Raw genomic sequence first — 284,013 nt, forward strand, 5'->3', positions numbered from 1 at the left:
CACTCCGGGAAAAAATCAAAATTCAAAATTCAAAGTATGATTTTTATTAACTGTATCACTTTTGTGGAATCTTCCTAAATTGAGGACGTTTTGTAATCATTTTCAAGATGTTTGTATTAAAATAAGTTAAATATACTGTTTAACCCAAAGTGAAGAGATGGGTTCTTAGAGAAAACATCTTGAGAACAATCCGGAAAGTGATTGTTATTCTTTGTTGGTAGAGCAGGAAAGGGCATTCGTGGAAGAGAAAACACCTGAACGAGAGCATAGAAATGTAAAGCAACCTGGAGATCTAGGGGGAACTGCAAGCTTTTTGATATGGCGGGAGCAAGGAACATGTTTGTCATGGCTGAGGAGGGGCCCCATCAAGCAACAGTATGAAGATGTAATCAAGGGCCAGATAATGAATGGCATTTTAAGTACCATTGAGGTGTTAGTGATTTATCCTGGAGGGAGGCGTCAAAAGGTTTCACAACAGGAAAACAGCATGATCTGTTGCTTTTGTACTATTGGTTTTGGCAGCAATGTAGAGGATGGAATGGAAGCTTGTGAGACTGGGGCAAAAAGAACTAAGAAAACAGCATGATAATATAGAAAAAAAAAACAAGGAACAGTGTTAATAGAGGGGCATCCAATTGAATGTATGAGGCGGAGGAAGGTGAGAATGGAAACTAAGGTGATGTGTTGGGTGGGGAGGGGCCAAGAAAGAGGATACAGGAAGAGAGTGCTTTGCAGGAAAACGTTTGTTTCACTTTCAATTTGTTGCCTTCAAAATATTCAGAACATGGAGCTCAGGAGAGAAGGTGAAGTAAAAATCTGAATTTGGCAACTCGGAAGCGAAGCTCCAATCTTAAGGATGGATCAGATTGGTGAGGGAGACCGTCATATAGAGTGAGAAGAGAGATCCAAGGACAGAACTGCAGGAAGCATCAATATTTGAGGAATGAGAAAGGAAGAAAAGCCTCCCACAAAAGAGATGAGACAAGACGAATGGTTACACAGGTAGGAAGAGAAGCAGAGATGAATGGTGTCCTCTTTATATTTCAATCACCTGAACTCATTACTCATTATTGCCTGCGAATATCAGTTGCTTCATTGTTTCTCAGCTTTTACTCATACATTTCATCTTTTCAAAAGGAGTTTTAAAATCCTACTCACTTTTCAGAGTCTTAGTGGAATACCAGGTCTTTCGTCAGAACTTTCCCGACTGTTATCACGATCTCTCTTCCTCACATTGTCCTAGTAACCCCAGCATCATGAAATTGAATACAATTACATTATTTAAGACAGTCTTTCAACAACTTTTTGGTCTCAGGAACCCTTGACATTCTTAAAAATGATTGAGGATTGACCAGTGTGACCAACATGGAGAAACCCCGTCTCTACTAAAAATACAAAATTAGCCTGGCGTGGTGGTGCATGCCTATAATCCCAGCTACTTGGGAGGCTGAGGCAGGAGAATCGCTTGAACCTGGGAGGCAGAGGTTGCAGTGAGCCGAGATCGCACCATTGCACTCCAGCCTGGGCAACAAGAGCAAAACTCCACCTCAAAAAAAACAAAAAACAAAAACAAAGATTGAGGATCCCAAAGAGTTTTGTGTTTTTGCTTATATAAGATATAGCTATCAATATTATGGAATAAAACAATTAAAACTCATATTGTTACAATATTTATTAACTTATTTAAAATAGCAATAATGTCATTGCATGTCAATGTAAGTAACATTTTGATTAAAAATACTGTATTTTTTAAAACAAAAATGTAGCGAGAATAGTGGCATTATTTTACATTTTTTCAAATCTCCTTAATGTCTTGCTTAATAGAACACAGCTGGATTATCATAACCACCTCTATATTCAATCTATTGTGATGTACCATTTTGGTGGAAGTATGGAAAAAAAATCCAGTCTCATACAGGGATGTAGTTGGTGGGGGAAGGGCATATTTTAATAGTCTTTTCAGAAAACTGTGGATATTCTTTGATACCACACCAAAACCCTAAAGGTTAATTGCAATGTGGAATCTGAAACCATAGCAAGAAAGTTTTCTAACTGTTATATTAAAATTCATTGGTCTATCATGCAATTTGGTGAATTTGAATGATTTTGCAACATCACACATTTGTCACTTAGAAAATATTGATTTGCCATATAAAAAAAGCTCAATATCACTGACCATTAGGGAAATGCAAATCAAAACCACAATGAGCTGCCATCTCACACTAGTCAGAATGGCTGTTGTTAAAAAGAAAAAATAACAGATCCTGGAGAGGTTGTGGAGAAAAAGGAACGTTTATACATTATCTGTGGGAGTGTAAATTAGTTCAACCATTGTGGAAGACAGTGTGGTGATTCCTCAAAGACCTAAAGACAGAAATACCACTTGACCCAGCAATCTCATTACTGGGTATATATACAAAGGAATATAAATCATACTATCATAAAGAAACATGCACACGTACGTTCATTACAGCAGTATTCGCAATAGCAAAGACATGGAATCAACCTAAATGCCCATCAATGACAGATTGGATAAAGAAAATGTGGTACATATACACCATGGAATACTATTGCAGCCATAAAAAAAGAACAGTATCATGTCTTTTGCAGGGACATGGATGAATCTGGAGGCCATTATCCTCAGCAAACTAACACAGGAACAGAAAACCAAATACCACATGTTCTTATAAGTGGGAGCTAAATGATGAGAACACATGGACACATAGAGGGGAACAACACACACTGGGGCCTATTGGAGGCTGGAGGGTGGGAGGAGGGAGAGAATCAGGAAAAATAACTAATGGGTACTAGGCTTAATACTGGAGTGACAAAATAATCTGTACAACAAACCCCCATTACACAAGTTTACCTATATAACAAACCTACACATGTACCCCTGAACTTAAAAGTTAAATTTAAAAACATTGATTTGCTGGGTTATTCAAGTCCTCCAAATGTTGACATGTTTCATTGTTACATTTTGTTAATATTACCATCAATTTCATCAGAAAAGCTTTTAAATATTAAGAAATTGTCAAGCTCACAGTGGCAGACACAACTTTTCCAAATTCTTGTTTTTACTTGAAAGCTCAAGTTTTATCATTGGCAAGAAACACAAGAGTTTTTTTCTTTGATGTAAGAGGGTCACTTCGTTAATTTTCAAGAAAATGTCATGCCATTTTCCTGAGGAACCTAGGGATAAGAGGAGGAAGTTGACTTCATTCCTATTTGTATTTTCCTTTCAGCTCATAGCAAAAGTTCTGGGGCTTAGTAGGTTCTCAACAGATGTTTGTAGATTTGAATTGAATTTATTTCCATTGTGAATTTAAACTGCTGTAAGGGTTTCATTATGACCCAGTTTGCCCAAGATGATCCCCACTTATGTTTATTCTCTTCATACACCATCAAATTTAGGATATTCCCCCCCTCCTGATTTAAATAAGTAGTATTAAGCATTGCAACAAAATGTCGGCATGAATTTGATGGACCTGAACTTGGCAACTGCAATTTCTATTCTAGGTTCACCCAGAAGTGTGAGACTATGGTTCAGAAAACAGAACTCTCATCTTAACCCATATAAAGACAGAGATAAGCCTATCTCTCTAGTTTAGAACTTTTCTAACTGCAGAATAATTAATGCCTCCTGTTCAGGACAGTATGCAGAGTCATAACTGGTAAAACAATGTGCATTTGGACTCAAGTGGCTAGGGAGAGTTAAATCCTTCTGGTCTTAGGGGTAGAGGGAGAAGTATTCAACATCATTGCCTCCTACAGTCTTGGCATTGTAGCCAATTATGCCATGGCCTGTGCTGCAAGACTCAATATGTAAGAAGCTGCCAGGTTACCAGGCTGCCAATTAGCAGTGTCATGGGGAAATGTGGGAAATTACAGACTAGGTGTACATGGAATATGTGCAGGAAATAGAGGCTGGATACCATACTTTGTACAGAGAGTGGTCTGACGTTATTGCAATAGCCATTTTGTCACTATCCTATGGTGTAAACCTTTCATATGTTATTTTGTTGTCAATGCTTTTTTAAAAAAATGCAATAAACTCTCCTGGCAGCAATGAACCAAAAGCTAAGAATATTTAGTGAAAAATTAAGCACTGAGTTTCTGTTTCTCCAAAAAGCTAATGATAAAAGTGTCACTTAGAAAAATGTTGAAATTTCCCATCCAGCAATGGAACATAACTGCTGATTACACAAAAAACAAAGAATCTGCTTCAGAAGTTAATGTTACCTTAAGATAATTGCACCTGCCCAGAGATCATGATTTAACATGTACAGCTGCAGAAAGTGTATTTACATGTCACTCTGTGAAGCATGACTTTCCATTTGTTGATTTCAGAGCCCAAGTTTTCTTGTAAACATATAAAAAGTAAAGCAATAGCTATTATTTTATTGGTTCCATTAATACAATAACTTCACAAATAGTTAAATGATAAGAATTTTATAGCAACATATTAGATGCTGCAAATAGAAAACCAGCCAATTCAAAATAGTTCAATTTTTTTTCTATATGAATCAAGGAATCAAAGTAAAACTAGTTTAATTTCATTCTGTCAAGAAACAGCTGATACTATTGTTAAAGCCATTGTAAATTTACTTTAAAAGTTCAGCATTGAAGATAAAATTATTTGCTTATGCAGCAATAAAATCAATACAAATTTTAGTGAAACATCTTGTCATTATAAAAACAATATTCCACCAAATTAACAAACATATAAAGGAGGAATTATGCTTATAATTGGTTGTGGTACATAAAAAAATGCATAATGGCATCCTGAAAGAGCTAACAACTGAAATTGAAGTTATAGTTGTCAAATTTTATAAATACTTTGTACATACACACAGAGTAATTGAACTATATAATTTGTATACACCTAATTTTGAAATAAAAAATAATTCAGATGCAGCACAGAAGTAGGTACTTTCTCCTTTACTACTCATTATTAATCAAATTTAGAAATGCTTGAGCCCTTAACATTTTTGTAAATGGAGAAAAGTGTTATATGATAAAATCAAACTCACTTGCAAGTGTTCAAAATCAAAACTGTCAGTAAATAGAGTGCCCAAATTCAGCTAGTGAAGTGTTTAGCAAGTTGCAATGAATGACAACAATATTTGCAAACAGGATGACGTCCCAATTTATTTTTACTAAAGCAAAAAAAAAAAGATAACACATTAAATAAGGTTCAAGTGATGGGCAAAATTTGACTTTGAAATTTGATGGTAGATCTTTGGAATATTTTGACTCATTAAAAGAATCTTTTGATAAATCTTCTATTTTTAGTTGGAAAAAATTCTCTGTGCTGAAATAGAATGAAATTTAAAAGAATCTAAATTTGGTAAGCATTCAAAAGAATCTCACAGACAATTTGCTTGATGAATTATTTATTGAAATAATTACTCTCAATGGAGGCAAAAAGACAGTAATTGTGAAAATATTTTAACTGAGATATTAGTATTTTTCAATACAAAGCAATCATAATTGAGAATATTCTCAATTTAGGATTACTTTTTATCTGAGTAGATATCGCACAACTGTAGAGAGAATATTTTCATATTAAATGTAGTTTCATTGAAAGAGAATAATCAATTGAAGGTGTCAATAGTTTCAAATACATTAACCATTAAAATGCCACTTTAAATATTGCCAGTAGCTTTGTGAAGCCCATACAAAATAATTAGACTATAGTAAAATAAAATATTTTTCAGGAAAATGTCAGCGACATGGTATTAGACTAAGAAACTGATTTATGGTTTATGACTAAGAAACTGATTAAAGTAGGTGAAGATGTCATAACAATAATTATTGTCTATATCATTTTTACTGTCTATTGATTATTTCTTTAGAGATATAACTTACATAAAGCCCCCCAGACTTACAACTTAATGATTTCTTGCACACATATATACTTGTGCAGGCAGCACTCAGATCTCTCTCCCTCTTTCTCTTTCTTTTTCCCTTTTTCTTTTTCTGTCTATAAAATCCAGCTCAAATATAATTTCTTCTCTTGGCAGTGTTTCATAAGCAGCCTTCTCATCAGAACACCCAGAAAAATTCTTTGTTTATCTTCTGGGAACCATAACATAGTGGATCTATTATACTTCTCTTCTAGCCCATGTCGTATGGTATATTGTGATTTGCATTTATACCTGGCCCCACAACTAGTCAGCGAGTCATTTGAGGGTAGGAGCCATATATATTTTTTCAGCTTTATCCTAAGTGCCTAGCACTGTGTGCAAGTAACATATTCGGTGCTCAGAAAATGTCCTGTCAAATGAATTATCTCTTTAGTTATTGTTATCATCTAATAGGGTTAAATACATTGTTGGCTCTCAATAATTATTTTTTGAAGTAAGTAACCCAATATCTTCTTGTTCATTGGAGTTTATGCATACTAGTTTTGAGATACATACAGATTTATTAGGGGGGATTATAAAACCTAACAGAGGATAACGAAGGCCTCCTTACCAGCAAAACTTCGCACTAAGCCATGGTTTATAGTGGAATGCACATAAATTACTCCAGATTATTATTTCGAATATATATGCTATTTTATTTTATTTTATTTCATTTTATTTTATGTTTATTGACTTTTTTTTGAGACAGGGTCTCGCTCTGTTGCCCAGGCTGAAGTGCTCACTGCAGCCTCAATCTCAAGTCATCCTTCCACCTCTGCCTCCTGAGTAGCTGGGACAACAGGCACATATCATCACACTTGGCTAATTATTTTATTTTTTGTAGATGGCATCTCCTGATGTTGCCCAGGCTGGTCCCGAACTCCTGGGCTCAAGCGATCTGCTTGCCTTGGTGTCCCAAAGTGCTGGGATTACAGGCGTGAGCCACACCTGGCCTATATTTTTAAAAATAGTCTTTCTTCTTCTATTGTTGGTAAGTGGAAGAAAAATGCAAAGAACCTTCAATTGAATAGAAATAATGGACGTTCTCTCTTTCTTTTCATTCTGTATGGTATTTTAAGTAAAGAATATGAATTTACTTTGTTTTTAAAACATCAATAAAAGCTCTTTATTCATAAATGTATTCTTTATAAGTATAGCCCATAGTATAGACTGTTATATTTATAATTTAAAAGAAAATATTGGCATCAAAATAATTTATTAATAAATATATAATCAAGCTACTTATATGATGATAGTGTATTAAACTCAGCAATCGCCACGGAATCTATCATCCATGAATGCTGTAACCCTTTTCCAAACACTAAAAACACAAAATACAGGTAAGTATTTATTCTCTTATCTTCTGTATTGAAGGCACGGAATAATTTAACAAAGAAGTGAAAAAGAAACACTAAATGTGGGAAAATTCTTCATTTTGGGAAATTATTAGTAGTAGGGCATATCCAGCCACGTACAGCAACACCATTCCCCGAGAAACTTCGTAAAATGATGACCATATTAAACTGAGGACAGGACAAAGGTAATAGCTGTACATATTGTCTAACATACAAATAAATTATAACCTCAAAGGCTAGCAAAGACACTGTAAATTAATAGTAGATGGATTGCATTTGTCAGGAAAAGCCTTTGATGAAAAAATTTCTATACTTGCCAGTAAAGAACCACACAGAGCATATGGTTCACTGAAACAAGATAGAATTTTTTAAAAAAAATCAAACCGTAAGTAATCTGTGAAATTACTAACATTTAGAGTTTTTCACAGATTAACATAACATGAAAATTAGTTAAAAGAAAAGCTCTGAAATTCACTGTAAAGTTTAAGTTTGTACTTAATTTCTAATAGAGTAGAACGCTCTCGTACTAAGAGGGTCATGTAGATTTTTCTAGAAGTATCATTTATTTGAATAGCTTTGACCATTTAGATACATTTAAAGTATTTTATTTATTATAAGGAAATTGAATGGCTTTTTTAAGGGGATTCTTGGCTATCTTTACAAAAAATAATTTTGGTAAAAATAGTACACAGTGAGATTGCAGGAATCAAGAAGTGTTAGTCATGCCTTGTTTACCTTGCATTTCTCTTGCTTCACTTGCACTTTCTGCTTTCATGTTATTGAAAACCACAGGGCTTTCTGGCCATTAAGTTCTCAGGGTCCATTCTTCATTCTACGTTGGTTCTCTTTATATTCCTTTCTTCCCTGCTGTACAGGCCTTAGGGCTGTAGCCTCCTTTACAATCCTCCTTCATTAGAGAAGATGGTGACACCGCCTGGCCCTAGATGGTGACATCTTCTCTATTGCTTGCTGGCCTTTGGCTAATTCTGGGTATGTAACAGGGAAGATAGGGTCTCGCCACCTCCCCACTTCCTTGCTGCCCTGAAAACAAGTACATTAGACACTTTTCATTTAAGTTTTACTGTTATTTATTGTGAGGGAGTCTTGATAATAATAATCAGACTCAGAGAATTATAAAATTAAAGAGAACTTTCAACATTTTAATGCATGTTATCACCTCACAATTTCTGATATGGCTAGCAGGCCTAGAAACGCTGATGGATTCCTGTTTTGTTCTTTTATTTTGGTGGCAGATTTTATGTGTTTCTAGCCTTCCCGTGTCTAAGCTTAAAAATCCCTTTCTCTATGAAGGCCTGCCACTCCAGGATGTAGGCCTAAAGACACAGAACAACAGGGGTAAATCAGAGCCAGCGTGAGGGCACCTGTCTCAGGGCTTTCCATTCTTCCCTCCTTTTTCAATGGCCTCACAACTCACCATAGGACAGGTTCCCCTATGATATTACCACACCTGGAAGCTTTCTTTGAATAGCCATGTTTCCTGGATGACTGGGGGATAATATAAAACATAAAAAATCTAGAATGAGCAAATGTTAGTTTTTATTATTGCAAAATGCCTACTGCATCTGAGACAAAGGATATGGGTGTCCTTATTTTAGCCTAAGGTGCTTACTTCATCAAAGTTAACATGTAAGTCACTAAAATACTCTTTCTCATCCAACCTTTCAAACTTCTCCAAGTTTTATATCCATCCTGCCCCCACATCATAACCACCCACATCCTATGATAAGTAGTGGAGGCGTTATCTAGAAGCATGGGAGGGTGAACTTGGCTTTCAATGAAATCTTAGAGGCCAAGTCTTAAAGTTTTGGCATCTTATAACATGGACACATCCATGAGCATGGAAAGATTCCAGATGAGTCTAGGCTTTTATCGACACCAAAGATAATGTTAGATTCTTTATCCATGTTTAGTATCAATGTGCTAAATCAACAGCAAATTTCCATACATCCTTTGTGTCAACTAGAGGAAAAGTAAGCTCAAAAATGTTCTAAGATAAAAGCAAGTTACATTATTTTTAAATTTTTTTAAATTAAATCTTTAATTTTTAATTTTTGTGGGTACATAATAGGTGTATATATTTATGGGTTACATGAGATATTTTGATATAGGCATGTAATGCATAATAATCACCTCAGGGTAAATGGGGTATCTATCATCTCAAGCATTTATCCTTTGTGTTTCAAATGATCCAATTCTACTCTTAGTTATTTTAAAAAGTACGACTAAATTATTTTTTACTCTAGTCACCTTGTCATACTAGCAAATACCAGGTCTTATTCATTATATCTAACTACTTTTTTGTACCCATTAACCATCCCCACCTCCAGCCAACCCCCTGCCACTACCCTTCCCAGCCTCTGGTAACCATCCTTCTACTCTTTGTCTCCATTAGCTCAATTGTTTTAAGTTTTAGCTCCCACAGATAAGTGATAACATGCAATGTTTATCTTTCTGTGCCTGGCTTATTTCATGACCTCCAGTTCCATGCATGTTGTTGCAAATGACTGGATCTCATTCTTTTCTACGGCTCAATAGTACTCCACTGTGTATACATACCTCATTTTCTTTATCCATTCATCGGTTGATGTGCCCTTCAAACATTGCTTCCAAATTTTGGCTATTGTGAATAGTGCTGCAATAAACATGAGAGTGCAGATCTCTCTTTGATACACTGATTTCCTTTCTTTTGGATGTATACCTAGGAGTGAAATTGCTAGATCATCTGGTAGCTCTATTTTTAGTTTTATGAGGACCTCCAGACTGTTCTCAATAGTGGTTGTACTAATTGCGTTCCCACCAACAGTGTACGAGGGTTTCCTTTTCTCCATATCCTTGTCAGCATTTGTGACTGCCCGTCTTTTGGATAAAAGCCATTTTAACTGGTGTGAAATGATACTGTAGTTTTGATATGCATTTCTCTGATGATCAATAACATTAAACACCTTTTCATGCCATTTGTATGTCTTCTTTTGAGAAATGTCTATTCATATCTTTTGTGCACAACTCCCCCCCCCCACTTCACTTTTTGTTGAGACAGGGTCTCACTCTGTCACCCAGGCTGGAGTGTAGTGGCATGATCACAGCTCACTGCAGCCTCGACCTCTCAGGCTCCAGTGAGCCTCCCACCTCAGCCTCCTGAATAGCTGGGACTACAGGCGTGCACCACTACACCTGGCTAATTTTTGTGTTTTTTGTAGAGATGGAGTTTTGCCATGTTGCCCAGGATGGTCTCAAACTCCTGGGCTCAAAAGATGCACTTGCCTTGGTCTCCTAAATTTCTGGGATTACAGGTGTGAGCCACACTGCCTGGCCTCTTTTGCCCTTTTTTTTTTTTTTTTTGAGACGGAGTCTCACTCTGTTGCCAGGCTGGAGTGCAGTGGTATGATCTTGGCTCACTGCAACCTCAGCCTCCTGGGTTCAAGAAATCCCCCTGCTTCAGCCACCCTAGTGGCTGAGACTACAGGTGCATGCCACCACGTGCAGCTAATTTTTTGTATTTTTAGTAGATACAAGATTTCACCATGTTGGTCAGGATGGTTTCGATCTCTTGACCTCGTGACCCACTTGCCTCGGCATCCCAAAGTGCTGGAATTACAGACATGAGGCACTGTGCCCAGCCTGCCTATTTTTAAAATCAGATTATTCTATTTTTTTTCCTATAGAGTTGTTTTAGCTTCTAACATATTCTGGTTATTAATCCCTTGTCAGATGGGTAGTTAGTAAATATTTTCTTCCATTCCATAGGTTGTCTCTTCACTTTGTTGACTGTTTCCTTTGCTGTGCAGTAGTTTTTTAACTTATATGATCTCATTAGTCTATTTTTGTTTTGGTTGCCTGTGCCTGCCAGGCATTACTTAAGAAATCTTTGCCCACTCCAATGTCCTGGAGAGTTTCTCCAATGTTTTCTTTAAACAGTTTCACAGTCTGAGCTCTTAGTTTTTTTGAGATGGAGTCTCACTCTGTCACCCAGATGGAGTGCGATCTTGACTCACTGCAACCTCCACCTCCCAGGTTCAAGCAATTCTCCTGCCTCAGCCTCCTGAGTAGCTGGGACTACAGGCACCCGCCACCACACCCGGCTAATTTTGTGTGTGTGTGTGTATTTTTAGTAGAGACAGGGTTTCACCATGTTAGCCACGATGGCCTTGATCTCCTGACCTTGTGTTCTGCCTGCCTCAGCCTCCCAAAGTGCTGGGATTACAGTTGTGAGCCACTGCACCTGGCTGAGCTCTTAGATTTAAGTCTTTAAAATCCATTTTGATTTGATTTTGGTGTAAGGTGAGAGACACGGGTCTAGTTTCTTTCTTCTGCATATGGATATCCAGTTTCCCCAGCACCATTTATTGAAGAGTCTGTCCTTTCCCCAATGTATGTTCTTGACACCTTTGTCCAAAATGAGTTCACTGTAGATGTATGGATTTATTTATGGCTTCTCTGTTATATTCCACTGGTGTATGTGTCTATTTTTATGCCAATACCATGTAGTTATGATTACTACAGCTCTGTAGTGTAATTTGAAGTCGGTAATGTGATTCCTCCAGTTTTGTTCTTTCTGCTCAGGACAGCTTTGGCTATTCTGGGTCTTTATTGGTTCCATATAAATTTTAGGATTTTTTTTTCTATTTCTGTGAAAAATGTTATTGGTATTCAATAGCGATTGCATTAAATCTGTAGATTGCTTTAGGTAGTATGGACATTTTAACAATATTGGTTCTTCCAATCCATGAACATGTAACATCTTTCCATTTTTTTGGTGTGTCCTCTTCAGTTTCTTGCATCAATGTCTTATAGTTTTCATTGTAGAGATCTTTCACTTTTTTGGTTGATTGCTAGGTATTTTATTTGTAGCTATTGTAAATGAGATTATTTTCTTGATTTCTTTTTCATTTTGTTTGCTGTTGGCATATAAAACGCTACTGATATTTGTATGTTGATTTTGTATCCTGCAACTTTACCAAATTTGTTTATCAGTTCTAATAGATTTTGGTGGAGTCTAGTTTTTTCCAAGTATTAGATCATATCATATGAAACAAGGATAATTTGACTTCTTCCCTTCCAGTATGGATGCTCTTTATTTCTCTTGTCTGATTGCTCTAGCTAGGACTTCCAGTACTATGTTGAATAACAGTGGTGACAGTGGGCATCCTTGTGGTGTTCCGGATCTTAGAGGAAAGACCTTCAATTTTCCCCCATTCAGTATGATACTAGCTATGGATCTATCATACATAGCTTTTATTACGTTGAGGTACGTACCTCCTATCCCCAGTTTTTTGAGAGTTTTTATCATGAAGGGATGTTGAATTTTATCAAATGCTTTTTCAGCATCAATTGAAATTATCATATTATTTTTATCCTTCATTCTGCTGGTATAATGTACTGCACTGATTGATTTGCATATGTTGAACCATTCCTTGCATCCTTGGGATAAATCCCATTTGGTCATGATGAATGATCTTTTTAATATGTGTTTGAATTCAGTTTGCTAGTATTTTGTTGGGAATTTTTGCATCAATATTCATCAGTGATATTGGCTTGTAGTTTTCTTTTCTTTCTTTCTTTCTTTTTTTTTCTTTTGCTTTTTTGAAATGGAATCTTACTCTGTTGCCCAGGCTAGAGTGCAGTGGCATGATTTCGGCTTACTGCAACCTCCGCATCCTGGGTTCAAGCGATTTCCCTGCCTCAGCCTCCCAAGTAGCTGGGATTACAGGCTCCCGCCACCTCGCCTGGCTAATTTTTGTATTTTTTGTAGAGACGGGGTTTCACCATCTTGGCCAGGCTGCTCTGGAACTCCTGACCTCGTGACCCACCTGCCTTAGCCTCCCGAAGTGCTGGGATTATAGGCGTGAGCCCCTGCACCCGGCCTTTTTCTTTTTTTTTTTCAAATGTGTATTTGTCTGGTTTTGATATCAGGGCAATACTGGCCTCATAGATTGATTGTGGAAGTACTCCCTTCTCCTCTATTTTTCGGAATAGTTTGAGTAGGATTTGTATTTGTCCTTTAAATGTTTGATAGACTTCAGCAGTGAAGCCTTCAGGCCCCGGTCTTTTGTTTGCTGGAGGACTTTTTATTATGGCTTCAATCTTGTTATTTGTTATTGGTCTGTTCAGGGTTTGGATTTCTTCTTGGTTCAATCTTGGTAGGTTGTATGTGTCTAGGAAATTATCCATTTTTTCTAGATTTTCCAATTTATTGTCATATAGTTGCTTATAGTAGTCACTAATAATCCTTTGAATTTCTGCAGTATCATTTGGTAATGTCTCCTTTTTCATCTCTGATTTTATTTATTTGGGTCTTCTCTCTTTCTTCTTAGTCTGCTAATGTTTGTCAGTTTTGCTAACTTTTCAAAAAATCAACTTTTTGTTTCATTGATCTTTTTTTGGGGGGGATAGAGCCTTGCTCCATCACCCATGCTGGAGTGCAGTGGCGTGATCCTGGCTCACTGCAACCTCCACCTCCCAGGTTCAAGCAATTCTCCTGCCTCAGTCTTCCCAGTAGCTGGGACTACAGGCGCAAGCCATCACGCCCGGTTAATTTTTGCATTTTTAATAGAGAAGGGGTTTTGCCATGTTGACCAGGCTGGTCTCAAATTTCTGAGGTAATCCACCCACTTCAGCCTCCCAAAGTGCTGGGATTACAGGCATGAGCCACTGTGCCCATCTTTGCTTCATTGATCTTTTGTACTGTTTTCTTCATTCCAATTTTATGTATTTATGCTCTGATCTTTATTATTTCTTTTCTTCGACTAATTTTGGGTTTGGTTTGCTCTTGTTTTTCCAGTTATTTAAGACGCATCACTAGCTTGTTTATTTGAAGTTTTTCTTCTTTTTTGATGTAGGCAATTATAGCTATAAACTTTCCTCTTAGTACTGCTTTTGCTGTATTCCATAGATTTTGGAATGTTGTACTTCCATTATTATTTGTTTCAAGAAATGTTTAAATTTCTTTCTTAATTTCTTTATTGACCCACCAATTTTTCAGGAGAGCATTGTTTAATTTCCATGTGTTTGTACAGTTTCTAAAATTCCTCTTATTATTGATTTTATTCCATTGTGGTCAGAGAAGAGGATTGATACTATTGCAAATTTTTTAAAGACTTGTTTTATAACCGAACATATGGTCTATCCTTGAGAATGTTCCATGTGCTGAGGAAAAGAATGTGTATTCTGCAGCCGTTGGATGAAATGTTCTGTAAATATCTATTAGGTCCATTTAGCCTATGGTGCAGATTAAGTCCGATGTTTCTTTGTTGATTTTCTGTCTGAAAGATCTGTCTGATGCTGAAAGTGGGGTGTTGAAGTCTCCAGCTATTACTGTATTTCGATCTGTCTCTCTCGTTAGCTCTAGTAATATTTGCTTTATATATCCGGGTGCGTGCTCTAGTGTTGGGTATGTATTTATTTACAATTGTTTTAGCCTCCTGCTGAATTTACCCCTTTATCATTATATAGTGATCTTCTTTGTCTCTTCTTATGGTATCTGTCTTGAAATCTGTTTTGTCTGATAAAAATATAGCTAATCCTGCTCTTTTTTTGGCTTTCATTAGCTTGGAATATCTTTTTTTATCCCTTCATTTTTAGCCTATGTGTGTCTTTATAGATGAAATGTGTTTTTTGCAGGCCAAGTTACAATAATATCCTGTTGAATAAGTAAGATATTGATAGCTACATTATATATATTTCTATTTATTACTGGCTCTATTAGTAAATAATTGAAAAGCAAATACGAACATCAAGGCATCGTAAAGGCAGAAACTCAAAGAAGCAGCTCCCCCAAACCTTGCCCCCAGGGGTCTCAGGGAACAAAAGGAATATGTCGGAATTAATAAAACTTGGAAATTTGAAGGTGGGAATTTGTGGGGCCAGGCCAGACGTCTTAGGAGAGGGATGCCACAGCTATTGCTGGAGTCTTGGAGGAGGCTGGAGGAGACTGGTTCTGCAAGTGTTGGAATAGCTACACACTGGAATCAGCAGCTGCCACTGGAACTCACTGCGGTAGGAACTGGAAGCAGGTAGGAGCAAGTCTCCTCTCTCTTTTCTGGCAATGCAGTCTCTCTGTCTAGTGCCATCTGTTGACAGACATGACATAGAGCAGCTGGCAAAGCAGAAAGGCGATTTGAGATTTTTGTACTGAAGCACCATAAAGCCTAATATGGAAGGGTGGGTTTGAAACAGACACGTTTGATAATTGAAACAAGAAGCATTAAAATCTTGTGGAGCATATTTAGTGGGTAGGATGGTGAAGGGACAACAAAAGATGACAGAATCAGGTTGGTAAGTGTCAGAGAAGGACACAGGAAGTTTTAAACAGTGTCAAGTGTTATGACTGAAGAAAGATCTTTGTTTTATGGTTGAGATTTGGCTGAGAGTGTTTACAGAGTCACTGAAACAGATGCTAGGGTATAATCAAGTAGATGCAGTACTTATTGACTACTCTTTCAAAACTTTGGAAACAGGAGGAAGGAGAGAGATGAAAGAATAACCTGAAAAAGCACGGTTAAAAAAAGTGATTTTTATTCGAATAGGGGAAAGAGAACTGATAAGGCATTTCCTTAACAAAGAAGAGATGCTCTTTTATAATTAAGGAAAACAATGGGTGAAGTTATGTGGAAAACAAGAAAGTAGAAAGAGTGTTTGTAGGATAATTGTAACCAAATCATAAGGTAAATGATAAAGTGTTCTGCTGAGAATGAATGTGGCTGGTGTGGGATTGGAACCCAGGAGAGTGAAGCTGATTCACAACACTTCATGTGTAGAATTTAATAGGGACAGAAACATTTCACACCAGAGACTGTAAGAATCTAACAAAATGGTTCGATAAAACATCTGAGCCAAAGTGAGGAATAAGAATTATAAACCCCTTGATGCATGTGTATGTTTGTCTCCAGTTTTGTCTTTCTAGCCCATAGTTTTCCAATTGCAGTATTATTGACATTTTGGGCCAGATAATTCATTATTTGTGGTGTGAGGCCATTGTGTGCATTGTAGGATGTTTAGCTGCATCCCTGGCCTCTACTCATTAAATCCAAGTAGGAACGCCCTCCCACTCCCCGACCCCCACACTAACCTGGCAATCAAAAATGTCCCCAAACATTGTCAGATGTGCTGTGGAGGAAAAACTACCCTTGGTTGAGAACGACTGCTCCAACACCACGAAAATGGTCAAGGCTTTGCTGATTTCTTTGCTCCCAGCACAGTTCTATCTCTAAGTAAAGCTCATATTCTCAGTCTCTTGCCCTTCTTTGGAATCTTGGCACCGCCTGGCCCTAGTTGGTTGAGAACTTCTTAGGTTTACTAGTACTCCTTTGTGGGAGTTTTTATTTCTGCTGAAACATATCCCCTTTGATATGGTTTGGTTCTGTGTCCCCACCCAAATCTCATGTTGAATTGCAAAGTGAGAGGTGATTGAATCATGGGGGTGGACCTCCCCCTTGCTGTTCTCATGATAGAGTTTCCACAAGATCTGGTTGTTTGAAACTGTGCAGCACTTCCCCCTTCACTCTTTCTCTCTCCCTTGCCACCATGTGAAGATGTGCTTGCTCCCCCTTCTTCAGCCACGACTGTAGGTTTCGTGAGGCCTCACCAGCCATGTGGAACTGTAAGCCTATTAAACCTTTTTTCTTCATAAATCACCCAGTCTCAGACAGTTCTTTATAGCTGTGTGAGAATGGACTAATACACCCTAATATCCAGAAACAGAATTTCAAAGAACTTTTTAAAGTTATTCATTTCTTTAGTTCTCCTTTTTTTTAAAGTCTAACTGAGGGGTTAACAAACTGAAACTTAGGGGCCAAATATAGCTGTTACCTCTTTTTGAAATAACGTTTTATTGCAATACATTCACACCCATTCATTCACATATTGCTTATGGCAACTTTTGCACTGAGACCACAGAATAGTTTCCACAGAGACCATATGACCCCTGGGCCATAGTTTGCAAACGTTTGCTCTAGACCTTAAACACTTTAAAAGAACCAAGAGTTTGCATCTACAGTATCTAATATATTGACTTCATATTTAACTTTTCTCAGATTTACCTAAAATATATATATTGAACTTAATTGTTTTCTTTCAAATAACTAGATGCAATGAAAGATCTTACTGTATCTGCCTGTATTATTGTGTATTGGGTGAGCCAAATGCTGTGGTTAAAGAATAATGCCAAAGGGTTTAGTTTTACCATTATAGAGATAATTCCTTGTGGTTCCTATTAGTTTCTTTCTTTCTTTTTTTTTTTTTTTTCAGTCTTAGACTGCCTCTGTAACCTTTACTACCCTGTTGCAAAAGTGTAATTATTTGTTACAAAGAGAATAGGACATAGTGAATGAATGATTCAGTACAAATCAGTCATGCCTACTGATTTAAAAAATCAGTATATTTATTAAAAGTGGTTACTTACTCATCTTTCCTCATGTATTTTTTTACATTAAACACGTTACATGTTGTTTGACCTTCTTCTGAAAAAATGTAATTTATAATTTATATTTGATACTTTTGATAATTTTGTGCTTGACAATAAGAATTTTTTCTATTTAGTTTCTTTCAGAAGCAGATAGCCTTCAAATTGTTACCTTTTTCTACTCCTTTATTCATAGGCAAAAATGAGGTAGAGGCAATTAGTATAATTGTATGTCACAAATAGGCTCAAAAACCAAGAAAAAGAAATTATTTACTAGCTCACAGTTGCTGAGATTAGTTGTCCTTGTGCTAAAGTAATATTTGCGTACCTGTCTGCCAATACAATACAGTGGTTGTCTGTATACTCCCACTTCAAAATCTTAGAATTCTTTTCTTTTTTTTGATGAGTAATCGAACTGGAAACATCTTATAATTTTTAATAATGATTTGTTCTACTAATCTTTAATGATGAACGTCATTAGTCAGACATTATCCTGAACTCATCTGTATCTTGAATGTTATGTGTATATTTGTCATTCCATTAATTCTGTGACATAAGCATATTTACCATAGTATAAATCCTACTAGTCTTTAAATAAAAATTACTTGAAACTCTGAAACAGTGTTATTTTATGGTTTTGGGTTGCCACTGTACCTGGGTAGTCTCTATTATTTATTTATTTGTCTCCTGAAAGCTATTGGTAATCCTTAATAACTTATATGCCAGGAGTTCCTTGGTCAAAACAATTTTCTCAAAAAACCTAGTTTGTTTTTCAAATGAACACTATTCTTAGTAGAAAGCATGCCTCTGCTTTAGATCTAAAGCAAAGTATCTTGCATCATTCCAACATCTGGATTTCGTTTATTATTAAGGCAGGATAAGATGAATTCAGAAAAAATGAAGTAAAATCAGTTTCAATGATCATTATCTGATTGTGTTTTTGGACTGAACATTTCCCTCCAGTCAGTCTCTGTCATGTTTAACTTTGAATAAAAACATGTACTTCATAGGAAAAAAAGTTTCAGTGACCTAATCTACTCCTCCTCTCCTTTCATTTAAAAAAAAAAAAAACTACGTATTTAATGAAAAATATTGGAGTAAGAGACAAAATCTTACTTAAATTTTTTTGTGCAATGGTTCTGTTGAATTTTACATATTAAAAAAAAATTAGATGCTCTTGTAAAACATTTTATTTCTCCAAAACTGTAACACACCTGGTCTAGATTTTATTGTTTTTCAAACTGATTTTCTAAATTTGGGTGATTATTGGATTTTTAAAAATGCATTCATAAATGATATATATAAGAAACAATGTATCTCACATATTTCACCTGTGAATTAAATTTTCTTATAATAATAACATTACATTTTAAAATTGTCAATTTGTACAAATTTTCATGTAGGTTAATGGATGCCTTTCAAAAAATTTTTACTTTTTTTGAAATTTTACAGATATTTGGCAGAACAGATTACTTTTTCAAACATCACATCAATGTTTTGATAAAGAAATCTGCCTTTTATTTAAAAAGAGAAAGGATTTTTGAAAGACATTTTAAATCATTTAAGAGAAGGAATTTTTCATACACGATGGCCTTATTCCCAATAATCTTAATTATTACTAGTATCAACATGAAAAAGGAATAAAAAGATAGTAATAGGAAGAGTGTAACTAGAAATAATGAAATGAGATCTGGAAGTTGTACTTCGAATGACAGGCAAATTTTTCCTTTTAGATGCTGGCATAATTACCCAAGTTAGAAAGAAGGAAAATGGAAGGAAATACTTTATTTAAGGTCAGATTTGTCAAAGTGCTAGAAAACAAACTACAGGAAAATACCCTGAATATGTTGCTAGGAAAATGGCCTAAGTGACCTCCTTTTACCTTTTCCTGTGTGCCACTGATGTGGACAGAGGGGCTTAAGAGTCTGGCTTGCTTTCCCACTGATTCCAGCATGACCTCAGGAGATGTGCTTGCCTGGCTGCCTGTTGTCGTCTCTTCCCAGAAAGTTTAGCAAATGACACATGGTGGGGCTGAATGTTTATAATCACTATAGGATTGCAAAAAGAAAATTATTATTATTATTATTATTGAGACAGAGTTTCGCTCTTGTTGCCCAGGCTGGAGTGCAATGGCGCTCACTGCAACCTCCGCCTCCCAGGTTCAAGCGATTCTCCTACCTCAACCTCCCAAGTAGCTGGGATTACAGGCACGCACCACCACGCCTGGCTTATTTTTTGTATTTTTAGTAGAGACGGGGTTTCTCCATGTTGGTCAGGCTGGTCTCAAACTCTTGACCTCAGGAGATCCTGCCTTGGCCTCCCAAAGTGCTGGGATTACATGAGCCACTGCACCCAGCCTAAGAAAATTATTTTTAGAAGTGTAAGAATTATTGTTTTTTTGTCACTCTACTTGTTAGTCAATAAATGTTGAAATCTGGAAATATAAAATTTAAACCAGATTTAATATGTTCATTTAAGCCTGCATTTAGTGTTTCCATTTAATTCAATTTGAGTCTATGCAATTTCATTTCATGCATATTCACTGAAGGGCCATGATTGCATTCAGTTAACTCAAAGCCTGGGGCCTATAAAATTGGTTGACTGGCCGTGTTGGAAGTTCAAGAGATTCCTCTACTTGAAGGGCAGGAAAAAAACTCCCAAGTTCCTATCTGGTTTAGCAATTTCATTAAGCCTGGATATACAATACAGTGGAAAAAACTTACAACTGGGAGATAGGACAGCTGATTTGTCAGCAAATATTTTTGAGCTCCTGGTAGGTTTCAGGCACCATTCTAAATGCTGGGGATTAAGAGAGCTGAAATGAAATCTCAGCCACGGTTACCTTGCTCATTTCATAATTCTATTCAAAGGTATGATGATGTTTCTACAAATTGATGTTTCTGTGAGAAACCTATGAGTGAATGAGAAACCATTCTGAGTCAAAAAGTGACATCACTACAAATAACCACAACAATAACAACAGAAATAAATGGAATACCTCCAGTATTCCAGCACGGTGTGAGCATTGACTTTCCTGATCTATTGGCAGACTCAGGCCTAATTCCAAAGCCTGCTACAGAGTTGGGAGGAGTAATGAAATCTGGTCAGCTGAACACTTACTCTTCAAACTCAGTGGTTGCTGTTTTACTCTGCCTGCTCAGTGCCTGCTGGCTGCCTTGTAATAATTAGCAATTTTCTAGGAAATTGCTCACTTTTGCGGGAAGCCTGCTGCACTAGCCCACAAGGAAAAGTCATTTCCTTCCAGAAACTCTCAGCTGTTAGCTTGGGATCCTTCCCCCTTCAGAGGCAGCTTTGTTTCTATCCAGAGAGGACCATTTGAGACAGCAAAGGGAGGGTTTAAGGAAAGATTTATTAAGCAGTTGTTATATGTCAGGCAGTTGTTTAAAAAGCAGATGTTCCACATTTTCTTTATCCAGTCTATCGCTGATGGGCATTTGGGTTGTTCCAAGTCTTTGCTGTTGTGAATAGTGCTGCAATGAACATACACATGCATGTGTCTTTATAGTAGAATGATTTATATTCCTTTGTGTATATACCCAGTAATGGGATTGCTGGGTCAAATGGCATTTCTGGCTCTAGATCTCTGAGGAATTGCCACACTTTCTTCCACAATGGTTGAACTAATTTACATTTCCATCAACAGTGTGAAAGCATTCTTATTTCTCCACAGCCTTACCAGCATCTGTTGTTTCTTGACTTTTTAATAATCACCATTCTGGCTGTAGGGGGTATGGGGGAGGGAGAGCATCAGGATAAATAGCTAATGCATGCAGGTCTTAATACCTAGGTGGTGGGTTGATAGGTGCAGCAAACCACCATGGCACATGTTTACTAATGTAACAAACCTGCACATCCTGCATATGTATCCCAAAACTTAAAATAAAATTTTTTTAAGAAGCAGATGTTTAAAAAATCTTATTTATCACTCACAGCAAGCTCAAAAGAGGAGAATATCAAGGTTCAGAAAGACAAGTGACACCCAAGACTGCAGAAATCAGCAGCAGAGCTAGGGTTTGAATTCATGCCAAACCTTGGCTCTCATACCTACCTGTCCTATCTCTGTAAAGAATGTATACCCAGCACCTTGTTTGGTCAAAATATTTTTATGATTTAAATTTATAACAACCACTAATAGTGCATCAACACCAAACAGGTCAAATGTCACCTCCACATGACAGATAGCTTTCCTTGGAGTAGCCAACCTTCCTCTACCACATCCCTCCCCACACCTTCGTATCTTTATTTTTCTTTTCTTTCTTTCTTTCTTTTTTTTTTTTGGATGAAGTTTTGCTCTGTTGCCCAAAGTGCTGGAATTACAGGAGTGACCCATAGTGCCCAGCCTCTTTTCTTTTTTTTTTAAAGAATTGTTTCCAGATCCTGCACATATCACATCTTTATTTTTCTTCATAGCATTTGCCACCATGTGACAAAACATAGGGTTATTTGTATTTCTCGTCTGTTCTACCTACGGGAATATGTGCTTGTAGGAGATTTGGACCTTGTCTGACTTGTTAATTTCTATATCCCTTGTGCCTAGGACAATGCCTGAAATAAATAAACAATTTTTTTTTTTTTTGAGACGGTGTCTTGCTCTGTCACCCAGGCTGGAGTGCAGTGGCACAATCTCAGCTTACTGCAAGCTCCGCCTCCAGGCTTCACGCCATTCTCCTGCCTCAGCCGCCCGAGTTGCTGGGACTACAGGCGCCTGCCACCATGCCCGGCTAATTTGTTGTATTTTTAGTAGAGGCGGGGTTTCACATTGTTAGCCAGGATGATCTCGATCTCCTGACCTCGTAATCCGCCCGCCTTGGCCTCCCAAAGTGCTGGGATTACAGGCGTGAGCCACCGCACCTGGCCTATAAACAATTGTTAAGTGAATGACTGGGTCAAAGCAGCTTTCTGAAGGCAGAGTAGCTAGCAAGCCTGTGACCTGTTGAGAGCACAGTATGGTTTAGTCTGGAAAACATCTTTCAGTGAAACAAATGTAGCAATTTGTATCATGCTTTTGCCTTAATCAGTTAAAAGTGATTCCCAACTTAAGAAATTTGGCTCTGATATAAAGCTTCACTCAGGAATGCATTAGCATTATGTATTTTACTTATTAGGCATTTTTTTCTTTGCGTAAATGAATGGGATATAAGTGTAATTTTATTATATGCAGATATTATGCAGTGGTGAAGTCAGGGTTTTTAAGGTATCCATCATCTGAATAACGTACATTGTACCTGTTATAGAAACAGGAGCATAGGAGAGCCAGGATGACACTATTTTAAAATCAACTTCAACTTAAAGCAAGCAAGGCACATTCCTTGCCAGTCACAACCCGTCGTCATAAGATGTTTGTGGCTAAGAAGCAGCTTAAAAATACCTGCAAGAACAAACTCCTATGACAACAAAAAAAGTATCCAGATGCCGTGATATTGCATAACAATGCATGTTTTAAAAATGATTATAGTCATGCTTTGATGTACTTATGTATTAAAATGGCAAGAATAGTTTTTTTTAAGTTAGCAAAATAATAAATTTTGGCATGCTGTCAGCCCACCCACATGTAAACGTAGCTTAACTTTTACGCAGATAAGACTTCTACATAAGAAAAACTTAAAGACCAGGCATTACTCCTCTTGCTTTCTGAGGACACCCTACTATGTATCTGAGTAGCTTTCAGTGAACTATCTTTCCTCATTGCACTCTGAGACACCTTGAATTCCTTCCTTCATGAGATCCAAGAACTCTCTCTTGGGATCTGGATCATACCCCTTTTTCTGGTGACATACCCATTAAGTAATTTCTCATCATCCACACCCTCTCACCCCCTCCCCCTTTTGAGTCTCCATTATCTATCATTCCACACTTTATGTCCATGTGTACACATTATTTAGCTCCCACCTATAAGTGAGAACATGCAGTATTTGTCTTTCTGTCTGAGTTGTTTCACTTGAGAAAATGGCCTCCAGTTCCATCCGTGTTGCTGTAAAAGACATAATTTCACTTTTTTTTATGGCTCAATAGTATTCCATTGTGTGTGTGTACACACACACACACACATACACACATATTTTCTTTCTCCAGTCATTCCAATCATCCATAGAAGGACATTTAGGTTAATTCCATACGCTTGCTATTGTGAATAGTGCTGCAACAAACACAGGTGCAGGTATCTTTTTGATATAATAATTTCTTTTCCTTTGGGCAGATAGTAGTGAGACTGCTGGATCAAACAGTAGTTCTAACTTTAGTTCTTTGAGAAATCTCCGTATTGTTTTCCACAGAGGTTGTACTAATTTACATTTTCACCAACAGTGTATAAGTGTTTCCTGTTCTCCACATTTTTCCAATATCTGTTATTTTTTTGTTTTTGTTTTTTTAATAGTAGCCATTCTGATTCATGTAAGATAATATCTTATTGTGGCTTTAATTTGCATTTCTCTGATTATCAGTGATGTGTAGCATTTTTCATATGCCTAGTGGCTATTTGTATGTCTTCTTTTGAAAAATGTCTATTCATACCCTTTGCCCATTTTTAAATGGGATTATTATTATTTGCTATTGTTTTTGAGTTGTGTTCCTCATAGATTCTAAATACTAGTCCTTTGTTGGATATATAGTTTGGCGATATTTTCTCCCATTCCACAGGTTGTGTGTTCGCTTTATTTATTTTACTGTGCAGAAGCTTTTTAGTTGAATTAAGTCCTATTTGTCTATTTTTGTTTTTGTTGCCTGTGCTTTTGAGGTCTCAGTCATGAATTCTTTGCCTAGCTTAATATTCAGAAGAGCTTTTTTCTAGGTTTTCTTCTGCATTTTTATAGTTTCAGGTCTTTAATTCACCTTGAGTTGATTTTCGTATGTGGTAAGAGAGAGGAGCCCAGTCTCATTCTTCTGCATACGGCAATCCAATTTTCCCACCGGCATTTATTAAAAAGAGTGTCCTTTTCCCCAGTGTATGTTCTTGTTTATTTAGTCAAAGATCAGTCAGCTACAAATATGTAGTTTTATTTCTGGGTTCTCCATTCTGTTCTATTGATCTATGTGTCTGCTTTTATACCAGTACCATGCTGTTTTGGCTACTATAGCCTTGTAGTATAATTTGAAGTCAGGTAATGTTATGTTATTAGGCATTTTAAATACTACTGTTGCAACTGTTTAAATATTCATTTGACATTATAAACGTAAATGTTATTTATGTTTAACATTATTAGCTTCCAGAAGCCTAAGGGCAAAGCAGACATTTTAATTCACTTTGTAAAGCTATAAAGTAACAGATGGGATAGGAAGAATGATGTGGAAAATTAAAAGGTCAGAAGAGGGCCAAATAAATAATAATAATCTAAAGACTGTTGATTTTATCTGTGGAAAAAATTACACAAATTAATCCCTGTTAAAAGGCAAAATTCTCTCCTAATTTGTGTGACATATATTTAAAAAATCAAAATAAACTGGAACTAAAACCAGTGGACACCATGTGATACAACTGTGCATCTGATATATCTGAAACTAGCCCTGTGACTGAACCATGGTTCTTTTTATAGCTGGATAAGTTTTGCCTTTTTTCCCTGCTGTGGACCTCCTTGCTGTAAGTAAACTGGGAAAAAGTAGATAGAGGCTTTGTGGGGTCTAAACTGTTACAATTCAATGGTGGTGTGGAGGGCTTTTAAGAAAAAGAATGCAAATTATAATTATAATTATAATTATAAAATTAAACATGAAACTGGATATTTATTTTAAAAAAACAAAAATTTCAAGTTTTTTAAAAGATGAAAAATACCACAAACACACAATGCTGCAAAAATACACAAAATTCAGATAAATGACTGTAGTTTTTTCCAACTTTTTGTTTAACTTTGGGGGTACATGTGCAGAATGTGCAGGTTTGTTGCATATGTAAACGTGTGCCATGGTAGTTTGCTGCACAGATCATCCCACCACCCAGGTATTAAGCCCAGCATCCATTAGCTCTTCTTCCTAATGCTCTCCCCATCTGACAGGCCCCATTGTGTGTTGTTCCCCCACCACATGTCCATATGTTCTCATCATTCAGCTCCCACTTACAAGTGAGAACATGTGGTATTTGGTTTTCTGTTCCTGTGTTAGTTTGCTGAGGATAATGGCTTCCAGCTCCATCCATGTCCCTGCAAAGGACGTGATATCATTCCTTTTTATGGCTGCATAGTATTCCATGGTGTATATGTACCACATATTCTTTATCCAGTCTATCATTGATGGGCATTTAGATTGGAATAACAGTATTTTTATTAACCATTTGACATACTTTTTTCTCTATTTTTTTGGTTGAGTACTCTGATATTTTATATGACAATAAGTTTGGAATATCATATTTTACATTAACCTCTAGCATGGTTTATCAAAATTAGTTTTTTAATATTGATCATTGGATTGTACACAACATGCAACTTCCTATACAGATGTCATCACTGTAACATGGCTGCAGGTTTGTGCCCCAAAACATAGGAATTCTGATAAATTATATTTCTCCTAATAGCCATAAAAATGTATCATGTGATTATGATTGTGTGTGCTTCCATTATCTAGCATGTTCCTGAAAAGGGAGTCCTTTGTATTTGATTACAACTTAATAAGAGATGAATCCTTCACTGACATTTTTTATTTTTGATGATTAGAAGCATTTTCCAAAGACTACCTTCTAGCTCTGTACATTTCAACTTTATTTCTCCTCCACTACCCAAATACTTACAGTGTCTGCATCTTACAATGTGTTGGTGTTGTGGTAAACCTCTGCCCTTTAATGTTTCCACACTGGGTGAATTAGCACATGATAGAAGTATGACTGGAAGCTGTTCATTTCTTCAGTGGGCAGTGGAAATAACTTTACATGAATGCAATTTCAAACCACATACATATATTCCACTAAACCCAAACTGAACAAATCCTCAACTCATCTTCCGTTTAGCTTGGATTCCAAAATTGCTCACGGCTACTCCAGTACCATGAGAAGGGGAAGTTAGAGTTGACAACAATCTTAACCAAATTTGGTTTAAGTATTTTACTTTGGCAGATTTTACAAAGGCATATGAACATGTGAGCACATGCTGGGGTCCTTCAGATTCTTGAAGGGATTCTGAAAGTGAGGGTCCAAGAGGCTCAGCTTCGTCAACGTTGTATTAAATTGTTCTCTGGTAATAGGGAGGAATCCACCACACTTCAATTGCACTAGTCTTCATCTGTTCTTCATGTTGACAAAGCATGTTTTTGCCCTGCCTCCCACTCTTCCTGCTTTTCAAGTAACTGTCTCCTTGTCAGTTTGTGTCTCAGCTATTTGTGTCTCAGCTCAGGGAGGGGTTTTTGATCACCTTATGTGTTGCATTACTCCCATCACGCTCTGCCATATCACCCTGCTTTATTTCTTTGTTAACCCTCATTTCTCTCTGAAACTCTTTTGTTTACTTATTTATTGTCTGGCTTCTCCAGTAAAATGTAGTCTCCAAGATGCCAAGGAGGCATCTTTCCTTTGTGGCTCATAGGTAGGTCACCTGAACTTAGAACAGCACCCAGCATTTATTTGTTCAGATACTTTTCCTTCCCTCCCTCCCTCTTCCTTCTTTTCTCTTTTCTTTTCTTTTCTTTCTTTCTTTTTCTTTCTTTCTCTTTCTTTCTTTCTGTCTTTCTGCCTTTCTCTCTCTCTCTCTTTCCCTTTCCTTCCCTTTTCTTTTTTCCTTCTTTTTGTTTGAGACAGGGTCTTGTTCTGTTGCACTGGAGTGCAGTGGCATAATCATGATTCACTGCAACGTTGACCTCCCGGGCTCAAGCAATCCTCCAACCTCAGCCTCCTGAGTAGCTGGGACTATAGGTACATGCCACTATGCTCACTCTGCCCAACTAATTAATTTTTTTTTTTTTTTTTTTTTTTTTGTAGAGACAAGGTCTCCCTATGTTGCCTAGGCTGGTCTTAAAATCCTGGGTCCAAGCGACCCTCTTGCCTCAGCCTCCAGAAACGCTGGGATTGCAGGGAGCCACTGCACCTGGCCTTCAGATGCTTTTCAAATGAATGAATGAACTATGAACTTAAAAGCACATAAATGTGTTTTTAATTTGCTCAAGAAACTTATTTTACCCCTTCCTTACACCATAAACAAAAATCAACTCAAGATGGATTAAATATCAAACCTGAAACTATAAAAACCCTGGAAGATAACCTAGGAAATACCTTTCTGGATATAGGACCAGGCAAATTTCATGAGGAAGACACCAAAAGCAATTTTTACAAAAAAGAAATTGACAAATGGGACCCAAATAAACTAAAGAGCTTTTGCACAGCAAAAGAAACTATTAAGAGCGTAAATAGACAACCTACAGAATGGGAGAAAATATTTGCAAACTATGCATCTGACAAAGGTCTAATAAGAATCTATAAGGAACTTAAACAAATTTACAAGCAAAAACTGAACCCCATTAAAAAGTGGGCAGAGGACGTGAACAAGCACTTTTCAAAAGAAGACATACACGCGGCCAACAAGCATATGAAAAGAAGATCAACATCACTCATTACAGACATGCAAATCAGCACCACAATGAGATACTATCTCACACCAGTCAGAATGGCTATTATTAAAAAGTCAAAAAATAACAGATCCTGGTGAGGTTGTGGAGAAAAGGGAACACTTATACACTGCTGGTGGGAGTGTAAATTAGTCCAGACAATATGAAAAGCAGGGTGGCAATTCCTCAAAAAACTTAAAACAGAATTACCATTCTGCTCAGCAATTCCATTATTGGGTATATACCCAAAGGAATATAAATTGTTCTACCATAAAGATGATACATGCATGTGAATGTTCGTTGCAGCACTATTCACGATAGCAAAGACTTGGAATCAATCTAAATGCCCGTCAACATTAGACTGGTTTAAAAAATATGGTACATATAGAAAAAGGAATACTATGCAGCCATAAAAAGAATGAGATTATGTCCTTTGCAGCAACATGGATGGAGTTGGAGGCCATTATCCTCAGCAAACCACACAGGAACAGAAAACCAAGTATCGCATGTTCTCATTTATAAGTGGGAGCTAAACTTTGAGTACATATTGACACAAAAAGGGAAACAATAGACATCAGGGCCTACTTGAGGGTGGAGGGTAGGTGAAGGGTGAGGACTGAAAAACCACCTATGCATTATGCTTATTACCTGGGTGACAAAATAGTCTGTGCACAAATCCCTATGATATGCAATTTATCTGTAAAACAAACTTGCACATGTACCCCTGAACCTAAAATAAAAGTTAAAAAATAAATAAGATGAAATAAAACAAAAAGAATATAATTTTATCACTTAAATCAATTTACTTCAACCCTAGTTCTCCATCTCACTGAGTTGGTGGAAGGGAGAGGTGAAGCCGGCTGGGCTTCTGGGTCAGATGTGGACATGGAGAACTTTTCCATCTACCTAAAGGATTGTAAACGCACCAATCAGCGCTCTGTGTCTAGCTAAAGGTTTGTAAACGCACCAATCAGCCCTCTGTAAAAACACACCAATCAGTGCTCTGTGTCTCCCTAAAGGTATGTAAACACACCAATCAGCACTCTGTAAAAACGCACCAATCAGCACTCTGTAAAATGAACCAATCAGTGCTCTGTAAAATGGACCAATCAGCAGGACATGGGTGGGGCCAAATAAGGGAATAAAAGCTGGCCACCCCAGCCAGCAGCTGCACCCACTCGGGTCCATTTCTGCCTTGTGGATTCTTTGTTCTTTCTCTCTGTGCAGTAAATCCTGCTGCTGCTGACTCTTTGGGTCCGCACTACCTTTAAGAGCTGTAACACTCACTGTGAAGGTCTGTGGCTTCACTACTGAAGTCAGGGAGACCACGAACCCACAGGGAGGAATGAACAACTCCAGAGGCGCCAGCTTTAAGAGCTGTAACACTCACTGTCAAGGTCTGCCACTTCACTCCTGAAATCAACAAGACCACAGAACCCACCACAAGGAAGAAACTCCCGACACATCTGAACATCTGAAGGAACAAACTCTGGACACACCATCTTTAAGAACTGTAACACTCACCGATAAGGGTCCGTGGCTTCATTGTTGAAGTCAGGGAGACCATGAACCCACTGGAATGAACCAATTCTGAACACAGAAGTGCCACCTCAGAGATGGTTAGAGCCTCCTCTTCCCCTAGGCTCTGGGGAACTGAACGTTTTTGTCTCCCCTGAAATTCATATGTTGAATCCTAAATCCCCAGTGTATATTTGGAAGTGGGGTTGTGGGAAGGTAATTAGCTCATGAGGTTAGAGCCCTTGTGAATGGATTAGTGCCCCTGTAAGACGAGAGACACAAGAGAGATGATCTTTCTCTATGTGAGGACACAAGGAGAAGACAGTCATCTACAAACCAGGAGGAGGGCACTCAGCAGACAGTGGACCTAGCAGCCCTTTGATCTTAGACTTCCCAGCCGCCAGATCTGTGGGAAACACATTCCTGTGGTTTAAATCGCCCAGCGTATGATACTCTGTTATGGCAGTCTGAAGAGACTAAAACACGAGGGGCTGCAAAGGTCTTGGGGTTCAACAGAGCAGCAGGTCATCAATCATTTGCCTTCACTGATCACTGAACTGTCCGTGGTCTTGACCAGCAGTCAGGTACGTAACTGCAACTTTTGTGACATGCGTGTGGCTGAAGAATGTTGGCGGGGTTGGCAGCCCTGCCGTTGATGTCCCGCCTCCCCCCGAGACCCTGCAGCCGTTTGCCTCTGAGGCCTGTTGCCTGTCAGCAGCATGGAGGTCTGTACTACTTTAGAGACCCAGGAGCAGCAGATCATCCCTGTCAGGACAGAATCCCTCCTTACTTCTCTCAACGGTGCTCCCCTTTCTTTCCTCTCCCTCTGAGACCCCTTGCATCATCATTTTGTGAAGGTTAGGCTTTACAAAACTGGGAATCACTGTTACCACCTTGTTTTCCTGCTCAGCAAAAGTCCCTGAGGTAAGGAAATTGTAAGCGTCTGGCTACTTGCTCAGAATAAGAAGGAGGAGAAAATCTGAAGGACCAACAAAACGATCAAAATGTGAAAAATTATTCCGTCTGGTCATTTTATATACTTTGTGCATTGGGAAGAAACTAATAAGCAGTTAGGCTATCTGTATGCTGTGCATTCTTGTTACGGGGGGAATTATGTCCTTCCAAGTTCATATGTTGAAGACCTAATCCCCAGTACCTCAAAGCTCCAGATTTTAACACTGATTTTGGGGGGTATAATTTAGTGGCAGTTCCAAATAATCATGATCCATGAAACAGATGATTTTGTTCATTTCAAATCATAGAAGCTGGCTGGGCACAGTGGCTCATGCCTGTAATCCCAGCACTTTGGGAGGCTGAGGCAGTTGGATCACGAGGTCAGGAGTTCAAGACCAGCCTGGCCAAGATGGTGAAACCCCATCTTTACTAAAAATACAAAAATTAGCTGGGCATGGTGGTTGTTGCCTGTAATCCCAGCTACTTGGGCGGCTGAGGCAGGAAATTGCTTGAACCCAGGAGGTGGAGGTTGCAGTGAGCTGAGATCGCGCCACTGCACTCCAGCCTGGGCGACAGAGCGAGACTCTGTCTCAAAAAAAAAAAAAAAAAAAAATTATGCAAGCTACTATTTAAATTTTGTTTTCAGTAATTCATTGACATTACATTTTTCCTTAAAAATGATCTTCACTCTTTCTGACGTTTCAGGTAATTCAGTATTACTTAAAATGTAAAACATGCAATATTTATTAGTAAAACAGAACATGACTGTGTTTGTGAAAGGGTCTTTAAAGAGATAATTAAATTAAAATGAGGTCTTTAGGGTGGGCCCTAATCCAATATGACTGGTGTTCTTATAAGAAGAGGTTAAGGGCCGAACGCGGTGGCTCATGCCTGTAATCCCAGCACTTTGGGAGGCCTAGGTGGGCGGATCACAAGGTGAGGAGATCCAGACCATCCTGGCTAACATGGTGAAACCTCGTCTCTACTAAAAATACAAAAAATTAGCCAGGTGTAGTGGCGGGCGCCTGTAGTTCCAGCTACTCAGGAGGCTGAGGCAGGAGAATGGCATGAACCCGGGAGGTGGAGGTTGCAGGGAGCCGAGATCGCACCACTGGACTCCAGCCTGGGCGACAGAGCAAAACTCCGTCTCAAAAAAAAAAAAAAGAAGAAGAAGAAGAGGTTAAGATATAGACCTGTCCAGAGGGAAGACCATGTAAAGCCAGAGGGAAGTGACCATCTGCAAGTCAAGGAGAGAGGCTTCAGAAGGAACCAGTCTGCTGACACCTTGATCTCAGATTTCCAGACCCCCAAATGTGAAAGAATAAACTTCTGTTGCTTAGGCCACCCAATCCGTGGCGTTTGTTATGGAGCCCTAGCACAGTAATACACTTTCTTATGCCCCGAGGGGGAGCAAGGCAACAGCCCTGGGCTTTGTGTAAAAGAAAGAGTTGCTGGGGAGCGTCCCCTTACGACTGCGAGCCTCTGTGGCAGAATTTTAAATCACTGACAGTAGTAGCAGTGGTAGTTTTTCCCTAAGCCACGTTCGGCCTCCAAGTGAGAGACGGCACATAGATCATAGGGAAGTTGTTTTGGGTAGGGCCTGAGGGCGTCTTCTTTCACACTGCTCGTTCTCTCCCTCTTTGGAATGCTACCGAGCACCACCCCACCTGCTCAGATGGCTTTTCATGGAGGGGCGCATGTTTCATTCCTGGAAACCATACAAGTATTCCAGTTGCATCAGCCTCTAGTGTGCCCAGCACATGATAAATGCGTGATTCTCCAATAATCAGAGAGTTGCGTAACTATTAAATATAGGTCCTCAAGTGTTTATCCATCCTGTTGATGATCTATCTGGCACTTATGATAAAGTTCTGTTATTTGCAATTAATCCCAACCAGCATGTTTCTTTCAGAAGTTAACAATAAGCATTTTAAAGACTTTGCTGTCTTTGTCTGGGATATTAATTTCTTCCCATATACATAATTTTACCTCTTATTGTTGTCGGTCACTTTTTATTGGGGGGAAGTAAAATGAAACAACAAAAAAATACATTATTTCAAAGCTCCAAATTTTAACACTGATTTTGGGGAGTACAATTTAGCGGCTGTTCCAAATAATCACAACCCATGAGAAAATGATTTGATTCCTTAAAAAATATAGAAGCTATTGTTTAAATTTCATTTTCAGTAATTCATTGACATTACATTTTTCCCTAAAAATTATCTTTACTCTTTCTGTTGTTTCAGATAATTCAGTATTTCTTAAAATGTAAAACATGCGATATTTATTAGTAAAAACATAAAATAGCAAAACTATAGTCAATAGACATTGAGTCAACATTGTCATTTCATTCCTTGACATTACAGACAAATACCATTCAATCTTTTGGAAAAATAAAATGCCTAATATGTTTACTTATCTCATCTTCATTATCCTAAAATATGTGCTCTCTCTCTCACACACACACACACCCCACACACCTTTATAAAGCATACTTTCTGAAAATGAAACTTTTAATAGACATGTATCCTAAGAGGGCTTTAATACATGGGGTTTTTACTTGTTGAGCCATTCAAACCACACTCACATAAATATATTAGCTAATGCTGTAAGATGCCTGCTAGTTTTTTTTTTTTTTGAGACGGAGTCTCGCTCTGTCGCCCAGGCTGAAGTGCAGTGGTGCGATCTCGGCTCACTGCAAGCTCCACCTCCCGGGTTCATGCCATTCTCCTGCCTCAACCTCCCGGGTAGCTGGGACTACAGCCACCACGCCCGGCTAATTTTTTGTATTTTTAATGAGACGGGGTTTCACTATGTTAGCCAGGATGGTCTCGATCTCCTGACCTCGTGATCCGCCCTCCTCGGCCTCCCAAAGTGCTGGGATCACAGGCATGAGCCACCGCGCCCGGCCTGTTTTTTTTTTTTTTTTTTTTAAGGCCTTTTAATAAGCAGGAAGATTTGATGGCCCAAAAGGACAGGAAGACTTAGGCTTGCATTAGATACTAAAATCATTGACGCATCTTTCCTGGTTTTGCCATTTTAAATTTCACATAATTTTATAATAATGTTTACTTCCTTGCTGTAATGCTTTATTTTTCTCCAAAAATTTTTACCATTTTATTCATAATGAAGAGTAACTTCTAGTTCTTTGAATAATTAGGAAGCAGTCATAAACATTAGCTCAAAATGGAAAGTAATGATGTTTTTTGAGTGAAAATTGAATTAGGAAAATAAAAAAGAGGCACAAGCCAGGCATAGGTAGCCAATATGAAATTATTGTAGAATAAGTCATTCTTAATGGAATATATGTGCTTCATAATGTGCTCTCTCAGTTCATGTTAGGCCCAGAAATCTTACAGTGCTATCAAAATGGGGAAAGATAGAATAGGTATTATTTGTTAAATAAATAATTACTTGAGTGAATGAATCAATGGTAGTATAACATAAAGTATCCGATACGTCGTTAAATCATTTAACATAGAATTAGAGTTAGTCCCAGAAGACCACTGTCAACATGACTTTAGCCATTTTTTCTTTAGAAAATAGATTTCTCTTTTTCTTTCTTTTTTTTTTTCTCTTGCTTTTATTCCTAAAACGCAAATAAAATAAAAGGAGGCGGGCTTATGTGCTCTTTGATCAGGGCTCTGGTTTCATTTTTCTACTTATTTCTCAGTTTCACCCTGTTAGGTCTGGGATTTGATTTTACTGTCTTTACAGGCTACTAAATTAGCTTGTTACTGTTTCATAGGTGCTGGAAGAACATATTAAACTTCTGGGTCAGAGACAAAGAACTTTACTACTCAGGGCTCTGCAAGCAGCAGAAACATCAGCATGTTTGCATCAGTTCACCTTGCCCCAAGCCCCATAAGGGTGACACAATATGACCCAGATGGATGCTACACACACAGTGGGTTTGTATCACAGCTAGGGGGCACTGAGCTTAGATAATTCATTGCTTTTATAATAATGAGTTAGCAAATCTGCTCTTTGTTTCAGATGGAGATATTATCTTTTTTCTCAAGGTTGCTTGCTGTAAACATAATCCTGAGAAATGGCTCAGGAAAAAAGGCATCAGGATGTTGCATTCTGGCATACCCAGAAAGACATATAGAAGCACTAGAGACCCATGAAGGACTGACTGTCTCTCCCAACACACCTTGTGGTGGTTTTTTCCTCACATTGGCTTTCTCCATTGGCTGCAAATCAATATCCATGGAGAAGAGGCCTTGCCCTGACGGCAATCCAGAGAAGTCTTGAGCTTCCCTGTGATTGGAGCATACATGAATTAATCACTCAGGCCAAGGGAATCTCCTTGATTTTGGCCCAGGTTTTGTACCTATCTCTGTGTTAAGGAGGAATAATTACTCTGATTGCCTTAGATCAACACTGCTGGGGTGGGAGGATCAATTCTACCTAAACCAATAGCTGCTAACCAATGGGAAATAGAATGTTAGGGAGGTGGCCACTGCCTATTCCACACGGTCTCTAAGGAGTATAATTGAGGAATTTTGGTCTATTTCAAATGTTCCAAGTCTAATAAAGTAAACAAAAAAATAAATTAGAACTCTTTGTCTCTCTTTTCTATGTCTTTATTCTGGGAACTCTTATTTAATTTTTTTACTCATATTAATTGGGCACCAATCATTCATCAGGAGCTATTAGACTTGGGGATAGAATTTTGAATAAGTCAGCAATGACTCCTAATCTCACAGGGTTAATAACCTAGCATAGGATTCAGACAACTTAAGAGACCATTAGACTGAGAGGGAAAGTACAGAGTGATAGTAGCACGTGGAAGGAACACCTAACCTGGACACCAGGAAGGTCGGGAAAGTCCTCCTGGAGAATGTGATCTCTAATCTGAGGCCGGAGGATGAGGAGGAATTATTAGGTGATTTATGTGTGGACAAGGACTGAATAGCTTGGAGAAATGCCTAAGCAGGTGAAACAAAAAAGCAATTTTGAGAAAAGAACAGTACTTCCGTGTGTCTGAATCATCAAATTCAAGGTAGGGGTAGTAAGCAACAAGGTGGAAGAAGTAGGGAGTGGGAGGCAGAAAGTGTTTCCATGTAAAAAAGTGCGGACTTTATCTGGGAGCCCTTGAAGATTTGAACCATAGGAAAAATAACATAGACATTATATTTCAAAATTTCACCCTGGCTTTGGAGTAAAAAATGAATTGAGGGTGGAAACAAGCCTGGAATAGAGACAACAGTTAGGAGACTGTTGAAGTCCAGGTCAGAGATAGACGTGGTCCCAGGAGTAGGAAATGAGGGAAGGAGCAGATTTCCAAACTATTTAGAAGTTAGATCCATAGGTCTTTTTTTTTTTTTTTTTTTTCTCAGATGGAGTCTTGCTCTATTGCCCAGGCCAGAGTGCAGTGGCACAGTCTCGGCTCACTGCAACCTCTGCCTCCCAGGTTCAAGCAATTCTCTTGCCTCAGCCTCCCGAGTAGCTGGGATTACAGGTGTGCACCACCACGCCCAGCTAATTTTTGTACTTTTGGTAGAGATGGGGTTTCACCATGTTGGCCAGGCTGGTCTTGAGCTCCTGACCTCAAGTGATCCACCCACCTTGCCCACCTTGTCTTCCCCAAATGCTGGGATTACAGGCATGCAGCACTGCGCACAGCCAGATCCATAGGTCTTAATGGATAATTGGTTGCATGAGATAAGCATCAGGGAATACATAAGACCTGGAGGCAGAATAGCAATGATTAAAAATAGGTATTAGGGCAGACAAATTCGGGCAGACAAAAGTTCAAACCCTGGCTGTATCGCTTAGGATTTAAAGCACTGTTAATTATCAGTAAAAGAGAAACACTAATACCTATCTAGCATGGTTGCTTTGAAAATAAATACAACATCATACTTCAAGTTCCTGCACAGAGTAAATCTTTGATAAGAGTGGCTACAGAGGCAAGAAGAAAGCCTAGAGCTTGCTGGGCCCAAGAAGCCTAAGGGAGAAATGATTTAAGGAGGACACCATCACTAATTTGAAGCTAGACTTGAGTGGGTTGAGGAGCAGAAGGGACATGAAAAAGTAAAAAGAACAAATGTGACAGTGTTTTTTTTCTTTGTTCTCAGAGCTCATTTTAAAAAAAGTTTTACTTTAAGTTCTGGGATACATGTGCAGAACGTGCAGGTTTGTTACATAGGTATACATGTGCCATGGTGGTTTGCTGCACCTATCAACCCGTCATCTAGGTTTTAAGCCCCGCATGCACTATGTGTCCTAATGCTCTCCCTCCCCTTGTACCCCACCCTCCGACAGGCCTCAGTGTGTGATGTTTCCCTCCCTGTGTCCATGTGTTCTCATTGTTCAACTCCCACTTATGAGTGAGAACATGTGGTGTTTGGTTTACTGTTCCTGTGTTAGTTTGCTGAGAATGATGGCTTCCAGCTTCATCCATGTCCCTGCAAAGGACATTAACACATTCTTTTTTATGGCTGCATAGTATTCCATGGTGTATATGTGCCATATTTTCTTTATCCAGTCTATCACTGATGGACATTTGGGTTGGTTCCAAGTCTTTGCTATTGTAATTAGTGTCAAAGCTCATATTTTATGATGTCTCTTGTAACTATTGTTTAAAGGAAAGACTGGGAAAGTTAATTTGTGTTTCTGAAAAGAATCAAACTTGGGATGAGTATCTGGCCCTCATGACCTTCAAAGGGTCTCTTCCAGTGCCACAATCTCTGATTTCATTGTCCTCACTCCAGTGATGAGTCACAAGTAAAACCACTTGATGCCTTTGGCTTCTGGGGAGCATGGGCTGTGTAAAATGTTCATTGTACCACAGGTCCTTGAATAATGCCATTTTATTCAACATTGTTTCATGACAACATTGATGAGAAAAAAAAAATGTATTTCCAGCTGGGGCCACTGTTTGTATGGAGTTTGAAAGTTCTCCCCATGTCTGTATAGGTTTTCTCCAGGTCCTCTGGTTTCCTGCCACATCCCAAAGCTGTGCTCATGAGATGAACTGGCGTGTCTAAATGGTCCCCGTCTGAGTGAGTGAGAGAGTGTGTGTGTGTGTGTGTGTGTGTGTGTGTGTGTGCACCCTCTGAAGGGATGGTCAGGGCTGTCCAGGGCTGATTCCTGCCTTGCGCCCTAAGCTGCAGGGAGAAGCTCAAGCCACTGGAGACCCTGCATGGGAATAAGTGGGCTGGAGGAGGAATGAATGTATGGGTGCAAATTATTGTCAAATAAAAATTCATAAAATATGTTAATCACACAAATGCACAACAATAGATGATGCCGTATGAAATTTCTCAGTGAGCCTGCTATATTTGTGGTGGTTTTGAACTGCATTGTGACAGGAGGTACTCCTTATAATTTTCCTTTTGCAAACATTTATTCCTTGATTGAATCCACCACCACTACAGCTGCCCTCACTCACTGATTCACCAAAAATTGGGTCCATGATTATCTTGTTTTTATTAATCTTTCTTAAATGCATGTGTAGCTGACATTTATTTCCATGTTTAATATTAGAAGTGTTTTAATCTTATTTAAAAGTTTGGTGATATCTTTGTGACCAGAAATAGACTGTAGTCACTTAATCTTGTTTTTATCAATTAGTCGATGGTAAAATTGGTTTTAAAGTCACAGTTTCCATGAACCTATCTGTGACGTTTTAAGTGAGGACTTACTGTATATAGTGCTTCTTAGTGCTGAAACAGGCAGCATGTCTGGAAATTTTGTTTGGTACCACAAGTAACACAAACAAACTTTCCCAGGCTCTTCCTTATTTAGTATGTTTTTATGTGGATGGATGTTATGGAAAACAAAAGTATTATGGGAAAATTAAAATGTCCTATTTGTACATTTTTGGCAGATTGTATTCAGATTTAAAACATTTAAATACTTGGAATATACAAAATCTGCTTTTATATTGGACCACCCAGATTCATGACATGGGATGACAAACTATAAAAATAAGAAACCTGTAGGTGACATTGTACATTTTATGCAGTTGACTAACTGTTGGGTTTAGGTTTAAGAAGATCAGCAGGTAGAAAGAAAACAAAACACGTTAAAATTTAACATACCCAAAACTATGCAATAGATGTAATTATAAGAATGTAGTTTCCAGGAGAAAAATTCATATTCATTTTCTCTCTTTCTCTCTCCCTTTCTGTCTCTTCTCTTCCCCTTTCTCTAAATATATGGTTCAGAAAGGTACTTTTCAGAGCTGGAGGTTTATTAACAAAAAGTTTGTGCTTTCTTTTGTTTCCTTTTATAGGAATAATTCAGCAGACTGCAGACAGAAAAGTAGTAATTTAACTCATTTTAACTCTTTTTTGTCTATTCCATTCATAAATGTGGCAAGTCTCAAAACATTTATTTGAGAGAATCTAATCCTCTAGTAGTTGAATTCCCAACGCTCATATTTTAGGACGTCATTCATGGCGTGGAGATTAAACCTTCATGTGTCCTTTACTATTTACAGAATTATTAAATGTAAGTTTTTCAATCATACTTATACCTTTAACTGCTTGGATTTAATCTGTTAGTGCAAGATAACTTTAGCTCTCCCTTCCGTCCTCCTTTCCCTTATCTCGCCCCACGTGAGGACATTCTCCTGTGTGTGAAGCTGCTTTCCTTTCCTCGAAGGTGGGCCGAGCAAAGGAGAGTGACGCAAGAGTGGGCTGTGTCCTGGATGCTGCGAGCGCCTCTGCCTCCTTGAGAATGAGCCCATTAGCCGCACAAATTCGCAGCAGGCGGCTGGGGCGGCGGCTGGGGCAGCGGCTGCAGCAGCGGCGGACGCTCTGCATTACCCAGTCTTGCGTCCTCGGCAGGCGCCCGAAGCTGAGTGCGCATCCTCTACCGCACCCAAGCTTCGTCTGTCTTGTCAAGCTCTTCATGCTGCCCAACTAAAAGGAAAACATGGGCACAGGGGATTTTATCTGCATTTCCATGACTGGAGGGGCGCCCTGGGGGTTCAGATTGCAAGGTGGCAAGGAGCAGAAGCAGCCCTTACAAGTTGCAAAGGTAGGACCTGAACGAAGTGTCATGGCTCTGTGCTAGGAAGGAAGGAATGAAAGCAACCTGTTGATGGTGTTTTCAAGTTCTGATGCAGAAGTCTAAGTATTATTTGATTTTGCTGCGGATATTAAGATTTTTCTAGGAAGTGAGTTATTTTCTAAGAAACTTTGGAGAGTAATGGGCCACATCCTATGTAATTAACTTGCAATCGATGAGGGGTGGGTGGGAAGAATGCCATATTTATCAGCTGAGGAAAAGGCCTAGTTAACCATGTTCTTCTGACAACAAGCAAGACACTGGGGAGCGTTTCTTCCAGGCAATTTTAGAATGTTCAGTTGAGTTATTGTTTCATGTCACTTCACTTGGCTCTGGCAGAGGAGAAACGCTCAGTTCAGCATAACGACTTTGCTTGGCTATTTTGGGGACTCATATAGAGTGTTGGTAGTGACATTTATTATGCAGCATTCATGAAAAGGCCAATTTTGGGCAATAATTTTAAAAGTATGATGAAGTGTCATAAAATCTATTTAAAAGAATACCCTTTTAAGGATTTGACAAATAAATGCAAAAATCCAAGTGCTGTATTCCTTCTTATGTACTCTTTTGGTCAAGATCTCAAAAATAAACTTAGAAGGTAATCTAAATATATTATGAGTAACTAAGAGGTAACTTTGTAACACATTAATAACTATTTAAAATGCTTTAAGTTTTTATTGCCATTAGATTGCCTGCATTACTGGTTAGCCCAAGGGGATCTGGTATTCTCTAATTGGCATTCAGCTAAAATAAAACTTAAAATGCACAAAACTAAGCAAACTTTTACCTAACCTTATCATCAAATTGCAAATTATAGTATTGTATTGAAGAACATGCAAGAGCATGGGATTAATTTCCTATTTTATGCTTATATTAAAAATGGGTACAGATCTTTATGAAATACATGGGCCATTGCCTTTGTAGTTATTGTTTGTTTCCCTCTGGCTTTTACTTTTGTTTTTTGTAGTTATTGTTTCCCTCTGCCTTTTACGTTTTTTTTTTTTTTTAGTGTCGTTTGCGAAGAAAGAAGTTTCTTTGAAACTTCTTTTTGCTTCCAGGCATCATATGTAAATCCTTTCGTAATGTGATGGTGGAATCCTGCCACCTAGTGAAAATTGCAAACATCAAGAATGAGCCATAAAACAGTAGATGAAAAGCAGAGTTTTTATAACTGGAAAGTTCCTCCGAGGTCTGCAGTTCAACCCATGAATTTTAGATGAGGAAAGAGCCCAGAGATGTTAAGTAACTTGCCTTGAGTTTTCAGCTTGGAACTGGCAGAGTGATTAAAGGCTCAGAAAGGTGGTTTTGTTGGGTTCCTTTAGGAGTCAATAGCAGGCAACCTCAGATAAAATATGAATGCCCAATTTAGCATATGTAGAATTCATGACACTGAAGCAGATTTGTCCTGAGTCTAGAATAGCAGTTGGCTGGCTCTAGGTATGAGATTTGGGTTCTAATTCCAGCTCTGATCTAACTTGCAGCCTGGCCTTAGGAAAATCTCTCACCCTTCCTGTCTCATCGGTTTCTCTCTCTCTCTCTCTCTCTCTCTCTGTGTGTGTGTGTGTGTGTGTGTGTGTGTGTGTGTGTGTAGGGAGAGAGAGACAAAGATTTTAACTTAGGTGGTAAAGAAGTAAGGAAGAAATTGGACTGTGCAGTCTACGAAGCTCTGTCTTGCCCAAGTATTCTACGATCCTGATAGTGTACAGTTTTAGAATCGCTTGCCTACTAATTGAAATATGGGGACAGAGTGGCTGAGTGCTGTTGTTCTCTAGTGGCTCTTTGGCAGCCAGGCCTGAAGAATAGAGTGGGTAGTGGGTTTCTTCTGAGTTCTCCATGTGACGATTTCAATGTGGGACCTCTTTGCGGCAATTCACTGAAGAGCTGAAGCAGATTGCTAGGAAAGGGTGCTGTGGAGGAGATTCTCTGCTAATGGCATCTCTATTTTCAGGATTCAGTAAGGTTGTTAGGCTATGTCAGAATCCAGTCCTACACTCCCCCTAAATCATCCTTCCTAAAATACCCAGCAATACATTTGTGGTTTTCAAAAGATCATTATTAAAGCATCTAGATGTTTGCTTTGCTTTTGTAGTTTGTGATACTATACTTAGAGCTATAGATTTTAAAATATCATTATAAAAGTATCTGGAAGTTTGCCTTAATTTTTGTGTGTTTGTGTGTGCAAGAGAGAGAGAGAGAGAGAGAGACAGACTGTAGTCTACAGTCTACCTTTTGTCCATATGTTAAAAAGACTAAAGAGCTATCTATAGAAGATGTAAGTTCTAAATTACTGTGGCAATGCACACTTTTGTTGGTCTTTTTTTTTTTTAGTTCAAATGATTATATTTGATTTCTTATACTAGCATTATTTGTGGGAGAAATCCCTTGGAACAAAGTGCTTATCACTTTCTCTGTTATCAAGTCCATTGCCTCATTAGGATCACTGTATTTTATTTAAAATATTAAGTCAATTCAGTTCTATTCATGGTATCTCAATGTGTTCAAGGCAAAGTGAATGTTGCTTGGGCATAAACTTTCTCTTCTTGTAAGGACTGGTGATAGCTTATTAGGGCTGGATGCAAGGAAAGAGACAGAAAGGCTAGAGAGATGGTTGCTGTCAAATCAAATGTTCACAGTTTTGAATAACATGCACAAAATTAATTTGGGAGTTGAAGGAAAACTTAAATTTTCAAAGAAAAGAAAATTTCGGCGAGTGCTTGAACCATGCTCCTTAAAATGGGAATGCTACAAAGCAGTTCTGTAGACAATAACACATTTTGGCTTGTTGTGAAATATCTACATATTTAGGTTTTTCATAATTCTATATAGAGTAAAAATCTAACAGGCAGAAATAGTGCAAAAAACCAGTCTAATGTTATTAAGAACAATAAAAAATTGAATAACTTTATAATTCCCGATAAATATCCTTATATTGACATATTTAGTCACTTCTGAGATATGTTCAAACATGTTTAGTATTTGGCTAGCTGGTTGAACTATACGCAAACCCCAAATTTTAAAGATAAATAACAGGAATATTTATTATCAAAACTTGTCATTGACAGTTAAGCTCAATGGCACGAAAATCTGTTTTGTTTTAAAAAATAAACCGAATTTTTAAAAGCCCAAGTAATCAGTAACATAAGCTTGTTTTTAAAATGTTTGTATATCTTTTAATTTATATTCTAAATATATGTGATGGGAGGCAAACATTTCTAACACTGAGTTATAGCATAATACTCTGCAAAGTATATTTTCAAGAGATTATAAACAGAAACAAATTTATCCAAACAGAAAACCCCACTGTGTGTGCAGATAGCTTTACAAAAAAGAATGTGAGCACTTCTTCTTTACGAAACTCTCTCTTTTGGGACATGTACTTATCTGGCCTTGTCTCAGGACATACTTTTGGCAAATCACTTTGAAAAATCCTCATATAAAGGAGTGGGGAGAAATTTTTGTTTTACAAAAAATCTTACCTGCAATTGAAAAATTACTCACATTTTGAAAATAATTAAGAAAAAAATGTTCAGACTGTTTATCCTTTATATGTTTTAATATAGTTAGAAATTTATTTTTTCTTCAAATCTTATGCACCACTATAGTATGTATTCTACTGAATTTAGTTCAAAGTTTCAAATAATTATTCATTAAAATTGAGGTGACATTGTATAATCCTTCATTTCATAAGGCCAAAATGAATTTAATAATTCTTATCTATTATTGGATATGTGTTCTTTAAGATTTTGAATAAAAATGTATTATTTACACAAAGCACATTTCAGATAATATAATTCTTATCCCTTAGTGCCATCAGTAAGGTTTTTAAAATGTTTCAGATAGAAGAATTCCAGAAACATAGGTATTTCTAAAGGGGGAAAAAGATTTTAATGTGTTTGAATATGTATACTTGAGAATAAATGCCCCTTCCTATATATGAAAACTGGTAATAAAGATATTAAGACACACTTTGGAAATTATAAGATATACACATGTGAAGTATTTTTAGCCAAATGTATAAATTAGTTTATATTCTTAAACACTAATTAACTGACAAAGAGAAGTTATTTTGGAAGCTATATTAAGAAGATTGCTGTGAAAAATATGCAAAATATCCAGTTAGGTTTAATGTGTATGTCACAATGACACTGCATACTGATGTCCCCATTTGGCAAGGCAAGGATCCTTGCATTTCCTGTGGATGAGTGACTATCACAAAAGGTGGCTAGATTTGAACCATCTTGCCAAGGCCCTACCCAGAAAGGCCAAACTCAACCAGAGTCTAGCAGGAGAAAGCTGGTATCTTGATGAACCAATGGGCTTGTAGGGGGTACAGAAGAGATTATCAGAAGCCTGATTTCCTGTGTTAGGGGACTGTGCACTAATGAGGTCCTCTAGCTCTCCCGGAAGAAACCATACACATGCTCCAGAATTTGGACACCAGCTTCAGAGAGGACATTAATGGGTGCTCACATTAACCAAAGAAGCACAACACCCAAAGAAGAGAGAAACGCCACCTCATTCAGTTATGAATAAATATATCTATCTGCCCCTTTCCTCTTCACATCTTTCCTCCTTCCCTCAACCATGGAGGGGCTAGAGGGATATGGGTAAAGAGCAGGTACCCTCCTTTCCATGCCACACCCTGGAGCCACAAGCCTGGCCACAGTGACTAGGGAGAGAGTTTAGAGTCAGATAGTTGACTGAAGCTTTAATTAAAGTTGACTGTTTTAATAACCAAAAGCCACCAGAAAAGATGAGATCTGCCCAAAATGTTACTAACAAAGGGATTCATCTTTATCATGTTGAAAGCAGTTACTGGAAGAAATATATGTTTATAATGGAATGAGTTGACACTCCTTAAAAAAAATCATTTACATCACACAGGTTCATATCAATCACGTGTTCTTTATGTATGTTAGTCATGAAAACTTATCACCAACTCATGTGACTTCCATTGATGATCATGTTGAAACTAATATTTCTAGGCAAAATGAATGAAAATTTGACTGGGCATAACAAGAAGTGTATATTCTTCCTCTTTCTTTTTCTTCTTTTTTTTTTTTTAAAATGTGAATCAGACTTTAGTAACCTGGGATGCTTTTTGCTATTAGGCAGATGTATAGTTTCAGTTAGCCTAGAGAAGTGTTTCTTGAATATTACTGTCAGAATATAGAATTCTCAACTTAGAATAAGAACTCTGAACTTTTATTGAGTATTAAACAAAGACAATTGTTTTTAAAGCAAATCATATTATCTCTCTCTCTCTTCTTCCTCCCTTTTCTCCTACTCTCCTTCCCCCTGCATCTTTCTCCAGTTTTGTTCCCCTGACGTTCCCCCAACACGTCCACCCACTCCCACTTATGAAGGCACTAGGCAGGCTAGCAAGTCCACGGATGGAGAAGACAAGCCACCAGGAAATAAACTGCTAGTCTCCCCTCTTGCCAGTTCCCCTGATCTTTACCGTAATCATTTTGGAGCTTCCCAATACCTCCTCTTCCCCACTCCCGCTGACCCAGGCAGCCCATCCATTCTGGCTTCAGAAAGGGAAAACCCTCCCACCACTATTATGACCTGCTCACAGTGCCAAAAACTCAGATAATTTTTAGCCTCTGTCTGGTCTTCCTCTTAAGTTGACTAGGAGAGAAGCAGTGGGGAAGGGCGGAAGGGACATAATGTGCCACCACCCGTCAAGCCCTATGGGGACCTATCTGGCCTCACTTTTTTTTTAACCTCTTCTTGAATTTTCATGACAATTATAGAACATCAGAGCAGTAAAGAATCTTAGATGATTGATGATGATGATTTCATGAACCAGCAAAATATATATAATATATATTCATATATATATCTTCTTTTTTAAGTTTTATTTTATTTTTAATTGACAAATAATAGTTGCATGTATTATGGGGTACAATGTGATGTAGTGATACATGTATACATTGTGGAATGATCAAATCAGGCTAATTAGCATATCCGTCACCTCAAATATTTATCATTTCTTTGTGACGAGAACATTTAAACTTCTTTTATTTAGCTATTTTGAAATATACAATACATTATTATCAACTATAGTACCCTGCTGTGCAGTAGAACATCAGAATTTTTTGGCCTCAACTTTCTATAGCAGTGGTTGTGAATCTTGACCACACATCAGAATTCCCTTTGGAATGTTTATAAATCCTGATGTCCAGGGTGAACCCCAGACCAATAATTAAATCAAGGCTGGGTACAAACTATGGTATTTCTTTTAAATAATCTTTCCTTTTGGGACCACTTTAACCTACTTTTATCCTCTCGGGCACCTGTTTCCACCAATAAGGAAGAAGAAAAATCAAATCTCATCATTTTTTGTAGCTTAACCATCGGCAAGCAATGTAGCCTTTCTGTGCCACAATTTCCTCATCTCTAAAATGAGGATTTTTTCATACCTACTGTTTAGGTTTTGAGGAACATTTGAAGAGATAATACTAGCAAAGCACTTGCAACTTTTCCTGGCCCATGGCAAGGGCTTGACACATGTAAGCTACATATGTGCTATGTCCAGCTAATGGCAAAGTTCATGCATAATGAATATTTTATCTCATTTTCATCTTTCAGAAACCTCCCTTAAAATATACAATTCCAAAATAAGGATTTTTTAATATCGCCTACTTAATAGATTTATCTAGAGCACACTAACTTCTATAAGCATGTCTGTGTTTAAAATTCCTAGAAAGGGCTTAAAATCAATTTAAAAATTAAGTGATTAAGCATATTTTAATAAAGATATTATTTAATAAAGATATTACCAGATATGTTATCTCTTTTAATATTAATTCGGTTGATAAAGTTTTATAATTCTCAGTTTATAGATTAAAAAAACTGATACTGAAAAATAAATTAATTGCAAAAGCATTATATAAAGAAGCCCAAAGTTAAATATAATTCTTTCCCTCTGTTAGGGGCATCATACTACTCCCCTGCGTCAGCCTGGATAAAAAGAACAGGCTGTCACTTAGTATTGTTGAAAATTGCAATGACTTTAATACAGGGTTGGTATGAAATAGAATCTCACTAAATCTAACCTTAATCCTTGAAAACATTGATAACAAACTATTCTTTTTTTTAAAGGGCCTAAGGAAAAGGATTACAGGAACACATCTGTAAGATAATGTGCAATGGGGGAAAGACTGGAAATGGAACCAGTCTGCTTATCAATAAACCTGAAGAATATATGGACTCCAAGTTTATTGTGTCTTTTCTAACAGATTCGTGATGAAACTGAATGCAGTGAGGTTCTTATAAAAGCAAATGGAGAATTTCTGAAACAGGTTCATTAAACAATTCTGAAGAGTAAACACCTTCACGAAGTTAAAAGACTCATCTCAGAAAGAACATAACGTCTGCTCTTTTGAGGGATATTTCATTATTTGACAACCTCAGTGAGAACATGTTTATAGTTTTGGATTACTTTAGGCACCTAGTGTTTCTAAATCGTCTATCATTCTTTTCTGTTTTTCAAAAGCAGAGATGGCCAGAGTCTCAACAAACTGTATCTTCAAGTCTTTGTGAAATTCTTTGCATGTGGCAGATTATTGGATATAGTTTCCTTTAACTAGCATATAAATCTGGTGTGTTTCAGATAAATGAACAGCAAAATGTGGTGGAATTACCATTTGGAACATTGTGAATGAAAAATTGTGCCTCTAGATTATGTAACAAATAACTATTTCCTAACCATTGGTCTTTGGATTTTTATAATCCTACTCACAAATGACTAGCTTCTCCTCTTGTATTTTGAAGCAGTGTGGGTGCTGGATTGATAAAAAAAAATGAAGGATGACCTTTCCTGAACAGAATTATGGATTTATGTCTGTATTAGTTCATTTTCACACTGCTACAAAGAACTGTTTGAGACTGGGTAATTTATAAAGGAAAGAGGTTTAATTGACTCACAGTTTCACGTGGCTGGGGAGGCCTCAGGAAACTTACAATCATGGGAGAAAGTGAAGGGGAAGCAAGGCACATCTTACATGGCATCAGGAGAGAGAGAGAGTGAGTGAGGGACTGCCAAACACTTTCAAACCATCAGATCTCGTGAGAGCTCACTCACTATCATGAGAACAGCATGGGGGAAACCACCCCCATGATCCAATCACCTCCCACCAGTTCCCTCCCTCAACATGTGAGGATTGCAATTTGAGATGAGATTTCAGTGGGGATGCAGAGCAAACCATATCAATATTTTATGTGATTCTACCTATAGATACTCCCCCTTCCTTCACCCTTCTTCCTTCATCCCGTTTAACAAAATTTACCTTCTTGAATTTCACCTTTTCAGGACATGTTATTTTTATCCTAGGAAATCTGTAATCATGACCAATGAGTGTCATTTAACCCCAAATATCTTGTTGCCTTTAATAGTATCTTCTGGAGAAAATTTTATTTAAGAAGCTCATATATGATGTTTACTAGGTGCCAGGCACTTCTTGAATCACCTTTTAAATATAATGACAGAACTCTGAGGTTACCCTTAGTTAAGATCCCCATTACAGGGGCACAAAGAGGTTAAGTGACTTCTCCAGGTCACATGGGTATGTATGATCAGAGCTGGGGTTCACATCTAAAGAGCCTGGAACCAGGGCTTGTGTTCTAAGCTCCTACACATGTCACTTTTGGGTCTAGTGTAGTTTGAACAGCCAGTTAAGACGGGAAGACAGCATCTCAACAAGAGCATGCTGGAGAGATTTTTGTGACCCCTTAAACCAAACCTGCTTTTCTTGTTCTGACATTAAGTATAATCTCAATTACTTAATGTCAAATCATTTTATTTGAAACCTTTATTTCCAGAACGAATAATTTAGGAAATAAAATAGAAGTAGGCTAGAAACATTTATAATTCTGCTTTCTGAAGGATGGTAATTTTCTATTTTCTTAGCAAGATTTTCCATGTCTTCTTGAAAACTATGGCATGATACCTTGTTTTTGAAGCAAAAACCTTCAAGCAGCTGACCATTTTTGAGAATTTTGTCATGCAGTTCAAGACATATCAGAGGTGAAATTATTAAGAGGTTATAAATCCAATGTGTTTTGCTGGCAGTCTAGATACTGATTTTCTACCTCCTCAGTAGCCCCTATTCCATTTCCTGCTCTGTGTTCCTGCTCCCACCACGTCGGCTCAGGTCCTTATTTTTGTCTCTTAGATAATTATATTGGCCCTGTAACTGGTCTCCTTGTTTCTGGTTTCACATTCCTTGAGTTCATGCTACAGAGAGCTGCCAGAGAGATTTTTCTAAATCACCTGTTATGTCACTGCTTAAAATACTTCAAAGGCTCCCCATCACTGTCATTGAGATAACCATAACATTGGTTTTATCTTATGTGCAGACATGGGTTAAGCACTTTAGGAATTATTTTGTTCCTAATATTCCTACAATCATTTTTTTTAACAGTGGACGAAACTGAGGCTTAGAGAAGTTAAGTAAAAAATTGAAGATCATATAGTTAGTAAATGGCAAAACCAGGACAGAAGCCAGTTTGATGACAAAGCCCATGCCCTTAGCTGCCACCCTGCAGTGAGGCTTGTTCACAGGCCGACGGCCCCGCTGTGGCACACGAAACTCTCTGTGATCTGGATGCTGACAAACTGTCCAGCCCCATCACCTGTCACCCTCCCAGAAGTGCATTTAGCTATTTGAAAATACCACAGTTCTCTCAAACACTGTTCCTCCCTGGTTGCTTCATCCCTGCTGTGTCCTTGGCTGGAATGCTTGTCCACCCCATCTCCTGGCACCTTCCCTAAAATGCTAGGAGAAATTTTACTTACCCTGGAAATCTCTGTTAAAGTCAGTTCTCTGAGAGGTTTGACTCAATTGTCTAGTCGGAGGGGAGCACTTGCTCTTCCATGTTGCTGTGATCACACACAGCTTTCACCTTGAGCTCCCACGTGCAGCCTGACGCTGAAGCTTTTGTTCACAAGTCTGTTTCCTCCATTAGACCAGTGGTAGCCAAAAGGTTTGACTGTGCCTCTTAAATTAAAACAATTTTGAGCATATCCCATATACAGGGTGTATGTACATATATATATAATATAGTATATATGTACATGTACTGATGGGCTAATATTTTATATACAGTATAAAACATCCCAAAAAGAAAACTTTAAAGCATGAGATAAAAGGTGAAATAAACAATAGTTTGAAACTATTTTTATTTTATTTTCTTGACAATACAAAATGTCTTTTTATTCTCACTGACCAGAACTTTTTTTTTAAGTGAGAACAATGTGATTGACAGACTTTTTCAGATTTTGAAAATCTTGATGTGACCCCATGGGGTACAATGATTCAAAGGTCTAGTGAAACTTTAATTTATTTCAGTTCTTGAGTTTAAAGACTGTCAAAGCTGAAATGATAATCTCTTAATATATGCAGGTGCACACTGAAGAAATGAATCATTACCTGATAATCATTTTTCATTTTCGTCAACAAATAATGCAACTATTTTTGTTGCAATTTGACCAGTAGATTTTCATTTTCTCTGATGTCTACCCTTTGTTCTTACAAACTAATTGGAATAGGCTACATTTGTATATTTGAGTATTAAACCCTGGCTGTACTTTTTTGTTTTGTTTTGTTTTGTTTTTGAGATGCAGCCTCGCTCTTGTCACCCAACATGGAGTGCAATGGTGCCATCTTGGCCCACTGCAACCTCTGCCTCCCAGGTTCAAGCGATTCTCCTGCCTCAGCCTCCTGAGTAGCTGGGATTACAGGCACCTGCCACCATCCCCAGCTAATTTTTGTAGTTTTAGTAGAGATGAGGTTTCACCATGTCGGCCAGGCTGGTCTGGAACTCCTGACTTTAGGGGATCTACCCACCTCAGCCTCCCAAAGTGCTGGGATTACAGGCATGAGCCACCGCACCCGGCCTGCTGTACTTTTTATTTGAAAAATATGAAATTGGGTTAGAAATTCTTCTTCCTAGTTAAATGTGCTATTATGATGTTTTAAAGAATAATAAATTTAAATAATTTCCAGCCCCAAATCACTTGACTATAGAAATATTTTCAAGAATTCTCTTTCATTTCTTTTTGAAAATTTGCTTTCAAAGCAATTCATGTTAGGGAATATATCATGCTTAGTATCCTAACATATATGTCAGGTGACCAGCAACTAAAAGCCACTCGTCATCACCGAAAACGTCAACAAATTTGGAACATCCATTTATCTGTTAAATAAAACTGAAATATCCTTAGGTTCCACAAGTATTTTAAGGATTTGCAAGAGAGACCATTGGAACCTCAGTGGTACAAATGTCTGTATGATATAAAAACTTTTCCTAGTCACTCCCTATATCATTGCTACATTTTAAAGATTCCAGTATGGTTTAAATGTGGGTTTCTATAAAATTAATCATGACCTCCTGTAGCATTTTTGCACTTCCATTATTTTGCTGCATGAACTTGCCTACAAGTAATGCACTGAATGAATTTGATTTAAGGCACCTTTGTAATCTTACCCTAGAATCTCTATCTATCTATCTATCTATCTATCTATCTATCTATCTATCTATCTATCTATCTATAGATATTTGTCAGTTCCTGCTAAAGCCAAGTACTTTATCAATGATTATCAGTGTACACAGTTTTTCTACAAAATATTCATTCTCTTGAATTAAAGACTTCATATACTTTTGAGAACTTATCTCCAGTATCTTTCTTTCTTGGATCCCCAAAGAAGTGACTTTTTATTTCAGTATTGAAATATAATTTTGAAAATGCCATAAGCCGAGATGTACCAGCAACATATATTTTTTTTATCCAACCATACAGGAAACTTCCTCCAATATGTAGTTTGTTTTAGTATTATTTATACTAATTTTCTGATATATTTTTCTTTGCATCTTCAACAGTACTTGCAAAAAAATACATTTTGGTTTGTTGCCATATTGTATTATTTTAGCCACTTTTAATTTGTACCCATGATGATCTTTCTAAACATTATGCTTGGCTTAAATTCTGTTAAGTTTTAAATTGAGTATTGCCTGACTTCAACCCTTGTTGAAAAAACAAATCCAGAAGTTTTTGCTGCTCAGATGTTAGTTTTTAAATAACTTCCTAATCCCAATTGCTTCACAGTAACACTAACTAAACTAACATCAGAAGACACAATAAGGCAAAGTTCCTCGGTCACATATTCCAAATAACCCATATTCCAAATTATCTTCTTGATAATTTTGAATATTTTCTCTACCTGTCACATAGGATTAAGCAGTAATGGTATTAATATCACAATATGATGAAAAGTATCCATAGGAGCACAGGCGAAGAGTCAGCTCTGCTGTATTCTTGTTTTTCTGTTGTGCTTGAAATGTGTTATCTTTAATTATTAACTTCCTTTCAGACATATTTTAATAGGAATCATTTTGTGAGAGTCAATTTCCTTGAAACTAGATAATTATATGGAAATTCACTTAATCAGGCACAGTAAAACATAATATATTGCAAAATACTGAAAGAGAATGAATTGACGAGAAACCCTCCACCCTGCTGGGAGGTGGGTCCCCTTTTTGGTGAGGTCACCAAAGCACTGTGGGAAGTACATAATTGTCTGTCTGGCCCACAGACCAGACTGGACCAGGATACCACTGTAAATCCACATAGTAAAGTAGATTCAATGTTAGTTAGTGCTCATTTCCTTTTCATTTTGTAGATGAAAATAAATGTAGATAAGAATCCAGTGGGCTTGTTAGATAGTTGGGGGAAGAGCCTTCCAGGCACGGGGTTCTAAAGGTACAGGAGCCCTGAGACAGAAGTGTGCTTGGTATGGTCAAGGAACAGTAAATGTGCCAATGTAGCTGGCACATATTTCCATGACAAATTATTATGAGAAGTCCAGTCTTTCACAGTGATAAAAATGAAAAACTCTCTCTCCTGGGAACTCTGGCCATGTGGTTATTTTCCCATCATTAAATGACTAACGCACAGGTCCTTTAAGAACAACTTTGCAATGTGGTCTTCGAATTTCCTTTTCATCCATTTCGGCTTCTCATGATGTAGCAGCCTACTGACCAGTCTCTAGAGCACCTGTATTTGTCCATTTTCACACTGCCGATAAAGACATACCTGAGACTAAGTAATTTATAAAGAAAAAGAGCTTTAATGAACTCACAGTTCCACGTGGCTGGAAAGGCCTCACAATCATGGTGGAAGGAAAATGGCAGCAGACGACAGAGAATGAGAGCCAAGCAAAAGGGATTTCCCCTTATAAAACCATCAGATCTGGTGAGACTTACTTATTCACTACCAGGAGAATAGTATGGGGGAAACCGCCCCCATGATTTAATTTTCTCCCACTGGGTCCCTCCCATAACATGTGGGAATTATGGGAGCTACAATTCTAGATGAGATTTGGGTGGGGACACAGCCAAACCATGTCAAACACTTATTTAAGTGAATAATCACTACAACCTCTTATGTAACAATTCTGATAAAAATAATATTAAAGTAATCTTTTCTCTTCCTCTGAAATGTATTCTCCCTGTGAGACAAGAGGAATTTAAGGAGTGTCGAGGAGAATTTTAATACCTAGATCCTGTTTAGATATGTACTAGATCACTTAGTACTTAGAAAACATTCAAGAGTTTAAAAATTATTATTAACATGTTTAACCTTGACACCACACCTAGAGCAAAGAAGAGTTTTGCTGTATTTTCTAATGTGTCTTAATTTCAATTCTCCTTAAAAAAATAGATAATCCTATTTGGATATTGTTTGGAAACTAACCCATGGAAAGGATAAAAATATTTCAGTGCTGGTTAAGACTTACTGTGTAACTTTAAAGACATTTTTCAGAGCTTTAGTTTCCTCATCTGTAGAATAAGGTACTATGTAATGAAATTGCTGCCTTTGTAGATAAAAAAATATTGGAATATTACTTAGTTTTATAGGTGAGAAATCTGAGACCCAAAGAGTCAGTTAATAACATAACTTAGAAGGCTTTTTAAATACTGTATATTAAGATGATTTCCTTGAAACTAGATAATTATATGGAAATTCACTTAATCAGGCACAGTAAAACATAATATATTGTAAAATGCTGAAAGAGAATGAGCTCATGAGAAAGCTTCTTTCTCTTTCTGTGTACCTGGCACACAGTAATCATGCAGTAAAGGGGTTTGTCGTTAGTATTGTTATTCTAGTTAAAGGAGGAAGTAACTGTCTTCTAAACAAGTTTTATTTATTCAAAAATTAAGAAAAGCAGTAGTCCAATTCACTGAACTCCAGATATACAATAAAATTAAGAGCACAAAAGCCAGATGGAACAACTTGCGATGATGCTTTTACCCAGTGCAAGTTTTCATTTTTGATAAATATGACATTTCAGAAAATGTTTGCAGTATCAGTTACTAATCAAGATTACTTTGTTATGCAGTTTAATCAGTTTAAGAGAAGGGATCCTAAAATTATGTATTTTATTTGGCCAAATAAAATCAAATGATTGTCCCACTTAAAAATGGTACAATTTTTTTTTTTAAACGGAATCTCACTCTGTCACCAGGCTGGAGTGCAGTGGCGTGATCTCGGCTCACTGCAACCTCTGACTCCCTGGTTCAAGCGATTCTCCTGCCTCAGCCTCCCGAGTGGCTGGGATTTACAGGCACATGCCACCATGCCCAGCTAATTTTTGTATTTTCAGTAGTTTCAACAAGGGGTTTCACCATGTTGGCCAAGATGGTCTTGATCTCCTGACCTCGTGATCCGCCCACCTCAGCCTCCCAAAGTGCTAGGATTACAGGCATGAGCCACCGTGCCCCGCCAATGGTACAGATTTTTAAAAGGAAATACCTCAAGCTGTAATTAATTGCGTATAATTCTATTGAGCTCTATTTAGAGCAAATGGACTTTCTTTCAATGTATTAGTCTTTGTGCCTCAGTTTCCTCATTTGTAACATGGGGCTAGTCAGAACCCTCATTTCCAAGGAGTGTTTTCAGGTTAGAAATTATACATTCAAATCACTTAGTACTTAGAAAACATTCAAGAGTTTAAAAATTATTATTAGCATGTTTGCGGTTATTCTAATTTTATCTAACTAACTTTTACGAAATTAAGGCATATCTGCTGTCTTCTATTCAGTGATTTTTGAGACCCGGATGTCATTGGAAGGGCTCCTGTAGTCCTTGGAGTCCCACCTTGTGAAGTGGCATTTAATAGTTTTAGAATGCTGCCTCACATTTGCTGAATAACCTATTGCCCTTTAATTGGAAACAGCATATGGAAATCATCACGAAGAGAAGAAATCATTTCAAGCACTTTGAAAATATAAAAGAAAATAAATTGTCCTTGGTAAGTAAATATAGGACACTGATCTCTGAATAGTCAGGAAAATTCTGTGCCAGGGCCTTTGGCAAAGGCTAATGAGGATTTTGTTCCCTCCCCCACCTCCACCCCCACATGCTTGTCTTCTAAATTACAAGACCTTATTACTATATAAGGCTGCTTTTTCTAAGTAAATGATAATACATTCAACTCCTTGGAGTTTTTAGCTTTTCAAACAGTGGTGAGTTATTTTCATCAGTCAAGATCAAGCTAAAATGAAAAACAAAATCTGTGAGAGTCGGATAATACCATAGAAGTTACCTTTATTTTTTTTCTTTCATGAAAAACATAGCAGTTTCCATTGGATGGTGCTCAGCATGACTGCTATTAGATTGACTTGTGTAAATATTATATTACATTTATCGGTTGCTGTAGGGAGTCAAAATGCAGTGATCCATTTTCAGGTCTCCAGTATTTTGGCTGCTGGCCTGCCAGATGGGGAAATGTTGATCAGAACAATTTTATCTCAGTGCAGAGCTGTGGTCAGGGAGAGGAAGTTCATTACTCCATCCTACCCCCATGCTACAATGACCAGATAGCTCCATGTTGACTAGGTTACTGTGGGTCCCTTCAGCTGCGGACACAGGACTGAGAGTAGACACAAATTCAATTAAGGATCCCATCATCTTATTTATTCCATTATGTTCTTCATGATATCCAATTACCCTGACTCTCTGTTTCTCTTTCTTATTTGAGCTGGAAAATTCCTTCTTCTCTCTATTCACTGCTCCCATTCTCTTAATTGCCATTCTTTCTTTATCTAGATTTTTGAAGTCTCTTCTCCCTGTAGCTTCCTAAGCAAATTGAGACATTGAACCTAATATTGCCTTACCTGCAGAAGAAACAGAAGTGATACCTGATGTGTGTGTGTGCGTGTGTGTGTGTGTCTGTGAGAGAGAGAGAACACAGGAAGTCCGGCATAAATCTGTCTTAATTGATTTTCATGGAACTGTAACAACATAGTATGGAAAGTTATTTCACCTTTATAGACATTGTGTGATTTTCCAGGAGTGCGTTTCAACAGTCCAGCACATCTCTCATAGAAAAATCCCTTTTCAGGTTTGTAAGATCCTTTACTTCCTTTCATTGTACTTATCCTCCTCCCTTTCCCTGGCCAGCCACACAACTTCCTTATCAGACAAGCTTGTTTTGTCTAGTGAGGCTGCTCTCATGTTCTCCTGAATGTGTCATCCTCATTTGTCACCCGAGTCTCGAATTCTCACATGGGCTCAGTGTCCTGGAGCCACGGTGGCAAGGGAGACTGCAGTCATTGGAATCCTTTCCTATTTGATACTTAGATATTATTGTTTTGATATAGCTAATGTTATGATATAGGGGCTTGTTCCTCACTGGTATTTCTAGTTAAATGATTTGCATTTTTTTGCACTTATATTGTCACTCTGCTCTTTGAAAGTAGGAACCACATCTTTTCATAGTTCTTGGCATTTTCCAAAATAATGCTTTCAAGATGAATGATTAACATATGCCACATACATGTATAACTAGATACTTAAGGCAGGCTGATATACCTGTTGAAAGGTTGTTGAATAAATGAATGAATGACTGTACATCTTTCATTGTTAGTTCAAGAGTGGCAGCCATTGAAAAGCCTGATTTTGCTGAGGTTTTGCTTTTTTTAAAAAAAATAAGCAACTTATGTAAAGAGTGATTAGAAGAGTGATATATATGTTGTACATGTGTGTGTTCAGATTTTTAATGTAATAGTATGTAGTAACAAGATGCAAATCCAAGAGCTTCAGTGGAAAGACTGTTGATTGAACTGAGAATCAGGAGACCTGAATTCGAGGTATGAGTCTAATTTCTCTTACCTCCATTACCTTAACTATATCACTGACACTAACTGGCTCTCAGTTGCTCTATTTATAAAACAAAAAATTTGGAGTTGATGATTTTAAGGTTCTTTTTGGTTAGAGCTATTTTAAATCAAGACAATAATGAGAGAAAGAAAATGCCCATGAATGGTCATATTGTCTCAGTGAATTTGAAAAATAAGGAAGTGTTTTCTGGAAAGGATAATTATTTATACAGTATTGTTTGGGGATTTTATTTGAATTTCTCCAAATTATAATTTGTATCTTTGTTTGAAAAAGAGAAAAGCTCTCAAAATGCTACCAATTTAATGTGTACCTTACTAGATCTTTTTTTATGCCTAAAATGGTATTTTAGCAAATTACTATTGAATTCAGCCTTTTCCAGTGCAGCTCCTTTTTAATTATTTTATTATTTTTATTTTTCTTAGGAAACAGTTTGCCCAGGCTGGACTGTAGTGGCACCATCATAGCTCACTGCAGCCTCCAACTCCAAGTGTTCCTCCCACCTCAGCCTCCTAAGTAGCTAGGACCACAGGTGTGTGCCACCACACCCAGCTAATTTTTTTTTTTCTATTTTTTGTAGAGACAGGGTTTTGCTTTGTTGCCAAGGCTGGTCTTGAAATCCTAGTTTCAAGCTATCCTCCCACCTCAACCTTCCGAAGTGCTGGATTACAGGTGTGAGACACTGAGCCTGGCCCTTTTGAAAAATAAATGCTTAATTATTTTCTTTTCCTTATAACTTTTTAAAATAATGAAGCAGTTTCCCCACCATACGAAAATGTAATCAATATGTTTTTTAAAAAACGTCATTAACAGTGCATGGATTTAAACACAATTGATGTTTTTATAAATCTAACTTCTTTACTCAAACTTTGGATCCAATATGATTTATAGCTTTTACGTTTTGTTTCCCTTCCTCCACTAGAAACCCCAAAGAAACAACTGATACAGACCATCTTGTAGAGTTAAAACCATTCATTTCCATTATTAAAACTGCTACAATACTCTGACTTAGCTGTCTACTTCTATGAAGCATTCAAATTTGATGGAAATGGGAGAAGAGAGGATATGTTTGACATTGTTAATCTATTCCTTAAACCCCTCATTTGGGTAAATATGTCAAAGAGTAAAAGGAGTCATTGGTATACTTGGACTTGATTAGTATAGTGCCACATCTTAAAATGCACTGTTTCAATCAAATCATGGCTGTGTCCTACAAATGACTTCTTTACAGTCTATACTGTAAACCCCTAAAATTAAACTAGAATTGAAAATGGCTTTAATTTTTGGAATATAAAAATGACACATTGTCAGTATAAAAGTAATTCAAACATTACAGAAAAGGATAAAAATAAAGTAAAAACTATACCAGCCAGAAATACCACATTATTAACACTTTGGGGAGAAACTTTTCAGACCCCTCTGTACACACAGCAACTCACAATCACTCTTACCTTCCATTCCATGAAAAGGAATGGTACTTAATGTGCTTTCTTATTAAATGACACATCATGGACATCTTTCCATGTCCATGAATACTGATTTACATCATAATTTTTAATGGCTGTGTAGTATTACATTATATAGATTGACCGTTATTGACTTAACTAATTCCCTATTGAACATGTAGGTTATTTCTAATTTTTAACCATTATAGATAGTGCTGAGATGAATACTTTTGTATACGTAAAAGATATTTATGCACTTTTCTGATCATCCCTCTAGAATAAATTCCTAAATGTGGAGTTGCTTAGTATGACAATATGATAAATGATGGCTTTCTTAAAATTATTTCCTTTCTTTTATTTTATATTTTTGTAAAAATTAAGAATATGTGAATTAATTTGAAGGCTGTTTTACACATAAAGAGAACTTTTCTTATCATGTACTTATTACTCATTATATTGGCCAATACAGATTTCTTTTGGCTGATAAAATAAGTATATGTCAATGTCAAATAATCTAGGTAACATACTTCCATTTCTAAACATTTTAAAATATTAATAGTGATTTGGTACTTTAAAAAATGACTTGAAAAAATTTTTGATAGAAGAAAATTCTCACATTTCAGTTCGATTAGATTTCCAGATCGTTTCAGGATAAAAAACATTCGTAAGTATGATCAATGTTCTAAAAGCAATGGGCAGGAAGGTATTAAAGCTTAGGAAGTCTGGGTTTGCAGCTTTTCATGGAATTATCAAGACAGGATAAATCAAATAAAAAAATCTATCCTAAAAAATAATTAAATTCTGGTATCTCTCTTTTGGGAGATACGTGAAAATAGGTTGTGCACATGATAAAGCCTTATAGAACAGGAGTTATAAATGCCGTCATACCACTGCCCTACTAAGGTTATAGGGTCCGTTTCAAGAGGCCATTGAAATTTGGATCGTGTAATTAATTTTTTGTTCTAATTCACAAAAGTATTATAAAAACCTTTATTTTGTTTTTAATATAGTTTACAGAATTTAGTTTTAATATTGCTTAAAGGTTCCTGACCTATCTGGTTGTTAGAAAAAGGAACTAAATAATTTGTTTTTTAAAAGATTGGGCCCCCGTAACATAAAGCCATAGAGGAATGGCCATCTTCTGATCCATTGTTCAATTATCTGGCACTGCAGATGTACCCCTCAACATGCCCAGCAGCCTGACCTGGAGTCCAGATTCATGGGAGTGACTCTGCAATGAAATATGGACACATGGCTCATATGTACCCTCGAACATCCTTGTGACATTAACAAAAAATACCTGTGATTGCAAATTCACACTGAGGGATGCCTAGTATAGAGGATAAAGCTCCTTTCAGGGTTGTGAAACATACGGGGGATGAGAACTGACATACAGGTAGACATCTATTCCATTTACATGGCTCTTAATTGAGTTTTGTCTTGGTAATAGGGCTGGTCCTGAGTAAGCCTAGGCTAAAAAGATGTCCCTGGGGGTATTGACCTACAGGAGTTGATACGTTTGGGGGTGTGGGAGAGGGGAGAGCTTGTGTGAAATATGAAGATGCCTGTTCCCTGGACTTGCCCAGGGACACTCCAGTGGAGAGAGAGGACGTGGGAACTTAGGAACTGTTTTCCATTAAACTCAGGACACTAATTGTGCCAGAGTCCAGGTGCTAATGTGGGACACAGCACTGTGGAAGGGTGTTTTCCCACTCTTTTTTCTCATACATAGACAGCTTTGATAGTGGCAGACGCAGAATGAATTGTGGGCCCTGCTCACGCTTGGGAAGGCTGGAGCAGAGGATGTCAGTGAACTTATTCCTGTGCATGGAGGAGCAGAGGGAGATGCTGCATCTGCTGCCGGGGCTCTTGAGCCAGCAAACTTGCAATTATTAGTGTCCTGGGAGCATTGCCATTACACTTATATCTGTGTAATTTCCAGGGCCCAGCCTGAGTCCATATCTCTGACTCTTGACAGAAGTTGGTATCCACATACCAAAGGTTATCTATAAACTAAAATAATTACAAATGAGACGACACTGCAGTTGTACAGTGGCATTTACTGATCATTCACAATGCGTTCCTGATCTCTTCCATTTGTTGAAAACAGATGACCTGAACATAATTCCACCCCCTTCCCCATTATTTTTTGTTTTCCATTTCCAACGTCTGTTTTACTATGACCTCCAAATCATTCATCTAGCTCAAGTATTGACGGTTCACCAGTCCCTTCTGGGTTGTTGTGTTCAATCTTAGATTTCTGTCTTTGCAGCAACTCATGTGGCTATTTCTCACTGTTGTTTTCTCTTTAAAGATTGTTCCAGGTGCAGAGTTTGACATGATGCTTCTCCTCTCCTAAACCCTGACTTGTAGCCTCCTTGTGACAGGAGACATTATGTAAAAAAGATGTCAGTGGAGAATGAAGGGAGAATGAGATCAGTCAACTTTGTTTTTCCTTTCTGTGCTGTGATTGTTTTTCCCTCTCTCTTAATTTGCTTTTGACCTTGCATAGCACGCCTATACTCATATCTGAAGGAGGTGCGTTGCACCGGGAATTTCCATTTTTACAGCTTTCAAAATTCCCTTAATCTTTATGAGCCCAAATGTTTAGAAGTTACTTGTTTAATTATGTGTGTGTGTGTGTTTATGAGAAATATGGTGCACTTAAGTATTGCAAATTTCTGCTAATTGATAGGATAGACAGGGAAAATCAGTGTGCTGATTTCCAAACAAAGAGAAGAGTGCTTTTAGGGACTAGTGGCTTCAGAGAATTTTCACCAACTACCTTCACATTTCATAGAAAAGCTATATTGTTTAAAACTTTAGCATGTGGGTGGATGAGTGTGTGTTTGTGTGTGTGTGTGAGTGTGCAGTCCAATTCAATAGTTCATTCTGAGCTAGGTTAAAAAGAACACAGCACCAGAACAAATTCTTGTTTCTTATTTATGTACCCAACTACTTCTCTTTTTTATTTTTTTTGAGAATCATCCTTTAAAGTCCAGTTGTTTTCATGACTCCTCTCCCAACAAAACATGAGTACTTTATTTTCTAAAAATGTCAATGCCTTGTGCACTCGGTGCTTAATGATATAGTGTTAATTTATTTTGACTTGTCACAAGTGTATGTACTTTTCCCCATAGAAAATGGCGAGTCTCCTAGAGACAGGAAATATACTTTACATTTCTTTTGTCTGATGATTTCTCGCACATAAAAGATCTTTAATAAGTATCTAAGAGATCTATCCTGGATTTTCCTATTTATTGTCTGTCCCTTAGTCCTTGGATGAAGCAAAGATAAAAAATTTTTGGTTTAAGAAAATCTAATTGGTATGAGGATGAAATGTTGAAGCTGATGCATCTTTGAGTTGAGATATCAAATCATTTTATGCTATGCCTAGGTCCATTACCAGGGATAATTGGGAATTGCCTGCATTATAACTGCATGAACTGCCTTGGTTATCTATTAATATGGATCAGTCACAAGGAATTTCTCTGCTCCTCTCTTATAAACTCCAGATGTACGTCTGAGATTAATTCAATCTTTGCTTTCCCCGATTCACCATTTGTTTTTCTATTCAATCTAGTCACCTTTCAAGCAGCTGGAGTGGAAATACCAGAATGTTCATCTCTGATGCCTGATCCTTTCGTTCTTTCTTTTGTTGTTTTATTTTCTTTGTGCATGCATAAAAGTTTCTTGGCATGTTCCCATGATAGTATTAAAAACTCTATAGTCTCTATAGTTTGCATGAATTCTCTGTGTAAGAGTCAAAGGAAAACTATGCATGAAAGATCATAGGGAAGGTTTTGCTATCTCACCATCATGGGAAGAAATAAGAGATACCAACATTTAGAAGCTCTTTAGATCATTAATTCTAGGAGTTGAGATGAGACATGAACTAAAAATTATTTTGTTTACAAATCCCATTTTCATTCAGCAACTCCCCCGCTCCAAACACACAGACTTATACAGTAAAGATAAATTTCCCTAAAGGCACAGAGATGAATGACGGGTTAAGCCAATTGACAGGATCAAGTCTAGGTGCAAAATAACATTGACTGAAGAATGCCAATGAGTGAAAATTATGGAAAGCATTAATGGGCTCACAAAATCTTAGACTTTGAAAGAGATATCTCTTTTGATATAACCTGCTTCTAGATAGAGGACTTCTTTTTACATCATCACTGATAAATAAACCACTAGCCTTTAAAAAATTAGTTCTGATCACGAGATGCAATGAAATCTAAAGAATTAATTGTTGGTCATCATTAAACAAAGAAATTTGTTTGTTTGTTAGAGGCAGGATCTCACTCTGGTTGCCCAGGCCAGAGTGCAGTAGAGTGACTATGGCTCACTGCACCTCAACTTCCTGGGCTCGAGTGAGCTTCCCATTTCAGCCTCCCCAGTAGCTGGGACTACAGGTGCATGCCACCAGGCCCAGCTAATTTTTGTATTTTTAGTAGACACAGGGTTTCACCATGTTGTCCAGGCTGGTCTCAAACTCCTGGACTCAAGTAATCCACCTGTTTCAGCCTCCTAAATTGCTGGGATTATAGGCATGAGCCATGGTGCCTGGCCAAAAGGAAAAAATTGTTTAAAAATTTAGGTAAAATCTTCCTCCTTATAATTTCTTATTGATTTAAGTTCTGCCTTTAGTAAAAACTTGACTGTCTACTCCTTGTTTCTATGACAGCTGTTCAAATAAAGACTTTTCTATAAATTCTAATCATTTTTTCCCTCTAATTATCCTTCCAGTGGAACTTATCTACCTGAAAGCCCTAGCTAGAACAGTACATGCAAAATCCACATTTAATTTAAATAATTATTTTTTAAGGTAGTACCAACTAGAGAGTAGTTCAGAAAAAAACAGGACTTTAGGGTTTTAGTTGGGCAAGCTCAGTATAATTAGCATTGAGACTCAGCAGTTATAAAACAATCTCAGGCATAATTAATAGAAAAACGTTTAGCTAAACACATGGTTATTATTTTTCTTTGTAGCTTCAACTTCACTGTAAGAATTATTTTTTCATGTAATTTTCCAAGTTGGGTCTATGACTATTAGAAGAGTTATTTCAAGGCAAAATCAACCATACTTCCCAGGTTTATGGATTCCAACTAATTGTTAGCATTAGCTTTTGATATTCATTTTAATTCAGTAAGCATATACTTACTGTTTGCTTTGTGCAACAGTACTATGCTAGGTTCTAGGGTGAATAAGACATTATCCTTGCTCTTAAGAAATTTTCATGGAAAAGGCAGATTTATAACTATTATACAAGATGACAAGGCTTTAAAGAGAGGAATATATTAATATAATGTATTATGAAATACAAATCATGAAAAAATTAATTCTGCATAGTATCATCAGGGAGCAATAAAGAGAAGTGTTAACATTCAAACTAGACCCTGATGTCTGAATTGGACAGAGAACTTCCAGACCTAGGGAGTACCTGGAGCAATGACACAGAAGGCTTGCAAGATCATGGCATGTCAATGAATGGCAAGAAGTCTGTAGAGACTAGACTTTTTCAAGAACATTTCAGCTCTGGTGTTACAGTTTCAGTTACAGTATTGTGAGAAAGGTCAGTGAATTATGTATAAAACAGAATTCAAATAGCTAGAATTCAAAATGCTCATCTTGAGCCTTCTTTCATTTATTGTTTTGTGTGTGTGTGTGTGTGTGTGTGTGCAGCATAAAAACTCATTGGTGTGTTCCTGTAATAACATTCAAGCTCTACACTCATTTTCCATAGTTTGTGTGAGGTCTTTGTGTCAGGGTCAAAGGAAAACCTTGTGAGAAAAGCCATAATGAAGATCTTGCTACCTCACCATCATGGAAAGGGTTAAAAGATACTTTTACAACTTCTGAGTTTATTAACTCAAAGAACCGGGTTTAAAAGTCTCTGTCTTCTTCCTTTCAAATGCATCATCTTATTCATTAAAAATTGTTTCTCCCAAATTCTTATTAAAGATTTCTAAAGAGGGAGATGACATTATCTGATGCATACTTGGGTAGATGACTGATGGCAATGTGGAAATGGATCAAAGGGTGGAGCTTGGAGAATGGTGATTACCATACACCATGTGAGAAATAATAGGATTCTAGATCATGCCCATAGCACCAGGGCTGAAAAGGAAGAAACACAGACAAATTAGAAGGATATAGGATATGGATGGTGGGGTCAGGAGAGGAGTGGACAGTAATTTGATTGTTTCATCTTGGATGACAAAGGGATGGATGTTGGATTTATTGAGAGATTGTATTAGAGGGTGATGAGCAATTATAGAAAAAAATAAATTTAATTTTAAATAAATTGAATTTAAGTTATCTATAGAGCATACAGAAGGAGCTTTTTAATGCAGAATTAAGAGTATCAGTCTGGGCTCAGGAGAATGGCCAGGGCTAGAGGAAATCTAGGGATAATAGCTGAAATACATGAAGCAAGAAGCCAAGAGAACAGAGTATGTACAGAAAATTGGAGAAGACCAATAATTAAAGTATGGACAGAGAAAGAAGAGTCAATGGAAAAAAGTTAAAATAAGTCACTAGAAAGATAGAAAGAGGATAAGTATTTCTGGTAAGTTTAAAAAGGAGAGTATTTCAAGGAATTAGTTATTAGTGACAGATATTGTGGGTTCAATGAAGAGGTTGGTAAGAAGACCACACATTTGATATCTAGGAGGGTTTTTTGTGATATTTCTCAATAAAATGATAGGGATGGAAGCCACATAATAGTTGGCTGAGAAATGAGAATTAGAAGACAGCAAGTGGAGACATAGAGTCTAAATAATTATATTTAAAGTTTGGCAGTAAAGGAAAGACAGCAAATAAAATGTAATTGGTGAGAAAACAGGAAGAGTGAAGATGGCACCTACTTGAGGGAAAAGATGGCCCAGGAAAGTGTTTCTTAGAATATTGGTAGGAGAGGGAGAAAGACTGAGTAAGACAGGGTAGTTACTCTTGTAGCAAAACTAGTGGAGTTGGAAAGGATTAGAATTCACTGAAGTTTGTGCTTAATATGTTTATGTTTTATATACTTCATTTTGATATTTGGAAGTATTTATTATATAATGAAAAATACTAGATGCAAAAAAGTTCTACAAAAAAAAAACAGAAAAATCAATGAATAAGGTCATTGTCTGAAAGCCTTCTAAAGCATTTGAGCCATAGATCATGAATTTTTAGTTATTTAAATTTATTTTTAAATTTTACTTTGGATAACAGGAATACGAGAGCTGAAAAATTATAATTCTTAGTTCATAGCACACTTCTTAAATTATTTCTAATAATATCATAAACATATGTAATACCAACTCCCCAAACAAAAACTAAGATAATACCTGATGTCTGACATTAACGACCTCAACTCCAATATTATCACCCTGCCTCTCCCCACCCGAGGTAACTGTCATTCTGAATTCTATTCCATTACTTACCTTTCTTTTTATATAGTTTTATTGAATATTTACACATTCCTAGAAAGTAGATATTTTTATTTTAGTTGGTTTTAGCTTTTTTAAAAGGGTACCATGCTGTATGTAATCTTCGGGACTTGTTTTTCCAGTTAAGATATTACCACTAGGATTTATCCATATGGCTGTAACTCTGGTTAATTTATTTTTTCTAATGTGTAATATTTCATTGTGTGAGTATCCCACAGTTCGCTCACCATTCTCTTGTTGATGGGCATCTGGGTTGCTCCAGGTTTTTGCTATTGTGAACACGTGTTACTAGAACATGTTTCCTGTTGTACATGGGCAAAGACTTCTTTTAGTTGTATACCCAGGAATGGAATTGCTGGGTCATAGGTTTGTAAATGATCATGCTTAGGAGAAAATGCCAAACTCTTGTTCAAGCTGATGCATGATTTTACATTTCCACCAACAATGTAAAAGGCATCCTGCGGCTCTATAACTTCTTAATGCTTCATTTTATTAGACTTTTTATTTATTTATTTATTTTTTGCCATTTTGCTAGATATAAAATGGTACCTCATTGTGGTCTTGATTTCTATTTCCATGACTACCAAGTAAATTAAATATCTCTTCATACATTTATTGGCTGTGTGTTCTTTAGAACATTTTTACATTAAATTGTTTGTGTTATTGATTAGTACAAGTACTTCATATAATTTTCATATTACGCTTTGTTCATTGTACATATGGTGAATGACCTTTCTATATTATAACCCATATTTTCATGTTATTTAAGGTTTCTTTTGATGAATAACAATTTTAATATGTCAAACTTAGGGTTTTTTGGGGTTTTTTTTTGAGACAGAATCTTGCTCTGTCATCCAGGCTGGAGTGCAGTGATACAATCTTAGCTCACTGCAGCCTCAACCTGCTGGGCTCAAGTGATCCTCTCACCTCAGTCTCCTGAGTAGCTGGGAATAAAGGCACGCACCACCATGCCCAGCTGATTTTTGTATTTTTTGTAGAAACGGGGTCTCACCATGTTGGCCAGGCTGGTCTCGACCTCCTGGGCTCAAGTGATCCACCCCCCTCAGCCTCCCAAAATGCTGAGACTACAGGGGTGAGTCACAGAGCCTGGCCTATTTTTTTCTTTTATAGTTAATGGTTTCGGGTTTTGTTAGAGAAATCTTCTGCTACTCCAAGTCTAAGAAATATAAACCTATTACTTACTATTAGATCTTGAGTTTTAAAATTATTATTTTAAAATGTTTTTTAAAAATGTTTTACTATATATTTTTATAATAAACTTTTTATTCTTAGATATAATGCTGTTTTTGAAGTTTCAGAGCATTTCTGCTTTCTTTTTCTTCTTCCTCTTCCTCTTTTTTTTTTCTAGAAACAGGGTCTTACTCTGTCCCCCGGGCTGGAGTGCAGTGATGCAGTCATAGCTCACTGCAGCCTTGAACTCCTTGGTTCAAGTAATCCTTCCACTTCAGCCTCTTAAGTAGCAAGGGCTACAAAGATGCGTCACCATGCCTGGCTAATATTTTTTTATTTTTTAGTAGAGACAGAGTCTTGCTCTGTTGTTCAGGCTGGTCTCCAGCCCCTTGCCACAAGTAATCCTCTTGCCTCAGCCTCTCAAAGTGTTGGGATTACAGGCCTGAGCCACCGTGCCCCGCCCTTCTGCTGTTTTCAAAAAATTTGTTTTAATCATCTTGGAGATGTAAAGTCATTTGATTAAAACACAAAGAAACAGGCCAGGCACAGTGGCTCACGCCTGAAATTCCAGCACTTTGGGAGGCCGAGGCTGGTGGATCACCTGACGTCAGGAGTTCGAGACCAGCCTGGCCAACATGATGAAACCCCGTCTCTACTAAAAATACAAAAAGATAGCTGGGTGTGGTGGCGAGCGGCTGTAATCCCAGCTACTCGGGAGGCTGACAGGAGAATCGCTTGAACCCAGGAGGCAGAGTTTGCAGTGAGCCAAGATCGCACCATTGGACTCTAGCCTGGGTAATAAGAGTGAAACTCCATCTCGAACAAAAAACAAACCAACCAACAAACAAAAAAAAAACAAAGAAACAAACAACAAAAAAGAAACAAACAAAAGAAACTCACCTTAAATTCAGAGAATTCAACCATGGTAATCTCTTGAATGAATAATAGTGTCAGAGTTTTGTGATTTAATAGATGAAAATCTAGCTTTTTAATTTTTGAATTCTTCATCTGTAGCTTTGCTGTTAGAAATAGAAACAATTTAGTCAAAACCAAAACGTGGTTTCATGCTATGTAAATACATGTGCATATATGAATATGTTTGTCCCTTATTATATGTGACTTCCAGGCAGCAATGCTAATACAATATTTCAATCTGTAAGAACGATTTTGTGTTACTAAATAGGCATCATCATTTATGCTTTTGAAAAGAGATTTTTTATTATGCCATGAGTCATTTCTCTAGTCCATTCTGAGACACTGATAAAAAAGATTTGTGATAGAAATACTTTGGTATAATGTAAGGAGAATAACATGATTGCAAAATATTGGAAAAATAGCTAAATATATAGTAGCAGGCCCTATATACTAAATTTTTACATTCTGTCACTTTCAAATTCAAAGAACAAAAAAGTTAGAAGTACAAACTGAATTGGCAGTTTTCCCATCAAATTGTTGAGTTAGGTAGAAGAGAAAGTAAGTGAAGAGTGCCTGCTGCATGAGCTCACCTTTAGCAATCCTTCCCATTCAGCTTTTTATACAAATTCTTTGCCATACAAATTCCACACTATAAAAATTTTCTAGAAACTGAAAGTTCTTTTTTTAAACTTTAAAAAATCCATTTTTTAAACAATGTTTGCCAACATATAATTCCAAACTGAAACCAGATGTCTTAATGTTTGCTGAAAAAAGTTCTTTTATTTTATCATTTCACATGTACCCAGGTGTGTATATTTATATAATTTGTTTATATGTAATAGATTATGGTATATGAAAAACATTAAACAAACCTACAGATGTGTTTGGCTAAGTGGTTCATCCAATAGGTAATGTATTTTACACATTATTTCGTAGTATTCTGTTCGTTGGTTGTTGAGACTATGTTCAAATAGAAATGGAAAGGGGTTTATCACTAGAAACAGGTTTGATTTCCTTAAAAGGCAGTTGTTTCTTTTTTCCTTTGCTTCTCTGGAGAATTGGCTGCAAACTGGGAATAGTTCTCCTCTGACTCATTTGCAGAGCAGCACTAGAGCATATAGAATTCAGATAAAATTAAAATGAAACATTCTAATTTGATGATGTGGAACAAGAGAGTAGTTTCTAAAAGAAAATTTTACAGATTGCATTTACTTAAATCTGCTTTGCAGATAAAGTAAGTTGTTCCTTAAAAACAACTTAGTCCAAACATCGGGATAAGATTTTCATTTGCCTTTCAAACTCAATATTGCTAGTTTGCCAGAAGACATGACATACACAGTTATATTAGGTAGCAATAATTTAATTCTTCATCAAGTATTTTGAAGGTAATGCAATGACTATTTTAGATTTCCAAGTCCATCAAAATACAGATTAAAAAGTTTTAAAATGTTTTTAAAAATATTATTAATTGTACCAACCAGACAGAATATGCTAAAATTAGGACTATTATAAAACTAAATATACATTTTAAAAATTCTATGGCAGCACCAGCAGAAATGTTCTTTGCCATTTTTAGCATGGTGTTCCTAATGAATATATGCTTTGAATACAGACACTGACTCACTCATGTGCACAAGTATTCAAAAATACTCATTGAACATTTAATCAAAAAGGCTTGCTTATTGAATACTTACATAATATGAGGGAGAGCAAATATTAGGCATTAATATGACAGGAAGCGCTAGTCGATCATTGCACTCATTCTTCTGAGCCTGGATTGAGCCTCCCTGTCTCTCAAGCTTGTTTCCTTGTCAGTCATTTGGAATTGATGAGAATTGGACTTTGAGCTGAAACCTCTTTGTAGTCACTGTACTTAGCCATACTCCCCTCTCACAATTTGGCTACTTTTTGCATACCGAAGTAATTGAATGAAAAAATAAAAGTTTATTCATCTAGGTATCAACTTTTAAAGCTGTTTTGATGTCAGTAAACATCAGTTAAGGGCATACCATAAATCAAACTGGGCTCTAGGGATGCCAGGATGAATATTATAAAGTTCTTCTCTTCAAAAAGCTTACATATTATAGAGGGAGTCAAATATGTGACCCAATTAGTGTAATATGATTTTGCAAGTGTTATTGTAGAAGATGGTATAGGGGACAGTGGAGGCACAAAAGAGGATGGAGAGAGATCGGAAAGTTTTCTAGAAGGTGGAATATATAGCTCGAAATATGAGAAGTTGTCTGTCAGGATGGAGGAGAGGATCACAGAAAGTGTTCGAGGCAACAGCCTTAAGGCATAAACCAGCACGATCTGTTAAAGAGACTGAGTGCAGGAGTTGGCTACAACCAGAGGCTCACTATGCAGCAAACAAGATGTAGTGGAGGGTTAGGCAGGAGCCTCCTCATTCAGGGACTTGTGATCCCTGCTAAGAAGCTGGAATTTGATAATGGCAATGGGAATCCACCACAGATATTTGAATAATGGGAATAATATGATAACTGATGGAGAAATTATTGGACGGATGAGAGACTGAAGGCTGGGAGAGCAGTTATAAAATTATCGTTTTAGTATAGGTGGCAGAAATTAGTGGTAGAGAAGAGGAGATAGATACCATTGATGCAAAATAATTGGATCCTGTAGGATAAGGTGGTTGAAGAGTTGTGGGAGGCAATGAAGGAGAAAGAGGAATCTGGGATGACTTGGGTGTTTGAGCAGAATTTAGAGTCATTTGTGACAACAGCGACTATAGGAGAAGGAATAAGTATGTAAGAAAGATAAGGAGTTTACTTTTATGTATTTTTAGAGTGAGTTTGCTGAAGGACAGCCAGGGTGCCTAGTAAGCAATTTTATATAAGAACTCAGAGCTCAGGAAAAGGGAAGGACTAGAACTCATCTGTGTACAGCTGGTGGTTGAAGTCATTGCAGTGGGTGAGATCACCCATGTCATAAAAAACAACTTTTATCTAAGTGATTCGACTGTGCACGTATTAGAGTAAATACAAGAACACTTGGCACCCACAGTAGGCACAGCACCAGATACTTGTTCTGTCTTGGACAGAACTCTAAGAACAAAATAATCCACCATGGAACAGAGGAAAGGCAATAATTTTCTGTCTTTCTCTAAATTGTAAAGTAATTTAACCATCAAAAGAACTCTTTGTAGTTTGAGTGTAATGTAAGAAATATGTATTCCATACCCCGGATTTATTAAAATTGCATATTGGAACAATTTTGCTGAGGTTAAAATAAATCTTAAAACAAATAAATATTTTCACAGTACACATATAAAATCATTTTTTTTTGGACACCAATCATATAATAACCAGGCAGTAGGTGGGCAAACTGGCCAAATCAAGAATGATGTCTGGCTGGGGAAGATTGTTATTAAGATCCACCTGATTTCTTTTCTTTTTTCTTTTTTTTTTCTTGTTAGAGAGAGGGTCTAGCTCTGTCACCTATGCTTGAGTGCAGTGGTGCCATCATAGCTCACTGTGATGTCAGACTCCTGGGATCTGGAATCAAGTGATCCTCCCGCCTCAGCTTCCCTAGTAGCTGGGACTACAAGCGCGCATCAACACGCATGGCTATTTTTTACTTTTATTTTGTAGAGACAGAGTCTCGCTGTGTTGTCCAGGCTGGTCTTGAACTCCTGGCCTCAACAGATCCTCCCACCTTGGGCTCCCAAAGTGCTGATATCACAGGTGTGAGCCACCACACCTGGCCCAACCTGAGTTCTTTACCTAGTCCTTAAATGTTGGTATTCTGTAGGGTTTCATGGTCAGTCCACTGTCTTCTCACTCTACATGCTATCCCTTAGAGATTGTTTCATTCTCATAAGTACTACTACCATCATTATATTCATGATACCATCTATATCTTTAGTCTGGATCTTGCCTTCAAACCCATCTTCGACACAACAGCCAGGCTGACGTATCTAGAACATCTATCTGCCCATGCCACTGTCTTGATTAAAATCATTTGGAAGCTACACAGAGTGGTTTGTGCCTATAATTTCATCTACTTGGGAGGCTGAGGTGGGAGAATCACTTAAGACCAGGACTTTGAGCCCAGCCTGGGAAACATAGTAAGACTCCATCTCTAAAATAAAATAATAATAATAATTAAAAAACCCTTCGATGCTTCCCCACTCCCTCCATAGCAAAGCCAAAGCTCTTTAATTTGGAAAAATAGATCCTTTATTAATGATGTCTTGTCTAATTCTCCGCCTTATCTTTCTGTTGCCACTTAAGCTTTAAATTCCTACAACATCAAGTTGCTTACAGTTACTTTTCATATGCACACACACACACACACACACACATACTCTTTTTTGACATCTTGTTTTCATTCTTGCTTCTCCCTCAATATGCAGTCCTCTCCCTCTTCCACTTGATTAACTTTTGTCACCTCTCCAGATAGCCATTCTTGGCCCTAAATTAATTACCTCATCTCAGTGTTTTTATAATACTCTGTGCATATCTTTGTCACTTAACACATTATTTCACAATTATCTTTTTATAGGACTGTTTTCTTCATTACTGGGAGTACCTTGAGGGTTGGGACTGTATCCTGTTCATCTTTATATCCTTAGTGACTAGCATGGGCTTATAAATGGTTAAATAAATGAGGAGGGAGTGAATGTCAAAGGCAAGCTTGCATAAAAAATGCCTCCTTGTACTTGAGTGTAATTTTTTAGCCCTTGAGTAATTCCAGTGAACCATGTGTAGATTTGTTACTCTGGAGTTGTTTCTGTTACCCTTTTTAATTATCGGATTCTAATCAGGTGTTGTCTAAAGTAGATGTACGTCTGCATGATAGGGTTATTTCTTTCCCTGAAGAAATCCTTCAGGTTTACAGAAAGAAAAAAGTTGGCTTTCTGTAATATAAGAATACGTATTGTAAAAATATAAGGCATACAGGTAGATGATTCCTTTTGGTAGTAAAATGTATTTGTGGTGCTCCTTACTTTATCCTTCTAAATAATTCCCTGAGGAAACTCTAATAGTTTACTTACTAGCTTGATGGTGTAGTCAAATAGGTTTTGCTCTCCACTCTTTTTTTTTTTGAGCCCTCTTTTCTACCTGCATATTCACAGGATGTAGATATTTGCTACTTATATATTCTACTGGAACCTACATGTTTATAAAAAGGGACACTTATCATCTTTGTTCATGTAACCAAAGAGGGTTAAGGTAACAGCCTTTTTTTTTTTTTAGAAGATCAACTGGCATTTTCTGATTTCTGTTAGTTGTGAATATAAGGCTTTTATTATAATGGGATAGAGAGACTTAGTGTTGTCTTAAATTTTAAACTCCAGGGAGAAGTGTCTGGTATTTTTCACATTACATTTAGAGATCCCAGACAGATATTCGGCTCCAGTCTGTTAAAAAATAAAATCTTTTTATTAGAGTATCATCCATATAGTATAGTTTAGCCATATTTGGACTAGCTGGACTTATCTATAAATATATCTTTAGTTATACATCTGTACTTATAGGACAAAGTAAATCTTTAAAATAAGATAATGAATTCCATGGATATCTATTAAAGGAACTGTGGTTTCTTGCATATATTTTGGAAAACAAAATATTCTCTGCCATACACACAACATGATGGCAGCTTCAGAAAATTGGTGTTTCCTGGCAGAGTCATGGAATCGACCTAAATGCCCATCAACAGTAGATTGGATAAAGAAAATGTGGTACATATACACCATGGAATACCATGTAGCCATAAAAAAGAACAAGATCATGACCTTTTCAGCCACATGGATGGAGCTGGAAGCCATAATCCTAAGCAAACTCATGCAGGAACAGAAAACCAAATGTCACATGTTCCCACTTATAAGTGGGAGCTAAACATTGAGTACACATGAACACAAAGAAGGAAACAGCAGACACCATGGCCTATTTGAGGATGGATTGGGGAGGAGAGAGAGAATCAAAAAACTACCTATCAGGTACTATGCTTATTACCTGGGTGATGAAATAATCTGTACACCAAACCTCCATGACATGCAATTTACCCATATAACAAACCTGCACATGTACACCTGAACCCAAAATAAGTTAAAAAAAAAATAGAAAATTGGTGTTTCTGCCATATTGCACAAGTAACATACAATTTAAGAACCCAAATATTGAACTTTGAGTTTGCTTCCTAGTTTGAAATACAAACAAGATATTAGCTGACCTGTATCATCTCTTCTAGAATATAGATCCTGGCTGTTGAGTCCAGCTGAGAAAATGCCTGCAGAATACAGATCTACTTGGGAGAGATATTGGCTCTTAACATTGCTGTAGCCTTTGTGCTACCCCTATATTGAAACTCCTTCTCAGCTTCCAGGACCACTCTTACGGAAAAATTCTTGCATGAGGAAAGGACAGACATTTCAATAGACTGCACTCAAAAAAAAAAAAAAAAAACCTGAGTTCATGTGGCAACATGTTTTTTAAGAAAGTCTTGAATGAATTGTTATTCTAAGTTTCAGTTAATGATGATCTCAGCTGGAATAATTTGCACTTTTATGTAATTTGTGTTTCAATACATATGTAGTTGACAGGAGCTGTCTAGATACATCAGATTTACACATCTGTCAATAAATCAAAGATTTAAATGTGAAAGGCAGTACACAAGTGCTCCATGTGGGTGTATAGCATTCCCCAGCAGACTAAAGACCAGCAAGTCAATACAAAGTTACAGACATATCAAAAAGCAATCTCTTATGTTATAGGTATATCCTTATTCCAGGACTGTACATGTCTGCAGAAATCCTTTGCCCATTTTTCCTGAACATGGGAATCTACAATTGGCAGGAAAGGGTCAAATGTTAACAGTATATTTTAAATGCAAAATACAGAAACTTTTAATTTGGTGTTGGCCATTGCCTTTTAGTTGTTATCATTAGAGATGAACAAAATTATGAGCATTCTGAGTAACAATGTGGCCCTTCAGAGGGTGGAAATATTTCCCCAAACATGCATTCTGTACATTGGCAACACAGAAGTTACTAGGGGACTCAGAGCAAAGAAGCCCAAGCCCTTGGTCAGTGTGGTTGGATGGTCATGGATGCTGGCATTTCCTCTCCTACCTCTGCCCACATATGCCCATCTTTTCAGACACTTGACAGACACTTGGCCTTTGGCCCTATCCTGAGATATATGGCACATTTCCTATGTGGACGTGCTAGAGGGCTGTAGAATCTCCAAAATGATATGGAGAAATTTTCTTTCCAATTGTCTTCTCTGACCAGGCAAAGCTCAGTATTTGGAAACTGGACAATCTATCCTGCTGGTATATCTGCTGTTTTAAAGGAAGATTTTTCTTTAGGCCACTCTATAGGCAATGAAGCAACTCCTCTTTAATTCTATTTCTGTCAGTCTCTCAGTTGCAAAAGCCCAAATAGTGTGCATTTGAGTTGAATAGCTAACATACTACTGGTTTATAGAAAATTATTCTACACATTTTTGCCCTAGGCACATAAAGTCTATCACATCACCTCCGTAGCTGCAGTACTGCAACCACTAAATTCTTGGAGTGAAGGATAGGCTTGTTTTCCTTGCATGGGATGTGCACAGAAATGCACCATTAATTTCATTGTGGGGCAAGATGTAGCACTTTGCTAGAATCTGTGTTTGCAGTTTAATTATTTTGGTGGAGTGCACCGAAGTTTTAAGAATGTGATCATTTCAGTGCCATGGTTATTCAAAAAAATGTGTTTTAGGGAGACGTGAGGATGGCACATATCCCTAACATAAGAGAACCCAAGAAAATATAATTTTATTACCTGGACTGACTAACATGTGAAGCCTTTCGATGTGATTTGCTACCTAGGCTCACCAGCCAGTAATATGCCAGTTTTAAACCAGATGGCTGTTGGCCTCAAAAGCCCAGCTGACTTGGAAGTAACACGTTGTCATTTTTTTTTTCTATCTCCAAATCCCACTCCAGTTGCATGTTTTTCTAGTCATAGTTTATTATCGTCACCTATGTCTCAGGCTCTCCACCTTAGTACAAGCCCCAGGTCTGCAGACTTTGTGATCTTTGTCATTGTTTCCCCCTTGTCCTTCAAGACTGGTCTGTAAGGACAGAGGCCTAGGTATCTTGAGCTCTGCAGCTTTCCCAGAACAACATTCATTACCTTTAGACTTATTAAAATCTAATCCTAATAGGGTTCCTGAAGTAGTTGTATTCAATTATTAAAATCAGCGGGTCAGTTTAATTCTGTCCCCAGTATATTTTTAAGAAAAGGAAATGGGAACTATTTTAAGGATAAACAAGTGATGTATGCCTTCCTGCACAAACTTATGGGTGGGGTGTGTAATTATAATTCTGCTCGGTGAGTTTGGATAACAATTACAGATAGCCCAGTATAGAGTTGGTGCTCTGAAATCTCAGTGTGACAATTCCCCAACCTTGACATTTCAGAAATTTCCAGATATTTAAAATAAACATCTAAGAAGTACCATGATTTTTGCTAGGTACTGGGCAAACAAAGATAAATTAGACATGGATCCTGCCTCCAAAATGTGCACAGTAGTCGGTGGGAGGGCAGTAGATTATCCACCAGGCAGATGAGTAGGAGAAATATGGTTGCAGGAGATGGAGCATGCCAATTTGCAGTGACAAAGGTGTAGCATGGAGTGTTTGCAGAAATGTAAGCACTTCCATGTGAATGGAGAACGCAACTGGGGATTATAGGAGGTGTGCTGGAGAGGCAGGCAGAGGCCAGATTAGGTAGGCTATTGCAAGCAATGATACAACTCTTCCTCCTGTGAGTAGGTGATAGGGAGCTATTCAAAGCATTAGCAAAAATGAATTTTTTTCACATAATTCTTGAGTCCTGGTGAGAGAGGAAAAATACTTTTTATATATGTATGGAGCTGCTGGGAAGCTATTTCAACAGTGGAATATAAAGATGTGAATTATGACAGCTGGAGTGGGCTGAGGTAAATAGGACATTGTTAAGAAATGTTTAAGTAATGCAGTAGAAAGGTTCTGATGATCAGTTAGAGGTAAGGAAAAGAATAATAAAGGTGATTAAATATTCTTTCTGCCATGGTTAAATGGTAATGGCACATAATTAAAAGGTAATATATTGCACTTCCTGGAGTTGTATGGTGCAAATCTATACAAAAACACACAGCAACCCTGAGAGCTGGGTTGCAGTTTGGTCTCTGAACTTTCTATCAGTTAAAGCAAAGAAAAGAATATGATCAGTTAAAAGAGGCACCTTGTTAAATGGTGTAATGAAACAAAAACTGAAAATGCTGTAAGTTATAAAATGTAAAAATGTAGATTATGATTATTATAGTCAAATAGGCTTTTCTCTAGAGGAGCAGGGTGCTGTTGTCCGGCTCCCTTAAGTCTGTCAAATCCCCACAGTACACAAGCAGATCCCCTTCTTCCAGACCTTTCATCCACAGGGAATGAGAATGCTTCTACTCTATGCGGGATGCCACTTGGTTAACGGGATACTGAAGCAGCATTGATTTATCCTGTATTGGTCCCTGCGTAGGGCACCCCTGCTCATCAACTGAAATCTATTTCTTAGAGGCAAACTCAGGGAGACACTGAGCTGTCCTCCTGTATCACCTTCACTCTTCTTCTGGAGTCTTCTCCCTCTCCTTTTTTCTTTTCAAGCAACACCCAAAACTTTCATGCAAGTTAACTGTCTTGGTCTGTCTTGCTAGTTTGGCCAACATGCACAGCTTTGCCTGGATCCTAGCAGGTTCTGGGCAGAGAGGCAAGATGAAATTTCTGCCATGGATATTTTCTGCATTAAAAAAATCCATAATTTGACATTATTCAGGTATTCACTCTTCATTTCCTTCATTCACTGTAGCTGCTGAATTCTCTTTATTTTTTATTATTGATAAGACATAATGTTAGGATCAAAAAGGGCCCTAAAGATGACCTTGACCAGTCCTGTACTTTGACAGATGAGGAAACTGAGGCCTAGAAAAGTAAAGTGAATCATTAAAGGCTATACAACCGGGTGGTATCTGAACCGAGTCTAAAGTGCAAGTCCTCTGACTCTCAGACAAGTCTTTCTTCCATTACCATGCTGTTTCCCAGGGCTTTCTTGAAATTGCATGTAAGAAAGAGAGAGAAAGAGGTATGTGCTTGAGTTTCAAAACTTTGGAGAGTGTTGAATATTTAATGTCCTGACTACAGAGTTTGCAAATGCTGTGCTGCTACCTAGTAATTGTTATTAAACAATGAGATAGATAGATAGATAGATATAGATAGATAGATAGATAGATAGATAGATAGATAGATAGATAGATATCATTTGAATTTTTATAAAATTTACCTGTGCTATCAACTTTGGAAAAATGCATTCTGCCTGTATGTGTTGTACTGGCATTATACAGAAATTGGTCAGGAAACTGTGTTGATCTACACAGATTAAGCTTTGCCTTTATAATGGAAATGTATTAAATATGTACATTTGTGAATACTTCTTGAACTCCATCCTGGGAGGAGGAGGTTGTCTGCAGGGTACTCAGGATCTGCAGAGGCCAGGCTGCTTGGCTCCCATCACAGGAGGTTTGCTAGGCAACCCAGAAGGAGCTTTCAAACAAGCCTAGATATTCCTGCCTGGCCTGCTGCCATTCTCCAAGAAGGCAAGTAGGCACAATAAATTAGAACTGGACGGTAACAGTTCACATGTTGCCCTTTAAGAAGTGTTGATATTTTATGGCAAGAGGTTTGTTTGTACAGAACTAATCAGTCCATGTAGGAGTTTATTAGCTAATTGGTCAGAATCAAAACTTATAAAAAGCATTTGGAAAACAGTCATCTGTGATTACACTGAAGGAAAAAACCCTTAGATGAAGTCAGAAATGTTGATCCTTGAGAAAGCTTGCCAACCTGCATATAAATTTGTGTGGGAAGAAATAAATTTAAAATAAGTCCTTCTATACTAAACTTTAAAACTTCTCCATGCAAGGAAAAAAAAAAACCAGATGGCATAGGTTTTATGAGGTCATAACTAATACTTTGAGACTTGAAATTCCAGACCAGTTCCAGTGGCACCCACATATTTGCAGTAACATTTATGTAGAAAGATTAGACATTACCAAAAGTCTCAGGCCATCCCCATGCAGATACAAAAAGATGCTTTTTCTTTAACCCTCTTTTATTTACTCCTTTATTTTATAAATGCCTGGTGAAGGAGGTTAGCCTGTTTATTAGAGTGAATCAAAATGCTTAAACCTAGTTATCTTGGGATACTGTGAGACAAAGTTTGATTATGTTGTATTTTTGTATTTGTATACTGATATATAAATACCTATGTGGTAAGATGTAAAGCAGCTTCAGAAGCCTTGGGTAATAAATTGTTTCTTGTTCATGAACTAAGCCACAATCCACAGCCATGTACTTTTTGTCCCATACTTGCTTGATTGTAGTACTTATAATCTTGTAATAGACACACTTGTTTAATTAACAGTTTTCCATAGAAGTTTGTGAGCTCTGTGAGGAAGGAACTGTCTATTTAATTCACTGTTTCTTTGCCAGCATTTAGGAAAGTACCTGGTCCTTGGCCACATAAAGAAAAAAAAAAGAAAAAGGAAGGAAGATGTATAGAAAGAGATAAAGGAAAAAAAGGTAGGAAGGATGGAGGAAAGAAACGTAAATGGGAAAAAGGAAAGGATGGAGGGAAAGAGAGAAAGGAAGAGAAAGAAGAGGAAGTGGAAGAGCAGAAGCAAATAATAATCATAGTAATAAAGCCAGTTTAGTGGCTACTTTTTATTTGCCATAAAAATAAGGAACTGGCCAATTCTTTGGATCTTTTCAAATGGAATGTTTCTAAGTTTGCATGAGTAACTGAGTTGTATGTATCTCTAAATTTATATCAACATAAAGAATTCTGAGTATCCTATAAGAAAATCATATAGCCTCTTAAAGTTTTAAAACCATAAGGCTTCTAATCTCATTTTGACTATTTATTTAGAAAAAAATAAAAAAAAATTTTTGCTACATTTTCCTAAGTAAAGTGAAGAGCTGTCTTTTAGTTTTTAATAGAAGAACTTGTACTTCATTTATTCTTCAGTGGAATCCCACCCCTCACTTTAGCCAAATGATTTCTCCAAATCCTCATTTTTTTTTGTTGTACAAATAGAGTCGCTCAATTATCTCCCAAGGCTCTATAAAATCGAAATAACTTTTTCCTAAGCTAATTATTATGGAAAGTTCCAAAAAGTACATGTGTACATTTTCTAATAAAAATATACAGTGATTATCATAGATCGATTGGTCTGGTTTAAGTCAAATTCCATTAATCAAAACCTTCAATCAACTGATTTATCGTGGATGCATACATTTGGTTTCTAATTTATTTATTGTCTACATTCTGCTTTTAGAAGAAAAGGGAAAAGGACCAATAAGCAGGTGGTTAGTATTAATTTAGTAAATAAAAACTACATCTTCAATATTATATTGTTGGAATAGATGGTTATAATGATAAACGTCTTTAAATTAATGTTCATAATAATGGCCAGATAGAACTCTAACTAAGAATTTACAGATAATCTGCTGTTTAAATAACACTGTATTAGGTACTCAAGCAGAGATAATATAGATGTGCCATATATGTTAGCAATAATGAAACTTCTGAGCATTTATTATGTGCCAGGTATAATGCTAATGCTTTATCTACACTTGCCTCGTTTAATCCTCACGAAAGTCCTGTGAGAATTGTTTTTCCATTTTACAGACCTAGAAGCTAAGAGAGAAATAAAGCAACTTGTAAAAGATCACAGTTAGAATTTTAACATAAATTTGATTCTGACTTCTTGTCAGTTGTTCTAGTTATCGTATTTTAGTACTTTTTACCATCTTCTTCATTGCTTCCTTCCCACCCTTACTTAAACTGTGTGGTGCATACGTCTGTATAGCATTTGCATATTGTATGGGAATAATTTGCAGCTTAAAAAAAACTTTGCCTTTTTTATGAGAACACAAGCTCTTTGAAGTCATGGTACAGGGTTTTTCCTATTTGCAGCAAAGGGCCTAGGGCAGTGACTGTAATCTAGCAGAATTCAGCAAATGTTTGTGGAATAAATGAGGGGTTCTATCTGGGTGTATTTCCTCCATTAGATTACAAATAGCATATGCTGGGTGAGGTGGCTCATGCCTGTAATCCCAGCACTTTGGGAGCCCAAAGTGGAAGGATTGCTTGAGCCCAGGAGTTCAAGACCAGCCTGGGGAACATAGGGAGACCCCATATCTACAAAAAAAAAAAAAAAATTAGCCAGGCATTGTGGCACAGCTGTAGCCCCAGCTACTTGGGAAGCTGAGGTGGGTGGATCACTTGAGCCCAGAAGGTTGAGGCTGCAGTGAGCCATGTTAGTGCCACTGCACTCCAGCCTGGGCATCACAACACCACCTTGCCTCAAAAAAAAAAAAAAAAAAAAAAAGATAAGTACCTTGAGGAGAGGGAAATATCTCACTTGTGAATTCTTTACCCACAGGGATGACTCAGATTAAGATTTATTGAATTGAATTAAGGATTTAAATGAGTGCTATACAATAAACATTATATTAAGTTATATTTATTATGTTAACTGAGATGTGAAAATACTATCATATCTTAGATACATGTTCAATAAAGATAGATAAAATACCTTACAGGACTTTTCAATGAAAAAAGAATACAGTTTGTTGGATTCTCACAATAAAGCTCAGAAATTAAGGATTCATAAGTAAAAAAAAATTCATGATTGAGGGGTCTACGACTTGTCCACATTCACAGAGCTATAAGTAGGAGAGCTGGGATGAGAACCTAGGTCTCTGACTATTAGTTTGGGTGCTTGCTATGATATTTAAACTATTATACTACTGACATTTCAATTTGTGAAAACAATTCCCCAAATATCTAGAGTTATTATGCTATTATTGTTTTTAATATTTACTGAAAAATTACAAATTGATAGGTTCTTTTGTGAAAAAATTTATACAGTATAGCCATGATGTGCTCCCAAGGAGCTTTACTCCTCCAGGAAATGCAGGGAAAACCAATCCTGTGTTGAAATAAATCCATAGCACTCCTTTTCTTTATAATCTAAACTGTATAAAGAACTTATCTCTGCTCTATAGATCAGGAATACCCTGGAGTAAGCGAGGCATAGAAAATTATGTAAGCAAATCAGTGGGATCCCAGATTCTCAGAAACCAGCTCCACACCCAATCCATTACTACCTACCTGTATACAATTAATCTCTTTCCATTCCTTTGGCTAAATTGAATCAAGAGCTCTTTGGTTGGGATTGCCAATAAATGCCTCAGGCTTTTATGGAATGCCTAGTATAGGGGCTGCCTTATACATAATAAAAAAAATCAGTAAATGTTTGTCTATTTCCTGGGTGAAAACTACGTCAGTCAGTAATTTGAATTTGGTGAGTTACAGTTTTTGTTCTGAATACCGTCACTGCTTCAAATTTCTACTTGTTTTAAACTCTGTTCATATTACTCATTTTGCAAGCTGTGAATCTAGCATAATGAAGTATAAGCAGTGTACCTGCTGCTATAAGTAAGCCATTGGATTTTGTGGTCATCCACATACTTGTCATCTTTTCTCTCAGAAGGCATCTTTTTTTCTGACTGAAATAGGATCATTTCCAAGCGGTCTTCTATTCATATATTTCTTACTATTTATAAGAATTTTCACTTTGAGGATCCCAGGATGTTCAAAAATAGATGAGAGCATTTTCTTTAGCCTACCTGTATTCTGAGATAGAGGCACCACTGACCCCACAAGAAGTAAGGCACCATTTAAGGTGGAATTCAAAAGAAGATACCAGGTTAGAAAAATAAGTCCTCTGAAAAGCTTCCCACCCTTTCCTTCAGAGTTACAGCAGAGTTTTGAGCTTGTAAACTTGTTTGCATCTGACATGTTATTGTTAATAAAATATTTTATCCTATGAAAGTAAGCATCTTGAAATAATTTATCTTCTGCTAGTTATAAACTTAAATTGCTCAGACTGGTTCTGATTTACATTGGCCAACAAATACCTAGATTTAATATTTTGTAGATAATCGATTTTTTTATCCTGGTTAAACAAGAGGCCTTCATAGAAACTGAGCACAGACTAAATTTATGGTTCATGTTAGGCAGAAAATGGTTTTCTCTATGTCAACATTAAGTTGAAACATAAGAACACCTGTGTAAGAATTTGTTTTCTGTAATTTCAAACTGATAACCTTAAATAACCATTGTTAATAAAACTGATAGAAAAGTGGTCGATAGTTCGTTGGGATCATTGTATTGAAACAAGAACCTGTCTTTGTGGAGTGTCCCTTACAAATCTTCCAAGGACTATGTGTGGTCCCTACAACAAAATTTCTCACTTCTCTGTAGCTGTACGAATCTTGCCCATGAATAGCAATGCTGCGAGGAAACATGAACTGTAACATGCTCCACCCTGAAAATTCACAATTTTATTTTAATACCAGAACTTGCTAAAAATCCATTTTTCTAGGAGGAGCACTAAGAAAAAGGCCATAAAAATAAATAATGTTCAAGGAGGAAAGACAAGTGAAAATATTTTATGTCAATGATGAAAAAGGAAATAAGTTCGGGGTTTTCTTAAATTATTTGAATTCATTTCAAAGGAAAGCCTTAAGTTTCCTTTACAAATATGCTGGCAAAGTAATATTTATTATAGGTTTCCAAAGTTGGACTATATCAAATTCAATAAGGAACAAGGTAGAACTTTAAGTCATGTTATTTAGGGTAGTGCATCCTGGAATTTTTATTGCAGTGCCATATATAGGAAATGAAAATATTTCTACAGCATTTTGGGCAAACAGGCAAGGCTGCTCCTGACCAGAGGCTACTGATGTGGGGTCTTAGTCTGCCTCTGGCCCTGGCCAGATGCCCTGAGGACTGAGGGAAAACATCAATACCTTCAGCATATCAATTGGCCACAAGTCAGCAGCCAGGAAAGTTCTATCCTGGAGACAAGGTTGATATTACTATTTAGCCTCAGTATATGTTTGTAGTTTTCACTTTTTATTTTTAATCACATATAAACATAGATAAGTAAGGATGGTAACTTTTGAATCCAGCTAAGGATGACTTATTAATATGTGTCAAAACCCAAATTCTATAGAACCAAGGTTAAGGAGGATTGAAAAACAACATACAGAATAGTTTATGGGTCTTATAGTTCTAGTGTTGAGAAGTTACCAAAACCTTAATCAAATCAAGAAATTATTTAAGCAGTTAATATAATCTGTTCACACGGTCATTAACACTGTAGGATTTCTAAATTGGTCATAGCTGCTTTTTTGTTGTTGTTGTTGTTGTTGTTGTTGTTGTTTTGGACAGTAACCTTGCAAGGAGAAAAAAAGGATTGAGTTTATACATGTAGGATGAAAAGTTTCTATAAAACTGCTTTAGATCTTTAAATTCTTATTAATTTTTCAGTTGCAATGCTAGTTAACGTGGTTTATTCTGAAAGAGATACTGATGGTTATAGAGACCAGTTTTTTGGATAAACTAGGATTTACGTGATTCAGAGATCAGTTTTAGCGAGATCTCTTGATTGCTATATAGACCCTTGTATGCAGACTGCAGCTGGTCTCTTTTCACTTTCTGAGAATGGGATACTACTTTACACATAATTGGATAAGAATCAGGAATAATTTATTTGCATGTGTGAAAAATACACTCGAACGGCTTAAATCAAAAGGAGACTCCACTGACCTGTGTAATTGAAAAGTCCATTGGGACACCTGGCTTAGAAAAGGCTGGATCTACTAGTCTCGTGATGTGATCAGGTCCAGGTCTTTCTCTCTTCAGTTCTTTGCTTGGTTTCCTTGTTGCTGACTTCATTCTAGGCAAGATCTCTCCTGTGGTTCTAAGATGACTACCAGTTATTGTAGAGACTACATACTTCTCAATGCATAACTCATGGGAAGAAAGCATATTAGTCCCAGAATTCTCAAGACATCAGAACTGGATTAAATTACATGCTCACCCCAACCCAATCACTGTAGCCAGAGAAATGAAATGCACCAAATACTTATCCTAGCTTCAAACCCCTTCCCACCACTCCACAATGCGATGCCAGTGAACTACACAAGTCATCAAATGGAAATTTATGGCTTTTAGAATGGTGAGAATGGATACTGGAGACATAATCAACTCTACAATGGAATCTTAGAAATAGAATGAGACTTTGGAATCTTCAGCCAAATGCTTACTGACTGATCAAACTTTATAAAACATTAAGCAAAAATGGTCATTTAGTCTCTGAAGATACCACTCATGCCAATGAACCAGCTACTACCTTCTGAGACTGTTTGATTTTTGAACTGTTCAATTTGGCAAGGCCTGTCTTATATTGAACATGAATTTGCTTCCCATTGTCCTTTATTCATCGGTGTTTATTTTGCCCTTTTTAGCCACAGAAAGTAAATTCAATCCTTCCACATTACAGCTTTTCTAGTATATATTAAAATATTAATAGTTAAGATAGTTATCCTAAGCTGCTTTCTCCAGGCTCAATATCCCCCACTCTTTCATCTGTTCTTAATATTAAAAGGTTTAGAATACCCTCACTATTTTGGCCACTCTTCTTTGTATAAATTCTAGTTAATCAATTCCAAACTCAGACACACAGTTCCATGATACGGACATAGAGACTCCCAGTGAGGCCACTGAGAAGTAGTTTATTGCTATATGTGTGAGTAGAAAGAGACTGACTCTAAATCTTTTGCAAAATAACTTTAACAGCAGCTTGCTGAATAAGCCAGTCTCAGAAATGATTACCTTCAAGTAAAATATACACAGCCAGAATGAGTACCAAAAATATGTTTTGGAACATGATCTCTCTAATCTGTAATCATTAATACTGGGCTTAATTGCTTCATTTTTTGTTGTCGTGGACCTGATATTTGATTTTTAAATTTTTATAAATTATTAGTATTTAAATCAATGTATACATAATAATACAGTTATGTGCTACATGTGATAGTAAACAAAGGACCACACAATGGTTGTCATAGAGGATTATAATACCATATTTTCACTGTACTTTTCTATGTTTAGATGTGTTGAGATACACAAATAAGTTGGCCCTTGAAAAATGCAGGCGCTGGGGCGCCAACCCCCGACAAAGCTTAAAATGTGCGTATAACTTTTGACTCCCCCAAAACTTAGCTATTAATAACTTACTGTTGACTGGAAGCCTTACCAATAACATAAACAGTTGATTAACACATATTAATATCTTGTACACTATATACATTATAAACTGTATTTTTACAATAAAGTAAGTTATAGAAAAGAAAATCACAAGGAAAACATATTTACTATTCATTAAGTGGAAGTGAATCATTACAAAGGTTTTCACCCTTGTCATCTTCATGTTGAGCAGTCTTCATGTTGAGTAGGAGGAAGAGGAGGGGTTGATTTTGCTGTCTTAGGGGTGGCAGAGGCAGAAGAGGGGAGGAGACAGAAGGGGAAGCAGGAGAGGCAGGCACATGTGGTGTAACTATAACTGAAAACAAATGTGCATAAGTGAACCCATATAGTTCAAACCTGTGTTGCTCAAGGGTCAACTGTACTTATCATCATCCTACAATTGCCCAGGGTACTCAGTACAGTAACATGCTGTGTAGGTTTCTACCCTAGGAGCAGCAATTGGCTTTGCCATATAACGTAGGTGTGTAGTAGGCTATACCATCTAGGTTTGTTTAAGAACACTCTCTGATGTTCGCCTAAGGATTCATTTCTCAAACATACCTCCATCGTTAAGCAATGCATGACTGTATATGTATGAACTCTTCAATTTAATATGTTTAATATTTATTTATTTATTTTGAGACAGGGTCTTGCTATGTTGCACAGGCTAATCTTGAACTCCTGGGCTCCGGTGATCCTCTTGCCTTAGCCTCCTGAAGAACTCTTTATTTTTTAAGATAATTCTTTTTATTTTCTCTTATAAAAATGAAAGAGAAAGAATTCCATCAAAATGGCCGTGTTCAGATACTATTCGTAAACTGAACTCTCAGGTCACTGACATTACTGTTAATGCTCTCCAGCAGCGTGATAACCACCCAGGGTACACAGCTTGGAGCATTTTGTATGGGAAATTTGACAAACAGATGGTCCCACAGCTGTTCTATGGGGGTAGACAGCTGTCTTCCATCTATTTCTCCATTTCCCCCATCCTATCCATCACTACTATCTTCTTAAACATAAGATCACTAACAATTATCTATTAAGCCTGTGGTGTCCTCCTCTCTTTCATGAAATGCTTACACTGGTGTTAACTCTGAAAAGGACTGGTCCCCATCAGACACAGGAGAAGTGGGAGGAAGTTGAGCAGTGGTTTAAGGAAAGCCTGTAATGAGGTGTCTGGAGCGCCTCTCTCTTCATCCAGTCCACCACCAAGTCTTGTACATCAAATCTACTTCCACAATACACTTCACATACACTCTCTTTCTCCCAATTTTACTGCCACCAGTAGTCTAATCATCATCATCATCATCATCATCTTGGGACTCCTGCAATGACCCCCAAATTTGTCTCTTTTCCTCCTCCAGTCTGTTTTCCAAACAGCAACCCAAAGACTCTAAAATGCAAACAGGACCACGTTTGTCTTTAGTAAAACTCTCCAGTTACTTTTCACTGCACTTAGGATGAAATACAAAATTCCTCATAAGTTTTGCAAGGCCCCGCCTACATGTCCAAGTACATCTCCCTTCATTCTCTCTATTGCTCAGTACATTTCAGATACACTCATTTCCTTTCATTTCCATTACTAGAACAAACTCTTTTCTGCCTCGGGACCTTTGCACATACCTCTCCCCTGCTTGAAACACTCCCTGTCTCTTTGCCTGACAAACTCCTACTCATCATTAATTCTCAACCAGTGTCGTTTAGTCTCCATTCTTCCCTAACAGCTCATTTTAGGACCCCATGTTATATTCTCCAAAAATATCCTCTAATTTTCCTTTGGAGCACCTACGTGTGTACTGCTTACGTGTCTAAAGTCTGCCTCAGACAGTAGACCATAAACTACAGGAGAAGTGGCTTGGCCTACTGCTGGATCTCCAGGGTGTAATCAGATTGCCTGGGTTTGAATCCTTGTGCCCTCACTTGGCAGTTGACCTTGAATACTCAGCCTCAGTTTCTTCACCTGTACAATAAAGAAAAAAATATAACTTTTAAAAAAAGATTATTGCAAGAATCAATCACGAAATCCTTGTAAAATACTAGAGTGCCTGGCACATAATAGGTGTTCAATCTATAATGGTTATTGGTACAGTTGTCCCTTGGTATCTGTGGAAGATTGGTTCCAGGACCCTGCTTGGATACCAAAATCTAAGGATGCTCAAGTCCCTGGTATGAAATGGCATAGTATTTTCATATAACCTATATGTATCCTCCCATATACTTAAATCATTTCTAGTTACTTATATTACCCAATGCAGTGTAAATGCTATATAAATAGTTGTTATACTGTGTTTTATTTTTAAAATATTATTTTGGGCCAGGCACGGTGGCTCACACCTGTAATCCTAGCACTTTGGAAGACCGAGGCAGGCAGATCACCTGAGGTCAGGAGTTCAAGCACACCTGGCCAACACGGCGAAACCTCATCTCTACTAAAAAATACAAAAAATTAGCCAGGCGGCAGGCTGTATAGCCAGGTGGCAGGAGTCTGTAGTCCCGGCTATTTGGGAGGCTGAGGCACAAGAATTGCTTGAACCCGGGAAGTAGAGGTTGGCAGTGAGCCAAGATCACTCCACTGTACTCCAGTCTGGCTGACGGAGCAAGATTCCATCTCAATTTAAAGAAAACATATGTATATTTATATATATATGTACATTATTTTGAATTGTTATATCGTTATTTTTTATTGTTGTTGGGTTTTTCCCAAATATTTTTGATCTTTGTTTGGTTGAATCCATGGATGCAGAAACTGTAAATATGGAAGGCCAACTGTATATTATTATTGTTTTAAGATGCTTACGTATTGTAGGCAAAAGTCAGTAGGAAATAATACCCATTTCTTGAATAATTCTAAGAAGTTATTGTTATTCAAATTAGAACAGTGCTACAAAAATTGTTTTCACTGATAGCTTCCCTGTGGTTTTCCCTCAGTACTTTTTAAAACTGTCAGATATTTCAGGTTAGCCATCCTAATACATAACTTAGTCTCCATTTCAGAGGTTGTCTTAAAATATTTGAGTTTTTAAACAATTTGTAAGAGATATGTAAGTACTTACTTTCAGATGCATTGAAAAATAATTCACCATTACTTTCTGTTTTTTCCATTGAGATTGCTGAGCTGAGCATATTTCATACACAGGGCACTCTGTTTGGGCCTCTTGACAAAGAAATTTTATTTTTATAAACTTCACCTTCTGGAGATAATGATAACCTTTCCTTTTTTACTCTCTATATTCACTGTCTTCTTAATGGTATTTCCATGGAGGAGCTTTTTATACCATCATCAGGGTACAGTAAAAATGCTGCTCTGTGTAAAAGGATTATGACGGTGTACAGATTTTCACTGTCAGACACCTTCCTTTGGGTAAATATTTATGTGAAATGAGGCACCGAATTTAAAATAGTCCTAAAGAAGCTGCATACTCTCCTTGACAACAACAACAAAGAAGTTTGTGTGTGCACAGTTAGTTTAGCAGTGTCTGGCATAGAGAAATGAAGACAAAAATACACTTTGGTCCTGTAATATTTATAGCATTGCCAGTTTAACCGTCGTGCCCTATTTAGGAATATTTTTTGAGTGAGCTTTATTTTAATATCCAAGAACACAGTCTTAAGTTGCTGAGCGACGCTCAAGCTAACTGGAGAGGACAGAGAAGTACTTGCGTGCTGTTCTGTGAAGGATGAAGAGGGAACTTGGCGTTGGTAGCATCTTCCTAAATTCTTGCTTACCCCAACAAAGAAGACATTGCTAACAATGAGGTAGCCACTTGCAAATGCTGTGTTAAGCTTTGTAGGCTTTTGTAAGAAACATTGTCTTCATGAGTTTATAAGTGAGAAAGGCAAGAGATTCCGTTTTGTAATTCTGAGTAATGCCTATCCACGTATGGCAGCAACTTGTGTGTGTGGCGCTCCTATTATGAGAGAGTGAGCCAGTCCACATAGTGCTCATATTCCAGGTGACTGCAAGTGAAGCTAAAATGCATCATGACTTTAAAATTTTGAATCTTTCTAAAATGCACATAATCTTCACTTTAAAAACTAAAAATAATTGCCATCATATTATAGATCTATTAAAAATTTACATATGCTGCCTGACTTCCCTAATAGAGTTACCTGTCATGGTTTAAGCTCCTTAGAGACTCAGTGTTCTCACGTAACATCACTTTTTGAACTGTGTTGTGTTAAACTGTGTGAATGTGCTGGCTTGGCACTAAAGGGCATTAGAGTGCCACACACAAAGCATTTTAGCCTTTTAGCCTTTTCTCTCTTCTTTTTTTTTTTTTTTTTTTTTGAGATGGTGTCTTGCTCTGTCCCCGGGCTGGAGTGCAGTGACACAATCTCGGCTCACTGCAACCTCCGCCTCCCGGGTTCAAGCGATTCTCCTGCCTCAACCTCTCGAGTAGCTGGGACCACAGGTACACACCACCAAGCCCAGTTAATTTTTGTATTTTTAGTAGAGACGGGGTTTCATCATGTTGGCCAGGCTGGTGTCGATCTCTTGACCTCATGATCCGTCCGCCTCATGATCCTCCCAAAGTGGTGGGATTACAGATGTGAGTCACTCTGCCTGGCTGCCTTTTCTCTCTTTCAAGCTCTCAGCGTTTCTGTCAGTGTGTGCAAGCATGTGTTCTTCTAGTTCTGTCTTCTGTCCCCTCTAATTTTCTATTTCTAAACATCTGTGGGTTAGAAAACATTAGAATTACTTCTGAAATAAGAGTAAACCGTTTTCAGCTAATTACCCAAAGGACTGCCTTACAACTTGTGAAAGCATGCAAGCTTTCATTTTTTTTCTTTCATTTGACAAATATGTATTGAATACCCGCTATGTGCTTGTTATTGGACTGAGGACAAGGTGGTGAGAAAACTGGTCCCTGCCATTGAGGGAGACATTAGTATGATGAGGTCGGTGCTGTAAGGTGTGCGGTTGGACCCCCACCCCTACCTGGGAGTAGTCAGGGAAAGCACCCAAAAGAAGCAATGCTTGGGGCTGAGTCTTCAACAAAGACGCTGGACAGGATGGTTTTTCAGATGATGAAGGGGACACTGACAGAGTGAGGCTGGGAGGAAGTGGAAGAGTGAGAGCATACCAGACAATGCTTTTCCTCCCACCTCCCACCTCTCTCCTGTCACCCCCATCTCGCTCTGCTTTGAGGACTCCTCTTGTTCCTGTTGATTCATGTTGATGCTCCTCCGGGTTCTGCCCTGGACTCTTCATTCAGCTCCCTCTTTCAGGGTCATCTCATAGCTGCCGTTACTGTTCCTTGTAAGTGAGTTTAAAATCATTGGGACGTAATTTGTAAATGTTCCACCTGTAGAGCATCTCTCTTCCCTGCTCCAGAGCAGCACATCCAACTGAGTATTGGACATGTCGACTTTCATGTCTAACAGACACCTCAAATTCAACCTTCCCTCCAGATTGGATTCTCTTCCTGGGTTCTTTGTCTCAGTGAAAGACACTACCAGACAAATCTAGTCAGGTTTTTGAGCCAGAAACCTTGACTTCTTCCTTTCTCCTCCTCCCTTTCAATTCATCAGCTCTACTTAGTTCCTCATCTTGAACATCTTTCCAGTTTGTCACGTTCTGTTCATTCCCAGTCACCAGCTTCATTCAGGACACTGTCAATGTTTTCCTACATTGCTTCACTAGTCCACTAACTGGCATCTGTCCAGCTCTTTCCTCACAATGCAACCAGAAGGATCTTCCTAATAAGACAGATCAAACCTGACCACCTGAATCAAATATTTAATGGCTTCCAATTGCCTTCAAGATAAACACTCTAAATGAATCTGCCCTCCCACTCTCCTACTGCAACTTGCCTTTACCAGGCCATTTATACATTTTTTATCCTTGGATGAAATTTATTTCTCATGTATTCACCTTACTGACTCTAATCCTTCCTCAGGGAAGCTTTTCTGGCCCCTCTGACTGGGATAGGGTCCCCTTTCTGTCTGCTTCTTGTCTCAATGATTTTAATCTGTAGAGGTGACTGAATGATAACATGGAGAGGCAGAGGCTCATGTCACTAAGCTTTTTATGACTTACATTTCCCGAAAGGAGGAGGCAGCCCCACTGTGCAGACCACACGGGGAAACACCAGTGCCATTCAGAAAGCAAAAAAGAATGAGGGGAAGGCAGAGTCCACCGCCTTTACTGTGTTTTCCATAGGAAAGGCAAGGTGAGGCAGGGGAAACAGTTTAGGGTTAGCCAGTTTGAATAATTCTGGCAGGCTTTGGGACATAGGAGCTATCCCTGGTTGGCTGGGTTTCTAGTCCTGTGTTGATTTAGGGCAGGAAATATTGGCTTAGTGTGTGAGAGATAAAGGAAGTGGTTAGGGAGATGGACTCACTAATGTTTGGTTTACATATGAAAGGAGTACTGGATGGCAAGTTGTTTATCATATTAGGAATTAACTAGCTCTGGGAAGGACAGTCTCTCTGTAGCCTTCAAGCCTTTCTATTCCATCAAAATATCAAAACATCATAAAATACAGAATATAAAAAACATGATTAATAAATGCACTACTCTACCACCGATTGTGGGAAGGTACGTATCTCACTATATTGTAACACATGTCCCAAACTTGCTATGTTGTTTCTTGAGAGCAGGCATCTGTCTATCTTGTTCACCACTGTAACCCCCGTGCCCGGCATGGGGTCTCTGGCACTTGGTATATGCTCAGTAAATATTGACTGAATGAAAGAATGAATGGACAGCTTTCTATCTTGTACACATAGTTCGTGTTTCACTTGGAAAGCACAACATTTTTTTCTAAATTTAGATTTTGCTCTATCAATTAATTAAAACATATTTTCATTTACTTTAAATGTGAGGGTTTTTTTCTTTCCTTTCAAAGTTTAATCTGGCTCAGCAGTATAATGTATTACTTAAAACCCTATAAAGAGAATGACTCATCTCTACATCCCTGTGTCAGCCAATGGTTCTTTACTGGGGATAATGTTGCCACAGGGGACATTTGGCAATGACTGGAGACATTTTGGTTGTCACAACTGGCATCTAGTGGATACAGGCCAGAGATGCTGCTAAACTTCCTGCAATACACAGGACAGCTCCCCTAACAACAAAAAATTATCTAATCTAAAATGTCAGTTGGTCGGGTGCAGTGGCTCACACCTATAATCCCAGCACTTTGGGAGGCTAAGGTAGGCAGATCACTTGAGGTCAGGAGTTCGAGACCATCCTGGCCAACATAGTGAAACCCCATCTCTACTAAAAATACAAAAATTAGCTGGGCATGGGGGCATGCACCTGTAATCCCAGCTACTTGGGAGGCTGAGGCAGGAGAATCTCTTGAACCTGGGAGGCAGAGTTTGCAGTGAGCCAAGATCGTGCCACTGCACTCCAGCTTGGGTGACAGAGCGAGACTCCATCTCAAAAAAAAAAAAAAAAGTCAATAGTGTTGAGGTTGAAAAAAAACTTTATTAAAGGATGGTGTGTTGACAAGTTTACCTAAAAAGACCTCACACAACCAACCATGTCCCCAGACTTCTCCATGAAGCAGTTACAAGGTAACTTGCTGATATCTTCGAAGTAAAGACAGCAGCCCTAAGGGGAAAAGTAATTTTCAGAGGAGAAAACATGGCAAGCTACAAGAGAGGGGCTCAGTATCAGAGAAAATAATTAGGTGGATTGAGACATGGAATGACAATGCTGAAGTCAGGGTTTAGCATGAGAACCAAAATCACAGGCTTTTTAGCTGACAGTTAAAAGGTATGACTAAATTAACATAAGTGATGTGGGGGAAGGGAACAATTATATAGAATTTATAACTTCAAAGTTGCTCTCTTTAAAATTTGAGTTGTTTTCTCATGCTAACATGCTGCCGTTGATCAAAGAGATGCTGTCATATCTTTTTGGAACTGTCTTCATGTGTCATGCTCTTTTGAATATCATCAGTAGTGGTAAACATTGCCCTCTGAGGCAGGAATTTGGTTTTAGGAAAAAATTAAGTTACTTGAACCCTATATAAGATGAATAAGGAAAGTCATCCATACTCCCAATGCCATTTTCATAAAAATTGAGGACAGGCTATAAATTAAGTAAATCTGACTCTAAAGGCAATTTTAAAATGAGTGTTAGAAATGTCTTATGCCAAATCAACATCACTGTGCTAAGTGTGTACCTCTCAAGGTGACTGTTTCAGGAGAAACACTCATATTGAGGTGTGTGTGTTAGCAAAACATTACTTGACAGTCATGTTGCTTTCAGTGCTACATACCTACGTGGAAGTAACGCCACATTTGTGTACAACCAAATTTCTGTTAAGATGTTTATTAAAGATATTACTGTGCTTTTTACATGTTAAAGTTTAATTTCTAAGCTGTGATACTACTCTTCAAAATCTGAGAATTCCTAGATTAGGCAAGAATTTTATCCTTAAGTTATTTTCTTTGATGTCAGCTTTACTTTGGCCACATAGGCTTAATCTAGGATGGCTTTTTAGTGTCAAATCAAGTGCACATTAAGTGTACTTGAGATAGATTAGTGTTATAAAAGGATAATTAATAAAATAATGCTACCAGTCTATTCGCAGTAGACTACCAATTCATTGCAGTTTGCCTGGGACTGTCCTGGTGCTAAAATTGAAACTCATACTTCTTGGGAAACTCTTTAGTCCTGGGGAAATCAAGTTACCCCAACTCCAGTTTCTTAGCTAACTCCTTAATTATTTTTGGAATATCTACAGTAAAAATAAAGCAATGGCTCCACCAAAATAAATAAAAGAAATGGACATATCCATATTGGGAGTAGCAGAACAACTTGAGTCAAATAGCAACAAATATCAGCCAAAACTAAGCTAAGCCACTCACTGACTGTTAACGCTGATTCAAACTAGAGTTAGATGTTCTATATTACGGCGATGGTTCAGGCCGTGTTTTACCAACTAGTAATAATAACAAAAAAAAAAAAACCCAATAATAATATAACTTTTAAAACTTTAATCCATCATGCTTAGAATGTTTGTTTCAGTTCTCTTAGGAGAAATATTTTGATAATTAATGTCTTTGCACAAGGAAATAATTGCCTTATGTAGTTTTTCAATGGCTTTGTATGATGTATCTAACAATTTTATAGAATGCCTGAAAAATACCCAGTGGTGGAGTTTAGCTGAAAGTTAACATTTAAAATATACCATCAATCAGGAGCTAGTGTTATACAGATAAGAGAGAGAATGGTGTGGTTGTTAAGCACTGTAGTCAGGATCTTTGTTGACATCCTACCTTACCACCGACTTGTGCATGACCTTGGACTAGTTGGCCTCTCTGAACCTCAGCTCCTTAATAAAACTTGAAACATGCATAATTATGGTATTTATCTTCTGGCGTTTCTGTTTATTAAATGGTAATGAAGTACAGTACTTAATGCTGTGCCAAGCATAAACACTCAATAAATGTGAGCCATTATTATTCGCACCTACCAGAAGTTCCTAGAATAGTATTTTCTGACAATATTTCAGAGTCATGTTGTCTTTTTAACTTATTTCCTATCCACTGGTACTTTTTGCAGAGGATCATGTTTTAAAAAATATACAAAGAACACAAAGAATTTTGATACAAGATGTGTAATTATATCAGCTTAATTGCCAAAGATCAATACAGTATTACTTTTAAGAAAATATTGGCAGGAAAGAAATTATCCATGACATAACCCTTTGCAAATGCCCCCAAATGGGAATGAGTTAAAGAAAAAAACACACTAACTATATCTTAGGCAGGTGACACTGAAACATATCTTACCTGGGACAAGAAAGTGAGATGTATTTGTTGTATCTATTAAGATAAAAATGCTAGAAACCAAGACATGACATCCCAGGATAATTGGTTTGCAGATTTCAAAAAGCAAGATGATTTGTCCAGAATTGCCCTATATTTTTATTTTCCAAAGTTTCATAACACAACATACCTACCTCAAAACTAGGGTACTATATACATGTAGTCAAAATAGCCAACAATTTGTTCCTCAAAAGTTTTTCTTATAGCTGTCTTGATGGCAGCTATTTGACTAAATAACACTTTTTTTATTTTATTTTTTTTTTTTTGAGATGGAATCTTGCTCTGTTGCCAGTCTGGAGTGCAGTGGCGTGACCTTGGCTCACTGCAACCTCCGCCTCCCGGATTCAAGCAATTCTCCTGCCTCAGCCTCCCGAGTAGCTAGGACTGCAGGCACGCACCACCACGCCTGGCTAATTTTTGTATTGTTAGTAGAATAGGGGTTTCACCATGTTGGCCAGGATGGTCTTGATCTCTTGACCTCATGATCTGCCTGCCTCGGCCTCCCGAAGTGCTGGGATTATAGGCGTGAGCCACCACGCCCAGCCAATAACACTTTCTTTAACACTGTTAGGAAAATACCTGGAAAAAGCAAGATAACATAAGTGTAGGGCATTGTGGATCAAGGAATGTCAGCATCACATCATCATGTAACCAGAGGCAGATTGAAAGAAAAAAAAAGGGAGGAGGACTTATATCTAAGAAGTTCCCCACATTAAATACTGTAAGTGGGTCCAGATGCCATAACCTTAAAAATGTGTATTCTACTGTAATGTATATGGTTTCATTTTCTGTATGAGACATGACTTTAAAGGTTTAAGAAGAAAAGTAAGGAAGGCACCCATTAAAAGCAACACTCTTGACAAAATGAGGGCTCAAGATGGGCTGTTTTGTGACCTCTCATGCTATTTTGAAAACAGCTGGCTGGTGATTAGGAAAGGTCAGTGATAGTCTTACTCTTTCTGTAACCCAGTTTTAGAAATCTGCCACCCAAAAAGAATGGAACAACTCTTGAAGGATTCCATAGTCCAGTGATCAGACCATGGTCAGCCTCCGCTTTCCTATGAAAGCCCTACACATCGTTCGCTCATTCTCTGCTGTATTCTAAATATAACATGAAAGCAGTAACTGATGATCCCTTTTATGTTCTTTATTTTTTAGAATTGGTACATTTATGTCTTGATTAATATTGTTAGAGATTGTAAAGTCCTAGAAAGTTACAATAAAGTACTTTAGTCTCCTTATAATTTCACTCTAACATTTCAAATCCAAGATAAAATAATTTAGCATGCCCTCTTTCCTAAACACCTTATACAAAGTGCTTGAGAGAATGCTATGCGTGTTTTAAGAGTGAAATTAATAAAGGTTTTTTCCCTATAGAAATTAGTGTCATTAAAAGAAATATATTTAGGCTTGGACTTTTGGGTCAAGCCCTTTGAGTCGACAAGTTGTTTCACTGAACTTATTAGTTGTGTTGCTTTCAGGAAGTCACAGTTGCTTTCCCGTGACTTTGTGAAGTCACAGCTAAAATTCTTGAACCAAATCCTCTTCCTAATCTGCTCTATCAAAATGAATATTTCATTGGTGTTTTATGTTTTACAAGGGATTACATTGTTGCTTGGCTTTAAGTCAGTTGAATTCATCTTAAAGCATATGGAATTCTGTGACGTTCAGAATTTCTCATGATACACTTCTCTGTCATCTCTGTACTATCTCTTTTACAGCCTGATAGGGAAATGGTTTACATCAGGCACAATGCATATTCGAACAATAGGTTGTGAGCAGAGTAATATTACCTTTTATGGTCAATGAGACACGTAATGTGGCACAGCCTTTCCCTTAAGCTATATAGCAAATGGGACACAGCACCTTGTTTCTATGCCTGGATTCCCATACAATATTATTTTCTAAGTATGTTCATGTCAACAGCCTGAGCCTTATTTAAAGCAGTATTTCCTCTTGAAGTGCAGAGGAGGAGAATGACCTTCAGTTCCAGTCCTCTTAAGTTTGATTAAAGCCACCTGCAATAAGTTTATTGCCTTGAACTCTGCTGTTTAACCTCTGTCATCTTCAGCCCTCTTCCTCTCCCTGTCGGGGCAGAATTGGTATAATATTAATAAAACCTAGCCCAGGAGAAGTAATCATCACACTTCTGCTTTAGAATTGATTCTCTTGTTAAAAGGCTGTTTCGAACCATATGTAAAATTAAATCAACAATGAGAACAGCTTAAGAAAATGTGGCAGTTTAATTCTGGCATATGCTTTCATAGCACTGTGTGTGTGAGTGTGTTTGTGTCTATATAATATGTGTATGTACATATAAGTAATATATGCCTACATATTAACTTTTAGGACAATGTAGCTCAAAATTGACATGACTTAAATAATAATGAGTAGACTGGATACCATTAGTATTGTCCAAATGACTCTCATTGCTTAATGCCACCTTAGTTTTGGGGATCTGATTAATGTTTGATATTTCCAGGAAAGCAGAAATCATATTAAATGTCCATAATGGTCCAAAAGGAAACTTTTTTGGTTAGTTAATTTGGTTAGTTAGTAAGTAAAAGAATAAAAAAAACACTTTTCTCCCTCTCTAGAATTTTTGTAACTAGAGGTTCAAAATGTTTGGTATTGTGCTCTGTCTGATTTCATATTTCCAATAGTGGTTTTCAAAAGATGAAAAATTTTAATTAGTTGATTGCACTAATAAGATCCGATTTGTTAACATTTTGGTTCATAGGAACAGAATGAAGAACCAATTAACCAAGTATAGGGTAAAACTCAGCAGTAGGACTAAAATGTCCATTTTCTTAAGGAAGAAAAGAAGCAGACGCTCAACAACCATTTTCTGAGTCTACATGGGGAATCCATATAAATATACAAGTTTTTATTGTAGTGTGAAAGAATCAATGCCTATCAATTTACGTTACTTAATGAAGGTAAATTCCAAACCCAGCATTTCATTTTATTTGGTGTCTTTCTTTTATGTTGCTATAAAGGAATAGCTGAGGTTGGATAATTTATAAAGAAAAGAGTTTTTATTTGGCTCACAGTTCTGCAGGCTGTACAGGAAGTATGGCACCAGCATCTGCTTCTGGTGAGGACCTCAGGAAGCTTTCAAACACGGTGGAAGGGGAAGGGGAGCAGGCATCAATTGCGAGAGAAAAAGAGAGAGGAAAGAGGTGTCACACTCTTTTAAACAACCAGCTCTTATGTGAACTAATAGAGCAAGAACTGACTCATGACTGTGGGGAAGGCACCAAGACATTCATGAGTGATTCGTTCCCATGATCCAGACACCTCCCACTAGGCCCCACCTCCAGTTGGTGATTAAATTTCAATACGAGATTTGGAGGGGACAAATACCCCAATTATATACTCAGTTAACTTGCATGGGCTTAAAGCATTAACTGCAGTTAGAGTTGCTCCTCTGTGCTCAGTGGTGAAGGATCTTCCTTAATCTACCCACTGGAGGGTTTTAGAATAAGAAAGCCTGGGTTTCCTTGCAGACAAATAAAAATCTCTGAGTAGGGCCTTGGAATTTAAAAGCTTTCCAGGTAGTTCTAATGTGTAGCCAAGAACCATTGGCAAGCCTAAGGATGCTTTGTCAATGGGAGTGATATGTCCCCCCAGGAGCATGAAAGTTGATGTGGTGGTGGTGAAAAAATTGTAGGAATGACAATGGTTCGTGGACCTCTAGAGAGCCACAATAGATAAACAGTTATACGGCAGATCCGAAGCATTTGCATTTCATGGTGGGGTGGTGGCAGGAGATTATTAGAAAAACAAAAGTCTAAAAAGACTCCCTAGGAAGTAATAATGAAAAAAAGTTGAAAAACACTACCCTAACCCTATGAAATTGCTGCTATGGCTTTTGGTAGTCCAACTTCCTTCCAAAATGCAAATCTAGTTGAATGCTCTTGCAGGTATTGGTAGAGAAAAATGGCATCTTTAAATTATGTTACAGCCAAGTGTGGTGGTTCACTCCTATAATCCCAGCACTTTGGGAAGCCCAGATGGGCAGATCACTTGAGGTCAGGAGTTCGAGACCAGCCTGGCCAACATGGTGAAACCTGTCTCTACTAAAAAAAAAAAATACAAAAATTAGCTGGGCGTAATGACACATGCCTATAATCCCAGCTACTCGGGAGGCTGAGGCAGGAGAGTTGCTTGAACCCAGGAAGTGGAGGTTGCAGTGAGCCCAGATCAAGCCACTGCACTCCAGCCTGGGCGACAGAGCAAGACTCTGTCTCAAAAAATAAAATAAAATAAAATGAAATATTCTATTACATGTTAATCACTGAACTAGGGGCTTCTACACATGCTATCAAGTCGATCGTCATTACCCTGCACTTTTTCTTCAGAATACAAATCACAAATATAATTAGTTTTACTTGATTTTTGTTTCAACTCTATTTTCAAAATAATTTATAATGAAAGTTACTGTCTTTATGAAGCGTACAAAAAATTCCATTTGAAGCTATGAGGCCACTAGGTAGCTTTAGCTTTAAATTGCTTTCATGTTAAATAATTGTCAGATGCATTTAACCAAGTTTGAAAAAGATGACATTCTGTTAAAAGAAATCACAATAGAAAACAACTGCCACATTCCATTCTCAATAATATTATTTTTCTAAAGAATTTTAGAAAATCATCATTTCATTAATTTGTAATAATTTTTAGTGTATAACACCCACAAAAGGCAAGTATATTTAAATACCAATGGTTGCATGTAATCTTTTGCAAGGATATAGGTTTGTTTTAAAATGTATCTGGGATTTTATTTTGTTCAGTTATAGCGAGGCCAACAGATCAGGAGATAATTACCATTGAAAAGATAGTTTGCTACTCACAGTTCCCAAGGGTAGGGCCACACAGGACAGCCCAGGGAAACACCAGGGTCAGTCAGAAGCAGAAGCAGAGAGCGGAAGGCATGGGCAAGAGCCTGTATTGTGGTTTCTACAGGAAGGAATGCACCAAGCAAGGCGAGTAGCTGAGTAGGCTTAGGATTTGATAATTTAAATAATTTTGGCAGGTTCTGGGTTATAAGAATGGTCCCCAACTGTCTGGTACCTGGTACTAGGGTGACTAGGACAGTGGAATATTGCTTCTTGGAGTGTCAGAGCCAGGTAGAGGAGGCAGTGGGAATGTGGACTCAGGGTTGGTTGGTTTACTTATGAAAATGTGTTCACAGGCAAGTGGACTATCTCTAGGAATTACCTAAGCCTTGGAAGGCCAGTCTCTCCTTGGTTAGTGAGGTCCCACATGCCAGAGCATAAGAATACAGAAAATAATATTGTTAAAACAGGGTTTTATAGTTAATACAAGGTTGAGTCTCAGAAATTCAGATCCATAAACTCGATTGGTTGTGAAAAAGGAGAAAGCTATCCAAATGTCATGAAAAAACATAACTGGGTGCAATGAAATCTGGTCCATTTCTACACAACCAGTGTAAAGATATTGAAGTCTTCATGCCATTGTATACATAAGTCGAGAGAAATTACCTATCCTAAATGGTGAAACTTGTTGGGAGGAGGCAGGATTTTACTGACATTGTGGTCTTGCTATTTATATCTCCTGTCTTATTTCTCTGTGTGCTTGGTCTATACAGACAGTGTGTAACTGATGGGAGTTTAGATACTTTCTATTACCTCAGATCTTAGTTTGTCTGTGCTGCTAAAAATACCATGGTTCTGGAGGCTATGAAGTCCAAGATCAAGGTGCCAGCAGGTATCTGTCTGGGGAGGGCCCATTCTCTGCTTCCAAGATGCTGCCTTGTTGCTGCATCCTCTGGAGGGGGAGAATGCTGTGTCCTCATATGGGATGGAAAGGGAGAACTGGTCCCCTCTAGTCCTTATATAAGGTCACTTATCCCATTCATGAGAGCTCTGTCCTCATGACTTAGTCACTGCCTAAAGGCCCCACCTCTTAATACAATCACACTGGCAATTAAGTTTTGACACATGAATTTTGGAGGACATTCAGACTATAGCACCAGACAATGCCAGTACATGAAGAAACAGCAAGTTTGTTGGGACCCAAAGGCAAAAATCTGTAGTTTCAAAAAGTATGAAGAGTTTTGTTATTGTTGTAGTTGTTATTTTTACTGCTCAACAAAATGAATACAACATCGTATCAAAAAAATCTAAATTTTTTAGTAATATAGGCCATGGCTGAAAATCTAACCCAGTTATTTAGTACTAGCATGTTACCTTTCCAAACGTGAATTTTTCATAATAAAATTCATGTTGTAATATCACTCTGGAGGCTAGAAATAATTTGAAAAACATAGGAAATAGATGAAGATTAAAGTATAAACTTTTTTAAGAAGCTAAAGCTGAATTTGAGAATGTGGCTAAGATGTGCAACCACAATGAACTTCTTAATATTTCATCCCAGAATTAAACTTCTCCCCCCAGTCTCAGGCAAAGGAGAGAGCCCACTCTTCTAAGTATAGCTGAGAATACATCCCAGGTAAGGAGTCTTAAAAGGGACTGACCTGAGCTAGGCTTTCTCAGTCCCTTCTGTTAGTCTCAACAATCAGGCAAGACAATTATCCTCTGTCTTGAAGAGTGAGTGAAGGGTGATGAGAGAAGTGCATGAGTCCCCAACCTCCCAGCTCTGGAATAATTACAAGCAGGGACTGGAAATCCCCTTACACTACTTTGAAGATTATTGTGAAGATCAATTACAGACGATGTATTCAATCTGTCTATCCACAGCAATAGGCATTTTCAATGGAAAGAGATAGTTAAATTCATCAAGACTTCATTTACCACATAGAGGATTGTTCCTTCTTCTGATAATGAAATTTAGTAAAATCACTTCTTTTTTATTTTTTTTCCATATCTAAGAGCAAACTTTTTTTTAAATTTTATTTTATTATTATTATACTTTAAGTTTTAGGGTACATGTGCACAATGTGCAGGTTTGTTACATATGTATATATGTGCCATGCGTAAACTTTTAAATTCACAAGAAAAGCAGATGTTCTGTATGAATTCAAGTTACTTGTAATTATGTATTTTGAATTAACTAATTAATTTTATATACGATTCTCAAATTTCATTCTAGTAAGACAGGTAAAATTGGTAAAAATATCAGAAATAATGTAATACCAAACTGCAAACATGAATATTATATTTTACTATTTCAATTGTTATTGTTGGTATTTTAGTTAATCACATTGGATAGTAGGTACTTCATTCATCATTCTAGGTAGAACAATTTAGCACATTTGTTCAAAAATGAGGATTTGCTCTCTCAGCAATGATACTAATATATATTGTTTATTAAGAGCTTTATGCATCAGACAATGTGCCGGTGCTTTACAAAACTTTATTTATGATAGTATAACAACCTTGGAAGGAATTATTATGATACCAATTTTCTAAAGGAGAAAACTGAAGGTCAGAGAGATAATTTTTAAAAAATTATACAGAATCAGAGTAGTGGAGTCAGGATTCTAACCCTGAATCCTGCAAATTCTTTCCTTTAAATATGTCTTTCTGCCTTTCTGTACGAGAATTTTATGTGAAAAGAAAGAAAACAAGGTTATAGTTCCCTCAATGTAACTAACAGAAGTGACCTTGGAACTTCACTTGATTGAAGTATATAAGGGACAGGAAGACAGCCCTTTTTTAAAGGCTCAGTATGAGTTTAAACACGTTGGTCATCTTCACATTGTTTGGTTGATTTATCCAAACTATGTTGAGAGCTTAGAGAACAATAACACAAGTTTTCCTGCATTGATTCTAATTTGACGCTTTTAATGAGCACACCATTGTTTTCACGGTTTTTTTATACCCTGAACGTCTCCCTTCGTAGGATTCATCACAATTGTAAATTCTTTGTTGAAGTTTGTGTCAGATTCTAACCCCTGAGCAGGGCAGTGATGACTTAGTCATATCACTCTATCCCCCATTGCCCAGCGCAGGGGATAGGACAGGTGCTTATTACACATCCATTGGCTATTTGAATGAGTTAATGACTAATGGTATAGGGTTCTCAGAAATGAGTGGCAGAGGTATTATCAACATCAGCCAAGAAAAGGAGAGACTCTGTAGGACTCAATCTTCCTTGAACTGTAGCCTTTTTTTTTGATAATTAAAAATTACTCAGAATTGCACACACCATGAGGCTTTCAACACTTTGTACCATATGGAAATATCTGTTATATTTTCATAATTTGCATGTATAACTGCAAAATCACAATGCTTATTTTAGATTCCTAGGAATTAATGTAGATTGCCAAAGATCACCAGTGTGAAGCTCATAAGCCAGCATAAAATAAGGTATTGATGAGCTCCAGGGAGAATAAAGGATATTTATCTCTCTTGATTCTCTCCAGTGAACTCCTCTCTAACAAACTGGACCCTCTGGGCTTGGTGAGGAATAGATCAGAATGCAAAAAAGGTGGAGCAAAATCTATGTCATGTACTTCCTCTTCCTCTACCCCAGAAGGCCATGATTTCTGCAGGTCCTTGTCTATCTCTGCCCTCCTGATATTTAGCATATGTCTGTCTATGTGGGACTGCTCTCTCCTCAAGTTTTGCACCTAATTTCTCTTAACATTGGCAATTGCTTATGCTCTTCTTCACATACAGGTTTCATGATACACTACAGTTATTATATCACAAAGCTGTACTTTCATTTCAGTTTTTAAAAAGATTTAAATATATGGGTTTTCATGTAATCATATTTTGTAGTCTGTATCTTTAAAACAAAGAGTCACTTAAAACACTGACAATTTGCCTCCAAATGTGCCTTCAATATCTTCATTTTTTAAGAGTGCTTTTTCTTTTTTTTCTCGCTCTTTCTTTTTTTTCCCATAACTCCAGAAAGATTATTCATGGGAAAAGTCCTAGAGCCTGCTTCCAAACTGCACACAAATGGTAATACAAAGTGCCCTTTCATATGGGCTCAGCATTGCCATCTAGGGACTATGCAGGTCTCAAATGTGAAACGATGTTCAACCAAAAATGGGCATTTCAGTTTTAGGCAAAGTCTTGACTGAAAATAAGTCTGCTGCCCATGCTGAAGCCACACTAGGCATAATTCAGGCATAAAACTGAGCCACAGGGGGAAAATACTTATTTGTATTCTTGAAATAGATGAAATTTTTACATTCTCCAAATGGACTGGTTAGTTGGTCAAGTATCCTTCTGTAGATATAGATTTATCTGAAAAACAATTGCCTAATATGGTTTTATCTTTCTCTCTCTCTTTCTGTCTATATAGCTATATACAAGGGAGTCTGTGAGGGAGAATAATAGCTGGCTTTTACAAAGTACTTTATGTGCCAACACTGTTCTAAGCACTTTACACAGATTAACTCATTTAATCCACACAAGAAGTATATGAGGGAGGTGTAATATGATCCCCATTTTTACAAATTAGGAAATTTAGGCATAGTAAAATACATTGCCCAAGCCCATACAGGTAATAAACAATGACTTGCACCAGACAGTCTGACTCCAAATTCTGTGCATTTTTTTTTTTTTTTACACAGAGTCTCACTCTATCACCTAGGCTACAGTGCAGTGCTGTGATCTTGGCTCACTGCAATCTCTGCCTCCCGGGTTCAAGTGATTCTCCTGCCTCAACCACCTGAGTAGCTGGGATTACAAGCACTCACCACCACACCTGGGTAACGTTTGCATTTTTAGTAGAGATGGGGTTTTGCCATGTTGGCCAGGCTGGTCTCAAATTCCTGGCCTCAAGTAATCCACCCTCCTGGGCCTCCCAAAGTGCTGGGATCACAGGTGTGAGCCAGATTCAGATTCCATGCTTTTTAACAACATGCCAAACTGCTTCTAGCCTCAGAGAAAGTGAAACATAATGGGAAATCTAAATAGAAATGATAATTCAGCAATATGAACTGTCCCACAATGTTATGTACTTAGATGGCACATGGCCTCTAAGATAGCAATAGCTGCAGATATAGAGTATGCATTTCCCCTACCTGTTTTACTGTGGATTGGGGTAATCAGGGGAAGATTCTTAGGAAGAAAACTATTGAATTGGGCCTTCTAAAGTGGCAGAATTGGATGAGAGAAGTAGCGGATAGAAAGCATTCTCAGCAGGAAGAAAGGTTTGAGCCGAAATATACAAAGCATTATTATAGGAGATAGTGGGAAGCCCAGTTTGCCCAGAGCAACAGTCTCAAGTAGAGAAAGCAGATATATTTAGAAAAGTTGCTTAAATCCAGATGTTACAATGATGTGACTCTCATGCGAAGAATGTGGACTTCATTTCATAGACAAAGCAGAGTTGTCTGAAGAGGTCAAGAACAAGAGTGGGAAAGTGAAAAAAAAAATGTTTGAGGGAATATTAGTCTGGCAACCGAGTGCAAGAGAAATAAAGGATAACAAAAAGGAAGCAGAGCCTTACCTGGAAGTTGGTGCATTTTTCAAGATGAGGGCCTAGAATTTAATAGATATGTGTTAAATAAATAAAAGGAAGCCATCAATCCTAGAAATATTATTAAGGGAAAATTAGTAGGAATTGTCTTAGTGGTTATGAAAACCTAAGGGAAAACATCAAAGATTATTTCAAAAATTTTAAGCCTGGGTAACAGTTAGATGGAATCCAAAGAAAAAGTAGATACAAACTGGAAATGAGAGGAGAGATTGGGGTTTTGAAGACACTGATTTGGAAGTCATCATCATAAATAAGAACTGATTTTAAAGAGAAACTGGGGGGCTAACATAACCTTACGTAATGTCCATGTGTGAAGGGTAGAAAGAAAAGTCTACAAAAGTAACCAGAAAGTCACTAAAACTAGAGGCTGTGGGGAACCAGGATAGCATAAGCTTCATGGGTATCAATGAAGGAAATGGTTTCAAGGTAAAACTATTGTGGTCAACCGTTCCAAAAGTTGCAGGAAGAAAAAGGAGAATGAGAACATAGAAAAAGACAATTGAATCTGCAAACTCACATTACATAGCACATACATAAGTAGACTTAACTTTTTTAACTGTAATTATTTTTATTTTGTGAAAATCAAAATTATTTCCTATTGGGTAAATCAATTATTCCTTATTCTTAGCCAGGCAATTAATCAGCAATGCTTATCGAGCAGTCACTATATTCAGAACACAAGAGGAAGAAAGCTTGGTGGGAGTGGGGGAGGTAAGTGTAACTCACAGTAAAATCAAATGGTCTCTGAACTGTAGAGCTTGGGTGGCTTTCACTCTGATATCCTTTTCCTTAGGCACATAGAGAATAGAGGCAAAAAGGTGACATGGTGGCTGGACACGGTGGCTCATGCCTGTAATCCCAGCACTTTGGAAGGGCGAGGTGGGCAGATCACTTGAGGTCAGGAGTTTGAGACCAGCCTGGGCAACATGGTGAAACTCCGTCTCTACTAAAAATATAAAAATTAGCCTGGCATGGTGGTGGGTGCCTATAATCCCAGCTACTTGGGAGGCTGAGGCAGGAGAATCACTTGAACCTGGGAGGTAGAGGTTGCAGTGAGCTGAGATTGCACCAGTACACTCCAGCCTGGGTGACACAGTGAGACTCCATCTCAAAAAAAATAAAAAAAATAAAAAAAAGTGACATGGTGATAAGAAGCTATGGACTTGCATTATAAACCCCAAGGGTGCACTGGCAAATCTCATCCATTTAATGGATCTTGGAAACTTGGGTCTTTATTTGGAAAAGCCATTCCTCACAAACACAGGAGGTTCCTCCCAAGGGACGTTCTCTGTGATCTTCCATGGCAGGGACCTACTGAATGCTTCTAATTTGAAAGATCTATTGAGGATTAGTTAAGAGAAGAGGTAGACTGGGTTCTGTCGACACACCCACCCATGCAACTGGGGGCTATGTTGCACATCTCACTGGTTTTTGGCCAGTATGACCTACCGTGTAAGAGTATATGCTTTGGAATCAGATCTGGATATAGCCTCCCTCCCTCTCCATTTACCAGAATTGTGATTTGGAAAGTCACGTAAACTCTTCAGACTTTTTGTTTTTTTAATCTGTAAAGGTGGACATAATAACCATAAATAAAAGATTATTGTTAAATACTCTGTTCATGGGATACACTAAATACATGGTAGCTACTCTAATTATTGTTTTAGGAGTTGAAAGAATGTTGATTGTCCTAGCTGATTATGGGGCCTTAAATAGTGTCACGAGGTCCCCATCCTGATGCCTTTCACTATGTAATAAAGTGACTTGCATCTTCAAACTTCTGCAAAGCTCTTCCATCTCCACTAATACATGTTATCCTCACAACAAACCTGTAAATGACTCAGCGTGTCTGTTATTACTCCTATCTCGCAGATGGAGAGAGAGGGCCTTAGAGAGAGGCAAAGACTTGTTTCAGTCACAACATGAAAAGGTCACAGAGCCTGAACTGGAACCCATGGCTGCTCACTCCCGTCAGAGCTTGATGGGAATAATCAAGAATATGCAGCCACTTTTCTTGCCAAAATCCCCCTCCACTTATGTGGAGAACACAGTGCTGAGATGAGCTAATTCTCTAGACACATAAAAGAGCTGCTTGTTGAACTTTTGACTTTTGGCAAGTTGTGCTCATTTCTTAGCCTCAGCAATGTCTTGACACTTCTTCTGCTTTAACTTTTCATCTTTCAAGGGACTTTACTCTTAGCATTTTTGAAGAGTGGGCATTGTTTTCATCCTTCTCACTTCTCAAAAAATATGTGTCTTATGTTCCCATTAGTCCATCCACATACTTTCTTAAGTCAGAATATTGGTTTGGATGCCTGCGGTGCCTGTATGTTGGGGTTGGGGGCGGGGTGATTTAGCCTGAGGAAAGTGCAGATGAAACTTAACCTCAAATATTTTGAGATATGTAATATTACTTCAAGTCTTCTCATTTCGCATATGAAATATGCATTTCTTCAGCTTTGTACACCAAGTTAATGAATTAAATAGTCCATGATTTAACAAATTTCATACTTGCTTGGGAGGCTTAAGGACCTAGACAAGCAGGTCTTGGTCTTAAGTTACTGTGTTTACCCGTTGAGATCTTGTGGTGGGTAGGTGTGAGGGTGGGCAATGGAGGAGGGGGGTCAAAAGCACAACACTGCAACCCCCGATCCATTTCCAGTGGATGGGATGACGATCCTGAGTAACTCTGCATTGCAATGTGTCCACAGTTGTGTGAGCAGAGGGAAACCTTGGAAAATTCTTTGCACCTCCTCCTATAGTCTTCAGCCATCTCAGGAAACAGACTGCTTTGGTCGTCACGTTTCTTCTAGGAGCAAGGTGACTTGGTTAGGAGAAATGTTGAAAATTTCCCTCAGATTGCTCCCCATAGAGATTTTGAGCGTTAAGTTCTATGGTGCCCTTCTAGCCACTAAGGAACCACTTCTGATTTTTTGGTGGGGAGGGAGGCAAGACCAATGTTTCTGCATTCTGGGCCCATAAATCCAATTTTACTTCGATTGAAAATGTGTTTCTCTAAGGTATCAATGTTTACATGGTAAGACAGATGGCATTTTGACCCTACATGGTATATTTCTATTCAAAGGATTTTAGGATCTGTTTATTCGTCAATTAGTAAAGGCAACATGTATTGACTACAAAGTTATTGGTAACACTCAATCTATTATTTTTACAGAAAGACAATGAACTTATTTTCCCCAAGAGTGAAGTATATTAATTGCATCAAGATATATTCCCGATTACCATATCAGGACATCAAAGGAAAGCAGGTTCCTTGAATCATTACTCCCCACCTCTTTCACTTCACTGACCAATCACGGAGGTTTGGATCCTAAATTTAACTTTGAACGTTTGCTGCCAGTTCCAAAGAATTTGCTAAATAGGTTTCAAATGTTCGCCCTTTGTAGGCTTGAGAATGAAGAATTAAAAGAAGAGTGATGGTTACCATTATAGTAAAAACTTGGCACAAAATAAAAAAGGGCTTTTTTTCCTCTCTCACTTTTTCCAGGTGCTCACCTAAAGCAATAAATATGTGGGTGATTACCCGTGGGTTTTTCCAATCCTAAGGCAGTTAAATGGCATGAACAATGTGCTTTTTAAAAAGATCACTGTAAACATTTATTTCAATTCAAGGAGTATTTGTGTACTTACTCTGGAGCAAATCCAAGAAACCTAGGAGATTCAGAAGAAACATGAACTAGAGGCTCGCTCTCCCTGGTCATCTGTGACCACTGCACTGCCTGGCCATACTTTCCTCATTCATTCCTCCTCTATCACCTTTTTTCTTTTTTTCACTTAGCCCAGCACAAAGCTATCTATCAGCTTCTATCAACTTTCACTTAGCTCAGCACAAAGCTATCTATCAACTTCTATCTGTTGGCATCTCTGAGGCTCTATCCTTTGTCTTTTCTAGCTATACTGTCTCCCTCGGTGTAGTACATTGACTGGTGACCCACAAAAGGATTTGTCTGTGTCCTAATTCCTGGAACCTGTGAGTGTTATTTTATTTGGGACGGAGGCCTTTGCAGATGTAATTAATTAAGGAACTTGCGCTGGAGAGGGCCTAGATTATCCAGGTGGGTTCTATCCTTGTAAGAGACACATAGGAAAGATATGATAGAAGAGGAGGAGGCAATGTGACCACAGAGGTAGAGCTTGGAGTGATGTGGCCACAAGGGCACAAGTCAAGGATTGCTGACAGCCACCAGAAGTGGGAAGAAACAAGAAGTGAATGTTCTCCTAGTCTCCAGAGGGATGCGGCCCTGCTGACACCTTGATTTTGGATTTCTGGACTCCAGAACTGTGAATGAAAAAATTTTCTGTTGTTTTTAGCCACTAGTTTGTAGTCATTTGTTATTTTCCATCCTGGTGGAAAATAAACAGATCTAAAAGATATTCAACATCATTAGCCATTAGAGAAATGCAAATTAAAATAATGACAATATCACTACATACATATCAGAATTGCTAAAATAAAAATTAGTGACAACACCAAATACTGGCAAGAATATGAAGAAACTAGCTCATATTGCTGGTGGGAATGTAAAATGGTAAAATCGTAAATTGAATGTAAAATTGTAAAATTAGTTTCCTGTGGCAGGAAACTAATATATTAGGTAAATGTATCTAATCTCTCATCTTCAAATTCCATCTCTAGGGGACTCATTAATTTAAATCTCCAATCCTGACTTCTCAGAGTACCATACTGAGACATCTAACTGCCTACTGGACATCTCCGCTTGAATATCTAATGGGCGTCTCAAACTTAATATGGCTAGGATAATTTTTTTATTTCTAACCCCTATGCTCACAAATCTCCTTGCAAGTCTTCCCTATCAGTAAATGACATTAATATCTCAGGCTTGGGGATTAGACCCAAGTACTTCATGGCTCCAGGAGAGAGTCTAAGCAGCATACTTGATTCTTTCCTTCCTCTTACCGACCTCCGCCTAATTCCTAGATGAATCCTCTTGGCTACCACCTTAGTTCATCATGTCTGATTGGGCTGTTATAGTCGCCTTCTAATTTCCTCCCTGCCGAAATTTCCTCTTACCTTTCTCCACAAAAGCTAGCATAAGTTTAACTCAGTTCTTATCCCTCCATGCCTAAGATGTTCTACTAGCTTCCTATCGCCCCTAATAATATTCAAATTTCTTACCTTTGCCTGCAACAGTGGTTCTCGACTGGGGGCTATTTTACCCCCCACATCCCACCACCCCTCCAGGGACACTTGGCAATGTCTTCTGAAGACAATTTTGCTTGTCACTACTAGGGAGAACCTACTGGCCTCTAGGGGGTAGAATCCAGGAATGCTGCTGAACATCTTACACTGCACAGAATATCCCCCCGCAACAGAGAATGAGATGTCACTAGTGCAGAGGATGAGAAACCCCAGCCTACAGATTCCACAGGAGCCGAGATCTGCCTTGTTCTGCTGCCTCATCTCCGGCTTTTCCTCTCATTCACCTCTGTCCAGACACGCTGGCTTTTATTTCATTCTTCAGACATGCTAAGCTTGCCCACCTCTCAGAGCCTTATGTTCTCACTTTGGGTTGAAACATACTTTTCCTAAATCTTTGCATCTCTGCGTCTTCATTACTCAGGTGTCAGTTCAAATAGTATCCCCTAAGAGAGGCATTCTCCAACGACCTTTACTAGAGCAGCCTCCACCCATTGCTCTATCACGTTAGTCTATTTTTAACTTCCTATATAGCTCTAATTTATCTTATATTTTTTGTGTTTATTGTTAGCATTTTCTCTCTAAATTCGTAAAGCTCTCTAAGGTCTTTCACATTCACTGCTGCCTGCCTGCATCTAGACTACTACGTGGCCCAGAGTAAATGTTCAATAAATATTTGTCAAATCATGGACATACGAATGTAAAACAATAGAAGATAACTAAGTATTCCTAAAATGTTTGGTGCCAAGAGTGATGCAATGTATCACCAGGAAGGCAGGGTTTTTGTTTTTTATTTTTTCTAGCCCTTGTCAATTTTCAGTATATGGCTCTTTAGTGGGTGTTACCTCCATTTAAATCTTGTCTCTACTGACAGAATGAGGCTTTGGGATGTTCAGCCCATCTTGTTGGTCAGAAAGATGAAATTTTTATCTTTGAACTTATTGTCCTGAAGACACACATAAGAGCAATCACCCTGTGTTCACTTTTGCTCCCCTTCATCAGGTAGTAGATGGCTGGTAACTGATGGTTCATGTGGTTAGACTTTGAAGCATCCTCACAGCAGCAATGGATGAATTCCTGAGAGCAGATGAGCTCACTGAGGGACTGCTTTTTGAAGAGGAGCTGTCAAAGGAAATAGAGAAAAATGATTAGAAAAGTAATAGGAAAACAAGATGAAACTAAGTCTCTGTAGCCCCAGGGTGATAGAAAATAGCCAATTTATAAAGGAAGTCTTGTTAATGCATCTTTGACATACTGTGCTTTTTTACTGGAGGCAGATGTGCCTTTCATTAATCAGTGAATAGCTAAAAATGTTCCTGCAAAGCAAAATATAAACTTAGTGATAAAGGGTACCTACAGAGAAGGCAAAGTTGGGAGCACTTGGAATAATTTAATAATAATTAAAGTATTCAGTTCTTACTTTCTAAAAACATTAACCCTGCTAGGACATTTTCCTGATTATAAAGGGTTTTAGAATAGTCCTAAATCCCTAATTTTTCTAACATTTTTATTAGGAGAATTTTGACTATTTTTAATAGCTCCAAAGTGTTGGAAATAGAGATCATTTTTGTCCCCTTTCATCCTGTGTTGAGTGATTGAGAAATCAGCTAGGGAGACTGGCAAAATCAGGAACTGGGAAAAGCTTCCATCTGCCCCAGTCTGATCCAGTCCTGCTTCCATGTTTGGAAATGGTTCCTTGAGCTTATCCACATTTTGTTGGCAGGTCATATTTTTGGAGAATGACAAGTGCTTTTCTCCTTACCACCCATTAGCCATAATCTTGGCCTTGGGGAGTGCAAACTGTCTGTAATGTTCAGAATCTGAGGGCAAGAAAGCTGAAGACCAGGTGGAATTGTGGGTGCAGCCATGATATAAGAACTATACCACAGCCACACACTGAGCTTGCCTGGTGGTGGTATATTTTGTCCCATAATATGAAGAGAGAAGGGAAGGAGAGGTCATTTTTCAAAGTAATACAGAGAATAAGAGTTAAACATATCTGAGAGTGAACTCAATTTGTATTACATTTTATTCTAAGAAAAAGGCACTTCTATAACACCTTTGGTGAGAGTAAATTTTTGTGCCCAAAGTCAGATACTTTCCACAAGGCACCCTAGGCAAGTGTCTATCCTATTAGATCATTACAGTGAGTATACAGACCAGTAGCCTCTGTCCCACTGAAATGTGTTTTCATCTAGGAAAAATAAACTTTTATCATATTTGTAATTTCAAAGGTGGGTTAATTTAATAGCACATTCATACAGGCCACCAGACTAAGACATAATTTTACCTGACTTACTGATCTGTATTATTAGTAATTAATTGCTACTTCAATGCTGAATAAATCTGAAATAATAAGGAAAGCTTATGATATTTAGATTTTTTATGTATTTAGACTGGACTGAAAAACTTATTTTTAAGTCTTGCATCTTTAACTTTTTTTAGAAGTTGGAGTCTTGTGATGTTGCCCAGGCTGGCCTGGAACTCCTTGGCCTTCCAAGTAGCTGAGACTACAGGTGTGTGCCCCCGTGCCCTGCTCACATCTTTACATTTTTTAAAAAAAATCAGATTTTATTATACTTGTTTATTTTACCAGTTGATCAAATTCACAGGGAAATGAGGATAAACTGATTTTTAAAAATTAGTACATGCTGTTATGATTTATTTCCATAGTCTATGAAACTTTAATTGCAGAGGTACAATCTCAGATCCTCTGACCAAACAATTTGCATTAAGCTTTTTGCATAAAGGCCTAGGAGACTTGTTACTCATATTTAACCATTGCCTCTAGGCAAACTCATAGTAGCATGGAGGCCACAGCTGTCCTGGATAGAGTCTGTCCTCGAAATGCAATCAATCAATGAATCAACCTTCTAATCAAATACTGGCCAGGTGATGCATGGCTCTCACTGAGATGGGATTGCATCCTATTAGGACGTACATGGGTTTTGCATGAGGGAGACCACCCATCAAGATTATCCACCAGGCTTTTCACTCCATTTAACCTAATTCTAGCATATGGAGCAGGTGCCAAGGAAGTTTTGGGGGATAAAGATAAATAATAGATTTTTCAAAATAAGAGATGTGGCTGTGCGTGGTGGCTCATGCCTGCAATCCCAGCACTTTGGGAGGTTGAGGCGGGCAGATTACTTGAGCTTAGGAGTTTGAGACCAGCCTGGGCAACAGGCAAAACCCTGTCTCTACAAAACACACACACACACACACACACACACACACACACACACACACACTAGCCAGGTGTGGTAGTTTGTGCCTGTGGTCCCAGCTACTCGGGAGGCTGAGGTGGGAGGATTGCTTAAGCCTGGGAGGTACAGGCTGCAGTGAGCTGAGATTGCACCACTGCACTCCAGCCTGGGTGACAGAGTGAGAGCCTGTCTCAAAAGTAAATAAAAAAAAAAAAACAATTAAAAACTGAGAGATATGGAAAAAATGTTATCTGAGAAAACCATCAGGTTTTATTTATTAGGGTGACATACTATTTCTCTCTCCCTCTCACTCTGCCTCTCTACTTCCACCTATATCTCCATCTTTCTCTCTCTTCTTCCCTCCCACTCTTTGATTTGATTCTTTTTCTCATTAATCTTAGGTGGTTTCCAAGGAAGAAAGTTTACGGTAAAGCCATTCATTTATTTATTCAATAAATAGTAACTACTATCTGTTAGACATTGTGCTGGAGATGTAGATGTTCTTACAAACAAGAAAACCCCTCCTATCAAGAAACTCAGTCCAAAGGACTGAAAAAAAAGACAAGAAAATTAACCTTTATGTAGAATACATAGTGTGTCCCAGGTGTTAGCTGGGACCTCCTGGCCCGTTGAGATCTGACTGGAATCAGCACAAAACTTCCATTTCATGTCCTTTCGAAGCCCAAAGGCTGCTCCCAAGATTTCTGTTGCATTCACAGTCAGCTCTGCTCTGATTTCCTGCTTTCTAATGTACTGTGCATCTTGTAGCTGTTCCTTTATCTCTGTCTTGGCATAAACTCAAGCTTGGGAGACAACTCTTTCTCATCTATTCTCCCTCCCCTACACCACACACAAAGCAATCATAAAAACCAAGCTGATAATGTATTGCAAAAACTTGAACTGAGAGTTTTTGGGTCATGGGAGAGCACAGCAATAAACTTCAAATGACAGAGGGCACATTCCTGTTATGAGTCCATTTGCCAGCACCCCCCACCCCAACCAGGGCCTTCTCACTGTCTGCTTTACCCCACACAGCAGCCATATGCCTGCCAATCTTCTCATCCATCTCCCGGTTCTACTCCTCATATCATCCCTCCTGCACTGCGTTCTACCCTCCTTCAAGCTCCAGCTCCAGGATGTTCTTGCTGTCTGTTATACAGAGTAATTCTGTTCTTTTCATGCATCCCCCAAATTCAAATCCAGGCCCACTTTTTTCATACCTAAATCCATCCTGGTGCTTGGGCAAGGAGACTTTTATGTTCCAGGATCTACTGTCTAGCCTCCATATAAGGCAATTATGGTTACAAAGTATTGTTTTTTTCTCCTTCTTTACTTGCACTATGATTCATTTATTCAGTCATTCGACAATATTTACTGGATGTCTGCTATGTATCAGGCAGAATAAGGTGCTGGAAATAAAACCGTGTACAAGATGGCACAGGTCCTGTCCTCATGGATTTACATTCTGGGAAGTACGTACAAGATGATATCAAAAAGTAGAGGGGGCTGGGTATGGTGGCTCACATCTGTAATCTCAGCACTTTGGGAGGCTGAGATGGGAGGATCACTTGAGCCCAGGAGTTCAAGACCCGACTGGGCAAAATATGAGGCCCTGTCACTACAAGATTTTTTTTTTTTTTTAAATTAGCTGGATGGAGACTGAAGTGGGAGGATTGCTTGAGCCCAGGAGGTTGAAGTTGCTGTGAGCCATAATTGCACCACTGCACTCCAGCCTGGGTGACACGGCGAGACCCTGTCTAAATAAATAAATAAGCCCATACCTCATTCTGGGATGGGAGACTATTGTGGATTATGGAAAGCTAAGTCTGATAGGACAACCAGGATTAATCTAGGTGGATTGGAGGGACTCACGGGCAAAAGTTGGCAGCAAAATTCTCAACCATTCATTTGAGTGGATAGAAAGAAATGGGAAATAGAAAAAGTGGTTTATTTGAGAAGGCATTCATCATCGCTCCTTCTGGCTCCTATACCTCAATGCTCAAGCAATACCTTTAAAGCAGAATTGAGGTATGAGCTCTCTAGGGAGAAAGAAAAGGCAGTCTGCCTCCCCATTTTAGCTTCTGGGTAGAGTTGATAGATAGAATAGGCTTGTTTGAGTTGGTTTGTCTTTCCCAGAAACCCTGGAGCACAGCTCCCCCACTTACCCTTGTAAACCCCAAGGGAGGACTTCTTCTATATAATCTTGCCTGAAGAAAGAAAGCTAGGGTATGGCAGAAGGTTTGGTCAAGATCCTAAATTGCTGTGGGATTTAGGATTGGACCCCAGGGCTGCTGCTAGTTCATATGAAGCATTTATAAAATTTTAAATTATATAGCTATGTATCATATATATAACATATATATACACACACATACTTCTGGAATGATATAACCCAAAGCTACTGTTTTACAGGGCTTGGCAAGTGAAAGACCCCCCTCCCCCAGTTCCTCCTGTATTGGGTATTACCTGAACAAATGGTGGCCTAGTTTGTCCCAGATTGTATAGATTTTACTAATGTAGGTTGAACAGATTGATGAAGTTTTTAAAGTATCTGAATCTACTCATGTACTTGAAGAGCAGGTCAGCAGGTCCTTCCTTACAAAGCTCTGAATGATTAGTTAATAACATGGTAGTTTTTAAGGAACTGTACCTCACAGTAAGTGCATCTTTTTCCTCTTTATCCAGTTACTTAAAATGACAGTAATAATAGTTAACCATTGTTGAGCATAATGGATATGTTCCAGACAGGCACTAAATAGTTTACAAAGATTAATTCTATGAATTCTTATAACAACCTTATAACACAGGAGTGTACTATTATTCCCGTCTAATATTTCAGAAAACAAAGGTTTCAGTGGTTGAACTCAGCTACTGAGTTAATTTCAAGCCCATTTTAGCTCCCACTCTATACTGCCCATTTTCTTTTTTCTCTCCCACCCTCTTCTTTCTTTCCTCTACCTCTGTCTCCCTATAGGAAATAAAAGTCTGCGGAGGAACCACGTAAATATGATTTTCGTCGAGCTACCTGATAACTCTACAATTGACCTTTTAGCTCTGACATTCCCTGAGACTGAGTTTTCCAACAAACAACTTCTCTTTGTTGTTTGGGTTATGCTTAAGAGCCAGCGTTCTGAAAATCCTGGCTTCAGGTTTCCAAACTAGCAGGTTGTGCTCAGAGCCTAATCCTTGCTGGATGGTAGCACATTTCATCACACAAAAACCACAGCTCCTCTTGGTCCTTGGCCTGATGCTCTGCAGCTTCTTTGGCCAACTCAACTAAAAGTGCAGTGGGGAAGCCCCATTCATGGTAATTTCCAGAGAACCATTTGCCTCACTTGGGGAAACGGGTATAGCACAATCCCTGATAGTTTCTGGACAAAAAGGTTCCATGTTTTCCCCTATGCTTTTGGCATGTCTTGGATAATTCCCTTTGGTATTAGTCATCTCCTTAAGAAATCATAAGATATACAGCATTTAACTAAAGTTTGTAACACCAGATTCTCTCCAGAAGGTGTTTTCCTTGATTTGGCTTTTTAATTCTTCTTGATTTGAAAAATCTTTATACCAAAAAAAAAAAAAAAAAAGTCAACTTAAAACATGGACCTATCCATGCAACTTTAAACTTTATTAGAGAATGTCATATAATGAAGACATACAGCTATTCTATAAAATGTCTAACTGTGGTGAAAAAATATGTGACATTCAATGTATTAACTTTCAAATAAGATAGGTTAGTGCTCTTGGTTATTTGTTTCCAAAGACTTGCTGAGCATTTCCTTGTTTGGCCTTGGAAGAATTTGCTCTGGGATTTCAGCCTGGCCCTTGACTTGCTGAAAAACCACAAGACGTAGAACAAAGGGAGCAGGCTGAGAAGCCAGTTAGTGAAAATGAAAGCAAGAGGTCCTGGCCTGAGGCTTAGTGTGTGTTCTTGAAAGAAGGAAGTTGCTGCAGGGTCAGGAGAATGTCACTGGAGGCCCTTGAACTTGCTAACGCCAATCAGACCTCATGGGCTCCAGGCAAATCAATAAAGTCTGGAGACGAAATGTTTGAATGTAACTGTTACAGCAACGTCCTGGCTCCACAGAGATGTCTTTTCTCCCAGAGGTTACTGTTTCACCATTAACCATTCAACCATTTTCTCAGCCACTCCTGAGCTCCAGTCCACTCTCCCAACTCAGTAGGAAAAGTGAGTGACAGATTTTCTAAATTAGAGCCCAGACTTCAAAAGGTCACAGCTAAGAAAGCACCCGTAGGCACTTGCCTTGCCATTTAGTAAAATTTTTGACCATGATACAGTGATGGGGCAATCTAAGAAGGAAAGGGGACTGGATTTGTGTGGGTTTGCAGAGGTTAAAAGAGCAGTGTCTTCTGGGAGTCCCGGGTGGAGGAGTGATGGGTCTTTTTTCTTTTTAAAGAACTTTAAGTATATACTGACTTGCAATGGGTAGAGCAATTTTTAAAATTTCAAATGAATGGCGTAACTCCCTTGTGGAGGCCTCTCTTTTCAAAGTTAAAAACAAATTTTTGCAGAAGCAAGTTCAGACTGATTTTTGAGCCCTCCCGCATTTTCCAGGTGGAAATTCCTTGGCCTTTGAACCCTGACTAAAATGTCAGAGATTATAAATATAACTGCTAAGTATTATGAAATATAGCGTGGCAAAACAAAAATGAAAACAAAACAGAACGAGAAACTCCACAGAACGAGAGGAGTGAGGAGACCACTGTCTTAGCCTCTATATAGTTGAGCAAGTCCAGGAGTCTTTCCAGGTCAGTTAAAAGGAGGGACACGAATCATTAGTTAACCTCAAGGGGCCCTTGCAGCTCCTAAATTGTATACTCACATAAACACAACACTCTGTCTCTGGTGGGTTACCCCTGTTTTATGATATCCTACACTGTACAGCTAAGTTTTGGACCAAGTTTACAAGGTAGTGTTACTCCCTAAAACATTTTTCTGATATATTAAATTGAACTCTAAGTCCCAGAAATGCTACATAGAAATTACATTGCACTTTGTAAAAGTTGTATATGGCTCCAAAACTGCATTAGAGACTAAAAATATATTTCCAAACTCTTACATGCATGGTGTTAGTTTAAAATGGAAAATGTATTTGTAAAAAAATACGTTTCTCTCCCGATGGTAATACTGGGTTTATATTATCCATTACCAGTGCTTTCACTGCCCTCTGCTGCTCTGAGGAGGTGTGGAAAGCCAGTCTTTTATATCCCATTGGAGAAGGCCAACTTTTCATTTATGGTCATGATTATTAATGTTCACTGGCATATTCCAAGTGTAATACTATCTGACTTGGAAAATCCCAACAATGAGGTAGCCAATGGCCTGAAACCAAAGAAGCACTGTGTTCCTGTGAACCAGGACTTTCTAAAGTCTTCTGGGGTTTTATTAAGTTCTGGGCGTTCTTTCTATAAGGTCACTAATATATGAAAATAGCTGTTATTTTGGAAGTTGATTACAAGGTTTTTTTTCGGTAAAATATCAGTTATTGTTTAAAACATGAAAAATTAGTAGAAATGCCAACAAAAATGATTTGAGATGAGAACCTGGCCTCTTTAAAAAGTAGATTGAAGTGTAATAGAATTTCATTATGGGAATGTTCCATTGTTTGCATTTAACTATTAGATGATTAGCATAAGGAAAATATTGAGCACTTTCATTGTTTCAATTATATTTATCTATTATTAATTAACAGTATTAGGTAAAATTTCTGTTCATTGTCTAGGAATTCTGTTTAATAATGATAGCAAAAGTTAATAATCGACATATATGAGCCTTCTTGGAAATGTACTTGTAATTTGTACTCACTTTCCACCTAGCAAAAGCTTTATCTGAAAGCTGTTTTATTCCTGAATTATAAATTATCAACAGATTTCATTCTCTTAACAATTATCTGTCAAATGCCTACCATGTACCAGACATAGGCATGTAGATGAATAAACTACACTTCTACCCTAAGATGCTCACATTTTATTCAGAACAAAATATAGATAAATACATGTTTTACTGAGAAATTTCCAAAGGTCTTGCTATCATATGTGCCAATCAAGAGCCCCAGAAGTTTGATTGTTTCTGATCAAGATCTATGACACAGTCACTAGTGAATAACTCTGTCCCTTAGTACTCTTTAATATTCACTAAATAAAACAATAAGTTTGTATCCCTCCAATTTTTTTTACTATATACCCTGTAATAACTTGATACTTCCCTTGGATAAAATGCATGAATGCTTTTACCTTAACCACCCCACATATTATTTACAAATTTGTCTGTAAATGATAGAAAGATAAATATACTTCCCATAGCAGATAACCTCATTTCATTACTATAAAGGGACTGTAATAGAAAACTGGTCTTGCTATATCCAATTACTGCCAAAATAGAGAAAGCTACAAACACTCTAGAACCAAGGTGGGTGGATTTGGCCTATGACCACATAGGCTTTCTAAAGGTTCCCTTCATCTCAGAAGCATTTGCACATGCAGAGAAGAAGTCCTTAGAAGAGGACTAGAACATGGTGGGTGCTTTATAACTCCTTGTCAATAAATGAATGAATAAAGTAATCAATCAAAAAGATCACTTTTGTTTTTCTCAGAGAAATGTCAACATGAGTTCCAGAGGACACGGAATCTTTTCATTTGTTTTGACCCCCAGTGATACTTTGTCTCCTTAGACAGGCCTGTTGTTAGACCAACACTCTCTGGGGTGGCAAAAAGCTGGGGTCACTTTGGGACTGAGCACGTTCTGGTGCTAGTGAAAGGTCCTGTGAGCACCTTCCCTCCTTCTCTCCCTCCGTGTTAAAATGCAATATGTTATTCTTTGACATGAAGATGAATATATGTGATATTTGATTTCTGAGATTTGCTCAGTGTCTTAAGTTAGCTGTTTTGGCTAATGTTTAGTAAATTACTCTAAACAATAAGCAGATAATTATTATGTGTCTTTTAAACTGAAAACAAAGCAAACCCATGACTCTTAAGAACAAGGAGCCAGAATCCGTGGATGGTTATGTTATGCCAGTGTTTTCAAGACAGCAGAGGACTGGGCAACTATCTCAAAGGTCCCAAATGTTGAAGGCTTAGAGTAGCTCTCCTACATCCCACCATCCTTTTAGGCTTTAACTTGAAATGATCAGTTTTACTCACAATGAAGATGCACTGGACAATGTGACTTAGACCTGAGGCTAGAATGGCACTTCCGTATCTTTTAGGAATTAATGTTTATTACATTAAAGCCAATGGGTCTCCAGTGAAAGGGCAACCTGACTTATTCATTCATAGACAGCAAAGCTGGCCTGGAGAACAAAAGCTAGCTGGGCCTGCTAGGGCAGGGTTTGCCTACTTTCTGGGTCCTGAAGCACAAGTGAGCGCATCGTCTGTGAACACAGTGGTCTGAGGCAGTAAGAGAAAGACCTGGCCAGCTCTTCCTTTTCAATGCAGTAACCATGGTCGCTGAAAAATAATGGCTCAATGACTTTCAGTCTCTCTTTAATCACATTAGCTACTCTTCCCATGCCGAGAAGTGACAGGAGAGATCCAGAAGTGTTATGCTCTCCCATCCATGAGAGGGGTGGACATTCCCTCTTTTGAGAAAGTATAAGAAGGAAAATAATGGTTTCTTCAACATCACATGATTCTGCAGGGATAGACCTCATAGTGTGGTCCCAGTGAGCGTCATAGTACTTACTCTACAGTGGTCTTGAACAGCTTCGTAGGCTTACATGTAGAACTCTATTTAATCTCCACAGAAATTCTATGTAGGAGTTATCCTAACTTCTGACGAGAACTTCATCAGAACATAAAAGAAAGAGAGGAGACAGAATATTTAACTATATTTATAAAAACAATTCTGAGGCTGAGTGCAGAGGCTCATGCATGCCTGTACACTTTGGGAGACAGAGGTGGGAGGATCACTTGAGCCCAGAAGTTTGAGACCAACCTGGGCAGCATGGGGAGACCCTGTCTCTACAAAAAAAGAAAGAAAAAATAGCCGGGTGTAGTGGTGCGTGCCTGTAGTCCCAGCTACTTAGGAAGCTGAGGTGGAAGGATGGCTTCAGTCCAGGAGGTGGAAGCTGCAGTGAACTGTGATTATGCCACTGCATTCCAGCCTGGCTGACAAAGGGAGACCCTGTCTCAAAAAAAAAGAAAAGGGAATTCTGAGATTTCAAGCAGAATCTGATTCCCTTACATTTCCCCAAATAGGAAAATAAAACACTTTTTATGTATTTTTTTCTTTTCCTCCAAGCCCTTCAAACTGTAAGGGCAGTTTGTCTAAACTAACTCAGAAGGGAAACGAGCAAATTTGTCTCTTAGGTGCTAGCTTTATTTTTTCTCCATCACTTCTAGCATTGTCCTCTTAGGATTGTTGTCAGGTTTACAGAGTCAGCAAGGGTGAAACTGTTTTGCCCACTGCCTACAATTTTAAGTTATACATCTCTAAGTTTAAATCTAGTTCTGTGACCTTGGGCAAGCTACAAAAATCTCCTCAAAGTTCAGTTTACTTTTCATCACATAGTGGGTGCTTAATAATTTCAGTGTCTTTCATTTGAAAATTGGAAACAAATTAGATATTACAGGATCAGAAATACATATTTTGTAAGCTGGCTATCCCCGCTTGCTCACCTGCTTTTTCTCCCCATTCACACCACTTTTTCACACCAATGGTCCCCACTTATTATAACTCAACTTATGATGTTTCAACTTTACAATGGGCTTATCCATGCATTAAATGCATTTTTGACTTATGATATTTTTTGATTTATGATGGGTTTTGTGGGACATAGTCCCATTGTAAGTTGAGGAGCATCTGTAGAGTGAAAAACATTTGAATTTTTGAGTAAGTCAGAATTATAGAATTAGTAATTCTATATTATTATGTGAATTCTGTTAATTATTATATGAATTCCATCAATTATAGAATTATTAATTCAAGGATTCTATTATACTATTATTAAAATTATAGTACCTCAAATATAAGACTTTCTCAGCATTTTAAAAAGTAGTTTTATTATACATATATACGTATAATGATTCTAGTAAGGCATACACTTGCACTAAGTGTGTGCACACAGAGGTCAGCTTCCTTTCACGGTGGTGCTGATTTTTAAGAGAAAGCCACAGCATAGCACGTATGATATGATACTGGCAGTTTTCGTTTCTGTGATGAGTGAGGATGAATTAATCCCTGTGCATGTCAGGTTTGGCTAACCACCATAAAAATTTCCCTTCACCAAATGTAAATATGTATCTTGCCAAGTACTTTCCACTTACTTTTTAAGCTTCATGTTTTTATTGGAAATTTAACCCATGCGTGTTGAGTTATTTACTGAACTCAGAATACTATTGGGCAAATGCCAGTTCATAGCCAAAAAATTCCCTCCCCACAAAAGAACCCACCATAAATAGCCACATTTTTTTCTTCTTTCCTTTCATTTTCCTAACCACAATTTTGGATATTAATTAGTATCAGAACTAAAAGAAGCCTAATTTAGTCCTGAAGTTACATAAAAGCTATATAGGCTACACCAATCAGTAGCCACTGGACATAAAACCTAAACAAACTCCACTGAAATAAGCAATCTAACATCACTCAGAACATAGTTTAACACAAGTAAATTCTTCATTGACCTGTTTTAAGATTCTTCTTTCTTCACAAAAGCAGGAGTCAGGTATTATTGTTCCCATTATACAGCTGAGGACGCTGACTTAAATCATCAACCTGCTTATCTTGGTCATATGATTTTAATTTTTGAAAAGAGAGTTGAGAATGAGAGTTAAACATAGCTGAATATTAAACCTGGACAATAATTATGTTTGAGCTAAGAAAAGAGGCATTTCTACAACACCTTTAGTGGGAGAGTAAATTTTAGTGCTCAAAGGGAATCAGCCGTAGCAAGCGGCATCTGTAGCATTTCTCAGTGGGATGAGATAGAAAATCTCACACAGGTATTGTATCTCAGGCCTTAGAGATTCCATACCTAGTTGTAGTGGTGGCTCTTTTTAGAGCCAAGTTATATAACAGGCTTTCTTGTTTGTGAATATACAGTCCATCCTTGACTCTCTTGCCCATCCTTGGCCACTGGCCCAGCAGAGGCCTAGACCCAGAATATTGTGGAAAACTGGATTTCTTGCCAGATTAGGTTTGACTTCCCTCACAGTTCACTTGTCCACACCTATGACTTCTCCCATATCTATCCCTAATTGATATGTTCAGCCTTGATTTTTCATTTGTCTTCTAGTCTTAATTCAACAATTTGATTGATTTTAACACATCCCTTTGCTTGGATACTTGCTAGCAATGTTCTCACAATCAATGTTAATACTGAAAATTTTGAAAAGAGAGCTGGGATTTTAGGGTTTCTTTCCCCAGATTTTGATTCTTTCCCTATGTTTCTTTCTTCTACCAACAGCATCACCATTATTAGGACTTTAGATTCATCCTTGACTTCTGCTTCTCTACATACCCTATCTCTCACTAAGGTGCAGTTTGCTTCAAATGTTGTCTCTTATCTCCTTCCTGGGGTTATTACAGATAACTCTAATCCAGGCTAATCCAGGCTCTCATCACGTTGTGTTTGCAGAACTTTAATGGTTTCCTTGTTTCTCTATCTTCAGTCACCTCCTGTCTAGTCCATCCTACACACTGACTAATCTCCCTAGAGTGCTTACAAACCAATAATAATTTCTCATCACTACTGGATGAGAGCCAAGTGTTACATTCTGGCATTCAAAACTCTTTTCAATATGGTTCTACCCCAGTAATCCACCCTTACTTTCAATAACCTGTCACACACACCTTGCACCCACGTGAGGCCACCCTCTGCACCTCCAGGAGTACACCGGACTCTTTCCCACCACTGTTCTGTCACACTTACCTTATGGGCCACATATCGCTCAGTCATTGGGCTAAAGGAGCTAGACAAGGACCAGCACACAGAGTAATAAATAATTTGGGTGACAGATCCCAAAATCTATGTAGTACTACTGCTAGAAGGAAGACAAATCAACAAGTAGAATAGAGTTTGGGCAACTATGACAACAGAAAATTTGGGGTTGTCTGGGCAAGGAGTTCCTTTCAGAAAAAGCCAAGCTTTAAGAGTGGGAATAGGCTGGCATATGAATGACAAACAGAGATGAAGGATCCAATACAACCATTATGAGGAACTTAAGGATACACACAGACAGCACTTGGGATATCTACTAACAAGTGGTAGCAGAGTCCAAGCAATCAGGCGAAATTCAAGAGCAGGACTTTCACCCCCAGGAAGGAGGAGGAGGTGCAAGGGGAAATTCCTGTCATAGAAGAGCTGGGTTACCACACAATTTATTAACGGCACAATTAAGTCACAAAGAGTAAGACACACAGGGATATAGTTACAGGATTAGTTCCCTAGCACAAGGAAGAAGCCTAATCATTAAAACTTGGACTCTGGATCAGAGCCAACCAGCATTAAGTGACCCAGTCTCATACCCCAAAAAACACAGGGCTAAGAATATGTGCTCCAGAGCCTGAGAGGGAATCTACCATAGTAAATGCCTTTGAACTTGAATTTCATTCTCCTGCCACTAGCTGCATGATCAGACACAAGTCCTATAACTTTTGTGAGCCTTACTTTCCTCAAAGTGAGGAAAAAAATAAATATTTTACAGATTTGTTGCAAAAATATAAAAGTGCCTGCTATGGAGCCTACCGTTTATTAATAGACTCCCTGTCCTCTACCAGAGCTTTTAAAATCTTTCTTGCCCAATAACTGGATTGACTCTAGTGACTTTGTGTCCGGAATTGGTGGGTTCTTGGTCTCACTGACTTAAAGAATGAAGCCGCGGACTCTCATGGTGAGTGTTACAGGTCTTAAGGTGGCACGTCTGGAGTCTGTCCCTTCTGATGTTCAGATGTGTTCGGAGTTTTTTCCTTCTGGTGGGTTCGTGGTCTCGCTGGCTCAGGAGAGAAGCTGCACACCTTCGCGGTGAGTGTTACAGCTCTTAAGGCAGCACGTCTGGAGTTATTCGGTCCTCCCGGTGGGCTCATGGTCTCGCTGGGGTCAGGAGTGAAGCTGCAGATCTTTGCGGTGAGTGTTACAGCTCATAAAAGCAGCGTGGACCCAAAGAGTGAGCAGTAGCAAGATTTATTGCAAAGGGCGAAAGAACAAAGCTTCCACACTGCGGAAGGGGACCCTAGCGGGTTGCCAATGCTGGCTCCGGCAGCCTGCTTTTATTCTCTTATCTGGCCCCACCCACATCCTGCTGATTGGTAGAGCCGAGTGGCCTATTTTGTCAGGGCGCTGATTGGTGCATTTACAATCCCTGAGCTAGATACAAAGGTTCTCCACGTCCCCATCAGATTAGTTAGATACAGAGTTTCCACACACAGGTTCTCCAAGGCCCCACCAGAGCAGCTAGATACAGAGTGTCGATTAGTGCATTCACAAACCTTGAGCTAAACACAGAGTGCTGATTGGTGTGTTTACAAACCTTGAGCTAGATACAGAGTGCCGATTGGTGTATTTACAATACTTGAGCTAGACATAAAGGTTCTCCACGTCCTCACCAGAGCAGCTAGATACAGAGTGTTGATTGGTGCACTCACAAACCTTGAGCTAAACACAGGGTGCTGATTGGTGTATTTACAATCCCTGAGCTAGATATAAAGACTCTCCACGTCCCCACCAGACTCAGGAGCCCAGCTGGCTTCACCTAGAGGATCCCGCACTGGGGCTGCAGGTGGAGCTGCCTGCCAGTCCTGCGCCGTGCGCTCACATTCCTCAGCCCTTGGGTGGTCGATGGGACTGGGCGCCGTGGATCAGGGGGTGGTGCTCGTAGGGGAGGCTCGGGCTGCACAGCAGCCCATGGAGGGGGTGGGAGGCTCAGGCATGGCGGGCTGCAGGTCCCAAGCCCTGCCCCGTGGGAAGGCAGCTAAGGCCCAGGGAGAAATCGAGCACAGCGCCGGTGGGCCAGCACTGCTGGGGGACTCAGTACACCCTCTGCAGCCACTGGCCCGGGTGCTAAGTCCGCCATTGCCCAGGGCCGCAGGGCTGGCCGGCTGCTCTGAGTGCGGGCCCGCCAAGCCCACGCCCACCCGGAACTCCAGCTGGCCCGCAAGCGCGGCTCACAGCCCCGGTTCCCGCTCACACCTCTCCCTCCACACCTCCCTGCAAGCTGAGGGAGTGGGCTCCGGCCTTGGCCAGCCCAGAAAGGGGCTCCCACAGTGCAGTGGGGGACTGAAGAGCTCCTCAAATGCCACCAAAGTGGGAGCCCAGGCAGGGGAGGTGCCGAGAGCAAGCGAGGGCTCTGAGGACTGCCAGCACGCTGTCACCTCTCAACTTGAGGAGACACTAGCCTTGTGGGTGGGATCCAGCCATTCTACTGATGGCAGGGAAGAGCTTCAGAGGCTAGAAATCAGACATGTCTGGATCATAATCCTACCTTGTCTGTGGAGCATCAACTCTGCCCTATAGAAATTTCTGCATTATGTAGGCCTCCTTTGAACATATATCATGGTGAGTAGTGCTTGACCTTGTACAGTGTTAGCAATCCCACTTTTGACATCTCTAAAGCAACCCTGTAGGTTTATGGCATTGCCACTTATAATTTTGCAAAGACATAACTTCCACCAGGAGTTCTGCAAGCCTGGTTCCAGGTAGTAGGTTACTAGCCAAGTGAGTGAACCCAGCAAATAGGACCTCATATATAGTCCAACATAGTTTTGTTGTTATCAAGTTGCTGTTGCATGAATATTTTATGAGGGAATTATATGCTACTGTAGAATTTGTGGATTGGGAATTTTCTAAGATCTTTGGGTGAATTCCTTCAAAACGTCAATGGCTTATGATATCATAACTTATTGATTTTCTAGTTGCACCTTGCTTCTTGGCCAGATTTGCCCATCTAAATTTCAAGCTTCTCTAGGAATGAGCCAAGTCACATCTTTCCCTTTGTTCCCCACAATTTAGCCCAAAGTTGCCCTCAAAGCAAGCATTTAACCTGCAGTTGCTGATTGATTGAATTACTATATCTTGTTGTCATTTTATTTACTTTTTAGAATTCTAGATAATCATTTTCTCTAATTGTTCAGTTGCATCAAAAATAAAATATGACAGTTTCCCTAGCATAGTAAAAAGTGCAGTAAAACACAAAAGAGTTGGGTCTAACATTAATTTTTTGACAAGAAAAACATGACAAACCATTTGCAGGGAAACTTCAGCTATACCTTATCCTTGTCACCAGTTGGCTTATGAATAATCAGGGTAATTTATATTACCTTGTTCTGTTTACTATATATATATATGTATTCCAATGGATTTTCCACTTGTCCCAGTGATTTGCTGAAACGGAAAAACATTCAACTTCATGTACAAGGTAATGATTATCAGTGCCCAATCAAATCTCCCTGCTTCCAGATTTTTAAAAAAATGTTCTTTATTTTGAGAAATGATGCCAGGACTTTAAGACTAATCATAGGTACAAATATACCTGTGTATTTCATGTGAAATACTCCTGCCATGACACACACACACACACACACACACACACACACACACACACACTTAGCCCATTTGTTGAAAAGTGCCTGTAACCTTTTTATGTATAGGACTCCCTTGTCCAACTTATTGTTTTATCCTATGTAGTGACCTTGAATTGAATTCTGCTTTTCAATAACACTGGCCCGCACACATACGCGCGTTCTTACATCATTTCTGATGCCATTGCTCTAGTTGAAATCTTTATTGTTTAACACCTGTACTGATGCGATATACTCCAGAGGTGATTTTGGATCGGCCTCTTTCGCTTTCCAATCGTTCTGTGCATTTTGCTTTCTGGCTTGCAGCTCCATGGCACCTCTCATCTCCTTAGCACAAAACAAAAACACCCCTATAATATGGCTCTGACCTTCCTGTCCAGACTTGCCTTCTACTATTTTCCCTTACCCGCCACAGTCTCTCCTGCTTAGCTATCTCTTGAATAGTGGCTATGCTTTCCTACTGCCATAGCGTTGTTTTGCCATTACTGCTTAGCATCTTCTCTCTTCCTATGGAAAGAAAGAATTTTGTCACCTACAAAAGTCTTTGTATGCTGTAAGGCCGGGTCTCAAGGCAATTTACTTTGTAAACCCCTTTCCTGAGCCAATGACCTAAAATCTCACCCTCAGCTCTAAGTCAGAATCATATACTACCATCTTGTTTATCAAGTACTTACTATTGGCTGCCTTATTTTCTAGTTGTTTACACATGCAACTTTTTACTAGATTGCATGCACTTTGTGGGCAAGGCCTATCCCTGGCCTAACTTTGTATTTCCGTACTGTTTATGACAATGTCTTGCCAATGATATGTGCTCAGTAAATATTTGTTCACTGGTTGGATATCCTTTCATTATCTATACTATATTTTCAGCACAATGACAGGGTAGCAACAGAGACATCTATTGCAGGAGGCCATACAAATTGTACCTCAGAAATTCATATAACCAGGAATTATAGTCTGAGCAATTACTTTAATAAGTTAGAATCTCTCTGTAATTATAGGTTACAGATGGTGACATAAAAACACTAAGAGGTCAGGAAGTTTCTTCCACACTCAGCATACTTGAACTAAAAAGAGTGGACATTTCATAATTCGGAGCACCTTGGTCTATTGCTTGGTCCGTGCCTCGTGTTATTCTCAAGAAAGGAGACTGGAGCTCAACCATCACTCATCCACACTTGTGTTATCTTTAAGCACTGTAGAGGAAAAAACTCTTTTGGAGTTTGAAGAATAAAGTTGGATACATTGCATAGTATATGCGGTTTTTAAGCTAACTTAAAGGGAAAGCTTCCTGAATGAAAATAAATCATATTAATTTAATGATGGCTGCTATTAATAATGACATATATACCCATGTATAGTATAGTGTAGTAAAAACTTTTCATCTGTTTTCTGGAAATCTTGATTTTCAACTCTTTCTAGTGTATTTTTCTTTTGGGGGCCCACTCAGACCTTACAATATGTCTTCTGGAGGCACAGAGTGAAAAGCCTTGTTTGTCTGCTGATGTGCCTTCAGACCTTCTCCAGACTATTCCTTGACCAGAACCATCCCTTTTCTGGCTGGCTTTTCTGGTAGAGTCTATCCACACTCCTAGAACTGTCTACTGTTTGCTTGGCAAGGTCTACCTAGATCCTTCCTTGGCCTGCATCCTCCTGGGAGCTGTGGGGTCACCATGAGCCTTGTTACTTCTTTCTTTTCCCCCCTTCCCCAGCACACACCCACACATGCCATCATTCCACCGACTGGACTAATTTTATCAGAAACTAGACTTGTAAATTAACAGAGACACATATGATTTCACTTACAATTTGAAAAAAAAAGAACTTGATTAATAAGTGTCAGCATCACCATTCAGAGTATCTATAACTATCACAGCATAAAGTAGCTGGAAAAGAAGCACATATATAGAATCCAGTGGTTTTCAGGTTCCAATTTATAAAATGGATAAAAGTGAACCTGGTTTAGTTAAAGAAGGGAGGGAAAGAGGATGCTGCCTCTTAGGCCTCATCCTGGTGGTGGCCTGTGTGGCATACCATCTGCACATAAGCCTATGAACCCCTAATCTGAGTTACGTGAAACACTTTGCCTATGTGGAAACTGAGCCTGGAATGGTTAAGCGACTTGCTCACAGTCACATACCCAGTTTGTGGCAGAGCTGATTCTCAATCTCAAGTTACTAAGCACAGTTTCCTTTTTCTGGGCTTTTCCCACAGCACCAAATAACTGCTAGATAAAGCACTCTTTCCTGCTCATTGCGCTGGTCCAGTTTATCTCTGTGCCCAAGAGCAGTTTAGAAGAACTAGCATTTTCCATGCAAAAATCTTTGTTGAAGGAGATTCATGATTAACTGAAATCACCCAAAGTACCACAAACAATGCAACAAACCATGAAGGACAGCACAGTGTGTGTTTTTATCTGACCCATTTGTTCCAGGATGGGCTCTCCAGTTGAACAGCCTAACAGCCCTGCAACCAACCTGTCTCATAAGCCCTGCACAGAACAACCCAGCAGAATTCCTAAGCCTGCTCACATAAACAACCAGAGAAGTTAATCATAGGCATGAGAGACTTTTGGTGGTGGCCAATTAGAGCAGACCCCCCACAGAGCTTCATCATAGGGTAGCCACGTCAATGTCAATACCCTCCTCCGTGCAACAATCCTTGTGATTAATGTAATCACCATAATTACTGACCTCTCTTCTGAGAGTCTTGGCCACATGGAAGAGTTGAATATTTTCCCTGAATGCGTTGTCTCCATACAATGTATGTCCTTAATTATAGAACATGATGTCATAAGTTCTGATTAGGGGGTTGCCCTAGAGGAGCTGAGGATTGGCCCCAAAGGCATAAGGGGGCCAGTTCAACTCATAGCCCACCCTAGTCCTCCCGGTCACATGCAGGTAGCCAGTTACTTGGTAATTAACAAAACAAGCTTGTGGTTGTTGCTGTCGTCCATTTTACTCCTATGTCTTTTGGGGCCTTCTTGGGAAATAAAGGCTTCCTTTTTCCTCATGTACCTCATAATTATTGTGCCCCAGAACTGGCACATAATTATTATTATTTTTCCATTCAGGAGTTAATGCTTCAGCCAAACAGGTCTGGATGGAAACCCAGTTTGCATTCAGAGGAAAATAGTTGACTATTCTCAGACTAGACCACTTGAGGGCGGCATTGCCTTAGGACAGTGTGTTTTGACCAACTAATACATAACCTAAGGAGGAAATATGCAGTGTGGGTGTCACAGGCACATCACTGTAATTCAGGGAATAAAACCACAAAAAATGAGAACATACTCCCAGGGAGTCAACTCACATTTAGGAATGAAGGAATAAATGTCTAATTTTAAATGTGGTTGCAAAGTTTTTTTTTACATAACAGAATTGCTTGAGGCAGGCATGCTGTAAACCATTTATATGGGGAGGGATTTATTCTGTGAAATGAAGTGCTATTGAAAAAAAAGATAATGTCCAGTGCAGTATAGAAACAAAAAAGGCAAACTAAAATATATTGCACAATGAAGCCTGGGGACAAAATCATGAGTATGTTTGCATGTCATTATAATCCTCTCGGATGCACATAGTTCTTCACCATGGACATGTCCCCATTATAACCTCTTTTAATTTGATAGGGAGCTGCTCCTTTGCCTTTCCTTCATATTTTGGGGGTCAATCCAGATGAATGAGAGAAAATAAAAGAGGGGGAAGAGAAGAGAAGGAGGATGGTATGCCCCTCTGTACTTGGAGAATCACTAGCGGTGGTCTCAGTCACAGGGAGACAGACTGGTTCCACTCATCTCTGATCCTGCCCCAATAAATTACTTGCAGATATCTTTTTGGTAGTTTTCACAGGATGCTAATAAACTGATCAGCCTAGTATGCTAGAGATATTTAAGTTCTCTTTCCAAATATCACTGCATACATACCTAAATAACAGACCAATCATTGATTTCCAGAAACCTGTCTGGAAGGCATTCTACATTCTTTCCTTTGCTTCTTTTTATGGGCCACAGAAAGAACATGATAGTTCTTGAATACATTTCCCAGATTGTCCAAAGAGGTCAAACTCCTAATGCTAAGCACAGTTCTTTTGAGACTGTGGTTGTGGGGGAGAAATTAAAGAAAGATCTGGAAGCTAACGGAAGCTACTCAGATGAGTAGCTTCTTTAGTGCAACCTCAGCTGGAACGTTAGTGACTCTTGAAAATTCTTTCTTCCCTCCCAAGTCAATATCCTATCAAATTGCTTTCTGTATTTTTTTGCAAATCTCCAAACAGAAACTCATGGAACACAGAGGTAATCTTGGCTAGTTTGCAGAGATGGCCAAGGAGATTAGGTGTGAACTTCTCCGGTTTTCTTCCCTTCATTGTTAACTTTGCCTTTATTCATCCCTTTCAGTCTTTTCCAGGATCTTGTTCCATCAAACATCTCCCTACCTCCACCCTTTTCTTTTCAACCTTTTCCTCTGCACTTATGGGGAAAGTTCTTTACCTCATTTCTCTTTCCAGCATCTATTCTCTCTGCCTCCATTCACACTAGATTCCTTGAAACAGGTCTACACCAGACACCCCCATGCTCTGGCCTTCCTTTACTATTTCCCTTGCATTATTTTCTCCAGAAACTACCCTTTAAACCCCACCCATGAGCTACTCATCTCCAGGTGGCTCAGTGGTTTCTTCTCCGCTCTTCCTCTTACTGCATTACATTCCTATTACCATGATGGCAGCATTGATCTAAAATCCCCTGACCTCTCTCCCTTTGAAATACTTTCTTCATCAGAATTCAATAACACACATACTCACTCGCTGAACATTTCTCCTTAGTCTCTGTTGGCCCCACTTCTACTTCCTCCTTGATGTAAGAATTTTTCAGTACTCAGCCCCTTTATCTGCTGTGTTCTTTACTGAGCTCATAGACTCCTACAACTTTAACTACCACCTCTTTGCTCATAACTCCTCAGTAATATTTCTAACAATCTCTCTCCCAAGCTACGTGCCTGCCCTTCCAACAGGATATTTGTCATTTCCACATCTATGTTCTATATCATAGGCAAACATTTTCAAAACAGAACTCATCTTTCCTGCACAGCCTCCCCATATCCTGGTCCCAAACTGAGTTCCCCTCCTTACCTTTCCTCAACTCTCAAGTCAAAATTTCAACTATCCTTGACTTCCCCTTTGTCATTTGTAAGTTGACTGGACATGGGGAGCAGAGGATTATGAAATGTCTTTTCAGAATCCCCCTTCTACATGCGTTGAGAGTACTCTATTTCCAGCCTTCATTTCATCACCTAGACTTCTGAAAAGATCACCAAACTGGTGTCTCTGTCATGAATCCCCTCTTCCTCATTCCAGCCCAACCAATATTTGGCCATTAGCTATTTTCCAAAACAGTCCTTTCCATACAAAAGAAACTGGTAACATTAGTTGCTTCCAAAATAGGTGACTGGGAGACACAGATGTAAGAGAGAGAAAATTTACATTATGTACCATCTTGTTCCTTTAAAATGCTGTGCCTTATAAATACATTAGCTATTTAGAATAATAATGTTTAGGTTAAACATTAGATATTATCTGTTTAATTAAAAAAATCCTCTTCAGTTATTCTTCTGCTCAAAATCCTACACACATTGCCTTTGGAACAAAATCAAACTTCATCATATTGTTCAAAGCCCCTAAAATGACCCTTCTACTTTTCCCTTTACTCTGCTTTCAGTCTGCCCTCTGACACACTCCACAGGCCAGACACAGGCCAGCACTCTGGATTCTCAGGCTTCCAAACCTTTGTTTAAACCATTCCCTCTGCCAGTGGTGTCTTTCTTCATCCCAAATTGAAGTCCTACCTTCCTTCCAGCTTCACCTCAGATGGCACCAATTCCAAAGTACTTTTCCAGATCCCAGCATTTAGAACTACTCCTTCCCTTCTGTAAGTTTCCTGGCCTAAGCACTTGATGAGTCTATCAAAGTCAGCCTGGTTTTGTAGTTATTTATGCACATGACTGTTCTTATCTTTGTATATTTTGCACTGCTTGGTTCAATGCATTTCACATGATGGATACTTGGGAAATGTTACTGAATGTCATTGGTCCTCGAGACACTGAGAAATCCAAAATTAGAACTGTTTGGATATGAGACCCACTGGCATCTTTTTGTCATTTACTATTGTTCGTCATTGACATTAAGAAGTACAAAGCTCAATGGGTTCCCTTTAGGTCAATGCTTCTCCTAGTGTGGTCCTAGACCTGGAGCACTTGCTAATGTGAAGATTCCCAGGCTCCAAGAAACCTACTGGTTCAGTCTCTGGGGTAGGATATGGCAATCTGTAGATTAAATACGTATCCCAAGTGCTCCTTACGTACACCGAAGCTTCAGAGCCACTGCTCTAGTAGGATGTAGCAGGGTTTAGGGGGAAGGTTGTAGAGGCAGATAATCCTTGAGGTTTGATCCTGCTTGTCTGCTCAGTGCTCCTTAGCTTCTGCCAGTCCTTCAGCCCTGCTTCTCAGCTGGGTTCATGCTCCTGGCTATGCCTCGTGCTCCTGGAACGTGATTTGCCCTCTGTCTCTCCTTTCAGAAGACAGCTGAGCTGTCAAGCTCTGACTCCCTGTGGAAGCTGTCTGGTGCTGGCACATTTTGATGGAAGAGGGATGCCTCAGACTTCAACAATAATCTCATCTTTTTTCAGTCTTCTCTTCTCCCCTAAAACTGCTATAGGCAAGTGACTATCCTCTGTGTTGTAGACAGGAGGATCCTGTGTCAAGAAGACATTGAGACTTGCCTAAGCCACTGACATATTAATAGAGTTAATGTCAAAAGCCTTGTCATCCAACTGGGCATTCTCAGTGACACTGTGTCAATCAGCAAGTCAATCAATTAATCAACAAGTGTTTAATCAATGCCAATTAGGCATCTAGAAGTGTCTTGTTTAACATCTGCTGGCTGGGCTGGGCCCTGCACAGAACTTGGTTCAGTGTCCTTACAGTATCCCTGATCGAGGATCTAATTCTGTACCATGTCATCCACAGTTGGCTGCCTTTGTGGTCACACCAGGTTGCTGGGCTATATTTCATGTGAACACCACCATTTACTACATTATTCTGTAGGCCCTAATGAAGTTAAGAGGAGCAGGATACGGGGGCCAGTTATTTAGCCCTCTGATGTGAATAACTCTTCAGCAATCTTAGCTTGATGTTGTACCTCTCACTCTGTTAGGTTTTCCTTGCACTTCCATTGAATTAAAATTAGAAATTCTGTGGACAAGGATGTGACTCTATGAAAGAAACCTTCTTCCCCTCTGCCAATCCATATACATGTAAAATCTCCAACCCCCAGCACAAATGACCTTTGTTCTCACAATTTCAAATCCTTTTATAGGTTACAATTATTATTTAAACCCACCCTATGGTCCCCAAACCTTTCTAAAAGTAATCAGCCCATAGGATGCCCTCATGCAAAAGGCTACATTTTCTATACTTACATTTTCATTTATTTTCTAATAGTCACAGTGGAAACTGTAACCATGAATGTACAACTCAGTAATCCAGTTAAGACTTGCTTTTTTCTGCCAACTTACTCTTTTATGAGCCAGAGATAGTAAAATAAGTCCGACATGTTTAAAAATGCCAATTCAAACTTGAATTTCTATGCCAAGAACGTCCTATAGGTTAGGTCACTCAGAGTACTACAAACCAAATTTCATGTGGTTTTCAAAGCAGCCCGAAAACTCGACCTTCATCTCAATTGGCATTGGTGATACCAAAGGTATCTATGAGAACGTCACTGGCCCATCCCAAGTTTGAGAGATGATAATAGGCACATGTGGCCATTTCCACTATATCTAGTCTAGGATTTAGTCTATGATTTAGACTACCCAGCTGTATTTTAAACTAGTCCAAACCACCACTGGCCGCAGGGAGCATAGACCTTTTCTGAGAGGGATTTTAGCTAATAATTTTACTTCCACATTGTTCCATCCTCTATTTCAGGATGCGTGATGTACATACTCTTCCTTTTTCCATCTCATTTCACCATTAAATAAATGCCCTGGCTGGGTCAGAGGAACCAGGAAATAGACTGTTATTCAGTGTGCTATTGATATGGCCCCTAAAGCCTCCAACAACTTCCCTATAGACATCACAAAATGGAACAGAAAATTCCAGTGGATCACCATTTTCCATTCATAGGCACTGCAAATGTGTTATATGTCTCACTCAATAAACCAACACAGTTTTGCTGAATTATGCTAAGTCAAAGTTTTCTTTAAATCCCATTATCCTTATCATTGTTCTAGGTGAAACTGCAAATAAATAAAACCTCTAATGAGTTATTTTTAGATATCTAAATGGACACAGGAAAATGTTAATTGACTCCTCAAATTTACAGAACAAGTTAATAAAGGTAGAATAAAAGAAGAACTAGTCTAATAACTTTCTTCTAAGACTACAGTGAAATTTATTTTATCTCATAACATAGAATGTCCCAGCTAAGGAACATCAAGGAGAAATTTAATGCTTTTCATTCTTTAGAATTTCACTTTGATGCAGATAATGTTGCATTAGTTATTCTTAATTTTACTCTCTTCACTTATTAAAATGCCTAATATGGGCCAGGCATGGTGGCTCACGCCTCTAAATCCCAGCACTTTGGAAGGCTGAGGCAGGAGGATTGCTTGAGCCCAGAAGTTTGAGATCAGCATGGGCAACACAGGCTGATCGACAAAAAATAAAACAAAGTTCCCTGGGTGTGGTGGTGAGCACCTGTGGTCCCAGATATTTGGGAGGCTATTTGGGAGAATCACTTGAGCCCTGGAGGTTGAGGCTGCAGTGAGCAAAGATCATACCTCTGCACTGCAGCCCACATGAAAAAAAAAAAAAAAAAGCCTAATGTGAACTCGAATCACTGCTTCTAGATTATTTTCTTCACTTAGTACTGATGCATCTGAAAGTAGAATGAGAATTGTATTGCTATTTAAGTATATTAGCAGTGTTATTACTGTGCTCCATTTTTGTTTTTAAAACATCCATTTTTATAATCACCTACTCTATGTCTAGGTCTTTAACATAGCTTTTATATATTCTTCATAACATATAAGATGTGTATAATCATTATAACCTTACAGAAAAGGAAAGGGACTCAGAAATATTCTGTACCATGTGAAGTACTTTAGTTTAGAGTCTGGCAGGTAATAATTCTCAAAAATACTAAAATTATCATTATTTTTCCCAGAGCCACAGAGCTATTAGTTGGGAGAATTTGAGCTCAAACTCAAACATAACAACATGTTTTTGCTAATCTGCACATGTACTGCCTCAATTTTCACACTTGATTTCATGAGCAGAAAAGTTATTTTAGTCCTGTTTATTTGAATAGCTAGAGCAAATATTGCATAAACTATTATTTGCCAGTACGTCTAACATTAATTTATGTGAATGTACACCTGTGTAGCTTGTTGTATTTGTTCTATTTTGGTTTGGTTTTTAGGTTTTAATATTGTACACTGTCATGTTTTTATGAAAACCAATAATTTAGTTTAGTTTTGTTTTTTTTCCCGGGGATGGGAAAAAGGTGTTAATGGAGAAGCAAATAAATGTGAAATGAAACAGTTCTGCTCCAGGGAACAGCAGGAAACTTCCCTAAAAGCAGAGGTTCCTAACACAACCTTATACAGCAGGTTGAGCAAAACCTAACTCTAAAAATGGTACTTGCTTTCAACTACAAGACAGGACATTTGGATTCTGTTTAGTTTCCAACTGAAGTTTTGGAAAGTATATCCAGCATTTCCTTTAGAAAAGCTCCAAGGAGTTTCTTTATCTACCAGTTATTCTGAAAAACATTTGTGAAAATGTGGGCTTTTATTTTTATTAATAAATGGCCACAGCTTTCATTTGGGGAGGAATTCAATTGACATTATGATGAAGAGTTTCAGGTCCAGACATCCTGTGTGCCCTTTTCCCTGTAAGCACAGCTGTGAGAGCTACAGGAGCCTCACACTTGGCTTTGCCCAAGCACAGTGCCGGCATCTCTGCGAAGGTTGGTGGCCAAGGAGCCTCCACAGGAAACATGCACCTTCCCCCACCCCAAAGTCATCGAATCGCTTCAGTCTTGAGGGTCTCCACATCTTGACAGAAGGCTCAACTTTGATGAAAACTTCTCCGGAAGAACACTCAACTGGTACTTATGGTGACCAAGCAGGTCTTACAGTTCCCTTCCTCAGTTAAAACAACAAAAAAAGAACAAGGTGGTCACACATAAAACAAGAGTCATTGAATTAGGCCAGAGCTAGGCTTTGGAAATTGAATTTAAAGGCCTGGAACTAGGGATCTTAACTGCATACTTTAATGTTTAAACACAGGGCAGTTGACTTGGGAAAGCATCTGAGCTTGGTTCCGGCTGCACTCAGCTGCTTTAGCCTGCTGCCCTTGCCAGAAGACCCTGAATACATTTGAAAGCATCAGGCCCTGGCTCATGATTATGCCTGTGGGATGTTGTGCCCATAGCTTGAGAGGAGGTGTTCATCTTCTGGGGGAGTAAACAGCATGTGAAGAGGTTTCTGGAGTGTAACTGGGAATAGCTAAGGCTTTGGCAAGCTTAAGACTGAGTGAGAGTCAGAGCCTGACACTGTGACTCAAATTGGCATATGATTCTGAACTTGTTTGCACCATTCTCTAATTGTTTCATGTGTGATCATATCTCCCTAGCAAGCCTGAGGGCATCTGAAGACAGAGAGCATGCTATTTTTGATTTCCCAAAAGAATCTGACAGAGTCACGGACTCGTTTTATTGACTGACAGTCAGTGCTAGCAGGGACTTCAGCTGCAAGTAAAAAAACAGTTTGTGTTCTGAGTAATAAAGGAATGTGTCATATAGTCATGCTTCCATGGAATATCATTGATTCATCATGATAGAAATATCCTGTGAAGCAAACATAAGCCAAATGCACACAGTAACTGGGAATCTTGTGGCACAGACAGAAGAAATAAGTGGATGTATTAAGAGTTAGGGACTTGGCGGAGGAGGCCTAACTTGTGTTCAGGCAGGGACACAGACAGAAGCTCTCCAAGGAGACAACACCAAGAGTCCCTGAGAGTAAGCCCTGAGGCTGCAAAGACCCCCGTCCATCAGTAGACCAATCCACTTCACTCATTCATGTATTCTCTAATTCAGATGTTAAATCTTTCATGAATACAGAGGTGAATATACATGGCCTCTGCCCCTAAAGGTGAGACATATTTGTAAACAGATACATTAAAGCATCAAGCACAATCCCATATGGCAGAGTGATTTAATGAGAAGACGGAAATGGAGCTGGCTTTGCATACAGGTTTTGTGATCTATTATTGGCTGTATGACTTGGATTTTTTTTTAGCCTGTTTTCTCCTCTGCAAGTATGGGTAATAATACCTATCATATTGGATTATTGAAAAAATGAAGGCAGAAACACATAGAACTGACAGCTCACATGGTGCACAGGATGGACCCTCAGGAAATGTTCTATTCCTTTCTCTCACAAAGGAACGTGCAGTGCTGTGGTTGCTCAGAGGCAAGAGCAATGGCTGCCTGAGAAAAGGAGGAGAGACTTCTCCCAGGAAATACATCTTTGCTTGACCCTGAAGAATCAATAAGTCCCTTATTGAATTATTTATTCAGCAGATGTTTACAGAGCACTATTATACACCAAATATTGTGCCAGATGCTGGGGATAAGATGGTGAACAAAACAGATATGGTCCTTGTTCACATGGATCTTACCTTCCAGACAGAGTGACAGACCAGACCAAACAAATAGACACAGCAATTCTGAGCAGGGAGGCTAAGCTGGATAATTGGTTTTTGTTTGTTTGTTTTTGAGACAGAGTCTCGCTCGGTCACCCAGGCAGGAGTGCAGTGGCGCAATCTCAGCTGACTGCAATCTCTGCCTCCCGGGTTCAAGCGATGCTCGTGCCTCAGCCTCCTGAGTAGCTGGGACTACAGGTGCGTGCCACCATACCCCACTAATTTTTGTATTCTTAGTAGAGATGGGGTTTTACCATGTTGCCCAGGCTGGTCTCTGTTTTCCTGACCTCAAGTTATCTGCCCGCCTTGGCCTCCCAAAGTGCTGGGATTACAGGTGTGAGCCACCACGCCCGGCCTAAGCTGGATAATTGTAACCCTCAAATGCATTCAGGGGCTTCCGGCAAGAGCACCAGGTGAAAGCAGCTCCACATGCAGCCCGAACTGGGCCAACAGGCCCTTCCAAGTCAACTCCTTTGGGTTTAAACATAAAATTGTGCAGCTAATACCATCAGTTCCAGGACTTTAAATTCAACTTCCCGGGCCTAGTTCTGGCCTAATTAAATGACTCTTTTTAGTGTGTGACCACTTTTTATTTATTTATTTTTATTTTTTGAGACAGAGTCTTGCTCTGTCACCCAGGCTGGAGTGCAGTGGGGCCATCTTGACTCACTGCAACCTCTACCTCCCAGGTTCAAGCAATTCTCCTGCCTCAGCCTCCTGAGTAGCTGCGATTACAGGCACGCACCACCGCACCTGGCTAATTTTTGTATTTTTAGTAGAGACAGGGTTTCGCCATGTTGGACAGGCTGGTCTTGAATTCCTGACCTCAGGTGATCCACCCGCCTCAGCCTCCCAAAGTGCTGGGATTACAGGCATGAGCCACCGCACCCGGCCTGTTTTTGTTTTTTTAATTAAGGAAAGGAACTGCATGACCTACTGCTCATTATAACTACCAGTGGAATGCTCTTCAAGAGAAGTTTCCATCAAAGTTGAGCCTTCTATCAAAGTCTAAGATTGAAGTGATTAGACTTTGGGAGACAGAGCAGGGGTGGGGGAGAAGAAGAGAAAGAAGAAAGAGGTGTATGTTGCCTATTGAAGCTCCTTAGGCACTGACTTTTGCAGAGATGTCTGAATGGTGCTTGGGGCAGAGCCAAGTAGAGACTCCTGTAGTTCTAACAATTATACTTAGAGGGAAAGGGGCTGGGAGGACTTCTGGCCTCATATCATCAAAGAATCAATGGGTAAGAAACAGCAGGCAATGCAAAGGGTGAGAGGAGGAGCACTGTAAGCAGAAACAGTACATAGAAATGCCCCGAAGCAGAGAAGTGCTTGGCTGAGGAAGTGAAAGTATAGAATAAAACGGGGAGAGGATAGTGCTTAACGGAGTTCCACTGGAAAGGATTCAGGGGAGTTCATTCCAGAGTGAACAGCACGTGCAAAGGTGTAGAGTCTTAAAAGAGTCTGACACGGTCTAAGAATAGGGAGAACTTCATTGTGGCCTCACTTTAGCCTGGAGGAAAAAGAGGGTGGCAGGAGATGGTGCTAGGGAGGTAGGTGGAGGTCATATTGTGGGGGATCTTGCTTGTATGATAAGTGAAGACATTTACATTTTGTTCTGTTTATAGGCAAGACTCTACACAGGTTTTTTATGTGGAAGGGTGGATGCATGATTTGATTGTGGTAGTGTAGAGGATAGATTAAAAGTGAAGAGATTGGAGGGGAGTTCAAACACCAGGCTGCTGAAACAGTCTGAGGAAGGACTGAAATAAAACTGTGACAAAGAGGACTGGATTCAAGGGACAATCCTGAGGTAGAAGCAACATGATGTAAGAAATAATGGAGTGAGGGTGTGATGAATCAAGGATGACAATGAGGTTTCCAATTTCGGAAGCACACATTCCAGGAGCCATCACAGTGATGGTGCCATCACCTGTCAGGTAGCCTCTGGAAAGCTCACCTGTATACTCATAAAAGTGAAAGTGACAATGCCTTATTATTATTAGGAAATAGTTTTGACCCCAAAGACCCTCTGAAAGAATCTCAGGGATGCCTCCAAGGTCCTTGGTTCACACCATAGGACCTGCTGTTATAGGCAGTAAGTTAGGACTCTTCTCACCATCCCTGAGCCCTCTCCATGACCTACTCACCCACCAACAACCTCATAAATGCACTTGATCTGGAATCATTTGCACTTGGACTTGCTATTGCATCTTAGGTTTGGAGATCCTGACCTGGCTCAGCAAACCTTCTGAGGTTGACTCTACTTCCATTTAGAGTAGTTTCATAAGCGCCCACCAATTGTGGGACTCTAACTTCTCTGCATGGCTTTACCTCTTGCTACTCAGATGTGGGGCATCTTCTGTTGTCTACAAGACAGTTCCACCCTGGCTCTGCACAAAGAGAAAGCATTCTCTACTCTGGACCCTGGGTGGGTGGTTGGGCAAAGCTAGATTCATCTTCTTGAGAAAACTACTCAAACCAAACAGAGTCGATCTGCAAGATAATAAGAGTAGATATGTGAGTTAATGGGAAACCAGTGTTAGTCCTTGGAAAATAAAGCAGCATAAGAGAATTACTTACATTGTCAATTAAATTTTTAAATTAAATTCTGATTTTCAGAATTAATTAAAGAATGAAGAGAGAGAAGACAAACAAAATGTGTATTTGTGTGTGTTTGTGTGCACGTGTGTGTGTTTGTAGTTACTCTCTTTAAAAAAAAATAGTGCCTTACAAAGTGGAAATGAAATAGTAAGCATGATGGACGGTGAGGATTAGCCATTGTAGAGAAATATAATTTTAGTGGATTGAAATTTATTTGGAAACATTTCCTATAGACAAACGTATCTCATTTTACGAGGCCTCCTTGATTTAGTTTGGTTTAAAAGTCAAAGGAAAAATATATTCCATTTGATCAAATTGTCAAGTACAGCTTGTTAATGTGTCTGTGTGAGTTTCAACATCTCACCACTCAAGTGTTGGATTTGTCCTTGTGTGTAAGCCACAGCAATGTCCCTCCTTCCTTCTCCACTTTCCTCTTCAAGCACAAGTCTCTTGGCCTACAAGTTTCTTAGACTACAGACTCCCATGACGGAGGTTTTCCCCCATATGACCTACAGCTTAGTACGGTATTTCTAGATGTTTGTATAAGAACCTGTTTAACTGATTTCAGAGTCTTTTCTCTCTTCCCATATTTTTCCCCCCAATTACTTTTTACTTTGTATTTGAAATATTTTTATGAGTTTTCTAAATTTTAAAGGACTCTTGAATGTTTACTTATATTCTGACATGTTGAAAATATATTCCATTATCATGTTTAATCCCAGGACTTATGATGCTGGAAGCACGGAAAGATTTAATGCTTTGCCTAGTCTTACCTAGCAAGCCGGAAGAGACATAGGCTTCAGCGGGACCAGCTGATCGTCAGTCCTATGCACTGCCCCTGAGCTGATTAATAGTTCCTTTTATTACTGTTGAACATTTGGTTCTTCTAGGGGGCCTCTGGGTCAGTCACTACCACCATATTAGGCCACACTCTGACAAGTAGTTTTGTTTCTACAAAGAATCTAATTTCTTTCTCCAACGTGTGGCCTCCTAAGACCACTGTGCTCTGCTGGTGATGCTTGAATTACTCAGGGAAAGAAGCAGATAGCCAAAAATTCACCAATTTTAGCAGAAAACCTTGCCATCAGTGACAGCTGGAGCATCACGAAATCTATAAACACACTTGTTACTCATCTGCTGTGCCTGTAGGACAAGCCAGGCATGTGACCACTGAACATCTTGTAGAGGAGAGGTTTCCTAGGCTGGTCTCCTGACAGAAACTGAGATGAGAAAAATCAAATGAGCTTGGCGTTCAGAACATTGTGTGTTATTAGTTGAGCCCTGATTTGAAAGAGGAGACCTACCATCTAAATGTAATTTAAAGAATTGAGAGGTGGAATGACAATTGGGTTAGATGCATCAATATGAGCACTGTTAATTCAATATATGAACTGGGGAATCGCTGAGTTTGAGTACTAATTGGTTACAGAGGAATTTTCTTTAAAAACTCTTAAAAGGCTTTGTACCTAGCATTTTGTCATCTAGAAAAAGGCAAAGTTTTGGTAAAATGCAATCCTAATGACAGAGTAAATTTACATCACATAACCACAAGCTTGGTAGAAAGTGGCATGTTATTCCCATAAACATCTTGGACATCTAAAGTTAAAAATCCTAGGTGTTATAGAAAAAGATCTTTGTTTCAAGTTTTTGGGTATTTAATTTTTAAAATTTTGGCATTTGTTTTCTTATCCAAATGCCTGCCCATGCAGGAATTAGATTATCTGAATAGGAGATAAGATGTACTTAGACCCTTTGATTAAATTTTCTTGGATTTTAGGCATATAACCATAGATCCTTGTCTAATGAATATTTTTTATTTACTATTTTTCAAATCACAAACTAATGAAAGGACATACAAACAAACGTGCTCTCATAATTCAGTTCATTCTTTTAGACTCCTTGAATGTAAGAGCAAGGTACATTTATTTTACGTCCAGTGCAATTCTCTTTGGTATCTAAGTGCCATGAACACTCACCAGTGCTGTCTCATGATCTAATACCCATGATTATTTGAGCTATTGACTTAGGATGATCCCAGCCTGTAGGTCTCATTTGCAAAGTTCTTTAAACATATGCCTTTGTGATGAATCAAAGTCATTTCTTGAAAAAAACAGAGCTCTGACCAGATACTATGTTAGATATTTGATGGGAAATATATATTCCAACTTGGATATATATTGAGCTCCAAGCCCAATATATGTGATAATAGCAACTATTATTTACCATTTATTGTATACCTATCACTGTGATGGGTATCTTATATACATTATGTCTGTTATTCCTCTCAAAAACCCCATAAGATAGGCATATTATTTCCAATTTTACAAATGAGAAAAACCAAAGTTTGTTAATTAAATAACTTGCTCCAAGTTACACAGTTAGTAAGTGAAGGAGGAGTTATTTGAACTCAGGTTGTCTGATTCCACAGGCTTTGCATTCAGAGTGGCAGTATAATGTGTTTTGTAAGCTTCAGAGTCAAATTATAAGCTTTGACTCTGAAGCTAGATTACCCAGGTTTAAATCTTAGCTCTGCCCCTTAATAACCAATAACTTATGAGACCTGGGACAAATGACTATAAGAAAGTTTAAAATTGAACATGTGGCTTACATTTGAGGTCCATGTTATATTTCTATTGGATAGTGCTAGGTCTGGACTTTTCCAAACGCTGTCTTTCATTCTTTATCTGTCTATGTATCTATTTATCTTATCTGTCTATCTATCTATCTATCTATCTATCTATCTATCTATCTATCTATCATCTATCTATCTATCTATCTATCTATCTATCTATCTATCATCTAATTTTGCTTTTTTCTGTCTTGCCTCTTTTTATCTCTTTGTCCACATTGATGCTAAAGATGTCTTACTAAACACAATCCGATCCAGGCTCTTTTGTACTGAAAAGCTTTTGCTAGCTCCTATCACCTACAATGGAAAGCCTGAACTCCATTATGCGGCATACACAAACTTTTCATCCTCTCTCTACCTGTCCAGCCTCATCTCTCTCATGACTCTCTTCCTTGCACTTCACATCTTGGAAACACTAAGCTGTGCTTTGGTTCCCAGGTCATTTCACGCTTTTGCCTTTGCACTTGTTGTTCCCATTGCTTTGAAATCTCCTCCCCTTTCTGGTTGCAGTGACTGAAGTTTTATTCATCTCCCAAAATCTAACTCAGACATTGCCTCCTCTAGAAAGGTTTCCCAAAATGGTCAGCCACCCCCCTCCTCCACCACTTTTGCAATGCTTGTGTTCTTTATGAATACTTTTATTACCTTTGCCAGATGTATAACTTGTTTTTCTGTCTGCCACCCCTACTAGCCTGAGTATACAGAGAATATAATTGTATATCATTTCCATATTGATAAAAAAGTGATTGAATAAACAAAACAATACCTTCTCTCAAGGAAAGAGATACACTTTTGTACAATAAAAATAAATATAACGCAAGATGTAAGATATGTCATAAGGCCAGGTGCTCACGCCCGTAATCCCAGCACTTTGGGAGGCCAATGGGGGTGGATCATAAGGTCAGGAGATTGAGACTATCCTGGCTAACATGGTGAAACCCTGTTTCTATTCAAAATACAAAAAATAAGCCAGGCGTGGTGGCACACGCCTGTAGTCCCAGTTACTCGGGAGGCTGAGGCAGGAGAATCGCTCGAACCTGGGAGGCAGAGGTTGCAGTGAGCTGAGATCGTGCCACTGCACTCCAGCCTGGGTGACAGAGTGAGACTCTGTCTCAAAAAAAGAAAAAAGTGTCATAAGACAGAGCAATCAATAAATGTCCATTTGCAAGCAGAAAAGAAGTCAATTAATTTTGACAAAAATTTAAAAGAAAATGTAATGAGGTAGGGAAACATTGACTGACTGGCTGATATAAGATCTCTCAAGATGGCCTTACCTTTGTCAGTGTAGCATAGTCCCCGGCTGACTCTCAAATATGCAGATTCTAAACCAGTTTTGTCATTGTTCAAACAATATCTAGGGATACTATACTCATGCTACCTGAAGACACGGAACACTGAGGCTAAACTAGAATTCTAGTTTCTTGCTTCAGAGAGAGGGAAAAAACATATTGATAAGACTGAATACCTGCATCTTCTGGCCAGTGTGATAGTTTCCCTTAGGAACCAAATTTATTAGTAAAGCTAGATTTGTGAGTGTGAAATCAGAACAAAGTCTGTGAGTTGAAAGATTCAGTAGTGGATGCCTGCTCTGCTCACCTCTGCAGTTGAATGCACCTGTTACTTGCACCAGGCAGAGCAAATCTTTAGTCTGGCTGCCTTCTTCTCTGGGCAGTACTTTTATGGGCACTGTTTGTCTATGACTCTTTTCTAATTTCTATTTCTAGACAACCCATTCAGAAAGACACATTCTTTCCTTAGACATGTTAATACCTCCCATTAGTCAGCTCTGTTCTGTGCTCAGTCCACTTATGAGGCAACTTTAAACATTTCTGTTCTCATAGGCAACCTGTTGATTTAGAGTTAACCCTCCAAGGCAAGCCCTGTTATCTTTTTTCCAAGATCTTAGATGTCCCTGACTCCTGACAGTAAAATAGCTTTGGGGGAATTGAGGAGAAAGGAGAGGGGGGCTTCCTGGAGAAGACAGTGTTAGGATTCTGATGGGGGTGGTAAGGATGGGAGACTAGGACTTGGTTAACTGCACTGCTTGATAACCGCATTTTTCAAAAAGTATGTATCAGTTATTTGAGGACAATTACAAGGCCTTGAATTATGTAAATATATTTTTAATATGCACACTTCACTGGCTTGGTCATATTCTAAATTTTGCAGCCTTTTTGCTGTTTGAAAGTATGAATTTAAGAGAGCGCTCAAGGATGAAGCATTATTTGTATTGCTAGGACTGCTAAGCAGTGAAACACACTTTAAGGGCAAAGTTTCCTTTCTGGTGAACAAACAAAAGAGAATTATATTATCGTGTAATATCGTGTGTATTTCAGGTATTTTCTATGTGTCTGATGATGAGAAAATTAATCATGAAAACTTTAAAAAACTGTAATTCTTGCTTCTTAGGAGCCAGAGAATTTCAGTAAACCGGAGTTAAAACAGGCAAGTTTACATGTCTATTAGTTGCTATCCTGTTTTAAATGAGTATTAATATCTTAGTGCCTGGTTCAAAAGTTACATCTCACAGAGAAAGTCACCTTAGAGTGTGACTCAAGATCACTGAGGTCTGTGCTAGTTTCAGCTGTGTCAGTTGCTGTGCAACCTTTAACAGGGATCTTAACTTCTCTGTGTCTCAGTTGTTCTGTCTGTGAAAAATAGAGGGTAGGTGTTTTAATGTTTTCAATCTTTCACAACTCTGCAACTTTGTGAGTCTGTGAAGTATTATTCCAATAAATGGATCAAAGTTTGAGATTAACTCTTCTTCCTCTCCATCCCTCCTCCCCACTCCCTCCCTCCCTCTCTCTCTTACTCTGCTTTTGTTTTTGTTTTGTTTTTTCTTTCTAACTTGTACTAGAATGTGCAGAGCACAGGAGGTCCTTTAAACGTCAGCAGAGCTGGACACTTGTTGACCGTGTGATCTTGGGCAAGCCATGTAACATCTCAAAGATTTAGTTTTGTCTTCTGGAAAATGGATTTAACAGCCTTTACCTCTCAGGGTTATTGTGAGGATTAGAGATAATGTATGTAAAGTGAAATGTTTAGCTGTTATTATTACTCATTTACCATGACGGATAAGTTTTTTTGTTTTTCGAGACAGGGTCTCACTCTGTCACCCCAGGCTGGAGTGCAGTGGCACCACCATGGCTCACCGCAGTCTCCATCTCCCAGGATCAGGTGATCCTCTCACCTCAGCCTCCCAAATAGCTCAGACTACAGGCACATGCCACTGTGCCCAGCTAATTTTTTTTAATTTTTTGTAGAGACGGGGTTTCATCATGTTGTCCAGGCTGGTCTCAAGCTCCCGGGTTCAAACGATCCTCCTGCTTCAGCCTCCCAAAGTGCTGGAATTATAGGCATGAACCATGGCACCCAGCCTGGATAATAAGATTAAAATAAGGTTTCTGCTTTTGTAAAGATAGTAGAGATAATATATTATCTAATAATTACAATATAAAGTACCAGAAGAGAGATACAGGTGCATACCACCGCACCCAGCTAGCTTGTATGTATGTATGTATGTATGTATGTATGCATGTATTTATTTATGTAGAGATGGGGTCTTGCTATGTTGCCAAGGCTGCAAAGTAATTTTTACTGAGTTTATAGACTAATAATACCTCTTCCTGGGGAGTACAGGAGAATAATCAGGTGAAGGGCTTCATTGATCTGGGCTTTGCAGGATAAATCATATTTGAAGACAGAAGGACATTCTGGGGCACGTAGGGTAGATTCTGAACACAGAGAACAGTTTCCTTCTAATCTACTACCATCTTCAGGGTTTTGCACTATTGCCTGGTACTTTTTAAAGGTTTTGAAGTAGAGATGTTCAATACCACTGTGTATTTGCCCAAGAAGTCATTTGTTCTCTGAAGGAGCTGGCAAAAGAAAAGTTGAAGGAGCTTTAGGGAAAGGCCCTTTAAACAGAAAGAAGCTCCTGACCATGGGTTTATCTGGGAAAAAAGCAACTCTCCTTTAATAAGCAAATCAGAGTCTCATTCTGTTACCCAGACTGGAGTGCAGTGGCACAATCATGGTTCAATGTGAGCCACTCTCTCTGTTGCAATGTGAGCAAGACAGCCTTCCTGTTATCACACTATCAATCTTTTTCCACCAGGTAGCAAGGTTTGGCGACTTAATGAGGTAATAAAAAGCAAGACACTGACACAGGTAGGGGATGTGAGATGTGAGGCATTGTTTCCTTGTGAAGGAAAAAGACCACTTGTAACCCACTGAGATAACCTGTCCTTCATTGTCCTGGGTCTGAGAGGATCATTCTCCTTTCACTCTTTCTTTGCTTTTAATGTGAAAGACCTTGCTAATAATAAATGAGAGCCCACCTCCCTTTGATATGTCCAAGCTGAGGAAGACTTCCTGATGACTGTCATGTAAAACAGCAGAAGACACCCACAGACACGCAGAGAGAAACAGACACACACATGAGTAATACAACCCCAGGGATCACCACCCAGGATTAATAAAATAGCATGAGCTATAATTGCTCACATTGCACAGGCTTCCTTCTCGGCAATGTGGCGTGGTGCTGAAATGTTGTTTAAAAATTTGTGCTGCCACCTTCATACCATGGCCATATTTTGAAGCCCATGACCTCATCACTATCTGAGTTGCCAGGGCTGGATTCCAGGAGAAAGGGGAAGGGAGGTGGACAGGAGAGAGAGGAAGCAAAGATTAACAAGTTGAAATAACAAAAACTTTTAATTCCACTTCTTAGAATTCAATTATGTCATTTGCAGAGAGGGTCCATGTCTTCCTGCTGTTCTTTCTTTCTTTCTTTCTTTTCTTTTTTTCTCTCTCTCAACATCTGCTGAGACATAAGTCTAGAAAATCTGTAACCACCTGAAACCATTCACTGGGGCACAAATCTATTAGGCCTAGGGTTTCATATGAGTGCAGTGAAGTGAAGTTATATTTGGGCTCTCCATCATAGAATTTCTATTCCACATGGCTGTTCTTTCTACCCTCACACTTTCCCCTCAAGAGGTAAAAAGTCTCTCCATTTTCATACCCACTGTTCTTTTTCTCCTTGGCTTTGTGCCCCAGGGGGGGGGTGCCATTAACATGTGTCTAATGTGGCCATGCCCCCTTGAACCTGTGCAGTGTCCTAGCCCTATGGCCCTTCCATACATAGTTAAAAGAAGAATGGATCAATTGACAGAAAAAAAATGGAAGAGAGAAAGAAAAATTGCTTCTCTACCTCAAAATCTTAAATCAAACATAGCCTTGTACACGAGACACAGATACATTTATATATATTTATATTTAGATACTGACTTCTAGACTAAGGACAGATACTGAAATAAAAACAGCACTTTAATATTGTCCTTAAGTAGATACTCATTGTTAACTGAAGAAATGGGTAAGTAGCTATTTAACCCTTCATGTCCATAGCACATAGATTATTTAATATTCTACAGCAGAACTTTTAGAAAGTCAAGGCAACTTTTATTTGTCCAGAGTTTAAGTTTAAATTCACAGGTCACTCAAATCCAGTATACCGGGAAGCCAAAATATCAAAAATGCAAGGATTTATTGAAAAGCCATGATGCTTTTTAAAATTTAGTTCTTATTCTTTATCAAAGTTACATATACCTAGTTTAAAGAGTCAAATAATTCTAGAATATGTTTTATGAAAAACCATCAATTTTAGATTTCCCAAAAGCAAAACATATTCTTTTTACCTTTGTCTAGGTTTCTTCTTATTTCTAAAATATACATCTGTGTTTACCTTTGTCTAGTTTTCTTCTTATTTCTAAAATATACATCTGTGTGATTTCTTGATTTTTCTCAGTTGTAAAAATTATTCATTGTTATGTCACAACGGAAGATGAAGATAAATAGTTCTGTTACCCTTCTCCAGTCCCTACTTCAAGCTCATATGATTACCTAGTGCCCCCCATCCTCCCAATGTAATTATATTTTGATTGAATCACTATTCAGTGCTTAGATTATTAAGCTTAGCCAGGTAGTATGTTAGGAATACTTTTTCCTTTCCTGCATAAATTATTTTCTCCTGATAATTGACAACTGTCTTTCTTTTTAAGATTTTAGTTTTCTAAGTATTTGACATTAGTTCATCCCCAAACTCACTCCATCTAACTGTCCTCCTGGTATTTTAAAATATATCCGGAGTGCTATCAATGTCATTTTTTTTTTCTGAGATGGAGTCTTGCTCTGTCACCCAGGCTGGAGTGCAATGGCGTGATCTCAGCTCACTGCAACCTCTGCCTCCCCAGTTCAAGCAATTCTCCTGCCTCAGCCTCCCAAGTAGTTGGGACTACAGGTGCTTACCACCATGCCTGGCTAATTTTTGTATTGTTAGTAGAGATGGGGTTTCACCATGTTGGCCAGGCTGGTCTCGATCTCCTGACCTTGTGATCCACCGGCCTCGGCCTCCCAAAGTGCTGTGAGCCACTGTGCCGGGCCAATGTCATTGGTTTTGTAGCCATCTTTCCTGGAGTCTTCTACCCTCCTCTAATTTAAGTTGGTGACTCTCTGCCAGGTGCACAGCTATCTTCCTGGAGTCTCTTCTTAATCATCCTGGGGATTTCTCTTTTCTCTCTCAAGTTGGATTCCCTATTTCTTTGGTTTTTCTTCCTCATTTTTATGGTTCCCTTCCTCCAGTTGCTTCCTAAGAACGAGTGATGAGAGCTGAATTTTTTAAGACTGGGTATATTTGATACCATCTTTATTCTACCCTCCCACCTAATTGATAATTTATCTGGGTATAGCATTCTAGGCTATATTCTAGGCTATTGATTTGAGTATATTTTCCTCTATTGTATAGGCCCTTTATATCCAGCAATGCTTGCCTTCAATTATAAGAAATTTTCTTGAATTATTTGATGACTTATTCGCTTTGTTTTCTGTTTTCTCATTCTGGAATTTCTGTTATTTAGCTGTTGAACCATTTGTATGCATCCTCTCTAATTTTCTTAGCTTTTTCCTTTTATTTTTATCTTTTTGTCTTGCTGTGTTAGTCCACTGTTGTATTAGTCACACTGCTATAAAGAAATACCCAAGACTGGGTAATTTATCAAGGAAAGAGATTTAAAGGACTCACAGTTCCTTATGGCTGGGGAGGCCTCAGGAAACTTACAATCATGATGGAAGGCAAAGGGGAAGCAAGCACTTACTTCACAGGGTGGCAGGAGAGAGAAGTGCTGTGAAGGAGGAACTGCCAAACACATAAAACCATCAGATCTCATGAGAACTCGCTATCATGAGAACAGCATGGGGGAAACCACCCCCATAATCCATTCACCTCCCTCCCTTGACACGTGGGGATTACAATTTGAGATGAGATTTGGGTGGGAACACAGAGCCAAACCATATCCCTGCTATTCAAACTTGTTAGGTTTCAGGAGACTCTAGAAAATTTTCTCAACATTGTCTTCCAAATTCTCTACTCAGCTATTCATTTCTGCTAAGAGAGTTTTAATTGCCAAAAGTCCTTCTCATTCTCTTTTGTATCATCCTGTTTCTGTTTCATGATTTGATATCATTCTGGAGACATTAGTAATAACATTTTTTGACATTTTCCTCTCCCAGTATAGTCTCTATGTTTGCATTCTGCCTTTTTAGTATCTGTCTTTTATAGTAGAGGCTTTCCTTTAGATTAGAACTGATGTCCTTGGCTCTCTGCTTACTCTAGGGGAGTCAGGCTGGGCTGTTTCTTGGCAAAGTCCTAATATCACTATTTTAATTGACTGGCTAATCAGAATCTTCCATTCTCCTCCTAGAAAGGTATAAATTCCAGCTGCCAGAGTTCCGGGAGCCCAGATACGACATGGCTTTAAGTGGGAATTTCAGGATCCGGTAGTTAATCATTCATTTCACCGCTTATTTTCCACCCTCAGCTGTGCCTGGTGTCCTGTAGGGTAAATAAAGGATATTTGCATGGCTGTGGGAAACAGGAAATGGCATTGAGAGGGTCTACTGTGTTCTTAGACTTTTGACAACATTCCTGTTTTCGGCCCTACATTCACCTTTACTGTTCCACAAATTCCTAACTCTTCAAGGAATTCTGCAGAGCAAATTGTATTGTTTGTTTGGCTTTCTCTAACTTAGGGTTCACTGTTCCCAAGTCTGTCCATTTGTGGAAATTGTTCAAAATTACCTTTTTTAAAAAAAAGTATACTTTAAGTTTTAGGGTACATGTGCACAATGTGCAGGTTTGTTACATGTATACATGTGCCATGTTGGTGTGCTGCACCCATTAACTCGTCATTTAGCATTAGGTATCCCTAATGCTATCCCTCCCCCCTCCCCCCACCCCACAACAGTCCCCGGTGTGTGATGTTCCCCTTCCTGTGTCCATGTGTTCTCATTGTTCAATTCCCACCTATGAGTGAGAACATGCGGTGTTTGGTTTTTTATCCTTGTGATATTTTGCTGAGAATGATGGTTTCCAGCTTCATCCATGTCCCTACAAACGACATAAACTCATCATTTTTTATGGCTGCATAGTATTCCATGGGGTATATGTGCCACATTTTCTTAATCCAGTCTATCATTGTTGGACATTTGGGTTGGTTCCAAGTCTTTGCTCTTGTGAATAGTGCCGCAATAAACATACGTGTGCATGTGTCTTTATAGCAGCATGATTTATAATCCTTTGGGTATATACCCAGTAATGGGATGGCTGGGTCAAATGGTATTTCTAGTTCTAGATCCCTGAGGAATTGCCACACTGACTTCCACAATGATTGAACTAGTTTACAGTCCCACCAACAGTGTAAAAGTGTTCCTATTTCTCCACATCCTCTCCAGCACCTGTTGTTTCCTGACTTTTTAATGATTGCCATTCTAACTGGTGTGAGATGGTATCTCATTGTGGTTTTGATTTGCATTTCTCTGATGGCCAGTGATGATGAGCATTTTTTCATGTGTTTTTTGGCTGCATAAATGTCTTCTTTTGAGAAGTGTCTGTTCATATTCTTTGCCCACTTTTTGATGGGGTTGTTTGTTTTTTTCTTGTAAATTTGTTTGAGTTCATTGTAGATTCTGGATATTAGCCCTTTGTCAGATGAGTAGATTGCAAAAATTTTCTCCCATTCTGTAGGTTGCCTGTTCACTCTGATGGTAGTTTCTTTTGCTGTGCAGAAGCTCTTGAGTTTAATTAGATCCCATTTGTCAATTTTGGCTTTTGTTGCCATTGCTTTTGGTGTTTTAGACATGAAGTCCTTGCCCATGCCTATGTCCTGAATGGTATTGCCTAGGTTTTCTTCTAGGGTTTTTATGGTTTTAGGTCTAACATGTAAGTCTTTAATCCATCTTGAATTAATTTTTGTTTAAGGTGTAAGGAAGAGATCCAGTTTCAGCTTTCTACATATGGCTAGCCAGTTTTCCCAGCACCATTTATTAAATAGGGAATCCTTTCCCCATTTCTTGTTTTTGTCAGGTTTGTCAAAGATCAGATAGTTGTAGATATGTGGCATTATTTCTGAGGGCTCTGTTCTATTCCATTGGTCTATATCTCTGTTTTGGTACCAGTACCATGCTGTTTTGGTTACTGTAGCCTTGTAGTATAGTTTGAAGTCAGGTAGCGTGATGCCTCCAGCTTTGTTCTTTTGGCTTAGGATTGACTTGGTGATGTGGGCTCTTTTTTGGTTCCATATGAAGTTTAAAGTAGTTCAAAATTACCTTTTCTTATAACTGAGAAAGTTTTAAAATGGCAAATAAATATCTAACTTTAGAAAACAGTATGTGCAAACAGTTGCTGAGAACAACTAAATGATTGTTTTGAAGGAGCATTAACACTAAGCTAGTCTAGGAACATTAAAATCCAGTTGGAGCATTCAGTAACTATAATTATTACATTCTACAAAGATAATAAATGGTTTCCTATTGAACCACTGTGTGTCCATGCAGAGAAACTGAGGTGTCTGAGCTCCAGCCAGAGGCACCTGGGCAACAGAAAGGCAAAGATGTCTGCTTCCTTAGCAAAAGGAAGCTGCAGCTCACCCAGGCCACACTCACCCTGACACCGTCAGCAGTAAACAATACAAAACAACTACTTACAGATAAGCCTGAACATGAAGGTGTGAAAGTTGGTGTCCTAACCCTGGCTTTTCTTATACTTTTTATAATACATGAAGCCAAAAGGACATGCTGATGAAGTTGTTCAAGATGGAATCAGTGTGTTGGAGGAAAAGAAAGCACAAACTAACACTCTTAGGGACAGAAGTGGACTATTCTTTTACGAGAACACAAAGTATCCAGTGAATTTGTGTACATAACCCAAACACCAAAGAATCTTCTAGCTGTGGAGAAAGACTCCAAAACTATTTCGTTGGCTGTCAGCACCAGAAATATTCTCATGGAAGCCTTGGGGATTACTAAGAGAAATTATGTGACTATCAAGTTCTCAGAATTTATAAACTACAGCTGCCTTATAAAGAAAATAAAGGAATGCATTTTGGGAACAAAAATATGACAGACTCATAATTTGTGGTACTTATCCCATTTAAAAATGTCAATATCAAAAGCAGAAACTAATAAAGATCTGGTAAGCATCACTAATAATTGTATATAAAATAATGAATTAAAGTTAGGTAATCCCCAAAGAAGCAGGCAGGTTGTTTATTTCTCTGTTTTCTTTATAACACTTGTAAAATTTAATTTTTTATGGATACATCTGGAAGTAGCTGCTCTAATTTAGCTGTTGAGAGCAAGGATCGTCTGCATAGCCAGGGTATTGCAACGTGCTGACATGGTCTCTCTCATTACATTTATCTTTCACTCTACGTTTATTAGCAACCAAGTTTTTCTTTGTTTTATGCTTGTAACAATTTTTGCGACCATCCTAAATTACCTCATATTTCTTCAGGTACACTTAATTTCTTGGTTTGTTGCACCTTTATTTTACGGTTGTTTTCATTACATTTTGGGACTTCTAAGGGTTATGGACATCACATTAGGCAATGTACTTGGCTCTTTGTACCAGGTAGAAAGACATGATCTCTAACGTCAAGAGGCTTACAAACAATTCTCTCCCCTCCCCTTCTCTTTCTCTCTTCTCTCTCTGTCTCTCTCTCTCTCTCACACACACACACACACACATAAAAGAATGAGGAGCCTGAAAATTCCCAAAACAAAAAAGAACAAAGGTATATATATATATATATATATATATATATATATATATACACACACACACACACACACACACACACATATAGGCGTACTCTCTATTTTACCACTAACTTTTTTAAAAACTGGGAGGCATGGGAGAAAAAGATCATCCTGAAATGTTAAAAACAAAAACAAAAAACAAACAAAAAAAAACATAAAACAAAATGATCGGATAGTTTGACTTTAAAATTATTGAGCTAGAAGCACATAAAGTACTTACTTAGATTTATGTCTATAAGCCTTATATATGGCATGATCGTATGCTTATATGGCATAAATCAAAACCTATATTTCATAATACTCTGTTCATCATTTATCAGCCAACAACTTCACTCTTGGGAACCAAATCCACATTGCACTCATCAGCGGCACCAGAGTCAAGCCACCTTGGCCTTGGTCTTCATGTTTACGTCTTAGCTCCTAGTGCCAGGAGTGTCATGCCACGTTTCCTACAATCACATCCTTTCCTATTTTAATATGGATTTTAATGTTTTTTTAACCGCTGATATTGGGGAACCGACAAAACATTTACTTATAAACTTATATGTGAACAACATCATCTCACACTTTTGCTGCATGTATTTCGTTTTAAGGAATATGAACATGTCAAGTGTATATGTGTTAATAGAGGAATATATGAGAATGGATCACACATGTAGACTCATGAAGAATTTGTAAGGTACATTATTATAAGATACATTATTATTTTCCAGAGGAGGAGGAAGGGAATACAGACAAATAAATGAAACACAAATGGGAGACTAAATTTTGCAGCAGAGAATGCAACAGCTTTCCATTTCTGAGAGGCTTTGTTCAGGAACTCGGCCATATTCATCTTCATAGATTTCATAGATTTCATAGTACAGTAACTTGCACATATTAGGTGCTTAATACTTACTTGTTGGATTAAGTCAATCCTGTTGAGTTTAGTGCCCTTCTCACTGTGGGTACTGGTGATTATCTGTGATTATCAAGACATGTCATATATCCAGTCTTTTAAGATGGGAGTCCAATTGCCAGTTCTTCCTGGGTCTGTCCTGGGAAAAGCAAGCCTAGAACACTGCCTGCTGCTGGAGGTACTCAGTACTAAGTGAATGAATGAATACCTTCAAAACTGAGGTGAAATGAGCAGTGGACAGTTGCGAGCACACTGGTTTAAATTGCACAGGCTTTTTTTTTTTTTCTTGGCAAAGCAAGCTTTGAATGAAATGTCTTAGCAAATATAAATGAGATTAAATAGTAACAGAAATTATGATATGTTATTATAAAAGATGAATGCCAGAACATTTATTTGAAAAGAAAGAGTAGGTATTTGATGTTTTCATTGAAATCCAAATGGTTTTGTAGCAAGATGAGGAGACTCAACATTACTTACATTTTGTTTTACAAACAATTTTTAAGATTATAAAAGTTCATCTCAAGAAATTAACGTTTATTTCCTTTAAAAGCATAATTTATATACGATACTGTGTAGTTGCTTGGGTTAAGTAATTTTTTTTTTGCTGAACTTTAACTCTTACTAAATATTTTAATATATTTATGTGCCATTTAATTGCTCCATTTCCTTCAAATATTAGAAGATGCCGTATTATTTACAACTAATTTAATTAATGTGGAGATCGTTTTTTCTATAAAGCAAGCACTTAGTAATTTCATCTCTTTGCTTCAGGTTTATGTAATAATAGAGAGGAAATGGAAATTTCATCATATTTGGTTTCAAATGAAAATCAGGAACAAATGAAAACCTCTTGTCTTCAGCATGTTAAATTTTGTGATCAGGTAGAGAATTAATAAAAATTATAGTTAAGATAAACCAGAATTTCAATGTGTTGTTACGTTCCATTGTACATCTAGCACAAATATTATCAAATGCTTCGTAAAGATTTTTGTATGCTTGCAGTTGATACAAAATATTTTTGAAGAGCTAATTATTGGCAAGCATGATCTGCCTAGGGATAAAATTGGGCTATAGTTTTTACACATAGGTAGTCAGTTTTCAGCAGCACACCAGCTTACATTAAGTTTGCACTTCTAACCCAGAGAGTCTTGGCTTTGGAACACCTTTGCTTTCAAAACAATAAGAAGCATATAGTTTAAATAAAAGAACATGCCAAAAAATCTTAAAATAATGATCATAGACTTATCTTCTAGTCTCCTTGAAAAATATGATTATTTGAAGCTCAATAGAGTTAATAATATGGTTCCTTGTAGGAAAGTCACTCAGGCACTCAATAAAGATCTGCCTGTTTCACACACACATACACACACACATAAACATAATTGATTGCCCCCCAAAATATTTTCCTAAAGTATTTTATAGAAAATAACACCATGTTCTGTCAAATAATGGAACTCAGAATCACCCGGGGAAGCTCATTAAAAATGCAGATACCCAGATTCCTGCTTCTAAGAATTGGCTTCCATGGAAGGCAGGGGAATAAAAGCAGGGTTCTGTACTTTGAAAGTCCTCCCTAGGAAAGCCTGATATTCGCCAGAAGTTATTAACCACCATCTTATAATAGAAGGCCATTAATGGTTTATGAGCTTTTAGTACAGCCCAGTCTCAAACACTAGTGTGTATAGAAATCACCTGGGGATCTCGTTAAACTGAAGATGTTGATTTAGTAAGTCTGGGTTGGGGGCTGAGATTCTGTGCTTCTCACAAGCCTCCAGGTGATTCCATTGCTGATGGTCTGTGAGCCTCACCTTGAGTAGCAAGGATGGGTTTTTCTCCATAACCATTTTGTAAGGTTACACCTGTCAGCTCACCTACATAGTAATTGTTCTGAGTACTCTATTAGATACTATAGTATTCGTGGGAGGTGGCATTGTGTTGTGAAAAAATAGGTCATCCAGTAAGCATTGACTGAGTGTTTACTATGTGTTAGGCTCTATGAGTTTGCCTCACTGGCTTCCCTTGCCCCTCTGCATGAGGCTAACATTAATTTGTCTTTTAGGAGTGTATTAGTCCGTTTTCACACTGCTGATAAAGACATACCGGAGACTGGGAATAAAAAGAGGTTTAATTGGACTTACAGTTCCATATGGCTAGGAAGGCCTCAGAATCATGGTGGGAGGCAAAAGGTACTTCTTATGTGGCAGCGGCAAGAGAAAATGAGGAAGATGCAAAAGCAGAAACCCCTGACAAAACCATCAGATACAGTGAGACTTATTCACTACCATGAGAACAATATGGGGGGAACTACCCCCATGACTCACATTATTTCCCACCAGGTCCCCTCAACACCATGTGGGAATTATGGTAGTACAATTCAAGATGAGATTTGGGTGGGAACACAGAGCCAAACCATGTCAAGGAGAAACTGTCTCCTTTGAGAAGCCTTGCCTGCTATGTGCTATGTGCTATGCACTTCCATTGTATACTGTGTTCACTTTGATAAATTATCATGTTGAGTTGTAATTATCTACTCTCTTACACATTTTAGAATATAAGACTCTCTAGGACATTATTCATTATTTCAATTCAGAGCCCATAACACTGTTTGTCACATTAAAGACAATCAGTTAATATATAGTATAATTAACTAATTAATCAAAAGAGGTAACATAAGCAAAGCTTTAAGCTACAACTCCACTTCCTTACATAAGTTCAACACAGACCCCTGGCTGAGTGAAGAGAGAGAGTAGCTGAGGGTTCCTGCCTGCCTCTGCAAGGCTCTCCTTAGCTAGCTCTGGCCCAGGATCTTTTTGGCAAGATGGTGACATTCATGCAGGCTCTCCTCAATCTGAAATAAATAGGAGAACTATTAGTCAATCGCAGCAGGGAGCATGACTGGCTTTAAAACGCATTAACAGAACACTTACATGGACACCAAGGGCACTTGGCATGACCCTGGTTTCCCTTCTTGAAGCACAGGATTTGGAAATCACTGCCACAGCTCAGTTCAGCTCACGTGGACCTGCCAAGACCAGCAGAGTGCACAGGAGGTCCAGCAGAGTGCACAGGAGGTGCAGCAGCACCTGGGGTAGTGCCTCTGCTCCAGCGCCTCACTCTGCTTCGATGCATATGTTTATCTCCATAAATTGCAACCAAGCCTACACAGTGATCATTTTTAAGTTTTACTGATTGCCTTATGACCTTACCTCTCTCATGGGGCCAGAAGAATGATGGCGAAATACAGTGATTGGCAGGAGCAGCTGTGGAGTTGCTTATTGAGTCATGGTGGGACCGTTGCCTTTGCTGGGGAAGACTCAGGTATCTCTGATGTCCAACATTCAATGGGAGCAAATCTTTTCCACAAATGCACTGGGAATTCTCTATGTATTAGAATGCTTTTGTAATAATCTCATACCCTAAAAGAGACTATGAAAAAAGAATAAATAGAAAGTAAGAGGTTTAGGAGTGCCTGTTGACCCAGGTATTAAGAAAAGTTGAGACAGACTTTTGGGTAAAATTCAATCTTATCATATTGTCGTTTATTCGGCACATATTTATTGCAGGTCTACTATGTGCAAGACACATGTCAGGTTGTGGGAGATACAAAGATCTTTGTGTTGCAATCTTAGCTCTCAAGGAATTTCAACTAGCCAGTAGTTTGGAAGTTAATGGGAGCTATTTCCAAAGTAAGCTTGATATAGTAGCTTGGCAAAGATTTTCTTCTCCCCTTCCTCTCCTCTCTATAGACTTTTTTTTTTTTTTTTTGAGATGGAGTCTCACTCTGTCACCCAGCTTGGAGTGCAGTGGAGCCATCTTGGCTCACTGTAACCTCCACGTCCCGGATTCAAGTAATTCTCCTGCCTCAGCCTTCTGAGTAGCTAGGATTACAGGTATCTGCCACCACGTCCGGCTAATTTTTGTATTTTCGGTAGAGATGGGGTTTCACCATGTTGGCCAGGCTGGTCTTGAACTCCTGACCTCAAGTGATCTGCCTGCCTCAGCCTCCCAAAGTTCTGGGATTATAGGCATGAACCACCGTGCCCAGCCACCTCTCTATAGACTGAATCTACAGAACTGGGCTGAAACTGTTTGCCTCTCCATTCCTCCTGCCGGCATCGCCAGAGTGATCTTTAGCCTGAATTGGTTGTTGGTTTTAGTCTTGCTCTTTTAGCACATGGTTCCTTTTTTTTCCCCCCCCTTTCTTTCTTTTTTATTTTACTTTAAGTTCTGGGATACATGTGCAGAACGTGCAGGTTTGTTACATAGGTATACATGTGTCATGGTGGTTTGCTGCACCTATCAACTTGTCATCTAGGCTTTAAGCCCTGCATGGATTAGGTATTTGTCCTAATGCTCTCCCTCCCCTTGCCCACTTGACTCCAACAGGTTCCGGTGTGTGATGTTTCCCCTCCTGTGTCCATGTGTTCTCATTGTTCAACTCCCACTTATGAGTGAGAACATGTGGTTTTGGTTTTCCGTTCCTCTATTAGTTTGCTGACAATGATGGTTTCCAGCTTCATCCACGTCCCTTCAAAGGACATTAACTCCTTCTTTTTTAGGGCTGCGTAGTATTCCATGGTGTATATGTGCCACATTTTCTTTACCAGTCTATCATTGATGGGCACTTGGGTTGGTTCCAAGTCTTTACTACTGTAAATGGCAGCACATTGTTCTTAAAAGGCAGCATTTTCTGGTTTCTGTCAGCCTTTGTTCCCTAGGTTGGACCTTACTTCTACTTGCTTTTGCATTGCCTTCAGTGGAACTTCCTCCTGTCCAACTCAGATATTCAAGAATGCTTACACATGGAATCCCTGTCCCTTTAGATCAGTTATTCTCAAAGTGTCATCTGCAGACCTCTGGTGGTCTCTGAGATACTTTCAGGCCAAAATAATTTTTGTAATAATACTAAGGTGTTACTTGTCCTTTTCACCATGTTGACATTTGCATGGATAGTGCAAAAACAATGGTGGCTGAAACCACTTGCACCTTAGCCCTTAGCATTCAAGGCAGCGACACAAATGTACCAGGGGCCTTTGTGTTCCTTACTGTCATAATTTGGCTTAAAAAACATGATGCCAGTTTTACATAAGGATATCCTGATGAAACAATTAAAGTTTGATTTTTATTAAATCTTGAGTGCATATCTTTTTAATATTCTGTGTGACAAAATGAAAAGTACATATAAAGCACTTTGGATGGATACTGATATGCAATGTTTACCTCAAGGGAGCATTTGTACAAAATTGTTTGAATTGCAAGCCATACTAGCCATTTTTTAAATTTATGGGACATCATTTTTATTTTAAAGAATGACAGACAAAATATGGTTATTCAGTCTTGGATATTCAGCAGTTATTTTCTAGAAAATAAGCAAAGTCAACCTGCCCATTTAAGGAAAACAACGGACAATATTTGAACTTTCAAGGGAAACTAAAATTTTGAGGAAACTCTCATCTGCCACTGTGAATATGACAGCATCCCAATACTTAAAGACTTCTCTGATGAGATCACTGGTGGTATTGAGAGTGATTGTTTGATATTGTAAAATGAAATGTGTCAACATTTGAAAGATGTGCATAACTCAGTGAATCAATATTTTCCAAATGATCAATCCAAATGTAACAAAGTCACACATGCATAAAAGATGCATTCAAAATGCAAAATGGACCAATAGATTTTTTAAATTAACAGAGTATGAAAAATTTATACCTATGGTTTCAGATTCTGCAGTACAACTTTAGAAACTACTGCTTGTTGAGTTCAATGTGATATCAAAGAAGAATATCCAAAATTACCCTATAAGACTATCAATGTACTCCTCCTTTTCCAACTATATAACTGTGTGAGGCTCAATTTTCTTTATGCATTTCAATCAACCCATCACAACAGATTGAATGCAGAAGCACATCTGAGAATCCAGCTGTCTTCTATTGAGCTCAGACATTAAAGAGATTTACAGACCAGGCACGGTGGCTCACACTTGTAATCCCAGCACTTTGGGAGGCCAAGGAGGGTGGATCATTTGAGGTCAGGAGTTCAAGACCAGTCTGGTGAAATGTTGTCTCTACTAAAAATACAAAAATTAGCTGGGTGTGGCGGCACATGCCTGTAATCCCAGCTACTCGGGAGGATGAGGCAGGAGAATTGCTTGAACCTGGGAGGCGGAGGTTGCAGCGAGCCAAGATTGCGTCTCTGCCCTCCAGCCTGGGCAACAAAGTGAGACTCCATCTCAAAAATAAATAAATAAATAAATAGATTTGTAGAAGTGGGAAATAATACCACTATTCTCACTACATTACCTGTTTTATACAATACGGTTTTTCATAAAAAAGTACTTAACATGCAGTAGGTTTGTTATTTTAAATTTAATAAAAATTTAAAATTTCTTATTTTTGATATCTAACATGGTAAATATCAATAGACCAAACTCAAAACAGAGTATCTTTGAAGTCCTTAATTATTTTTAAGAGTCTAAACAATTCCTAAGACCAAAATGTTTAAGAATTGCTTCTATAGATCACATGCTCTTAAACACCGATGATGGCCTAAATGAAATTCCAGTTAATTAAAGCCTTGAAAGTGATCATTTAAACCAGCTCTTCCCGGAAAGGCTGTCTTTCTGATGTGATTAAATCCCCCTGGCTCCTGCACCAGACAGCTTTTTTGTCAATCAAACCTCTCAAGTATTTGCTGTGGCTGGGAAGGCAGATATTATCTCAGTCATGTGAAGACATTATCGGCCCTGTCTTTTCCCCCAATACCCTACTACAGTAAATGTTCAGTGCAGTCAACTTAACTTTCTTGAATTAAAACTATGACAAATATTTATAAATTTGTACAGTTGATACTTTTTAAATGAAAACTTCAATGACAATTTGATGTGATTCTTTCCAAAATGGAAGCACCCTAATGTATCTTATATGTATTATAGTTTGACAAAGTATATAATTAGGAATCTGGAGGGAATAGCTTCATTCTCCAGGTGTGGAAAATGATTCCCTAATAGCTTAAATGCTTTGCTTGAAATCACATGAGTCAGTGACAGAATTAAGGCAAGATTGTCAGTTTACTAATAACTGCAAGTCCGCAGCAAAATAATAGAACTTATAAATTTTTAAAAGTCTCTACTCCTGTCACTTGGAGAAAAATTTTCATTTTACATATATCTTCTTTATCTGTAGTTTTATTTATGAGAAAACTAGAAGAATAAATGGATTCATCTAGTTGAGACAAATGCAGGACAACTTCATACGTCTAGAGCTATAGAAAAACAGGGCACTCCAGACAGGTATATTTGTTGGGTACATGAGATGTTTATATCTGAAACTAAACAGTTTCAGAAAAAAAAAGCAATACAAGCAAGGTATCTGGGACCTTACATTATGGATTCTAATTCATTTCCTTTACTTTATTAATGCAGAAATGCCTCATGTTCAATTATACCTTTAGATATCAGAACCTCGTTTAGCTATTTGGGATGTACTCTTTCCTAAAGATATCACGTGTTTTTCTGCATCTAATCAGTCTGCTAAAAATGATATAAACATTTTAAATGTCTTGGGATCATTTTTATTAATGCCCATTATTTTACTCGAATAGAGCAGAGGCATTAAATCCTGTTGAGCATATGAGAGTTTTTTACACCTTCAGTGAGTGGCCCAATCTTCGGAGCCTTTTTATTGTTGTTAAGATTTGCATGTGTTTTTAAATTTGGCTTTTACTCCCTAACTTTGGCATTTGTATTAACTTTGCCATTTTCCTTTATACAGGATACATGATTTTCTCCCCACTTCTAATTTTCTAAACCAAATAACGATGGTAAATAGAATCATATAAAATTGATGGAATAGACTGAGGATAGGATCCATATACTTTCAGTAATGTCCAGAAGTTTTAGTGAACTTTATTTTTAACTGTATTTTGACCATTCAAAAGACTGCTGAGAGCTTACTTGTAAGTTCTTTAGGTAACTAATTCTTATTAGCATGTTAATTTCTCAGTTAAAAGTTGTATGTCCAGTTAATAAATATCAACTGAGGCCAGGCACGGTGGCTCACGCCTGTAATCCCAGCACTTTGGGAGGTCGAGGTGGGTGGATCACGAGGTCAGGAGTTCGAGACCAGCCTGGCCAACATGGCGAAACCCCATCTCTACTAAAAATACAAAAATTAGCCGTGCGTGGTGGTGGGAGCCTCCCAGCTACTTGGGAGGCTGAGGCAGGAGAATTGCTTGAACCTGGGAGGTGGAGGTTACAGTGAGCAGAGATCGTGCCATTGCACTCCAGCCTGGCAACAAGAGCAAGATTCCATTTCAAAAAAAAAAAATCAACTAAAATTTAGGAAACCCAAATAGTTCTAGTTCTGCTCTCTTTTCTTAGTAATTCTTATTAAAAAGAGTATTTACATAGAGTCTTTTAAATTTTACGTGTGCTTTTATTAGGAGTTTTTTAAAAAGTATTTTTTCATATTCTGCACAAATGTTTATAAAAATAATCTGCCTGTAATTCAAAGACCTCTGTGCAATCTTTCATGATTTATCCAGCAAAAAGTAGACAGGCACATGTCCTGCGCTCTGCTCTATCAGTGTTTGCCTGAAAGAGCTAGGATGTTTACATTCTTAGGAAAGAAAGAAAAGCAGAGAATACCATTCCATATTTGTACTTAGTTTTCTAGCATCATGATGGCTGCTTTATAACAGCTCATAGCAGTTATATTGCAGCATCGTTTCTGCCTGTGGAATCACTTTGGTATGAAGATTCTTAAGTATGCAGCCCCACAAATTAGGGCTCTCATTCCTGTCAAAGATAGTTATTACTCCAGGAACCTTTCCAAGGTTGCTACCATGAATACTTTTTACTTTTATGGTGACTTGGTCTCTGAGAGTAAAGACAATCATCCAAAAGAAAACGTTTTTGTCTGGACATATCTTGGTGACAAGAGGAAGCAAGGTCATGATCTTCAAACCAAAACCCAACATGAGAACAGGTTATGAGCTTGAATTGAGGTACTGAGTGTAGAATAACCAAAAATTGTAGTGTCTGTTTGAATTTACACCTGTCACCTGATTTGAATATACAGTTTTAACTTTATTTTCATTATTTAGACACATGATTTGTAGAACTGAATCCCAAGGACTGAGGTTGGTGTTTAGGATCTGGATAGCAAGCCCTCTGAAAATGGAATTATGAACTTATTTCCAAGATCTTAGCTACTATCATCTTGCTCTGCCTCCTCTGACCATTCCTCTGGTATTAGTTGAAGAATACAGACCTACCTAAGGCTTTGGTTTAAGAGCCAGTTGGGGTAAGGGAATGCTTATTAAACCCTGTCTTACAGGTATGAGGCAGTTTTGAGAAATGCCTGAAGTGGAAAATTGAGGAAAGGCGGGAGCTTCCAAAAGAACTACTAGAACATGTAGACTACATTTTCTGTCAAAAAAAAAAAAACTCTGAAACTTTAATTGTTGCCTGAGATCACAATCATCTCTCTCATCCTCTCTTAGTTATTGCCAGGTCCCTGAGACTTTATCATATGGATTGAGAATAGCCCCACATGTGATAGGCAAATTTATGCTAATTTTCTCTTTTTCATTGATTTCAATAGATTATAATAGTGGATTTAAGGAAGAGATTGTCTTGTTTCTGTCACCCACTCTGACATTTTCCAACAGTACTTGTCAATGAATTATACATGAAAATGCAGCTCCTGAGACAAAATTTAGTTCTGACAGCAAACTGGCATGATTGATAGGCCATATACACAACACAAAATAATTTATGTACTAGGTCGATAAGAAATCAAATCTGAGACTTGCTTTCTAGTCAGTCTTGGAAGACCTGGAAATGAAGAGAGAACAACAGAAGAGAAAAATGAGGTTTTTTAAATTTTGCAACGAATTATTTATTCATAAAATTAAATTAGCATAGCCGAAAGTCTTCTCAGATTTAGTCTATGAAATGTAAATAATGTCGTTAAATTTCCCAGAGAAGTCTTAACTTTCCAATTTCACTCAGTGTTGGTAAAATAAATCTTTCCTGGCATGGATCAAGAAATGGAAATCCTCACATGTGAGTGAGAATGAGCAATATTTGTCTTTTTGCACATGGCTTGTTTCACTTAAGATAATGCCCTCCAGCTCCATCCATGTTGTTGCAAATGACAGGATTTCATTTTTTATGACTGAATAATATTCCACTGTGTATATGTACTGCTTTTTCTTTATCCACTCATCCACTGATTGACACTTAGGTTGATTCCATATCTTGGCTATTGTGAATAGTGCTGCAATAAACTTGGGAGTGCAGATATCCCTTCAATATACTGATTTCCTTTATATTGGATATATAACCAGCAATGAGATTGCTGGCTAGTTCTAGTTTTAATTTTCTGAGGAACCTCCATATGGTTCTCCATAGTGACTGGACTAATTTGCATTCCCACCAACAGTGTATGTGGGTTCCCCTTTCTCCACATCCTTGCCAGCATTCATTATTACCTCTCTTTTTGATAAAAGATAGAGAGTAGAATGATGGTTACCAGAGACTGGGAAGGGTAGTAGAGAGGAGAGGGGGATAAACTGGAGATGGTTGATGGGTACAAAAATACAATTAGAAGAAATAAGATCTGGTGTTTTGTGGCATGACTATAGTTAACAATAATTTATTGTATACTTCAAGATAACTAAAAGAGTGCAATTGAAATGTTCCTAGCACAAAGAAATGATAAATATTTGAGGTGATGAATACCCTAATTACACTGGTTTGATCATTAGCTTGTATCAAAATATCACACATACCCCATAAATATGTATAACTATTATGTATCCATAATAATTTTAAATAAAAAGTTTCTGAAGTTGGTAAGCTGCATGTTCTCACTTATAAGTGGGAGCTAAATGATAAGAACTATGAACACAAGGAAGGAAACAACAGATACAGGAGTTTACTTGATGGGGGAGGCTGGGAGGAGGGAGAAGAGCAGAAAAGATAACTTTTGGGTACTGGGCTTAATTCCTGGGTGATGCAGTAATGTGTACAACAACCCCCCGTGACACGTGTTTACCTCTGTAACAAACCTTCACATGTACCCCTAAACCTAAAATGAAAATTAGCAAACCAAAACAAAAAGGTGGTAAGCAATGAAACATAGTATTGCATTTGGTAACTACTGACATTACCAATATCTCTTAGTTATGTGATCTGATTAAATTGGGAGATACTGAAAAAGAATACAGGATAAGAACTCACTCAGGGTCTAATATATTATATGTAGAATGAGGTCTCTAAAGGAATGTTTTCAAAGGAAAGGAATTACATGATGTGCTCACGCAGGTATTTTGTGTCAAATCACAGTTTATGAAAGATAATTATACTCAATTTTGAACTTGTAACACATTGAGTCATAATATTGTCTATGTTTTAATTTTTAAAAATATTTTATATGTAACTCTGTGTGTGTAGAAAGCCAACACGTCTGAATTCACCAGTCCCTTCTTGAGCACCTCTTTGAGCTGTAGGTACATCATGGAACTTTACACACATTATTTCTAATCCTGATTAAACATCTAGATGATAAAATTTATTAGCACCATTTTACACTTTAGAAAACTAAAGCTCAGGGTAGTAGCATAACTCATCTAGGTTCAGACAGGTAGTAAGCGTAGGAGCAACACAGTTGAAACCCATGTCTTGCTCCCTCAGAGTTGGTACCCTTTCCCACTACTACATGTATTTTATGAATCCAAGACTAGTGGCTTAAGGAGACTGGTTGATAAGTTCACTGACAGAGAATTGGTATCATCAGTACTAATAATTTTTGTGTCTAAATTTAGTTTTGTGATGTACAGTGTCTTTCATTTTCACAAATAAGAACATTTCCAAGTGTTAGAATCTTCACTCACATAAACATGCACACTTATACAATTATAAAAATACGTAATTACGCACAATAGAAGGTAAGGATCTTAGGTACACTAATACATGTTTATCCTTCTTGATACTACTATGAGACCCTGTCATACCATGTTTTTTTGGTTGAAGAGTTCTATAAAAAATGGAGAAAGAGTAGTCCTTCAGAAAAACTTAAGTAAGAAGAAAAGTTCTCATCATGTATAACAAGGTTCTTGAGGGAAAAAGATTTCTTGTTATTCAGATGAATGTGAAAGGTCAGTGAAACGCAATCACAGCAGTTGATTGTGAATGTTGACCTCAGAATGTATTCTCTGAAGGAATGCTAATGACTCTTACCATGATGCACTGGCTTATTTAGATACCATTAAGAGCTCCAACTTGACAAGCAGGATGATGAACTGCACTTTTCCTATCATGCAACACATGTTTGGATAACAGGCAGCTCTGTTAAGTTGGGAGATTATTTATTTTTAAAGAATCAATTTTTCATCTTCTTCTGCAATCCCAGTTTAAAACTCAGACAACTCATGGCTAATAAACAGAACTTCTACCTAAGATTGGGTCTTGGGGGGCACAGAGTATAATGACACCTCTGTTTTATCAACATAAAACCTCTTTGGTCCTCCAAAGGATGATGTTCTGTTCAAATCCTGGTATATCTGACTCCACTGAATGAATGATTTTATGCCTCAAAAGTATCCTGTATTACCTACCTAATTTTTTTTATAAATAAATTTCAGTAACTGAAATGTGAACAACTCTAACCCTGACACAGATGTTTACTGTTGGATATTGTTGTATCCTTTACTTATTAAAAAATTTCTTGTGATCTTTCATTTCAAGTATTTCATGCAAGATAAAACAAAACAAATATATTTAACAGCTAAATGGATATTTTCAAAATTAGGTGAAATTCTCTTTCTCATTGCTTTTGTGACTTTCTTATAGTCTTGGAATATTGAGTTCATTTAATATTTTCTAATAAATTAGTGTTTTCCAATAAATTCGTATATTCCAAAAATAGATTATATTTTCCAATAAATTAGTATATTCTTCCCCAAGAGGTAATGATATTGATGTGTCAGCAGTGGGGAAGGCTTTCTACAGATTGTAATTTATGACAATAGAAGGATGGGCCCTCCCAGAACAAAACTAATTGAATCACTTCAAATTTCAATAATGCCATTGTTTTGGCTCTTAAAGGTAATATTTTGCTTTCAAGAGTATCGTTTAAAATGAACCTGTAGATGTAAACTTTAAACCTATATGAGTTAATATATGAATTATCATTTAAGACTTTAGCAGGAATTAGTGGGCAGCTTTTAGAGATAAATTGAAATACATTTTGTGCCCAGTCAGAAATAAGCCTAGCCATGAAAACATTCTTCAAGAAGTGCTGCTTACCTGGTGTTCACCTCTCTAGGCTCAGAAGCTTTATTTTAATAAAAAGGAATAATGCTTGGTAGAAAAAATCTAGAAAAGTATCTTAAAGTATTCTTAAATTTGAGACTGTATGGTCATCATACATGGTTCACTGAGAACAATTGAACTCATAAAATGAAATCTAAGCACATTAGTATCACTTAGGGCTCCAGCAGGAAATAGGTGGCATGCTCAAAGAAGAATTCAATATAATGCAATGCAGAGACTAAAGGTAGTCTTAAGGGAACCAACAAATGATAATGAAGCACCCAGAAATACAGAGATTGAGAGCAGGAAACTATTATCACCCGTAGGCCCAAAGGTACAAGGAGATAATGTGTGTTGTTGGAACCTAACGAGTTAAGGCAATGATACAGGGGCAGGCTGACCCTAACGAGTTAAGGCAATGATAGAGGGGCAGGCTGACAGGAGCTGCAACTCTCTAGACTGAAGAACAGAGCCACTGCTAAGCCATGGCCCAGCAGGTCCACCAAGGAGAGCCTAGACCTGACCTCTCATTTCCCTTGGTCTTTGATCTCTTACTGGAGTAAGAATAGTCCAGTAGATTATGACACAGTGCTTATGGCAGGGCTGCTTTTACTTTCTGCAAAGTAATCTCTTTTTTCTTTCTTTTTTGCTAAAGTTTGCTTAGTACCATGCCTGGAGTAGCTGATTTCAGTGAAGCATTTCTCTCTTTGACATATTCCCTAATATCCAGGCTCCCTGGTGCCCCACTATACTGGGATGGTTTTTATCAGTCCATTTAGCTGTACAGCTCTCTCCTCAAACAAGTTGCCCCGTCCTGTACCTCCTTCTTATAGTCATGGCGTTTCATTCACCTTGGCAATGGGAAGGATTTTAAAATTTATTTTAATGCTGGAGGTCACTTTCTCACTGGAGTAAAACCTTACAATGTGGAATAATCATCATCATAATAATAACGTTTTAAGACAGGGTCTTGCTCTGTCCTCCAGGCTGGAGTGCAGTGGCATGATCTTGGCTCACTGCAGCCTCCACCTCCTGGCTCAAACAATCCTCCCACTTCTCCTGTGTGGCTAGGATCACAGGCATGCACCACCAAGCTGGGCTAATTTTTGCATTTTTTTGTAGGTTTTTTTTTTTTTTTTTTTTTTTTTAGAGACAGGGTCTTGCCATATTGACCGGGCTGGTCTCAAACTGCTGAGCTCAAGAGATCCACCTGCCTCAGCTTCCCGAAGTGCTGGGATTATAGGCATCAGCCACTGTGCCTGGCCTGAATTATTTATTTTATTTTATTTTTATTTTATTTTATTTTATTTTATATTTTATTTTATTTTATTTTATTTTATTTTTGAGACAGAGTCTTGCTCTGTTGCCCAGGCTGGAGTACAATGGTGCGATATTGGCTCACTGCAACCTCCACCTCCCGGGCTCATGCAATTCTCCTGCCTCAGCCTCCTGAGTAGCTTGGACTACAGGTGCACACCACCATGCCCAGCTAATTTTTGTACTTGTTAGTAGAGAAGGGGTTTCACCATGTTGGCCAGGCTGGTCTCGAACTCCTGACCTCGTGATCTACCCGCCTCGGCCTCCCAAAGTGCTGGGCTTACAGGCGTAAGCCACCATGCCTGGCCTGAATAATTATTTTTAATGCCGTCAATGTAAGCCTTTAACATCTTTTTTCACTCTTCTCTATTTTTTATTTCTTTAATTCTGTCTGGTTCCTTTACATTGATTTATTTACTTTCTTTTTTCCTGTTTACTTACAATGCTATGAATTAAATGTTGATATTATGGTACATGATAAAGTGTGTGGCTGTGTGTGTGTTCATAAGGTGGTAAGAAGTATTTAAATGGTCTTACAGGTTAACAGGTGAATTAAAATTCAGGGCTGGTGTTACTGTTGACAGATTTGTTTCTCAGAGATGGTGGCTTGCTTTTTACAAATTATATCATTCTACTATGTCTTCTTTTTTACTCCACTCAGATTCGAAATCAGAGCAAAGCCTCTGGGTCTGGGCTCTGTGAGGGAGATGAAGTGGTTTCCATCAATGGCAACCCTTGTGCAGATCTCACCTACCCTGAAGTCATCAAGCTCATGGAAAGCATAACAGACTCTCTCCAAATGCTCATCAAAAGGTACAACGGATTTGCTGGAATATGTATTTTCTCTTGAAGCTACATGGGAATGATTATAGCTTTTACTACATATATAACTTGTCATTTATGAAGAAATTAGGGGTGCTTTATAGAAGGTTAGATATAGTTAAACAGAAACACCACTGTGTTTGAAAAATAGTCAATTTTATTCAACCAAACTTTCTGGTTAATTGAGAATTAAGTTGAAAATGCTTGTTTCAAGCACTTTGTTGAAAATCTTAGGTATTTTAGGCTCCTTCCTTAGAAAGCTCAGTATATTGAGCATAACTTAATATTTCTTTGATAGGTCAAGATTTTGTGATGGATCAGAATCACTCAATTGTAATTATCAGATGCACAGATGAATTAAAAATGTTTAAATATTAGACCATTAAACTGTACAATTTTTCATTAAAAGGATGCTTAAGAGACAGAAAAGAGAAACAACAACAAAAACTTACAAGCAGCCGGATTTCTCCAGTAAAACCGATATTTGAGGATGGACAAAAGCAGATGATTAGAATAAGGTTTTTGCACTACCAACACAGGTCATTTGGGAATTCAATCTCTTCAAACACCACCATCCCCACATAGTTGTTTAACAATATAAAAGAAACCTTTAAATGTAAAAAACAAAAGAAAACATGAGGACAATAACAAGGAAAACTACAGCATTGACATTTTTATGGTGTACAAATCACAGTACAATCCATACTGATTTTGCAACGGAAGCTCTGGCTATTGCATGATAATGAATCCAGAAAGGAAAGCTTTGGCTTCCTGGAGAGCAGCTTTTAGGAAGATGTCAGAGGACATCTCAAGATGAACCTCAAGGTCCTCCAGGTTTTTCCTCAACTCTGCAGAAACACTACGCACAGTTACCCCTCTGCTAATCATTCAGTATGATTCTGTTCCGGGATGAAAATGAACTCACTATGGCCAAAATCTTGAGACAACAATGGAAATCTAGCATTATTCTTATCATCTAAATATTTACCCATCAAACTCAGTGTTTAAGGCCTTAGAATCCTTCCTTCATGTTATGAAGAGAAAATAAGTTTATAAAATACATAATTTACTAATACATAATTAAATTTATAAAATAAAAAAATTTACAAAGTAAGTAACTAATTGGTAGGATTCAAAGTGGAATCTCCATTGAAAATCAAGTCAAAAGCAATTATTATCATCACCACCACTACCACTATTTTAAATATCTGAATATTGTTTCCTGCAATAAATATTTCTGTCACTCATATCACTGTCATCTATCAGTAGAGGACAAGTGTTTTTACTTTTCCTGAACTATTGCCCAGAGATAGCTCAGTAAGACTATTTTAAAATAACTCCTTTAACATTCCATCTCTATTATCTTGAATGTTCTTAAAATAAGATTTTAAAAATTCTATAATTGTGACACATAAATTATGGACTTGATGAATACCTATGTAGACTGATGGGAAATGAATGTTTTAAGGCATAAAGCTTTATTCGCTCATGCTTTTATGATATTTACTCGTGTCTATTTATTTTACTTCAGCTGCTGATAAATGTTAATATTTATCTGGCCATTTGTCTGTATTGGTCTACAAGGCTGGCATGAATTGAAACTATTCTCTTCTCAGCTTCACAATTGATTGCTAACGTTATTCAAAGTGATTTAATCTACTTCCATCCCAAGGCCTTCCTAAATTAAAACTCTCTGACCTTTTGGTACCCTCAAATTCAGTTTAACAATGTATTTAACATTTTCTACATAATAATGATCTAATTTGCTAACATCATGCTTTTTTAATACGATATTATAATGTTGTATAAATACTGTATTACAGGGAAGCTTTTCCAATTACTTGCATATAGAGAAAGGTGCATTTTGTTTAACTGTTAGTTTGTTTTTATTTTGTTTAGTTTTGTTTTGCCAAATGCAGTTGAAAGCAAAGTTAGGAGTAAATATTTTGAGCATTGGTCTGAAATTGCACTACCACATAAATTCTAAGGTAAATTCCTTTGAGTAGAATACAAGTAGAAGCTCACGCCCTTCAACTGACGTTCCCTGCATTAGTCATAACTATCTTTTAAGGAAGGAGGAAAGGGGCAAAGATAATTATGCTGCTTCTAAAATTAAAAAAAATACAAATATAAAAAATGAAGGCATTTCCTACAGCTGTTCTGTGAATAATACTTCTAAAAACATTTACAGTTTAAATTAGAGTTTCAGAAAGAAGTTATTTAACTCTTAAACTGACATTGCTTCTTCTCACAAACCCAAATTTGCACAAACAACTGGGAAGATCAAAATCAAAGAGCTGTGGTGTACAGCTCTAGGCTCCTTAGCTGAGAGATAAAGGAACAGTTTGACTTCAGATATCCTAAAAAGAAAATGCTCCAAGAAACAGATTCAAATAGAAGAAAGGGAGACATCTCAGATTATAAATACTCCATGACTTGATGATTCATTGCAGCATGGAAAGGATTTCTCTTTACACAAGAGTACTGGGCTGGGTCCACTTATTACAAAACACATGCTCACTGGGGCTTTAAAAACAGCTTCTATTTCATTCCTTTCAAGAAAGCACAGCCTCTAAAAGGACTAGTTGAGTTATCTGTAAGTTAAGATTGATCTGAAGGTGCTGGATATGTTTATGTGACTTCATAATGTCTAGACCAAAACTTAGTCAATAAGACATTGAAATGCTTTGTCACATTCTAGCAAACTCATTATAGGAGATACCCAGATTCCAAGTACTTACAGATAAAGGGGATCCATGTAGTTTTTTAAAAATAAAAGCTGAATTTAGGATGGATTCAGGTTTCATAATCTTGTGTAAGAGTTTCTTTGTGCTTTAAAAAAGGTTATTTGGTATCTCTTTAAGTAATAATATGAACATGTTGCCACCTTCTGTTTTCAAATATGTTGCAATTGACATTTAGAAGAAAATATTTTGACTATATCACATATTAGACATCACAAAAGTGTCAGGAAGTTCTTTGGCAGATGTAACATAGTCTGATTTAAGTGTCTGGAATGATTTTTCTGTGTGCAGACCATCCAGTGGAATAAGTGAGGCTTTGATATCTGAAAATGAAAACAAAAACCTCGAGCATCTCACACATGGGGGTTATGTGGAAAGTACCACCCTGCAGATTCGACCGGCCACAAAGACCCAGTGCACAGAATTCTTCCTCGCCCCTGTCAAGACTGAAGTTCCCCTAGCTGAGAACCAAAGAAGTGGTCCCGACTGTGCAGGCAGCTTGAAAGAAGAAACAGGCCCGAGCTACCAAAGGGCTCCCCAAATGCCTGACTCCCAAAGAGGACGCGTGGCAGAAGAGCTGATCTTAAGGGAGAAGGTAGAAGCGGTACAGCCTGGGCCTGTGGTTGAGCTGCAACTGTCCCTTTCACAGGAGAGACATAAGGGCGCTAGTGGCCCTTTAGTGGCTCTCCCGGGAGCTGAAAAATCTAAGTCTCCTGACCCAGACCCTAACTTGTCACATGACAGGATTGTCCACATAAATTCGATCCCTACTAATGAGAAAGCAGACCCTTTCCTGAGGTCCAGCAAGATAATCCAGATCTCCAGTGGCAGAGAGTTGAGAGTGATCCAGGAAAGTGAAGCAGGAGATGCGGGACTGCCCCGGGTGGAAGTAATCCTCGACTGCTCTGACAGGCAGAAGACAGAAGGGTGCAGGCTTCAGGCAGGAAAGGAGTGTGTGGATTCCCCAGTGGAAGGAGGGCAGTCAGAAGCACCTCCTTCTCTGGTATCCTTTGCCGTCTCATCAGAAGGCACAGAGCAGGGAGAAGATCCACGCTCGGAAAAAGATCACAGCAGACCTCACAAGCACCGAGCGCGGCATGCACGTAAGTTCTGCCTGGGCTTTCAGAAGGGGCTTGGGAGTTGGGGGCATTTTGCTGCTTCTTTGCTTGCATGAGTTTTTCAGCAAGATTTTTCTTATGTTTCTCATTGGCTTAAAGAAATATTTAATTAATGCACAAAATCACAAATGTGAAATTGTGGAGAATACCAGTTTCTAAATAGGAAGCAATAAGTCCGAACTTCATATAGATTTAAACATTTTTCATGAATTTCTTTTTATCCCCAAAGGCACAGGAACTGTTAAAGAAAATAATATTGTCAATGTGCCTGTTCATTTTGTTTCAGAAAGTTGAAATAGTTCATGTTAAAATAGCATAAGAAAGCACTTGAAGTCATGTGGACTCAGTTTAAATGTCAAAAACTGTTGAGTCTGCTGCTGAGAGGTGTCTTTAAAATAAAAGCTCTACCATTGATATCAAAAGCAGATCCTTGTTTTGAAAAAAAACCATTGTGCAGCTTGATGATGCTTGCAGAAGTGAGTTTGACAGACAAGGACATGTGTATACTGAGCAGTTACATGATCCTCTCCGTTGTGTAAGTCTTCATTTGACTGCAAAGTGTTTCATCTACCTTCTAGACACAGAAGTCAGTCTCCAGGGCCATGTGGAGGCATTTAAATGTCTCCAAACATAAAATATATTTAAATTCAGTGCTTTGTGTGGCATTTTGTTTTACCCAGGGGAGAGAAGACAGAAAGGAGAATTGGGATAAGGATTGCAGTTAGGTGTTAGGATTTCTGTTGCTTTATTTCACGTTTATTTTTGTTTGTTTTGTTTTTTTACTAATTTTGGAATTTTATTTGAGGATGTAAAGGCTGACAGGCAAAGGCACTTGACTGTATATATGATACACAATGGCAATGAATTCGGTTATTCAAAGTAGGATATTAAGTCTTCTAACCTATTGTTATTCCTTTCAAAGCATATTTTTAGCATAACCATTTGTAGCTTTATTGGCAAGTGCTGTTAATCATTCCTTATACTTTAAGCATCTGTAGGCCATCTTCACATTTATAGCATATTAAACAAGAGTATTGAGACACCATTCACATACTTTACATGTTGGCAGTGAAGTTAGCAGCAACTGTGCAACTGTGACTGTCAATTTAATAAGTTGTATAACACTAGTCAAAAAAGGAATTATATTTAGTAATAACCACAGTTTCAACTATTTTTCTCTAGAAAATTCGATCACCAGTAAATGCCTGTAATCACATTATAAAATTATTTCCTTGGATTATATTTTATTTTAAAAAAATTAACCATTAAGTCTGTGACAAAAAGAGCTAATTTTCAATCATAAAATAGTCAAAAATTTTTTCTTAATTTTCCACTTAACTGTTTTGAGGAATTAAAAAATTTAGGGGACTCACAGTCATTATCATTGAAAATATGATATAACTATAAATTATAAATGATAGATGCTACATGTTTAGTTGCTATAATTTGCCACCCATTTCTTTTTTATAATAGTAATAAGGAAAGAAAATTTTAAATATTTTTATTTTTATAAAATAAAAATCATATTCTTGTTTTAAATGACTTAATTTCTGCATCAGTTTTTACACAGTTAAGTGGGTCACAAGTCAATTTTTAAATTTCTCCAAGGTTTATTCTTGCTGCAAGGAAAGTAATATTGTATTTCCAAAATAGCAATACATTTACAAACAAATCTGTCTAGAAAACTTTGTAGCTAGAGTTTCTTATATGTATTTACAATAATGTCATATTTTGAATTTTAATTATTGATTCAGTACCTTCAATGATTAATTCAATGTTTTGAATTTATATTAATCCAGTAGCTGTGAGTGGAAAGATTTGGGGCCGTTGTCAGGGTAAAAAAAGAAAAAAGAGAAAGAAGAAAACCTAAATAGCTAAATTTATTACATTAAAACATTTAGAAAATTTTAAAACATCTTCTTGGGACGCTCCTCCCTGGAAACAGTTTTATATTGACACTTTATTTTAAAATATGGAAGTATGAGATATGTCTCATCTTGTTTTTCAGAAAATATTATGTCTTTAAATTATGTCCTTCTTAATTCTAATTTTATCCTATTAATTGACATTTACTAGCCAGTTTTTATTATTAAAGTGGAAGGATCTCTAGAGAAACAAATGTATGAAACATATATTCTAATCAGCATATATAAAATATTTTTATGTAAACAAATAGAACAGTATAATATTGTAGAAGGAAACATGTTAAGAGAAATAAGAAAAAGAAATGTGTTGGATTCCTTCAAAATTCTGTACTCAATGGCAATTTTTTACATATTTATTTTCCCCCAGGAGAGTTCATTTCTGAGTTGCTGTGGTGTCTTCCTTGAACTCATCAGCTCAATATAATTTTTTTTTTTTTTTTTTTTGCTTTCCCTAGGGCTCAGGAGGAGTGAAAGCCTGTCAGAAAAACAAGTGAAGGAAGCAAAATCTAAATGCAAAAGCATTGCCCTTCTTCTAACGGATGCTCCCAACCCCAACTCCAAGGGGGTGTTGATGTTTAAGAAGCGACGTCGGAGGGCCAGGAAATACACCCTAGTTAGCTACGGTACTGGCGAGCTTGAGCGAGAGGCGGACGAGGAGGAAGAAGGTGACAAGGAGGATACATGTGAAGTAGCATTTCTTGGTGCAAGCGAATCAGAGGTGGATGAAGAGTTATTGTCTGACGTTGACGACAACACACAAGTTGTGAACTTTGACTGGGATTCTGGACTGGTGGACATTGAAAAGAAACTGAAGAGAGGGGACAAGATGGAGATGTTACCAGACACCACAGGCAAGGGAGCCCTCATGTTTGCCAAGAGGAGGGAGAGAATGGATCAGATCACAGCCCAAAAAGAAGAGGACAAGGTAGGTGGAACGCCAAGCAGAGAACAAGATGCTGCCCAGACCGATGGCCTGAGAACCACGACTTCTTACCAAAGAAAGGAGGAAGAGTCGGTAAGAACGCAGAGCTCTGTGAGCAAAAGCTACATCGAGGTGAGTCATGGTCTTGGCCATGTTCCCCAACAGAATGGCTTCAGTGGGGCATCTGAGACAGCAAACATCCAGAGGATGGTCCCCATGAATAGAACGGCCAAACCCTTCCCAGGGTCTGTGAATCAGCCAGCTACCCCCTTCTCGCCAACCCGAAACATGACGAGTCCCGTTGCTGACTTTCCTGCACCTCCACCTTACTCTGCAGTCACTCCTCCCCCTGACGCCTTCTCCAGAGGGGTTTCAAGTCCGATTGCTGGCCCAGCACAGCCCCCTCCATGGCCCCAGCCTGCCCCGTGGTCCCAGCCAGCCTTTTACGATTCGTCTGAGCGAATAGCTTCCCGAGATGAGAGGATCTCAGTGCCAGCAAAAAGAACAGGAATATTGCAGGAGGCCAAAAGGAGAAGCACGACAAAACCCATGTTTACTTTTAAAGAGCCCAAAGTAAGCCCAAATCCTGAACTCTTGTCACTCCTTCAAAATTCAGAAGGCAAACGGGGCACTGGAGCTGGAGGTGATTCCGGACCGGAAGAAGACTACCTCAGCTTGGGGGCAGAGGCTTGTAATTTCATGCAAAGCTCCTCTGCCAAACAAAAGACCCCTCCTCCTGTTGCTCCAAAACCTGCAGTCAAGTCCTCATCCTCCCAACCAGTAACTCCAGTTTCCCCAGTCTGGTCTCCAGGAGTGGCTCCCACCCAACCTCCTGCCTTCCCCACATCCAACCCATCAAAGGGCACCGTTGTCTCCTCCATCAAAATAGCCCAGCCTTCTTACCCTCCTGCCCGGCCTGCAAGTACTTTGAACGTGGCTGGTCCCTTCAAAGGACCACAAGCAGCAGTAGCCAGTCAGAATTACACACCCAAACCAACAGTTTCCACACCAACAGTCAATGCTGTTCAGCCTGGTGCAGTGGGACCATCCAATGAGCTTCCAGGAATGAGTGGGAGAGGAGCTCAGCTCTTTGCTAAAAGGCAGTCGAGAATGGAGAAGTATGTGGTCGATTCAGACACGGTGCAGGCCCACGCTGCTCGAGCTCAGTCTCCCACTCCATCTCTCCCGGCCAGTTGGAAGTACTCCTCCAATGTCCGAGCACCTCCTCCTGTGGCCTATAATCCTATCCACTCGCCGTCTTACCCACTGGCTGCTCTCAAGTCTCAGCCATCAGCTGCACAGCCCTCCAAAATGGGCAAGAAAAAGGGAAAGAAACCCCTCAATGCATTAGATGTCATGAAGCACCAACCGTATCAGCTCAATGCATCCTTGTTTACTTTCCAACCTCCAGATGCAAAGGATGGCCTCCCCCAGAAGTCGTCAGTCAAGGTCAATTCAGCCCTGGCCATGAAGCAAGCTCTTCCTCCCCGGCCAGTGAATGCTGCCTCACCTACGAATGTGCAGGCTTCGTCAGTGTACTCGGTACCAGCCTATACCTCTCCTCCTTCCTTCTTTGCAGAGGCCTCCTCACCAGTCAGTGCATCCCCAGTGCCTGTGGGCATTCCCACCTCGCCAAAGCAAGAATCAGCCTCATCATCTTATTTTGTGGCACCAAGGCCAAAGTTCTCAGCCAAGAAAAGTGGTGTCACAATTCAGGTGTGGAAACCATCTGTTGTGGAAGAGTAATCTTGTAGCTGAAGCTGAGTGTCCACTTTGCTTGAAATGAATTGTTTGCAGTGTTTCTTGAGTCCCTGAGAATGCCTAGCAAAGTCCTCAACTTACTTAATTTCAGATATGTCACCTCCTAATCTGGGTCCAAGGAGTATAATATTTTTAATGAGTCAAAAATCCAACTCAGATTGACCTAAAATATATTTATCTTCTTTGCACACTTAAAAAATCCAGGAGCACCCCAAAATAGACATGTACCGTTATATTAAATAAGCAGGAGACTTAGGATTTGTGCTGTAGCCACAAGAAAGACAGTGATCAGTGATATCAAACATCAGGAATCAGCCTTTATGTAACATAACAGCTGTCCTCCTATGGTGAAAGGTTCAAATGTAGTGAAGGTATAACCTATATTGACTGAGATTTCCCTTTTAGGTAGTGCCTTATCTCTATTACTAGTGTTAAAGGAATAAGGAATCTATGAAGGACGGGGAGCAGCTCTGGTCTGTCAATCTCAGCCACCTGTTTGATATCACAGAGAAGATACTCGGAGGATTGTTGGAATGTATATAGTTTAGTAAGAAGTGGGTAAGAAAGAGGGTCTTAATTATTGAGCACTTATTATGTATTAGGTTCTTTGCCAGATGTTTTTACATATATAAACTCATTTCAGAAAACTTATTTAAAGTAAATGGGGCCGGGTATGGTGGTTCGTGCCTGGAATCCTAGCACTTTCGGAGGCTGAGGTAGGAGGACTGCTTGAGGCCGGGTGTTGGAGACCAGCCTGAGCAACATAGTGAGACCCTGTCTCAATAATAATAATAATAATAGTAATAATAATAATAAAGTAAATGGGATAAGGAAAGAAGGATAATTATCTTTAAAGATTGAGTCCCACTCTCCCTCCCCAGTTACTTAAGGAACTAAGTGAGTATATCTCCAGTTGCCCATGAAAGCATAAGTTTGTTTTCCTCAGCTGAGGCAAGTGGTAGAGTATACAGGATAACGAAGTAACATGTAAAAGGCAGGACGCACATAAAGGTATATATGGCTATTGTTTCACCTGGAGAAACCACATGATTGGGACCTGAAGGTTTACTGACTGACTACAGGGGCTGATTGTGAAGCACGAGGACCCTCATGTGTGTGGAGACTGTAGGGTGAGAGCACACAATTATTAGCATCATTTCTGAGTGATCTCACGATTTTTTTTCTTGTGTTCGTTTTGCTTTTTGACAACTGCTTCTCCCACGTTCCTTGCAATTCTATTCTCTCACCTTCACTTTACTATTTGTATTCGATGGACCAGGATAATTCAGGCAAGGTTACCTTGTAAACTTGAATTGGCCACACACCATGTCGTCACCCAGCTGGCTATGAAGTGAATAATGGTACTGAAAGTAAACCTGAAGACCTTTCTCAGATCTATTTTAAGTCTGAGTCTGACCAACCATGGAAAATATTCGACATGAATTAATGTAGAGAACTCTAAAGCATTTATGACAGCTCCAAGAAAAATCATCTACTCTATGCAGGAGATATGTTTAGAGACCTCTCAGAAAAACTTGCCTGCTTTGAGGGTACACAGTACCATTTTAATCTTCTGAAAATATCTGTATTCCTGCTCTTTTTCTGCTGTCACTGTCAATCTGCTATATTTTTCACTATCCTATTAAAATATTACTGTCTCCTTTATCTGTTCAATGTCCATATTTTAAAAAAACTTCCTTGTATGAGCTATTCTGATCTAAATAATTTCTCTGATATTTCTCTATATGGCTCCCACAACAATTTCATTGTTGTTAGCATATCTATTTCTCCATACATTGTAAAACTGTAATCCTTAGGTATTTCTAAAACATAAAGAGGAGAATTAAGTCAGCTGCAGAACAATGGGGCTGATTCTTCTGCTTTTTCTCTGGAAAATCTTTCATTGCTTTTGGTGGAAATTTACCTAGAGGTTACAACCACAGGATGTAGCTTGGTCTCTTATTTGCCTTTTTGGGAAACCAATTAAGATTAATACAGGATAAAGGAAAAAAGCAATCTATTCATTATATAACACAGTTGTTTGTATTACTTGTTCCCTGCAAAGGAAATCTGTTGAATGCTTGCATTTTGAATTCTTTTCTAATAGAACAACCAAAAAAGGCTTCTTATGGTGCAGCAGGAAAAAAGATCATTTTTATAGCTTTGCATTCTTAACATAGCATTTAAAGAACGGCATGAATTAGAGGAAAGACATGGAACACACAGGTAGTCGGTTTGAGATCATCGGCTTAAAAGTATCCTAGGATGGTAATGACCCAGAAGTATTTCCAGTTGTCTAGTGGTGTGGTATGCAGGAATGAGAAGTGTTTTCTTTCCATTTCCTGTTGGACAGGTGGCAATCTTAGCAGAGCCGCTATTTGGAGATGATAACTAAAGACGCAAATAACATGACTATGCCTTCTGGTCATCCTAGGACTATTTGGAGTTCCCCAAAACCTTGTAAGAGGCATGTCAGGCATGCAGTAAAAGCATCTACAACTTCAGCTGGGCACTGGCAGCATAGGTCTCATCTTGGACCATACAGTCCCACTTTATAGAAGAGGGTGGAAGTTCTCCAAAACAATATCCACAACAAAGTCTGACCTCACTCTGAGGGAGATGGGAAGTGGGAGGGAGAAGGACTAACGAGCTCCCTGGAGTAAGAGGAATTTGCTTTCCCTGTCTGCCCACCAGGGGGCTACATGTGCCACCTTTCAGGTTGGGGCCAAGGAAGTGATGTCAGTGTGACAGAAGGAAGAGTTAGACCTCCAGACGTCAGCCTCCCTCCCATGGGGTACATTTTCAATCTGAGTGTTGTTGCCTTAGCTGTGTTGGTATTAGCTTGATTGGTTGGTCCGCTGGTTATGAGGTGTAGGGAGGCAGTTTTTGTTTAGTTTTTAGGACTTTGCCTCTTCCTTTGTCCTTAGCATAATTTCTAGGCAGAGCATCCACGAAGTCGGTTTTCATTGCCAGCTCAAGAGTGACAATCATTTATGAGTTCCTATGTTATGTTAGGTACCTTATGTATATTATCCGAAATCCACTGCATGGTTTAAGTACAGGCACTGGAATATAAATGAAAAAGGTCATTACAGTCACTGACTTTCTGCAGGACCTTAAACATTTCTCTTTCCACAAGTTTCCCCTTAATCATGTGTCAAACCTCTCTTCCTGACGAGAATGTTGTGCTGTAGTGAATCTGCATAACGCTTGGGATTCTAGGAGGAAGGAAGGTTCCATGGACATGTAAGTACAGCATATTCCCCTCAGTCTTCTAGGAGGGCAGAGTGAATCCCAGAACTGGTAAGATTGGGAATCTGAGCATTGCCACTTTAATCTTAGAATATTTATCATTTTGACACATCCTGTTTTTTAGAGAGGAAAAAAAACACAGTTTCTGCATTGGTAGTGTAAAGCATACCTTGTTAGGAACGTGTTTTGTAAGACACATTTGGGTTGTCATTCTAGAGCATGTCAAACTTTGTACTTCAAAATATATTTAGTATGATTGTGAGTGGTAACATATATCAAGGCTTTGAATTAACTGTTTTATTTAATTTTCACAAGAAGCACTATTTTAACCATAGGAAAACCAATCTGAGCTACAAATAGTTCTTTAAAATAAGCCCAGGTTATTTAGCTATTCTAGAAAGTGCCGACTTCTTTCAAGAAGCAGGCATTGTAGGACAACTGAGAATTATCACACAGCCTAAATTCTAGCCTGGCAGCAAGAGTCACATCTGAGATGTCCAGAAAAAAAAAAACACCTGATCTACATTGAAAGGGGGTAGACTAACATATGTGAGACCATTTTCCTATTTGCAGTTACAAGGTTAAAGAACTTTGAAGGTCATTCGGCTGCTAAGAGGCATGTCGAACACTCTGTGTGGCTCTTTCACAGTAAACCCTCCTAAGAGCAGAAGACACATGGCTGTTAGTGTCTGCCTTTAGATTTAATCTCTCAAATAAAGGCCCTTGGCTGCGTATCATTTCATCCAGTTATAAACTAGGGCTCCTGCAAGCACCCCCATTCTAAGGGTGAATTATTGAAATCAGTTGCTATTTGATGAGTCACCACTGGCCCAGCAGGCAGGGCATTTGAAGTCATGGTCATCAAAAAGAAATGATTGTTTTTTGAAAAGCTAAATGCTTAAAATGCTTCTAGAGGGAAGTCGTGGGGCATGTGCTCATTCTCTTTAAAATCAGGGTTGTTGAGTTTGTTTTTAAACATTTTTATAAGTTCATGAGAAAAAATATATAAATTCGAAGAACCAACACTGTATTCCCAGAAACATAACCCTCGCTGGTCTTGGGTCCACATATCATTGGACTCTGGGGAACACAAAGACGCCTGTGGCACTTTGGTGTTGCCGAGTTAGTCAACAATTATTCTGGGAAAAAGCAGAATTGAATTCTTCTCTAGATGTCCTATCAGGGTTGGCCAAGGGCCACAAAGCAGGCTCATAAATTCCCACAGGATCCAGACACCAGGCAAAATTGCTCTAAGAAGCCAGTTACTGTCATCCCTCTATGGTTCTAGAAAAAATAGTACAAAAATGACAGGTCATCCTACGAGCGTCATGCCAATGAAACCCCATCTTCTGGAGAAGCCCTTGAATCAGAATTATCTTTTTTCTTGACGTCGTCAGATGCAGCCAGTTTCTTAATTTTTTTAAAAACTGTATGTTTCTGTGGTATGTATATTTGTACACCAAACTACCTGGCACTTGGAAATCACAGCACTACTCAGAGGCAATTGAATAAAGAGAAATTTAATTTTAAATATCAAGTCCTGTCAGACATTTCTCAAACTTCTGATTTTACCAAAGGTTTGCCAGCCAATAAAGTGCATCCCAAGTATACAGGGGAGAAAGCTAGACTCCTACAGGGTCCTAGAGTTTAAGTAATTTTTTTGTTATTAATATAGGTAATAATTTTTCTAATTTTTATTTTTTGGTTCCAAATGTAAAGCTCCTTGTGTTTACCTCTGTTTATATCATTCTTGACATGTTTATCTAAATTATGTGTGCTCTGTGACAGGTGAAATGTAAATCTGGGATCCATAGTCAAGATATCATAAGGACCTACTTCCCAGCCTACCTTTCTTCCTCTACCTGATAATGATAATACTCAAAATAACAACATTCAAAGGAAACACAAAGAAATCCTGCTTTCACAGCTCCTATTTCTTGGGCTCCTTAATAACTACTGATGGTTTGTTCATGAAAAAAAAATTTTAAATCAAAAGATTGTACTTGGCCCTGAGTTGAAAAAATTTTAAAAATCAAAAGTTTGTACTTGGCCCTGAGTTGAAAAAAAAAATTCACATTCTAAGAATAAACAGAAAAATGTTCTTCTTGGAAGTAAATAACAAAAGCCATAGTGTTTTGATTTGTCTTTTCTTCAGGATACACGGTAGAAGTCAGAGAATCTTTGATACTTTTATTTGGTGCAATAATCAAGGCCATGCAACAACCCAGAATCAAGCATTTTGGTTCAAGTCAGGATGACATGAGTGGGGACAGAAGCTGTGGCAGTCATTCAAATAATCTCATGGGTCCTGAGGAAAAGATAGGAGTTAACATATTAAGTTTCTACTATATGCAGGAACTGTGTTAAATATTTTACATAAGTTTTGATAATAGCTAACCTTAGCTGAGCACAAAATTTGGGCGCTGATTTGTGCTGAGTATCTTTCACAGATTACTGCTTTTAATCAGCAGTCCTTGTGAGCTAGGTATGATCATTATCCCCATTTTATAGATTACAGATGAGATTCTGAGGCACAAAGAGGCTAAGTAACTTGCCAAAGATCATACGATGTTAAGTAATGGCCCCTGGATTCAGTCTGCAGCCTGAATTCTTAACCAATTATACTGTGATTTCATTTATTCTTCAGAATTACACTAAAAAGAAGGTATTATTCCCATTTTACAGATGAGGTATGTAAGCTCAGAGAAGCTAAACAACTTGTGCAACAATCACTAAGCTTATAAGCAGTGGATTAGGGTTAGATTTAGATATTTGTCTGGCATCCAAACCTGTGCTCTCCCTACAGTACCACATGGTTTCCACAGTCTCATCAGACCCCGAAATTTCACTCCCTGAGACTGCTTAATTGTGAATTTCCCAAACTGATTCACCAAGAGCCTACTGTCTCTGCTTCGTAGATGGCTTTGACCACATTCAATGACATTAGGAAAGACTCCATTTCCCAAGATGGCTCAGAAAATCAGATGCTATGACACATGTTGAAAGTGAAAACCCATCTCTGAGAAAGAAGCATCTGTTTTATTAGTAAAAAAAAAAAAAAAAAAAGAAATTGGCAGCAATGTTGTGTGACTTCTCAAAATTCTTTCATTTTCTTATTTCAGAATGAATAGGTGTTGTTCGTTGGCTGGGAATGGGGAAGAATGTGATTTTTAAAAATAAAGCATAATCAAACTCTGCATAAAAGGAAGTGCTGCCTTTGGCTTTCTGCCATTTTGACTAAATGTAACTCAGGGAACTTTCTTATTAAGTAGTGAATCAGCACCTAGCATGGCTTGCTACTAAACCAATAATAAGGCATTTCAACAAGAATAATTCTAAACAGAATAATGCTGAGGGAGTCACAAGTTTTCAGTATTTCAGACTACACTCTGAAAAAGAGTTACCCCTGGAATCTTAGAGTGTCACGGTGCCAATCCTAGTCAGGACAGCAGTCAAGTGCATGAGGCAGCAAACCCTTCCCACCTCAAAGATTCCTCAGTGGAAGATTTCTCAACAATTATTTCTGTCAAAGGCTTCCCAGCAAGGACACTTTTAAACCTTACATTTTTTCCAGTGGTTTTTTTTTTTCCTTTTATATATCATTGTTATTTTGAAAACATCTCCTGAGGAACTAGTGTGATAGATTCTAAACATGGGTTTGGAACAGTCCCATCACCAACTTCAAAAAAAGAAGATGTGAGCTTCTAGGTTAATTGTAAAAACTCATTACATTTGCAGAGCTTTATTGCCTTAATTTAAAATCATAGAACCACTAATAAGGTAACAATTATGGGGGCTTAAGATGTGCTAGGTACCACTCTAAGCACTTTTTTTGTCACCACAAAATGATGAAAGTATGATGTAGGTACTATTATCATCCCACTTTAAGATAAGAAAATTGAGGTAAAGAAAACTTAAGGAACTTGTGTAACATGGTAGGGCTAAGCCTCGGGACCCAACAGTCAAACTCCATGGCCATCATCTAATCACAAGGCTATACTACCTCCCCTGATTGCAAGAAGACTCAGGTCACAGGTAAAAGGAACTGCTCATCAGAAGTGATGAGTTTTACATGTCTCAGAGATAACTCCAAAGTTACACTAAACCTTCTAAATCAAAATAAGTAATAGTGAAACATCTTAGAGTTTGGTAGCTCCAAGCTATAGACATTTTTAAACAGGGTGCATGGGGAAAAGCTGTAGTTTTTATCTCCATCAGCCTATTTGCTTATTATAACTCAATAATGGTGAAGGGAAGCTCAACATTTTGCTGGTTTCCGTTGAACCACAGTGCACTAGACCACACGCCTCAAACACCTACTGCTTCCAGCCAACTAGCATCACATATTACCAGAGTTATGGTAATTTATACCTGGCAAATAAAGGAAGAACAGAATAGTGATGAGAGAAACCCTCAAATTTCAGTAACAATAATGCAGAGTATAAGGTTCCTTCCAATTTTTAAATTAAAAAGAAGACAAGACTTTTTTTTAATTTAGGAAAAGCGAAAGGTAATCGTGTCTTAAATGAACTTCACATACTATTAGATGAGATAAGGTGTGTAAACCTTGAGCCCACAAGAAGTACATTGGTAGTGATTAAGGGTGTGGGCTCTAGGGCCATGCTGCCTGCCTCTGAGTCCCAGGCCTGCCTCCTGCTGGTTGGGAGACTTTAGACAAAGGATTCAGTCGCCCTGTGCTTCAGTACCTCAGCTGTGAAACGAAGACAATAATAGGTGTACCTCACAAGTTGTTATGAAGATTAAATGAAACAATATGCATTTTGTATATAAAACACTGCCTGGCACAGAGAAAGTATTCAACACATGTTAGCTATTATTATTCTTCTAAGGGGCACTCAATAAACAATAGCTACTATTTTAAAAACTTCCAATGAGGAAAACACAATTAAACAAGTTCTTTCGTGTTCTCTGTTAATATGAATCCCAGTTTGAGACCCACAACTAAAATAGGAAAAGTAGGAGTGTCGCTATAAATTTCACATTGACACAAGAAATCTATTCCCAGGAGTCATTGAGAGATCTTTGTTTCTTCTCTTTTTTCTTACTGAAGTTTATATGTTTACATTCCTCTGTATTCAGCCTGTTTGTCCATTTTTTCCTGCTTTGTGTTCATCTATTGTGACAGCATTCTTTTCGTGGTATACAAAGATGAGATCAGATTCAAAAAGACTGGTTCAATATTTTTATTAAATAACATCAGCTTTGAGCCTCTACTATAAAGACACTGTTTTCAGTTCAAAGTACCAATGTTAAATAGAATGAATGTAGTGGACTTAGTAATATGAAGAGAGCTCTTCTGGGGAAATGTTTGTAAACCAAACATATTCTCTTAACAGGATAGTTGGTATCCTGAGTAACCTGGTAGCATAGTTGAAGCTTAAATAGGCCTATTACACTGAAAGTGGAGCAGTTGGCAACCCTATCCCTGAGACTACCCCACTTCAGACCTGCAACAGTTGGGCTGACCTAGGAGGGTGCAGCTCACAGCTGTCCTTATCCCTCCTTTCCACACTGTCCTAGGACAAAGGGTCAGCAACCTGGCCTTTTTAGAGTAATTGATCCCCTTGCCTGAGAGGCATGATCACTTTCCAAAAACAGAAAGAGTGAAACCTCGGCCTGAACAGAGCAAACTCCCAGCTCAGGGCAAGTGATGAAAAACAATTCTAAGAAGCTGAGCCACTGACATAGGGAGGAACTTAATATTCCAGCTGCCTTTCAAACCCAGGGAATTTTTGTGGGTTTTCTGGTACTTCTAGAATCCTTCTGAGTCAGAAGCAGAAGTCAAGACTCATCTTGAAGATAAAAAATCAAAACAAGCTGAGATTCTGAAAATTTTATCTGAATCCAGAATAGCTTTTGTTTCAAATGCAATTAAATTGATTTAGTTTTGCTTTCCTTTTGTGCCATTTAATTACATTTAAAAATAAAGCAAAACTAGGTCTCTTACTGTACTAAAAACCCCTTTGTTCTTTTTTCACCTAGCATATCTAACACTGATAAAGAAATGTTCACAAAACCATTTTCTAGAGCTAAGAATCTCTAAGGAATTGGTTGAACTAATATAATGTACTAATTTAAGGTTTCATTCCAATCCTTCCACAGTTAGATCTTTGGTTTGGAGTTGTTTTTGTTTTTGTTTTTGTTTTAATTCACACTCAGAGTCTGTTGGTTGTGGTTGGATTACTTATTACTGTTTATCAAATGGTGCAGATCATAATTCTTCACGTAAGTCCAATATGGGCTAGATTTTGAATTCTGCATTATGAAATACTCACTGAAATGTCACAACTCATTGTGGGTGGTATTACTGAAATAAACAGCAACACTAAATATATTACTTAGAACTTTTAATTTTAATTTTACATTGAATGAACTAATATGATTTCCTTTATATACAGCACTTTAGTATGAGCAAACTATTCCCTTCGTAGTGTAACATATAGCTTTCCACTTTTTGTTCCTAGTGTAAAATTAAGATTTCCCCACCTTAGAGATAGCCCCACCTTAGAGATTCTGATTTACTAGGTTTGGGTGGGACCTAGGAATTTGTTTTTGTAACATACAACCCAGGTGATTCTGATGCTAATGCGCTGTGAACTACACTTTGAATAACACTTTTCTAACATGCAAACCACTTAAGTCAACTTTATTCTTTAAAACCCATAAATAGTTTTCCTGTTTATCCAGTCAGGGACAGCCAGACTTGTAAACTGCACCTGCTTCCACAGTCTTAGTGCCCTGTCTAAAAGGAACAGGCGCTGAAGCACTCATCTTGCCGATTTTATTTCAAACGTCCAGGAGATGGCAGCAAACTCTCCTTCCCTCTCAGTGCTTCACAGGCAGCCATTCTAAAGCTCGTTGCATTACAATTTGCTTTGAATATTCTTTTTTTAAAAAAGACAAAAGACTAAAGGGGGCCTTGAGACGTGATTTTTATCTGACCCCCTGCCTCTAATCAAGAATGAGTATAAATATTTCTAGGGATAGAATAGAATAATACAATTTTATTATCTAGAAAAGAGATTGAATTTCCTCGGCTATTTTTTCTTATCTCTGGGGAAAAAGATTGTATGACTTCCCTTGGCTGTTGGGCCCTAGACTCTGTTATCTCCAAATCCAAAATTTTCTTACTAATAACTAGCTTAAATCTATCTGGCAGTAATCTAAACATTCTTATTTTGGGATCTAGGCTAATGGAAAATTTTGAAGCACTTTGAATGCTTATTAGCTTTTTAAAATGAAAATAAATACGATTATAAAACTTTCAAAAGAAAAAGGAAGTTCATGCACTTTATGCATCATAGGGAAAGAGCCCAATATTTTTGTTTAACTTTAACATTAATCTTGGCAAATAGAGTAGTATGTCAACAAAATGCAAAATCAGTCAGAGGCTGCTTATATGTTACAAGAGTGTACGGAACAAAGAAACAGGCAGGCCCACTTGGTGACGGCTTTGATCCTAACAAGCACATTGTTTTCAAAACTTTGAGGCACTAAAGTTTATTTCTAAAACAGAAAAGATGGTGACGTGTTGGAAGTTCTGTGATGTGAAATATATGTTTTTACATTTACCAGTGGGAGGAGAAAAGACTAATGGGAGAGCTGGATATTATGAATGATGGGTTAATGCTGGAGCCTAGGTCACTGCACAGGTTTGATGCCATGTGGTCAATGAATCACTGATCTGTTCATTGTATTTTGTTTGTTTGGTTGGTTGGTTGTTTTTTTTTTCTTTTGTTTTTGTTTTGTTTTTTTTGTTTTGTTTTTAGGCAGAGTCTCGCTCTGTCGCCCAGGCTAGAGTGCAGTGGCACCATCTCTGCTTACTGCCATGTTTTTTTTGTTTTGTTTTTTGTTTTTGTTTTGGATAATTGCTTAAGAATTTAGACATACATACTACTAAAGGATCTCTCTTTTCCTCGTTTTCTCTCAAATGTGTATTGATGAGGGCCTATCCATTTTAGTCTCTCCAGAAGTTACTTTTTATCTTAGGCTAAGATTACATATCCATAGCAGTTAAGAGGGCTGATGTAGTATTTTAGCTAATTCATGATGTTTTTGTAAATTCATCAATGCATTTGCATGAATTAATACTAAAAGTGAAAAAAATTGTTTAACAATTGTAATAGTCAATAAATACCTAACATCAAATCAAAATGAAGGCAAACTTTGGGATGGGGAGAAGTCAGGAGAATACTAAAGAATGAGATCCTTTTAATAAATGTGTGGTCTACATGGCAAAATTTGCTGTAGTATTAACATACAATGTTATCTTTAGACAATTATACATTGCAGCTTCATGAATGCATTAAGAAAGCTATGCCGGCCAGGCGCGGTGGCTCACGCCTGTAATCCCAGCACTTTGGGAAGCTGAGGTGGGTGGATCACTTGAGGTCGGGAGTTTAAGACCAGCCTGGTCGACATGGTGAAACCCCACCTCTATTAAAAACACAAAAATTAGCTGGGCGTGGTGGCACATGCCTGTAATCCCAGGTACCCGGCAGGGTGAGGCAGGAGAATTGCTTGAACCTGGGGAGCAGAGGTTGCAGTGAGCCCATATCGTACTGCTGCAGTCCAGCCTGGGTGACAGAGCCAGACTCCGTCTCAAAAAAAAAAAAAAAAAAAAAAGCTATGCAAATAAAAACCAGCTGTAATAGCAGCTAAAGCCATGGGCAAAATTAAGTATTTGATCTTTAATTTCGTATGTTTGATAAGTAGACACACATTCCAATACCTCCCGAGACATCCTTTCAGTGATTAATGACAGACTACAACTTTATCTGGAATTAGTGTTTTCAATGGAAGTAAATGCTGCTTATTCTGAAGAAATGTAACTGGGATACTTCTGATAAAAGATGTTTCCTAAGTTTCCCATTTGTATTTGAAAAGCACATGATTGTGACCATCATTGTATACTTCGCTTTAACCCATGTTTCTCCTCCAGCAAAACAATCACACATTTGAAAATCCCACATAGTTTATGGCATCTCCATGTCTCTAAAATGAAATGACATACATGAAATTATTGTGTAAATTCCCTCAAACAGGAAAGATATCATTAAATAAAACTTATCACTTGGACCAGAGATGTGATAAAGGAATTGAGCATAATTTTTTTTCTATTCTGTGCTTAAGAAAACAAGCTGTTGATGCCTTTCCTGATGAAGAGCTGGATTTATGATTCCTAATTTTATTTTTATTTATTTTATTTATTTTTGAGATGGAGTCTCACTCTGTCGCCCAGGCTGGAGTGCAGTGGCATGATCTCGGCTCACTGCAACCTCCACCTCCCAAGTTCAAGTGATTGAGATTCCTAATTTTAAACCTCAGTCTGGAGTCATGTTTTTGACCAGGAAAACATAAATATGATAGGGAGTAAATCTTACATTTCTCAAAGAACAGTAGGTTAAACAATTTCCCCAGGGCCCAGGATATTAATCAAAGGTTCCATTTAATAAGCTTAGAAACATAGTGGACAGAAAAGCAGTTACAAAGGCCAACTCAGTCATTTTCCTCATCCTGTATTCTCCACATCTTTGTGAAATTATGTTGTCACACACTGTGTAGTTGCTGATGTGTCTTCGTCATTGCCATTAACTCGCTTTGAATTGTCAGAGATTTTTAATGTAATTAGAAGTTGTGACAGAGGATGCTTCTAAACACATCAGTGGGAAGTTTTGGGAATGTTATTGTGCAGAGGCCAAATCAAGTTTGTTACATGGTATGCACACATTTCTTAAGAATCCTTGTTTTTAACATCATAACAGATAAGATTTTTCTCTAAAAAAGCAAAAGGCATTTTAATTGGGAAATAATTTTGCTTAAGGGCTATTAGCTCCACTTCAAATAGCAGTCACATAATTATAACTGAATACAATACAAAACATGTTAGTTTTCTGTACTGATAATCATGACTCTCATAATAAATTAAGTGCTTACCATGTGCCAGGTACCAACATTTTTCTTTACAAAAACTTCCCACATGCTAGATGCAGTGGCTCACTGGAAGCAACTTGAGAGCCTGAGGTGAGAGGATGTCTTGAGCCTGAGAGGTTAAGGCTGCAATGAGCTATGATAGCACCACTGCTCTCTAGCTGGGGTGATAGAGCAAGACCCTGTCTCAAAAAAACAAAAACCCAAAAATCTCCCACAAGGTCAAAAGATTGTTTATTTTAAACGAGATCAACATTCTTTGTTTATTATGAAAATTACTTTTTTCTCCATAGAAACTGACGAAGTCTGAACTTTTTATGTATACTATTCACTTTTTCTACCGTGGGAATCTAAATGAATGACGTTTACTATTTAAATCTTTTGAGGAAAGAGAGAACTCCAGAAAATATTTTGAAATGTGTTTAACATTTATTTTTTATGTTTGAACCAATTAAACTAGACTTTTATGAAAATAAACTTAAGTAAGGCTGTTCCTCAAGAATTATAAAAAATTAAAACAGCAATCCCAGCTACTTAAACAGAACACAGTCTATATTAATACAAGTATTTTCACAGGTTCTAACTTGTAGAGTGACATACTTCTTTTTTGAGAATAAAGAAAGGTAAGAGGGTAAAAATTGCTGGTATAGTAGTTTTTTCTGTTAACAGAGTTAATGCCTTAACATACATTAATTAAATAAAATTTTATTACCTATAGCTTTACTTCTCCAACTTCCCTATACAAGCCAGTATGTGCTTGTATAGGGAAAATTACCTAATTTAGGGTAATATTAGGGTAAATTACCTAATTTACATGCCTCACTTTCCTTATTTGCAAAATGGAGGCCATAGGTTGTTGAGAGGATTAATTGAGGTAACAAATATAGTGTTTAGAACTGTAGCTAGTACATACTGAAAGTTTTATACATTTTAGTTATTATTATCATTGCTTCAAAGATGAAAGAGACAACAAAAGTATATGCACACATTCCTCCCTCATGTTGGTCTTCTCGACCTTAAACTGTGTATCATTACTTTTATTCTTTTATAACAGAAGGTTTAAAAAAAATCAAGAAGTGTATATTTTGGCCCACTTAGACCTAGCAGGGAGATGAGGTCAGTGGTAATTTTTCTGGCCAACCCAGCTGCCTGCGTTCTGATGACAGGAGGGCAGCCGGGGTTGGCACAGCAGCCTCGGAGGCGTGCACTGCTAATGCCACTTCAAAGGCAAGTCTCCCTCCTATTTTTGTCCTGGGTCAGCAGCCTGCCTATGCAGTTGCCTTTTGAACAAAAGGTCCTGCCAGGTCTCTGACACCTTTAGGGCCACACAGTCTCTTCCCACAATAACAAAAATAATCACCATTTGTTGGGCTACATGGCATTCCATTTATAAACACAATCTTTACTCTGCCCATAATCTTGAAACGGTAGCCAGAAATACTCCCATCTTACAATTAAGGAAAGTAAGACTGGGAGAAGTTGAATTGCATGGATAACAAAAGACAAAGGCAGAACTTTCAGGTCAATGTGACATCCAAGTTTCCATTCTTTCCAATATAAGATGCTGGCCTCCATTGTCATTTACAAGCCTTACGCTTTCTCACAAAGAGATTTCCTAGAAGCAGAAAGTAAAACTTTTTATTTAAAAGTCTGTTGGTTTGGAAGAGAAAATTTAATCTAAAAGTTAATCTAAGATGACTGGTGAGTAACAGAACCAAGATGATATGCTACATACAAGACCCTATCTCTTATTTTGATGTCAGAGTATGTCCATTGCATTCATGAAAACTATTTATTTTGTTTATTTTTTTTTTTTAGATGAAGTTTCACTCTTGTTGCCCAGGCTAGAGTGCAATGGCACAATCTCAGCTCACTGCAACCTCTGCCTCCCGGGTTCCAGCGATTCTCTTGCTTTAGCTTCCCAAGCAGCTGAGACTACAGGCATGAGCCACCATGCCCGACTAATTTTGTATTTTTAGCAGAGACAGGGTTTCACCATGTTGGCCAGGCTGATCATGAACTCCTTACGTCAGATGATCCACCCACTCGACTTCCCAAAGTGCTGGGATTACAGGCGTAAACCACTGTGCCCAGCCCGTGAAACTATTTAAACAACATGTGATTACTTGGCCACTTTTCTATTCAAAAATATGGTTTATTAGTCCTGATTATGTGCCCTTCTTGGCAGACAGAATGATACTGTGTAATTCTGCTGAAAGAAATAGAAACTCTCTTCCATTTTCTAGATAAGAGAGTCCTAAAACAGAATTTCCAAAAACTCCAGTTAGTGGAGGAAAACTTAAAATCCTCTTTAAGAAGGCAAGTGTTAGGGAATGAGGAAAAGACTATTTTATTGAGACTAGAACAAAATGACCTTCAAAGTGTTTTTATCCTCTAACTTCAAGCTTGATTGTATCTAAATCACCTCAAGGGAGCGTTTGTTTTATATTTAAAGACCTTTAGGTAAAGGGATTCTATATCTCTATGCAGAAATTTTTTCCAGTGTTGAACTGTTTCTACCGTCAAGAAAATTTTCACTGTGGGCTCATTAAAGCTGGGAGTGACTCTAAGAGATTAGTTAGTAGAGGCTGCCATTTCCTAACACGTACTTGCAGTCTCATGATAAACGGTAAATCAACTTTCAGCTTGCTCTTCTTCAACCCTAACTAATTCCAATCTCCTTTATTGTTTTCTTCTTAGGTCTTATTTAGTTAATCTTGCAAATGTATTTCAGGTTCTCTTTAGGGTTCATGCATAATTTTCTAAGACTTTTCTCAATTGTGAAATCAAAGCCGTTTGAAACTCTTACTGACCTGAATGCAAATCATTTATTTGAACGTTAAAAATCTTCCACCTGTTTAGAAAAATTGGTTTGTTCATAAATATTGGCTAATCCTGTCTGTCTTGTTGAACATGACTTGGGGTGCATATTGGTTTGCATATATTGAAGGTGGTGAGGATAGTTCTGTTTGTGTCCCTTGTCACATGTAACTGATGTGTGGGAGGGGCTACATCTTGTGAACTGACCTAAAATTCTGGTGAAGATAACCAAATTTTCAGTTTATGACAGCCTGATGTAGAAATTATCATTCATTCAACAAATATTTACAAAGCACCTACTATTCTGGTGCCAAGTACTGTTCTAGGGAAGCCTTAAGGAAACAAAAACCTTTACCCTTAGATGGACCTTAATTTCTAGTGGAGAGAGAAAAATAAACAAAGTGATTAAGTAGAATATTTATTATGTTAGATGAGTGTAAGTCTAAGGGAAGGATTAAAGCAGGGGAGAAAGGTAAGGAATTTTGAGAGAGGGAGGGAATTGCCAAGCTGAGTGATCATGTAATATTTGAGTAAGTCCTGAAGAAAACAAGATAGGAGTCATGCTGGTACCTGGGGTGAGCAAGTACAAAAATCCAGAGGATTGGAAAGTACAAAAAGCCTGAGGCATAAGTGTACCTGGTGTGTTCAAGGTTCAAGGCCAGTGTGGCTGGAGGAAAGGGAGAGGAAGAGAACATGAAGAAGATGAAGTCAGATAATGCAAGGAGCTAGTTGGCAGATTTTGTGAGGTCTTGTAGGTCAATGAAAGGACTTTGGTTTTTCCTTTTTTGAAATGAAAAGCCATGGGAAGTTTTTAATCAGTGGACTGAATAACATAATCTGACTTGAGTTTTAACTGGGTAGTTTTGGCTAGCATATTAAGAATAAACTAAAGGAAGCAAGAATGAAACTAGGGAAATCAATTAGGAGACAGTAGCAATAATCCAGGTGAGAATTTTTGGTAGCTTAGTCCAGGATGCTACCAATGGAAGTTGAGAAGACTTGGTCAGATAGTGGATGTATTCTGAAGTCAGTGCTGACAGATCAGGTGTGGAGTGTGAGATGGAGAGCAGTCAACACTGATTCCCAAAATTTCAACTTGAGCAAATGGAAAAATGGAGAATATCTGTGGTTTCTTCTATTTGTGTATCCCTTCTAGGACCTCTGCTTTTCAGAAATTCTAATCCATGATTAAAAAGGCAAAAGAAATACTTTTTATTCCTCTTCACTTTTCTTGGACCTCCCAGAATCTGTGTATGATAAAGTATATGTTTGTGATGATCATTTACTGATCATGTGTTTAAGAGAGAAAAGAGTCAAAGGAATTGAAATCATATTTATCAGTTGATGCCCCTTTCCCTACAGTGCATGTGTAAGCAGGGTTTCAGCCAATTGTATCGCTTTCAAGGTTTATGGTATAAAATAGTTTAAACTTTGACTCATGACACATACATCAGATTTATCTTCTTTGGCTTCTAGGACAGTTTACATTGCTTTAAAATTCACTTCCTTGTGCTAAGTAAACCTCAGATTACACTTTCTTTTTGCATGTCAAGTGTTCCCTGCCAGTTAAATTGGTTACTAGACAGCTAGACAGTTTAACAAGGAAGCTAACTAAGATGTTTTATTAACAAGCTGTGTGGATAAACCAACATTTAATTGACATGAGAAGATGGTTTATGTTAAGCTGAGAAAGGCCCTCAGCTCCTCTGAGCTTTTCTCCTGCATGCAGAGCCCCGGATATCTCACCTTCACGCAGCAGAAGTGCATCTAAATGCGATGCACTGTATTCCCTACGGCCTGGTCACCTGCCTGTTCTTGTGACAAATGCCAAGATGCCAGTATTCTTTAATCCAAATTTAATCAAAATTTAAATGACCTTTTCCCAAATTTCTAAGATCTTACTCCATTTAGTTTGCATGGTTTTGAATCATTTTTTTAAAAAAAAGATGTTCTCAGGCTGGGTGCAGTGGCTCACACATGTAATCCCAGCACTTTAGGAGGTCGAGGCAGGCAGATCCTGAGGTCAAGAGTTCAAGGCCAGCCTGGCCAACATGGCAAAACCCCATCTTTACTAAAAGTACAAAAATTAGCCAACCATAGTGGTAGGCACCTGTAATGCCAGCTACTCAGGAGGCTGAGGCAGGAGAATCACTTCAACCTGGGAGGCAGAGGTTGCAGTGAGCCAGGATCGCCCCACTGTACTCCAACCTGGGCGATAAGCGCAAGATTCTGTCTCAAAAAAAAAAAAAAGATATTCTCTCAAAACAATATCATTGCAAGTATAGTCCAATTAGATTTAGGAACTCTGGTATGAGACTGCCTGCCTGGGTTCAATTTTCCACCCCAACACGTACTAGCTTTCTACCCTTGGGGAAATTACTTACTTTCTTCAAATCTCACTATCCTCTGGAAAAATAGGGATAATAATAGTGCCTCTACCTCATGGGGTTGTGACGATTACATGAAACACTCCACATAAAGAAATTAGCCCCCACTGCCTGGCATACAATAAGCAATCTATTAATGTTGGCTATTTTTAAAGGCAGAGGTAGAAAAATGCCTCCTTAGTGTTAAGCCCTTTTGTGGGACTATATAACACCAGATGACTCATGAGTTCAGTGGGAGTCTTGCATGCATTATATTGGGCCAGCTAAAGATTGGCGTGTGCTCTCATGGGTTGAATAACTAAAGAACAGAATGCTCTAAATGCACACAGACTGAATGTTCCATATGCAGTATTAACCATACCATCTGCCAGATGACATGGTCCCGCAGTCATTTTGAATGATGTCTTCACTCAGCACGTGGCCTTGTGTTTATGTACACACATCTACTTAAGAAGATCAAGATATTATACCTGCATTAGCCTTGCCCAACAAACTGGAGGAAGAAGGATGTGGAGAACTTGAGGAAGTGAATGACATAGATATTATTTCTCCTCAGTTTGAAAAATAACAGATAGCAACAGGATAGTAAAGATATTCAAGCAGGGTGGAAGAAACTGGGAATGTATGAAGGAATGGCTGCATAGAAGTACAAGTAGATGTAATCCATGTTAGCAGAATCACTGGGGTAAAGCCATGGGAAGCAAGGTTTGATTCAATGTAAGAAAGAAGTTCCCAAAATCTAGAGCCTAAGGATTGACCAAGATGCTCTGGAAACAAGTAACCCCTCTTCTCTAGAGAAAAGACTCAGTGAGGTATAAGCTTTCAATTTTATTCGAAGTTATTTCTTGGAATTGATTTGTGGAAAAATATTTCCAATTTTAGCTTATATTTTACTTTAAAAAGAAAAATAGGAGAGAGGGAGCTTTGTACTGTACTGAAAATGATATGACAGGATGTTGAAGTTTTACCCAAGGCCCCCAGATAGAACAGATGCTGCCCACTGAAGTGAGATTCCAGATTCAAATGCAGACTTTACAAAGAATATAGTAGCAAACGACTTCCACAGTTCTTGAAACCTTCAGCCAGGTCCCAGTGATTAAAAGGGGTTGATTATGGCAAGGAGAGAGGATTCTGTGAGAAGGAATTCCAGAGCGCTGAAGATGTGTGTGTTTGGAGTAGGTGGCGTGGAGGGGGTTTCACCTTTTTACCTCAAGCTGTGTGCAAGAAGAGTTTCAAAGTGTCTTCTTAGAGAACTTCATGGGAGATACTTGGATGAGGATGGGTAGGAGGTCAGAGTGGGGTCTGAGTGCCACTCAGGAAATTTGGAGGGAAAGGGACAGGCTGACAAACTGTTTTGGCACAGAACCAGGAAATTTTCTTCTGCATCCCCACAGGCAAATGATGTGAGTGTTCCCCATGGACCAGGCCAGTCCAGGCTAGGAGCAAGGGAGAGCTGGCTGGGGTCAACCTGGGGCCTCTCCGCGGGGGCAGATGGATCCTAGTAGCTACACACTGTAGGTAGACAGCTTCCTAAGGGAGCATATAGGATGAGTTCAAAGTCACCCCCTAGAACAGAGAAGAATTAGCATGAATCAAGGACTAGAGGTAAGATGTCCCCAGTGATGGGAATCTTTCAATATCCCATAAAAATGTCCGTCTCTGGGCCTATCTGGCTCCAAGAGTAAGAGGCCAGAATATGATGTTGCCAAATCAAGTAAAACCTTTCTTCTCCTCTTTTATTCTACTCCTTTTCTTCCTCCAACCCCAGGGGGCCAGAAGGCAGAGTTAGCGACCTGAGAGAAGAAGTGGAAGTAGAGTGAAGAAGTCAACCATACTCTTTCCCTGAAGGAAGGCAGCCTTTCTGAAGCAGGCCCCAGCTGGGGAAGGAGAGGAGATTTAACTTTAATAAAGTTGAAATTGGAGTTTGTTATTTCAGGGGATGGAATCATCTATTTCAAAATAAAACTGGTTTGAGTAACTTAAGGTAACCATTGAACTCTTCCTAAAAGTAAGCAAAATGTCCCAGGATCTGCTAAGTTTTCTTCCAGTGGCAGCGGAAAACTTTTTTTTATTAAATAAAGTTTAAAAGGTAGTGGGAGACAGAAAGAAGCAATTTGATGGGTAAAGTTAATTTAACATCTTGGTTACAGTTAAGTGCTCTCATATAAAAATATTAAATTCCCTTGATGATGATATAACCCATGATGGAAGTGACAACCCAGGACCTAATCCATGCTATGCTAGGATTCCAGCATCAGACATTCAAACTCCAAAACAAAAGAAACACCTCTGTTACTTTCAGGTTCCTTTGGTCATTTCTGGCTCAGGGCATATCACATGGCTTCATTCAGCCAGCCAAACAGAGAACAGCCTGAGCCTTGGAACTATGATGGACAGAAGGAAACAGCACCAAAAAACACTGTGAAAATTGCTTTGGGGAAATACATTAAAATTAGAAGTATGGGTGCTGGTAGAGGCTAGAGGCTTGCAATATTTTGGACACAAACAGAAACTACATTGTACCTATGGAATGATTTATTTATATCCCAGTTGGATCTCTAATCTAAAATGGTTTATCATTTTATCCTCTATTACTAGCACTTGAAAGAATGTGAAGGCATGTTCGTCAGTCTGGGGAAATGTAGAAGAGCCATGGTCATTTTGCTCATTGAGCTGGTCGCTCTTCTTTCCTCACTGCTGTTACATTTGTCATATGCATGTTTGGCATGAGATTTTTGCTTTCAGCTTCAGTCCTAGGTTTTAATTTCCCTTCAGAAAGCCTTGGCTTACTCTTTCAATACCATACCTCAATATTTTAGTTTTCTCCCTGCATATTCATCTCCTTGTTAATAGGATATCACTGAACAATATTTTGAACTTTCTAAATTCTGTCAAGTTTCAATTCTTCTGAATATTTTCAAACTCAGTGCATGGGAGAAACACCAAAAAATAATTCCTCTCTTTCATGTAATGTTTTGGATGTCTTATCACTGCAGTGTATGCTTTCACATAGTACTTAATACTCCCAAGTATATTGATAATTCTTTTTCCAGTTATTAGCCAGTAAATTAAACACCTGTATATATGTTCAGGGGCCTCACTGAAATTTCTGTAAAGTCTTAGCTCCCTTTATCTATTGCCATCCCCTCAGCCTTCTATCTTTTAAAATACCTAAATAACTGACTAAAGCAGTCCCTCAAGGTGCTACATCTAATTGATGCAGGATTTTTTTTAGCCTCTTTGCCAGACTCGCAACAGGGGTGCCCTGTTTACTCAGCTCACTGTGCTCAACCCCTTGAGGGAGGGAGCACATGAGTGAGCGAGTGTGGGATCTGGCTGGCCACTCCGGGCGCCAGCAGGAGCAAACTTCATGTGGGGCCCACAGCGGTGCCCAGGTGGGGGTGCTTGCGACCCCAAAGCCCCAGAGGGAGCGTTACAGTGCTCTCTTAGTTCTGCCGTCCACAGACGGTGGTTTGTTAGCAGCTCAGTTGGCCTCTTGCCTCATTGTGTGGGGTGGCTGCCCTTCATCAGTGAGGGCAAAGGGCCGGTGTGATGGCCTTTCTGGGTACCTGCACTCGGTGGGTCCCAAGCTCTTGTCCGGCATCCAGGAAGAATAAGGTCACACAGACAACTGAAGGGCAGAGAATTTTATTAAGCTACGAAAATGGCTCTCAGTGGAGAGAGGAGCTAGACAGCGAAGGGGATGGGCAGGTTGTCTTCCCCTGAAGTCAGGTCATCTCTTCTGTAGTCTGTCCATCTCCCTCGAAGTCCAGCTGTCTCTCTGAAGTCTGGCCGTCTCCTCTAAGGTCCGGCCATCTGTCCCTCTACCGACTGAGTCTGGGGTCTTTATAATAGGCACAGGGTGTGGGTGGGGTGGGCTGCAGGTAGTTTTGGAAAAAGCAACATTCCACTGGTAAAAAGACACTATTCACAAAGAACCTATCAGGAGAGAATGGGCAAACAGGAATGGAAGTTCTCACTTTGGGCTGTAAGTTTCAGACTATTTTGGCTTGAAGGTGGGGTTTCACCAGGGATCCACCTCTGTCTGCCTAGAATTTGTCTGCCTCCTGCCTCTATCATAATCAAAGACCACACAAAGCAAAATCATGGGACTCTGAAAACTCTCCTAGGGCCTCTGTAGACCACTGTTGTTCTAACTCTTCCATAGAAAGGACAAAAGTGATATACAGACACACACCACAACAGACAGCTACATTTCTCTTTATCACACTGAGTCTTACCACTTCTCACAGTTTAGAAAACTTCCTATTTTTTCCTGTCAAGACAGTTAAAGAGTCTCTTCTCTATCTTCTCTAAACTGATCTTGTTTCTTATTATTTATTTATTTATTTTTTTTTTTGAGACAGAGTCTTGCTCTGTCACCCAGGCTGGAGTGCAGTGGTGTGATCTCAGCTCACTACAACTTCTGCCTCCTGGGTTCAAGTGATTCTTGTGCCTCAGCCTCCTGAGTAGCAGGGATTACAGGCCTATGCCATCACACCTTGGAGAATTCTTTTGTATTTTTAGTAGATGCGGGGTTTCACCTTGTTGGCCAGGCTGGTCTTGAACTCCTGATCTCAAGTGATCCATCTGCCTCAACCTCCCCAAGAGGTGGGATTACAGGCGTGAGCCACTGCACTGGCCCAAACTGGTCTTCTGTAATTGACTTAATTCAGCTACTGTGGGGCTAAAACTAGTACTGGATTGTGTGCTTATTGAGGGCAAGGACTTTATCATCTTTAAGTCTTCAGCTTATAGAAGAATACCTGGAAATATTAGGTGTACAATATGTTAATTTATGTTAAATGAGTTTGTGAAATGAACACATACATAATGTGAAATAGAAACTAAGGCCTTAAAGATGACTAAAAGTCAGGATTCCCCACACCTCACCCAAATATAGAGTAAGGAGAATTATGAGTGGTTCTGAATTAAGACAAGATTAGTGAAAGCAAGTTTTTGCTAAGATTCAACCATTGTAAGTAAAATTTAAATGATTAAAATGAGAGAATCAAGATTTATTATATTGGACCCCTTATTCTTCAGATAGAAACCAGGAATGAACCATCTACCTTCTTTGTGTACCTAATAAAAAAAAAAAATGAAACATTTGAATCTGAGATATTTTGCCTAAATCCAGGTATTGATATTCACTTTAAAGTTAAGAACTTGATTAAGAGAAAAGCTGTTGAAACTGTTTATGAAATTAGAGCACATTTTTAAGCATGGTAATGTTTTTTGTTAGGAAACAGGATGTTTTGATACTTTCAAAGTTGATACTCCTGTCCCCTAGGTGTACCCTTTCTGCGTTTTTGCCAAGAGCTTATCTCACATAGCCTCATGCATATTGGAATGTGTGAAGATGTAATGTGGATAGCCAGCCATCAGCATTCCTAGAAATGCAGAGGAGTAAATGGAGAGAATGAGAACAAAAGAGGTTTCATTAAATTATATTGCTGTAGCCAGGCACCGGGGCTCATGTCTGTAAGCCCAGCAACTTGGGAGGCTGAGGTGGGAGGATGGCTTGAGGCCAGGAGTCTAATACCTCCAGCCTGGCCAACAGGGAGATCCTGTCTGTAAAAAAGATTTTTAAAAATTTAGCCAGGCATAGTGGTGTGCACCTGTAGTCCCAATTACTTGGGAGGCTGAGGCAGGAGGATTGCTTGAGCCCAGGAGTTTGAGGCTGCAGTGAGCCATGATCATGCTCTGCACTCCAGCCTGGGCAACAGAGTGAGACCCCAACTCTATATAATAATAATAATTAATAATATTGCTGTGTTATTAGTCAAGCTGAATATTAAGTATACACAGAGGAATGTTGCAGGGATACAAACTCTCAAAGAAACGTAATACACATGAAAGGAAGCAAAATGCAAATTAAACAAGAGGCAGGAGTTATTCCCTCAGAGACAAAGGCAATACACTCCACTTAGGAAATAAAAATCCATGTGATCTTCACCATATAAATAGATTTTGAGCGGAAAAGGGCCAGGCATTTAATCATACCAGTAATGTTAACTACATCTGAGGAGCTCTGGTTTGTTTTTGCTATATTCATTCACTAAACCAACATTAGATAACAGATTAAAAGTCACTTGGGAAGAGTAAAAAGCTCAGTAATTTACAGCTTGTTTCTGAGGTTATCAATAGGTTTTGTTTATTTTGTACCAGGAAAGCAGGATAGGAATAAGGTTGGGATGTGAATTCACATATGCTTATGTGGAGGGCAGAGAGAAGGAAAGGTGGTTCCTAGTGATGACAGAGCCCCCGCCCTGCCCCTAGTGACTATGCCTAAGAAAGATGACAGCAATTGGGGCTATGCGTTCACAGATGGGGAGCAACTAGGAGGGCCAAGTGCAAAAGGTAAGATCAAGTGGCAGCCCACCATTTCCACTTGGCCCACCTTTGCAAAGGTGGGGACAGGCAGCCTGTCCTGGCTTTAAGACTAAGCATTCTGGGGAGTTAATTTATTTTTATTTTATTTTTTTTTTTTTGCAGTGCTTGGTAACGGTGCTAGGAATACTTTGGAGTAACAATCAGCACAAACCAAAATGAATGAGATATATTAATATTTTCATTGTTTTTAGGAGAGTGGGCACTCCCTTTCTGTTCCTGGAAGATCAGTCCCACCCACCATTTCTACATCTCCTTGGGTATACCAGCCTACTTATAGTTACTCTGGTAAACCAACTGATGGACTAGAGAAAGCAAACAAGAGACCAACTCCTTGGGAAGCAGCAGCAAAGTCTCCTCTCGGTCTAGTGGATGATGCTTTCAAACCCAGAAACATCCAGGAATCCATTGTGGCAAATGTGGTCTCAGCAGCTCGGAGGAAGGTGCTTCCAGGGCCTCCAGAGGATTGGAATGAAAGACTGTCCTATATTCCTCAAACCCAGAAGGCCTATATGGGCTCATGTGGAAGGCAAGAGTATAATGTCACAGCCAATAATAATATGTCCCCCAACTCCCAATATGGTTCACAGTTGCCATATGCATATTATAGGCAGGCTTCAAGAAATGATTCCGAAATCATGTCCATGGAAACCAGGTCTGATTACTGTCTTCCAGTAGCTGATTACAACTACAACCCACACCCAAGGGGATGGAGACGCCAAACATGAAAGTTAGAAGAATGGATCATGTGCCAACTGTAGTTTTTTAAAAAAACGCTCCTTTGTAGGGTTTTAAACTTTTCTAATAGATTTAGATTCACTTTTGGTCTTGGCTTGTTCTCGTAAGTCATTTATCTAAGTTTGTGTTTCTGTGTGTGTGTGTGTGTGTGTGTATGTATGTGAATATACACACACACACAGGTGAGTGTGAATACTTCCTTGTTGGCTGATCCAGAGAGCATTACTTTGAAGAAAATTTCACTATCTGCGTTGATGTGCTGGCATTTATATGTAATTCATAATTTTGATTCCATTAATAGGTAGTCTATGCAACTAAACTCTACTCAATTAAAGTAAAACTAAGTATTTCTTCATTGCACCTTAGTCCAGGAAGAAATTAATGGAATATGGTGTGCTAATTGTCACTACCTATAACATGAGGAATATAACATTGCAGAAATTTCTCATAGGGGCATGCCAGTGAGCAATTATTTTATAAAAATATTTTCCTCGGTGTTAAGTATTTCTCTGCAACTTTTTTTTTTTTTTTTTTTTTTTTTTTTTGAGATGGAGTCTTGCTCTGTCCCACCCAGGCTGGAGTGCAATGGTGCGATCTTGGCTCACTGCAACCTGCGCCTCCTGGGTTCAAGCAATTCTCCTGCCTCAGCCTCCTGAGTAGCTGGGATTACAGGCATGCACCACCACACCTGGCTAATTTTTGTATTTTTAGTAGACACAAAGTTTCACCATGTTGGTCAGACTGGTCTTGAACTCCTGACCTCGTGATCTGCCCACCTCAGCCTCCCAAAGTGCTGGGATTACAGGCGTAAGCCACCGCATCTGGCCTTTCTGCAACATTTTAAAAAAAAAATCTAATAAATCTTAGATTTTTAAAAAAGAATTAAAATGTGGGAGTTCTCGGAAAGAAAGAAACACATGAGAATAAGATTATTATACATTTTGGAAGGACTTTTGAGAAATGATGTGATGTGTAGAGAATAGAAAGATTTAGATATATGCCTGTGACAGGAATAGATTCTGGGTTCAGGTGTCCCCATCTGTCAAATGAGAAGATTGGATTATCTAATCTTTTAGATCCTTAACAACTCTGATATTCTGAGATTCTCTCATGTGTAGAATGCCCGCTGATGCATTGTTTATTTTTTTTGCTCATAATATAAATATCAGATTATGTTTAGGAGTGGATTAGGTAATTAGTGTCACTACATGTATCATTAAAGGTCCTAAAAGGAATTGTTAGGCGGCAGGCTTTGTGTTACGTGTTACATGGAGTGAGGGTAGATGTGAAGATTTAAAACGATTGATGGATTTAAGGAAGTGGTACATAAATATGTCTGTTATTATGCAATCATAGGTCATGATAATTTATTCAGTTATAGAAAACATGCCACAGAAGCCGATGTAACAAGTGGTGCTTCTTTAGAAAGTTGTCATTAGGGTGTTCTGAGGAAGTTAAGCAGCTGCTTCATCAATCCCATGACACATGCCTTGTTAGCATGCCCATCAAATAATCAGATCAAACACCTGCTCCTTATTGCCATACCCACGAACTGTTAAATACAAAAAAATTCAAAGTATTTGACATCTTAAGCAAATATCCAGAATATTTTTAAGTAAAAAACCATCTTAAGTATTCAAAATTTCCTTGGCTTTTTAAAGGTGATAATTTTGCTTTGTGTTACTTTTTTGCTCTTGAATGTATCGTTATGATGGTCTCTTATAATCATGGTATCTTTCACAGAATAAAAATTAAAAATAATGCCAGGGTGCAAGTGACCAAGGCCTTATCTTGAAAGTTAAAAAAAAAAAAGTAAAGAAATCACAGTAAGTTCTATTAGTGATGATAGAACCAGATATAAAATTGTTCAGTGATGGAGAAAAGAAACGATAAATACTTTCCAAGGTTATATTGTTAAATTATCTTAAATTATCAAGGTGTAAGATGTAATGATCCCAAGAGTTTTTATAGAATCCTAAAAAATAACACCTGATGTATAGATTAGTTAGCAAATTCTCAGAAATCCCCCACATAAAAGCCTTACTTTGTTCAAAATTTATTATAGTGGTTTAATCATCTTAGATTTGAATGTTTTAAGATAGGAGAGACTTAGCAGAAAATACTTGGCTTGCCAGGGCCACGTTCTACTTCATTGCTTTCTTTTATAAGTGCAAGGAGTTATTTCCATCAGTTGACATAGATATTATTCACTAAAATTTTCAGCAGACTCAAAATAGAGAGGAGACTTTAAACTTACATGTTAGTATAAAACAGACTTCTCTCTCATTGCATGCACTAGATCAATATTATCATCTGTATTAAGCTATCTGAATTTATTCGAGACATTAAGAAAAAGACAGTACGTGGCGGGAAAGCTGCACATTTCTCACAAGGAAAAAAACATTCTATATTTGTAGCAGAAATCAGTGGTTTGAAAAGTCATACTTTGCAGATATGCCATTGTTAAATCATCCTAAAGTGTACTGTGGGTATTCTTCTCCAGTATACTTGAAAATGAATAAAGTTAGATTGCTCACATTGAAGCTAATGGTTGAGACAAGACACCTGCCAGAGTGAAGTTTGATTCCTATGGGTGAGAAGATGTAGATGACTATTGTTCTCACTAAAGTTCTAAAATAATAGCAAGTGTAGAGAAAAGCCGTTGCTTTGAAAATACATACCACATTTGTTATAAAGCATTTGTTTGTTAGTAGCAATCACATAGGTAGAAAGAGTTTGAGTTTTACTGTGGATTAAAAAGCCTTCCCTAAAAAGAGAGCATGCCAGTCATAGAGACACTAATTTGGCACTTTTCCTCCTTCTTAGGTTTGAATGTTATACCAATGCATGTGTTTGAAATATCCATTAAGATGATTTAAAATTTGTCTTGTATTTTGAGTTTCTTAAATGCATGGATTCTTGTTCATTTATCTCTGAATATGTCTCTTTTATATTTTGGCACAATTATACACATTGGAAAGGGCCAACCTGTTAGGGCTCAAGTATGTATATGCAAAAAAAAAGTTATATCAAACAGGCACAGTTATTACAACTAGAGAGAAATTCCAGAAATATTTGTTTTTTAAGAGAAAGTAAATTTTCACATTAGATTTCTATTCAAAGTACTAATATCTACATGGTCCACACTTTTCTATTTTAAAAAATTGTGTTCTCCTGTTAAATAGATTAACATTTCCACTTCTGTTTATCACAAAAGACTGTATTTGAAATATGCATACGGAAAATTGAAATTATATTAGTAATAAATGTAACTTGAAAAATCAAGTTTAGGAGCCTTTTCATTTTTTTCTTATAAAAAGTTGTTCTGAATTACTCTTTACTACAAAGATTTACTCCTATCTACCACATATTTTTCCATTTTATTTTCTGTGATAGCTTCTATACACATCAAAATAATTTCATGCTAAATGGGGCAACATTTTAACTGTAACATTTAAAAACTTTTTAAAAAATTCCTGAAAATACAATTAATTTCACGTGTAAGTTAAGAATTTTAGGATCCAAACATATTTTAATACTATTTTTAACTAATTCTTTCCTTCATAGTATATTGAAAATCAGTCTTAAGCACAAGCATAGCCAATGGTAACATGACTTGACAACATGTTGGTTGAATGCCTACAACCACTCTGGGCTCTGTCTCTAATCTTCCGTGTTTGTCTACCCAGTCCTTCCAATTACTTGTCCTCTTTTGACTGGTCCAAGACTGACCTTTGTTAAACTGAAGCCCTCATTACAATAAGGCATATTTAAGCAAAACTTTTTAAAAAGTGACTTTGGCTCTTTCTACACAATATTAAAACTATCAGCTGAAATGTGAACTCCCTGGTCAATTGGTGTCATATAGCACACCCTTCAAACACTTTTTTTTCCTGGTAATTTCAAAATAAAATGGCATTCTGATGAAAAATATATATTTTTTCTTTTATTATTATTATACTTTAAGATTTAGGGTACATGTGCACAATGTGCAGGTTAGTTACATATGTATACATGTGCCATGCTGGTGTGCTGCACCCATTAACTCATCATTTAGCATTAGGTATCTCTCCTAATGCTATCGCTCCCCCCTCCCCCAATCCCACAACAGTCCCCGGAGTGTGATGTTCCCCTTCCTGTGTCCATGTGTTCTCATTGTTCAATTCCCACCTATGAGTGAGAATATGCGGTGTTTGGTTTTTTGTTCTTGCGATAGTTTACAGAGAATGATGATTTCCAATTTCATCCCTGTCCTTACAAAGGACATGAACTCATCATTTTTTATGGCTGCATAGTATTCCATGGTGTATATGTGCCACATTTTCTTAATCCAGTCTATCATTGTTGGACATTTGGGTTGGTTCCAAGTCTTTGCTATTGTGAATAGTTCCGCAATAAACATACGTGTGCATGTGTCTTTATAGCAGCATGATTGATAGTCCTTTGGGTATATACCCAGTATTGGGATGGCTGGGTCAAATGGTATTTCTAGTTCTAGATCCCTGAGGAATTGCCACACTGACTTCCACAATGGTTGAACTAGTTTACATTCCCACCAACAGTGTAAAAGTGTTCCTATTTCTCCACATCCTCTCCAGCACCTGTTGTTTCCTGACATTTAATGATTGCCATTCTAACTGGTGTGAGATGGTATCTCATTGTGGTTTTGATTTGCATTTCTCTGATGGCCAGTGATGATGAGCATTTTTTCATGTGTTTTTTGGCTGCATAAATGTCTTCTTTTGAGAAGTGTCTGTTCATGTCCTTCACCCACTTTTTGATGGGGTTGTTTGTTTTCTTCTTGTAAATTTGTTTGAGTTCATTGTAGATTCTGGATATTAGCCCTTCGTCCGATGAGTAGGTTGTGAAAATTTTCTCCCATTCTGTAGGTTGCCTGTTCACTCTGATGGTAGTTTCTTTTGCTGTGCAGAAGCTCTTGAGTTTAATTAGATCCCATTTGTCAATTTTGGCTTTTGTTGCCATTGCTTTTGGTGTTTTAGACATGAAGTCCTTGCCCATGCCTATGTCCTGAATGGCAATGCCTAGGTTTTCTTCTAGGGTTTTTATGGTTTTAGGTCTAACGTTTAAGTCTTTAATCCATCTTGAATTAATTTTTGTATAAGGTGTAAGGAAGGGATCCAGTTTCAGCTTTCTACATATGGCTAGCCAGTTTTCCCAGCACCATTTATTAAATAGGGAATCCTTTCCCCATTGCTTGTTTTTGTCAGGTTTGTCAAAGATCAGATAGTTGTAGATATGCGGCGTTATTTCTGAGGGCTCTGTTCTATTCCATTGGTCTATATCTCTGTTTTGGTACCAGTACCATGCTGTTTTGGTTACTGTAGCCTTGTAGTATAGTTTGAAGTCAGTTAGCGTGATGCCTCCAGCTTTGCTCTTTTGGCTTAGGATTGACTTGGTGATGCAGGCTCTTTTTTGGTGCCATATGAACTTTCAAGTAGTTTTTTCCAATTCTGTGAAGAAAGTCATTGGTAGCTTGATGCAGATGGCATTGAATCTATAAATTACCTTGGGCAGTATGGCCATTTTCACAATATTGATTCTTCCTACCCATGAGCATGGAATGTTCTTCCATTTGTTTGTATCCTCTTTTATTTCCTTGAGCAGTGGTTTGTAGTTCTCCTTGAAGAGGTCCTTCACGTCCCTTGTAAGGTGGATTCCTAGGTATTTTATTCTCTTTGAAGCAATTGTGAATGGGAGTTCACCCATGATTTGGCTCTCAGTTTGTCTGTTATTGGTGTATAAGAATGCTTGTGATTTTTGTACATCGACTTTGTATCCTGAGACTTTGCTGAAATTGCTTATCAGCTTAAGGAGATTTTGGGCTGAGACAATAGGGTTTTCTAGATATACAATCATGTCATCTGCAAACAGGGACAATTTGACTTCCTCTTTTCCTAACTGAATACCTTTTATTTCCTTCTCCTGCCTGATTGCCCTGGCCAGAACTTCCAACACTATGTTGAGTAGGAGTGGTGAGAGAGGGCATCCCTGTCTTGTGCCAGTTTTCAAAGGGAATGCTTCCAGTTTTTGCCCATTCAGTATGATATTGGCTGTGGGTTTGTCATAGATAGCTCTTATTATTTCGAGATACATCCCATCAATACCTAATATATCGACAGTTTTTAGCATGAAGGGTTGTTGAATTTTTTCAAAGGTCTTTTCTGCATCTATTGAGATAATGATGTGGTTTTTGTCTTTGGCTCTGTTTATATGCTGGATTACATTTATTGATTTGCGTATGTTGAACCAGTCTTGCATCCCAGGGATGAAGCCCACTTGATCATGGTGGATAAGCTTTTTGATGTGCTGCTGGATTCGGTTTGCCAGTATTTTATTGAGGATTTTTGCATCAATGTTCATCAAAGATATTGGTCTAAAATTCTCTTTTTTTGTTGTGTCTCTGCCAGGCTTTGGTATCAGAATGATGCTGGCCTCATAAAATGAGTTAGGGAGGATTCCCTCTTTTTCTATTGATTGGAATAGTTTCAGAAGGAATGGTACCAGTTCCTCCTTGTACCTCTGGTAGAATTCGGCTGTGAATCCATCTGGCCCTGGACTCTTTTTGGTTGGTAAGCTATTGATTATTGCCACAATTTCAGAGCCTGTTATGGGTCTATTCAGAGATTCAACTTCTTCCTGATTTAGTCTTGGGAGAGCGTATGTGTTGAGGAATTTATCCATTTCTTCTAGATTTTCTAGTGGTTATTTGCGTAGAGGTGTTTGTAGTTTTCTCTGATGGTAGTTTGTATTTCTGTGGGATTGGTGGTGATATCCCCTTTATCATTTTTTATAGCATCTATTTGATTCTTCTCTCTTTTTTTCTTTATTAGTCTTGCTAGCGGTCTGTCAATTTTGTTGATCCTTTCAAAAGGCAGCTCCTGGATTCATTAATTTTTTGAAGGGATTTTGTGTCTCTATTTCCTTCAGTTCTGCTCTGATTTTAGTTATTTCTTGCCTTCTGCCAGCTTTTGAATGTGTTTGCTCTTGCTTTTCTAGTTCTTTGAATTGTGATGTTAGGGTGTCAATTTTGGATCTTTCCTGCTTTCTCTTGTGGGCATTTAGTGCTATAAATTTCCCTCTACACACTGCTTTGAATGCGTCCCAGAGATTCTGGTACGTTCTGTCTTTGTTCTCATTGGTTTCAAAGAACATCTTTGTTTCTGCCTTCGGTTTGTTATGTACCCAGTAGTCATTCAGGAGCAGGTTGTTCAGTTTCCATGTAGTTGAGCAGTTTTGAGTGCATTTCTTAATCCTGAGTTCTAGTTTGATTGCACTGTGGTCTGAGAGACAGTTGGTTATAATATCTGTTCTTTTACATTTGCTGAGGAGAGCTTTACTTCCAACTATGTGGTCAATTTTGGAATAGGTGTGGTGTGGTGCTGAAAAAAATGTATATTCTGTTGATTTGGGGTGGAGAGTTCTGTAGATGTCTATTAGGTCTGCTTGGTGCAGAGCTGAGTTCAATTCCTGGGTATCCTTGTTGACTTTCTGTCTCGTTGATCTGTCTAATGTTGACAGTGGGGTGTTAAAGTCTCCCATTATTATTATGTGGGAGTCTAAGTCTCTTTGTAGGTCACTCAGGACTTGCTTTATGAATCTCGGTGCTCCTGTATTGGGTGCATATATATTTAGGATAGTTAGCTCTTCTTGTTGAATTGATCCCTTTACAATTATGTAATGGCCTTCTTTGTCTCTTTTGATCTTTGTTGGTTTAAAGTCTGTTTTATCAGAGACTAGGATTGCAACCCCTGCCTTTTTTTGTTTTCCATTTGCTTGGTAGATCTTCCTCCATCCCTTTATTTTGAGCCTATGTGTGTCTCTGTACATGAGATGGGTTTCCTGAATAAGCACACTGATGGGTCTTGACTCTTTATCCAATTTGTCAATCTGTGTCTTTTAATTGGAGAATTTAGCCCATTTACATTTAAGGTTAATATTGTTATGTGTGAATTTGATCCTGTCATTATGATGTTAGCTGGTTATTTTGCTCGTTAGTTGATGCAGTTTCTTCCTAGCCTTGGTGGTCTTTACAATTTGGCATGATTTTGCAGTGGCTGGTACCGGTTGTTCCTTTCCGTGTTTAGTGCTTCCTTCAGGAGCTCTTGTAGGGTAGGCGTGGTGGTGACAAAATCTCTCAGTATTTGCTTGTCTGTAAAGTATTTTATTTCTCCTTCACTTAGGAAGCTTAGTTTGGCTGGATATGAAATTCTGGGTTGAAAATTATTTTCTTTAAGCATGTTAAATACTGGCCCCCACTCTCTTCTGTCTTGTAGAGTTTCTGCCGAGAGATCCGCTGTTAATCTGATCGGCTTCCCTTTGTGGGTAATCCGACCTTTCTCTCTGGCTGCCCTTAACATTTTTTCCTTCATTTCACCTTTGGTGAATCTGACAATTATGTGTCTTGGAGCTGCTCTTCTCGAGGAGTATCTTTGTGGCGTTCTCTGTATTTCCTGAAACTGAATGTTGGCCTGCCTTGCTAGATTGGGGAAGTTCTCCTGGATAATATCCTGCAGAGTGTTTTCCAACTTGGTTCCATTCTCCCCGTCACTTTCAGGTACACCAATCAGACGTAGATTTGGTCTTTTCATATAGTTCCATATTTCTTGGAGGCTTTGTTCGTTTCTTTTTATTCTTTTTTCTCTGAACTTCCCTTCTTGCTTCATTTCATTCATTTCTTCTTCCATCACTGATACCCTTTCTTCCAGTTGATTGCATCGGCTCCTGAGGCTTCTGCATTCCTCACGTAGTTCTCGAGCCTTGGCTTTCAGCTCCATCAGCTCCTTTAAGCACTTCTCTTCATTGGTTACTCTAGTTATACATTTGTCTAAATTTTTTTCAAAGTTTTTAACTTCTTTGCCTTTGGTTTGAATTTCCTCCTGTAGCTCGGAGTAGTTTGATCGTCTGAAGTCTTCTTCTCTCAACTCGTCAAAGTCATTCTCCGTCCAGCTTTGTTCTGTTGCTGGTGAGGAACTGCTTTCCTTTGGAGGAGGAGAGGCACTCTGCTTTTTAGAGTTTCCAGTTTTTCTGCCATGTTTTTTCCCCATCTTTGTGGTTTTATCTACTTTTGGTCCTTGATGATCGTGATGTACAGATGGGTTTTTGGTGTGGATGTCCTTACTGTTTGTTAGTTTTCCTTCTAACAGAGAGGACCCTCAGCTGCAGGTCTGTTGGAGTTTGCTAGAGGTCCACTCCAGACCCTGTTTGCCTGGGTACCGGCAGCGGTGGCTACAGAACAGGAGATTTTCGTGAACCGCGAATGCTGCTGTCTGATCATTCCTCTGGAAGTTTTGTCTCAGAGAAGTACCCGGCCGTGTGAGGTGTCAGTCTGCCCCTGCTCGGGGGTGCCTCCCAGTCAGGCTGCTTGGGGGTCGGGGGTCAGGGGTCAGGGACCCACTTGAGGAGGCAGTCTGCCCGTTCTCAGATCTCCAGCTGCGTGCTGTGAGAACCACTGCTCTCTTCAAAGCTGTCAGATAGGGACATTTAAGTCTGCAGAGGTTACTGCTGTCTTTTTGTTTGTCTGTGCCCTGCCCCCAGAGGTGGAGCCTACAGAGGCAGGAAGGCCTCCTTGAGCTGTGGTGGGCCCCACCCAGTTCGAGCTTCCCTGCTGCTTTGTTTACCTAAGCAAGCCTCGGCAATGGCAGGCGCCCCTCCCCCAGACTCGCTGCCGCCTTGCAGTTTGATTTCAGACTGCTGTGCTAGCAATCAGCGAGACTCCGTGGGCGTAGGACCCTCCCACCAGGTGTGGGATATAGTCTCCTGGTGCGCCTTTTTTTAAGCTGGTCGGAAAAGTGCAGTATTAGGGTGGGAGTTATCCGATTTTCCAGATGCCGTCTGTGGCCCCTTTCTTTGACTAGGAAAGGGAACTCCCTGATCCCTTGCACTTCCCGAGTGAGGTAATGCCTCGCCCTGCTTTGGCTGGCACACGGTGCACTGCACCCACTGTCCTATGCCCACTGTCTGGCACTCCCTAGTGAGATGAACCCGGTACCTCAGATGGAAATGCGGAAATCACCCGTCTTCTGCGTTGCTCACGCTGGGAGCTGTAGACCGGTGCTGTTCCTATTTGGCCATCTTGGCTCCACCTATCACATATGTGTCAAAAAATATTTTTTTAAAGACTGGTACTTGAAAACTTTACTTAAGAATGAGGCTGGGTGCGTGGCTCACACCTGTAATTCCAGCACTTTGGGAGGCCGAAGTGGGTGGATCACTTGAGGTCAGGAATTCAAGACCAGCCTGGCCAACATGGTGAAACCCCCTCTCTATTAAAAACATAAAAATTAGCCAGGCATGGTGGTGTGCACCTGTAATCCCAGCTATTCAGGAGGCTGAGGCACAAAAATCACTTGAACCCAGGAGGTAGAGGTTGCAGTGAACCAAGGTCGCACCACTGCCCTCCAGACTGCGGTAGAGTGAGACTCTGTTGAAAAAAAAAAAAAGTAAAAGAACGAAGAGTGTTTTAAAGATTTAAATGAGTTAAGAGTACTAGACTACCTTAAGATGCTAATGCTATATAAAGAGCCTGTTTTTTCTAAGGAATGCTAGTGCTTACTAAACAATAAACTTCAAAACATACTGAGAGGTAGGTGGTGTCATCTGCATACAGCGCCAACAGGCAGCCCGAGGCAAGGAGAGTTCAATTCCCTTGCTTGTCTCCCAGGAAGACAGCAACAGAAATACCTGAAGATTAGTCAGTGTTTCCCTAAGCCACATAATAACAGAAGCATTTAGCACAAAATGCTCCTTCTCTGCAATTTTGGAAAATCACAAGATCTGTGACTTCTCAAGTTTAACAGAACAGTGCTTACCATGAAGGGGTGTTTCATTTTTTATAGCCCTATAAAACATGACAGTTTATATTTTTAGAAAGGATCTGGCAATTTCCTCCCTCCCCCAATAAAAATCAAGTAATTTTATGAAGGGCATTTAAGGAGGAAATGCCTCCAATGTATCTTGCTCTGATACACTTTTTCTCTCTCTAAAGTTGTAGTAAAGATTTGCTATATTGTACTTTTCTTCTCCTTGACTTTTCTGTCCCCCTTCTCCATAAACTTTACTCCCACCACTCTCCAAGAGAAAAAGCTTCACTGACTCCTCAAAATGTCACAATTTATTTGTCTTACTGAGAGTCTGAAGAGGCTTTATAAAATAAGGCAGTATTGTCTCATCATGATCATTTGAATAAGCATGAGGTTTGCTCTAAATTACCAAACAAAGTATAACAGGTTATATGTAAGGAAAGGCACAATCTTATTTTCGGCTAAATTCCCCCTAAAGAGGCTTGTCTATAGTACTATGAACATATAGAGGTAGAGATAAGATTTCCTGCTTAGTCTTTTCTTTCTTTTTTTTTTTTTTCGGATGTGGGCAAACCTCATTTTAATTGCAAAAGACTTAATTTACAGCACATTCAATAATGAACCAACAGGAGAGTTGCTGACTTTGGAACATATGAATATATAAAAATTCCTTGCAATTCAGGTAGTCAAGATAAAAAGTGCATACAAGGAAAGCAATCCTCATTTTTCTGAAAATGTTTACATTTTAAAAGGTGAGTAGACATACTTGGAAGTTCAAAGCAGTAGGATGTAGCTTGCAGGGAAAGGAAAACCCTTTTCCATGTTGTTAGGCAAAAGTATATCAAATATATCCCAATTCCACTTGATAAAGTCAGTTGGATGACCTCCTTGAACCAAGCTAGGGCAGAACACTTAGTAAAAGCGGGCCCTGGGTGGGGATGCGAATCCAGGAGAAGAGGGGCACCAGATCCCATGCAGTGCCAAACACATCCGTTCCACCCTCTAACACATACGAAGCACATCGCCCCATGTCCCTGGACACAAGATCCACGAGAACAGTCAGCAGATGGTCACTGCTCCCATGGCCTGGTGCTTCCTAATGGTCTTAATACAGGCCATGGAGAAAATCCTTTACTACCAAACGCAAACTGTCATTGAACTTAAGTCATAAAGGATGTTGTGGGGGAAATTCTTGTAACACATACATAAGGACTTCTATTTACCTAATTAGAACAATGATTACACAATTGACATTCCTGTTTCCATAAAGTTTTGTTCTCTATGCTGGAATGGCTGAAGAAAAAGTTGTCTATTTTTGGTTTTATTTTACATTTTCAAAAGAGAGGGAACAGAGAGAAAAATGCCCAACTTAGGCGCCCAGCAGGTACAAAAGCAGACTTCTCTGACTCTAGATCCATCAGATTTGGGGGATGTTTCACTGCCTAGGGAAGGTTAGTGAAGCCCGTTATATCCCCAATCCTACAGGAAGAATTCTGCAGTTAATCTATCACAGTGTTCTAGCAAACCTGCTTAGCCTTTTCTCAGCATCACCTTTTCTAGAAAAAAATATTGATTTGGATACTTGAGCTATAAGTGTAATCTTCAGGGGTAGTTGTTCAACGCAGAGTGCATGTGTCAGGAAGTAAAGGGCCATCCTTGGTACTGCCCCTGCCCCCACTTGGATGAAGCAATCATTGTTGAAACAACGTAGAAAACCAAATCACAGTATTCTGCAGAAGCTTTGCACCACCTAGAGCTGATCCTCGACCTGTCAGGACTAGCCTCATTTTAAGAGGTTGGCTTGGTAGTTTTTCTTGTTGATCTACATGTCATTCATACCACAGCTTTCTGCCAGACCAGTACATAGGACAGAGAACAATAATAGTTTAAAAATAAATAAAAGGGGTATATTTTTTCCATAACTTTTTATTATTTGGACCTTTATGGCAATTAGATGCCTCTTTATCCTTGAATTCAAAAGTTCTCTCTCTCTGGTTTTATCTACAGTAACTATGGCTATGATAAGTAGCAATACAAAATGCCTATGATTTATTGAAGTTGATGCTTAATAAAAGGCTGATGAAAGGAAAAAGAATCCTAATTTTGTGATAAAACCACCAAAATTAAATGCCCGGCTAAGATAAAACCCGTGTTCAGCATGAACTTATAAAGAAAATCACAAAAAAGAGTGGCAGAAATTTCATGTCCGGCAGTGTTCTCTGGTTGTGATGTTTAAAATTTTCATATTTCGAATGAAACTCAACTGGTTCTTCTACAATACATTTGAATAAGCAATGTATCTGAATTTCTCATTTTGTATACAAAGGAAGACTGAGAAATGAATAAGAATTAACTGTTCAAGTTCCAAAATGCTATCATGTAGGAAAAAGCAGATTTTTAGGAACAGATAGGAACAGATTTTACAGATACTTTGCCCGAGGAGGTTGCAAACAAACAATACATTTAGCTTTCACTTTTTACAGTATGAATAAATATTTTTTCTCAAAAATAAGTCATATATGAATTTGTAACATGTTTCTATTTTATCATTACCCTGCTATAGAATTGTCTTAGTCTGTTCCTGCTGCTATAACAGAATACCTCGATTATCTATGAAGAACAGAAATATGTTTTCTGAGTTCTGGAGTTGGAGTCCAAGATCAAGGCACTAGGAAACTTGGTATCTCACAAGAGCTGCACTCTGCTTCCAATATGGCACCTCTAGCTGCATCCACACATGGCAGAAGGAATGGAAGAGTTGAACTCACCTCTTCAACCTTCTTATAAAACATGAATCCCATCAATGAGGGTGAACCGTCATCACTTCCTAAGGCTAATCACTTCCTAAAGGCTCCACCTCTTAATATTGTTACATTGGGGATGAAGTTTCACATGAATTTTGGAGGGGACAAACTTCCAAATCAAAGCAATGGAACAATTTAAGAATTATTCTTAAAACACATTTAAAAATAACTAATACAAATATATAGTTAGATAAAAGAAATAAGATGTAGTGTTAGATCAATAAGGTGGCTATATTTACAATAATCTATTGTACATTTCAAAATAGCTGGAGAGAATAGTTTGAATGTTTCAAGCAAAAAGAAATGACAAATATTTAAGGTGATGAATATGCAAAGTACACTGATTTGATCTTTACAAATTATTTGAATGTATTATCACATGTACCCCAAAACTATGTGCATCTATCATACATCATTAAAAAAACTTTTAAAAAATTTAAAAATAGTCATTCCAGAATTAAAAAAAGGTGTGGGATACAGTGAGGAGTTCTGAGGAAGACTGAATTTTAGCCATAAGTATAAAACAAATGTTTGTACTAACATGAAAAGATTGATATTTATTTCACAAACATTTCAATAAAACATGTGTATTGCATTCACTGCAAAAATTTCTCTTCAGTCATAAATTACCCCAATTTAACATTTTGTCTAAGTTATTATCATTTGAGGTTATCAATGGCAAGATTTTATTTTAATTCAAGAAAATTGGAGTTTTTGTCAGTATATTTGAAGTTCACCAGGTAAAGCTCATGATGATTTTTAATTTATCTGACAAAGGGAAACATGCAATTTCATCAGCATGAGTGGTCAGCAGATATAATAACATTAATTGTTTCTGTTTCTGCCCTTGACTTTTTAACAGAGAATACCAAATTCTACTTTTGCATTGATGTACTACTAAAATTAATTTTTAATAAAACTTTATAACAAATCCACCCAATCTCAGTCAGCTTTGACTAAACAAGATACAATTTTCACAATTCTTTTGCAACTCCATTAATTTGTTTTCACTTAGGCAATTAAGCAATTTGTATGAATTCAAAAAACCATTTTGGTAAGTTTCTATTTTTCTGAGAGTTTTATGAATACTTAATTTGTTTGAGTGCTCATTTACTCCTAAGCCAATTTGGGTATTTTAGTTTTGTAATGCCATTGAATGTAGAAAAATATCATGTATACCTATCATACAAATGTAGATATATACATGTACACATAATGTAAACATACAGACAGATGCAACCAGATCTTATGGCATTTTATTTTAAAAATTTTAGTCGTGGAATAAATAACAGATGGTGATGAGAACACAGAGAAAAGGGAACACTTATACACTATTGGTGGGAATGTAAGTTAGTACAGTCAGTACAAAAAACAGTATGGAGTTTACTCATAAAATGAAAACTGGAACTACCATATGATCCAGCCAATCCCACTGCTGGGTCTGTAGCCAAAAGAAAGGAAATCAGTATATAGAAGAGCTAACTGTACTCCCATGTTCATTGCAGCATTATTTACAGTAACCAAGAAATGACATTAACCTAAGTTTCACCAAAAGATGACTAAATAAAGACAATGCAGTATATATACACAATGTAGTACTATTATTCAACTGTTAAAAATAATCCTTTCATTTGTAGCAACATGGATGAGCCTAGAAGACATTATGTTAAATGAAATAAGCCAGGCACAGAAATAAAAATTTTGCATGTTCTCATGTATATGTAGGAGCTAAAGAAAAAGTTGATCTCTTGGAGGTAGGGAATAAAATGGTGATTACCAGAAGTTGGGAAGGAAAAGGGAAGAAGTGTACAAAGCATGTGGTTAATGAGTACAAAAATACAGTTAGATAGAAGGAATAAATTCTAGTGTTCAATACCATAGTAGGGTGAATACAGGTATTAATAATTTATTGCATACTTCAAAATAGATAGAAGAGAATATCTAGAATGTTCTTAACACAAAGAAATACTAAATGAGGTGATGGATGTCCTAATTACTCCGAGTTGATCGTTACACATTGTCAGTGTGTATCAAAATATCTCATGCACTCGTCTGGGAGCCAAGATGGCCGAATAGGAACAGCTCCGGTCTACAGCTCCCAGCGTGAGCAACGCAGAAGACGGGTGATTTCTGCATTTCCATCTGAGGTACTGGGTTCATCTCACTAGGGAGTGCCAGACAGTGGGTGCAGGACAGTGGGTGCAGTGCACTGTGTGCGAGCCGAAGCAGGGTGAGGCATTGCCTCACTCGGGAAGCACAAGGAGTCAGGGAGTTCCCTTTCCTAGTCAAAGAAAGGAGTGACAGACAGCACCTGGAAAATCGGATAACTCCTACCCTAATAGTGTGCTTTTCCAACGGGCTTAAAAAACGGCACACCAGGAGATTATATCCCACACATGGCTCGGAGGGTCCTATGCCCACGGAGTCTTGCTGATTGCTAGCGCAGCAGTCTGAGATCAAACTGCAAGGCGGCAATGAGTCTGGGGGAGGGGCGCCTGCCATTGCCCAGGCCTGCTTAGGTAAACAAAGCAGCAGGGAAGCTCGAACTGGGTGAAGCCCACCACAGCTCAAGGAGGCCTTCCTGCCTCTGTAGGCTCCACCTCTGGGGGCAGGGCACAGACAAACAAAAAGACGGCAGTAACCTCTGCAGACTTGAATGTCCCTGTCTGACAGCTTTGAGGAGAGTAGTGGTTCTCCCAGCACGTAGCTGGAGATCTGAGAACAGGCAGACTGCCTCCTCAAGTGGGTCCCTGACCCCCGAGCAGCCTGACTGGGAGGCACCTCCCAGTAGGGGCAGACTGACACCTCACACGGCCAGGTACCCCTCTGAGACAAAACTTCCAGAGGAACGATCAGACAGCAGCATTTGCGGTTCATGAAAATCCGCTGTTCTACAGCCACCGCTGTTCTACTGCCACCGCTGTTCTGCAGCCACCGCTGCTGGTACCCAGGAAAACAGGGTCTGGAGTGGACCTCTAGAAAACTCCAACAGACCTGCAGCTGAGGGTACTGTCTGTTAGAAGGAAAACTAACAAACAGAAAGGACATCCACACCAAAAACCCATCTGTACATCACGATCATCAAGGACCAAAAGTAGATAAAACCACAAAGATGGGGAAAAAACGGAGCAGAAAAACTGGAAACTCTAAAAAGCAGAGCGCCTCTCCTCCTCCAGAGGAATGCAGTTCCTCACCAGCAACAGAACAAAGCTGGATGGAGAATGACTTTGACGAGTTGAGAGAAGAAGGCTTCAGATGATCAAGCTACTCCGAGATACAGGAGGAAATTCAAACCAAAGGCAAAGAAGTTAAAAACTTTGAAAAAAATTTAGACGAATGTATAACTAGAATAACCAATGCAGAGAAGTCCTTAAAAGAGATGATGGAGCTGAAAGCCAAGGCTCGAGAACTACGTGAGGAATGCAGAAGCCTCAGGAGCCAATGCAATCAACTGGAAGAAAGGTTATCAGTGATGGAAGAAGAAATGAATGAAATGAAGCAAGAAGGGAAGTTCAGAGAAAAAAGAATAAAAAGAAATGAACAAAGCCTCCAAGAAATATGGGACTATGTGAAAAGACCAAATCTACCTCTGACTGGTGTACCTGAAAGTGACGGGGAGAATGGAACCAAGTTGGAAAACACTCTGCAGGATATTATCCAGGAGAACTTTCCCAATCTAGCAAGGCAGGCCAACATTCAGTTTCAGGAAATACAGAGAACGCCACAAAGATACTCCTCGAGAAGAGCAACTCCAAGACACATAATTGTCAGATTCACCAAAGGTGAAATGAAGGAAAAAATGTTAAGGGCAGCCAGAGAGAAAGGTCGGGTTACCCACAAAGGGAAGCACGTCAGATTTACAGGGGATCTCTCGGCAGAAACTCTACAAGCCAGAAGAGAGTGGGGGCCAGTATTCAACATGCTTAAAGAAAAGAATTTTCAATCCAGAATTTCATATCCAGCCAAACTAAGCTTCCTAAGTGAAGGAGAAATAAAATACTTTACAGACAAGCAAATGTTGAGTGATTTTGTCACCACCAGACCTGCCCTACAAGAGCACCTGAAGGAAGCACTAAACATGGAAAGGAACAACCGGTACCAGCCACTGCAAAATCATGCCAAATTGTAAAGACCACCAAGGCTAGGAAGAAACTGCATCAACTAACGAGCAAAATAACCAGCTAACATCATAATGACAGGATCAAATTCACACATAACAATATTAGCCTTAAATCTAAATGGGCTAAATGCTCCAATTAAAAGACAAAGACTGACAAATTGGATAAAGAGTCAAGACCCATCAGTGTGCTGTATTCAGGAAATCCATCTCACGTGCAGAGAAACACATAGGCTCAAAATAAAGGGATGGAGGAAGATCTACCAAGCAAATGGAAAACAAAAAAAGGCAGGGGTTGCAATCCTAGTCTCTGATAAAACAGACTTTAAACCAACAAAGATCAAAAGAGACAAAGAAGGCCATTACATAATGGTAAAGGGATCAATTCAACAAGAAGAGCTAACTATCCTAAATATATATGCACCCAATACAGGAGCACCGAGATTCATAAAGCAAGTCCTGAGTGACCTACAAAGAGACTTAGACTCCCACACAATAATAATGGGAGACTTTAACACCCCACTGTCAACATTAGACAGATCAATGAGACAGAAAGTTAACAAGGATATCCAGGAATTGAACTCAGCTCTGCACCAAGCGGACCTAATAGACATCTACAGAACTCTCCACCCCAAATCAACAGAATATACATTTTTTTCAGCACCACACCACACCTACTCCAAAATTGACCACATAGTTGGAAGTAAAGCTCTCCTCAGCAAATGTAAAAGAACAGATATTATAACAAACTGTCTCTCAGACCACAGTGCAATCAAACTAAAACTCAGGATTAAGAAACTCACTCAAAACCACTCAACTACATGGAAACTGAACAACCTGCTCCTGAATGACTACCGGGTACATAACAAAATGAAGGCAGAAATAAATTTGTTCTTTGAAACCAACGAGAACAAAGACACAACATACCAGAATCTCTGGGACACATTCAAAGCAGTGTGTAGAGGGAAATTTATAGCACTAAATGCCCACAAGAGAAAGCAGGAAAGATCCAAAATTGACACCCTAACATCACAATTCAAAGAACTAGAAAAGCAAGAGCAAACACATTCAAAAGCTAGCAGAAGGCAAGAAATAACTAAAATCAGAGCAGAACTGAAGGAAATAGAGACACAAAAAACCCTTCAAAAAATTAATGAATCCAGGAGCTGGTTTTTTTGAAAAGATCAACAAAATTGATAGACCACTAGCAAGACTAATAAAGAAGAAAAGAGAGAAGAATCAAATAGATGCTATAAAAAATGATAAAGGGGATATCACCACCAATCCCATAGAAATACAAACTACCATCAGAGAATACTACAAACACCTCTACGCAAATAAACTAGAAAATCTAGAAGAAATGGATAAATTCCTTGACACATACACCCTCCCAAGACTAAACCAGGAAGAAGTTGAATCTCTGAATAGACCAATAACAGGCTCTGAAATTGTGGCAATAATCAATAGCTTACCAACCAAAAAGAGTCCAGGACCAGATGGATTCACAGCCGAATTCTACCAGAGGTACAAGGAGGAACTGGTACCATTCCTTCTGAAACTATTCCAATCAACAGAAAAAGAGGGAATCCTCCCTAACTCATTTTATGAGGCCAGCATCATCCTGATACCAAAGCCTGGCAGAGACACAACAAAAAAAGAGAATTTTAGACCATTATCCTTGATGAACATTGATGCAAAAATCCTCAATAAAATACTGGCAAACCGAATCCAGCAGCACATCAAAAAGCTTATCCACCATGATCAAGTGGGCTTCATCCCTGGGATGCAAGACTGGTTCAACATACGCAAATCAATAAATGTAATCCAGCATATAAACAGAACCAAAGACAAAAACCACATCATTATCTCAATAGATGCAGAAAAGACCTTTGACAAAATTCAACAACCTTCATGCTAAAAACTCTCAATATATTAGGTATTGATGGGACGTATCTTGAAATAATAACAGCTATCTATGACAAACCCACAGCCAATATCATACTGAATGGGCAAAAACTGGAAGCATTCCCTTTGAAAACTGGCACGACAGGGATGCCCTCTCTCACCACTCCTACTCAACATAGTGTTGGAAGTTCTGGCCAGGCCAATCAGGCAGGAGAAGGAAATAAAAGGCATTCAGTTAGGAAAAGAGGAAGTCAAATTGTCCCTGTTTGCAGATGACATGATTGTATATCTAGAAAACCCTATTGTCTCAGCCCAAAATCTCCTTAAGCTGATAAGCAACTTCAGCAAAGTCTCAGGATACAAAATCAATGTGCAAAAATCACAAGCATTCTTATACACCAATAACAGACAAACTGAGAGCCAAATCATGAGCGAAGTCCCATTCACAATTGCTTCAAAGAGAATAAAATACCTAGAAATCCAACTTACAAGGGACGTGAAGGACCTCCTCAAGGAGAACTACAAACCACTGCTCAATGAAATAAAAGAGGATACAAACAAATGGAAGAACATTCCATGCTCATGGGTTGGAAGAATCAATATTGTGAAAATGGCCATAGTGCCCAAGGTAATTTATAGATTCAATGCCATCCCCATCAAGCTACCAATGACTTTCTTCACAGAATTGGAAAAACTACTTTAAAGTTCATATAGAACCAAAAAAGAGCCCGCATTGCCAAGTCAATCCTAAGCCAAAAGAACAAAGCTGGAGGCATCATGCTACCTGACTTCAAACTAAACTACAAGGCTACCATAACTAAAACAACATGGTACTGGTACTAAAACAGAGATATAGATCAATGGAACAGAACAGAGCCCTCAGAAATAGTACCACTTGTCTACAACTATGTGATCTTTGACAAACCTGAGAAAAACAAGCAATGGGGAAAGGATTCCCTATTTAATAAATGGTGCTGGGAAAACTGGCTAGCCATATGTAGAAAGCTGAAACTGGATCCCTTCCTTACACCTTACACAAGAATTAATTCAAGATAGATTAAAGACTTACATGTTAGACCTAAAACCATAAAAACCCTAGAAGAAAACCTAGGCAATACCATTCAGGACATAGGCATGGGAAAGGACTTCATGTCTAAAACACCAAAAGCAATGGCAACAAAAGCCAAAATTGACAAATGGGATCTAATTAAACTCAAGAGCTTCTGCATAGCAAAAGAATCTACCATCAGAGTGAACAGGCAACCTACAGAATGGGAGAAAATTTTCACAACCTACTCATCGGACAAAGGGCTAATATCCAGAATCTACAATGAAGTCAAACAAATTTACAAGAAAAAAACAAACAACCCCATCAAAAAGTGGGCGAAGGACATGAACAGACACTTCTCAAAAGAAGACATTTATGCAGCCAAAAAACACATGAAAAAATGCTCATCATCACTGGCCATCAGAGAAATGCAAATCAAAACCACAATGCCATCTCACACCAGTTAGAATGGCAATCATTAAATGTCAGGAAACAACAGGTGCTGGAGAGGATGTGGAGAAATAGGAACACTTTTACACTGTTGGTGGGAATGTAAACTAGTTCAACCATTGTGGAAGTCAGTGTGGCGATTCCTCAGGGATCTAGAACTAGAAATACCATTTGACCCAGCCATCCCATTACTGGGTATATACCCAAAGGACTATCAATCATGCTGCTATAAAGACACATGCACACGTATGTTTATTGCGGCTCTATTCACAATAGCAAAGACTTGGAACCAACCCAAATGTCCAACAATGATAGACTGGATTAAGAAAATGTGGCACATATACACCATGGAATACTATGCAGCCATAAAAAGTGATGAGTTCATGTCCTTTTTAGGGACATGGATGAAACTGGAAATCATCATTCTCAGTAAAATATCACAAGAACAAAAAACCAAACACCGCATGTTCTCACTCATAGGTGGGAATTGAACAATGAGAACACATGGACACAGGAAGGGGAACATCACACTCCGAGGACTGTTGTGGGGTGGGGGGAGTGGGGAGGGATAGCATTAGGAGATATAACTAATGCTAAATGACGTGTTAATGGGTGCAGCACACCAACATGGCACATGTATACATATGTAACAAACCTGCACATTTTGCACATGTGCCCTAAAACTTAAAGTATAATAATAAGAAAATAAAATTTAAAAAAAGAACATAAAAAAGTCTCATGCACTCCATAAATATGTACAATTATTATGTATCAATTTAAAAATGTAAAATTTTAGTCATGAAGCAGTAAAACAAAGTAATAGAAACTCACTGGTTTATCTCTATATTTTTAACCAAATTGTATTTCTGACAAAAATGGCACAAGTCAAGCTTACCTATTCAATAAGGGCTAAAACTTTTTACCAATATTTGTGGAGAAGGATTTAATTTTTTTTTCCATTTTCCCAGTTTCCCAATAGTTCCTTTTAAATTCTCTTTTCAACCTCAAGTACTTGCCTTTGAGGGAACTCTGAATCCCTTGAGAGTCCCCAGTGGAGGGTACGGTGCCTAAAGTTCCAGTGACCAAAGAGCTGGAGTGGGAAGGGAAAGGTGCTGGCAGGAGTAGACATTGCTGGCAGAGCAGATTGTCAGCAGAGGTTCAAGAAGAGGGATTTCAGGTGACAGAGAAGTTCCCATGAGACCCAATACAAAGGACAGAGGAAACAGAATAGAGAGGTCTTACAGAGCTAGGAAAAGGACTTCCAGCTCACAGTCAGTGAATCATCCCCACTCAGGAAAAGAAAGCCAGGAAGAAGAGATTTCTAGCCCAGGGAATTGAGGAATAATTCCCACTCCCAAAAAGGAGGCAGGAAGAAGAGCTTCCAGCCCAAGAGATACCTTTCAAAAGAAGCCTGGGAACTCGAACCCAGCCCCAAAAAGTATACTTATACCTTTAGAATCAACATCTGTCCTTGCCAGCTTCAAGGAATGTTTGTCTGGAACAATGGTTCAGAAGTCTGAGTTACCAGCGAATCCTCAGTCAGTCAAGAGAGAAGACAAAGGAAAGGCACACATTCAGTGTCCTAGGTGAGAGGCCTGGGGGTCCAATGATGAGTCTAATCCTATCTGAGTCACAGCACAATAACTGTTAAAGAAAAAATTACTTCATAATATTCTTTAAAGCAACTCAGGACCATTGCAATATGTATAGGGACCATTGCAGTGGGGAAGTGCAGTGGGGAGAGAGAATGGGTTCAACCATGAATACAACATAGGCAAGTGGGAATTTATAGCCAAGGGGCAGTAAGAGGATGCCGGCTAAACCAACTAAATGGGATTCTTGATCAGACATCACCTTGGGGATGATGGAAGATAAAGAACCTGCTCATACCAAGTATAACCAGATATCAAGGATAAGAGTTCTTACTAAACTAACTTAGCAGGATTCTTTGCTAAAACTGGATTGTACAAGGAAGTATACAAATGGACCTAGCAGAAGACTCAGAAGCCTGACTAAAGTTTGGCCAAGCAAAGAATCTTTGACGTTAGTCATCAATTATTTACCTACTTGGCTTATGCAGTGTTTCATGTTAGGAGTACACTAGTGAATAAAATGTGACCTCTGTCCCCAGGGAGCTGACAGTTCTACGGAGGGTACAATGTAAAGAGAGAAGAACAATGATGGGATTACACACAGAGTATTATGAGAACACAGCAAGAAAAAAAGAAAAAAATCCAAACTTTAATGTGGAAAGATTGGTGCATGAGGAGTGGAAGGATTCTCACAGCAGATTCCTGGAGGGATTTATGGCAGAGTCTTAGAGGCTGAAGAGTAGTAACTGGTAGAGGGTGAGAATAGCCTAGAGGCAGGCCATTCCAGACAGAGGGAACAGCACAGTGCTGGAATATTCCAGGCAGCTCTCTGTTAGTCTTGAATAATAAAGTGAGAATCAGAAAGCAGTGGATTTTTTTTCCCCATAGGGCAGAGTAAACTTTTTCTGTAAAGAGCCAGATTGTAAACACTTTAGGCTTAAGGAACCCTTGAGTCTGAATTCAACTCTGCCTTTATAGTGCAAAGCAACCATGTCCAATATAAAAGTGAATGATCATGGCTCAATAAAACTTTACTCACAGACATTGAAATTGGAATTATATATTATTTGCACAAGTCATGGAATAGAATACTTGTTTTTTTTTTCTAACCACTTAAAAACGTAAAAACCATTTGTAATTTGCTATCCATACAAAATAGTGTTTGACCAAATTTGGCTCATTGGCTATAGTTTTGCCTTTTCCTGCTATAGAGCAACCATGGGGCCATTAAAGGATTTTAAACAAGAAGTTGGCATGATCAAGCCTGTGTTGTAGGAAGTTCATTCTGGCAGCACTGAGGGAGATAGATTTGAAAGGGCAGGACAAGAGGAAGGCAGAACACACAGGCTGTCCAATCTTTCCACCTGGAAAGGCAGGCGTAAGAACACTCTGTAGTAAATCAGTCAACACCAGAATATTCCAAAAGCATTCCTTCCCTCCCCATTACTGCCCACCATTCTCTGACACTGTGATTCTTCCTCTTATCTCATCATCCTCCCCATCTCAAACACACACTATTGCTGCCAGCTGCCACCTCTTTAAAATTCTTTCAACAGAGTAGAGAATAGACAGCAGTGCTGGGTGACCTCCAGCAGCACGCTTCCTTAGTTTCTGGGAAGACAGTGATGGCTTAGTGAGCACTGGGATGACCCGACCTTCCTCCAGGCCATCAATAAGTGCCAGAGATGTAGTTACAGTCTTCGGAACATTTATTTTCCAGTTGACAGAATAAGTATTTTTTTAAATTTTCATTTGGCAGATCAAGTCGTGTAGTCTCAAAAAAAAGGAATGATTAGTTCCTTTTGCTGCAGGATAATCCAAGACTTTGCTAAATATCTTGAATCTTGATTCAAAAATATTTAAAATTAAATATGCCACAAAAATGCTTAGATATCAAAATTATTTTTTAAAGATTAGAACTAAAACAGGAATATCGTTGGTAAGTCCTCAAAACTCACAGACTACGAAAACAACAGACCATGTAATGAAATTCAGGAGGAATTTTAAAAGGCAGAATGAGAACAGGTTCTCTTTCCTTTCAATGTTGAGTTCTTTCTTCAAAGAATTAATTGCAGAGCTTTTTTCACTCACATCTGCTAGATTTAAGATGGCAATATTATCCTACCTTTGGCACAATGCCATTTTCAAACATTACTGTTGCTGTACTATAGAATCCATCTTAAGCTTTTAAGGTACTTATGTATAGACCTGAACCAATCTTGTTCCAGACGTGGCCTGTGTTAACATCCCTCCTCCTTTCCTGTTGTACAGACAGAGGTGAGGTCACTGTCAGTTGAGGGGATAATTTTAGGTGGCACTATATTATTATCATCGTTCTGAAATTCTCCCAAAATGGAGAAACATAAAATGAAGGAGAACATAGTAATGCAAGACGTATAATAACGTGTGCTTCTAAAAGAGTAAAACAGAAAAAGCCAGAGTTGACTACAATAGTAACTCATTCTAACAAAAGCAGCTCTGTAATCTGAGAACTGCCCATCTGTTACACCCACACAAATAGTAAAAGCCCAAGAATTATATAAAAATCTTTCAATTAATTATGTGTGAAAATCTATGACAAAAAAATTTACAAGAATTTAATCATTATGGATTTCCAAAAACAAACAGAAATAATTGGAAAATGTGTCAGAAAACCCAGGCAATTCTTCCACATGTTCTTATGATCTACTCTAATTTCATCACATATGTCATTCCAAATGAAGCTTCCTAAATATGGCAAGGTGAAGATTTACACTGGAGACTTAGCTGTTGTTATATATTTTCATATAATTAACAAAAATCATATTCAAATAATCGAAGGAAAAGCTTAAGTAGAGATTTATTTGGCATAATTTACCTGAATTATTATTCTCTTTTACTGCATTCATCCAATCAATCATCAGGAATACATTAAGTATTTTCTAGGTGTTAAGCACTCTCCTAGGTAGAAAGAGTGAAGATGATTATGATGATGATAATGATGATGATGAGATGATGATAACAATGATAGTGATGAGGACAGTGATGATAGATACCTTTACAGACACCCACAATTTAACAAACCCTATACTAAATAATTTAGCTCTGTTGTCTCATTTAGTCTCCTTAGCTTTTTGAGGCTGGTACTGCTATCCCCATTTTACAGATGAAGCAGCTGGGGCACAGAATGCATAAATAAGTGACAGGGTCATACGACTAGAAATTAGTACATATGGGATTTGAATTTGAACCTTTCTGTTCCATAGTCTATATATGCTTGTCTATATATACATGATAGAAAGATATAGATGACATCTCTTCCCATGTCTGGGAAACTAGACAGATACATTTATAGCAAAAGAAAAATTCTAAGGCACGTAAGAGATCATCATGCTGAAAAGAATCACAGACATTATCTAGTCAAAACTCATTTTACAGAAAGGAAATGGAGATCTAGCTAGAACCAAATACCCAAGGTCTCCCAGTGGAGTGCAGAAATACTTTTCTCTACTCCTTGTACTACTACTCAACTCCAGGCCCTCATCATCTGTCACTTGAGCTATTACAATGGCATCTGGACCCCTGTCTCTCATTATATACAAAAAATAACTCAAGATGGATTAAAGACTTGAATGTAAGACCTGAAACTTCAAAATACTAGAAGAAAATACAGGAAAAACTCTTCTGCACATTGGCCCAGGTAAATAATTCATGACTAAGACCTCAAAAGCAAATGCAACAAACAAAAAATAGACAAATGAGACCTATTAAACTAAAACACTTCTGCACAGCAAAAGAAATAATCAACAGAGTTAACAGACAACGTGTAGAATGGGAGAAAATATTTGCAAACTATGCATCTGACAAAGGAAGGACTAATATCTGGAATCTACAAGGAACTCAAACAACAACAAAACAAATAACCTCATCGAAAAGTGGAGAAAGGACATCAACAGACATTTTTCAAAAGAAGACATACAAATGTCCATGAAGCATATCAAAAAATGCTCCGCGTAACTAATCATCAGAGAAATGCAAATTAAAACCACAATGAGATACTCTCTTACATCAGTCAGAATGGCTATTATTAGAAAGTCCAAAAACAGCAGATGTTGGTGAGGATGTGGAGAAAAGGGAATGCTTATACACTGTTGGTGGGAATGTACATTAATACAATGTGTATGGAAAATAGCGTGGAGATTTCTCCTAGAACTAAAAATAGGTCTAACATTCAATCTACCAAGCAATACCGCTACTGGGGTATGTACTCAAAAGAAAAGAAATCATTATATCAAAAAGATACCTGCACCTGTATGTTTATCACAGCACTATTAATAATAGCAAAGATAAGGAATCAACCTAAGTGTCCATCGACAGATGGTTAGATAAAGAAAATGTGAAATACATATACAAATATGTGTGTGTGTGTGTGTGTGTCTGTGTATGAATACTACTCAGCCATAAAAAAAGGCTGAAATTTTGTCTTTTGCAGTAAATGGTTGGAACTGGAGGCCATTCTCTTAAGTGAAATAACTCAGAAACAGAAAGTCAAATACCGCATGTTCTCACTCCCAAGTGGGAGCTAACTAATAGGTACACGTGGACATAAAGAGTGGAATAATAGACATTGGAGACAGAAGGGTGGGAGGGTGTGAGAGGGATGAAGGATGAAAAATTACTTGCTGGATACAATGTACACTATTTGGGTGAGGGTTAAGCCCAGATCTCATTGCTATGTAATATATCCACGTAACAAAACGACATCTGCATCTTCTAAATATATTTTTAAAATTTAAAAATAAAAATAGCCCATCTATGTCTCCCTGCCTCCAATTTTATTCTTTTTTCAATAATAATTATATTTCTGAAACTTAGATCTGTTAATGTTGAACTACTTAAACTCTCAAAATTGTTTCTTTTTCCTTCCTGAAAAGCCCAGTACCGCCTTATCAAGCACAAGTCTATCTATCTTCCCAGCTCCCCTTTGAACCACTACTCCAACCAGCCAATCTATTTCCCCAATCCTACTGTTTATGTTTCCTTCTTTATATGTTTGAGCATGCTCTTCTGTCTGTCTAAAGTATTCTTCTCTTTTCCCAGCTTGTGACCCTATTCATCCGTCAGGAAGCAACTCAAGGGCCAGGTGCAGTGGCTGACACCTGTAATCCCAGCCCTTTGGGAGCCTGAGGCAGGTGGATCACATGAAGCCAGGAGTTCAAGACCAGCCTGGCCAACAGGGTGAAGCCCTGCCTCTAACAAAAATACAAACATTGGCTGGGCATGGTGATGCGCACCTGTGATCCCAGCTACTCAAGAGGCTGAGGCACGAGAGTTGCTCAAACCCAGGAGGCAGAGGTTGTAGTGAGCCAAGATCATGCCACTGCACTCCAGCCTGGGTGACAGAGCAAGATTCTGTCTCAAAAATAAATAAATAAATAAATAAAATTTAAAAAGAAGCAACTCAAATATCACTCATTAAAGTATTTCATTCTTTAAGCAGTTAGTCACTCCCTCCTCTGCATTTCCATAACACTTCATTTCTAGTCAATGTTAGAGATGACGACTTGCTCACCTTTTATTTTTCAACACCTAAAGAATACGTGAATGACTTATAGGAGGTCCATAATACATGCTTATCTAATAGATGAATAAACTGAGAGTGCTACGGTTTCTTGATCTCCAAACCAATTTTGCCACAATAGAGTTCATTCAGTCTTTTAGTTCTTCCAACAAATATTTATTATGTTTATATTTTGTGCCAGGTACTCTGTTAGTCAAAAGGGTAACAGTGGTGAAAAGGTAGATAAGGTTTCTTCCCTCATGGAGGTGCTTGTAGCAAGAAATACAGATAATAAAAATAACAAATAAATAATAAGTTGCAGGAAAGTAATAAGCAGTGGATAAAAGAGAGAGTAAATAAGAAAGGCCATCTTAGAAACAGCAATGGGAAAGAAACCCTTCTCCAAGCACTTAACATTTTAACTAAGATCTCAAGGCTAATATGCTCAGCCTTGTAAGGAGTTGAGGAAGAATATTTCAGGCAGAGAGAACAGCAAGTCTTGTCGACAAGAAAGGGTTTGCTGTGGACAAGAAACAGAAAGGCTCACGTGGCCATGGCCGTAGCAGTTGATGGTGAAAAATTTGGCAACAAAAGGTTTGAGAAGTAGGCAAACTCACAGCTCTTGAGTGGCTTGGCATGCTTTGTAGGTTATAAGCAATTTGAATTTTGTCTTAAAAGCACTGGGATGTCAGAGGCTTCCCAGCTGGAAGTAAACTGCTTTGATCTATGCATTTAAAAATTGGGGCAATGAATTAAAGAAGGTCAAAGGCAAAAGCAGAAAGACCAGTTAGGAAGCTCCTGCAGAAGTCCAGGCAAACAGCGGTTAATGTGGAGTAATCAGAGACGGAACAAACACAGAGTTTAATCAAATTTGAGAGCTAGACTTAGCAGGCCTTGGAAATATATCTGGTGTGGGCTGTGGAAGAAACGGAGATGTTACCGTTGATGTTTAGATTTTTATAATTTGAACCATTAGATGGATGGCATACTTTTTACTGAGATGAGAATGACCAAGGTAAGAAATACATGTAGGAGGGACTTAATAAATTAAGTATGGACATTTTAAGCTTTAATTGTGGAAAACCACTGCTACAGTAAAAGAACCACTAGATGGCAATAATAATAGTTAATTATTGGGAGTGCCTACCATGTGTCAGACTTTTCTTACATATTAACTTCTTTAATCCCCGCAGTCATTCTATAAGGAAGTTACTACTGTAAACTCCATTTTACAGATAAGGAAAGTAAGGTACAGAATTGTCACCTTACCTCCCCAAGAGCTCACATTTGTATTAATAAGTGGAAGATTCAGGATTCAAATCCAGGCAGTCCGACTCCAGAGCCTGGCCTTTTAATCTGTGTACCACAAAAAATTAATAATTTGGTGCCAGGACAGTTATTAGACACTTCTCATTCATATATAAAACCAACAGGAAGCAAACATAGCTCTTCACACATTATATGACTGAACTTACTAAGCATTGGCTTTAATAAACGCCGATTCTGTGGCTGAAAGATCACTTTCTTAACATTGATGCCATCACAGAACCACATTATGTACTGGGCTCCAAGAAGATAGCAAATAATATAATAAAGTCTGCTCTGCCTAAATATATATTGCTCCACAGCGACTTGTCCCAGGGGAATTGTGATAGCTGTTTAGCTCTCTTGCCTGGGGGCAATCACCTGCAGAAACCCACTTAATCCGCAGTTATCACATCAGAAATGATGGATTGACTGTATAACGAAGCAGGCACTGGGATAGACTTGGGAACTACAACTCTCTGCCTTCATAGAGCTTCCGAGTAGAGAAGGAGACAAAAAAAGTAAATGAAATAGCAAAATAAACTGTGATATGTGCTGAATGTAGTACACATCCCAGGGGCACCCAGTCCTTTACAGAGAAAGTTACGTTTGAGCTGAGACCTGAAAAGGGAGGCAGGACTTAACCTAGAGGCAGCCCAGTATTTACTTGCTACAGAAGAAACTTACAAAGCACTTTGGAAGTGGCACAGGAGCTTTTGTACCATTTGACATGGAAAGCTGGTGTCCCAAACTCCCGAAGGTGCAAATATCGAAATTGCCTTCACCTATTCTTGGTGTCAGTGCTCCATCTCCAACCCCTGCTTTCCTTTTTTTTTTTTTTTTTAACTTTTAAGTTCAGAGGGTACAAGTGCAACTTTGTTACATAGGTAAACTTTGTCATGGGGGTTTGTTGTACAGATTATTTCATCACCCAGGTATTAAACCTAGTACCCATTAGTTATTTTTCCTGATCCTCTCCCTCCTCCCTCCCATCACCCTCCGATAGGTCCCAGTGTGTGTTGTTCCCCTCTCTGTGTTCATGTATTCTCATCATTTAGCTCCTACTTATAAGTGAGAACACGGGGTGTTTGGTTTTCTGTTCCTGTGTTAGTTTGCTAAGGAAAATGGCCTCCAGCTGCGTCCATGTCCCTGCAAAAGACATGATCTCATTCCTTTGTATGGCTGCATAGTATTCCATGGTATATATGTACCATCTTTTCTTTTCCAATCTGTCATCAACGGGCATTTAGGTTGCCCATTGCCCATCAATGGGCATTAGGTTGCTCCTTAATTTTTTGGAGTAGTTTCAGTAGCAATGGTACCATGCCTTTGCTATTGCGAGTAGTGCTGCAATGAACATACACACGCATGTGTCTTTATAATACAATGATTTATATTCCTTTGGGTATATACCAAGTAATAGGATTGCTGGGTAGAATGGTATTTCTGTCTTTAGGTCTTTGAGAAATTGCCACACTGTCTTCCACAATGGCTGAACTAATTTACACTCCCACCAACAGTGTATAGGCGTTCTTTTTCTCTACAACCTCACTAGCATCTGTTATTTTTTGACTTTTTAGTAATAGCCATTCTGACTGGTGTGAGATGGTGTCTCATTGTAGTTTTGATTTGCACTTCTCTAATGATCAGTGATGTTGAGCTTTTCTTCATACGATTGTTGGCTGCATGTATGTCTTCTTCTGAAAAGTGTTCATGTCCTTTGCCCATTTTTTAGTGGGGTTGTTTGTTTTTTTGTAAATTTGTTTAAGTTCCTTGTAGATGCTGAATATTAGACCTTTGTCAGATGCATATTTTGCAAAAATTTTCTCCCATTCTGTAAATTGTCTTTTTACTCTGTTGATAGTTTCTTTTGCTTTTCAGAAGCTCTTTAATTTAATTAGATCAAACTTGTCAATTTTTGCTTTTGTTGCAATTGCTTTTGGCATGAAATCTTTGCCTGTGCCTACGTCCTGAAAAGTATTGCCTAGGTTGTCTTCCAGGGTTTTTATAGTATTAGGTTTTATGTTTAAGTCTTTAATCCACCTTGATTTAATTTTTGTATGTGGTATAAGGATGGGGTCCAGTTTCAATCTTCTACATATGGCTAGCTAGTTATCCCAGCACCATTTATTGAATAGGGAATCTTTTCCCCATTGCTTGTTTTTGTCAGGTTTGTCAAAGATCAGATAGGTGTAGGTGTGTGGCTTTATTGTTGTGTTCTCTATTCTGTTCCATTGGTCTATGTATCTCTGTTTTTGTACCCGTACCATGCTGTTTTGGTTACTGTAGCCCTGTAGTATAGTTTGACTGGGTAGTGTGATATCTCCAGCTTTGTTCTTTTTGTTTAGGGTTGCCTTGGCTATGTGGGCTCTTTTTTTAGTTCCATATGAATCTTAAGATAATTTTTTCTAGTTCTGTGAAGAATCTCAATGGTAGTTTAACAGGAAGAGCATTGAATCTATAAATTGCGTTCTGCAGTATGTCCATTTTAACACTATTGATTCTTCCTATCCATGAGCATGGAATGTTTTTCCATTTGTTTGTGTCATCTCTGAGTACTTTGAGTGGTGTTTTGTAGTTCTCCTTCTAGAGATTGTTCACCTTCCTAGTTAGCTGTATTCCTAGGTATTTTATTCTTTTTGTGGCTATAGTGAATGGGATTATGTTCCTGATTTGTCTCTTGGCTTGACTGTTGTTGGTGTATAGGAATGCTAGTGATTTTTGAGCATTGACTTTGTATTCTGAGACTTTGCTGAAGTTGTTTATCAATTTAAGGTTTTGGGCTGAAACTATGAGGTTTTCTATATATAGAATCCTGTCATCTACAAACAGGGATAGTTTGACTTCCTCTTTTCTTATCTGGATGGACTTTATTTCTTTCTTTTGCCTGATTGCCCTGGCCAGGACTTCTATTACTGTGTTGAACAGGAGTGGTGAGTGAGGGCATCTTTGACTTGTGCCGGTTTTCAAGGGGAATGCTTCCAGCTTTTGCCCATTCAGTATGATGTTGACTGTGGGTTTGTCATATATGGCTTATTATTTTGAGGTATGTTCTTCCAGTACCTAGTTTATTGAGTTTTTTTTTAACCATGAAGTGATGTTGAATTCTGTCAAAAGCCCTTTCTGCATCTATTGAGATAATCATCTAGTTTTTGTCATTAGTTCTGTTTATGTGATGAATCACATTTATTGATTCGCATATGTTGAACCAATCTTGTATCCCAGGGATAAAGCCTATTTGATTGTGGTAGATAAGCTTTTTGATGTACTGCTGGATTTGGTTTGCCAGTATTTTGTGTAAAATTTTTCCATCAATGTTCATCAAGGATATTGGCCTGAATTTTTCTTTTATCGTTGTATCTCTGCCAGGTTTTGGTATCAGGATGATGCTGGCCTCATACAATGAGTTAGGGAGGGGTCTCTCCTTCTTAATTTTTTGGAATAGTTTCAGTAGGCATGGTACCAGCTCTTCTTTGAACATCTGGTAGAATTCAGCTATGAATCTGTGTGGTCCTGGGCTGTTTTTAGTTGGTAGGCTATTTATTACTGCCTCAATTTCAGAACTTGTTATTAGTCGGTTCAGGGATTCAATTTCTTCCTGGTTCAGTCTTGGGAGGGTGTATGTGTCCAAGGATTTATTCATTTTTTCTAGATTTTCTAGTGTATATGCATAGAGGTGTTCATAATATCCTCTGATGGTTGTTTGTAATCCTGTGGGGTCAGTGGTAATATCCTCTTTGTCATTTCTAATTGTGTTTATTTGAATCTTCTCTCTTTTTTTCCTCATTAGCCTAACTAGTGGTCTATCTTACTAATTTTTAAAAAATAAACAGCTTCTAGACGCATTGATCTTTTGAAAGACTTTTCATGTCTCTATCTCCTTCAGTTAAGCTCTGACTTGGGTTATTTCTTGTCTTCTGCTGGCTTTGTCAACCCCTGCTTTGATGGCCCTCCCTGGGTAATCTAATGAACAATTACCTAAGTTGCTTCCACTTACAGGGTGGTGACAGATAATTAATGTCCAAACCCAATTTTAAATATCTTTTCAGCTCCAGCCCTGAATCTGTTTACTCACTAGTCCTTATCACTTGAGTGATTCTCAGACACCTTAGATCTAACACTTTCAGATGAGACCCTTTCCCTCAGAGCCTGCTCCTTCTCCTATGGTCTCCACTGAGTGCCTGGTACCACCACGCAACCACCCAACTGCCTATGTCAGGACTAGAAGCATTACCCTAGTTTCTCCCTAACCCCGGCCCTTATTCAATGCATCAATCACCAGTCTCTGTGAACTTCATCTTCTTAGCATCTCTCATCTCAGAATACCTGGCCCTGCTTGCCACCATTGTCACAGCATTTGATCAGGCCCTTATCACCTTTCCCTGAGACAACTGCAATAGGGTCAAAAGGTCTCGCTGCCTGCATCTCCAGTCAGTTCTTCATATTGAGGCTGGAATAATATTATAAAAATGCACATTATATTATTCCCTTGCTTTAAAGTCATCAATGGCTCCCATGGTTCACAGGCTAAAGTCCAAACTCCTGTGAAGCCCTCTAGTATCTCATCTTTCTGCCTTTCAGCTTTACCTCTTGCTCTTCCTCTTGTGCTTCATATCTCACCCATACCAAACTACTTACAATCCTACAATCTCCTTATGTGGTTTCAACCTCCATGCTTTACCTCATCATGTTCTCTCCGCTTGAAATGCCTTTCAACACCACCCCCACACCTTCACTCCTCATGCAAGTCTCAATTTATGGGTTAACTTGTCTTTGAAGTTCTTTTTTACTCATCACCCTTCCTCTGCCCCAAATAGAACTGACTTTTTTTCCCTTTATGTCCCTACTGCTTCCAATACAGGCTATTTTTCATAGCCCTTTTAGTATAGTAAGCCCACAAGTCTAGCACAATGCTTATCTGATTCTTTGATAGACACAAACATAATTCATGGACCGTGAATTATGGACCATGAGTGCCTGTGGCTAAATGTTGGAAAAGTGGAAAGGGTCATCTCTGCCCTCATAGCTTACTTATAGTCACAAAATAAAAACTTGCAGTCCAAAAGTCAAAAGCACTCCCAAGCCCACTCTGTGTCACAGATGTCACAGATGATATGGATTTACCCTGAAATTGACATAGTTTAAGCCAGTTTGACGTAGTTTAAGGGATTTGATTTATAGACCTCCTGAAGTCCTGTGCTCATTTAATATTTTCAAATACAAAATTATATTTTTATATATATATATTTTTCTTTGGGCCCCCAAATTGTATGCATTTCAAGCCCTACAAAACCTGATTCCAGGAGTTGTACCATTTATCTGTGGTCATGAATTTTGTAAACAAAGCTAAGGAAAAGTCAACAGTGATTCAGGGCAGATTGGTGGCTACACGACTTCCTCCTGGGCTGGCCTGGCTGGACTGAGTGTTGAGTGGGGGTGGGTCAACACTACTCCCTCAGTGGTCCCCTAAAGTAAAATACAAGTGTTCTCTGTCTCTCCGCTGTCCTTCACATCCCCTGAAAAGAGAAGTAAATTATCAAGGAAGGAAGGAAAATAAAGATGACAAATACTTCATGGTAGCAGAATATCATGATTCTGAGCTACCAACAGAAAATGCACTGCATTGGCTTACTCCACGTCATCAGGGTCACAGTGATCCTGCAACATGATTGAAATTCCAGGGTAAAATGTCTGTAGCAGTCAGAAGTGGGAGGAAGAGGGAAGTTAGAAGCAAGAGAAAAAGGGAGGAAGGACATGTGACAAAGGCAGTGAATACGATTAATGAGTCCAATTCTTCCTTATGTCACCTGTGGCCTCCCTGAGCATCAAAAAAGAAATAATGGGCTGGGATCTGGTCATCCACATTCCTTCTCTCTACCCCACCCCTTCCTCAGCATTTCCTCAGTATGTCAGGCTCTGGTCCAATAGCTCTATGTGGCAAAAAGGGAGGAAGACAACAGGCAGTCAGAGGCGGGGCTGAGTCCAGTTCCTGGTTCTGGCCAGGGCAGAATTCAGATTTTCAGGGCTTCAAGCAAGGAAGAGACTATGGAGCCACCATATTCCCATACATATATGCTGAAATTAGGATAATTGTTTTTCTGGGTTTTGTGATTTTGACATTTTAAAAAAGCTGGTTGGAACTGAACTTCCAACTTTCTCTCTCTCTCTACACTAACACCTTTCTGGCCCTTACTGATGCTGTGACCTTAGGAGAGTCCCTTACCACTATGAGTCTGTTTGCTCATCTATAAAGGTGGTGTGTCATGATTCTTTAATCTCCGTGAGTCTATTAGTGATCATTCGGTTTCATCTTCTAAAGCAAAACAATTTTAAATACCCCTCCTCTGGCTTGTACATTCTACTGACATGTACAGAGTTGAGAATTCTAGTCCAGATTAGTGAGGACATCCTATGTATGTGGTGATACATCTGATTTTACTTATTCTACAAATGTTCACTGAATACCTACCAGGTAACAGCTGCTGAGTGTACGGTGATGAATGAAGCAGAAATTCTCCTCGCCTTGCCCAGTAGAATACTTCAGTGGAGCTTGCAGTCTATTAACTGTAATGGTGGAGCCTGAGATCAGCCCAGGTGTCTGATTCTAGAAACTACCCTCTTAGTCACAATCTAAGATGGTGGTGAAGAGCCTGACTCTGCAGTTAGGCAGCCTGGGTTCAAATCTCAGTTGTGTCACTTCCTTCCTTAGTGACCCCGAGCAACTTTCTTAACCTCTCTGTACTGATATTTTCTTGTTTTCTAAAACCAAGCTAAAAATGGCAAATCCAAATGCCCAAAGTAGATGTCCTGACATACTCAGGCTAGAGGCACAACTCTTCTGCCAGAGCTTGTGCTACGGCTTGCTATGCAAGGGACCATGGTGAGTTTGCTCCACAATGCATGCCTAGTGTTTGGCCAAAGAGGGAAGAATGATTCTCTCCCCATTGTGTGTCTTAATTTGGCATCTAGGTTAAGCAGTTCTATCCTGATGTCCCATTGAGATTTTAGAGGAAAAACCCTTTTCAGTTTTAACTCAAGGGCCATTTTAACTTTACCATCTTCTCCCCAGATTTGTAAAAATATTCTTGGTGACTTAAGAGATCCTTGGGGGCTACTGGAGACCCAGCAGGTCGTGGTCGAGGATGATCCAGATTTTTCCTGTCCTCTCATCCTTCTCTTTGAGCTTCCCAACATCTGCTTTTCCCTCAAAATAATTAATCCACTTCACAAAAGGATATTACCAAGAAATGTCGATTTACATAAGATTTTATGGAAACAAAAGACAAGAAAGTTAACAACCCATATCCCACAGATGACCACTTGAAAATTCCTGTTGGACGTTTCACCATTTCTCTTCTCCAGACTCCTCTTTCCTGCCACGTTACTACCAGTGGTCTCCCTCTTTCCCCTCCAGGGTGCCCTGCTTCATTGCTCCTCTCCTCCTGTTCCCAAAGGCCAGCCTCCTTAGAAGGCAGTGGGGGTTACAAACACCAAAAAAAATTTCAAGTAGACAAGTAACAGATGCTTCCCCGTATTCAAAAAACCCACCAGCCCATCATCCTCAAAGCTTTAAAACTGGGAAAATCTTGTCTACCTGTTCCCTTAGGATCCATCCTTCACTAAGACACTCTTGGCATTTCGTGTAATTAGTCTCCAGTGAGGCCAGTCCTCTTCCCACCAAATGTTACCTGAACACTAGTGGGGAGCAAGCTATGCCCTGGTTGAAATAAAGATGCTGGGTAACATGTTCCGTTTTCTTCCATCTTATCTCTTCAAAGCAGCCTTGCAACACAAAGCTGTGCTAAGAGCATTTAATTTTCACCACTGTCCTTCAGGCTTCCAGCCTTCTCTGAACGTGCCTTCCCACCTCCCACCCCCAATAAAACTGTCTGCTTTCTACATGTTTTCCACAGTACTCCTACTTGCCTCTACCTAACATTCAACATCTTGTAATTTCTTATTTGCTAATCCATTTCCCCTAGTAGGCTGTCTATGAAAGGAGGCATGCAGTTCTTAACCCAACTGGAAGTTCAGTACATTTGTTGAATTAACAGATGAAGGAAAAGCATACGCTTTACTATTAACTATCCTCACTATAAACTAATATATGTCATTGCCTTTGCGGCTAACCTCAGATGTCACAAACCTACAATGCTAAATCTGTCATACTAAGGATCCTCTGTGCTTTTGTTAAGTTTGTCCAGGCTATGGTTAACTTCAGAATTCTCTCCTTCCCAGTGACTGCGAGGGCCTCATAAAAGATGCTGCAATGAATTTCTTTCTTTATTTCATTTGCTTGCTTATTATTCTTATTCCTTCTACATAAAACAAACAAACAAAACAAAACAAAACAAAAGCACAAGCTCTGGTGGCAAATAGACATGGATGTGAAACCCAATTTCACCACTGCTAGCTTTATGATCGTGAAAAATTAGTCTTTTAGTTTCAGTTTCTTACCTATAATACTTACATCCATGTCATAGGATTGTCAAAGAATTAACTGGTACATATCAAGGCCTCCTGGTACATAGTAGGATGTTGGTAAATATGAAACCTATTAAATCTCTTTTTTCTCTTACCCCTTTCTCATAACTCCCATTATTACAGCCTCAAAATGCTTACCACCTGATTATTCAGTAAACGAGCTGCTTCTCATATTTTCTTTTTATCTTGGTATTCTACAGTTTCACAATGATATAGTTAGGTATAGATTTGTTCTACAGATTTATTCATCCTGTTTGGGCTTCTGCAAGCATCCTGATTTTGTAGATTGGTGTCTTTTATTAGATCAGCCATTATCTTTTTAGAAACTGCTGCTGTCTATTGTCTCTGTCTTCTGCAACACTGATTAGATTTATGTTAGTGACTCTTCATACTAGTCTCCAAGTCTCTTAACCTCTCCTTTATTCTTTCCTTTTCTTTTATTTTATTCATTGAACTTCATTTTGGATAGTATCTTCAGAGCTACTATATTCTTTTGTGAGCTGTGTCTAATCCACTATTCAATCCATACATGTATTGTGTGTGTGTGTGTGTGTGTGTGTGTGTGTGTGTGTATGTATGTGTGTATGATGAGCTGCTCATTTTGGGAGGGCTCTGTTAATGAAAACTCTTTAAGACCTGGGGGAAAGATGGGTTCCAATAGAAGGGATTTTCATTTGTTTCTGTCACGTGTCTTTACATTATCAGCCTAAGATCACTTGAAACTAACTCTTGGCTTAAGATTTTTCAAGCCACCACAGGTAATGGTAATTCTGTCTTCAAATACATATGAAAGCTAGTTTATGGTTAGACATTCTCAGGGGATTTTTTCTCAACTCTGCTTATTACTAAGGTTTAATACAGGCAGTTTTCCTTGAAATACCTAGAGAGGGGCAATGTGCACAGGACATGCATGTTTATTGGTAGTTCACCTTGTATATCACTAAGGATATAGTTCTCTAGTGTCTTTACTTTACAGAGGGTGTGTCTCTTATTAAGCTTCCCATACTAGGCAAGCCCTAGACTTTGTTTTCCCATCCCCATAAAACTGCAAAGATATACAAACTAAAGTTCAAGTTCATTCTGGGGCAGGAAATACTCTCAGAAGATGTATTCTGATATTTGGCTTACCTCTCTAGGTCCCCACCTTCATTTAATTTATAGCCTGCATGTTCTAGCTCATGGACACAATTCATTTTTTTTCAATTTGCATTTTAAGTTGTTTTAGCAATAGGCTTAGTTTGAGCACCCAATACACCAGGTTACCCTTTGTAGTTTGTGTAGTCTGATATTGGGTCAAGTTGCCAGATCACCTTGCTTGGTGATCAGCCTACCACAAAGTCACAGTATTTAAATCATTATGCTGAGATGTATATGTCAATGAGGTAGTTGCATTATCTTTCTCCACTTTTTTTCTGTAACATTGCTGTACATCATAACGTTGTAAACACTGCTGTAGAAGAAAGAGAAATAAAGAAGATAAAGTTAACAAAGAATCCAAATTTGGATCTCTTAAAGGCTGGACTGTTTTCTTTGCCTTTCCCTGATTAGGACTCTGCTGAGTTGGCCTTCATATTAGGAAAATTGATTATTTACAAATGTTTGAACATTTTCTCACTGACCCCATGGTTGGGTGTGCCTTTGGGATAACAAAAGATGAACAAGCTAAATAGATGTAATTTTATCCTTCTTTTGAAGGAAATGTTGAAAGAAAGCAATACAAAAGAGAAGTAGAAATTTATACCTGGATTTCAGCATGTGAATTTGTTTCCATACACACACTCCAGAGGCCTAAAATAGAGTGTGAGACAATTAATGCTGGAAGGGAAAAGAGATTCCCCAATTCAACCCTGTCCTCTTAGTGATGAGGAAACCAAGTCTCAGAGAAGTTACATGACTTGTTTAACATCACAAAATAGAACCATTTTTCAGGACTGGATCTCCTGATTCCAAGGAACTGATTTCTTTCAATGATAGCATGCTGTCATGTAAAATGCAGGTTCCATTTCACCAAAAAATAATGAATATATTTAATAAAGTTAGTAGATTTAGTAAATTTAATCTTTTGTAGTATACAGAAATTTATGCAAAATAAGAATAAAGAATTTATTGGAACTCAAAAACGAAACAAAAGCAACTGTGAAAATTAATCCTTTCCATTATGCGGTGTAGGATTAATCTTTTAACTCTCCACTATCTTAGTTGTCTTTGCCAGCTCGGTAATTAGAAAACTAAGATACATCGATGGCACTTAGGGCTGCCATAATTAGTAAAGATAAAACTTTTATTATTTACATATATTGCATTTTGAAATAAACTAAGAAATTTGTTTAGACATTTAGAAATAAACATCCTCATCAGGAATCTCTTCTCTGCCATCATCACTGATTATAAGTCCCAAGTACATTATCACTAAGGAGCTATATAGCACTCTCTCAGTGAGGCTGAAGGTTGAATGTGAACTGGAGACCTGCTAGGAGTAAACCTCAGAATTCAGTGAAATAAATGAAGTCAGAACTAGAGACAGAGAGAAGAATCAAATATCTTCTTCATTACTCATGATAAGGCAGCAGCAAATCACACTGACCTAGGAACCATGAAGTTCTCTTGGTATTAAAACCACTCACAAAAATGACCTTATCAGGACATCTCTGACAGGTCAGTGTTGGTGCATCCACTTATAGCACAGGAATAACTGTATATTCAGAGCCACATGTTTTTATTTTTATCTGATATTATGCAATTTTGAATTTCCCTCCAAGGGAGCAGTAATAACCCACACTTGAGATTATTTTTGGACACATTAAAGCTTTAACCTCCTATTTTAAAAACAGAATCCAAGATTCCAATAGATAACCCAGGCTCTCTCTTGCCAGTACATTCCAGTCTCCACAGGTTCACAGAATTTTTAGTCACCTGGGAATAATCAGATCCAGATGAGGTTTTTATTTATTTTCTTTTGTTTTAAGTAAGGACACTGAAAGTTCACTTATCTAGTATAGGGTTTTGTTTCACATCTGCAAGAGATCAAAGTTAGTATGGGAAGTATCTCCGGCATGGGTAAGTTGTGAAATCAAAAGAACTGCATGTGCCAGTAGAGTTTAGCTTTTGGATAAAGTCTCATGAGCAAAAACTGAAGATAGGGTAAACATATTATATATCAATAATAAAAAGTGCCAATCAACACAACATAAAAGGGGATTACTCTATAGAAATCAAACTTCATGTGGTAAAAGAAATGCTAAAATTATTAGCAAAAATTGCCAAGAGTACTATTCAAAGTAATATCATTTCTCTCTTGACAGTCTTCTCTCCAAAATGAACTCAACGATGCAGATGCTAGCAAAGAAAAAATGAACACTTTTTTAAAAATCATGCTTTAAGTTCTGGGATACATGTGCAGAACGTGCAGGTCTGTTACACAGGTATACACGTGCCATGGTGGTTTGCTGCACCCATCAACCCATCATCTACATTAGGTATTTCTCCAAATGCTATCCCTCCCGTAGCCCCCTCCCCACCGACAGGCCCCTGTGTGTGATGTTCCCCTCCCTATGTCCATGTGTTCTCATTGATGAACACATTTTTAATACTATTGCCAAAGGAAAAATTTCTCTAACTTAAGCTTCGTATTACCAAAATTTGTTTAGCTATTTTTAGGACTTTTCCTCCTATTGGAAATTTGATAAGCATGAAGAAAAAGCTTAATGGAAGAAACAAATCCGAGGAGAGAGTTTATGGAAAATGGAGAAAGGACAATGAGAACCGAGAAAGATTGAATAAGAGAGAGTAAAGAACAAGATGGTGACATAGACTACTTATTCATTCTTTCTTTTTTCCTTTCTGCAGCAAGTATTTGTTAAGCTTTGCTAAGTGCCAGGTATTCTTCTAGGCACTGGAGATATAGCAGGGAACAAAACAAAGAACTTTCCTTTGTAAGATTTATATTTTAGTGTAGGGGCTGGCCAACTTTTTCTATAACAAGCCAAATAGTAAGTATTTTAGTCTTTGAGGGCCATGCAGTCCCCATTAGGACGTCTGAACTCTGCCATTGTAATGCAAAAGTTGTCACAGAAAGACAAACATGTGGCCATGACTGTGTTCCAATAAAACTTTATTTACTGAAACACATGACAGGCCAATTTGTCCTGCAAGCCATAGTTTGTGGAGCGCAAAGGAAAGAAGGAAGTCCAGGATGACTTCAAAGATTCTTGCTTAAGCAACTTAGTGACCATGACAATAAACGGTTTCCATGGATCAGTAGAGAGAAACTGAAGAAAGCAAGTGTAGACAAATGTTTATGTTAAAAGGGAGCAAAGAAAAGGACCACAGAAGGTGTTTTATTGTGCTTGTCTCTATTTGCAAGGTATTTTGCTTTTGTTTGATGTGAGAAAAAAAGCATAGCATGTTTCTATGATGATGGAAAAACTCCAGTAGAAAACAGGGCTGGGTGCAGTGGTTCATGCCTGTAATCCTAACACTTTGGGAGGACGAGGCAGGCGGATCACCTGAGGTCAGGAGTTCAAGACCAGCCTGGCTAACATGGTGAAATCCCTGTCTCTACTACTAAAAATACACAAATTAGCCCGGCATGGTGGTGGGCGCCTGTAGTCTCAGCTACTCGGGGGTTTGAGACAGGAGAATCACTTACCCAGCAGGCGGAGGTTGCAGCCAGGGCTACACAGCGAGACTCCATCAGGAAGAAAGAAAGAAAAGAAAGAAAGAGAAAGAAAGAAAGAGAGAGAGAGGAAAGAAAGAAAGAAAGAAAGAAAAAGAAAAGAAAGAAAAAAGAAGAAGGAAGGAAGGAAGGAAGGAAGGAAGGAAGGAAAAAACAATAGCAATGGAGAAAAAGAGAGGATAACTGCAGGAAGAAAGTCCATGGACCTACAGCAGTGGCTCACACCTATAATCCTGGCGCTTTGGAAGGCCTAGGTGGCCAGACTTCTTGAACCCAGGAGTTTGAGACCAGCCTGGGCAACATAGGGAGACCCCATCTCTACAAAAAATACAAAAATTAGCCAGGCATGGTGGCACATGCCTGTAGTCCCAGCTACTTAGGGGGCTGAGGTGGGAGGATCACTTGAGCCCAGGAGATAGTGGCTGCAGTGAGCCGTAATTGTGCCATTTCATTCCTGCCTGGGTGACAGAGTGAGACCCTGTCTCAAAAAAAAAGAAAAAAAAATGGACAATTCACCTCTTGTAATAGGAAAGAGGGCAAAACATAAAGTTACAGATGCAAGTTAGTTGTCATGTATGGTTGGGGGAATGTGGATTGCTGACGGGAAGTGATGAAGAGACAGAATTAAACTGACTACAGTTACCCTCTTGGTCTTTTTCTGTTTTCTACTCTCTGAAGACAATAAATATAATACCTATCATGGGCAGATAAGAACACCACAGCAGAAAATGATTTTTAGAGGTGGTGAGAGATGTCATTGGAATGGGGGTGGGAGTACATTCCAAGAGTGACTAGTAGAGGGAGCAACCACTTTGACGAATATCATACGACCTGAGCATAAGAACGAAAATCACATTGCTGGACTGAGGGCCTGTATTCTGATGTGCAATGGCTGTCATTATGTAAGGAAAGTAGGAAGTGATCAGAAGAATTTAGAAAATCTTATTAAAAGTTGAAATTATATTTAATAAGCAATATTGCTGATCCATGGGGTCCCTGTAAGGTTCTGTGAAGGGGAAGCGAAAGAAGATACTTAAGAAAGATAAAGCTTCCTATTAGTATTGGCTGTATTAAGAGACACCAACAAAGTGGTCTGTTGTTCCAGTCCAACTGGGGTCATCGCTGGCTTGTCTCAAGAAAGATATCAAAGTATAAGTCAACAAGGCTAATTTTATGTAACAACAGTTCACGGAAAAAAATTGTGATGGAAACAACCACTATACAGAAATTATATGGTAGATAGAATTAGGAATAGACAGAGAAAAACAAAGTTGACAAAAGAATCATCAATGTATAATGTAGAATTAATTTCAAAGCTCTAAAGCCCTGCAAATAAAAACATGTTTCATGAGAAATGAACTCTAGAAATCATTCATGTTCAGACAACAGTGATACCTGTGTGAGTCAGAACTAACCGTGCCTATCCTGAAATACTACATTATACCAAGTGAATAGGTAATGGTTGTAAGCTATGTTTCGAAATAAGAGGGCAGTGGGGCACATTGTCCCCATTCCTTATACCCACACCTCAACTCATGACTGCCTGAAGTTCAAAGACTTTGTCCTTCAGGAACAATAAACTTTGTTTGTTTTTTGAGATGGAGTCTGGCTCTGCCACCCAGGCTGGAGTGCAGTGGCGCAATCTCGGCTCACTGCAACCTCCGCCTCCCAGGTTCAAGCGATTCTCCTGCCTCAGCCTCCTGAGTAGCTGGGGTTACAGGCGCCCATCACCATGCCCATTTAATTTTTACAATAAACTCTTAGGGCAAAATTTGTTCAAAGAAATTAGCAATCAACATGTAATCTTCGCTTTTAGATTTAACATCTCAAAATAAAACTCTGAGGCTTATATGCCAACCATCAAAACAAATCCTCATTCAAGTTGATGTATCTCAGAGCAGAGTGGTGGTCACACTCAAGGGCAAACCCATCTGGCCTTCACAAAAAGCCCATAGTTTTGAAAAGGCATCCATAAAGAAGGGGCAGATGGAGCTGCCAGCGCACACCACACTTGTATCCAGGAAGTTCCTTGCTCTCTTTTTGGCTGAGTAAATGACTCACTGTTGTAATCTTGAGTAAGTCACTTAAATTCCAAGCATTCAACTTCCTTCCATCCACTAACAATGACCTAATACTAAACATGCTTGAAAAATGATGTAAGACCATTTCCTCTCCATTACCAGCAGCTAAGAGTAACAGATGACTAAGGAAAAAAAAAAAAAAAAAAGGAATGATCCATAAAGCAAAAGTAATTCACCCTTTATTATAAAACCACTCCCACTAAGTTAGGAGTATTTTTCCTAGGAATGTTTTTGAGCTATTTCAACATGGGTACTGGGATAGCTAATTCAAGAGCTAGGGTTCAACTTTTTCCACAAAAACAGATTTTCAAACTATGATCTGTTGTCTAGGTGAGAACGAGTGTGCCAGTGTCTTTTAAAAAGTGTTTTATACTGTGTGTCCATGAACTTGTATTCTAATCTTCTAGTTTAATTAAAAAATGCTCACCAAATATAATAAAAGTTTATAGCTTTAGTTCAGAAGCAAATAGTAATTAGAAAGAATGAAGGCTTTAGCCAGTTCACTTTTGTACAATATAAAATGCAGATTAAAAATTTTTTTTTCAAAAAAACCCACAAAGGAAAAACTATAATATGGGGGTTAGGTATGTAGATTTAGCCAACACACCTAGCTTCAAATCTTGGGTCTGTTTACTAGCTCTAGGTTGAGGGAAAGCTTCTTAATTGCTCTAAGTTTTAGACTTTTCATTTGCAAAATGTGGATAGTAATGCCTGATCCATGCATATTGCTGTGAACATTAAGCAAGAAAAAATATACATATAAAAGTTATGCATAAGGTATATATGTAGCAATTAATGCAGTCTGATGCATAATTAATAATTGGGTTTTATAAGTGAGGAAAAAGTTGACCTGTGTAATACAGTAGTTTAATTTTATTCATTTAGTTTTCAGCTATTCAGAGCCTTTATTAAATTCTTCTTTAGAAAGAAGTAATTTCTCAAATTCTTCAAAATCATCCACCAGGTTTAGAGCAGATATTACACACAATGTTTTGCTTCTCTTTGGTGACCAATGTGACTTCTACAACAAATTCTATTTCCTATCTCTGTGTAATTTCAGATATTTAAGTAATTTAATATTTCAAATATTACTTAAAACTTTCAGTTATTCTTGGGGATTATTTGCATGTCACACATCAACATGTAGATCATTGCTTTGTTAAGTAATATCTTGAAATCTAACTGTTTAGCAAAGTAGAAAGACCATAGGAAAAATAGTAATAAAAAAACAGAGGGAATAATCCTTCCCTTCCACAGCCCTAGAGTATAAATGATTAAGCATCATAATTGCAGGGTTCTTTATGCTTTATACAGTAAAAATAACAGAGAACAAGGGTAACAAACACAGTTCTCTGTGAGCCAGTGGCATGCTTCCCTGCCTACCACATGTCCTAAGCCAAGACTTGAGAAATAGGTGACTTGGCAAAGAAAAAGAAATAGCATATACTCATAGAAAGCCCATAAACCAGAGCAGATATGTAACTTGAAAACCCAAGCAAGGGCCTACTACCCTTTTATTGGTTGTGCCTCTTGCCTCTATTGCCTTGTATTACCTCTGTTGGTAGCGATCAAGGCTGTGAACATGGTAAGGAAAAAAAGAAAGACTGCTAAAACTGGCTTGGCACTGAATCCCGTCACACAGCATTACAGGTCTGTGAGCACACAAGCAGAATTTGACTTGCCCTTTTACATATCTTCACTATAACCTTGTCACTTTCTTAACTGAATTTATGGATCTCAGGTTGGTTTTGTCTTTACTATTCTTTACTGAATATTTACATCAAATGGGTATTTGTTGCTGTCATTATTTTTATTGCTGTTTTGCCAGTTTGTTCAATGAAAATGGCCATAGCCAAATGGCCAAGAATAACTACGCAGAAATATTGCTTGTCATAAATTATATATCCTAATAATATGATAATGATATGCAACTGTTGAGTGCATTATATAACCTCTTATAAATGAATTTCTTCACTTTCAATTTGAATAGAGTTAAAAACCTATCAATTACAAAGTTGTTATGAAGAAGATAATCAGAATTACCCAGCTTGAAGAAAGTCATTTAATTCAGTGTCTTATTTCTATGCAAAAAGCCTCACAACTTATTAAAGACAAAGTTTATATTAAATTACATATAATATACACATTGCACATATATAAACACACAAATACTTTTGCAGTGGAAATCTACTCTTAAATACTGTTATTTAGGAATAAAGAGTTAAGGTCAAGGATTCTATAATATTGAAATAACCAAGATGTTCTATCAAACAACTAGATGAATTAGAGAAAGATTTTGAAAGAGGTTGGAATAGATTATGCAATAGTAGCTTATGTGTGTATTCAGAAAAATGAAAAACCATTTCCTGTCATTCAGGAAGAAGGGGTCATCTTATTCTAGTGCATAAAGTGAGCAAAGGATGTAGTTAAACCAAAGTGAACTGGCTATATTTCTAAAATTAGCTCTTCTATGAGACCATCAAAATCCAAGTTTGAAAAAAATCCTTCATATTTTCACTTATTTTGCTTTGATTACTCAAAGAAAGAAAAGCTGGTATCTGAGATCTAAAAGCAGATAAAAAACAAATTCCAAATGTTCAAATCTGAGCAACTTAATTCCAAACTTAGCTAATCCTGAGTCTACCTGGACGTTTGCCCTTTTTAATTTTATTTTTTTTAACCAGAAATACTGGTCTAGAATAATCAGGAAGCATAAATCATGAGAGCCAAGAAGGAAAGCCAGAAATTTGCAGCTGGCACAACTGATCTGGTCTTGTCAGTATAAATGACCATGACATGTTGATTCCAGTAGGACCTGAGGCCCCCAGAGTAGAGGTGTGATGGAAATTGTGCTTTGGTGGAAATAGCATGGAAATTCAGGTAAGAGAATTCACTTGAATTCAGTTTCTGCCTCTTTCCAGTTGTGTTAGTCATGACTCCTGAAGGAAGTTGCAGAAATCCAACCAGAACTAGCCTAGGCAAAGGAAAATGAGACATTTATTGGCTCAGGAAAGCAAACTGGCAGAAGGACAAAAATACAGTTGTCACCAAGGACAACTGGCCCCGGGGTAGGAATGCTGCCGGGTTCCTCTCTTTCATTGCCATTTTTGTCCGTATGTCAGCTTCCTTCTCTAGGACCAGAGTTCTCAAGGTACCTATCACAACAACTTTCAGTGGCCCCTGCCTCCCCTGTGAACAACTTCCCAACCAGCAAAGAGGAGTCTCTCCCTACATCAAAGTCCTCCATCCTTCTTCTCCTCCTAGTGAAAACATGAGGAAAGATTCCAAATGACTAGACTCTCCTCTTGCATTCAAGTCCTGGGTCAGGAGGGTTGCTGTAATTAGTCCAGTTTCTGTCAGATGGCCACTCTGAGGTCAGTCAGTGTAGCCCAGGAGATTAAGGTCACATAACGTGAGGCGGTTTCCAATCAGTCCAAATGCTGGAGGTTGGGACTGGGGAGCAGTTTCCTACAACAAAGGGGTTAGCACAGATAATATTTCTGTGAGCAAGGCAGCCCTGGTGATTTGACTCTGCTATAGTAGCTGCTGGCCTGAGGCCAAGTTACTTTAACCTCCTTAGTTTCCTAAATTATACAATTGGTAAATTATAATATTTAACTCAGAATTGTGAGGAGTTATTAAATTAATACATGATAAAGTACCTTAAAAACACAAAATACTTACAAATGAATACATTTTCAGTTTTTTCCTCAGATTAGATTCAGATATATTTCTGGAATCTGGTGTGAGCCAGTGAAGAACTGCCTTTCCCTCAGCCTCATTTTAAGCATTAGATGCTGGCCAGTGAATTTATCAGTTAATAATTCTTTGGGAAAAGTTCTAATAATTAGCAGGTTATTTGTAGCAAGTATACCAGATCAAATGTAAAACGATATGTTAGCATAGATAATTAGGTCTAACAATTTAAAATATCAAGCATAAAAGAGCAAGAGTTTATTCTATCTCATCAGAAAAACAGCCATTTCTACTCCATAATGTGATATCTAAATTATGAACTACTCCAAAGAAATCTGTTTTCCAGAGAATGTAGCTGAATGCTTATCTAGAATAGGAAAGTAAATTTTACTTTGTGTTCCTTACTCGAAGCATTCTCAGTCCTTTCCTTAATACTGATTTACATATGTGGGAGGCTGGCAACACAAATTCCATGCTGTTGAAAAGGAAACGAAGGTGGAAATATTTAGCAGCTCACCTGCAGTGGTTAGTGGCATCACTCAAGTAATGACACCAAGTGAAAAATCCTTCTCTTCCATCCCCAAATTCAGGACTTTCACTGTTTCTTGAATTAATTGACTGTTCTTAATTCCATAGCATTCGACTTTGGAATTGAAATATGTGGTATTTGATGCAGTTCATAAAGCAGGCAGGTAGCTCTCCGTGTGTGTAAGGCCTCCTTAAACTACTAGCTTCTATTGTATTTCCCTGCCTCAAGCAACTTTTCTCTGGTGAGAGAAGGTCGGGGTTGACACTGAATTTCTCAGTGTCAATCCCACCTACTTTATCCCACCTGAAGCTATTCTTAAGAAAATAAAGCAACCCTGCCTCATCCTTGGCACACTAAACACAAACTCCAATCTCATCTCCTCTGGGATGGCCTCTATGAACTCTCAAGCCTGGTCAGATGATCCTCCTTTGGGTCTCAAAGTACACTGGGCTTGTCCCTTGTCTATTTTCTTCAGCATGTATGTATCTTCAGTGCCTAACAATGTGTGCGTACTATTTATTAATCAACAAATATTTATTGGGCATCCACAATATATCAGGCTTTATTCTAGTAGTTGTAGAAGTTGATACTTGAAACGTGAATCAATGAATAAGATTCCCAATTCCATCTGCAGATGGGATTAGGAACCAGTCATATACCATAAGTTTGGGCTCTCCCAGGCCCATCAGGTTATAATAGTTTCATTAACCTCCACTATTCTTGTCCAGCCATTATAACTGGGCCTTTCTGAAATTTTCTACTAGTTCTTTAAGCGTTTGTTTACAGCTGGAATTCTGCACCCTGATCCACTTGGCAAGAAAAGAGCTTTTGCTTATTTCTTGATAGTCTCCTTCTCCTAGGGGCTGTGTCTAGCATAAGTGTTATGAGCCACCTGAACCATGATGCCTCTACCCATTGAACATCAACACAGCCCCACCCATTGTCTACAGTGGCCATTTCAATGTCCATTATTCCTAAACCTCCTGGGTCACCACTGCCACCTCTCTCTCAAGAGATGATCTCAACTTCCATCATATAGAATAAATAGAAGACATTAGGTACAAACATCCTCAAATTTATATCTGTACATCTTCAAAATTATCTGCCCCTATACCTATTGTGTCCTTATTTCCTATTTTCATTATGGAAAATGTCTCTCCTCTGCTGGAAAAAAATTAAGCTCCCAACCTTAGTTCTGGATCCCATTCCCTCCCTCTGTCTCTGGCTTTGAAACACAACTGTTATTTGAATGTATAAGTTCCTTATAAATCAGACTTATTAACTTTTCATATAGTACCTAAAAATTCTCTGTAGTAGTTGAGAAGGTAACAAAGCAATGTTCCCAGTAAAGGTTTTTATAAACCATAGTTTCTCCACCTCAGCACCATTGACATTTTGTATGGGATAATGGGGAAGCCAGGGTGGGTTGTGGGGAGCTGTCCTGTGCATGTAGCATCTCTAGTCTCTATTCACTAGATGCCAGTAGCACCATACTCCTCAGGTTGTAACAACCAAAAATGTCTCCAGACATTGTCAAATGTCCGTTGGGGGGCAAAATTACTCCTGATTGACTGAGAACCACTATTATAAGCAATTAGAAAGTAAAATGTAGGATTTGAGAGCAAGATCAGAGGCTTTAGGTATCTGGATACAGAATCAACCTGAATTGTGTTTTTGAGTTTGAATGCCATTAACAATAAAACTTTAAGCGTCAAAAATATACTACATGGTGAAATTGTGGTAAAGAATCAAATGATTAAAAATTTAGCTAGGGGTCTAAGATAAAGTTATGAGCGCTAATGAAATAGCAGATTGAGCATAGAAAGACCTTCATTTTGAAAGATAACATAATGACCAAGAGTTTGATCTTCTCTATTTGTTCTTTGTATAGGAAGGTTTATTGTAAGAAAAGGGACATTACACAAAGCTGTGAAGTGATCCAATCTTTCACAAAATTCTCCAGATGAATGCCTATAAATATCCTCCTAAAAACATTTATGAATTCCATATTCCTGATAACAACTGTTACCTCCTACTCTGATTTGTAGAAAATTAAGGCACAGAATAAGAAGACAGGAACTTTCAAATAGTATAATAAAATAGAGTATGTTTCTTATAATTTAAAATGGTTCATTACTGTGTTGCCCCGCTTACTTCATTTACTCGTACTTGCTTTGTATACTAATCAATAGGTTAAATATGTTGTTAGTGGTCACTCCTACTAAAAGTTAGGCTAAGGGCCATTAAAAATACATATAAAATAGCCCTTATACTAATCTTACTTCCATGAAAAAGTTCCATTTCATGTTTAACACGTCAACTCATTAATTTTTTCCAGAAATGGAAACAACTTGATAATAACAGAATATGTTGTGGTTAAGAGTGAGGGATAGAGTCAAACTGTGGGGGTTTGAATGCCAGACTCCCTCTCCTTGCTGTGTGACCTTGGGAAAGTCACTTACCTTCTCTGTGCCTACACCACACAATTAGAAGAAAGAAAGCATGTGGAAAGCATAGTGTCCAGCATGTCCATAACTATCACCATCATCATCATCATTATCATCATCATAAATAACCAACCCTACCCACTAGCCACTGCATAGAGGCTAAGCAACATACCAGTCAAGGACAGGGTTTCTGGATCTAGCCAGAGCTTACCACTGAGAATGATGACCAATAAATATCAGCTTCCTTCCAGATGCGCATCTGAGGCTCATTATTATCTGCTTCTGGCATGGTTTTAAAAGTCTCTCAGGAGCTTGCTCATAGTTGATTACTATACCCATTGTCAAAAAAGGAATTATCCAGAAATTAGCACATTCTTCTTCAAATAATATGATCTCGGTTTTTTTTTTTTTTTTGAGACGGAGTCTTGCTCTGTCGCCCAGGCTGGAGTGCAGTGGCGCGATCTCAGCTCACTGCAAGCTCCGCCTTCCGGGTTCACGCCATTCTCCTGCCTCAGCCTCCTGAGTAGCTGGGACTACAGGCGCCCGCCACCACAACCTGCTAATTTTTTTTTTTTTTTTTTTTTTGTATTTTTAGTAGAGACGGGGTTTCACTGTGTTAGCCAGGATGGTCTCAATCTCCTGACCTCGTGATCCACCCGCCTCAGCCTCCCAAAGTGCTGGGATTACAGGCGTGAGCCACCGCGCCCGGCCTTTGATCTCATTTTTTAATTAAAAAAGTAATATATAAAAAAATGTACATTGTAAAAAGAGGTAAAGAAAAATATATGGAAATAGTGATCTCATTAATTCATTTTACACTGATTGGATATCTACTATATACAAGGAGGGATTTTGTTAGGCATTAGAAAAAAAAGAAAAAGATGAATATAATACAGTACTGATTATCAAGCAGTAGAGACATAAAACATATATTAGATACCAAATTCCACATCAGAACTATGAATTAAGAGCTATAAAAACACAGAGAAGAAAGAGAAAATTAAATAAAATATGGGAAAATGGAGAATTTCCTTGGTTTTAAGGAAGACATACATAGGACTACTAATGGGAGGATATGGATTAGGAAGATTGAGTTTCCCATCACACTCAGCTAAAAGTCCTCTTCTCTCCCCCTCCTTAACAACCACAATTTTTGTATAGGAGATATAGTAAATATCAAAGAAAGCCATTAGAATAACCAAAAAATTTACAAAAGGCAGCATGCTGAGAAGCACATGTGAAAAAGAGTATTGGCCCATTCACTTTACAAAGTGAAGGATTTTACAGGGTGATTATGTACATGGGACCATAACACCAACCAGAAAATCCACTGTCACCTTCATGCTGCAGTGCTCACCTCTTACCACATGAATGTATGTGGTCCCAAACTCAAGGCCCAAACTTTATTTTCTATAAGACCATTGAGGTTCTCATTATGCTTGGAATAGCTCCAAGACAATTAAGGTAAAAAATAAATAGACCAAGTTTATTTAATTTCATGAACCAACCTTCCCTTCATTTTGTGGTCTGCTTCACTGTAGGCAAAATTCAACTCAAGAATAAAGAGCAGCAAATGTTTTCACAGTGTGTCTACCCCTGGTTGCCAGCCAGAGCCATGTTTTCAAGCCCTGTGAGAGTGTAATGATTTGACTTTCTTCAGAAAGAGAAAATCAGCAAAATAGTTCTAGTTTTGTATCTACTCTCCAATCCCCACCTTCACTTATTTGCCTTTCTGTATATCTCATTTATGCATTTTCTCCAATGCTTATTTTTCAGATTTCTGAAACAACCTCGAACATATCTATTGTCCTCTCATTCAGAGTAACCTATGGAAAAGCACCATGCCTAGAGGGAACGTGGCCCACTGAACCTAAATAGCAACTTGGAAAGCCTGGTTCTGGAATAGAGTAAATCTAGAATTTGATTAATACACCATGTGCAGCAGAGCAAAGTGATGAACTTCTAAAAGATATTGTGAATTTGGAAAAAACAAAGCAGAAGGGATAAATTGTCCTAGTTTATGATATTATCACAAGTAGTTATAGTATTATGAAAATTAAAACTAGTCTCATTGAATAATAACAGATACAAACAACTAGGGGTCAGTTTCTGGAATGGCCCCTAATAAAATCAAACACAATTTTCTATTCTTCTCTGAATTACATTTAAATTTATTCAAGAAAATTAACAACAACAGTAACAGGTGAATGAAGAGAAGAGTCTAATTTCCAAAATATTCATTTTGAAGAACTGCAGTTTCAGAAACTGATCTGGTAAGACTGGATCTTTTAGTTCCCACCTAAAAATAAAATCAAATGATCCAACAACTCCTCTCTCAAAAGTCAGGTTTGGGATCATATACAACACGAATAGTAAGTGTCCACCTTAGTTTGCACTTTTCCATGATTCAGTAAAAACTCTTTTTTAAAAATGTCACATTTCGTTTCTTGCCTCCTCTACCCTGTGAAGTCACTGTAGAGTTACTATTTATAGAAGTAGGAAGATGGTCTTATGGAAAGAACACTGGACAGATCTAGATTTTTATCCCGACTTTACTCTGCAAACTTAAACTAGTCATTTAATCTTGTTGGATCTAATTTTCTCATTTTAAAATAGGGACAAAAGGATTTTTCCTTGCTTTACTTGTAAGATTTTCATGAGTATCAAATGAGATAACATATATAAAGTGCTTTTAAAAAGTATAATGTTTTTGTACACTCTTTACTAAAGATATGTAATGAGGCACTTACTATATTTTATTCATATTTTTAAGCTATTTTAAAACACATACATATGCTTAATTATCACAATATACTATTTTATCAATTCTTTTAAAGTAACCAGCATACACTAAAGCAGGTTAAGCTCATGGACTTTTGAGTCAAACTGCTGCTCACTAGGGCAAACCTCTTAGTCTACTTCTCAGTTTCTTAATCCATAAAAGGGTATATAATACTAGTACCTCCTGTTAGGACTAATCAGACTGTTGTGCATATTAAATACATTAAAATCTGTAAGGTACCTGGAACAAGGACTGTTGTACAGTAAATACTGAAAAATTAGTTTTTCTAAGAATAATAAGAATCTGAAAAGATATGTGAATCAGCTGGCATCTTTATCACCAGAGAAGTTAGATTTACATATCAGATCATGTGATACATTTACTCTCTTGGTGGGGACAGTGGGGGGGATGTAGTCACCTGTTTCTCTTAAATCCACTTATATATTCTATCCAAAAAGAAAAGATCACAAAAACCTGGAAATCCTAACTACCTTTTTTTTTTTTTGCAATTGTTCTCAAGAAAGAAAAAGGATATAAACAATATGACTCACTAGCAAGTGAGAGGATGTAGCCAAACTCCATATTCCAGGCTTCCACTTCCTGTAGGTGGTTAACTTTTTGATTTCACAATGCTTAGTCATAAGAAAATGGAAGCAGTGGTTAAAGACATTAAATGAGAATGTGTCCTTATAGTTCCGAGTCCAGAGATCCAAAATAATTTATTATGCCTGGAAAAGAGCAAAATAGCCTCATGGACACAATAGAGCCCTGTCTTAAGAAACATCTTAGGTTTGCTCTTTATCTTATCAACCTGTGTTTCAACAACTGTCAGCTAAATTCTGAAGACATGACTGGGATATTAGTTATGCTTCTTATTGAAAACTCTAATTGTTTTGCACCATTTTTATCCCTGTATCAAAACACAGTAAAAAGTTACCTTCTCTATGATAACTAAGCAACAAAGACATTTTTTTTCTTCTTAAGGGTTTCATGAAGTTACATTTTTTATCTTTTAAGACTAAAATCCTTTCATTTTTCCTAAATAATCCAAGTAATAACTAACACTAATTACTCTCTGGGTATTACTTTTAGTGTCCTTCATAAACTATCTCATTTAATCCTCACAACAACCTTATGGGTCAAGAACTGATATTAATTCTATTATACAGATGAGAAAACTGAGAATCATACATGTTAAATAATTTGCTCGTGGGGATGCACTCAGCAAATGTGAAAGCTGGGATTTGAGCCCAGGTAATCTAGATTAAGAGTTCATGCCGATGTATACATGAGTATGAACCTCATGAAAGAGATAAAGAGCTAAAAAAAATCAATAAGGCTTGGTGACTGCTTAGGTGTGGTTGGAGAGGTAGCTATGAAACATTCAAATAAAAGATGAAGAATAAGGGAAAGTTTGGAAAAGAGTGAAATAATCAGTTTGACCTTGAACATGTAATAGATTATTGAACAGCTATGTAACAGAGTGACTAAATCAAGAACTATTAATCTGTCTCCTAGCTAGGGTCCTGGAGGAAAAATCATATAAATTTTTTAATTATAAAAATTTAAAAATATATTCTATTTATTTAAAGACACTTTTAAAAAGTAATAATGTCTAATAAAGAAAAGCAAAATTATTTATTTCTTCCACAAAGAGAACACCATTATGTAAAAAATATTTCTTGTATTCATACATATGAATGCGTACACACTCACACACACACTACATAATTGTATTCATCTTAGGAAGTTCGTGATTTGTTTTTCTTATTTTCTAGTAGCTAGCATAGGGCTCAGTATGTATGAAACAGTAACAAATATTTGTTGAGTCAATGAATGATCCCAAATCTATCCCCTTTTCCTCCATTTCCCCAGCTACCATGTTAAAATCATTCTTCCATGCTATTCTAATAATCTTCAGGTGGTCCCATTGCCTCTAGTTTCATTTCCCTTGAATTCATTCCCTGAATTGCTGTCACAGTTTTATTATTATTATTATTATTATTATTATTATTATTATTATTTCGAGATGGAGTCTCGCTCTGTCGCCCAGGCAGGAGTGCAGTGGCATGATCTCCGCTCACTGCAAGCTCGGTCTCCCGGGTTCACGCCATTCTCCTGCCTCAGCCTCCCGAGTAGCTGGGACTACAGGCGCCCGCCACCATGCCAGGCTAATTTTTTGTATTTTTAGTAGAGACGGGATTTCACCGTGTTAGCCAGGATGGTCTCGATCTCCCGACCTCGTGATCCGCCCGCCTCGGCCTCCCAAAGTGCTGGGATTACAGGAGTGAGCCACCGCGCCTGGCCCACAGTTATATTATAAAATGAAAATCTTCCTACATTTTAATCATGAATCTTTGATGGCTTTTATTGCCTATGAAGTAAAATGCAATTCCTCACCACTAAAGAGTTTTTCCAATTCAGTCCTAATCTGCTTTTCAGACCCGCCTTCTGTGATTCCTATCTCCACCCTCATCCTGTATCAGGCATCAACCTAGTCACATTAGACCACTTACAGCTCTCAAAATATGCCACGGAGCCTCACTCTTGCACCTCTACTCATGCCCCTCCTTCGGACTGAAATATCCTGTCCCAGTCTTCCCCATCAGCCAATTATTTGATTCATCCTTCAAAGACAAACTAAACAAAAACAAAAACTCTTCTGTAGTGTCTTCTTCAAACCCTTTCCCTATTTTCCAGACAAATTAATTGCTCTTTCTTGCATTTCCAGAGAAATAGTCCCTACAGTTACAACTACAGTTTTGTAAAACTGCAGATCCCCTGACCTCTTGCTCATAGAGTTCAGATTCAGTAGGACTCGGGTGGAGACAGAAATCTGCTTTTTAAGCAGCACACAACATCCCAGCCTAAGCAATGCTACTTCAGAGTCAGACTGAACTCTGGGTTGCTGAGCATTAAGCATTCTCCTTAAAGCCTGACTCAGAATCATGCTAGTAACAATCAGAAGTAGAGCATGTTGGGCTCCATACTTTCAGGTATTAGCAAAGCCAATCATTGTTTTTGATATGTTCTATAGGTATGCGTCCTGGGGAAGTAAAATCAAGCTCTGCTTCTTCACGTTGTTCAAACTAGCAGGGAAACAGAGGGATGGAAAACATAAAGCAAGACAAAAGCACACTGTTAAATATAAACAAAAAAAGAAAGGAAAGGACATGTGGCACGTAAGTTGACCTCTAAGTTGCCTCTAGAATATTGCGCTCATGGAAAACAAGTGAGGAGGTAAACTAACACAATGGAAGTAGTTATGAACAAATATAATTTGGAGCCATAAAGGGCCTTGGCTGGTCCAAATCATCACAACTGTTTTCCTAGAATGGCGTCAGTAGTTCTAACCAAGTCATTTTGAACCAAATTCTTAAGATTTTTCCCATTAACAAAGATATGTGACTCCTTTTGAAGATTTCAGTTCAAAGCAACTCTAAAATCCATCTGCTTCTCTCTTGGATACAATATGCTCATTCAATGAATAAGTGCTCAGAGAAGAAAAGTGCATTAATAGAACCTTTAGAATCAACAGCTTTAGAGACAGAAAGACTGTTAAAAGATCTGCTAGACCATTCTTCTTAATCTTTTTTATAAGAGTACATGTGGAAAATGATATTAGTATGGCATATTGGGGTAATGACATGAGACTGCTAGAAACTCAAAAAAGTGACTAGCAGGAGCTCAAGTAGTCCCAGACAACACCTAGGGATCAAAAAGATTAATACATCCTAGAACATCTATAACACATATTACTTGGGAAGATATAATTGATAAACTAATGCAATTCAAGATGAGAAAAATCAAGCCCTACAGAGTGGCATGACACCCCAGAGGCTAACAGCGTCACTTAGTCGAAGAGCTAGCTTTGGGTTTTCACGTGCCTCATAACAGTGATGCCAATCAATCTGCCATTGAAAGTTCATCCATTCTGACAATTGTTGGAGTCATTTCAAGAGATCCACAATTCATTAAGGCATTCAGCATTGGTAACAAACTGAAAAAAATGGTATCTCCTACAAATATCTGTACCATTTTCCAACTGTATTTAAATGCAAGTTGGAAAAATAAAAGAAAAATTCATGCCTTAGGTCATTGAAAAACAGTTAGATAAAATATTAAAAGCTCTTTTAAAATGAATGGAAGAGGCTCTCAGGAATTAAGTAAGAATCTAAATTTAGGGAAATAAGTGAGCACTGCAGCAACTGGGTTCCCTGGGAGTACCTACACATCCAGGCTGCCGGGAACTTTGCATTTTCAGAGAGCAGAGAGTTTCATTAGTGACCACCAGCACAGAAGCCATGCGCAGGAACGTCAGCACATGGAAAAGAGTTCACTAGAACAACATAAGTAAACAAATGACCCCTCACACAGGAAGGCAGCAAGCAAAAGTGTCTGGCAGAGATTTGACTGTGGAAGAAAAGACTCTCCTGAGAATCTGTACCACTGGAAAGTCCAGACATGAATTTAGGATCAAAATTTGCACTGTTTACATGGTAAGGAAAATTACAAGCTGAAAGTTTTCCTTTCTGGACTCATTTTAAACTAGTTCCAGACCTGTAATGTCTGCAGACATGTGGCAAAAAGAAACACAGATTTTCCCTAGAGAAATGAATCCACAACCTTGGTATTTATTAGAAAAGTGCAAAGGATTGTGTTTTATTGCGAATACAACTTCAGAATCAATTTTTAAAAATCACAAAATACATTTGAACTAAGCCATTGCATGCAAGTGTCACAGAAATAATAAACAACAGAAACTTGAATATTGGAAATGTACAAATATAGGGAATATATTATAAATTTTTTAGAAAAAGTATGTGTTTAAGGAAAAAAATTTTTTAAACAGGAAAGAGGTAAAAATATGACTAATCACCAAGAAATCAGGCAGAATTTGAGGGCAAAGTTCTCCTAGAAGTAAAAAGTACAATAATTAAAAGTAAAAATTCAATGTAAAGGTTAAATAACTTAGATACAACGGAGTAGAGAATTAATGAAATGGAATGTTCTTCTGCAAAAGAAGAAAAAGAATAAAGCAATAGAGATAAAAAGATGCAAAATATTTTAAAAGAGTTGAAGACACAAGAAGAATAGAGTGAGAAAGTCCAAAATATCTAATCAAAGTTTCAGAAGGAGAACCAGGCAAATTTAACCAAAAAAAAAAAGTAATATGACCATAATTAATATCAGTCAAAATATTCTTTAAAGGAAAAAAATACTAATAAGAGAACTCTATAAAAATAAAGAATATAATAAAAAGAGATCACATTTGTAAATTTACATTGTTAATATCATAGCCTCAAAATAAATTGCATATAAATTTTAAAACCTATGGAGAAATTGACAAATCCACCAACACTGTGGGAAATTTTTAATACATATCTCTTAGTTATTAATGCATAAAGTAGGTAAGGAAAACCAATAGGATGCAAATAATTTGAACAATAAAATCAACAACTTTGATTTAGTTGATATACATATACAGACACTTGCATTTAGTAATTGGAAAATATATATTATTTTCCAACACACACAAAAAAACACTTGCAAAAATGGGCTGTGTCTTAAATTTTTCAAAGAACTGGTATCATACAGAACACATGTTATGACCATAATGTAGTTACATTAGAAAATGTGGCAGGGATTCTGATTCTCCTTTCTGTGCTAGGTATACAGTTAAATCACATTTTCACCCTCCTTGTATTTATGAGACTTAGCTCTGTCCTTATGAATGTGGGCAGAAGTGAGACATGTACTTGCAGGCCTGACCACAGAATATCCTGTGAAATCTTCCATACTCTTCCTTCCTCTTCATCAAAAGCACACAGGGATACTTGTTGAGAATGTTGGCAATCTCAAAGGGAAGGGACTTGCTTTCTGTGTCATATATAGAAACATTTATGTTGGACTTCGAATGAATAAGAAATAAACTTGTATTGTGTTCAGCCCTCTCAAATTTGTTTGTTTTTTTTTTTTTTTTTTTTTTACAGCTGAGAGCTTATCATGAAAACACATAAATTAAAATAATAGCTAAAAATAATTATTTCTGTTTGCAAATTTTTAAACACAATTCTGGTGATTCAGGAGTTAAAGAGAAAGGTATCATAAAAATTTTAACTACCATAACTAAACAATAAATGAACCCGATGAAAGTTGGAAAAGGAAAATAATATCAAAAAGAACAGAAAGCTATGAAATAAAAAAAAAATGTCAAGTACAGAAGCAATAAAATGAAATGTTGGTATTTGGAAACATTGAGAAACTGAACAAACCTCTGGTAAGATTGAATAAGGGAAAAAGTGATGAAGTAAAAATAAGCTACTAGGAATGAAAAGTGGGAGTACTGCAGGTATAACAGAGATTTTTAAATTAATAAGTGAATACTTTAAAAATTAAAAGATAAGAGAGACACTGATTGCCCTTTGTTCTGGACTGTCTTATCAGGGATGTCTGCATAGTGAACAGCCTTAGACAATATGGTATCCTCCTCTGCAGCAAAGGGCAGTTTAATTTATTGTCTAACATAAAGAAGGTAGTGTCTCTTTCAGAGCAAAAGGCAGGTATGCTTACTGCCCAATATAAACAATTCAGTTTCCCCAAGTTCAGGGTTCTCCTATAACGCAACCCATTACAGTGTACATGCAGGCATCCATCTGAGCCCATCTGCATCACCCCCATGGGACTTAAGAGACAAGAACTGATGCTAATACAAAACTCACGCTGCTTGCTCTTCCTTAAGTAAAGTCCTTTATCTCTGACCCAGGAGTTCATGTCTTCTTCCAGCATCGTGGAACTCCATCCACAGAACTAGCATGTTGGTTTCCTAAGTAGGGTAAAAATTTCAGCATCTTCACAGTTCTTGACCTTGACAACATGATTCCAAAATGTATATGGAAGAGCCAAGATAAACCAAGATCTTCTTATAGAGGAAGAACAAGTGCTAGAAAAGATGGACAATTCAATAATTAAGCTAGGACAAGTGTTATCCATATGAGTATAAAATTAAATTGGATTGATGGGCATGGTGGCTCACGCCTGTAATCCCAGCATTTTGGGAGGCCGAAGTGGGTGGATCACGAGGCCAAGAGATCAAGACCACCCTGGCCAACATGGTGAAACCCGGTCTCTACTAAAAATACAAAAATTAGCTGGGCGTGGTGGTGGGCGCCTGTAGTCCCAGCTACTTGGGAGGCTGAGGCAGGAGAATCTCTTGAATCCGGGAGCTGGAAGTTGCAGTGAGCCAAGATCATGCCATTGCTCTCCAGCCAGCGACAGAAGGAAACTCCATCTTAAAAAAAAAAAAATTAAGTTAAATTGGATTGCTACTTCATACCCCATAAGAAATTAATTTCAGATGGAGTACAGTCTTGAATGTGAAAGAGGAAAACTTTGTAAGTTTTGGAAGACAATAGAATAGAATATGTCTATGACTTCAGGTTAGGAAAGACAGAAAAAGCATCAACCATAAAGTAAAAGATTGATATACTCAAACACATAAAAGGTTAAACTTTTGTTTCACCCAGGGATTTTTTAAGTGTTAAAACAAAGTTGAAAAGGCAAACCAGAATCTGAATGAAGATTTTTGCCACACAAATAGCTAACAAAGGATCAGTAACCAGACTATTTATCAATTCCTTAAAAAATCAAGATGAAGATGGCAAATAACCCAATAGAAAAATAGACAAAAATAGGAACAGATATATTTTGGAAGAGAAAATATGAATGAATGTCCCAATAAACATTGGAAAAGAACATGATGTCATTTTAGTAACCAGAGAGATACAAATGAAACCACAATATACCAGTTTATGCCCACATGGTTGGTAACAACACTAGAGTCTAACCTACTCTCCAGGTGAGAAAATAAATTGGTACAATCATTACTATCTATGATTTTAACTCCCAGGTTAATTCTCTAGAAAAGCTTTTGCACAAGTTTCCAAGAAACATGTACAAGAGTGTTGGTAGCAGCATTGCTTGCAAAGTCAAAGACTAAATGTCTGTCAATAAGATATTGGATTGTTAAATGTGATACCGCATATTCATAGAATGGAGAACTAAACTGTAGTGAAAAATGAGTAAACTACAGCTACATATTGCATGGATGGATTTTAAATTTTTTTTTCAGTGAAAAAAAGTTGCTGAAGAATACTTAAAATATGTATCAGTGGGTATTTCTGGGGAGAGACAAGGAAACAGCAGTAGATGCAATGGGACAGATAATGATCTTCAACAGCATCAATAATATTCTATTTCTTAAGTTGAGCAATGCTTTCAAAAGTATTCATTTTAAAATTATACTTTGTAACTTACATATAACTCTCATATTTTCACAATAAAATGGGAAAAAGAGACCATTAGAAGAGAAAACTATTTCTAAATACATAGGCTATTTACTAAATAAGCAAATTTTTAACTTCTGTAATTGCTTAGTAAACTTGGTAAAGGACAAACTCTTAAGTGAAAAATTCTTCTATTTCTGTTGTCTGAGGGACAGAGTTAAATTTATCTGGGCCTTTCTTCACAGAGAGGGCATTTTCTTTTTTTTCTTTTCTTTTTTTTTGAGACGGAGTCTCGCTCTGTCGCCCAGGCTGGAGTGCAGTGGCGCAATCTTGGCTCACTGGAAACTCCGCCTCCTGGGTTCATGCCATTCTCTTGCCTCAGCCTCCCGAGTAGCTGGGACTAAAGGCGCCCGCCAACACGCCCGGCTATCTTTTTGTATTTTTAGTAGAGACGGGGTTTCACCGTGTTAGCCAGGATGGTCTCCATCTCCTGACCTCGTGATCCGCCCTCCTCGGCCTCCCAAAGTGCTGGGATTACAGGCGTGAGCCACCGCGCCCGGCCACAGAGGGCATTTTCAGTTGCTGTACCTTATTGCAGGCGGGGGCATGCATAAGGAAAGACTTGGCTGTTGGGAGGGGCGTGTCTTACACCTTAGGAAGAATCCTTAGCTTTACTTTCCTGTCTCTCCTGGAGCTCCCTCCTACCCCCTAGCTGAGTAGGCCAGGTTTTGGTGCAAAATCTCCCACGTTGGCAAAGTTCCTGCATATGCTGCGCAGTATGTGCCTTGAATAAAAATCCTGAAGATTAGGTGGTTCAGGCTGCATCATCCCAAAGCAAAGAGCACCTCTTTGAAGCTCACCTGCCCTGAGAGAGGCCTTTTGACTAATGGTTGATGGTATCTGTACTTACTTTACCATAGCTCCAATTACAGGATATTGTAATTATGAGATAACTGATCTGTATTGTTTTCTAAAATTAATCCGTATCCCTGATTTGCAAGAGATCAGAGACTGGATGTTATTCACTTTTGTGTGCCCAGTGTGTATAGTGTCTGGCACAGAGTATGTAAAGGATTTTTGTCTAGAGGAGTTGAGAGACAGTACTTACAGATTTTATACTTCAATCCTAGGTTTCCAGAAAGGTTCCAGAGATTCATGGCTTCTTCGTAAATTTTCTGCACACAGGAAGTAGAATCTGCCTCAGAATCAGCTAAATTTGTTATTCAGGTCTTTCTCTTTCCTTTGTTAATGGCTTCATTCCTAAAACATATTCATTTGTTTTCACAGAAAATACAAACTTCGCACCCAGTGTGCATAAGGTAACAGGCATGCCAGTAGGAATAACAGACATGTCGGCCTTCAAGGAGTTTTAAATTTAATGGAGAAATATTAATTCCCCATTAATATTAATATGAAGTTTAGACCCTCATTTAAAGACCCTCATGTAAAGGGCAGATACTGTAATGCCAGACTGTCTGGGTTTCAGTTGTGGCAACATCGCTCATGAGCTGTGTAACCGAAGGCAAGGAAAATTACTTTGTTTTGTTTGTCTCTGTTTCCTTACCTATACAATGTAGATGATAACAGTGTTTATCTGGAGTGTTGTGAAAACGAAAGAGTCAATGTACAAGAAACACCAAGAAGAGTCCATGACACATCATAAGTGGTATAGAAATCATAGCTGCTACAATGAAGAAAACAGCTTGATGGGAATGGTGATGGTGGTGATGATGGTGGTGGTGATGATGATGCTTCCCTCTATAGATAGTCATCCTTCAATATCCACAGGGATGATTCCAGGACTCCTTCCCCCACTTGTATAATAAATCCATATATGTTCAAGTCTCTTATGGTGTACTATTTGCATATTACCTATGCACATTCTCTTGTATACTTTAAATTATCTCTAGATTACTTATAATACCTAATACAATGTTAATACTTAAAAACAGTTGTTGTATTGGTTTTGTGTTTTTTTAAATTGTTATATTGCCTTTTTTTATTTTTTAAATGTATTTTTGATCCAGGGTTGGTTGTGGATTTGTGGATACTGAACCCACAAATTCAGAGAGCCAACTGCATACATATTTCCCTGTCCTTAGAATCAACTGGGATCTTCTGATTATTTGCACAATAGTCCCAGAGCCCCAGTATTCTAGTCAATAAATTATCAGAGTGAACTGGGGAGATTTTTTATAACATATCCTCACCCACCAATTTGTTCAATATAAATCCACTCGTGGTTTACAGAAATCCCAAACTCAGAATTCCCTTGAGCTGTCTCATCAGTTAGCTAATGGGTCCTTGCACAAAAGGATGAAAAGTAAAAAGGGAAAAACAGGAGATATTAATAACATTTTACAATTGTCATGGTATAAAAATATCATAACATCAAATTTAAGCCAAAAAATAAAACAAAAAGGAAAACAGCAAAAGAGAAAAAGAGGGAAGAAAGTATTAGAGTAATTAATGAAAGTACAAATGCAATACCTACGAGACAGAAGTTTCATGTATAGATAGATTCACAGATTTCATTTGTAAAAGTGCTGGATACAATTGATCCCCCACAAATGTTTTGTGTTAAAACTTGGTTTTAACAGTTTGATTAAAACCAGGAACAGTTTTTAGCCCCGTGATCTTTGCTGCTTATAGTCATAAGGAATTGCAACCTAGCTTGGTACCTAAATAAACTGAAATCCTGATTTAGTAGTATATTCTTTTGTAACAAATGGCTGAGTCTCAGCCATCACAGAAGCTGAGCTTCAGCCAATCTCAGATTGATACCTGATCAGACCATGCACAAATACGGCAAACTGAGAGCTGTAACTAATCTAGCTATTTCTGTACCTCACTTCTTTTTCTCTATCTGTAAATATTGCCTGTCCACATTGTCCAGCAGAGTTCTCTGAACCTCTTCTGGTTCTGAGTGCTTTCCTATTAGAGAATTGTTCTTTGTTCAATTAAACTCTGTTAAATGTAATCTGTCCAAAGTTTTTCTTTTAATAGAATGGACTACTGTATAGTAAATAGGCAAAACTGAAATAATCCTTTTGAAAGAAGACATTTTCCAACAGTCAAATAGCAACACTAAATTCATTCAGGTTCTCAGAGGTACATTTGCAATCAAGTCATTTAGATGCTTTCAAAGGAAAAAAGTGATCTTAAAACTGAGATATTTTAAGAAGAAAAAAAGGACAATTCCTTTGCCTCACTCCGTTTTCTCTAATCCTTATAGAAGCTTGTTTTCTTCCCCACTCCCCCGCCACCCCATGCACCTTATTGCCAAAATGTCAGTGCATACTTATTTGCTAATCATACTCCTTCCTCTTACTAATACCACCCAATTCCTTCCTTTCCCATCTGGCCTTGCTTCTTCAAGAAGAAAAACTTTCTTGAGACACTCCTCCCCCTTTTTAATGTAAATCAATCAAACTTTCCCAGCTTCTTTGAAATCTGCAGTTCTCCTCATTACCCTTATCAGATCAACAAAAACCACAGGCTTTTTTGTCAGCTGCCCAAGGCTCACAAAACTCCAAGCTCTTTAAGAACTGGCAGTCAAAGGGAAAGTTGTGAATATTTAAAATGTTTTCTTTTAATGCAAGTCACATGCTCTTACACAACTGTATTCTCAATTGGACTACGAATTTCTTGAAAACAGGAACCATATTTTCCTCATTTTTATAAATGCCTGCCATAGGTATGCCCTAAAGAGGCCTCTTGAGCCCTAACTGCATGTTCTCCCTACTGCATGTACCATCTATGGGCATTTCAGCATTTTATTTAGAAGGAGGCTAGAAGGAAATTTGAGGGAAGAGGGTCTAGGTGGGAAACTAGTCTTGAAGCAACACTCATATGGCAAGCAGACTATGTTCTCTTAGATTGAATGTTTATTCCATTTATTCATTCTTCCATTTATAAAAAATATTGCCCGGGTGTGGTGGCTCATGCCTGTAATCCCAGCAGTTTGGGAGGCTGAGGTGGGCAGATCACGAGGTCAAGAGACCAAGACCATCCTGGCCAACATGGCGAAACCCCGTCTCTACTAAAAATATAAAAATTAGCTGGGCGTGGTGGTGCACGCCTGTAGTCCTAGCTACTCGGGAGGCTGAGGCAGGAGAATCACTTCAATCCGGGAGGCGGAGGTTGCAGTGAGCCAAGATTGCACCACTGCACTCCAGCCTGACAACAGAGCGAGACTCTGTCTCAAAAACAAAACAAAACAAGACAAAAAATCAATTACATGTCAACTATGTGTCAGACACTATTCTTGGTGCTAGGGAATTCACCAGAGAACAAAACAGGCAATGATCCATACTTTCATTAATATGACATTAATATGTTAGATAGTGATAAGCATTATGAAGAAAAATAATTCAGGGAAGAATAGTGAGTTCTGGGGTGGAGGGTTTTGATTTTTTGAAGTGGAAAGTTAAGAAATGCACCACGGAGAAGGTGGCATTGAGTGAAAACCTCAAAGTGGTTTGAGAGAGAGTGGTGCAGATATGCGGACAGCGCTTCAGGCAGAGAAAATAACCTGGGATGTCTGAGAAAAGCAAAGAAGCTGGGGCTACTGCAGTAAGAGCAAGAGAGTTAAGAATAGGTGTAGCCAGAGAGTTATCAGAATATAAGGTTGCGTAGGGCATTTTTAGGCCAATATAAGGACTGGCATTTTTAGGTCATGATGAGAACTGGCATTTACTCTGCCTAAAATAGGAAACCACTGGAGCATTTTGAGCAGAGGAGTTGAACTGTCTGATTTAAAATTTTAAAAGGTTCTGGCTACCTTGTGAGAAGAGACTGAAGTAAGATATGCATGGAAGTAGGTCATCAGTTATTAGGTTATTGCAATAATCTAGGCAAGAGAGATGGATCAGGGTGATAACAGTAAACTTCAGGAGAACATTTCAGTTGCAAATATATTCCAGATTTGCTGACCAGATTTGATAAGGAATATAGAAAAAGAGGAAAGAACAAGAGATAACAGAGTATAGGCAGAAAAGAGAAAAGGTTCAAAGACTGAGCCCTGCAGTATTTCAACATTAAGAGCTTGAATTGCAGAATAGGAACCATCTCAAGGCTTTAAATACAAGTGCTGAACACTCTCAAATTTATATTTCTATCCCAGACTTCTCTAAAATTCAAGTTCTAAAATCCAGTTGGCTACTTTATGTCTCCACTTGGAAACAAGTCTTGAAGCAGTACTCATAAAGCAAGCAGACTATGTTCTCTTATATTGTTTTTCCATTTATTCATTTCTCAATGATGTCCCATTTAGACATCTCAAAATTAATGTTCAAATTTGAGTTTCTGACATTCTCTTCAAAACTCAATCTTTTTAGAGTCTTCCAAATCTCAGAGAATAGCAACTCTGTCCTTCCCATTGCTCAGGTCCCCAAACTTGCAGTCATTCTCCCTCTCACATCCTAATATCCAATCCATCAGCAAATCCTATTGGTTCTGCCTTCCAGAATCTGACCACATCTCACCACCTACACACGCATCAGTGCACGTAGAACCAAGCCACCCTCTATCTTTCCTAGATTATCACATAGCTTTCTAAATGGTCTCCTTGCTTCTCTCCTTGTCTTACTGTGATCCATTCTCTACAAAGCAAACACAGTGGTCCTGTTAGGACAGGAAGTTGCATTGTCTTTTATTTGTGCAAAACTCTCTCACAGCTTCCTATCTCAGGTAGAGCAAAAGCAAAGTACTTACGGCTGATGGGCCTGTGCTACCTCCTAACTTCTCTCTCCCTTACATGGCTCTAGTTACACTAGCCTCTTCACTTCCTTCAAATATACCTAACTATATCCCCACCTCAAGGCCTTTGTAACCTCTCATTCTGCCTGGGATATTCTTCCCTTAATAAATCCTCATGGCTTGCTTCTGCATTTCCTTCAGGTCTTTACTTACATGCCAACTTCTAAGTGAGGCCTTCCTTGGTCATCCTATCTAAATCACAATCTCTCCCCAAACAATGATGCCTGGCTTCTCTACTATTTTTTCTTAGTATAATACTTCTTATTCTCTAACATACAGTACACTTTACTAGTTTTTCTTGTCCGGTGCCTGTTTCTCCCACTAGAAGATAAGCTCCATTAGAATGGAAAGTTTTAAAATTGTACTTACTTTTTTTTTGAGATGGAGTTTCGCGTTTTGCTCTTGTTGCCCAGGCTGGAGTGCAATGGCATGATCTTGGCTCACCGCAACATCCGCTTCCTGGGTTTAAGCCATTCTCCTGCCTGGGATTACAGGCATGTGCCACCATGCCCGGCTAATTTTGTACTTTTAGCAGAGGCAGGGTTTCTCTGTGTTAGTCAGGCTGGTCTCAAACTCCCGATCTCAGGTGATCCGCCCCCCTCAGCCTCCCAAAGTGCTTGGATTACAGGCGTCAGCCACCGTGCCCGGCCCAAAACTGTACTTATCTCTCAACACCTAGAGCTGTCATATACCTGGTATATGACAGTTGCTTAATAAATACTTATTGAATGAATACACTGAGAAAAAGTAGAGGAGGAAAACCAGGAGTATATATTCTTTTGGACTCAAGGAATAAAATGTTTCAAGTAAAATGAAATATCGATGATGCATTTTTAACTTAAAATGTTCATGTTTATTTTGAGAGGTAATGAAGCTTTGTTTTTAGAGCATGTACGCCATTTCAGTTTCAAGAGGACAAATATAAAATAACGGAGCTAAAGGTCTCAAAACCACCATCCCTTCTTGCCCTACCACTGCAGATCAGGGAATCAGGTGATAAGAATGAAGAATAGATGATTGAGCCAAGAGTGAGAGAAAAAACTAATATATATTGCATTCCTGCTATATGCCAAGCGTTATGCTGCATTATCCAACAAATATTGCCACATGCCTACCATATGCCAGAACTATTTTAAACACTGGGGTTACAAAGTGACTCCATCTACTAAAGAATAAAACATTAGAGCACTGGTTCTCTCCACTAATCAACCGTCATAGCCTTGGAAGTGAACTACCCCAAATCTCGCATCATCAGAATTAATACTGTTTTATACACCAGTGTTTGTTTCTCTTTTATCTCTAAGTACGTTCAAGTTTCTGCTTCTGAAACACACACACACACACACACACACACACACACAAACTCACATATGCTTGTAGAACTTGCTTTCCCTTCTAGAAATTGAACTCTCTGTCTCTCCTCAGTTCACAGCCAGTCCTTTCAAATACATAGTTGCCATTTGCCACATGCACTTCCCATCCACTCATTCTTATCTTAAATCCCTTCTATTTGGATTCTGTTACCACCACATTACAGAAGTGTCTCTAAATTCTGCCGATGACCTACTTCTTGCCAAATCAAGTGACCTTTTCTCATGTGTCTTTCTCTGTGGCTTTTGTGCAGATCTTGGCAGCGCCTAAAAATTCTCTTTTCTTTTGAACTTTGCTCTTCTGTTTCTGTTCCAGTGTCTTTCTTTTTCTTATTCATTCATTCATTTATTCAACAAACTTACTAGGCGCTGAATGTTTTACTCTCAAATTGCAGCATACTTTAATGAGAAAAAGCAGGTGGATTTGGATTCTAGCAAACTACATGGAAAACCAATGGATTAGTGGAAGTTTGGATGGTAAGCATAAAATTAGAATAAAGAGATTTATACAACTCATATTTTGTAAATGATATCAGGTTCTAATTCATCAATATATCATGTCCATATTAGTATACGCTTATCAAATATTCCAGGTTCTTCACTGTTTATTGCTGGGTGCCTTATTTCTCAGCAATCTCTCCTCTGAGCTACACAAGCTTTATTTATATTAATAATATCACAAATTAAGTTACATCAATATCTTTCTCAGTTAAGGAACCATTCTATTTTTTCTCTGTGTGTGACCTTTAACATGTGACTTAATCTCTCACTGCCTCATCTGCAAATGGGGTTTAAGCCATTTTTATTTAAGGTGACTGATATTGTTTGGCTGTGTCCCCACCCAAATCTCATCTTGAATTGTAGCTCCCATAATTCCCATGTGTTGTGGGAGGGACCCGGTGGAAATAATTGAATCATGGGGACAGCTTCCCCCATACTGTTCTCATGGTAGTGAATAAATCTCATGAGAGCTAATGATTTTATAAGAGGTTTCCCCTTCTGTGTGGCTCCCATTCTCTCTTACCTGCCACCATGTAAGACATCCCTTGCTCTTCTACCATGAGTGTGAGGTCTCCCCAGCCACGTGGAGCTGTGAGTCCGTTAAACCTCTTTTTCTTTGTAAATTACCCAGTCTCTGGTATGTCTTTATCAGCAGCATGAGAATAGACTAATACAGTGACTTTACATATTTTGATAACATCTTTTCATAAGTTTATGCAAAAGTTAAAGTTTTTCATGCTAATAACAATAATGGCTAACATTTATCACTCACTTAATATATACCAGGCATTATGATAAGTACTATGCAATGCAACAGCCTTGGACTGTTAATAATGTGCTTGTTCGTCTTTTATAGTCATGCTGCAGATGCTCTGGCATGTGATACATTGCTGTGAGATCTAGGCTCTGTCACTAAATTTCTTGACTATATACTCTTTTTTATTTTTATTTTTTTGAGAGGGAGTCTCACTGTGTCACCTAGGCTAGAGTGCTGTGGTGCAATCTTGGCTCACTGCAACCTCGGACTCCTGGGTTCAAGCGATTCTCCTGCCTCAGCCTCCCGGGTAGCTAAGATTATGGCACCCACCACCATGACCAGCTAATTTTGGTATTTTAGTGGAGACAGGGTTTCACCATGTTGGTCAGGCTGGTCTTAAACTCCTGACCTCAAATGATCCACCCACCTCAGCCTCCCAAAGTGTTGAGATTACAGGTGTGAGCCACTGCACCCAGCTGTATATACGTTTTTGTTTGTTTGTTTTCTGTTTTTTGTTTTTTTGGAGACGGAGTCTTGCTCTGTCGCCCAGGCTGGAGTGCAGTGGCTCAATCTTAGCTCACTGCAAGCTCCGCCTCCCGGGTTCACGCCATTCTCCTGCCTCAGCCTCCCGAGTAGCTGCTGGGATTACAGGCGCCCGCCACCACGCCCGGATAATTTTTTTGTATTTTCAGTAGAGACGGGGTTTCATCGTGTTAGCCACGATGGTCTCAATCTCCTGACCTCGTGATCCGCCCATCTCGGCCTCCCAAAGTGTTGGGATTACAGGCGTGAGCCACCGCGCCTGGCCTGTATATACTCTTTTTTGAACAAACAGCTTCATGTTTTCTTTATTGAACTTTTTAACTTAATTAGGTCATGCTAAATTTGTATGTAAGAGAAGGACAAGATTTTCTTGCAGGTGAGAAAACTTAAAAAGTTTCAGTATTTTGAATCTGTACTATATAGGAAAACTATAGCCTGGCTCAAATTGTGAAAGGAAATGCGACAAAGTTCTGGATAAGTGTTGGGATTATGCAAGCAAAGGAAAAAAATGACTTGCGGTTTGCTTTGGCAGCTTGTTTCTTAATATTCCTGTATTTGAAACTTTCTTTCCAAGTTCCCAACCCTATTACATTAGCTTGTGTCCTCGACAAGCTGGTCATCAGCCTCTGCTTATCCCTTCTTCTTCCCAGCTTAAGGCTCGACTTAAGAGCTTAGAAGGAAATACTTCGGTAAAAGAAATAAATTTACAAAGAAAGACAGGTATAACATGGGGCTTTCATATGAACAAATTATTTGGATGGAGTTAGATTTAATTCTCATTGTTGGCAGCGAAGGTGGTAAGTGTGTTTGTTATGCTGTGGTACATGGGCCAGGAAAGGAAGGAGAGGTCTGCACAGCAAATGGCTTCCATTTGTTTATGTTAGGCATTTTAATCACTTTAGTATTTGCACAGCTGAAGGAAAGGAAAGCACCCTGAGAATAGATATCATGAGGAACTCTAGAAGTTTGCAAACAAGAAAAACATGAGTTGGAAAAGAGCCACAAATATTATAAGTAAAAAGCACCTCACCCCAAATAAACCTAATATTAGGATGTTAAATTCCAGAGGAAATTAGTAAGGAGCACATTGCAATAATTTTTCTGACAATTCTCAACTCTGCTTCATTTTTGTTATATAGATATCAATGCAGAGGTATTTAGAGAAGATGAAGGAAACAGAGATGTCTGCACCATATGGTGAAAAAAACAAAAGCCTTCAGATCAGACAGAACCAATTTGTAATTCCGTCTCTGTAACATACAAGTATGATGCTTTGGGGGTTTTACTTACTCTCTCAGAACTTCAGTTTTCTTATCTGTAAAACAGGGCTAACCGTGCCTAGCAAACATTAACTGAATAGTGGTTGGAATTTTTCCTCTTAACACTCTTGTTACCCTTAGGCCTTTATGGTAATGAGACCAGTTGAAAACTCATCTGTCTTTTTTGTACTGTCCCACATTAGCTGGTAGAATGATTACCCCGTCAACGCCTATTCCTATTCTGCCCTTGCTATGGCCTGCTAAGGAGGTCAGTTATAGGCTGGATCCTCCTCAGTACAGGAAAATAGAAACCATGGAAGACACAGCAGGCCAATTATGCATCAAGAATGAAGCACAGAGTATTTTGCACAAACCGAAGGCCATGCTTCCATAGACAATCTCACCAAAGGTGAGTTGTTTACACCACCTTTGTTATATTTTCAAACAGATTCCTTCCTCCCAGAGTTAGCACTGTAACTGAGGCCCTGAAGGCTGGTAAAGAACTGATTGTCCCCTCAGACTGGTCACTCAACACTGGTCTGGCAGCTGTCCTGTTTGGGTTATGTGTGCCTCAGTCCAGAGCCGAGCCTCAATAATGGCAATGTTTTGTCTGCCCACCTAGCAAACAGTGAGTTCCCACATTCTGCCTACCTCCCCAATCCTCCCCTAATCTCTAACTGCCCACAGCCACCTAATATAGACTGTCAATGGGACAAGAGAAACACAGAATTAAAAAACAAGTGCTCAATTAGAGGAAGGTCGATGTAGACTTTGTTTACCAGTTGGCTAAAGTGCTCATGTTTACCACTGGCTGAATAAGGTTGCCTTTCATGAGTCCTCATGATGTGGATTTTTGTTAGGTAGCAATATAGCAATAAAAGTCACTTTATTTAATCTTTTTTTCTCTTTTGGCAAGTGGTGAAGGAGTTGGAAATGCAACTGTGGCCAGCCCCAGCAGTGGAAATAGTTTGGTTATAGAGGTGTTGAAAATCTCTATCAAAAACTTCTTTCTCACTAGCCTCCTAAGGCACAAGTTTCTGCCATTAGAATCCTATTATTTTGCCTGTAAGAAAAGTTTGTATCTTCTGTCTTTAGCACCAGTTATTTTAAAATACTTCGGGCCTTGAAAGAAAGATAAAGTACTACTCTGCTTAAACTGGGGTGAAGGAGAAGCTTCAAGGGAAGGAATGAGTAGTAGGGCAAGGGTAGGAATCGAGTCTCTGGGGGTAGGAGACATCCTTTTCTAGTCTATAGTGTGTGTGTGTGGTCATGGGGTGGGAGGGTGTGAGCTGAGGACAAACGATGATCTCAGTATGACGAATTTGGGCTGAATTTTAATTTTGTCTAGTACCAGATCTCTGTGCGGATGAAATAGAAATCGATTAACTGTGACTTGATTTAAAATTAAAAGGCATTGGCTTTCAGTATGGACCACCTGAAAATGCTTTGTAAATAACCATTAAAGTTCTGTTTAAAGTTCACCATTTGTGCTGTGAAGCACATGGATAGCATATCCCATCTTAAGATTGCAACATCAGTGACTTGTTCTTTCTTCTTTTTCAGAACGGATAATAACTCAGAGACCAGAAAGCTAGATATGTATGAATGAACTTATAAAATAAGGCAAGAGAATTTTAAGTACAATCTATTTGAAAAATAGACAAAAAGGTGTAAGACCTTATATTCAGTAAAACTTTTACAATCTTTTAAAATACAGTATCTATTTTCATTTTGGAAACCAAAATTAATATAACAATGATTATCTGTTGAGAGCACCATTTCAACCTTTAGAACTGTATGTAACATAAAGTTGGAAACATATGAAGATGATCAAATAGGAAAACCAGAACTCTCTTAATCTTTGTTTTTTTTAACTGAATAATGCAGTTGATTACTTTAAAATTCTAAATCCTACCATATTGCAGAAATAATAATAGCAAAAGGAAAAAAATCATTTATTAAATTTTTACTAAGTATAAGGAATTTCTAAATTGTCCCATGTAAAATGTCCATGACTTTATGTGATAGATACTGTAATCACCATTTTACAGATGAGAAAACAGAGTTTAAAAGACTTGCCTAATAGCATACTACGGTAAAGGCTACAGCCAGGAACATACGGGCACTCAAGGGATTTTGAGAGGGAATTTAAATTTATTTGCTTTGGCAAAATAGTTTCTCATTTGATACCTAATTATACTTTCAATGCAAATGGTTTGTTTAGAAGCAATTGCAATAGGTTAGCTAGATTAGCTTAAACCTCCTATCTACAACCTTTAGCTTTCTCTCTCTTTTTTTTTTTTTAAACAAGGTCTGGTCTTGCCCGGGCTGGAGTGCAGTGGCTTGATCATAGATTACTGCAAACTCTACCTCCTGGACTCAAGCAATCTTCCCACCCCAGCCTTTGGAGTAGCTGAGATTATAGGTGCTTGCCACTCACCTGTCTAATTTTTGGGTTTTTTGTTTTTGTTTTTGTTTTTTTGGTAGAGGCAGAGTTTTGCTAGCTGGCCTAGACTGGTCTCAAACTCCTGGGCTCAAGCGATCCACCCACCTTGGCCTCCCAAAGTGCTGTGATTTACAACCTTAAACTTTCAATCCTATGATCAGGCACCAAAATGTATAACCTATTTCAATCTTATAAAATACAATTCCTCCCACAAATAGCCACCACCTTTGTACGTTCAAGCAACTGTTCATTTGAATTCCAAACTCATGCCAAATCTTTAATGCATTCTGCAGTTAATCTCCAACCTACTCATTTATTCATTCATTCAATGAATATTGAGTGCTTACCATATGCCAGATACAATTCCAACTGCTGAAGATACAAAGCCCAAGCCATTACAGGATTCATAGTTTAGTAGAAAAAAGAGATATCACATAAATAGATGCAACCTCTACCTCCTGGACTCAAGCAATCTTCCCACCCCAGCCTTCAGAGTAGCTGGGATTACAGGTGCTAGTAAAACTGTTGAGGACGCCATTTCAACCTTTAGAATTGTACATAACATAAACTTTTGCTAGATAGATAGATAGATAGATAGATAGATAGATAGATAGATAGATAGATAGATAGATGATAGAAAGAATAATGTTGACATGTTCTTAGTGAAAAAACTGAGTTGTCACTCAGCAACAATTATTTCTTTGTTAGTAAGTTATGTATGAATTTTAATTGGGCTCATGACCACCTAGAATAGAAGCTACACTTCCCAACCTTTCTGGAGTTATGTACGGCTATATGGCTAAGTTCTGCCCAATGGGATGTAAACAGAAGTATGAACAATATCAGACATGTTCTGAAAAGAAGACAGTGTTCCCTTCTCATTTTTTTTTCTTTTTCCTGCTGGTTGAAATATATGCATGCTGACTGGAGCTGGGGCAGCCAATTAGGTCCAAGGGGTCTGCATTTTAGGGATAGTGGAGCATAAAGTTAGAGGGTAACTGAGCCCTTGATAATTATGTCAGTCATGCAAACCCTCAATTACTTACTTCTAGACTAAGCTTACCTGTGAGAGAAACATCT

At 38.4% G+C, this 284,013-nt stretch overlaps 1 protein-coding gene across 2 annotated transcripts; it reads left to right on the top strand.

Annotated features, from left to right (window-relative positions):
- Positions 1 to 39,313: 39,313 nt before the first annotated feature.
- Positions 39,314 to 211,042, top strand: SYNPO2 (synaptopodin 2). Of its 2 annotated transcripts, XM_004040320.5 has the most exons (5): positions 39,337 to 39,686; positions 173,567 to 173,718; positions 176,763 to 177,574; positions 179,970 to 182,152; positions 207,195 to 211,035. In XM_004040320.5, exons 1-5 carry the CDS (start codon positions 39,582 to 39,584, stop codon positions 207,726 to 207,728), a joined length of 3,786 nt encoding a protein of 1,261 aa, XP_004040368.3. In that variant the 5' UTR covers positions 39,337 to 39,581; the 3' UTR covers positions 207,729 to 211,035. The 2 variants fall into 2 exon arrangements, with proteins under 2 accessions (XP_018881208.1, XP_004040368.3); XM_019025663.3 differs by lacking the exons at positions 176,763 to 177,574; positions 179,970 to 182,152 and having other exon boundaries at positions 39,314 to 39,686; positions 207,195 to 211,042.
- The last annotated feature ends 72,971 nt before the right edge of the window (positions 211,043 to 284,013 follow it).

The sequence above is a fragment of the Gorilla gorilla genome, chromosome 3, assembly GCF_029281585.2.
Source record: "Gorilla gorilla gorilla isolate KB3781 chromosome 3, NHGRI_mGorGor1-v2.1_pri, whole genome shotgun sequence".
In the NCBI taxonomy this organism is placed as follows: Eukaryota; Metazoa; Chordata; class Mammalia; order Primates; family Hominidae; genus Gorilla; species Gorilla gorilla.

What these genes read in the sequence shown, in the direction of transcription:
- SYNPO2 (XM_004040320.5), top strand. Translation starts at nt 39,582, where the DNA reads ATGGGCACAGGGGATTTTATCTGCATTTCCATGACTGGAGGGGCGCCC. An exon ending in AGCCCTTACAAGTTGCAAAG is followed by an intron (nt 39,687 to 173,566) that starts GTAGGACCTGAA and finishes TACTCCACTCAG; the next exon opens with ATTCGAAATCAGAGCAAAGC. An exon ending in CTCCAAATGCTCATCAAAAG is followed by an intron (nt 173,719 to 176,762) that starts GTACAACGGATT and finishes TTCTGTGTGCAG; the next exon opens with ACCATCCAGTGGAATAAGTG.